This window comes from Corvus cornix, chromosome 8 (genome assembly GCF_000738735.6).
Source record: "Corvus cornix cornix isolate S_Up_H32 chromosome 8, ASM73873v5, whole genome shotgun sequence".
In the NCBI taxonomy this organism is placed as follows: Eukaryota; Metazoa; Chordata; class Aves; order Passeriformes; family Corvidae; genus Corvus; species Corvus cornix.
The window spans coordinates 27,627,235-27,913,315 of NC_046338.1; the positions used below are offsets into that span (position 1 = coordinate 27,627,235).

Below are 286,081 nucleotides of genomic sequence, written 5' to 3' on the forward strand. Positions count from 1 at the left end.
GCAGGATGCAGCCCATGGAAAGGAGGCTTACATAGCAGCACTGAGGTGAACTGGAGCAAAGGGAATTTGGCTCCTGGCTCTGTACGGAGCCCTTCTGTGTGGCATTGGGTCAGGACTGAGTTTTCCACAGATGCCTGCTGGGACATTGCTGCATCCCTAAACAACTAAGAAGGAGTTTAGTATCTTCCATCGCCTGAGCAGGGTTAAAACTCCACTCTAGTAGCTTACTTTCCTTTGTTTTCCAGGCTTTTTCTTGCACCAGGAACTGCCAGTGCTTGGAGCCATGGTCCTGGTCACAGTCTGGAGTCTTTCCTACTCCCTTTAAACTATTGAATTTAAGGATATGTTCATGCGCACTGAGGAGGGCTTCAGTAGTAGTTGTGGATGTGTAACTGAAGCCAAAGGACAGCCAGGGCAGCAGTGCATGTCAGAGTGATTTCAGTCTTGTATCACGTTTCCAGTAATAAAACACTAAAAATTACAGAATCCCAGAATGGTTTGGGTTGGAAGAGACCATAAACCTCATCCAGTCCCATCCCCTGCCATGGGCAGGAACACCTTCCACTAGCCCAGCTTGCTCCAAGACCTGTCCAACCTGGCCTTGGACGCTTCCAGGGATCCAGGGGCAGCCACAGCTTCTCTGGGCACCCTGTGCCAGGGCCTCCCACCCTCACAGGGAACAATTCCTTCCCAATATCCCACTCTTAACCCTGCTCTTTTGGGATGAGCTCGAGCCGGCACTGCCACCCTCACCTGCGGCATATGCGGGCACAGACCCCAGGCCGTGAGGGACAGGTCCTGCTGGGGGGGCTGGCCGGGCTGGGGCCGGGAAGACCTCCGGTGAGGGAGAGACCCGAAGTGAGGGCAGAGACCCCGAGGTGAGGGAGTGACCCCAAAGTGAGGGAGGGACCCCCAGGTGAAGGCGTGGATGCTGAGGTGAGGGCGGGACCCCCGGGTGAGGGAGGGCGGACTCCAGGTGAGGGCGGGATCCCGGGCTGAGGTCGGCGAGTCCGAAGTGAGGGAGAGACCCTGAGGTGAGGGCGGAACCCCGGGGTGACGGAGGGACCCCCTGGTGAGGGCGGAGACCCTGAGGTAAGGACGGCGATCCGGAACTGCGGGGGGAACCCCAGGTGAGGGAGGGACCCCGAGATGAGGGCAGGGGCCACAGCGGGCCACGGGAGGCGGGACCGAGGCGGGCGCCGCCTCAATCCGCAGCCGGTGCTCCTGGGGCGCCGGCCGCAACTCCATCCCCAGCCCCGGCCGGCAGCAGCAGCCCCGCGGCACGGCCGAGGCTCAGCCCTGTCCCTCGGGGCGGCGCTGCCCCAGCCCTGGAAAGGCGGAGCGGGACCGCAGCCGCGCGCAGACAAAAGCGGCGGCGCTTCCTGCGCCGCGCCTGAGGGGAGCGGGCGGTGGGCGACGGGCTCCGCTCTCCCCGCTCGGTCTTTGCTCCCCTCGATCTGTCCCTGCTCTTCCCGGTTTATCCCCGCGCTCTCCCCGGTCCGTCCCGGTTTATCTCCGTGCTCTACCCGGTCCGACCCGGGTCTGTCCCCGCGCTCTCCGCGGTCCGTCCCGGTCTGTCCGCGCGTTTTCCGCGTTCTGTCCCTGGTCCCCGGCCCGACTGTTCCCGGTGGCTTTCCCGGCCGCCGCGGGTGCCGGCGCGATGGCTGTCGTGGGAGCCCCGGGGCGCTGGGCACGGTGCTGCTGCTGCTGCTGCTCGCCCTGAGCGCCCGCGCCGTGTCCGAGCCCGAGGCGGTGCCCGAGGGAGCCTCCACTCTGGCTTTCGTCTTCGATGTGACCGGCTCTATGTACGACGACCTGGTGCAAGTTATCGAGGGCGCATCCAAGATCCTGGAGACATCGCTGAAGAGACCCAAGCGGCCGCTGTACAACTTCGCGCTGGTGCCGTTCCACGACCCAGGTAGGGCATTCCCCCCGGGGAGCTGAGCGGGACCCGGGCCGGGGCGGGCAGGAGCTGGAAAGGCCTCAGGGAGCTTCCGACGGCTGGCAAAAGATAGGGTTTCCTGCGCTTGTAGAGACTGGAGCCTAAGTATTCCTGTCCCATCCTAGTCCTTCTGGCCGCACGCGTTTCTCTGCCAAGGGCGAGTAACACTTTGTGACCCCCCCACCTCCCTATCTCTCTACAAAGCTTCCCAAAGCCTTCAGTATAGACTGGAGTGGGCTCTAAGTGCGCTGTGTGCACCAAAGAGTAGTTTAGGGGATTAAATACTCCCCTTAGTTGTTCTGATACGAGCTGAAGGAGCTTCAGTGAACTGCACGTGGAGTAGTAACATTGCTACTGAGTTTTTTTTGAATGCCCTTCTATGGGAGCGCACTTAAGATCATGCATAATGCAGTTGCACTTTTCCTCCTGTCTTATTGTCTCGTGTTTACATTCAGAAACTTGCAGTAAATGATTCAGAAGCTTTACATGGTGTGTTTTTTTGGTTTGGGGTCTTACTTCTTTCCCTCATCTTACCTTTTTTCCCCCCTTCTGCTGTACATCGTGCATTCCTCTCTTTCAGCATCTGTTTTTTGTTCCCTTCCTATCAATTTTCTCTGGCTTTCTTCCTCTTTCCTTGTCAAATTCTTGAAGAGGAAATAGGAACAGGATGCCCCAGGCTGGTGATGTGTGCTGTACTGTGCAGTAAAAACCTCTCTTTAAAAAAAAAAAAAGAATCAGAAAGTGGGAAAAAGTGCTTGAAAATTACCTTTTGGCTCTAGTTTCCATGGAGTATCTCAGAATATGATATTCCCAAACTCAATTCTTAAGAGTTCCATTTTTGCAGGGATGTCAGCAAAAAAAATGGAGATCCTTTCTATTTCCCCCCAGATACTTCTGCTTACAAGATATGTGTTTGCTATTGGTATAAATACCTTAAACCAAAAGCTGAGAAAATTAGAGGGAAACTTTTCTTTGCAAATGTTTCTGCTTTGCCATCTCTAAGCTTGTATAGGTTCTCTTTTTTTTTTTTTCTTACAAAGAGTTCTTCATTGTGATACCAGTGTGTTCTATCACAAAAAGGTCCTTACTGTTTCCATGTTTTTTCCATGTCATTTTCCTTTTGTTTTCCCTTCCTTCCCGCCCCCCCCCTTTTTTTTTTTTTTTTGGTTATTTTGTGGAACAAGCTTATATGGGACTTAAAAAGCATCATGCCACAGAAATAAACAAGAAGGGAAAGATTTGGGTCAAGTGTAGAACCTAGAACTCTTTTATAGCCTTCTGGAAAATCAAGTGGATAGATCTCTTTGGAGCTCTTTTTCCATGAAGTGGCCAGAGGATCAAGAGGACTGGTTGGGAGTGTTTTGGTTTGATTTTCTCTCGATGATAGCACATCTTCACTTCAGTGAGAAGAAAGGGATTCAGTCTAGGAGTTGATAGTTCTCTTTTTCAGAACGATTGGGTAACTATTCCAACCACAAGAGCAAGAAGATCTTGTGTGATGCACTTTTAGTTTACAGGTTTGTGTGGTGGTCCTTTGTTCTTGTGCATCCTCAGTAGAAAGAAGTCCCAGCTTTCTCTCACGGGTAGTCCTGTGCTTAGTTTCCATCACAAACTACTTTCACGTCCTCTGTTTCAATAGCTCCTGTTTTCTTTCTTGTCGCTTACGTTTTCATTCAGTTTTTCTTCTGCACATTTTCACCTCTTCAGTCCTTTTTTCCATCCTGCTCATGTTCTTGCTTCCCCTGCCTCTCCAGATTCTTTGCTTGTGTTCCAGACTGACTCCTTTGACCACACTTTGGTGTACCACCCCTCCTTGCTCTGTACAAACCTCACCAGCAGCAAATCCACTTCCACCTTCCTGGGCTTGAGTCACATTTTCCCACTCACTGACTCCTTGCTTCCTTGCCTCCTCCCCCATTCCCTCTCTTTCCACAGGAGATCCCTTTCCTTGGCAAATGTTAGACTTCATTCAGTGGAGTGACTGTAACTTAAACCTGCAGAGAGCTGACCTGTACAGCACAGAGCTGCTGGCAAACGTGCCTCAGAGTATCCTGTTACACCTCTCTGTGTGGAAGTCCAACTTCCCTGAGGGGGCCTTACTTCTTAGCGTGATGGATAGATAACTTGTGAGGGCAGGGAGCTCTTTCAAAGTGGAGGATGGACAATTTTCAACTTCATTTTGTCCTAGTTTCTGAAAACTATTTCTTTGGTCTTTCTTAGGGTTAGAAAGACACACCACAGGCCAATGTCTTGAATTTTATGGATGTGTAAGGTCCAGATGACTGCTGGTCATCTGTATCTTACATCTGATGATGACCAAGCTGAGGCACTTGAAAAGAAAATGCAAGAAATGTTATTGTGACCACTTCAACCTCGTTTTTTTTGTTGAATCTATAGAGAAGTAACTTTACTCAAAAATCTCATAAAAATATTGCTTGGCAAGTATTTCACGGCATCCAATTCATACCTAGTGTTTTTCTTTCTGAAGGTTGCTCAGCTGAATTAATGAATATGAAGCTATTTTTTTTCACAAGTTGTGTTGTTATTCACTCAATTTTTTTTTCCAAAAAAAAAGTGTTTTATGTAGCTGCCTCACAGGCAAATTTTCTGGATGTTTTGGTGAGGTGCTGTGGTCCCTGGGGCAGATGGGACTCTACAAGGTGTACAAATACAGTTGGGGCTCAGGTCCAAGGAGCTTCTCTTTGTATAAAGGTGCCCTGATGCAGATACACTGTTAATAGGTAATTGCAATTTATATTGGGTGTGGATTTGGTTTCGAACTCCAGTGTTTTCCTAATTTATGTTGCAGAGTGCACTTGACATCCCACAGGGTACAGCTGAATTATAAATAACTTGGTATAAATGTAGTCTAGCAGAATATGGGAGGATTTTTAAATAACTCAAAGTGCTGCATATTAGTGCTGCATTGAGGCACTGGTGCTTGTCCAGGGAACGGAATGGAGCTGGGCAAGGGGCTGGAGGACCAGGAGTGGCTGAGGCAGCTGGGAAAGGGGCTCAACCTGGAGAAGAGGAGGCTCAGGGGGGACCTTGTGGCTCTGCACAACTCCCTGACAGGAGGGGGCAGCCGGGGGGGCGGTCGGGCTCTGCTCGAAGGGAACAGGGACAGGAGGAGAGGGAACGGCCTCAGGCTGGGCCAGGGGAGGCTCAGGTTGGACATTAGGGAAGTCTTTTCACAGAAGGGGCTCTAAAGCATTCACACAGACTTCCCCGGGCAGTGGTGGAGTCCCCATCCCTGGAGGTGTTCAAAAACCATGTGCGTGTGGCACTTGGGAACAAGGTTTAGTGGTGGTGGTGCAGGATTGATGGTTGGACTTGGTGATGTAAAAGATCTTTTCCAGCCTGAATGATTCTGTGATTCCTTGATTGTGATGTGCCAATGCACTGTGGTGTGTAATGGTAGATTTAAATGTAGTGTTTTCCCTACTGCAGTGGCATTTTGATAAAACAGGAATACTAGTATATTTTTAGTATCAAACCTGAGGCTTTTGGCCCAGAATTACGGCCTACAGAAAAATTTGTCATGGGTTTCACATTCCTATACCATGTACCATCTGGTGGGATGCAGAGAGTCCAATTTTGGAAAAACCTTTTGTTTTGGATTCTACTTTGTGAGTAAGTATGTGCAATGCTTTAACAGATTACAGGGAATTTTTTTATTGTGGATTTTCAATGCCTAAATGTGATCACAGAAGTTTCGTAGATGGTGAAAAGGGCTGTTGACTAAGAAATCTCTTGTCAGACTTGTGTTCAATGGAAAAACTGGTGTGGGGGGTGGAAAATTGTCCCAAATTTAAGAAGAGTTGGCACAAGAAAATTTTGAACTGGAGCTAAAGCTGAAGATCAGCAAATGCTTTTGTAGTTGCGTGTTGTGGGTCCTGATGTCCTACGAACTCCCATTTTATCCTGTGGAAATGGGACTGGACTTGGAATGTCTTTATTTAACATCCGTGGCCAGCTTTGCTATTTTTTCTTTATGCCATTAAGGAATTTTGGAATGGAAAATAAGCCTGAGAGGACGAATTCATCCCTAGTATTTTTCTGTAAAGCTAATGGAATTATACAAGTCATAACTCACTCTGTGTGATTTAATCAAGCATTCCTTTAGTGTGAATGGCTATTCTATAGACCAAACTCCAGTAATTAATTAAGACAAAAATGAAGGGAATATGTAACCTCTGGACTTCTTAGGGCAGAGGATGCTGTTTGCCTGTTCATACTCTGCATGTCTACAGAAGTCTGAGCATCTTCTGACCCTTTCCTTATAAATCAAATAGAAAACACTGTGTGAGAAAAGGGGCAACATTATTAATGTGTAATTCAGGTGGGAAAATAGTATTGAACTTAAGTCACATAGTAAGTGTGTAGGAGAACTAGGAATACAATTTTTTTTCCTTGATCCTACTCCTCTTTCTTGAGAGAGTAAAGCTCTTTTCTATCTTGAAGTGAAGTTATACACATAGTTAAGCACAAAGTTAGGTTTAACTGGAGTCTCCTTTCTTTAACAGACTGGCAGCGCTGTGTCTGTAACATGGTTAGGCTGCTGAGCCACATTCTAGCTTGGATCAAGTTCAGGAGGTCATATGAAAAGGCTGGGAACTTTGGGTTTTGCAGGTTTGATAGTTTTTTTTAGAAGTTATAATGAAGAAGTAATGTTTTTTCCAGAGGAGGAATTCTGTGAAATTAAAATTAGGCTATTAATGGAGTTAAAGTTTTTCATACTTCCTGACAGAAAAAGTACTGTGGTTATGCAGATGGATAATGATGGGAGAGGGGAAGGCACTCCTGTGTCCTTGCTGTACCCACAGCTGGATGGTATCACAGATGGTATAATGGATGGTGTCACTGCCTCTTCCTCTCACTTCCAACTCTCCTGATAGCCTTTCTCCCACGTGCTGCCCGTTGTTTTCAGCATTCCTTTGAGGGGGGGGAAGAAGTGCTTCAAGATTTGGTATTAGTTTTACTAAAGAACGGGAACATGGCTGTGGACAAACACTACTGTGGCAGTGGCTTTCAAAGCAGGGAGAACAAGTTTAAGGGACATGTGGTATTCTGTACTGGTATCTGAGTTTGCCCACACCATAGAAGTGGTGCTTGTACAGGGGATGGGGGCAGCATGAGAAAAGTTTGGTGTCAGAGAAGCTGTGACTGCCCCTGGATCCCTGGAAGTGTCCAAGGCCAGGTTGGATGGGGCTTGGAGCCACCTGTGGTAGTGGAAGGTGTCCCTACCCATGGCAGGGGTGAACCTGGATGGGCATTAAGATTCCTTCCAATACAAACCAGCCTGTGATTCTATGATTGTAATGAAAAGGGAGACAGCTGAAAGAGGGAAAGGAATACAACTCTGTGTTCCTGTCCACATTCCGGGGGTCTCCTTATCTTCCTTAGTAGGTAAAATTACTTAAAATGTTTGAAAACTGTCTATTGTTTGAGCTAGACAAATTATTAGGTTGCCCAGAAGAAATAAACTGCTTGCCAGTGAAGTTTCTGAGGGCAAATGTTTTGTGAAAACTGGGTACGTATCAAAATCCCATAGTTTTTACAGGATAGATAGAGAAGAATTGCCTCAATTCTCTTTGGTAAGAGTAAGGTCAGAGGCCAAGAACATTATGCTCTCCATTTAATTCAAGTAGTTGTCTTATTTGAGAGTTGAGTGGCTTTTATATTGCTACCAAAATCAAAAGTGGAAAAAAAGGTGCTAATTTAGGAAGTCTCATCTCCCTGTTCTTCTGATGGATCACAGAAAACCAGGTTAAAACTTTAACAGCCAATCTGTCAGAGCAGTGCTTTTTGGTGGCCTCAAATTTGTGAACATCCCATCCTAACAACTCAAGCATGTGTAAGGATTTGGGGTTTTTTGAGGCTGGTTTATTTTGGACTTAGATACATAGTGACAGCAATGGTGAGTGCACGTCCAAATTTTTTCCTTGATGTTTTAGGAGACGGAGAGTAAGGATACAACTGTTCAGTGCTGTCTTGGTATGTCTGAGGGCAAATGAAAAGCAGACCTGGGCATAATAGACCTGGTGACAATTTCAATGGGAAATACTGCTTCCCTATAACTCAAAGCTCAGCTCTGTGTTGTTACTACTACTACTAAGTGTTATTGTTGCTGTCACCAGATGAGTGGCTGTCACCAACACTGTATAAGTGAACATGTCTGGGCTGGTAAGGAGGAAGTCTGAAGCACCTACAGACATTTTCCATCTCTGAGGCTTCTGGGATAACTGTACTGACCATATAGGAAATGAGTGTTTGAAACCTTATTGTCACCCTTAACAGAGACATTGTGATATCTATAAAATGAATTCCCTGTGATTGCATGGATGTTTTCTTGTTCCTCTAGAGGGATTTATCTGGGGTCCCTCTAAAAGTAGCTGTTTGTACAGATTACAGAAGACAGTAAGTATTGCCACTGCCAGAAGCTCCAAAATCTGTGAGGCAGCCAAAATGTTGTGACATGATCCAAAAGCCTGTTAGACCATCACTTACAACTTATTTTTCTGCTGTCTTAACTCTGCATGTCCAGCCCAGAAGGTGTGCACAAGGGTAAATTTCTGCTCTGATTCTTGAATTCTTCTGGCAAGGAAAAGGATTATTCTCCCTGTTTTTGTTTGAAGATACAGTAGAGATTCTTTTCCATGGGAAAAAAATGATAATGCCTCAAATACATAATTCTTTTCTGCTTTGAATTACAAATTGTTTTTCATGTTACATTTGAAATTGTTGCCTACAGAACTTAGAAGCTACTTGTTCTATTTTGCTTTGTTCTCCTCAGCTCCAAGTGGTTGTAATTCCAAGGAAACCTCTGCAGCTCATTAGCAATGTATTGCAGTGTTATTCTGTCCCTATAATTACTACTGATGTCGTTTATCAGGTGAGCCTTGCTGTTAGCAGTGTGCACCTTTTCCCTAGAGCTTCTGGAGTTTGTATAGAGGATACTTCACCTGTTGTGTCCCAGGTAGAAGTCACAGTGCCCTTGCAAACTCAACTTTTAGGTACGTGACAATTCACAGAGAGATCTTCTCCCAGTTTCTTAACCACTTTTAAACAAAGAAACTTTCCCATTCCCCTTTGTCTCTTCTTTCCTGCACTCTGAATTTATTTCCCAGGAGTTAGAGCAGCTTGTGTTTCACACAATCACATGGAGAAGCCCAGTTAATCCTATTCATGGCAGTAATTGTTTAACACAAGGCTACACCAGCTACGGGTCTTGATGGGAGCTCTGTGGTATGGAAAGAAAAGAGCAATTTCTGCTGCCACATGCATCTCCTGGATTGGTTTAAATGCACACAAATCAAATTCCTACTGTTGTATAAAAAGCAGATATTTGATGCAGATCCTCAAGTGTTTTTAAGCTATGAATAAGCTGTCCCTCCCTGAAACTGATATAGTGTCCCTTTTTCATCTGGAGAAAACAATTGTTTTCTGAGAATGCATGGCAATGAAGTGAATAAAGAGCCATGAATATTGTATACATCTTTATCTCACTTTAACTGAGGCAGTAGTGTTCATTGTAAATGGAATTGTCACAGAAATATGGGAGGAAAGTTGACAAGGAGGCCAGTCAGAGTATTTGCCTCTTGAAATGCCAAGCTTGCTCTTTTCAAGTGCCAGTCCTAGAGGAAAACTAGGAAAAAAATCTGTTTGTGGTGGGGAATTTAGTATCACAGAATTGTTAAGAGAGGTTAATTGTTAAGAGGTCAGATGAGACCTCTAAGATCTTTGAGTCCAACCCTTAATCCAGCACTACCATTTTCACCACTGAAGCATGTCCCCAGGTGCCATATTGACATGTCTTTTGGACACCTGCTGGGATGGTGACTCTTCCACTGCCCTGGGAAGCCTGTTCCAGTGCCTCACCACCTGTTTGGTGAAGACATTTTTCCCAATATTCAATCTTAACCTCCCCAAGAGCAACTTGAGGCGTTTTCCTCTCATCCTGTCCCTTGATCTCTGGGAGCAGAGCCCAACTCCCCCTGGCTGCCCTCTCCTGTCAGGGAGTTGTGCAGAGTCACAAGGTCCCCCCTGAGCCTCCTTTTCTCCAGGCTGAGCCCCTTTCCCAGCTCCCTCAGCCACTCCTGGGGCTTCAGCCCCTTGCCCAGCTCTGTTCCCTTCTCTGGACGTGAATTAATAGTGAATGCCTTTGCTGAAGAGAGTGAAGTTGAGTTCTCAGGGGAGAATGAAGGAAAAGAACCACCCAAGACCTGAAAACTGGTGAAACTGAGACTCTGATCCTTAATCCTTGCTCTGTGTGCTGCACTGCTGTCCAGCAGTACTGACTTGATTAGCATCAGGCATGAGGCAATGCCCGGGTGCCTTTTGAAAGCTCAGTATTGTGGATGCAGAAGTGGGCTGTGTGTTACCTGCAGAGGGTGAACAGTACCTGTCCTGCAAAGGGGGCATGGAGTGGTGGGATTCCCTGTGCTGGTACAAGTTGTGGTTGAGCTTCTCTTAAACAATGGGAAGCAAAAGGAGTCTGTATTTGGTTGGTGATTTCTTCAATGCCTCATGCAGTGTTCATTCTGCATCCTGCTGGACCAACTTGTTAGAAACCTTAGAGCTATTTCCGCTGTACTGTGAAAACAGGGAATGGTCATGACCCAAAGGCTGCCAGAGCTCCAGGAGCTTTTGGACAATGCGCTCAGGCCCAGGATGGGATTGTTGGGGTGTCCTGTGTGGGGCCAGGAGTTGAACTGGATGATCTTTGTGGATCCCTACCAACTCAGGATATTCTGTGATTCTATGGTTTGGGGTCTCTGTCATCTTTTTTCTGACTTTATCCATTGTGTATCAGAGGCTGCTTGGAATTTATACTAGTGTGGATTTCACTCAGTCAGTGGAGGATCTGGATAAACCAGATTAAGGACTATGGAAAAGGAGCAGATATTTCATTTAGTTAATGGACTTTGAATATGGCTTAAAGCATGACAGGAGGAACCCTTTAGACAGAGAGCCCTCAGATGCCAGTTGGTATGTATTTTCCAGTCAGTGATTTGATTGTTGTCATATGCTGTGGCTTTGGTTTTGAAGGAGACGCATCAGAGGAGATATTGAGAACACATGTTTTTCAGTTTGCAAATGGCAAAACAGTTTCTGTGTTGGAAGAGAGTGATGGCATTGCTTGATCAGCTCACTATGCCTTGGTAATCAGCAGTTTTGTTAGAAGAAATAGGATTTAATGAAATGTGCTCTGGGCTGGCTGCTTTTTGTACGTCACTGCTCCAGCCAGGGAGAATGTTTTACCCCTCACTTAACACTGTTGAACATAACGTGTTTTTTATAACTGTTGCTGGTGTTTAGGATTTCCTTTTTGAGGTGTGCTGCTCTGAGATCAGATTTACGAGATCCTTCAGTAATGCCGGCAGTGAATTCATGCTGTGCAGTTGTTGTTGGGTGAACTCTGGGTCCAAGATTTGCATTTTGCAAAGGGGTAGTTCGCGGTGTTGCATTTTTAAGGGGGATCATAGTGGTTTAGGTCAGGCATATCCCCTTGTGGTCTATGGTTAAACTCCTTTTGTTGCCTTTTGAAGAACATGTGCAACCTAGTCTTCGGTAACTGGTTTTGCCAGAGGAGAAGCACAATGACTTCATGTTCCTGAAGCATTTGGATGGAGTCATGTTGTCAAGGTGCATGAAGCCACGGCACTGAGGACAGGATTAATCCCATTTCACTTCAGGCTTTTAAGTGAGGGAGGTGACCTGAGAGGCTGGTGGCCCAAAGGCTCTTTCTGTAAATCACAAAATGAAACTGGGACCCTTAAAGAGCATTAATCCCCTGCAAATTTTTAAATACTCTTTGGAGATCTCATTTGCTTTCACTGGATGTAGGGGAAGCAAAGGTTAGTTCAGTCAAAGCCCTGAATTTAGAATGTATGAAGTTAATTGAGAGGCTTTCTGACATTGTGCACTGGGCTGACTGTCCACATAATAGTCCCTGAAGTTTGTTTCACACCTAGGTTTTCATCCTACCACATGGATAAGCTCTCAGGGGTGAATAAGTTATTCCCACACAGTGATTCCCTGGCTCCCATTGGCAGCTGAAGAAGGTCCCTGGTTGGGCAGCCCCAGCACACCCTGAGGGCTCCTGTGAACCTGCTTTGCCAAGGGCCTTGGGGAATGTCTGATCATGGGGCTACTCAGCAGCTCGTGCACCTCCTTTGCCCTCTCCACAGATTATTGGCAGGGTTTGAACCTTGGGTGTTCAGAGACCCCTTCTGTGTCAGCTAAAGAAGTAACACTGGCAGCTCCAAGGCCGATAGTCCCGTGGGACAATCCTCAAGCCGGGGCTGGGATGTGCCTTGTGCTGTGTCCTGCGAATGTAAACAGGCTGTGTGTGTTCATGCAGCGACATTAATGTACTGTTCTCTATCCCTGTGCTCCTCCATCTTGATTTGCTTTGGCACCTTTGGTACTCTTCACTCTGTGCACTTTGCCAAGTCATAGCCCTTCTCCTAAAACATTCCTAGCCACAGATTTCAGTCTGCAAAGCATTACGGGTAAGATACATGCATTTTTGCAAATGACATATTCCCAGACAGTGAGCCAGCACGCGGCAAACATCGCAAACAACCAGAGAGAACTGAAAGGGGTGAATTTATTTTCAGTGATGTGCCCCTATTAGCAGGCTCATCCATTCTCTCTGGAATAGTGGCTTCCTTACCATTTGCTCTTGGGAATACGCCAGTAAGTGTGTGATACAGATACAATGAATGAGTATTATACAACTTTAAAAGCCAATTTCATGTAGCCTGATACATAGTAGAGCCAAATTCCCAATATCAACTTTATAAGATAAATTACAACCAGCAGAGCTTGCTCAGCAATGAGAGGTAACCAAAGCAGAACGGGACCCCAGTTCTCAGCCTGGAAAAATGCTGCTGAAGTGGAGTGAGTGGGGGTGGGTTTGCAGCATGGAATGGAAATGAAGGAATGTCTTGTGTTGCTGTAGTCCCTGCTAAACGTCTGGGCTGTTTGCTTGGGATAACAGCTCTGAGCTGTGACTGTAGGTTACTGCTGGACTCCTGCCAGCTTGTTTAAATTAGATTCCTACCCTGGGGGCTGGGGTGGTCAGCAGGAAGCCATTGTAATTTTCATGCCTTGGACACCAGTGTATTTTCATGAGCTGAAGTGAAGTGTCTCTGGGGATGCTGAATATCTCTGAAACATTTCCTGAGTTCTCTTAAGCTCTGCAATGGTATGTCCGAGTCTGTTTTCCAAAGGATGGAGCTTTTTGTTTAGTTAGTGAGGTCTTAGTTAGTTCACTGGAGTAGTATGCTTTTACTGTTGGAACTTACTGAGAAACAAGAAGAGGAGGAAAGCTGTGCAGAAAAAATGAAGGGCTCTGTCTTAGGACAGCCAGGAGAACTGTAGTTTCTTTTATGCCCCCATATTAATTTGTATCCTGTTTACTAAAATCTTCATGAGATTGTGACTTCAAGCTACTGTGTCAGAGCCAGGTTTTTGGGCTGTGAATAGGGGAAATGTTTGGACAAGCACATGGTTGTAGGTAAAAGAGCAATAGCTGAAGCACCCAGGCAGAGAACCTGTGATTCTGCCCATCTTTGGGCAGATCCTTCCCTGTATTCTGTTACTTACACCAACACAATAGTGGTGTAATTTTAATTAGAGATCTTTAGCATCCCTGTGCACACTAATGGCTGTCATGTACCAGAGTCTGAGTACCAGAAGTACAAAAAGAACCCAGAGTGTGGCATGGGCCAGGCCAAGTCCCTGGTGATGCCATGGTACTTTGTTGAAATAAGACATGGTGTGCAGTGGTTGGTGTAACATTCTGGCTGCTCTCCTACAGCATTTGGAGAACATTACAAGGGGCTTAGGCAGTGGTGCTTGGCCAGGATTGTTTACTCCTGATTTAACAACACACTGCTTAAACCCCTTACATCTTAGTGTATTAGGACATTTCAGAGGTCTCTGTGGTTGGCTTTTTTTTTTGTTTTTGTGTCTTGGGTTTATTGTTTGTTTTGTTCTGGTTATGTCTTTCCGTTTTTAAATTTTACGTAAGCTGAATCAAAGCACAGGGAATTCATGTGACCTACCCCTGAGTCACAGTTCTCTGTGTTAACCACAAACCCACAAATCACATTTTCTCCATGCAATGTTTATTCCTTCTTTTCATTTCTTTCCTAGTCTGTCTGACTCCTCATCTTTTTATCTTCTTTGTCTACGCATTTAGCCCATCCTTTCCTCAAAATTTCCATTGACCCTTTTCCCTCAGAGGTCCAGTGTCCCTTCTCAGCTTTCCCCTCCTATATCTCAAGATTTCTTGGCAGTCTGGAGTAGCTTTTGCATATACACACTGGACCCTGGTGGTGAAATGTGCTGGTGCTAAAGACAATATATTCTTGCTCTGAAAGAGATGCTGTGTTACCCACAAAAAGGTTTGTGCAAGAGAACACAGAATCATGAAATGGGTTGGGTTATAAGGGACTTCAAAGACCACCTAGTTCCAGCTCTCTGCCGTGAGCAGGGACACTCTGCACTAGTTCAGATTGCTCGAAACCCCCCCTTATTCTGTCACTCCAAGCCCTTGTCCCAAGTCCCTCTCCAGCTCTCCTGGAGCCTCTTTAGGTCCTGGAAGGGGCTCTAAGGTCTCCCTGGAACCTCGTCTTCCCCAGGTGAACACCCCCAGCTCTCCCAGCCTGACTCCAGAGCAGAAGGGTTCCAGCCCTGGGAGCATCTCCATGGCCTCTGGACTCTCTCCAGCAGGTCCATGTATTTCTGTGCTGAGGGTGGAGTCTCACCAGAGCAGAGTTGAGGGGAGAATCCCCTCTCTCGACCTGCTGGGTGATGTTTGCCTCAGCCTGAATGAGGCTGATAGCAAGGACACATCTTGTACCCACTTCCCATGTTGGCCATGGAAGTGAATATATTTGTAGAGTTTGTTCTGGGTCGAAATTGGGCCAACTGATCTTGATACTTTGTTCTCTGAAATTGTGCTGAATCTGTTGAATTACACTTTCTTAAAGTTGTAACTGTAGTGAACAAAAGAGTTATTCTTCTGCACTTTGTTCTGCTTCCGTCTTCTTTAAAGTCATGGCTTTTTCTGATCCCCAGCCATGAGTGCTGCTTGGCAATCCCAGATTCATTCCCAAAGAGTCCAGGTTAGCAGAGGCTGCAGAAGTTCTTTAGTTTGGGAGCTTGGTTAGAGTGCATGAGCCACCCTGGGACTGAGCAGAGAAGGTGATGGCTTGGCTTGTGTTGTGGTGGTTCTGGCCTGCAGGGCTGGCAGTGGGCTCAGCTGGCAGAGCTGCAGTGGGCAGGGAGAGAGCATCCCTAGTGGTAGTGAAGGAAGAATTGAGATACATGGGCTCTGTGTGTGAGGAGAATCTGGATAGTCTCTGTGAATGCTGACAGTGGGGGAAAAATGTGGCTGGTTTGTGTGTCAAGCTTTGTTCTCAATATTCCTGCTGTGGCTTATGCTTAGGGTGTGAAAAGTGGGGATCATGTCATTGCTGTATAATGTTGGCCCTTTCTCTGCCTTCTAAAGTTGATTTGAATGTCATTTTGTTACCCAAATGAGCCATGGTACAGGGAGATGAAAATAATGACTGTTGGCTAAATGGCATTTTGAAGAATTGGCAATTTTACCACATCAAGCAAATCTTTTAATGCCTTGGTGGTTCGGCACAGCCACTGATATTATGCATACCCATGGCTGGGACTTTGTTTAGAGGGAAGGGACAGAAATACTCCCCAGTCTAGAGGTTTAGGGTACGGTATGGGGCTGGAGCTGCAGCTTAGCAAATGGTTAGAGTCAATTCCTTTCTGGAAAGGACACAAGGGAAGCAACTGAAGAGATGCTGTTGCATTCCTGCTTTGTGGGGATGAGTCTTGGTTGATCTCAAACTGTCCTTTTTATAAAGCAAGCAATAAGAAAAGCCCTGAATAAGTGAAGCATGTTTTGAATTAACTCATTAATTTGCATAAATCTTGCTTAGAGGTAGATTTGAAGTACATAAAACCTTTCACTCTGTAGAGAATTTTGGCTGTGGGTATTTATGGGATGACTCAAGCCCATCTCACCTTGTGTTGTAGCTACGTAGTATTAAACACTTAGTTACTTGCAATGAAATGTCCCATTGTGTAGATATAAAAGCCTTTTTTCCCAGTTTGATATTCTGTCTCTGATCAGGTTTTGATCTCAGTTAACATGGAGTAAATCCAGAGTAATTCCATTACAGTCAGTGATGTTAGTTTGGATTTACACCAGTATAACTGAGCTCAGAGTCTGGCTTTGGTTGTCTGCCATCTTAATTTGCTAAATATTACATCCTTCCCAAATATCCTTTCTCATCTCGTCTTCAGACCTTGCTGGCTCCTCCTACTTTACCAAATTCCAAGAGTAACAACATAGGTGAAGTTTACTTGATGAAAGATTATTTAAGCAGGGTCTGGTTTTTATTAGCTCAGCTGGTTTTCATTTTTTCAGCCCTGTTTGAAGTCTGACTGTGCTCAGGCTGGGATCTAGATCCATCCTGCTTTTCCTACTTGACTCAATTTTGTCCATTAGAAGTGCGGTGTTTTAAATTACAGGGTGCTCCCCGACATTATCGTTCAGTAAGAATTATGTGTCTCAGTGATGTTTCAAAGCAATTTTTAACTCCAGAGATTGGAAAAAAGAGTGCCTTAAGGCATTACTGCTAATCAGCAACATAAAGTGTCTGGAAGGGCTCAGTAAATGTGAGATGTGACTTCGGAGAATGAAATGAATTATATTTTTCCTGGTTTTATTGATAGTTCCTTTGTAGACGTGTACACTGAACTTTCTTACAGAGTATTTTAATTTGCCATGTGTGAGAGACATCTGGAATTTCATCTAGGCTATTCGGTTAGTTAAATTTGGTTTATTATTCAGGTTTGCAGTTCGGACAGTTTTATCTGTGTTTATGTAGTTTAGCTGGACACTGGGGTCTTGGGCCTCATAATCATTCCAGAAATTAATCCGTAACATTTGTCTTAACGTTTTTACAGTTGGGCTTATGCTGGTACAGTATTGCTACATTCATGTGATGATAAATAATCCTGCCCAGGATATCCAGCCCCAGCTCTAGGGATAAAGAAGGGATAGGACATGGGAAATGTCACCTCCTTCAGGTCAGAGACCTCAGGCACAAACTCTGTAATTAAGCAAAATGCTTTGGAATGTTTTTATATATATTCTGTTGATTTTGATACCCTTTTCACATATCCTTGAGTGTTTTCCTGAGTGAGGCCTGAAGATTTGCCTCTGGCAGCAAAGGGGATGTTTGGCAGAACTGGTGATTTAAACCTGAGCCATCCTGCCTTAATCATTCAGATACCATTTTGTACTGCAGACACCTGGACAAGAGCTTCAAGAGAGGCTGGACCACTATCCATGTCTGTACCTGAATGGCTTCTGAATTCCATGAAATGGCAATCTTCACCGTGACTTTTCCAGTGGACAGTTGGTACAAAAAATGGTGCCTTGAATGGTGCCCAACAAGCTGTTGTGTAAAGAATTAGTGATGCCCTCACAATCTTTGTTCCTTGGCATTCATGTTCAGGAAAATTACCTTGACTCTCAATGTGTGCAGGAATTCCTTGTTGGTTTGTGACATATTTAAGGCCCCGGAGGCTGGGCCAGGGAGAGTGTGCAGCTGGAGCACTGAGCAGCACAGAAGGGCAAAGACAGGACCAGTCTCCAAGGGCAGGATTGAAGACCGGCTGGGAGAGTTGGGGATGTTCACCTGGAGAAGAGAGGTTTCTGGAGAGACCTGAGAGCCCCTTCCAGTGCCTAAAGGGGTCCAAGAGAGCTGGAGAGGGAGTTGGGACAAGCTGGAGGGACAGGACCCAAGGAATGGCTTCCCACTGCCAGAGGACAGGGTTAAATGGGATACTGGGGAGAAATTGTTCCCTGTGAGGGAGGTGAGGCCCTGGCACAGTTTCCCAGAGAAGCTGCGGCTGCCCCTGGATCCCTGGAAGTATCCAAGGCCAGGCTGGAGGGGCTTGGAACACCCTAGTGGAAGGTGTCCCTGCCCACGGCTAGGTGGAAGGAGATGAGCTTTAAGGTCCCTTCCAAGCCCAAACCGTTCCATGATTCCATGCCATTCACTGGTGGCATCGTCAGTGACTGTACTTGGCTGCAGCAGCTCAGGAATTAGCACTCGCCCTTCGCTCGTATTGACTCATGAGGGGAGTGGTGACCTGACCACTTCAAATATCCAGTGTGAGCTGTCAGACTGTATTTGCAAGGACCTGCACGTACATAGAGTGGGTTTTCTTCCAGACACAATGCAGACCCTGAGAAAATATGCTTTAGATTGACCTACACAAACAGTGCACGTCAGGTGGTAACCCTGATTTTTGGAGCTTGATAGCTTTATGGTCACAAATCCAAATTCCCCAGAGAAGATATCTTTGTGCTCTGTGTTGCATAAACAGGCTGAACAGTTTAGTGAAAACAATCATCATGGTAAATGCTTCTGTTTTTAAACTGTAATCATTCTTTTAGAGTAACTATGGTAATTATTTAGCGATCGATTATTTCATTTCCATGTGAGACTTCCATGTTTTTCTAGTTTTCAGCTGAGTACATTTCAGTCTATTTGGACTAGGCCAGATGGAAGGTGAAACTGGGAAATACAAGGTTCAAGAAAAATGAGTTAGTCTAAATTAATTTCTGTCTAAACATAAATAGTGGCATTATTTCAAACAAATTTTACAAGATGAGTGAACGGAAAACAAGGTTTTGCCTAATGTATTCTTGTTTAGCTGATTAGGGCAAAAAAGTTAATGTTTTCATCCTCTTTCCCTCCTCCCTCCCTGCTCACATCTGCTTTTTTAGTTAGTTTGGAGCGTGCTTGCATTTTTACACTAGTAAAACTCACTGGAATTTTATAACCCACAGATAGTATTTAATGTTTCCCTCTCTTCCACAGCTTCCTAAAAACTACTGAGCACTGAAACCTGCATCAAGAGCAGAAATATTCTCATGCCTTTTTTTTTTTTTTTTCTTCTTCCAAAGCCATGGAACAGCTTTCCTCTAGCTACTGAGCTCCCGTTGTGCTGAGGCGTCCCGGCTCTCCCATGGGCTGTGCCGTGTCTGTGGGTCAGTGCCGGGGCACTGGGCCTGTGTGGGGAGGTGATAGAGATCTGCACGGCTGGGATTCAGTTGCTGGGCAGACAAGGCTGGGCAAAGCTGCTTGGATTAGCAGCTCCCCAGTTAAGCTTTTGTGGATCTTGCTGTAATGAGCTGCCCAGAGTTCTTGCTTGCGTAGAAGAGTTGGCAAAAGGCATTGTGGTTGTAAGGGAGCTGCTGGTGCACAGGGAACAAATGCCATTTGTGGGACTCACCAGTGGCATCTGGGCATGGCTGCGGGCCAAGTGCCAGGCCAGGCCCTGTGACACACATGTACCTGTGCTGTTTTTGTTAACTGGGCAGCCTGGTCTAGTGGAAGGTGTCTCTGCCCATGGCAGGGGGTTGGAATGAGGTGATCTTTAAGGTCCTTTCCAAACCAAAGCATTCCACAATGTTCACTGGTGACATCCTCAGTTACTGTGCTTGGCTGCCAGCTGCAGCGACTCAAATTTGCCCTTGAAATTAGTTTTTTGTAAAACACTTCCAGAGGCTTAACTTTGAATTTGTCCTGAGCCAAACCCATAGGGAGTAAAGACATGGCACTGTGGTACTGGTGGTGGTCAGCGAAGGCTCTTGCCCTACCTGCTCACGGGGTGGGACGGGGTAACAGCTACAGCTGAAAGCCTGGTTGGTATTTTGCTGTGGAGTCCAAAGTGCTGATGGTCTCTTTGGCTTTAATCCATGCAATTTATCAAATCCTTCTGTTTGCATCTTTTCTATGCAGACATCAGAAATGTCGTAGAATTATAGGCTCATAGATTCCCAGAACAGTTAGTGTTGGAAGGGACCTTAAAGCCCATCTCATTCCACTTCCTGCCATGGGCAGGGACACCTTCCACTATCCCAGGTTGCTCCAGGCCTCATCCAGCCTGGCCTTGGACACTTCCAGGAATGGGGCAGCCACAGCCTCTCAGGGCACGTCCTTCAGCTTGCTAGGGCAGCTCATCTGCTTTGAAAACTTCTCATACCCTTGAGGGTTTAGGTAGACTCTGAAGGATGATGAAAGGGCCTGATGAGCTTTTAGGATTCTGAGTCCTGCATGGATGCAGGTCACACTGAGACAGTGACGTGCTCTGAGTTCTGGCTGAGCTGCTGGTGATGAACCCCCAGACCTGCTGTTTCACAGCTGGAAAAGCAACCTGAAACTCTTCCTGAACAAGTGCATGGCTCTTCCAGCTTTGGGCCTCTTTTGGTCTTTTCTCAGTTGACATTTAAAGCTATATTATTATATAGGACAGGAGGAAACAGCCTCAAGTTGCTTCAGGGGAGCTTTAAATTGATATTAAGAAAATTTCTTCCCTCAAAGGGTTGACAAGCATTGGAACAGGCTGCCCAGGGAAGTGTCACCATCCTTGGAGGGATTTAAGAGCCATGTGGATGTGTCACTTGTGGATGTGGTTGGTGGTGGCCTTGGCAGTGCTGGGGAAATGGTTTGACTCAATGATCTTAGAGGGCTTTTCCATCCTAAATGATTCCATGATTCTCTATTATAAGGTGTTTTGCTATCTGACTGAGATGTCTATTTTATATGATGACAAATGACTGTGGGCAGAAATTATGCTTAGAAATGGATTGGGGGATTGTTTACATACCACAGAGTTTATGTAAGTCAGTGAATGTGCAGATTCCCTTTCCAAAGTGACAAGTAAACATGTGTGTCTTGCAGCCAGAGCCTCAGCAGCACTGACTGGGAGACTTCTGTGCAACAGGATTCATTTAACAAATAGTCATTCTCAGGGGTTGTGTGACTACTGTGGGGACAAGTTCTGGTTTTTGGTTCTCCCAGCAGATTAAAACCATGAAGTGAGAACAGTGCTGCAGAGGGGGGAGAAGAGCCTCTGTGCTGCTGTGTAGATGGCTCCCAGCAGCCCAGCTTCGGGGGGCTGCAGCCTGTCTCAGGGAGGAGAGCTGCCAGGGAGCCCTGTGTGTGCTGCTGGGCTGGGCTCAGAGCTGGGAAGAACCAGAGGCAAGGCATTCCCACTGCTGTGGCCCATGGAAGGCAAGGAGACACATGAGACCACTGTCACCACCGAGCTATTCTGGCAGTTTGGAGACACTGCTCAGCCTGGCCCGACTCCTTTCCCCTTCTCCCAGGTTGCGGTGAGCATTCCAGTTTCTCAGCCTTGGTTCTTTAGACTTCTGCAAGAAGTTTATCCCTTACTTGAATGATTTCTGCTTAAAAATGTTTTTCTTGGTGCCTTTTAGAAAATGACACAATTACAAATGATACAGGCAAAAGTGAAGTGATGGGAGAGAGCTGCTTCCAGCTGACTCACCAGTTACCAAAGTAAACAGTGCTCTAATGAAGCTTTTGAGAGGCTTATCTGGCCATGAAAAACTTGCTGTATCTTTCTTTTCAAATTGGCATTTCAATCCAAACCACATATTCTTAAAAATATAACTAAAATGTTTCAGTATCCTCTTCTGCCTGGGTTGGCTCTGTCAGATAAGCTATTTTGCAGTCTTATTTTCTACATCTCTTTCCCACTGCCTTCTTATACAATAGAGTCCTGCAACAGCCCCGGTTAGAAGGGACCTCGAAAAAATCATCTGGTCCAACTTCTCAAACAGAGCCTCACCAGGAGTAAGAAATATGTCTGATAGGTAGAAATAGAAAGTGAATTATTTAGTCTTCACTGTTTGAATTAGTAGTAGATTTTTAAAAGGACCAAAAAGTTCACCTTAACCTGGAACACCAGTAACAGCCCTTCTTTGAACATCCTTAAATGGATGTTTTAACTTCAGCTAATCGATGCCTCTTTATTCATGGTGGTATTTGAGGCATCACTGGACCCTTGTTAGAGCCCTTGGGATAATATTCCCAACTGGATATTGTTGGAGTGAATAATTGGTGTATACAGACAGTGTTATCTGCTGTAACATTCCAAGTTCTGTCAGCTGCACATGGATTAGTTCTGTGAAGTGGAGACTTAGCTGGAATGATGCAGAGATTGAATTTACAGTTGTAATGCCTGAAAGGGCATGGTTGGGGTTTCTAACGGTTTTACACTGGTAATCCTTTAGCAATTCACATTATAGTGGGATACTTGGAGGGGAGCTGGAGCGCATTCTAACTGAAATCAACAAAAACTCTGTCAATTACTTGAAAAGAAGGCAGGTGCATTTTAGGAGTAAAAAGGAAAAAGTATTTTAGGTACAGAGTAACCTCATGCAGAATATCTGAATATTGTACTGAATGTGACACTTCCTTCTCCCAGCAGCTGGCCTCAGATTACTTGATTTTTGTTATGTTTGGAAATCTGCATTCTCAAAGGATGGCAGCTGGATAGATCCTAAAGCCTTTTATAGTATTGAAATGATGATGTTCATGCACATGTATGTATGTGTGTAGGCACACACAGGTCATCTCCTAGAACCTTGGTTTTATTCTCCTGGAATTTTCAAAATGAAACTTTTTTCTTTCTTCCTTGTGTTCTATTGAGAGACAGGTAGCTTTGTATGAAAACTGAGGAGACTATTTAGTAGTGTTTGAATTATGCAAGTGTAGGTAGGTCTGTGGTTAGTGTCTCACTATCTTTTCCCTCTGTTTAGGGCTAATTGAATAATTATGTGGTTTGCTGATACTTCACTGAACAAAATTTAATTCATGTTTCAAGGATTGTGTCTGGCATCGGAAGGTATTTTAGCTCAGTCTTTACTTTTTTGTGTTTCTTTTAGGGAAAAACACCTAAAACTTACCACGCTTGTTTGAGCTTCATATCCAACAGTGGTGTTTTGTCCCAGGCCATGTAACTCCCTCCAGCCAAAGAAACCTCCAGAGATCCATTTGAACCTAATACACCATAGTGCATCTATGATTAGATGGAGAGCTCCCGAGGGGATCAGAGGGGTGGAACACCTCTGCTATGGGGAAAGGCTGAGAGCATTGGGATTGGTCAGGCTGGAGATGAGAAGCTTTGGGGTGACCTAATTGTGGCCTTGCAGTACCTGAGGGGAGCCTACAGGAAAGATGGAGAGAGACTGTTTACAAGGGATGGAGGGACAGGACAAAAGGGAATGGCCCCTTCCCAGAGGGCAGGGTTGATTAAATGTTAGGAAGGAATTGTTCCCTGTGAGGGTGGTGAGGCCCTGGCACAGGGTGCCCAGAGAAGCTGTGGCTGCTCCTGGATCCCTGGAAGTGTCCAAGGCCAGGTTGGACAGGTCTTGGAGGAACCTGAGATAGTGGAAGGTGTCCCTGCCCAAGGGATGGAACTAGATGAACTTTAAGATCCCTTCCCACCTAAGCCTATGATTCTATGATGATTTAAAATAAAATTATCTTTTATCACATGAGAGCAAACCCACAACATAAGCTTGTTACAGAGCAGGATAGGGTTAATACAGGAACATACTGTGGGAAGTCCTTGTGTTCCCATGGTCTCTTGGAAGTTTTAAGCACTGATGGATTAGTGCCATGGTCTCCATAAAGCTTGTTAGGTGAACGGCTTCTTGAAGAAAACACTAGCTGCTGCTTTATTAATAACTGGGGGGTATTTATCCCTGTTAAGTACCATTCCTGCCTTGGGACTTCGGTGTGTGTTACATAATGGGGATGTAGAATGTTTCTCCTCATCCCAGACTGAGCAGTATTGGGTTATCCTGCTCCCAGGATGCTCAGGTTGCTGGTGGTGACTTTATTTGTGTACAGGGTCTGCTTTTGTGTAGCTGTGGGCGCTGAGTGCATTAGTAATTCCATATCCTTTGGGAAAGCAATGCAGCTGCACTTTCAGCAGGAAAGAGCCAGTTGCTTTTTCAGTTTGCTGATGTCTCAAGATCAAAAAGCTGACTTGGCTTCAGTAAGGTAGCTCTCTCTAAGTATCTCCCAAATCTCTTTGATTATAATCTTCCAAGCAGCAGAAGCTTTTAATTAGCCATTGTAATTGAATTCATCTATCCCAAAAATAAAAGAAGCTGTGACTTTTTTTGCCAGTCAGCCTCTGGACCCCTCTTATGGTGAGGTACATTTGGGGACATGGTGGGAGCCCGAGTTCCATGAAGAAGGAGAAGGAGCTTTACGGATGAGGCTGTGGTACCCTGCAGTGCAAGGAGGCTCCTGATGGTGGAGCTCAGATATTCCCGGCCAGCAGCGGTGTGGGCAGCAGCTCAAAATCAATCATGCTAGATGTCACAGTAAATAAGTTCGTTTTGTAATGCAATATTAAGTATAAATTGTGAATTAAAAATTGGGTTTTAAATCTTTCTTAATTTGACTTCAGCATGGTAATTAATCACAAAGCAGCACTGTGAAATGGGTAGTATTCATTCCTGCCCAATTCCTCAGTGCACGTTCCTTATCCAGTGCCGTTACAAGTGTAGAAGGAGCAGTGCCAAAACACACAGACCCAGAGATGAGACAGAAATAGACCTGGACTGAACTGGAGTTCAGTCTGGAGAAAGAATTTAAAGAGCATTATGAACTGAGTTTTACTCTGTTCAGCCTGTTGTTAACAAGGGGAAATAAACACAAACAGAAAGTGAGCTGATGACCTTCTCAGATGTTCAGTGGGAGCTGGGAGCGTGGGCCAGCCCCGGGATCCGGCGCTGCTCCCAGGCTGGACAGTAAGGAAGCTGTGGCTGCAGTCCTTATCAGCTGTTTGTCCTTTACTGTAGGCTGAGCAGAGCAAATTGCTCAAAGCCTTTTCCCCTTTTGTCTGCTGGTGCCTTTTGTTGTTGGAAAAGCAAAGCAGCCCCACGATGCCTGCAATAGTGGCAGTGCTGGACGGGCAAGCACAAACCCCAAAGCTCTGGGCCCACAGGAGATGCAGGAGAGCGCAGACTGCAGTCCTGGATGTACTCAGTGCTGGGATGGAGCTCAAGGCTTGGATGTCAGGGACCACCTAGTTGTAAGAGCTTCCCATAATCTCCGTGGCTCGCTCAGGCCTTGGCCTCTCTCAGGGCCTGTCAGCCAAGTTGCCAGCCATGGCTGTGTGTTGGGAGTTGGGCAATCATCCACGGAGGGCTGGCCAGAGGCAGCAGAGTCAGCTCAGACACAGTGCTGTGGCCCTACTGGGAACAGACCTCCGGTGCTATGCAAAAGACTGGGGCAGGGAGGAGGAAGGTGGGGCTGCTCCAGATTTCAGCATTCATTATGTTTGCTTGTCCCCAGAAAGGAAAAAAACCTTGCTTTGTGCCTTCTTTCTGGGACATTTAATAGCCACTAAAGTCATTACTTTAAATTTGAACCACATGGACTCAAGTTTTCTGGTCTCTTTGCCCATAGTTGTGCACCAGCAATAGACAAAACCTTCTGGCCTTGCAATGGAGCTAGAGGAGATGTTCAGGTGGCTTACTTCCTCAGAACAATAATCAACCTGTGTTTCTAGTTAATTCAAGCTTGCTTTTTCTCATTTCCAGCCTAAGGGAGTAGTTTTTTTAATCAGGATTCCATGGTTAGTGTGATGTACCACCCATGCACAGGTCTTGAGGATCTCCAAGACTGTTTTGTGCATCACCCATTTAAGAGAGCATTTGTAGCAAACATGGGTTTATTTTAACTGTCTCTGGGTGGAGGAGGTTGCTCTGCACGCCCTGTGGTTTGTGAGTTCTCAGAAGGTGGAGTTAACAGTGTGCTGGCTGTTACTGTGCTGGGCAAATCTGTCCCTGATTTTTATTGTTTCTTACTGCATGTGATTAGTAACTTTTAGACAACTGCACTTGAGGCCCATAAGCTAAACTTAGTGCTTGTTGCAACAGACAAAAGATGAGAATATTAGATTTTATCCACTGTGGGTCTCCAAGTGAGCTTTTCTTTTCCAAGAAATGAAGCATTTATAATGCTTCTTTTTTGTCATTGTTAGTTTCCTTTAAAAAAAAAAAAAAAGTCATGAGCTCATAACTGTTACAACAATGGGAAATAGCAACACAAACGTGGCACTTACTGAGGCACATTGTTAGTAAAGCTTGTGTTAGATATTTGGTCACTGAATTTCAGCCAGGCTTTGCCACTGTCCTGAGGTGAAGAGTTTGATGCATGAGGGTGGTGGCCCTTGCCATCTGTGAGGATGGAGCTTTATCAGCTCCACTGGCACTGGATTGGGCTGCGTAGCAGGGCTCTGCAATTCCCAGGATAATCTATCTGGTTTGTCTGTGAAGAGCCAACTCATGAAAAACTGGGTGAAAAACTGTGAGCAGTCTGACTCCTTCCTGTCTGCTGTTAGACTTAATAGTCATAAGTCATGAGGCTGAAAAACCATTTAAAAAATAAAAACAATGAGTGTGTTAAGGAAACGTGAGCTTGCTGGGCTGGTTTGGCTCCTTTCTCTCTGGTTAAGAATCTGGTAAAAGTTGCTAACTGCAGTTTTTGGGCTCTTCAAATAATTAATTACAGCCAGGTTAGAATCTGAAAGCAGCTGACTCATGAGGGAATATCATTTAGGGAGAAACTTTAAATAACTTATTACATGTTCTAGTGCTAAGGATCTTGGCTTACTCAGCGCTCCCTGAATCCACTGGGAGGGTCTTTCCAGTGGGATGTGTGTTAGCCACAGGGGGCTCATGACTGTAGGCAGCATCTCCAGTGCTGTCTGTGCTCCTGGAAGAATTCATCAAGGTGTTTGTCCACACAGCTCCCATCATCTGAATGGGAGCTGAGGGTACCCTTCACTTCAGAGGATGAAGCACAAGGCTTTAAGTTTGGTCTTTCTTTACTAGGTGGGGATTAGTGATATTTTTCTAGCTTATATTTTCAGAGTCAGCTGCTTGGTTTGGTAGTCTACAGCAGAAATTTGCAATCCGTTAAAATGGAGCAGCATTTTTTTAGGTGCATTAAAACATAATGCTATAAAACAGCTTCTGATCCTGTGTGCATGTATTTGTCAGCTGTGTGAGGAACAAAACTATTGACTATCATTTGAGATGGCAGTTACAAGTGGTTTTCTTTTATGTAGTCTCACCTCTGTGTTGACCCTCCCTCAAGGGGGAAGGAGAGCTCTGTGAAGCACTTCCAGTGGCAGCTCGTGAGGGATCTGAGTGGGAAGAGCGTGCAGGACCCAATTTGCTGTTGGGAAATTGCAGGTTTCTGCTTCTGTGCCCTCAGGATGGACAGCTGGCTGGAGCCTGGCTGGGAGTAGCTCTACCAATGTTCTTATTCTCTTAACTCTTGGCGGTGGCTGCTTCTAAAGGCATTCAGAGGAACTGTAAGCAGAGCTTTGCAATGGATTGGACGCAGTTCTCGTCTTTCTCTGAGAAGAGCGTTAAATCAGATAAACCTCGGTGTTCAGCACCCTTAGTAAATGGCTCTTAGGGGATAATTGTACACCAGCTTCTTTTGGCAGGGATCTTGCTTTAGGCATTTCAGCTGTCCTATCTGATTACTCCTAATCCTTCAGCATCTCTTCATTTGTGGTGAAAATTATTGGATATGCATGTACACACACACACATATATATAAATGAGTAGGTGAGGATTTATATATATGGATATGTGAAACTCATATTAGTCCTCTGATCTCAAAAACTGTCTGAATTGCCATAGCCCAGTGCTAGACTTGTCAGTCCACTCATAAATAAAAAAGAATGTGGAAGATAATTGTCACCCAGGCTTTTACTGTGTGTACTGTGTAATGAAGAGATAATTAAATATACTAATAACTATAATACTAGTTTTTATTAGTATATAATTAATGTAGTTGTATAATATAACATATAGTGTAATTATTATGGTATTATTATATATAATATAATAATAATTATTGTTGTTATTGGGATATTAGAGATTTGTCACTATTCTGTGGTAGGTTTGGGGTTTTTTCTTTTTCTATTTTTCTTTTTCATTTTTCACCTTTGCACAGCTCCCTCTGGGTGACCAGGAAAGTTTTGGAGTAGTGAGCAATGGAGAGACCCCCACAACAAACCAGTCCCAAATATTTCCACATGGGTCCCTAAGTCATAGTTTTGAAATCTATATTTCCTTGGAAGTATTCAGTGGTGTGGAGGCTTTTTGGGGGGATATCTTCGCTTTATTTATTTAGTAAGTTGGTTTTAATCCTGGATATGGCTTTGCATTAGCAAAACATCCTTGTTGTGAATTAGAAGAAGGAATTCTGTGGGTGAGAGCACTCCACAAGGTTTAGCATCTCTGCCAAAATTCCTTCAGCTACCAAGTATCATTTAGAGCTTTTTTATTCCTTCTGGAACAAACAAATCCAGTGTTCTGAGTTGATGAGAGGTAGGCAAATGGCTTCCATATTCCTTTGCTAGATCTCCTGAAGCACCCAGCTGTCCAAAGCAGACATTTGGTGCAGATATGTTCTGTGGTCAGGACTCTGTAGGGGAGTGCCAAATTTGCAATCACCATCAGCGGTAATTATGTGTGATTGTGTGTCATGGGGAAATCTGTGGTTTTCCCAATGTGCTTGCTGCTCAGCTTAATGCTCACATAAACACGTGGCCATTTGAGGTGTGGCAGAAAGCCATGGAAAAACAGCAGGGCCTTTTGGAATGGCCAGTTTCTCAGGTTGCTGTGGGCTTTTCTCCTTATTTACCAATGAGGTGGTTTTTACAAGACTTGCCCCAGAAAGGAAGTATCAAAATCCTTGATCTCTGTGTTATTCAGTTTTATGTTGTCGTAGTTGTTTAATTGCTTAGGTACAAGCTCAGATACCACGGTGGCTACATTGAGTTTTGTGATTTCAGTTTTGGAAGTCCACGCTTTGCTCAGGGATGTGCAGCCATTCCTTTAAAACATTTCCTTTCCGCTGTTACTGGTTTGTGTGTCTGCAGCATTTGATTCTTGGATTCCTGAGTCAGTCTGGAAGAGCTGGCATTTACGCTGTACTTGTGAGGCCTGAGGGTTGAGTTGGTGCCTCACAAAGACTCGCTGCCATTCTGGGGCTGTGTCAGCTTTTCCACGTTTGCACAGCTCCCTCTGGGTGACCAGGAAAGTTTTGGAGTAGTGAGCAATGGAGAGACCTCTACAAGAAACCAGTCCCAAATATTCCCATATTGGTCCCTAAAAATCGATTCAGATTGCAGCATGAGAATGGAAAACCATACCTCCTCATCCCTGGAAGTGTCCAAGGCCAGGCCGGACGAGGCTTGGAGCAGCCTGGGCTAGTGGAAGGTGTTCCTGCCCATGGCAGAGGGTGGGACTGGATGGGCTTTTCCCTTCCAACCCAAACCACCCTGTGATTCTGTATTCTGTTAGAGTGTTCCATGTGTCAAGCTTTACCTAAAGAACTAATGAAGCTAAAAAATGTATGCTTTTCTTCTGCTTGGTGTGTTTACAGAGTGTAGTTTCTGAGTAAATATTCTGTGTTTGGAGTGATAGGTTTAAACTATGCTTGGTAAGTAAATTTAAAGCACTTCTCATAATGCCCTCTCACTTTTTAATATTCTGGACACTTTGAAGGCCTGTGTTTACCTGTGTTGGTGAAACAGCCTTACTTGGGCTGCACTTGGAGGTCACAGAATGAGGATGAAAGAAACTAAAGCTGGCTTAAGGCTATTAAAGCTTTTCTGACAGGCAGGTCACATAAGCTGGTGACACAACAGCATGTGAAGGACAGCTGCTGAGTTTTTTTGGGACAAGCTGGTGAGTGTTCAGGTGGTGAGGAAGAGCCCCATCACCATTCAGACGTGGCCTTAGTTGTGGAATCAGCTGGGAACATCTGCCCCTGCACGGCTCCTGCGGGGTTCTCTGCTCTGTCCTGCCCACAGCACTTGATGCTGACTGTGCCACACTGTGTTTCTGACTCGTGGCCCGAGTGCCGTTTCCCAGCTGAGCTCTTCGTTGAGCTCTCAGCAGAGGGCGGCCGCAGCCGTGCTCCTGCAGGAAGCTGGCCGGGCTGCGCTTGGCATCGGCGCTGCTGGAGCCAGCCTGTGCTGCCTGCAGAGGAACGAGGCCAAGTTCTCCGCCCGTCTGACCTGATGGGCTGTTTTAGCTTAGCCGAAGGAGTGTTGCTTTTCAGATCTTTATTTTATAGGGTAAGAAAGCCTTTCCAAAGGATTTACTGCCCTAGACTGAAACACTGAATCCCTCAGTGGGATGGGAATAATGGAGCTAATGGGGTTACTGTATGGATAAACCCCAGTCAGTGACGTGCTTTAGAACAGTGCTTGGCAAGGGGGAGCTTGGAAGCAAAACAATTTGGAGGTAGCTTTATTGCAGGTGTTTGCTTTAAAGGACACCCAAAGGAGAATGGTGCCAGGTGGAGTGGGAGGAGTGGGAGCACAGCGGGATGAGGTATGTGAAGGAACAGTGAGTCCTTATAATGGCTCTTTTAATGATAGTGCAGCATTTTAGTACATGGCATTCACAGATAAATGACTCACAGCCATACAAAAAACCCCTAAGGACAGTTTAATAGTCTAGGAAAGATTTTGTGTGATCTCATGGGTGACTTTGAAACAAATTAAACCTAAAGACACTCATAAATAGAGCCTGCCCAGCAAATACTGGTGTGATTAAAGTAGACCTTAGCGATGGCTGTTGTAACTCCAGTGAAATAAAACTTTGGACTGTTTAAGAAAGAAAACTGTCTGTATTATATGGAAGGTAAGTGCATATTAACTTTTATAGAGCTTGGAAAGTGTTGTGAGGTCTGCTGAGGCAGCACTTCCCTGTGAGCTGCAGCTGTATTAAATTGGCACTGCTGCAGTTTCATGCTTGGCTTTTACCCTGACAGCAGAATTGTGCCCCATTTGGTCTGTTGGGACTCAGCTGATCTCTTTGAGTGCTTTGGAGCACTCAACTGGTAGAAATCTCTTCATTTTTGTGTGTGAGTGTGTTTATTTATTGATTTTTGGCAGAGCATTCTGACTGCTCTTGCTGAGCTGGGCGAGTGCCCATGGCCAAGGCAGCAATGCCTGCCCAGGCCAGGCAAAGAATGAAGGGCACCGGTGCCAAGGCAGATTGAGGTGAGCAGGCAGGAAATCATGGCACAGGAACCAGCTGGCTGGAATCACATTTGATACCAATCAGGAAGGCAGCTGTGTGAGAGGCAGAGGGACAGCTCTGTGGGACTGAGAAATGCTCACATATGGGCTGCTGTTACATACTCCAGGCAATTTCACTTGGACATCCTGCCCTTCCTCAGTAGACAAAGACATGGCAAATGCCATGAATAAAGCTTTCGTTCTTTCTGCTTTCGTTCTTTCTGGCAGCTCCTGCTAGATGGGCTGGGATTGGGGATAGGGCTCACACTGGGATTTTTCCAGAGGTATGGGGTTTTTTTCAGGGAAGAGTTCTGGCACATATCTTTTTTTCTCTTTCTTTTTTTTTACATGAGTAAAATTGCAAAGCCACATATGTGTGTTCTGTCCAGAGAGGCCTCTTCATGTTTACCTAGAAACACAAAATCATGGCATGCTTTGGGTTGGAAGGGACCTTAAAGCCCATCCAGTGCCTACCCCTGCCATGGGCAGGGACACCTTCCACTAGCCCAGGTTGCTCCAAGCCCCATCCAACCTGGCCTTGGACACTTCCAGGATCCAGCTTCTCTGGGCACCCTGTGCCAGGGCCTGCCCGCCCTCACAGGGAAGAATTGCTTCCCCAGTATCTGATCTCCTTAAGTTTGAAGCCGTTCCCCCTTGTCCTGTCTCTCCAGGCCCTTGTCCAACGTCCCTCTCCAACTCCCTTGGAGCCCCTTTAGGCTCTGGAAGGCTGCTATAAGGTTTTCCCAAAGTCTCTTTTTCTCCAGTCTGAAGAGCCTCTTTCTGGAAAAATACATTATTTCTTGGTCCAGCAACATTTGTTCTGGGAATTTTTGTTCGCTTTTTATTACTAAGAACAATTAAATGTTTGATCAAAATCAAAGGTGAAAGGCTTTATGTGCCTATAAATGTTTAAGACACAGAGATTGGTAATACTGGAATGATATTAAAGTTACCAGATTTGAAATCATAGGTTTCAGTACTGGGGATATCATTCCCTACTATTTCTTTCTGTTTGATGCTTTTAGTTTCATTTTTTTACTACCATATGTCTTTTGATAACTCTGTGTTTTCTTCATGTTTCATTCTAGAAATTGGTCCAGTGACAATAACCACAGATCCCAAGAAATTTCAGTTTGAACTTAGGGAACTTTATGTTCAGGTGAGTAACTTGTTTCTTATGTGGTTCTAGCAAAGACTGTTTCCTCATGCTAATCTTTCCTCTTGTGCTGATATTCCTGCTGCAAGCATTCATGAGGAGGTAGATCACTTACCTCTGTCATTTTGCCTGCACAAACTGTCATCTTCCTGCTCATTCTAATTTGGGATTATGCTTCATTCCATTGTTTTAGTTTACATCGTGTGGAGACACGGTTCGATGACACAAGAAGGAATAGTTAGGTAATGTTAACATTTAGTTGGCATTTTCATTAGTCCTGCCACTTGTCCACAGACACTTTTATGGACTTTTACTGTGTTCTGGAAATTATATTCCATGAACACCATTCAAACAAGAGGACTGTAAGACCCGTCAGGTTTTCCATAGGCACTGCCTTCCCTGCCGTGCATTACTTGGCACTTACTGATTCAAAGGCTTCTTAGAATCACAGAATATCCTGAGCTGGAAGGAACCCACAGGGACCATCCAGCCCAGCCCCTGGCCCTGCACAGGCACCCCAACAATCCCACCCTGTGCATCCCTGGGAGCGGTGTCCAAACGCTCCTGGAGCTCTGGCAGCCTCGGGGCCGTGCCCATTCCCTGGAGAGCCTGGGCAGTGCCCCAGCACCCTCTGGGGGAAGAACCTTTTCCTTGATCTCCAGCCTGACCCTCCCTGACCCAGCTCCAGCTGCTCCCTCAGGTAATGTAAAGAAAGGGGGAGGTATGGGAATGGAGTTATCCTTACTGACAGAACATGTGTTGCTATTATCTTATCTTTAACCAAGGAAAATGCTTCTGACCTGTGGTGAACCTTGCTGGAGTCAGTAGTGCCAGACAGGCTCTCCCTCAGAAACTGGCACATGGTGTAATCCATGTAAGAACAGATTGCTTGAAGATTACTTTAAAAGTTGGCAGAAGGTTTGAAATCAAGAGAAAACAATAGCTATTGCAGTTTTCTCCTTCATGGGGAAATTTAAACTTCGAAACTCCATCCAGTTTTCATGTTTTGTTTCCTCCATAGTTATACTGGACGGTAATTGCAGCTGTTTCTAAAAGGTGGGTGATTTAGGTGAAGCTTTTGGGAATTTCAAACTCTTCATTTCTAATCAATTAAAAGTTTCTGTCTAGTGAATTTTAGATTTCTTTCTTTAATGCTGGCTGATCGCATATTTCATAATTACTTTCAAGATGTGCTCATTCTGCTGTATGAAGGCTGACACTGACTTGTATTCATCCATTGTATTGGTGAAGGGCCAAAATAGAAATCAAAAAATGATTAGAACAGGACCAATAGGTCATCTTGCAGTAGAGAAAACGTGAACACTTTCTACAGGTTTGTTACCAGTATTTTTCCAAAAAGACTGAGAAAAGATGCAAGAGTGAATGTTGTGGAGGTAGAGGAGCTTTTGAGCTGGGTTCATTTTGAGAAAGGACTAAATACGCTCATTAATGAATAAAGCTAAAATGAAGGTGAAGAGAAATTATTTCAAAGCGTCTGACATATAAAACATATTATATCAAAATATGCTCAACTTGCCCTCCCTAAATGTCAGGGTAAGCCCAGCTCTTGTTTTCCATTCATGTCATAGAATAGTTGGAGGGTCACTTGGCTGGCATTTGACATCGGGTAGAAATTGGACTGTGTACATTTCACTGCAGAAACTGGGCCCTGTTCTTTTTACATTCAGAGTGATAAAGGACATACTGCTTGGATACAGGATCAGCTTAGGAGGTATCTCCTATATTTCATCAGTAATTAACTGTGAATCATTCTTGTGGACAGCGTGATAAGAACGTGGACTTGGGCAGGAATGGCTCCTTAATGTCTTTTTTTTTTTTTTTTTTTTTTTTTTTTTTGTTAAGGAGATTTTTTTGTGTGTTTCTGTGGGCCTGTTTAAACTGGAGGGAAAATGAAGCTTCCTGAGCTTGACTCACCTCAGCTTTTCCAGCTACCAACTAGGTAGTTGTATTTAATTTCAATTTGGAGAGGAAGGTAGGAAATACTGAATGGAAATTTTTCTACTTTTTTTCTTTGAGTAAAGGCAATACTAAATGTTAAATGTTAGGAAGCAATTCTGCCTGTGAGGGGGGGGGGAGGCCCTGGCACAGGGTGCCCAGAGAAGCTGTGGCTGCCCCTGGATCCCTGGAAGTGTCCAAGGCCAGGTTGGATGGGCTTGGAGCAAGCTGGGCTAGTGGAAGGTGTCCCTGCCCATGGCAGAGGTTGGCACTGGATGAACTTTAAGGTCCTTCCAATCGAAACCATTTCATGATGATGATGTTTTGTTGTTCTACCAGCTGCCTTTTAAGAGTATTATTCTACATTATGGGAATAAAAAAGTCCATGCTTGTTCTCAGAACAACCATTTAGATCAGTAGTGCTTTTCATGTTCTATGCAGAAAACAGATGCTGCCATATAGAATATTATGAGATGATAATCAAGTAGACTTGAAGTGGGAATAGAAATTTTCCTGTTCCAAGTAGGTGTCTGTAGAAATTAGCTATTATTTTGACTTTGCCCACAAATTAAAGCTTTATGTGGAAGAGTCTTCTGCTGAAAGAACTTGGATATACTGATGTGTCCCACTGGACTGTATAGACATTGCCAAGATAAAGTTCTGTGTGTCAAAAATCTTCTTGGAGAGTTCTCTCTTGCATTTTAGGCTGTCTGGAGTCTACCACCTGCTTTTCCCATAAAAGTAAGGCTACATTTAGGAGAACTGACTTTGGAAAAGAACAATGGTTCTTATATGACTTACAGAAAGAACAGTGACCATGTGCTTGTTCTTTAGCATAGGTGAGAAACTTATTGATATTCTTGCTTTGAAATTGGATTAAGGATACTGATAGATTAAATTTGTTCCCAACATGAACATTTCACTGAGGACAAACATAATTCTTGAGTATGAAGGACTGCTCTCTTTTTGCCTTCTTCTTTCTCAGCATGTGTAGATTTGTATATACATATGTGTGAAGGCATGTTGATTGTAAAAATAAAAGAAATAAATTTTATATTTAATATTGAATGTGCAGAGATCTGTTGTAGATGATGGGGCAGGTTTTACAGTTTGTATCAGCTCTTTGGAGAGTTCTGTCTTCAATATGCCAAGTTAATTTTTATGTAAGTTAGTGAGCTTTTATTTAAACAGTATTTCTCCTGAATTCTTAATTTAGGGAGAGGAACTAATCCCTTCCTCTAAAGATAAAATCATACTTGGAAGCATTTTGATTGAACACAGGTTCTGAAAAACCTCCAGCTCTGCAGCTGCTGCAATGCAGAGCTGTGGGAGCACAGCACCTGTGCCCTCTGCTGAGCTCCCTGTCCCAGGGTGGGGTCCAGGACAGGATTTTGCTGCTCTGGTGTCCAGAGATGCTCCTGGAGCTCGGCACTGCCTGCCTGGGATCATTTCCCATCTGTCTGTGCCCCTGACCTCCCGTGACTGCTGTGTGCTACCAGAGCAGAGGAGTTGTCAGCCAGGAACAGAGCATGTGAGTGTGGGAAACGGGGCTGTCACAAGAGCTGGAGCTGAGCACAACATGGATGAGAGTGAGCATGACACCAGCCAACGTCAGGGCTCTTCCTTTCACTTTATTTTCTCTTTGGAATTGTTGCAGTTGCTGCTTGTGAGTGTGTGACAATACTCTGCAGAAACCATAAAATCCTTAGGGTGGAAAAGGTGAATAAATGATCAGAGGCTGAGGAAGCATCTGTCTTGAAGGTCCCAAAAGAAAGTAACTTATTTGGTATGTTTTCTTCCGTAAAAAAAAAAAAAAAAAGTTATGTTTTCTTTCTACTTGTGAATAGGGTGGTGGAGACTGTCCAGAGATGAGCATTGGGGCAATAAAGATTGCTCTAGAAATTTCCCTGCCTGGCTCTTTCATCTATGTATTTACTGATGCCCGATCCAAGGATTACAGACTGACCCATGAAGTGCTTCAACTCATCCAACAGAAACAGTCACAGGTAACGAGGGGATTTGCATTTCCCAGCTGGGTTGTGTGTTTAATGCTCTGCTTTGCTCAATGACAAAGGATAGAATTCTCCTGTGTGACACTCGGTGAAGTCTTTTTACAGAAGGGACCATAATACTGCATTCTAAGGATTTTTAAAATTTTTGTAGAGTTAACTGATCTGGTTAAGGAAAAACTGAGTGGAATATTCCTTTTATTATTGTGAATTAAATAATGCAACTGAATCTTCTACCAGTAGATGTGGTTTTGGCCAGCTTATCACTTATGTAGATTTTTTAATGTTGTTCTAAAAGAAGTATTGTGTAAATAACAGGGCTGATTGATTTTTAAAGGGATTTTTGTCTGTTCCTTTTCTTCTGCTTAGATTTTTCCGTCAGTACTGAGTGCAATGACTCTATCCATGCAAAGTAACAAACCCATCCCAAGAGACGCATTCTTCTGTTGTCTTGCCTTAATGCTGCCTTGGCAATGCTTTCCTCACCTGTGCACATGTGCCCAATGATTTACTGATTTTTCTTTAATCCAGGTGGTATTTGTGCTGACTGGAGACTGTGATGACAGGGATCATATTGGTTACAAGGTCTATGAAGAAATTGCCTCAACAAGTTCTGGTCAAGTTTTTCACTTGGACAAAAAACAAGTTAATGAGGTAACTTTGCTTGAGTTTTGCAGTAGATAAAGAAAACAAGGCAAGAGTTATACTCTAAATCTTTAAAGGGACCTGATGGTGGGTTAGGGAGCAGAAGGGGGAACTTCTAAATGTTCTGCTTTTAGTATGTGGACTCTGTTCCAGCTTTCCCTCCCTTCCTTTCTCCATCTTCTATATCAGGATGCAATTCTGTGACTTTTGTTGACATTAGGGAAGTGTGAAGGGCCGCATCTCACCAGAACCTCCCCAGCTTCCCTCTGCCTGTGCCAGAAGAGAAGAGCTTTTAAAAAAAGAGCAGTTCTGGGCTCTGCGTAGCCCTGTGGCCTTTCTGCTCAGAACAAGAGCCCAGTATCAGCTTTAAATGAGCGTTTGGTGAGCTGCTACTTAGCCTGGACAAAAATGTTCCCCACATAGGATAGATAGTGTGAACTCTCAGGTTTCCATTGTTCACAGAGTCATGGAAGTAACTTTTTAATTGAGGTTATCATTGCAATACTTTTGCCACTTCTGCTGCCCTCCTGGTAGCTGTGGCTCCTCGCCCACAGCCATGAACGACTATTTCCTTTGGGAATGCCGGTGAGTCTCAGACAGAAATGAAACTGCAGAAGTGCGTGAGAAAACAGTTTGGAGAGAGGTGAAATCACATGGTATTTATCTGGAGAGCTGGAGTTGTTTATAAATGTTGTAAACATTCCCCTTTGAATCCCCAGTATAGCAATAACTAGCTGAGGTTTTAAAATAAAAATTTACTCTAGTTTGTTCCTTCTTTCTGTCCTAAAATTTGGACAATGATAAATGTTGGACATAAATTGCATTTTTCTACAGCTGTTGCTTATAAAAATTGAAGTTCTCATTGGGAATGATAGAAGCTGTTGCCAGTGATGTGAAGGTGGTCAAAAGGAGAAACTTCCCAGAAGATTTATCCTCCAAAAGTTGGGTTAAAATTTGGAGGAAGAGAAATTACCTGCTTGTTCTGTGCAGATCCTGGCTTGCATTTTTCTATTATGTATGAAGGGTAAAACTTCTCTGTGACACTCCATGAAACCCCTTTGTACAGAAGGGATCATCATGAAATGAGATGGTCTTTAAGGGCCCTTCCAACCCAACCCATTCTGTGACCCTCTGATACTGCCAGTGGGAAATGCTCTTTGCCAGGAGGGAGTTTTAGGATAAAGTTTTGGTTTGATTGTTGTGATTTTGTTTTCTCCTGCCTTTGGGAGGTAGAAGTGAGCAAATAAAACCATTTGTAGGTTCTAGGCAGCACCATGTTCTGGAGTGGAGCTGGCACAAGCTGCTCTCCTGGCTGCCTGCTGCTGCTTTCTGAACTTGGCACTTCCCTGTTTCTAAGAACGCCATCTTCTGCCAGAAAGGATAGACTGTCTTGGAATTTTGGGTAAGGTTTTAAGCAGGGGGTTTCAGTAGCCACTTTCACCCCCTCCCAGCTTTATCTCAACATTTCTTTTGAGTAAATAATCCTAAAATTGTAGAGTCATAAAATGACTCCTGGGTTGCAAGATATCTTGAAGATCATCTCATTCCCCATCCCCTGCCATGGGCAGGGGCACATTCCACTATCCCAGGTTGCTCCAAGCCCTGTCCAACCTGGCCTTGGACACTTCCAGGGATGGGGAAGCCACAGCCTCTCTGGTCAGCCTGTACCAGGGCCTCACCTCTGCACAAGAGCCGAGGGTGAAATCAGTAGGTGATAATTTTGCAGGGTTTTTCTGAGAGGGAGGGAAAAATACAGCCTGTGGCCACTGGAAAGAGATGCTTAAGCAGTGTGAGAGATTGCCTAAGGTGGAAAAAAACCAAACCCTAAATCACTTTCAGAAGTCTTCCACAATAACTGCTGAACAGTTTGTGTTAAAACCGAACCCAAAAGACTCTGCAATTTTAGTGATTATTGACCTTACATAAATCTGTGTCTGGGCCAAGTGACTATGAAAATGAGTTGACCAAATTGCTGCCATCCCCAATAAAACTTCTCTGCGGTTTCAGTTCTGGATCAGCATTGATTCCAAGAAGCACATCCACCAGTGGGTGGATGCCAACAAACAGGACATCTCGAAGAGATCTGATCAGCTGTTTATGGGATAGCCCTCAGGCAGGATTCAGCAGCAATCAAACAATCACACTTGCCCTCCTTTTTCTCTGAGGAGTCGATGATGTGTAAAGAATGCAGTTTATAAATGCTGAAGCACACTCACCGTTGTGGGCCCAGAGACAGCCAGTGCTGGACTGGGGATTAGGGAACAGCTACAAAGTCCCTGCCGAGTACCCTGCCAAATCAATGGCTTGTTTTGTTAAAACATTTTGATTATTCTACCCCCCAAAAACCCAAACAAAGCTATTTTTAGTGTATAAAGTTTCAAACTATACCTCTTGTTCTTGCCCTTTGAGCATTAAGTGCAGAATGAAGCAATATTCTAAGCTAGATATAAGGAAACACAGCAAAACAGTACTTGATACACATCCAGTGCTTGTGTACGGGCAACACTGAAAATTTCGTGCCTTTTTTTTTACTTGTGAAAAACATCTTCTGATTTCAAATACTACAATTAACTTGCACAAAATTATTGGTGCTTGACAAAGTTGTGTTGGGTTCAGTCCAGCAAAGCATGAAATGCATAAGTATCTCCACTTACCTGCTGAAGGTAGCTCATCTAAGAGTCTGGGGTGAAGGTCCTATTTTTACAAACTCACTGTGATTACTGTGCATTAGATAAATGAGAGCATTTATGTAGTTAGGGTATCAAGGCCCCATCTCTGGGAGTGTTCAAGGCCTGTGTTGGGGCTCTGAACAACCTGGACTAGTGAAGGTGTTCCTGCCTATGGCAGGGGTGTGAGACAAGATGGGTTTTAATGTACCTTCCAACACAAACCATTATAAGGTTGTAATATTCTGAAACTTTGTCCCCAGTGTCTTGGAAAGCCTTTATCAAAGTGCTTTATCAAAGCACTGAAGTCCTGGTTTTGAAATGTGTTTCTTTAGGGTGAGATTTCTCTGGTTGCTTTTGTAGACTCAGGGCTTAATTTGCAACAATTGCTTGAAATTTAAATGAATCACAGAATATCCTGAGCTGGAGGGGAGCTGCAAGGATTGAGTCCAACCCCTGGCCCTGCACAGGCACCCCAACAGTCCCACCCTGTGCATCCCTGGGAGCGGTGTCCAAACACTCCTGGAGCTCTGGCAGCCTTGGGGCCGTGCCCATTCCCTGGAGAGCCTGGTCAGTGCCCCAGCACCCTCTGGGGGAAGAACCTTTTCCTTGATCTCTAGCCTGACCCTCCCTGACCCAGCTCCAGCTGCTCCCTCAGGTTCTATTCTCACGGCATCGAGAATATGTATCAAACATGAGTTAAATTCCCTGTTAGGAGCAGATTCTCTATTTTCATAACTGTGTCCAATTTCCAGAAGGTACTAATTTTGACTTGAACTGAAGTTACATTACACCACACCTAATTACCCTACTGTAAGGAAATTCCTCTAAGGGGTTGTGATGCCCACAGGTTTGTACTGATGCCAGAGTGGGTGTTGAGATGAACTGTGATGATCAGCAGAGTGTGAATGTGGTGCTGTGGAAAATAGTGGAGATTTATTAGTCACTGGCAGTTCAGGTTATGTCTCCAGGTCATTTTGATTGATTGTGGCAAAAATGAGTCATTCCTGTGTCTGATGAACTGGACTGATCAGTGTGGATAGAGCTGGGAGTTCACGAGGACTGAGCTGGTGAGTGGTCTTTTTCCACTTCTTTTAGTGTTGGAGCACTTGATTTTTCTTATTCTGACCTTTCTGTAAGAAGGGAAAATTATCCTTAGACTCCTTAAAAATACATCTTTCTTCCTGATTTTTAAAATAAGTAGAATTGGATCTTCCGTGTACAGAACATTGATGGGAGGAGAACTGAGAATGATGTAGAGGCACAGCTTTGACTTTGATGGAAGAAGGGGGTATTGTTGAGTGACTTGAAAGCTGGATGAACCTATATGGGGAAAAAAAGAGAGTTTGGGATTGGGTGAGAAGCCTGTGAATGAACGCGATGCAGTGGATGAGACGACATTGAGGGGGGACTGAAGACAAGACTGGTGGCAGAACATTTAGAGGGGATGGTGCAAAAGGGGTTGTTGTGGGGAAGGTGCTGAAGGGTATTGTCTGTAAGATCACAGGGAAAGCGTCTGGTGGTGTTCACTCAGGAGTGCTCTGCTGTGAACAGAGGTCCCTAAAACCCACTGGAGAGCATCCCATTTCTGCTGGCTCTTAGTCCTCCCAGGGGATGGCAACCCAAGGGTTACGCCAGCACAGCTCAGGTTGGTGTTACAGGTCCCTGCTGTGTGTGACCAGTGTGTATTTGGATGATGCTGCAGAGAAAGCAATTTGAAATCTTGTTTCGCTCAGTTAAAGATGTAAAAGGCCCCTTCACGCCTTTTCAAGGATACAATGCAGGTGACAAAGTCAAAAGTTCAAAATTGCAGTTTAAAATGAAGGTTTCTTGCACATCCCTGTCTCTTGCCTTCTGTTCTCCCTCGTCCCAGGCAGGCATTATCCATTTTCATAGAAAAAGGAGGAGTGGTTTCATGGGAAAGGCAGCTGAATGCTTCTGTTCTGAAGATACATAATGTATAGTGAATGCCAAACAAAGCAGGGAAAAACAAATAGTTACAGCTGGTCTTTCTCTGGTTTCTATGGAATTTGGAATCTCTGGAAAAAATAAACCATGATCATGTATCTAAGGTCTGTCATAAAGCAACTGCAGAAAGGCTTTTGAAAGGCAGTTGAAAGCAGGCAGGCTTAGTTCTTGTGGTTCCTAACTTTGAAGAGCTTGAGATCCAACACCAGAACTTCAGTCGTGTGGTTTTCATACATGTTATAGTTACATATATAATTTATGTTTTATTTTTACAGTATTATTTTCTCATGCACTGTCTCAGTTACATTTTTTGATGTGCATTTAAAAACATTACTAGAATATTTTTCCTCTTTGGGTATAAGTATGAACCCAAATTTACTCAAGCAATGAAACAGTTAACCTGAAATCCTGTTGCTTTGACTGCTTGAGAAATATTCTTGAGTCCCAGAATAAACAAATGGGAATAGAGACCATGCTCCACAGATTTTCCAGGTTTCAGTATGCATTCCAAGAAATGACCTGACAGCAGGGCAGGTTGCAAGAGCAAATTTTCCGGGGAAATGTTATAAATCATTGCTGTATTTGCCCTTCCCCCTCTAATAATATTCGTCACGTCACGTTTTGGCAGAACAACAAAAGCTGCTGTTGTTTGGGGGGCTTTCTGTAAAGGTCCCAGAGGAGAAAAAACCTGCTTCCAAACCAGTGTTACAGCAGTATTGCAAACCTCTTTGGAATGACAGGGTTGGGAAATGGATCTCCCAGAATTGCCTATTGAACTTACACAAGCAAGCTGCTGCCAGACTGCAGACAGCTGGGTCACTCTGTTCCTTCCATTTTCAGTTTTGATCTTGAAAAACTCAGAAACTGAAGTTCCTATGGGTTCATTGAATTTTACAATCCATTTAAAAACTTACCTGTGGAGGTGAGATCCTAGAATTAAATGGGAACTTTGCCATATATGTCATACAAAAAAGTGTCATGCTCATCTCACTCTGAGTAAGAACACTGAAATTCCTTTGGAAGCATATTTGGACCCAGATGTGTAATTTGTAAAGTAGAACCTAAATGAGTTGGATCTTTTTGAAGCCTTGTGATTCCTGTTCCAGGCTTGTCTAAAGCAAACACAAGTTGCTCCCTAGCTGGTGTCACCAGCTGTTGCACAAACCCCAGTTCTCTCTTGGGCCACGTTACTGCAGGGCTTTGAGCAGCACAGGCAATTTTACTGTGATTTTTTGGGTATGTTCTTTTGCAAACACGCCCAAGCACCTCACTCATGCACACCCTTGGGGAGGGGACACCTGGTCAGTGCAGTCTCACCCTGTGCTGGGGGCACTCAGCACGACTCAGGTGGGGCATTCCTTAGAGTGGAGGGGGAATCATTGATGAAAACCTGCCTCCACCATTTCAAATGTGTTTTCAATGACACCCTTCACTTATTTAAACTTATTTCATCTTAGCACAAAGGTTGCTGGGCATTAATACTGTAACGTATGAGAACAAGTACACTGGAATCTAGTTTCTATCACAAAGTCATCTCACACACAAACCTATAGCATATTTCCATTTTTCAAGGTAAGTTATGCCCAATGAACCAGGGGAATGAGGTTCTTTTGAGCAGTGTGTTGAATTGGGTCCTAGGTTGAAGGACTTGCCCCAGAGACCCCCAGTACTGATGGGTAACACATCCAGGTTAGTTTATTGTTGGTTTCCAAGTTTTGAACTGACATAATCAGAAGATGGTTCTCCTTTACAAGATGTTTCTTCAATGCCACCGTAGTCAACTGCAACTTAAGATCACGGTTCAGTATTACTGAGAGTCACATTCATAGTGTTATACAAAGCCAATATTGCTTCAGTAGGATTTAAAAAATATGCTGCAGCTCTGTGATGTACAGAGGTGATGCAAAATCATATAGTTTGACAAACCAGGTATGTTTCTGGGGAGGTTGGATTGGTTGTGGTGGGTTTCTCTTGGCTGATTGTCGAGCTCCCTCTCAGCCACTTACCCCATGCAGAGGAGGAATGGGTTGAGGAAGCTTCTGGGTTGAGATAAAAACAGGGAAATCACCAGTTGTTGTTGAGGGCAAGACTAAGTTGACTTAAGGGAAATTAATTTGTTGCCAATTAAAATAGATATTTAATTATTCCTTCAGGCAGTGGGAAGCAAAGACAAGTAGGAACACCTTTGCCTCCACTCGCCCACCTCAACTTCTCCCCCAGTTCCTCCTCCCTTCTCCAGTGCCACCAGGAATTGTGGTCAGTACACAAGGGTTTCTCTTGGCTGCTCTTCCTCCTCACACCTTTCCTCTCCTTCACTGTGGTCTCTCCCATGGGCTGCTGTCCTGTCCCTGGCGTGGGAGCCTCCATGTCCTGCAGGGACATACCTTCCAAAGCCGTGTTCCCCTCTAGTCCCACCTCTGTGCTGTGCCTAACAGTAATTTGTATTAGGTGTTTTAGGGGAAAAAAACCCTGGAAAAGTCCACAGATAGCAATTACTTGGTACATCTGGATGAGGAAATTTTCCTTGTTGCTTCATGCAACTCAAACTTGATGACTAGAAATGTCCATAGGTTTGTATCCCTAATTCCTTTTTAAAGGACCTGTGGTTGTTGTGTAGAGATGTATCCAGGTGTGCTAGTGTACTCCTTTAAACACCATGCTGACCATGGCTTTGCCAGTGTCTTCTGTCAAAATTTCATTTCCTTTAAGTATTCACATTTTAAAAATAAATTAATACGGAATCTCTACCGTAGAGACAAGCATTTTATCAGAAACTGTTTCAACAGCCAGTACTGCTGACAGTATAGTAACAACTGTTCTTTTCTCTTCTAGGTGTTAAAATGGGTTGAAGAAGCAGTTCAAGCCTCCAAAGTGCATCTCTTGTCTACAGACCATCTGTCCATGGCTGTAAATACTTGGCAGATCCCTTTTGATCCCAGTCTGAAGGAAGTTACCGTGTCCTTGAGTGGTCCTTCACCAGCAATTGAGATTCATAATCCTTTAGGTGAAGTACTTTATACTTTCTTTTGTGATAGTGAAAAACGAGAAGGAAAAATCTCTTCTGATATTTCATTTTTTCCCCCAATATTCTATGTTTTTTTTTTCACTTGGAGGACGCTGGAAAACTTCCTTATTCTGTCCACTTCATCTCACCTCCATCTTCTTTGTTACTGTTTGTCCTTGCATCCCGAATTGCTGGGCACTTTTGCCTTTCATCTCTTTATGTATTCCCTGAACCATCATTTAAGGGTTGTACACGATGGTTTTATGTGAGGAGAGTTCAACCATGGTCTGGCTTTTTTGAGCTGTGAGAACATTCAGAACCAAACCTGTCTCCTCTGCCCATCTCCAGCTGAGCAGTGTGTGATGGGAAATGCCATGACAGGTTTGGAGCTAATTTGTAATTGAAGCTATTTTAAACAAATCTATTGTCTATTACTATGTTGATGCCTTAGGAACTTGGAACAGCACTCCAGAAATAAATTCAAATCATATTTTGTATTCTCTGAATGCCTTTTGCCTGAGGATGTAGCTTAAGTTTTAATATCTTGGAAATATTTTATGCCCAGGATGGGTTCCCTGCAATGTGGTCTGGTCTGTCCTGCACTGAGGCATTCTTGTTTACAGGAAAGAGATTTGCTCAGTGTCTGTATTCCGGCCATGCCAACACACAGTCCTGGGTGCAAGTGTCAGGCTTTGCTGAAGCTGTGACCCCTTTCTCATAGATCAGCTCCATGCATCTAAATCCATGGGGTTTCACTGCAATTACTCAAGGCACGTCTAATAGGTTTTGAAAATGGGCACTGGGACATCCCAGTCTCCACTTCCTCTTTCCCTTTAGTGCTGTGAAAGAGCCAGCTGAGTTTTAGGGCTGATGGTTCTTCAGGGTCAGCCTTGAGGACGCAAAATCCCTCTCTAGAGACCCAATTCCTGCACACAACCGCCCACATATAAATGAAAGTTTTCAGTATTCTGTCAAAGAATTATAGAGAATTTTGGCAGTTGTAAATGTCATTGACTGCTAAGTAGTAAGTCAAGTATCAGAAATACATTGGTACAAAACAACAACATTGTATTTACTCTCTGGTTTTTTTAAGCAATACTGTGTTTACTCCATCCTGTATTTACTTCCTGTTTCTGTTTTTTCAGGCAAGCAGCTCAGTAAGGGATCAGGACTGAACGAATTGCTAAATATCCACAACTCTGCGAAGGTAGTAAATGTCAAAGATCCAGAGCCTGGAACATGGACAATCAAGGTAAAGTTATTGCAGAACCCATGTATGATTGTCCTGTAGCATATAAGGGGGTTGTATAATGATTTACTATGTTATTTATCATAGATACTCACAGCTGTTTTACTGTGTTACAGTAAATGTCCTGTGATCTTGTATTTAATATTGTTGTATACCTCTTTATGTAGGTAAAGCTGTATGATCTCAGCTTTCCTAAATAGATGTGGAAACAAGCCTACTGGTGTGGATCCCTTCTGACTGAACTGTTCTATGGTAGCAGTGTAAATACTCTACAGTCATTTTTGGAGGGGAAGGCACCCGGGTGAGGCACTTTATAGGCAGTGCTGAATGGATCCTGCTGTGCATTGTCCCTACCCTAAGCACAGAGGTGTTTTGAAAAGGATCATTAATTCACATACATCCCTGGGGGAAGCTGTTGATCCTGCTGCAGAACTGCAGCTACAAAAGCATGTTGAGCTCAGCAGCTCAGGGGAGAATTGTTTGAATGTCTGCCTAGGACGGGGGGCTTATCAAAAAGAGGGACAGGGACTTTTTATATGGGCAGATAGTGATGGGACAAGAGGGAAAGGTATTAAACTGCCAGAGGGCAGGGCTGGATGGGGCTCTTGGGAAGGAATTGTTCCCTGTGAGGGTGGGGAGGCCCTGGCACAGGGTGCCCAGAGAAGCTGTGGCTGCCCCTGAAGTGTCCAAGGCCAGGCTGGACAGGGCTTGGAGCAACCTGGGCTAGTGGAAGGTGTCCCTGCCCATGGCAGGGGTTGGCACTGGGTGACCTTTTAATGTTCCTTCCAATTCCATGATCCTATCACCAAAAGTGCTGAAAACTCCAATACACAGACAACCTGGTAGGCTGTTAAAAATGAAAAAGAAAAAGGTTTGGGTCCTGCTGGATATGGTAACATGAGCCACACTGGGTCCTGAGACCTTTTCCTACAGTCAGTGCCTTAGGATTCACTTCTGTCACTTGTTGGAGACTTTTAGGGTGAGGGATCAGTGCAGCAAACATGCAGTGCCCTGCAGCCCAGAGGGACAGTGCAGGAAGAGCCCTGTGTGCTCCTGGCTGTGTGATGTGAGCTGAGCCACTGGTGTGGGCCAGCACCTGAGTGCTGGGCTGCAGGAACTGCTGGGGAGGAGAGCCAACAGTCCCCCATGCCCAGGCTGCCACTGGTGGCATGCACTCCTGGCAGCAGGACAGCAGCCCTGCCAAGCCATCAGGCTGCTCCTGCAGGCAGGGCCTGAGAGTTTTTGGGGGGTTGGGAGGGTTTTTTGGCTTTTTTTCTAAGCTCAGAATAATGCTGTCTTCAGCTCTGTGGAGAGCATGAATAACACATTCAAATTGATGTATTTAAAAATGAAGAGCATCTCTTGAATATGTAGTTGAAATATTTTAATCTAACTTTTATGAGCAAGCCAGGTCATGCATTTCTTCATGATACCTGTATTTTGGGCAGTTTTTTGATGTTGTTTGCAAGATAGGAAAGCATCTGTCACAAATCTGTATTTGCTCTTTTGATGATACTCATCCAGCCTGGGAGGGGAAACACTAATGTACAGTCTCTGTAATCCATGTTCAACTAGAAATAATGAGAAGAGACTTAAAGATAACAGTTGGAAAGCAGTCCTGTGTGATAAGGCTAATTCCTGGTGTTTGCCTAGAGACCCCCAGATCCTAGACACGACAGTGAGAGATGTATTTATTTATATTAGGAAATGGTAAAATTTTATAAGGTTATTTTGGCCTTAAAACTCACAAATATCCAAAGGTCTGAGTACTTCATAAAGAGAAATGATTTCCCGGTATATTTTTCTGTGGATTGTTTACTTCGCTTTAGTCACTGGCTTGGCTTATTTAACACAAAGATTTTATGACTTAAGCTTTGTGAAAATTTTATTCACACCATAAGCTCCTTATACAGATGCACCAAGCTATAAAAACAGAACTTTATCACTGAGTTTGTCTAATGAAATTTTAACTGCCAATTAAGGCTTGATACCTTGAGTTGTTTGGCACAATTAAATATTTCTTTGTATTGTTAACAGCTGGCTTATGTAAAAAAGGCTTTAGTGGTGCTATTTCTGGAGTGAAAGGTTAACCAAATAGAAGGAAATATGTTGTTTTAATCAGATAGGCATCGATTTGTCATGGTGTCTAATGCCTGTCCCAAGGTTGTTAGTTATAAGAAACAACTGTTTAATTTGATACTCTCATGCAGCGGTGGCAGAGGGGTTCTCTGGAGTAACCTCTCTTCCAGAGGGCTGCAGGAATTTGAGAATGGACCAGGTAAAACTCCAGGGAAAGTTCAGTGGAACCTTCCAGACACTGGAAGAGTGTGGAAGTAGGTGAGGAGGAAAAGCCATGGGTTCCTCTGCACCTTTGGGAAGTAGCAGTTGACCTTTCTTTCTCTGCATAGAAACATACGAAGTAACTTATAATTACTTTATCTTCTTTAAGATGAAAGACCAAAGCAGCTGTACTCTTCAGACCCTGAAGCTCAGGCTGTTCAAGGGTGATGGATGGGTGGGGGTGGTTCTGATTTGTTTTTTGGTGGTTGAAGCAGAATGACAAGGTGAGGGTACAAAGGTACAGACCAGAGGGGAGAGGTACCTGTGCACCCTCTGCTTTCCAGCTGTGCCTTTGGCTGGGGAAGAGAAACACTTTTAATGCACAGATTTTTCTGTTGAGTTCTGATTCACTCACCATTTTCTAGTAGAATTTGTAACAGTAAGGTCCTAACTGCCAGATCACTGCCTTTGCAGGCACTAGCACGTGGCAAGGAGTTGTTGATTTGTTGGTGTTGTGATTTACTTCCAGGACAAACTGGCTCTCTTTGCTGACACGACAATTTTAGGGCCCAGGACGTGTAAGCAAAGCTTTACTCAAGGTGCTTTTCCTTAGAACTTTAGCCATGAGGCTCTTCTGTGTGCTGCTGTTAGCCATGCTGGAGTCTGTCCCTGAGCTCAGTGGCTGGCTCACACTCTGTGCGGTCCCTGCACTGCTGATTCCATGTGCTGGCTGTTTTGCAGACCTCGAGCAGCGGGAGGCACTCTGTGCGCATCACGGGGCTCAGCACCATCGACTTCCGAGCTGGCTTCTCCAGGAAGCCCACCTTAGACTTTAAAAAAGCATCCAGCAGGCCAGTGCAAGGTTTGTTTCCACTTTAGTCCATGTTAAATAGCTTCTAGCCTCCAAAATTGAGTAGAGCTCTATGATGAGCTTTGTGGTAACTCTGGGGATGCTGTGGGTTGGTTCCTGGGGGGGCTTTGTATCTGTGTGACATAAATATAAATATTTTTAACTATGCTTCAAAATTGCAGTGCTGTTTCTGTTATTTTTGGAGCATCAGAAAAAGGCCTTAGCCCTGGGGCATGGTGAGGAGTTAATAAGGAAGCTGCTATTTCAGAAACACCTTTTGGAAATCAGTAATTTAAACTCTCCCCAGCTGGGTCTACTCACAGCTAATAAGCAGAACACAGCTCAGCACAATTTAGCCTTTCCCTACTCAGTAGGTAAGGGCTGGAGCTGAATGCTGTATTCATGGGGTAGTGAGCCATGCAGATGGAATTTAATCTTTCATGTTTTAATTATCTGTTTTCTTTAGCACTTAAAATAGTGTGGTTTTGTTTTTCTAGGGATTCCTACCTTTGTGCTGCTGAATACCACAGGGATCCTGCTTCCAGCTAGAGTAGACCGACTGGAACTTCTGAGTATTACAGGGGAACTCCTTAAGACCTTGCCTGTGAAATACTATCCTGATAGAAAGCCCTATGGACTATGGAATATTTCTGACTTCATTCCACCAGATGAAGCTTTTTTTGTTAAAATAACAGGCTATGACAAGGATGGTTATCTTTTTCAGAGAGTTTCAAGTGTTTCGTTTTCCAGTATTATTCCTGGTAAGAGACTTTAACTTGAATTGACTGTGCATTTGTCTCATCTGAATCAATTAAAATTGAGATCTTGTATGCTTTTGTAACTTATGCAAGTACTTCCTGTGCTGTTTCCTTCCAAAGTTCTGTCTCTAGTTCATGATGGTCAATACCTACTAAGTGGAGCTTTATCAGTAATTTAGCTTCCTTTTAATAAAAGGAAAGGATAAGATGTGTGTTAGTAGCTGTTAATATACTTTCTGGGGAATGTTTCCTTTCTTCAGATGCCCCCAAAGTTACAATGCCCATGAAGACTCCAGGATATTATTTACAGCCAGGCTCTGTTCCTTGCCATGTTGAAAGCCTTATACCTTTTACTCAGCGTTTTACTAAAGATGGCGTAAAACTGGGAGTAGATCAGTTCTTCAAGTAAGTAGTGACCTTTTTTCACAATGGTGCTTTATTTCCTGTTTATAGCTCATGATTTCTGTTATTATTTACTGCTATGTGCTGCCTACATCCTGCTACTTCCAGTCTGTTACTTTTGGTGCTATTCATAAGAGAGGCTGTATTTTATGGAGATATTGATAACATATATAGATATATCTATATGATATATTGAGGAGGGTGTACACTCTGTACATGTGATGGTATTTATAAGGTTCTGGCCAAAATTCCCCTCAGCTGTGTACTCTGAAATTATGATAAACTAAAAGCCTAGAAGGCAAATGGTTTTAATTTATGTTGTTAAAAATTACGCAAAATTGGTAACTAGCTTTGTTTATGAAATGCACCCCTCACTCTGGCCCCACGGATACATAGAGGATGGGGCATACATTAATTTGTTTGATTTTTAATGCCTTTCCTGGATGCCCTAGAAGTATGTCCTATGACCTGCCCTAGAAACTTTCATCTTCAGAAAATCTCTCAAAATAGGAAAATTTATGTGGGATATACCAGAAGGCTCTTCACATTTCTGTATAGAAAAAGAATTGTGTGCCCTTTCTGTGTAGGGTGAGAGAAGAATAATTTGAAAAAAGGTAAATTAGTTAAAATACTCATAAAGTGCCCCTTTTAATTCTGTTTGTCAAAATCAAAAGGGAAGTGTATACTAGTAAACAGTGTCAGCAGCCTCCTGTGCAGCCCAAAGCACCTCAGGAGCAGACTGAAGACTGAACTCTGCATTCCCCAGCAGGTACAACATACCCAAGTGACTGCATCCTGCGGCTCCCTTGTGCACTGCTGGCAGTGTGAAGTGCTGCAGCTTTGGTGTGGTTTGGTTTTTAATGAGGTGCCGCTGAGACATTGTCAGCCCCAGCACAGCACCTACTTGGGCTGCTGTGTAATGTTTTCCATCCCTTAGGTATCAAACCCCACGCTTCTCCTTTTTCTTCACACATCCAGCACCGCTGATTCGGCTGCATTTTTCTTTTTCCTGTTACAGAGCAGATGAATGAACTCATCATCCAAGTTAATTTAACAAAACATGTCTCAAGCCAGATATTGTTGGTCACAGTTAAATAGGATCTAATTCAGCTTGGCTTGTTTGCCTCTTATTTGTAGTGAAGTTCCAGGCAGGGTTTGTCCAGCTTAGTAGTTCAGTGCAGGTTTGAGCTCTAGTATTCCTCTGCATTGAATGAGTTTTGTTTTGGTGTTGAGATGTCTTTACTCAACTGTTTTAATATTTATTTCAAAACCTAAATGGTTTACGAGTTGAATATCATATTTCTATTGTGACAGTTGTCTATGTGAAAATACCCTTAGAATACTACAGGTTCGGGGTTCCTGAGGAGAAGAGACTTTGAAATTCAAATATTGTTTTTACTTTGGTTCCAGAGGTACTATCAGCTGCAATAGTAATTCCTAATTTTAAAAGAGTAACGTGTTAGGAAAAAGAAATTTTTGTAGAATGGTAACAGCTTTTTTCCTACCTTTCTGCATCCTATAGTAGTGTAGTAAGAAAATTTGGATTTTGCTTAATATCCCAGTGCATTTTTGACCAGTCTGATACAGCAGGACAAGAGAAGTAGTTGAGCACCTCATTCCAGTGGGGAATCAGTGGGAATGGAACACTAAAGTGTCTTTACAATCCATTCTGTGCTATAAATAGCTGATCCCACCAGTCCTGCAGGGATTAGAATTAGCAAAAATAAGACATGAAATTCTGACAAGAAAGGCAATTCCTGTAGTTAATCAGAATAACAATCATGATAATTTAAAAAATCATTCATAATCCACTGATGTTTGTGGTTGGTATTCAAGTCCAGTAAACCATGCAGAATATATCCCTCCAAACCATGTGCTAAAAAGGAAGTTATAGGTTTCATTTCTCCCTGTGAGCCACAGTGAGGTGCTGGTGAGTTCCCAGCTGGTTCTTGAGCGGGGTGGTGGGGAGTGTCCAGGAGGTGAGGTCAGATACAACCCGAGCACCACCGTGAGGTCTGCAGTGACTGAGAACTAGGGGGTCATCTGGGCTTTGGAGTTTCAATGATTGTAGTTCCCCAGGTGCCCAGACAAAGAGCCCAATCAGCAGATTGCATGTGCAGTAGAATGAATTTGGTAGGTAATGGTGGTGCTGGAAGGTGCTGAGTTATCCCATGACACGTGCTGTGACTTGTGTGCAGTTACACCTCCTTACGCAGTGCCCACATGTGCAGCAGATGCCCCAAGCTGTGTGTTAGTCCTTGCTGCCAGTGTAGGTTTGATTTTTAAATTTTTTTTTTGATAGCCCACCACAGGTCTTTGTTTTCCGAGCTGTTCCACCCCTGGACATGTTTCCCTTTGTGCTTCTGTTCTCAAGGCTTCCATGTTTGACATTTGGTGTATAGCACGAGTCAAGAAGGAAGCAGAACAGGATTCCCTAACCTCAGTTTTAACATACTTTCCATGAAATAGTGTGGCTGTTTCAGGGCAGACATAAAAGCCACACTAGTCATAATCCATAGTCGAAAGGTAGAAAGATTCTTTATTTTCTCTACTGCTATTCTTATACCTCTTCACAGTGCCTGTGGCCTAATTTAAGATTGGCTGCTTAGCTAACAATGACAAGGCTGTCTAACAAACAGTGACCATTCAGGCAGTAAACAATCAGCTATACAAGCAAAAGTATAGTTGCTACATATTATCCACGAGCTCTTCCTTGTACACTCTCAATGTCCCATAACAAGAACATCCTCCCCTCGTGTCCAGAACATCTTTTCTCATTGATTACTTTCTTGTCCTTCTCTGTGGGTTTTACTGAAGCTGCAGAATTTCACTGTAATATTCTCACGGGTAAATTCTGACTGGTTTCAGGTCTGACTCTGTGAGACTGTCAGTCTGGCTGTCAATCTCATCAATAGAGGAGTTTCTCACTCGTCGTTTGGAAGAAACACCACTTATTCTTTAGTGCTGGCAGTTGCTGCCATGTTCGTGTGCCAGCATTGCACTGGGAAGTGTTATAGATTTGATGCATGAGATACTAGGTTATCTAGAGTAAGTATGAAGTAAGAGGGAACAAGTAGGAAGCCATTTAAGGTCACCGTACACTGTTTTCATTTGTTGTGGGGTTGGATTGTCTGTCTCATGGGTGCTACAGCATTGAACTGCCATGCATATTCCAAGTCTCTTTTTCCTTCTGTATCCTTTAAGGGCTGATAAATCAATCTATTCAGACAAACAAAGGGGTCATTAATGTAGTGTTTTCCTGTAATGTGGCAATGACTTGCCAAAGCTCTCACAGATATTTTGGTGCTTATCAGTTTTGTTTATGTGCCATAGCAACAGGCCATGGGGAGCACTGGGACACTGCAGAACCACTGGTTTGCTCATTTATGTTGTCCTCTGTGTGTCTGTAGCACCAGGAATTTATAAAATGTGGTTTTGAATCACGAGAAACTGAGAATGTTTGTTTTGAAGCACGCGTAACCAGCCTATGTAGCTACACTTTTATTTCCTTCTTGCTTTCACATTGTGTGTGATACTAACATGGTGTCACTGCCCAGCAGCCTTGGCCTTGCTGGGATCTAGAGAAAACCTGTGGTGGTTCTCCGGATTCCTGTGAGTTTGGGAAGTTCAGGTGGGAGGACGAGCCCTTGTTGCCTTTGCTGCTAAGAGCCATGGGTTTGGTACCACATATTGGCTCTGCACAGAAACTTGCTGGTTTCAAGGAATGTGTCTTCCCAGGTGGTAAATACAACAGAGCACAAGCAGCTGAGGGAATGACAGCAAATACACTGCCTTTGGGTATTGTGTGACAACTGTTGGCTTGTTAAAGGTTTATTTTATGATGTGCAAGTGGGACATTCTGCAAAATCTTATGAGAAAGTATCATCCATAAAGTGACATGCAGTTTGATTCAGCAGAGGGTTTGTCTTGCCTCTTAATGATTGTGATACTCTCCTGTGTCTGCAGTCAGGAAACGAAGCAGGTGTAGCTCTTGGTGCCTTGAGGGATTCAATGAGTGCCCTTTTCTCCTGCAGAGAATCATCCAGCATGAGCTGGGACATTGCCCAGGTGTCCGTGTCCGACGAGGGCTTTTACGAGTGCGTGGCCACCAGCACCGCGGGGACGGGACGCGCGCAGACATTCCTTGATGTGTCAGGTGGGTCCCAGCCGCCCTTCTGGGGCGAATTACTTGGGCTCAAACACTTGAGACAGCACTTGGGGCCAATAAAATACCTTCCCACTTTTAAGTGTATTTTTAATTACTGTGTTTTTTCCTCACTCATGTCCACAAGTGAGCTGAGGTTTATTCAACAAACCTGTTTTAAATATCAGTGTTGGTTTGGTTTTAGTTCCTGCTATCAGTTGGACGTGCAGAATAGGTCTGACCTGTAGAATCCGAAACGTAAATCTCAGATTTCAATTGTTCTCATTTTTATTTCAGTTGGTAGCAATTATATGTTGGCTTGATTGCATGTATGTGTTATCAGATGGACAAGGAAGTACAAAAATGGTACTCAAATTTCTGCTTTTTTACAATACAAAACTCAGTAAATTGTTAGAAATCTCATCTCTTACCTTGAATTTCTTAAAAGTAGTGACAAAGGTGAGGAAGTAAAATGAATGAGGTAAAAATAGGGCTAATCACAAAGATAATTTTGAGTAAACAGTAGGCTTATTTCTGTCTGTGGGTGGGTGGATGAAACCCCTGCCCATACTACAGCAAGTTTTGTCACTTAATTTTTCATAGTTGCAATGCAACCAGAGTGGGAGGGGAAAAATAATTTCTGGTTTGTAACAAAGATCCATTCTGTACAGCCTTGTGTTGGTGTTGATCAGATACGAGTCTCAGAGCAAGTGAAAGCTGTTGCTGGTGAGCTGGAGAAACACTGGAGCAGTTAATTTTCTGTGACAGGAAGGATGGGAGAACTCAAAACATTTTCAACTCAGGGTTTCATGTAAGGGCTTGAAATTGAAGTTGTCTTGCCTCTTATCTCCTGCAGTAGCTACTCCAGGTAAATTAACCTGGATTATGAATCACAGAATCACAAAACAATTTGGGCTGGAAGGACCTTTGGAAGTCATCTAGTCCAACTCACAGCTCAAAGAGAATTAGCTTCCAAGCTTGATTATGTTTTTCAGGAGCTTGTCCAATCAATTTTTGAATGTCCCCAAGGGTGGAGATTTCACAAGTTCATGGGCAGCCTTCAGTGCTTAACTACCCCCACTAGGAAAATATTTTGTATGTCTGGTCAGAATTTCCCCTGCTGCATGTTATGAACCAAGACTCTCATCCTTTTTTTTTTTTCCTTTCCTCTCCCGTGCCCTGAGAAGACTCTAATTGTGTATTCCCTAAAACAGCCCTCTCAGTAGCTGAAGAGAGTGGCTCAATAATCCTTCACCTTCCCTTTTCCAGGCAAAGATGTTCCTTTCATTGCACTATGAGCAAATTCAAAGAAACCAGTGTGAGATCATTGATTTTATGCAAGGCAAAGTTTGTAGAGAAAGAGCCCTCTTGGACCAAGGGGTGAATTTGAGGAGAGCAACATCCTTTTATTCACACAAAGTAGTGAGTAGAACTGAACAGTAGCATCTGGGTTTACCCAAGTCCTGGTTCTAGAGCACTGATTTATATTTTGGCCACAAAAATCTTTTAAGCAGAAAGGATATTCCCAGATGCTTGTTCCAAACCATGGCTTGGAGGGCAAGCAGTTGTGGGCATAAAGATTCTCAGTCTGGAAGTTGCAACCATTCTCCTCACCAAAGAGACACCTGAAAGAGAATCCTGACCTTTCTCTTGCGATGTTGGTAGCACTTGAAAGTCAAGAGTAATAAGGGGGAAAACTCCCATATCCTCTCACTTACAGAGCATGAGAGATGGCCTTGGACTGAGTCACTGTGTAAACATGACAATTTGTTCTGTTCAGAGCCCTGCAGAGGATTAATGGGAAGGAGATGCTTTGAAATCCTTGTGTACAAATATTTGCAAGAAAATTACTTGAAATTTCTTCTTGAAGCAAAGTAAACAATCTTTTCAAGTGTTCTTGGTTTACCCAGCTGACAGACAGTATATCACAGATAATCCATTCTGGCAACTGCTGTGTGAAAGATGTTGGAGCTGTGCCAACATTTTCTGATTTCACAGAAAGCAAACACTTGAGTTTGTCTTTGTTTTATTCCTATTAAATCTTTAAAATGTCAAATGGATCGTTAGCTTGTGCAGCACCCTAACTGAAGGGCCAGTAAAGTGCTGGGAGATGGCTGAGTGTGAACACTGCTATGGGCAGAGGCTGGGGTAGTCCAAAACTTGTGTTGTCCCACTAGACTGGCAGTCAAAAGATGGGGATTCCGGTCCTGTACTGGCCTCATCTCTGTCTTTCCTGAGTTTAGGTAACATATTTGGTGATAAGCCTGTGGAAAGCATTAGAATATTTGTTGTTTCTCCCAAACACCCCAAACCTAAAAGTACAGGGGAGAAACTCCATTCAGTAAGCAAGTGTAGCTTTCCCTGACTCCTCTGCATGGGTTAAAGTCCGTGGATTTGGCAATGGGGGCGATTGCTGTTGGGACTGTGTTTGCAGGGAGGCAGAGCTGCACACCCAGCACACAGTGCTGTGCAGGGATCCAGCATGGAGCTTGTGAACCTCATCTGAGACCTCCCAGGAGACCTTGGGGAGGAGGATTTATGGCTGGTTCTGAGCTTAGGAGTAACTTTAACCCTTAATAAATACAGATTTTTCTATTCACTGTTATCCTTGCTTTTCTTAGGATAGCTGTGTTTTAGTGTGTACTGATGAAGATTTGGTCTTGCTCTTACAGCTGTCTCATTTCTGCACAATCATCCTTCTCAAAGTATTATGGAATTTCTTTGTTCAAGAACCAGTCTGGGGAAAACCAAATGGAATATGTATGATATTTTTAATAGGAATGCATAAAGTCATACATAATTTATTTTCTTTCTTGAAATGTTGCCTCCTTGATCTGTAATATCCCAAGGAGGAGCAGGATGATTGCTGCTATTTTAAGCATCTGTTTCAAAGTTTAATTTCAGTAGAAAATTACTGCATCTGCTTTCTTCTGGGAGCATGGTAGAAGTGTACAGATGGGTCGGGTGGAAAGCAGATAACAACAGATACTGGGAGTTACAACATAAAATATGTATAGGAAAAGATAATGAAATTCCCAGAGATTTGAGTGGAAGTGAGAATTGAAGGATGTTGTACATAGCTGCTGTCTGGAGCAGCTCCAGCCTAGGAGTTCCTCCTGCCTGGCTGCCAGAGCTCATCCCATGTACCCAGGGACACCTGGTGTGCAGTAGCGCAGGAGTGCCCGAGGTCGCTGTGGGCTCCAGGGCTGGGACCCCAGGCCCCCCAGCAGCTGGGGCTACTGGCCTGGGGTTCCCAAACCCCTGGTCTGACTCCAGCAGCTGGCACCCAGTCCTCTCCCACCAGTCCCCCAGTAGCTGGCACTTAGTATTTGCAGGGATACAGAGAAGGGACAGGGGCTGAGGTTATCCAGAAAGACTTAAAGAAGGGATTTACTAATGAGAGAGGACAAACTCTGCTGATCGGGCCGGGACTGAGGCAGACAAGGCACTTGATTGGTGATGCTTTACAGGGGACAGGCCCCTTTTATGCCCCTTCCTGCCTATTCCTCTCTTGTCTCCTCTCTGATTCACTTCCCTGCATATTCCTTCATGAGTTTGCCAGCTGCCCCTCACCCCCACCAAGGTTTGTGTCCTTACCAGCTGCACAGTCCAGGTTAGCCCCTCTGTGCAGTGGTGCTGGTAACTTTTGGTGCCCTTCAGTCAGCATGAGGAGGAGTGGCTGTTGGCATTGTGTCTGCTGTCTGTCTGCCAGGGCTGTTTGCATACTGTGTTTATTACCTCCCCTTTTCTTATCCTGTTTCATGAGGTCCTTAAATAAGAGCACAGGTGCTTTCTCCTTCCACATTTTCTTTCAGAATCCATCATGAAAAGAACTCACTAATGGTGTTAACTTGGTTCCATTGTTGCTGCTAGAAGAAATTCCTACGAACATGTTTTTTCCATATACAACCTGTCAAAATCCAGTGCATAGCTCAGATGCCACCAGGTGGAGTCACACCTGGGGCAGAGATCAGGCTCAGAGGTCTGTGACACTGATCCCTTGTTGGCTGTGCTCAAAGAACACAGAGCTGCCCCTTTTCATACAGGGTGTGATTTTTCATCCTACAGGATGTGGTAGTTTGGATCTAGACCAGGTGTGTCCATTTGATATCAGCTCCTGGCAGGTAGGTCAGCATCAGAGAATGAGGCTGCTGCCCTGGGTTCTGTTTATGGCTTCAGAAAGGGAAATGAAACCAAATATTAAACCTGAATTATTAAATAACTCAATTCATTAAATTTAATATTTAACCCCTAAACTGTTAGATAAATAATTAAATATTAAAGTATTGCCAATGTTGTTGTTCTGTAGTGTGCCTAACGTTGTTTATCAGGAATGCACAGATGCTGCAAGGTTGCCAAATGTGTGTCTGACGCCTTTGTTCTCGGCTGCCGCAGAGCCCCCGCCCGTGCTGCAGGTGCCCGCTAACGTGACAGCGGTGCCCGGGGCCGGGGCGGTGCTGAGCTGCCTGGTGCTGAGCACGGGGCGCTACAACCTGTCCTGGCAGCGGCAACGGGCACGACGCGCGCCTGCAGGACCCGCTGCGGCTCCGGCTCCTGGCCAACCTGTCCCTGGAGGTGAGGCCAGCCCGGCTGTCGGACGCGGGCAGCTACATCTGCACCGCCGCCAACGAGGGTGGATCTGCCACGGCTTCTGTCTTCCTCACTGTGCAAGGTAACGACCGGACACCCTGCCCGCGGCTCGTGTTGGGAACAGGCTGCCCACGACCTTGGACAGGCCCATGCCTGAAAGTGTCCAAGCCTGGACGGGGTTTGGAGCAACCTGGGACAGTGGAAGGTGTCCCAGCCCATGGCAGGGGGTGGAACGAGAGGGGCTTTAGTGTCTGTTCCAACCAAAACCGTTGTGTGATTTCATGAAAAATCAGTCAGGACTAAAAAAGACAGCAGGAGTGAGACCAAACAAATCTAGGTCTGGGCTGTTGCTGCATACCAGGAACAAATGAAAAAAAAAAAAAGTATAAATGCAGTAATTGGTATTGGAGCAAATACTTTCAAAATTTTGAAGTGCTGCAGGATTTTTTTTTCCTATTTGCCTTGATTGTATGTAGGTTTGAACCTTGGGTCTTTGCTGCCTGTCTATGGGTGAGGAGAGAGAGAACTCAAAAAACCTGTAGAAAGAAAATTATTCTGTCACTTGTAGGTGATTCCAACAGATTTCTGCTCGTGATGCTGCTGGGTTATGTTCTGTGCAGAGGGGGTACCTTCATTAATTCAGCAACTTTGCTGCTCTAATTCTAGTACTTTAGTTAGTTGATCAAAAACTTAGAATTATGGGAAAAAGAGATACTGAATGGAATAAGCTTGACCTAAAGTGCTCCAAAACAGAGGTTGAAAGTGGAGTTATAATGCTTATTAATGGGATGTAGTTTTGCCTGTATTGGTTACCAAGGTGGAACACATAGGTGTGGAAGCAGTTGTTTAGGACCTAGTACAAAATACAGCAGAAGGAAGTGGTTTTTCAAAATCTGTTTGAATTACCTTTAGATTGCTGCAGCAGAGTTATAACTTGATTTCTAATTAACTTAGATTTCTCCAACTTAAATTTTTAACAAAGCTGAAAGGAAAGAAGTAATGAAAAAGCCTCAACCACCATGCATTTGGAAAACCTAGTTTTGAATTGTACAGAATTTTTCCATCAAGACACTCATTCAAGCATGTCAAGGGCATCAAGAGAAGTGCCTCTCTCCCTTGTTCATCTCTTCCCGGGATTTAGATTTTCTTCCCTAATGTCTGTAGCTCATCTGGGAGCTTTAACACAATGACCAAATTGCTTCTGGTGGTTTTTACCTAGTAAAGCTAAAGAAGTTTTACTGTTGCCACAGCAGAATATTGAGTTTCAAATCACTTATATATGTAGAGTGATTATATAAAATAGTTGGAAATTACATTTTGGCTGGTCCTGGTAGTGCTAACAGCTTTCAAACATGTCTGAGAGAACCCTCTTGGGCAGTTCAGACAGCCTTAGCTGAGAGTCTGATTTGAGTGTTCTTTATTTCTTGTGAAGGATGCTTAGAACAGAATAAATAGGTGGGAAACACTAAGCTGCAGCTGATTTCAGCTTTCTGCAGTAGTGCCTGTCTCTTTTTGTTTGGAAAAAGTAACCTACTGCCAGCCTCCCCAATGGCTGCATGCAGGAGCTGAATGGTATCTGAAGGGTTTGCAAGCACTGTTACTTGTGATCATTTTAATTTACCCAGACAAAATGATTTCCATCAGATTTCTGGGAATACTCAGTGTGTGATTGTCATGTACAACTTGCAGTGCTTGTTAGGGCCTGGAGTAGTTTTCAAAAAACAGTTTTTATTTGACAGCAAAGAGTAAAGGGTGGCCAGATGAAAGAGCTAAAGCTTTATGGGCTTGTCATTATTAACATGCTGAAGAGGGAAATTTGAAGTCTTGTTAATTGATGGAGATGAGTCCGTGCTTTGTGTAGTTGTAAGTAATTCAGAACGTCAAGTTAAATTTGTCCTGAAGCCCTTTATTATTGTTGGACCAGCTCCATGTAGATCTCTGAATTTTGGATTGTAAGAGAATAAACACTGCTTTCATCCCCGTTTTCTCTTGGTGGGGGGAGTTAAGGCAGAGAACAAATGCTGGTGGCTCTAAAAATAACCCAGCATCTGCTTTCCCTGCTGAAGTGGGTTGTAGTAAACCCTTGTTTTGAAAGCGTTGGGTTTGATGCTGCTGTTTCTGAAAGGGAACATTCATGCGACTCCTGTGCCAGCAGCTGTGCAAATACAGCCTGGAACCTTTGTGGGGCTGACTTTGTGCCCCAGCCGTGTGCTCTGTGCTCAGGAGAACGCACTGTCCCCAGCCACTCACTGCTCCCCATGACAGGGACACAGGTGGGGCATGGCCCCGTGTGAAACCTGGGCCTCTCTGTGGGCAGGGGTACTGCCCAGAGCACTCTGGAAGGTCCTGCAAGACTGTTTGATAAATCCCAAGGAGTATTGATGCTCATTGAGTGCTAGGACTAACTCAAAGTATGTGCTCAATTTGGAGTTGCGAAATAGTGGCTATGTAGTGTGAGTTGCTCAAGTTCATCCCATCAGATTGGTCTTTTATGGAAACATAAATGAATTTATGAGGGGATTCCTTGCTTTTTCAGCTGCCTAGAGGAGTATATTGCAGCTGTGTGAGGCTGGAGATGGGCCAGGAGTGTGAAACATTGGTGATCCTATGTATTTTTTGATATGTTTCTCACTGATGACTGAAATTCCATGAACATTGAAACCTTTTCTTTCTGGTTTTGTTACAGCCTTGTAGGTGGAATATGAGTTTTCTATTTGCATATTTGTTAGGTTCAATTAATATGGCATATTGTGGTAGCTTGATGTTTTGTTTGTGGTGTTTTCATTTAAATATATCAGTAATATTGATTTGGGGGGGAAATGTAGGAATTTGGGCTTTTTTTTTTTTAATTGAAACAGTGTGCATGCTGAGGAGATCAATTTGCGGTGGCTCTTTTTTGTTTCCTTCCCCTCCACGAATTTCAACTACACCATTAAACCCCAGAAATTTGGGTGATGCTAAATGTGGTTTTATGGTACTCGTGGTTTTTCATGTGTTCTGGTGTAAGAGCAGACAAGGAAGGGATTATCTTGATTATTGCAACTTTCTTTTCCCTCTACAACACAGCTGTGTAACGGGGGGAGACTTTCCAGCTGTGGCTTGTGTTTAGGTTGGGATTAGTAGAGATGTTTTGAGTTACTAATCTGGCCACGTGATGAATTCCATTATTGGGTTAAGAGGCAGTGAAGTCAGCAACCTGCTCAGGTGTATCTCTTTAGCTGAATGTATAGATGGAATAAAGTCATACCTGCTGTAGTTACTGTTTTGTCCACACCATGGATGTGGTGGGTTTCCTTCACCTTATTATTTAAAAATGTTCAAGTGCCTGTCTGGTATCACCATCACAGCTGAAAGACATTCTCAGCACTTGCTGGCAGGGAGCACTGTTAAACAATGCAGTGTCCAGCCACACCTGCAGGAAATAAGCAGATTTATTATGTGTTCCACCTGGCCACGTGAGGAATCAAGTGTCTGTTTGCCTTTGGGCATTGAAGACTTGTCATTGCTGTAGTAAGAGTTGTGCAAGTGCTGTTTGGCCAAGCCAAGGGGTGACAGTAGTGCTGTCCTGCTCTCTGAACAGCTGCCTTAGGTGTGCAGTGGGGGAAAGTGGGTCCCTGTGCTGCCTGGGGGGGGGCTTTCACCTGAGGGACTGCTGGGGGCACTTCCCAGTGCCCAGAACTTGAATACACTTGAAAATAAAAAAATAGCCCAGGAGACAGCATGTGTGACTTGGCTCGACAAAGCAGTGCTGATACTCAGGTACCTCCCAGGCAGGAGCAGAAACCAGGTCTGTTTTCAGAAACAGTGGGGCTTTCAGCATCAATGTACTAATATCTGGAAGAATTCCAGGGAAGAGACTGCCCAGGTGGATGAATTACCTCCTTGGCATAATTCTGAATTTTTTCTGCTCTTTTCTCTGAAAAGATACAATACAGAAATAAATATCCTGGTCTTTCAGATCTCTCTCTAACTGATGGTGTGAATATTGTTCGCTTAGATCTGTGGATGCACGCTGTGATAATGGACAGAGAGGAACTGATTATACTGCTCTGCAGTCTTTAAACACTGAGAAAATGGGGAAGGGAATAAAACTGAATATTATTGCTTCCGTTGCTACTTCAGATTTAAAGTTAATTAAATGCAAGGTGTCTATGCTAAAGAATGACAAGCAGTTCAGGGTCTTTTGTGCTTCTTTCTAGGCTGTTCTTTGGAGCTATCTGAGGCTTGGAGCAACCTGGTCTGGTGGAAGGTGTGCCTGCACATGGCAAGGGGTAGAGTAAACGATCTTTAAGGTCCCTTCCAACCCAAACCATTCTGGGATTCTGTGATTCTGTTTCTTTACTTGCAGCATGTGGGTGCCCCTCTGCAGCGTACCAGGACAGGGGATGCTGCAGGACAGCACACCCTGCGCCTTGGCAGGGTTGAGAGGGGATTGGGAAGGGGATCACTGGGAATTTGGTAGCTAAGTAAGGCAACTGGCAAGTGAATAAGGCAAAATCACGTGTGAAGATGATATTACTTTTTAATTAGGTTCACTTAGTTGATGCCAAAAGAACAGATGAATGTGACTGGCTGATTGATGCTGAAGGCTTCTTTCTGTTTATCCCTCTTGAATGTTTTTATCTGTCTTTATGCTGTACAGCTCTGGTCTCAGCTTGCTGTCTAAACAGGAACCTTTGTCACAGCTTTTCTGTTTGTGCAATTTTTCTTCTGCACTTCTTTCATTTGGCTTGTGAATAAAAGCATAAAATTGAATTGAGTATTAATTCATCGAATCCTAGAATGGACCATAAAGCCCATCTCATTCCACGGGCAGGGACACCTTCCACTATCCCAGGTTGCTCCAAGCCTGTCCAGCCTGGCTTTGGACACTTCTGGGGATCCAGGAGCAGCCACAGCTTCTCTGGGCAACCTGTGCCAGGGCCTTCCCACCCTCCCAGGGAACAATTCCTTCCCAATATCCCATCCATCCCTGCCCTCTTGCAGTGGGAAGCCACGCCCCTTGTCCTGTCCCTCCAAGCCCTTGTCCCACGTCCCACTCCAGCTCTCCTGGGAGCCTCTTTAGGCTCTGGAAGGGGGTGTGAGGTCTCCCTGGACCCTTCTCTTGTCCAGGTGAACATCCCCAGCTCTCCCTGCCTGGCTCCAGAGCAGAGGGGATCCAGCCCTGGGAGCAGCTCTGGGGCCTCATCTGGGCCCTCTCCAGCAGCTCCACATCCTTCTGATGTTGGAGGCCCAGAGCAGGAGGCAGCTCTGCAGGTGGGGTCTCTTGAGAAGCTTTACACACAATCTGTGTTGTTTAACATGTTTCATTCTGCAGCCTTGAATGAGATGGGCACTGTAAGGAGCTTGTGCTTCTTCTTTCATCTACGAATCTTCACCTCTGAGATACAGAGAACAAGGCAAAGGAAATTAAATGAACCTAACATACAAGAAAGCCCCTCTGCGTGCCTGCCTGGTTCCTGGTGTTTGGGCGAGAAAACAAGATGATTAATTGGTGGCAAATGGGGCCTCACTGATTTTAGTCAATATCTTGATTATTACAGCTGTGTATATTGACTTTTTTCTAATAATTTTATTACAAATATAACACAAATTAAAATTTCTTTCATCTTCTGCTCACCTGATAATATTGTACAAAATACTGGCATGGACGGTGGTGTGTTGCCAAAGCATGATGTGTAGTTGCCATCAGAGCCAGTTTCCTAATCCCAACAGGAGAGGAGAGCTTTCTGTGACCAGAGCATGCAGAATACCCCCAGCATCTCTTGGCAGGATTTCAAACGAAATAAAAACAGCTGAGCCAGGGACTTTTCAGGACCCTGCAGTTTTTATTAAATTTAGAAGTGAATAACTAATGACCTTGGGGAAGATTAATGGGCATAGATTTAAGAAATTAAATGATAAGGCATTATCTGTATTTGTGTTTATGATTTTGCAACTGTGTGCGAAGTGGCTGCAGTTCATTACTGAGTTTCTTCCTTCCTTGGCAGTGTAGCGTACACTGTTACTGGTCCAGAAACCCCTTATAAGCTCACATGTTTAGTTAATGCCGGAAAACAGAGGCCTCCCATCCTGGCAATCACCTTTCTGCTCCCCTGAGCTCCCCAGGTGCCACAGTGCAGCAAAGAGTCCTCCAAACATTGTATTTCTTTGCAAAGTAGAGGGTTTATGTGCTTAATAGTGGCATGCAGGTAAGTTTGCATGAGACAGTACCAGCTGTGAATTAGTCACAAAGCTCTAACACAAAATGTGGTGCAGCTAAGTTCGGGACTTGTATTCTGATGGTACAACTGCATTTCAGGACTAATATTTTCCATTGGAGCCTCGGTCTCCTGTTGAGCAAGATGTACTGCGGAACAGATCCTTCCATAGTCACAGTGTTTGTGATTCCCTACCTTGCAGCTGCAATGTGGTGCAATTAGTCCCTATCAGCAAGTGAGGCTGGATCTGCAGAGGCACAGACATGTTGGGGCAGCAGAGTGGCTCAGCTGAAAATGCCCACAGACTTGCCAACCTGTATTTCACAAACTTGCGCTGCTTCTGATACACCTTTCCCTGTAAGAGGGGAAAAGATTTCCTGCTGTCCTTTTCTGTGGTCTTAATTTGGTGTTTGAACATTTGAAAAACCATTTAATAACTCATTATTTCACCTTCTATCAGTCACTAATCCTCCTCTCTGTGCTGAGATCATGGGGAAGAAGATTGTTTTCCAAGATTTGTGTTTTAATGCCATTTGCTTGAAACCTGCTGCCTGAACCCCACATTGTCTCTGCCCTGCAAGAAGGGAGAATTTCCCTTGGCTCTCTCCTAGGAGCAGCACAGTCTTCTGCAGGGAGATTCTCTTTCCAGGCCAGAACACTGTGGTTTTTATTGAGCAGCTTTTTAATCAAATGGTGTTACAACACAGGATTTGGACAGTGTTATCGTCCTCCCAGCAATGATAAGGAAAAGAGCATGGTATTAATTCTTCCAGAAAGGGCTGTGTGGTGGTGTTGTGTTCCCATATATGACACCCTGAACTGGAAAGGCTGATGCTGTTCACCTGGACGCTGTGTAGCATGACCCTCACCTTGTCCTGGATGGGTTACACCACACATAAGTAGGTGCTGTGTGCTGGCTCTTACACTGCTCGTTAGCAGCCACTGAAACATGTCCAGTGTCACCTGGGCCAGTGGGATGGGGTAATTCCCACCGGAGCCAAGAAAAAAGGGCTGTGCAGAGCAGCCTGAGATGTGAGGTACCTCTGCGTTCCATGTGTTCAGTCTCTTGGACTCTCATGAATGGGAGAGCTGGGCTTAGGCTTTTGTCCTGTGGTTTCTCCAGGAATGAGTAGGCACAGAGGAATTTGTATCAATACAGAGAGTGGGGAGCAAAAGGCAAAGCTCCAAAGATGAAGATTGCTAGTGCTCATTTTGTAGCAGCTTGTTTCACGTCTCAACTTTATCCGTGAGTGTGGATCTTCTTGTCACTGTAAGACAAAAGTCATACATACCATAAAAAGTGTCTCTTGCCAAAGTGAACTGCTTTGGTGGTCATTTTTAATTGAGGGAATCTGTCTAAGGATTATGGAATCATGGAGTGGTTTATGCTGGAGACACCTTAAAGCCCATCCTGTCCCACCCCCTGCTATGGACAGGGACACCTTCCACTATCCCAGGTTACTCCAAGCCCCATCCAACCTGGCCTTGGACACTTCCAGGGATGGGGAGTCCATAGCCTTTCTGAGTTAAAAATGAATGGATTCTGTTGAGTTCACCGTTTACTTTTCTAGTGAAAACACCCCTAAAATCCATAACATCCTTTACAATTGTTAACACTGCACCACATCTGTCTGCACACAGAGTGTGACTTTCATTCTTATCCCTCAGGTTGCATTCTGACAATTGACCTACCTGAAGGTTTGCGGGCTTTAGTGTCCAGCGGTCTGAATAAATTTCATAGAATCACAGAGTGGTGTGTGTTGGAAGGGACCTTAAAGCTCATTTTGTTCTGCCCCCTGCCATGGGCAGGGACACTTTCCAGGTTGCTCATTGTCTAGTATTTGTCAAAATTGGCTCTGTTGCTGCTTTTTTAACCCCATCTCAGGTAGGCCAATACCTGAATCCTGACCTAATGCCTGTTATAAAGGTGGTTTATGCTGAGATTTGGTTGACTGTGCCAGTGGAAACAAGTGGGCTCTGACCTTCATTGGGTTGCTTTCTCACCATGGAGCTATTTGAAAATGAGAATGAAGTGCTTGTTGTAAGCTCTGTTTTCTAGCAAGACATTTTTAATTGCTGTTTTTAATTTCTTTTGTTAGAACCCCCGAGGCTTGTCATTTCACCCGAGAACCAGACTTTTAGAGAAGGCTCTGAAGTGTCCATCAGGTGTTCTGCCACGGGGCACCCAAAGCCAACAGTTGTATGGACACACAATGATATGTTTATCACTGGCTCCAGCAGGTGGGACTTGGAGTTGTCTCCATTTATTTTAATGTCATATGTGAAAAATAAGGTTTAAATAGTGCTAAAATATTCTACTACTTCCACAGGAGTCTGTGAGTTTTGTAAACAGTACTTCAATCTTTACTTTCATAAGTCTTTAAGTGCAATTACCTCATCTCTAACAGAGAAACACTTTAGCTTTCTTCTCCAGGATTTTTTACAAGATTAATTTATGTACTTTTCACAAAATGTAGTGCTAGATAAAATAGTACTAATAGTGTTTATCGTGAGGAAAAAACCCCCAGAAACACCTATTTATAAACCATCTGCTTGTGCTGCTATGTGTGCTTGGAGTGTGGATACAACCATTGCTCTTTCTAATAATTTTGGATGATCCCCTGTGTGTTCCCAGGTACAGAATGACCCCAGAAGGCACCTTAATCATAAGAAAGGCAATTCCCAAAGATGCAGGAGTTTATGGCTGTTTGGCAAGTAACTCAGCTGGGACAGAGAAACAGACATCCACGCTCACATACATCGGTAAGTGAGAAAAACAATATACTGAAATTAAAAAAATAAACTAATTCATCATCAGGGAAGAGGAGCTGTTAAAATGAGTAGAACTCTGCAGAACATACTGGTAGAAATTTCAAAAACCTCAGAAGAGATGTTGAACAGCTCACAGATGTCCTTTTTGTTTTCTGTTCAAACCTGAGTAGTATTGTTAGATGCTCTCTGGAGCTTGATGTTCTTTCTGAAAAGATTTTTAGGTTAAAAAACCTTTTTAGGTTAAAAAAAACCCCCAAAATTGGGTCTTACTGTGGTGTAGACCACAGTAAAAGTGGGTCTTTGGAAAAGAAATTGTGTTTCTATGTCAAAATACTATGTTAAAATATTGATAGAGAGTATTGAACTGTTTTATGACCAACATCTGGCTGGAGGAGGAGAATGACTCTTCATGTTTGTACTTCCTACATGGTGAAACGTTTCTGATTTTGTCCTTCTATTTCCTGTACATTCTGCATGTGATTCAGGTGCTCTGGACCGGACTTTACTTTTCCTTGTTTCCCAGTATTTATCTTTCACTTTTAAGTCTGTTTGACTTTTAATGCAAACATTCTTCCATATAACAAGAGAAAATTAGGGTCTTTCATGGTTTATATCTTAAAAGTGATCTATGCTTTGGGCGAAGAGCTCATTTTTTTCTGTCCTGTTTCTTTTTAGAGGGCCCAACATTGACCGTAGTTCAGAGTGAAATTCTGGTTGGTCTTGGAGACACGACTGTTATGGAGTGTAAAACAACTGGAATCCCAACCCCCCAAGTGACATGGTTTAAAGGTGTGCTCATTGCTTGGTGATTGAGTCGTTTATTTAGCAGCAATATTTAGAACAATGATCTGGAAGTGACTTCATTTCTCTCAAGAGCTTTATGTTGTATTCAACCAGTGACAGACCCGTGAAATTTTCTAAATCTAGAAGAAATGGCATTGACCTCTAGTGCATTCACTGTTTAAAAATGGTGAATTAACACACTGTAGCATAATTAATAATAATAGTAAAAGCAAGCTGAGCCTCCTGCCTATGTAAATAAAGTTTGTTCTTCTGTCAGAAAAAGTTCACCTTTATGCTACAGAAATCACAAAACATTTTTCTCTAGCCTTTTTTGTCCTGTTTTCATGTAGCCTCTAATTAGGGAAGGAGAAATACAGCCTGACACACTGCCCTAATGCTGATCTCTGTCCAGAGGTACTTGGGTTTGTGTTTGCCCTGTGGAACCAATAAATAAAAAAGGATACATTTAATGCAGTAATGAATTTTTCCTTTCAGTTGAGTGGGAGTCAGAATTCTCATCTGCTGAATTCATAGAGCTATGTTGTGAACTAACTCAAACTTGGACACTGTTTTGTTGGGATAATTTTGATAAATATAGGTATTTATCATACTTGATGTAAACAGTTATATTGCCTTTTTCTATCTGGACTTAGGTGACTTAGAGTTGAGGGCATCAGCATTTCTCATTATTGATACTCACCGGGGTCTTTTGAAGATCCAGGAAACACAAGAGCTGGATGCTGGTGACTACACATGCGTGGCCACCAACGAGGCAGGGAGAGCTGCTGGCAAGATAACTCTGGATGTTGGCTGTAAGAGTTAAAACCTGCATGGGGCACACTCAGGTTACAGAGTTTCTGTACTGGTCAGGGGGTGGTGCCTTGGCTCCCCAACGTTTCTAACAAATCTCTGTGTGTGCTGGGAACACCTTTTGGTGCTGTTGGCTAAGCAGTTTCCTTGTCCCACTTGGACTCCAGCTTGGAATCACAAAATGGTTTGGGTTGGAAGGGACCTTAAAGCCCATTTGTTTCCAGCCCAGGCTTACTTCTTTTGCAAAGTGTAAAAGTTATGGGGAGGAAGAGGGAGGCACAGGAGGAGGAAGCTGTTCAAATCTCAACCTAAAAAAATTCTCAAATAGAGAATTAGTTACACAAACTTGAGTTACTATGTGAGGTTATTGTAATTTAGCCCTCCCTTTCCTCTTTTCCTAATTCTTTCCATCTGCCTGTGGCCTGACATATCACATCCGGTTAAATGTTCCTGTCAGGCACATCCACTTTCTGAGCAAGTGGCGCTCTTTGCAGAAGACAAGGAATTTAGCAACGCTGATACTTAAGGTGTTTCTAGAGTTGGGAATGTTAGAAGAAAAACTGTGCACAGTGGGACATAAATTGAGGTCATCAGTGGTGTAAGAGAATGGGATGGCTGTGTTGCAATGCTCACTTTGGGTGTGTACTCTCTCCCCAGCTCCCCCCGTTTTCACGCAGGAGCCGGGTGACGAATCCGCGGATCTGGGCTCCAACGTGACACTGCCGTGCTACGTGCAGGGCTACCCTGAGCCCAGGGTCATGTGGAGGAGGCTGGATGGAGCTCCCCTCTTCTCCCGGCCCTTCACACTCAGCTCCAGCAGCCAGCTCAGGACAGGAGCACTGGCCATCCAGAGTAGGTAGACTCAACTTTAAAAGAACAGAATTCTGCAGGGAACTAATTTAAATGCCTTAAATTTACAAGGCATTTAAGTTACTACATGACTCTATTAAATTAGCTGTGTAAAAAGACTGGATTTTTATCACAGATTGGGTTTCTGATACTGTCATCATTGCAGTTGACAATGCAGTTCAGTTTGCTATGAGCTTGTGAATTCAGTTGTGTTTGGTCATTGGCTTCACTCTTCTTCATGCAAATGATTGTATCTTTGTTGAAATACACGTGAGCTGTGGTCTCTGGTACTGAGGAGCCATGAATTTTCATTTTTCATTTTTGGTTTGGTTTTTTGTGGTTTTTATTTTTGGTTGGTTGGTTTGGTTTTGTTTGTTTTGGATTTTTTTTTGTTTTGGGTTTTGTTTGTTTGGTTGTTTTGGTTTTTGTAGCAAATTGGTTCTAAACTCACTATTTAGATCTGTCCTAATTTGGGTAATAATTAAAAACTCTGCAAGTAGGTTTGTGATTCTGATTATTTTGGAGCATTTCAGTCACCCTTATGCTAAGCGATATTACTCTGTTTTCTTGATTAGTTTTTAATTCCTCTCTATACTGTCATTTTTTCTGTACTGGGTGACTGGTGGAAAGGAATGCTCTGTTTCAAACTGAGTGTTTGAAGGTGGCAGAGGCAAGGACACGGTGTCCATGTGGGGAGGGAGGGTCAGGCTGTCCAGGTATCATTTCAGATGCTACAGTCAGGTCTCTTTTCTCCCCCTGTAGATCTGTGGGTCAGTGATGAAGGGACTTATATCTGTGAAGCTGAGAACCAGTTTGGAAGGATTCAGTCCCGGCCAGCCACGGTCACAGTGACAGGACTGGGTAAGAGCAGTGCATGGCTGTGGGAGCTGCTGGTGTTTGGGCAGCAGGCAGGATGCCTGGGGGTTATGTCCATACATGCTGACCTATCTGTGTGCTGTAGTTAGGGGTCATCCATACAAACTGAATTAGAAAATGTTTACATGGAATATTGTAATTGATTTCAGTGGATTTTGCTTGTTAGAACACTTTTTTGACTGGCTGCACTAACTGGAATTAGGTCCACCTGCACTTTAAACATGGACCTTAAAGAAGTGATTTATCCTGTGGGGTTTTTTTATTCCTAAGTAAATCTGTTGAGGAATGAAAAATCACCATAATGATCAATGCTAATGATGGGGTTCCTGCCATTTAATTAATCTTACAAAAAAAAAAAGGCAGCAAGCAATGAACGTGGTTGTGTCAGTGTTGAGATAAGTGGGAAGGAATCAAGAAGACAATAAATGTCTGGCCTTGACCACAGAATCCCAGAAGGGTTTGGGTTTGAAAGGACCTTAAAGCCCATCTCATTCCACCCCCTGCCATGGGCAGGGACACCTTCCACTATCCCAGGTTGCTCCAAGTCCCTTGCAGCCTGGCCTTGGACACTTCCAGGGATCCAGGGGCAGCCACAGCTTCTCTGGGCACCCTGTGCCAGGAGCTCACCAACATCACAGGGAAGAATTTCTTCCCAATATCTCATCTAACCCTGCTCTCTTTCAAATATCCATGCTGTTAAAGGCTTGGTTGTTATCTTAGTTGGACAGCTGGCAATAAAAGGAAAAATAATGCAATGGAATATGTACATTTGCATGAGGATAAGAACAGAGTTTCTCTGCCATCAAAGAAACCATTTGTTAACTTCAGATATATTGCAAGGGCCAGTAATACTGATAGTGTTTGATAGACATGGTTTTACCTGTTTAAAAGTATTATTTAATGCCCAGTACTTAATTTAATTTCCCAGATGTGTGCCCAGGCGTGCTTGCTGTTGGCTTTTCACAGAATGTGCAGATTTTCTGCTGGGCTGTGACCTCTCTTCTGATCCTTCCCAATTTCATGCCCAGTGGAAATTACAGCTCACTTTTTGTCCTCTCCAAACCCACTACTACTGTTCTTCAGTATTTTGCCCAAGTAAGGAAAAATGATACATCAACTTGGTGCCAAGGGAACATGAGTTCCGAGGGAAACCCTTGATTGGATCCAGTTTCGGCTGGACAGCATCTTCCATTTGCTGCTATTCCTTAGGCTAAGGAGCACTGGTCATGTATTTCCCCAGCTCCCTATCTCTCCTGTGCTACCCCACCCTTACATGTGTTTCTCTTTTTTTCATGTCTTCAATTTAATACTAATTTAATTTAATACTTTACATGAATATATAAAAATTCCTAATAATCTCTTCTTGTTCTTCCTTTTGTTCAAGTCACTCCTCTGATTGGAGCAAGCCCGGCCACAGCCAATGTCATTGAGGGCCAGCAGCTCACTTTGCCTTGTGTTCTGCTTGCTGGGAACCCCATTCCAGAAAGGAGGTGGATTAAAAACAGTGTGGTGGTAAGACTGCTTTGTTTCCTGCGAGATTTATTGGCAGAGGAAAGCTACAACTGACATCTCAAGGCATGATAACAGCTTGGTTTAATTTACAAAAGTTAATGTGATCACTGTCCATGCCAGGGAATTTCTGACCCTGAAGCACAAATGAGGGAATATGAGATGGCAGTGGGGGATGTGGAGGTCTAGAAAAGAACTTGGAACCAAAATATTTGCGAATTATCATTTTATCTTCTATTTTGCTTGCTTTTGAAGGGGTTTTATGCATTTTTGTAGCTCATGAACTTCAGCCGTGGACTCTGAATATGGGAATGCTAGTGGAATGTACCTACTAGAATGACAGAAGAGGGTTTTTTTAAATAAAGGTACCAGAAAATTTCTGTAGATTTAGGATGTTTCAACATCTTGTCTTTTCCTGTTGCTGATGGGCTGAGGTAAATACCAGTATCCCTGTTCCGTATCTTCCTTTCCTGGTGGTGGTCTACTCAGAGGATGAAGGAGTGTGTTTTCTTTCCCCCCTGGGAACATACCATTGCCAGTTTATACCTCCTGCAGACACAACTAGGTGGCCTTTAAGGTCCCTTCCAACCCAAACCACTTGGAGATTCTGGAAGGGCACTGTAGACATCACACCTGGGTTGGTTGTGTGAATGAAACTTCAATTCTTTAATACTAAAATTTCTGACTTTACCCTATGAAGCTGCTTTTTATCTTTGTTGCTAATTTCTCCCTAAAGCCCTTTCTGCACAGCTGGAATGAAAATATTGTAGCAAAATGCCTAATTTATTGTCACAAAGTAGAACCTGGTACTACCTGACCCCTGTTCAGGTTTCCTGCTCAATTTAGGTGTTTCTGGGAACCACTGGCTTTTCCTTAGGCTGTGCAAGGAGCACAGGCTGTAAGCTCTAAGAGAAATACTGGCAGGATCCTCCTTGTTGAGTTGCTAATTCCTCTCTCTAGTAGTGCTGGTTTCCTGTCATTGTAAACTGCTGGGAAAATCTGCGCTCCAAGGAAAGTGTTGGAGTAAGTTATATTTAGAGAAGAATTCAGCTGCTTCTGAGTGTGACTGGAACAGATTTGCTTTCTAACAACCCTTTATGAGGGAGGGCTGTGCTGCCAAGCTCAGGGTGTTTGATGTTGCTGTAGGATATATAACTCTTCAAGGGTTACTCCTTGGTGAAAGTTACAATTCTCTTTCACAATGGTTTGCTTCAGAGCTGATCTATTTGATGGATATGGAAGTTAGAAGGTTTTGATAACTGTAAAGGAAAATAGTCTACTTGTGGAAGAAGAACAAGTCATTGCACTCATCAATTACTGGAATAACCAATAAAAATGCAGTGAAATAATTGAGCTAAATTTGGGTTTGCTTCATTAAAAGCAGGAGTGGCAGCACAGAATGTGCTGTGGCAGAGCAGAGTGGCTCTTGCAGATTTTAATCTCACTCCAGCAGTAAATATGAGGTGCTACTAAAACTCTGAAGTAAAATTAGCTTTGCATGAAAGATGGAAAGTAGGAAAAGCTCTAGTAAGATTCTCCAGGAACACATAATTTTTAACAATGTGACATAGTCAAGTAAAGCCACACCGCATCCCAAAGTGAACACTGTCAGGGAGTATTTTCCCAGTGAAAGGTTCCATCTCTCCTTTGGCAGCTGGTTCCCAGTCCCTACGTGAGCGTGCGCAGCGACGGGAGCCTGCACCTGGAGCGGGTTCGGCTGCAGGATGGGGGGGATTACACCTGCATGGCCAGCAGCGTGGCGGGCACCAGCAACAGCACCACCACTGTCCACGTGTTTGGTGAGCAACAGGCCTGGCCCTCGTGCTCGGGGGCGAGCGAGGGGCAGCACTGACCACGGCAGCTTTCACTGCTTTGCTGCACTTACACCAACTTCCCACATTTCCTCTTTTGTCATGATGCTCCTTGGTAAAGTAACACGGGGGGAGATTGGATCCACTGTGCAGGGAGGAGCTGAGTGATCAAGACTGCTTTTCAAGTAAAATCAAATAAAACTATTTCGTGTTCACGAAAGATCCTCATTCAAAGGCTGGGCTGTGCAATCTTCATCTGGCATAATTAACAAACAGGTGCAAGTGGGAGTTTGCTGGGAAACCATGAGAAGTGCTGTCTGATGTTTCATAACTGGGGTAAGGAAGCACAGCTCATGGAAGAATTAGAATGAAAGAAAATGAATTACGAGTTTGGTAGAAGTCATAATTTGTTTGTTGTTTTTGGTGTCATCCCCATTCTCCTTCCCCTTATTTTTTCTTTTTAATTAAAGCATACCAAAAACTGCACTGACAGCAAGACAAAGTGTTAGCACTCTGGTGACCCATCTGTGTTTCAGCTGAACATATTTGTGTTAACTCTGTGAGGCCACAATCACTTCATGGTTTCTCACGTGTTAAATTTTCTCACGTGTTAAATTCATAATAGGAGATTTATTTTAAGCTTCATCGAAGATGCTGAAACCTCCTTTTATATAAAGAATGACTGTAAATTTTCAATACGGGCAAGTACTCATAAGATCTTCCATATCAACACTAGTTTTTTGAATGTTTCAGAGCGTGAGAACAAAACGGAGTGTCTTTGTGTGTGTTTAGAAATATCGAGGTTTTGGTATTGAAGCCTTAAATCTTACCTTATTTTTCTATTAATTCAAAGGTGGCTCAGATGAGTGAGGGAATTGGGGTCTTTGTTGTCTCCTGTTACTGATTTTGAGAAGCAAAGCCGAGGATAATGTGACAAAGCCTTTTTGAAATAATTTCAGTCGGTGAAATACCTGCAGTTAGTTTAAAACCGTATGTACATAATGCAGGGAGGAGCTTATGGATGGCAAGCTCTGTAGTGAACAGGGATTTATTCTGTCCTGAAAGGCTGGAAAGTGGCTCCTTTTCCATGTTAGGGTTGGAGAAGAGGCTGAAAGGTCCCAAGCCCTGCTTGCCTGTAGGAAATAGTAATTGAATATAAGGATTTTATCATAATAGTTGTGCCATGTTAAAATGTGTTCTGCCTGTCTTTAATATTTGCATGTATTTGTAGTCCTGCCTGTCATTCAGCACGGACAGCAGATATTCAGCACCATTGAAGGAATCCCAGTGACACTGCCCTGCAAAGCGAGTGGAGTTCCCAAGCCGTCCATTGTCTGGTCCAAGGTAATCCCTCACCTTTGAGCTGGTCATGCTGAAAGATGGGCTGAACACATAATTTAGTTGTTATAAAAACTGTATTCGGAGAACATGGCCCAAAGCTCCAGTTATGAGGGACCTGGAAATCTCTGTTTGTTCAGAGCTGCTTTTGTTTGTTAGAGCAGAACTTCTGGCTGTGGTCCTGCCACAGCTCAATGTTCTATTCTTTGGCAGGGTTTAGGTTATCGCTGTATCTTTATGGGTTTTATACTTTAGAAATTGTTTCTGTTCCTGTTGTGAGTTGATAATTTGAGTTTAGGCAGCCTGCCACAGACTGAGAGTTCATTGTTCTTGTGGAGCTCTGACTTTTTTCTCTGAGGAAAGTGTATTAAATAATGGCACTGTGGGGTTAATCCATGACTTTTCAGTCATGGCCATGAAAAGATGTTCACTGAGGAGAACCTCAGCCTTTGAGGGAATTTGTCTTAAAGTCAGGGCTTTTTTTTCCTCCTTGAACAGGATAATTTCTGCTAGTAACAGTTATTTGGGGTATGTTACAGCTCACATGACGTGGTGTGAAGGCACTTCTGGGCCTCAGAAGTTGTGCAGATGTAACTGATTGGGACGTTGGGAACAGCTTTGTTTCAAAGAAGGAATAGAACATGGTTAACTGTTGGTTTGGTAGGGAAGAGAACATGGGAGGATTTCTTTTTCTTAATTATCACTTATTCAATACAGACAAGGGGGAGTCAGCTGACTAAGAACAAGTTTGTGTAATATATATAAGATTCATTTTGACATCGGAAATCAATGTCAAAATTAACTCAGTTGAAATCTTGATTATTATTCTTGACTATTATTTCTAAAATTTTTTTAAGACTTTGGGTCTGTAAAATGTAGCAAATTTTCTGCGTAAGAATCCCTGCGCTTGTTACTGCTTAGAAAGTGATGCTCAAGGACTGTGAAAAGTTAATTGTAGTTAATTAGTTTGTATAAACGGAATTTTAGGGCCAAGTTTCTAAGCTAATATAAAATATTCTGTCGATCTCAGCCTCAAAAAGAATAAAAGCAGCTTTTATTGAATGAAATAATTGTAATTTGGTTTATTTTGGAAAACCCAGGCACTGTGGACTTTTATTATTTTTCTTTTCACAGAAAGGAGAGATAATCCTTCCCAGCAATGTGAGATTCTCAGCAGGGTCGGATGGAAGCCTGCATGTGGTGTCCCCAGGGGGAGAAGAGAGCGGGGAATACGTGTGCACTGCCACCAATGCTGCTGGCTATGCCACCAGGAAGGTGCAGCTGACTGTCTATGGTGGGTGTCACCTCATCTCAGCTGCAGTGTCCCTGCCATCCATCCAGTGCATTGGGAACTAGACACACCCAGAGCACATGGGATGGGAACTCCTCTTCTAATTAGTGCTTTTGGATCCCCAAACCAGGCAGTTTTGTACATGGCTGATCCCAAAGGCCTGTCATTCAGCCCTTATAATTCCCTTAAAGCTTCCTGATCCCTCTTACCTTGAGTTCATGGACCTTGGGCTGAACATAATTTCAGCTGTGCGGAAGTGGATAGGAAGCATCTGTACAGGAGTAGAATTTCCTGCTGATAAAAGACTGAAGATCCATTAACCCCACCAGTCCCAAGCCTTCCTGTCATCATCAGTCCAATGTTATTAAAATTTGGTTTAGGTTTAGGTGTAGGTGTGCTTTGCAAGGCTTTTATGGCTTGGAGTTACTGGGGCTGTAGTGTAACAGTTCAGGGAGTGGTTGCAAGCTACCTGTGCCATACAGAGCTCAGAACATGCAGGAATTACAGCCATCTGTTCTGTCCATCTTTTTGAATGGGTAGTCCAGGCTTTCTGGTATTTGTGGTGTTCCATGTGGGCCCGTGTCTGATCTACAGGCATCACTACATCAGCACGGCAGTGATTTATCTCTATTGCAGAGAGGTCATTAAAATAGGATTGTGATGTTTTATACCTGATGAAAAAAGAGATGTTGTCTGGTGTTACATTTGTACAAATATGTATATTCATTGCAGCTTCTTAACGTGTTCCATGTTACAGTGAAACCTAGAGTGTCCAGGCCTGGAGACCAGCAAGGAAATGCACATGATAAACCCATAGAGGTCTCAGTAATTGCGGGGGAAGATGTCACACTTCCATGTGAAGTGAGGAGCTTGCCACCCCCCATAATTACCTGGGCCAAAGAAATGCAGCTCATATCTCCATTCTCTCCAAGGTAACAGTGTTTGATGAAAATAAAAGAAGTGAAATTGCCTCTTAAGCTTTCAAGATTTTGGAAGGATATGTGATTTCTGATTACCACAGGATTGCTCAGAAGGTGTTACTTTGTCCTGCCTGACCTGTTGTACTGGCTGGTGAAACTCTCTTTCCCAAGACTGCTAAGCCTGTGCATGGTTGCACAGCTCCAGTTCCAGCATGTGCTTATATCCAATCTCAGGAGGCTAGGAGGAAAGAGATCCTGGCTATTTGTACTGTGGTGGTGCCCAGAGACCCTCATAATCTGTGCATGATTATAATTGTTTAAAAACTGTGCTTCTTTTCTTATGTACTTCACATTTATGCTCAGGGGAGTACTGTCTGTGATTTGCACAAAGCCTGGACTGCCAGTAGGATACAGATGATGGTGATAAATGTTTGGGTGTGCTGACAAGGGCGCGTTGCTTGCTGTGTTTTGGATGCAAAAACTCACCAGAGACTCTTGAACATGTGAAAGCAGAGTTAAATACTCGTAAAATGTTGAGCTGACAGCCTTAGAGAACGAAGAGCTGGGGACTGTGTTGGACAGGGAGTTCTCCCTTTTTATTTAATGTGCCACAGAACAATAGGGGAGGTGAGCTGGTGACTATTCCCTGGATGTTCCCCACTGGAGTACCAGGTACGGTCACAGGTTCTGCTGCTGCTTTCTGCTCCTCGGGGTCCCTCAGAAAGGCCAGCTATGTTCATGAAACAGAGGATGGCAAGGCTGGCCACAGGCACACTGTGCTTGCTGGTGTCTCCCAGTGATCCCATGGACAGAATCAGCCAGTGTCTGAGCTGAGTTAAGGAATTGTACTGGAGATACTCTTTCCCCTGTGGCCAAACCTGCACCTTGGAGCCGTTCCAGGGAGCTTGTGACAGCCTCAGCAGCTCTTTGGCCACCATGTCTGCTGAAGGAGGCTCGTGTGCAGGGAGTTGGCTTGTTCTCAGTAATCCATGTGGAATTTTCTGCTGTTTCCTGTGAGCATGTTGCATGCACTAACAAATCTGCATTCTTGGTCTCTTACTTGTCCTCGTTTTACCTCAGGAGACACTGATAAATTAGGGTACTTGCTCATGGCTGTTGTGGTGAGATCCAAGTTGTCCAGAGGAATAGAAGTCCAGCTCAGCCCTTTCCATAAAATTGTTTACAGATGTCAGCAAAAGTTACAGATTAGTCCAAACAGAATTGTTTGAGACCACCCAAAGATCTTGTTAGAAATGTGAACAGTAAACAAAGGGAGAGGGAAATCAGATATGAGGGAACTTTTATCAGAAAGCAAACATAATTACTGGACAAAATCAAGGAGGAGAAGTTGCCTCAGAAATTTTGTCTTTTGGGCTTATAAAAGAAGTACCAAGAAGTTTGGAAAGATACAGGCAGCAGAGGAGGAATTGTAGTATCAGACAGATTTTACACTGAAGAAAATACATTTCGCTTTCCTTCCCTTCATCTCTCCAGCCATTGCAATCCCCAGATTCACCATTTATGTCCTTATGATAATGTTGTCCTAATTAGTGCCAGAGAAAGGAAGACAGATGATCCCACCGATTCCCACCAATTCTGGGTGTTACTTTGAGTGCCAGGCTTGAATTTCTTCTTGTCAGTCCTTAGCTGTCATTTTTTCTTCCCTCCTCACTTATTTTCTCTCTCTATTACCTTTGACTCCTACAGAAGATTTTGGCTTATCTGGCCAGTGTAGCTTCTGGTGTTAGAGATCTGTGACCAGAACTGTGGGAGAACTTAATGCTGTGTAGTTAATTATTTACTGGGGAATAATGACAATTCCTATAAATACCAGAACTGGCAGTTTTGAATCAAAATCCTGTCTTCCATCTTGGATCAATGTAACGTCATTTTTTGGCAGGATGAAGCAGTATTAAAAGTTTTAACTTTTTGACCCTACTGACCTGAGTTGAGCAAAAATTTTTAACAGGAGGATGAAGAGCTCCATTTCTCTGCCGCTATCACATTTTAATAAGTCCTATAAATAGCTAGAACCAAATTTTGTAATTTGGATCTTAAATTTTAGATATTTGCTGTGTATTCTGAATATAGGGGCTCCATAAAGAGTTAGAAAAAAAAAGAGTAAATATAAGTCATAGTTGAGTAATATGGTCAGAGTGGTGTTATTTTAGCTCATAGCAATCATTAGCAGCGTGTAAGGAGAGGTCATTCATCTTTCCATACATGTTTATACAGTTTATCTGCTTCTTCTTTTTCCAGACACACTTTCCTCCCCTCAGGGTCAATGAAGATCACTGAGACCCAAGTCTCAGACAGTGGAATGTATATCTGTGTCGCCACAAACATTGCTGGGAACGTGACTCAGTCAGTGAAGCTCAGTGTACATGGTGAGTTGGAACTCCAGGGTTCATCATCTGCAAGTTTCCACATGGAACTGAGCATCTTGAAGAGGTTTTCAAATGTTTTTCCTGACTGACAATAAATCGTCTCAGCTGTGGTTCTTTCAGGTCATATTCTCTTCATATGTGAGTTACTGATTTTGTGGAACAGAAATGCTGTAAAAACACACACTAATACATAGATATGTGTAAAGGTGCCTAGTGGCTCCAGCCACTCCAGGACCTGTGTCCCCCTCCTTACCTTTATCCCATGTCACTCCCTTGTCTCTCTCCTGCTCTCCCCATACTGGGGCTCAACCACTGTTTCTTAACCACTCACACAATATCACGTCTGGAAAAATATCACTTGTTAATGTTTCAGGCATTTTTTTAAAGTCTTTTTATTGCCAATGATCCTTAGGAAAAAAATATTGTGGCAAAAGACTTATGGTGGATTTATATTATTCTTTAGGACTAGCAAAATCACCTCCAGTCATATTTTATCTTCCTGTCTGAACTTGTGTTTGGAAGTCTACAAAGATCAGGGATTAGGGAAAGGAAATTAAAATGCCAAAAGGAAAATGTGATTAACTTTATCATAAAAGCTTTTGAATTGTTTTGTGTTATGAGGAGCCAGTACCCACAGCTCTTCCAGTGTGCTCAGAATATGACAGTGCTCATGGGAGTTGTGCAGTAGAGTTTGAAATGTGGCTTGTTCAAATAAATTCAGCACCAGGGTATTTCCCATCCTATTTTGTGCAGAGAACATGCAGGGCTGCTTTTTTAGTCACCTGAGTGATACCTTCCACACCTGAGGGTGTTTGGTTTCAGTGAATAAGGAACATTTTCTAAAATTATAAAATTAGAAAAGAATTTCATAGGATCATAAAATGATTTCAGTGGAAAGAGACTTTTAAATGTCACCCAGTGCCACCCCCTGCCATGGGCAGGGACACCTTCCACTAGCCCAGGGTGCCACACAGGCCCCGTCCAACCTGGCCTTGAACACTTCCAGGGATCCAGGGGCAGCCACAGCTTCTCTGGGCACCCTGTGCCAGGGCCTCCCCACCCTCACCATAAAAAATTTCTTCCTTGTATCTGGTCTGTGTCTCCCCTCTCTTAGTTTAAAATACTTCCCCCTTGTCCTGTCCCTCCAGGCCGTTGTTCCAAGTCCCTCTCCAGCTCTCCTGGAGCCCCTTTGGGCACTGGAAGGTGCTCTGTGGTCTCCCTGGAGCCTTCTCTTCTCCAGGCTGAACATTGCCAGCTCTCCCAGCCTTAGGAATGGTCCTGTACATTGTTTCTTCCACATTTCTGTAGACTAAACTTGTCTTCTTCAGTTCCTCCAAGGATCCAGCGTGGGCCTCGAGTTCTGAAAGTGCAGGCTGGGCAGCGAGTGGAGCTTCCCTGCAGTGCTCAGGGCGTCCCTGCCCCGTTGGTCTCTTGGTTCCGAGGCAGAAGCGCGGTGCCCACAGACGGGGGGCAGTTCCTGCAGAGCCCGGACGGAGCTCTGGGCATCAGCAGCGTCCAGCTCCCTGATGCTGGCGTCTACACCTGTGTGGCCACCAATGATGTGGGCAGTGACACGGCGGAGGTCACAGTACAAGTGCAAGGTAGCTGCTTGGGGCCACGCTCCTGCCCTGGCCCGGGCTGGCAGGGACTCCCTGCCAGTGCCGTGGGGCTGGGGCTTTGCAGGGCAGGGCTCTCTGCCACCCACTGTTACGTGATGCAAAAGCCACATCTGGTTTAGATGTTATGTTCTGATGGTAATTGAGGAGAATTAGAATGAGCAAATAGTCTTTGGAGAGGTTGCAGAAATAAAAAAAAAGCACATGCTCTTGCGCTCTCTCTCTATATGTATATTTAAATTAAAAAATGATGTTGGAATGGTGAAAGGGTAAGTGGTCAACGTGCCAATTTAAATATGTAGTGTAACTCCTCACCTGAGGGGCTGACAGATGTCAATGGAGCATGACTGACTTAAGCTAAGCAGGAACTATTTCTTCTTTGCAAAAGTCTAAAGGCAACATTCTGATCCCTGTGGATTAGAGGTGCTGAGAAACACTTCTTACAAACAACAAAGAACTCTCAGTAACTTTATGTAATTGTAGAGAGTATTCTTTGTATAGTCTCAGGCTGCACACAAGTTTAAAATGAGACTTGAGAACAAAGGATGGCAGTAGCACTAAAATATGTGGTGTGGGGAAAAAATAGTTAAAATAGTATTTTTCAGATTATGCAGAAACATTGCCTTCAAAATAAATATAGCAAGATTTAAAGAGAACTATTTTCTGTCAAGTTTGAAAGCCTCTTTGTGCTGCTTACTTCCTAAATATTCCCGCTGAAATGGAGACTCCTTGTATAGTACCCATTCCAGTCAATGTAAAGAGGGTTATTGGAATGTGACCTTGTGTAAATGAGAGACATAGTATTATGTGTTGTCAAACTGTATTTTTACATTTGGAGCAGAGATCAAGCAGTTTTTTGGGTCTAATTTTCTTTCAGAGTCTCCCACTATCGAGGACCCGGACCCTCCATTCAACAGCCCCTTCCAAGAAAGAGTGGCCAACCAGCGCATTGTGTTCCCGTGCCCTGCAAAAGGTGAGTGTCTTGGTTACCCCTTGTAGTGACAAAAGGATCTTTTTCTGCTGACCATTGCAAATTACAGAGCTGCTGTTAAACTGTCCAATCCACACTGTATTTTCCATGTCTGCTTTATATGGAAAAAATCAAGCTAACAGCGATTTAAATAACCACTGTGTGTGGAAGTCCTGTGGAAAGTCATTGCTAGCCAACAAGGATTTTACAATGTATAGGATGAAGATTTTTAATGTTAAAATCATCCTGTAATAGCTGGGGCTTCCTCTTGGAAGCTCCTGGCCTCCCATGTGTTGTCCTTCCAGCAAGACTTCCAGCAAGCTGCAGGTGTTGTTTGAATCAATCTTGTTCTGAGCTGAGCGAAGCGTTTGTGGCCATTTCCCCTTTTCCTTGCAGGTATTCCCAAGCCAGCCATCAAATGGCTGCGGAACGGGCGGGAGCTGACCGGGGCTGAGCCAGGGCTCTCGGTGCTGGAGGATGGGACCCTGCTGGTCATAGCTGCCCTCACGCCCTTGGACAATGGGGACTATGTCTGCGTGGCAGCCAACGAGGTTGGGAGCACACAGAGGAGATACAGCCTGAAAGTCCATGGTAAATAATACAGCATAGCCCTTGGGGAGCTGGCTTGGAGAAGTGTCTTCTATTTTCTTGTTGGAAATGGCATGGCCCAAATCTGCCCTTGTGCTGTTAAATTATAAAATTTCATCTGAGAACTTTCTATTTTTCTGACACTCTCTATAGTTTTTCTTTTCCCCTGTTGTTTCTGTTCTCCATGACTTTATCATCTTTGTTTTGCTCAAGGATCCAGCTACATCTTATTGGTAGAAACTCCAGTTACACTTGAAAATTTTAATGCAAATAACAAGTGAAGCTTTGTACTGTAGAAATTACAGATGGAGGGCTAGATCTGCATTTCAAATAAGAGAAGAGTTATCAGAATAAACACAGACTAGGAGATTTCTAGTTGCTAGTACTCTTTTTCTTTCAGAATCCTAGTTAGAAAATAGAAACCCTACAAGCTACTTTTGTTTCAGTCTTGTTCACTTCCCATGATAGTTAGTTCTAATGCCTTAGCAGGATTGTTTTGAGAAAAGCAGGAATCCCATCTCATGCCAGCAGGGCTTATCAGTGGGGTTGGAACTTTCTAATCCACCACTTAAGGCCATTCTCTTTGCATTCATAGTGGGACAAATGATAGATGGGGTTCTTGGGCATGACTGGACCAGTGAAGAGGAAGGATGAATCTGGAATATGCTTCCTTCATATGCTAAGCAAATAACACGAGATTTCAAGTTTAAATTTCAGATTAATTTAAAGATTATTCTCTTAAAATGTTGATGGTGCTTGTGTTTGAGTGAGTTTCCCTGGGAGTCTGTTATTGGACAAGAGAAGACTGTTTTTTGGCAAAGAGAAGAAAGGATGCAGGGACATATGTCCAGAGCTGAAAGAAATGGAAATGTTGGGAAGGGAATGAGAAGGGTTTGAGAAATTTTGATCTGTAGTGGTCCTTGACTGGGATGGAAAGGAGGAAGGGGGAAGTCACTGGAATGGAAGACTTAGATCCTGATGTTGAGCTTTCTTGCAGTTCCTCCTGAAATTAGGGATCAAGATAAGGTGACAAATACATCTGTGGTTGTTCATCACCCTGTAAGTCTCTTCTGTGAAGTAACTGGTAACCCCTTCCCAGTCATCTCCTGGTATAAGGATGATATCCAGGTATGTGGGATTAATCTAACTGCGGACTTTTGAGGGCTTGACATGAGAACTCATTCAAAATAAATACATGTACATGCCTTTATGTATATTTAAGTGCTCTAAGAACACCCCCACAGGAAGGCAGCTAAATATGGCTCATCCATTAATTCTGTAAGTCAAATGTAAACTCTTTATTTTCAATATTCCCTTACGAATTTGCCTTAGAAATCTCCCTGTCTTGTAGGTGCCAGTCCGTGCAGAGGCGACCAATATTGCCATTTTTTTCATTCTATGGGTGGCAAAATAAGAACCTTCAGAGGTGAATGGACTTCCTCAGGATTATCCTTGAGTCCTCTGTTTTCTACATGTGGCTGATTAAGTCACAGTTTAAGATGAGGAGAGGTCCCTTTATGCACTCGTGGGACTGCCCATTGCTGCTGGATGGAGTTTCCCCACTCCCTGCCCTAGGCTGAGCTACAAACCATATTGAATAAATTGCAGCAGGGCAGGAGATTAGTGCTGAAACTGAAAGGGGAAACAGATTATCCTTCCACTAAAACTACCATTTTCTTATAAAAATCCAGCTGTGATACTTGGCTGCTGTAGCTTGGATCACATAAGGCTAATGTCTCGGGTTCCTCTAAGGTTGTGGAAAGCAGTGCTCTCCAGATTTTGCACAACGGGAAGATACTGAAGCTCCTGAAAGCTACTGCTGAGGACGCTGGACAATATTCATGCAAAGCCATAAATGTAGCAGGAAGTTCTGAGAAGCTGTTTAACCTCCATATACTCGGTTAGTTCCATGGCTTTGGGGTTGATTTTTGTTTGGTTTGGGTTTTAGTTGGTGACTGGAAAAATGGTTGACATTTAAGAAGCCAATAAATTTCAAGTCATTATGAATAGATTCTTCCACTCACTGATGATGAACTATTTGCTGCTGAAGCACTGAGTGCTTAAACTTTGCCATTCTTGTAGCAACCCAGACAAAATGCTGCTTTTGATTTCTGGGCTGTGGTGCCTTGTTTTGTATTTGGGGTGTGCAGTGTGACATAGAGGTGTTCCCCGGTACAGTTCACCAGTGCAGGTGTGGAGGTGCTTGTCACGATAGACAGGCTGTTGTGATCTGCGGAATTCCCTCTGCAGTGAACATGAAAGGTGTTTCAAGGGAACAGTCAGATCCACTGCTGCATTCCCTTCAGTCACAGGGCACAGCTTCCCTGGCTAAATACCAGTCCTTCCTTAATGTTTGTCTTTTTAAAGTTCCACCAAGCATAATAGGTGGCAATACCGCTGGTGAAGTGGCAGTCATCCTCAACCAGGAAATCCGTCTGGAATGCAGAGCCAAAGGCTTCCCTGTTCCTGACATTCACTGGTTCAAGGATGGCAAGTGAGTATATTGCAGCTTTTGTGGTTTGTGTCAGGCTCATCCTCCCCTAGAGCAAAGAGGGAGGAGGTTCAGTGTTCAACTACGTAGTGTTAATTCAGTGCCATCAGCATTTGGGGTGGTGTGAGGTGGTAAATTCTTTAATCAAAACTTAACATCCCATTTTTCTTTCTGAACTCACCCATTATTGGCACTTGCAGAGCAGATATTGGGTTTTTGGTGCAAGGTGACGGTGAAGCAAGATAAGCAGAACCATTTCTTTGGGTTTATTCTGTGAGTTATTCTGCCTGAATTATTTTAAACACATCATTAGTTAAAATGCAGTTGTTTAGCTGAGATGATTTTTTCACTGGTAGACAGAGCTCATATCAAACATTTTGCTGGCTAGTGCCTTGTGCAGTTCTGCATATATACATTAAAGGTTTGAAATACATATAGGTGTATACAAAGGTTTGTATACATACATACAGTAAAGATTTGAAAACATTTATAGCCTGCATGTTTCCATTCCTCATCTCATCTTCCAGGAAAGCACACCAGGAGAAGAATTCTTGATGGCTTAAATATTAGCTGAAAACCCAGCTGGGCTGGGTGTTTTTGGTGTTTTAACAATGTAGTTCAGTGTAGGCATTGGTCAGGACTCACAGGTATCCTGCTGTGGCAATTCCTTACTCTTTGCTATGGATATGTAGTTCCTGTGTAATAGTTGACATTTTGTTATCGGCAAAGGCCTGGCATGACTAAATAAATTAGGAAAAGGAGCTGAGGTAAGACATGTGACTCTGGCTCTGATGCTGGCATCCTGGAGGTCTGCGAAAAGTACTTTCTGTGGTTAGGTTTCTTTTAGAAGCTAAGAGTAGAGTTAGTCATAATAGCTTGTCACTGCATGGCGGTTCTTGTGATTAAAGCCATTAATTTAGTGCTAAATGGCACTCTTGAATGGTACAATTACTGCCACCAAAGGGCCTCTTCTTCTTACTGGCAGTTTAAATTAATGCTGAAAGGGTGGGGGCAGAGTTCTGTGAAGCAAAATGGTCTCTGTTTCAGGCCCTTGTTTTTGGGTGATCCCAATGTTGAGCTCCTGTACAGGAACCAAGTTCTCCACATCAGGAGTGCTCGCAGGGTTGACAAGGGTCGCTACCAGTGCAGCGCCACCAACACTGCTGGCAAACAGGTGAAGGAGGTCAGGCTCATTGTCCACGGTAAGTTTATGGAATGCCTGGTCCCAGAAGATCCTCTTGTTCTACTCATCAGGTTTCTTTTATACTCAGGCAAATACAAATTAAGTCTCTGATGCTACAAAATTTGTGTGTAAACTTAATTTAATAGTCATGTGTTCACAAAATTACCTTTTAGAGTATTTGTATGTATGAAGTTAAGTATGGATGTAGTCTTTGCAGGCTTGGAAAAACACCTTGAAGTGGTGTTTATATGATTTTTTTTTTCTAATTAGCGAAAGCCAGAAATCTTGAATGGCATTCTCAAATTCTGCTATTAGTTTCAACTGAATTATTTTATTATCACATTGGCTTTATTGCTTTGATCTGTCTTAAGGAGGAGAAAATTAGTAAGATTTTGATTTTAACATGCATTTGGTCTTATTTTACTTAACCTGGTCCTAGGATACACCCTGTGCCTTATGGGACTCAGAAATTCTTGTGCCTGGAGTGTGAGGGGTAGGGATTTGAGTCTCCGAGCTCTCAAGTCCTCACTTGCTATAGATTTGTTCCTGAATGTTGTGTGTGATTCTGTGAACTTAATGTGCATTATTTCTCTCATCTGGGACATTTCTGAAGCACAGAGCACCCACAGGCACAGGAATGTGGCTGTACACCAGTCATGGTGAAACTTTTTTCTATCATGAGCAAAGAATGCTGGGAAGACTTGCAGGGGATTGTGACTGTTCTGAGATTAGAGGAATAAAATGGCTCCCCTCCTCCCCCACCAGATAAAATCCTCGTAGATGAGTCGATTTATTTCAGATTCTTCAGGAAAGATGAATTTATGACAGCAGAATGGAACTTCTCTTTATTTTTATATTTCTCATTAGTCCTGTCTGGACAAACAGAAGCCCACAGAGTAAGTGAGGAACCTCAATGCTAATTCCTGCTAGTTCTTACTTTGTTTCAGCTGTTTAGCCCTGCTTTTGGCTGTGATAGTTTTCCAAAACACCATATTAAAACCATTCCTCATCTCTGATAGAGAAATGCATTTGCCTTTGAACTGGGTGTGTTTTGGCAGATTCGGTGGACTTGGGGTTTTTGATACAAAATAATGTTTAATTAGTAAATATTTCATTGTAGTTTGATAATTGCAGGACCTGTCTCAGGTGGGGATTCATCCATTCACAGACACTTTGCTTTACATTTCTGCAGTGGTGTTTTCAATGACTACTATGGAAGTTAGAGGAATCCGTGGATGTACTGAGCATGTTTGGCAGCAGAGGAGTTAATGTGTCTGCCAGATGTATCTGGTACTTTCAGCAGCCATAAATTTAGTCGTTGCCAATTGCACTGTGTTTTTATTGCTTCTATAGAGATTTACGGACTCTTTATATTGGCTGATTTACACAAGAGCTTGCTTGCTAGAAAAATCCGAGTCCTGCTGCCTAGAGAGCGAGGGAAATGACTATGGGCCAAAAAGCTTCAAAAATAGGAGTATAAAGCAAGACTGTTAAGCTCATACTTAGTCTCAAAGTAAGTGACTTCACCCTCAGAAGTTTGGAGCATGGAGCAGTTCCCACTGCCGTTGTGGAGGCTCTTGGGTGTGTTTGGTATTTTCAATAGAAGGATGCTTCCTGGGAGGATGCACCTCCCTAGGTATCCAGGGATTGCTCTTTCTTTGGAGATAGGGAAGAGGGCTGCCCAAATGCATTGCAGGAGGCACGGAGGCCCAGCTGTCCTAACCTGGCACACGTTGGAACCTGGTGGCCTTTTTGTTCTGTTCTCTTCATGCTTTCAACGCTGTGTGCCTTGGAGAACTGTACAGGTGATAGATCAGCGCTGCTGGGCAAAGAACTAAACAAAACACAGCAGGAAGGGTTGGAAGGCTGATGAAGATATTTTATTCTTACAGCATTTTAATGTTTTGTTTAAATCTGCACGTACTTGTAGCCTAAGGCTTTAATGTTGCTGTTTTGTCTTTTGAACTAGTCCCCCCTAGTATTAAGGGAGGAAACACTACCACAGAGGTATCGGTGCTCCTCAACAACCTGATAAATCTGGAATGTGAAACCAAGGGAATCCCTGTGCCCACCATCGCCTGGTACAAGGATGGGCAGCATGTGATTTCCAGCCCCCAGGCTCTGTATGTGGATAGAGGGCAGTTCCTGCAGATCCCGCGGGCGCAGGTGTCAGACTCTGCGCAGTACTCGTGTCGTGTGAGCAGCGCTGCGGGGACTGCAGAGAAGCTGTTCCACGTGGATGTCTATGGTGAGGGACAGCTCCTGGACTGCTTAATTGCTCCTGCAGAACAGCTGTAGGACACATTTTCAGCCTCTGCAGCCTGGCAGTGGCTGTGATTAAACTCTGGCCTCTGTTGGCAGGGCTGTGTAGAGGGAGATTTAGACCCTCTGCTTTATGGGACTCTCCAACAACTCATGACTTCATGGAATCATAGAATGGTGTGGGTTGAAAGGGATCTTAAAGCCCATCCAGTGCCGCCCCCCACCCCATGCCCCCCATCTTCCACCATCCCAGATTTGCTTTAAGCTCCGTCCAACCTGGCCTTGGACACTCCCAGGGATCCAGGGGCAGCCACAGCTTCTCTTGGCACCCTGTGCCAGGGCCTCCCCACCCTCACAGGGAACCATTGCTTCCTGATACCCCATCTAACCCTGCCCTCCCTTCACCAGCCTTGGTACCATGCTTTCTTCTACTCAACTATTTCTTTTCCATGTATATCATTCTCTATCTCACATCTCCATGCTAAACAATACTTACTTGAAAGACCCACTCTGGGTGGGATCTTTAGTGTACTCTTTTAAGTCCTTCTTCTCTAGTTCTTCCCTCTCAGAGTCCTGCATATCCTCTGTTTTATACAGCTGGTCAGTTCTGAACTACATCATTTGACTTCTCTGCCTTGCCTTGCCCCAGCAGCAAATTCTCACATGAAATTGTGCGTGACGTGATGGCAGATGGAGCTAGAGTGGGTGGAACGAACCCATTTTCTATTAATACATTTTCTGGCTACAGAATTAATGGCTTGCAATATATTTTTTCCTTCCTGCAGTTCCTCCAGTAATCGAAGGCAATGCTGACGCAGCCCAGAGCAGGAAGGTGGTTGCTGGTAATTCCCTGACGTTGGAGTGTAAGGCTGCTGGCAACCCTCCCCCTCTCCTGACCTGGTTAAAAGATAGGGTTCCAGTGAAAGCAAGTGACAAGCTCCGTATCCTGGCTGGGGGGAAGCAGCTGGAGATCCTGAACACCGTTGAGGCTGACCGGGGCCAGTACTGGTGTGTGGCCACAAGCATAGCTGGAGAACAAGAAATCAAGTATGATGTTGAAATCTTAGGTGTGTGAGCTGCGGATTTATCAGATTCCTTTAAACCTAAGATGGAAAAGTTCCATAAAACCTATGGTTTTATTTCTGTTGGTATCAATATATTAAGATCAGTTAGTCACGCTCTGTATCTAGCTGGACCTGGGCACTGCACAACTTTTCTGTCCAGGGCTACAGGACAGTTGAAGACTTGTACTTTCAGGTTAGTTCTTGAAGGTTTTTTGTGTGTGTGGTAGGTAAATACTATTCTCAGTAACCTCTAAAATTCTTCTTACTTGTCTTCAGAGAAGAAAATCACAGAAATCCATGAAAAATATTGCTGAGTAGTTGCCTCTGGGAGAGGACATCTTTCTCTGAATTTGAGTTGTGCAAGTTTTGAATCTTATACTGAAAAAAATACTTTTTCTTCTATACCCCTTGAATCCATTACCACAGTCTGTATCTCAGCAGTCCCTTCTGAATGTCTTGAGGTAAATGAATGTGAATGTGAATTCACATTGTGAATTGTGAATTCACATTGTGAAAAAAATGTGAATCACCTTCTCCTGACATGGAAGAGAACTGTAAAGAACTGATTTTTAGGTTTTGCTCACTTGAACATAATACTGAATGCAGATGTAGAGCATCCCTTCTGCTTCTGCAGGTAAATGTCACTGATCTTGATAATGGACGAGCAGTGTGGCAGTGCTTCCTTCCCAGAGAGGATGAGACAGGGTGAAGAGGACCTGGAAGAGTATCCTCTGCACCTTTGTTTTCTCCTTCTGCTGGCAGAGGGTGCTAAAAGGCCCCTCCTTCCCACCCATTCACAAGGTTCTTCTGACAGAATCTGGAAAACACAACCAAACAAGAAATAGTAAAAAAGTGTGAACAGTGATTTGAAGCCACAAAATGTCACTGGGCAGATGTTTCCCTTCAAAAAGGAACAGTGGTTCATAATGAATCAGGGTATGTTTAACAGTGCTATTTGAGAGAGACTTGTTTGATATTTGTGATGTGTAAATGTTTCTGTTGGTGGATTTTTCTCTCTTACAGTGCCACCATTTGTGGAAGGTGGGGATGAGCTCTTGGGCTACATTGTGATCCTCCATAACCCTTTAGAGCTGGATTGTTCAGCAAGAGGGACACCCTCACCAACTATCACGTAAGGGCACTGATACGACAGTAGAAAAAATACAGATAAATCTGCTGGTTCGTTAGGTGAGCTTTATGAGCCACCTGTGTTAATCAGTTGGTGGTTAATGAGTAGAGGACAAACTCCTGGCTCTGCTGATAACACCATCAGGCACTCACTTGGCAACATCAGGATTTTATTTTAAAGTAGTTTTGTTTGTTGTGCCAATGTCCATGTCCTGGAGATTAGGATAGAAAACAAGAGCAGACAAAACTGTAAGTTCTTTGCTAACACAACTTAATGTGCCCTTTTCTTCTGCCACCCATGACTGCTTTTGCTTTGGAGGTTCCTCTCTGCCTCTGGTGGTATGTGTTGTCACCTTTCTGACATTGTCTTCAGTGGCTGTTCCCCAATACTCCCTTTCTGATAGACCCTGCAATCCATGGCACTCAGACAAGGGGAATACAACCTGGCACCTGCAGACTTCCCTAGAAATGCAGAGTTACTGAGGAATTCTGTTTAATAGAATTGTGCATATTTTAGGAGTGTCATTGATCTTACTTTCACAGACATCTGAGATGGAACTTTCTTTTTGGTAGGTGGTTCAAAGATGGTCAACCAGCTGGAGAGGAGGCTGGACACAAGGTCTTATTAAACGGACAGAAACTTTTAATCTCTCAAGCTCAAGTGTCAGACAGCGGCCGCTATAAGTGTGTGGCTGCAAACAAGGCGGGAGAACATGCAAAGGAATTTGATGTTACAGTGCACGGTAGGTTACTCAAGGTGGACAGGAAGCAGCAGACTTCTTTTATTTCAAATCTGTGGCAAGAAGGTGCTCAAACTTTCTATAAATGTTTGTTTGTATTAGCAGGTTGAAAAACTGGAGAGGGGATTAGATGAAATAGAATCATAGAATGGTTTGGGTTGGACACCAGCTGTGGCAGGGGCACCTTCCACTAGATCTGGAAGTAGAAGTAAAGCTGCACTTACCTCTGGATTATGGCTTCTATACATTTAAATGTACATGTTTAAATGATGCATAATTTTTGTTTCTGGTGCTATTTGCAGTTCCTCCAACCATTAAATCAGCTGGGCCTTCTGAGAGAGCAGTTGTGCTCCACAAGCCTGTGACGCTGCAGTGCATAGCCAGTGGCATCCCCAGCCCTTCCATAACCTGGTTAAAAGATGGACAGCCAGTAAACACAGCCAGGGGAAATATCAGAGTAAGCATGATTCTTTTATGGGGTCCAAACCATGGAAGATAATTGCAGTAAGTTATACACGTTAGTGCTTCTTTTCCTTTTGCTTCCCTCACCCTGTAATACGAAAGTGCTTAAGATCCATCTTGCAGAGTGAGGGGCTTTTTACCTGCCTAGGGTGGTGTCTCAGGTAATAGCAGTGTTTAGCCGACCGAATCCCACTAGACACCTCGTATCAGCAGAGTCCATGACTGGAAATTCAGAATCTGTCTCCTTCCAGTGGTATTTTGCCCTTCAAGGTCAAGTGGTTATCTGCTGATTGTGAGGTGGCTCTAGCCAGTCGTCCCTGTGAGGCGGGATTAGCTGAGCTGTTCTGTAATCACTGCAGCATCTACCTGTAATTCCCTTCTCCTGGTGAGATCCTGCCTTTCCATGAAGAGCCCTCCCGAGGGCTTGCATGTTCCTAGGGTGAGTGCTTGCAATGACTTTCATTTCCCATGGCTGGAGCAGTTTTTGGCATCTTGCCTGCAGTCTCCTCTGACTGCCTGCACCTCGTCAGCTGGATCTCCTCACACCTGTACAGCTCCTGATGCTGCTGTCCCAGGGCCACTGGCATCTCTGACCCAGCTGTATCCTCTTTCCATGAGCCGGGTTGGGAGGGGATGAGCCTGGCTGTGTCCATTTGCCCTCTTGCCGAGCGGCTGTGCCGGGGACAGTGGTGTCACATGGGGACAGTGGTGTCACACGGCTCCTCTCTGTGTTTGGGAACAGCTGGAGGCCTCGGGCCGTGTCCTGCAGCTTGGCAAGGCCCTGCCCGGAGACGCCGCCCGCTACACCTGCGTGGCCACCAATGCCGCGGGGGAGGCCCAGCAGCACACCCGGCTCCACGTGCACGGTAATGCGGCCCAACGGGGCTGTCCCACAGCTCTTGCAGCTGGGCTCACTTTGCTCTGGCTTTTCTCCTGGCTCTGCACATCCACCTCTTGGTTCTCCTTCTCTGTCCCACTCCATTAGTAAGGCAAAACTGGCTTTTGTAGAGTTCAGCCTCTTGCCTGTGGTACCAGAGGACACAGAAAGGAGCAGGTACCTCTGCTGCTCAGAGGTATCCCAAAAAGTCAAACACATTCCTACTAACCCATCCCTCAGAAGGGTACTCTTTGAATCAATGTGTGATATACCACCACTGGCATTACTAATTCCATCCAAGCTTTTTGTGGATATTGGTATTCCCCGTGACCCTGCAATGGGAAATTTTTACAGGAATAACTTTACTGAGAAAGGAGCATTTTCTTGCAAGGGGATTTTTCATCCTGTTTAAAAGGAATTTTCTTTTGCAGCTAAAAACAGTGTAAAAAGAATCAGGGAAACTTGAGAAGTTGTTCTTTGCATGTGAATTTAAAAAACGCTCTCACCATGATTTATGTATATTTGGCTCAGAAATGGTCACGAAGTGTTGTGCATTGCTGATGTGAGCCAGTCCTCAAAGGAGGTATGGGAATCCTCAGGAGGTGCAGGAATAGTCTGTGGCAATATTCTCACAGAGTATGGCTATGTTGACTTTTATTGCCAAACCAAGCCAGTAACTGGAAAATGTTAAACTGAAGCGAGGAGAGGTTGCAGAGTCTCCGTGGATGAGACCTAGAGAAGCCACACTCAGACTGTGATAGTTGCATCACAACTAATTTCAGTGTCAGTCCCTTGCTCATAAAGCTCTCCTTTGCTGTCAGTCTTCATGTTCAAAGTGTCATTATCTGGTGTTTCTGTCATGTTTCAGATTTCTGAACTTCAGGAAGGTTAAAGCTGTCTACACCACTCAGTTTACTCTCACCAGGTGAAGTGAGAGGAGCTTGCCACAAGAAAGAATTGCTGTTCTGTGTTGTGTACCCATTACTTGCAAATATACTTTAAGTTCCATTCTTCCTGAAAAAAATTAACATTAACAAAAATAATGTTTTATTCTTCTTACAACTAATGAGATTATATAATTAGAGAGTATTCCCATTTCAGAGATGAACTTTCTGAAGAAATTCCTTGGTCATCCAGCAGTTGAAACTTGTGCAACTCATTGCCCAAAGTTTCTCCAAGGGTAGATGACTTTGTGATTGGATGCTCTGCTAGCTGGGTGGCTGAATTAATGAAAACCTGCTGCCTTTGTCTTTTCCCAGAACCACCCAGTCTGGAAGATGCAGGAAAAACATTAAATGAAACCGTGGTGGTGAATAATCCAATCCATCTTGAATGCAAAGCGTCTGGGAACCCTCTGCCAGGTATCCATGTGCACCTCAGGGAACATCTCATAAAGGGTTTCACTTTCATGTGTCTTTGGAAAGTAATGGATGTGCTGAACGTGGAGCTAATTGTGTGGTTTTAAACCAGCTAGAAACTGTGTGATGGGAAATGTCAATGTATGGGCTGACATGGAGGAAGGACTGAGGAATTCAGTGATCCCCACTGATACATGAGTGAAAACACATCACAAGGATAATCTATTCCCTTGTGATGCCCTGTCCACAGGCAGGAGCACTGTTGGATTTCTACTGAATGAGCTTTAAAGACATCCACTTTTATCTCCTGTCAGGTCAGTATTTGTTAGTGTAAGGCAGATCTAAAATACTTCATGGATTGAGTGTGCCTGTCAAGTGTGCCCATGTCTGGGATTTTTCTAATGTGTGGTTTTTGTTACCTGATAAGATATAAAAAGGCATGTTATTATGAGAGCAATTTGCTGTATCAATTATTGTAGAGCAAAAGAGGGGGAATAGTTACTAAGAGCTTACATCTAATATAGCAAATTATTCTTGTGCTGATTATAGCAACACTTTCAGAAGAAGGATGTTACTAATTTCAGATGTGCATCCAGCTTCTCCTTTTCTGCCTTTTCAATAATTAATTCACAGCAAAGTATTATTTTCTAGAATAATTTATACTTACATTAAAAAATTAAAATATTGAGGAACTAAAATGTTACAAAAGCATAAGAATTTTATATCTTTTTTACACTCATTTAAATTTTTTTTCCTCCCTTTTTCCTCCAAATTTTCAGTTATTTTAGAACAAACAGTTAAAATGATGGATTTTAGATCATTTTATGCAATAAGAACAGTTTGGTCACCCCTGGTATGATGTGATGGCCCATCCTATTGTCAAGATATAACATTAGTCAGGAAAGTGAGAGCACAGCATCCCACTGGAAAAGAGAGAAGCTGTGTGCAAGTCTTGTCTGTCAGTCAGGCCAGAGCACTTTGTGGGTGTGAGTCTTTCCCCAAAACCCCTTGTGTATTACAGGTAATCATTCCATGAGTAGTAATTTCATCTGAGTAGTGAAGTGGTGCCAGCAAAGCCTCAGTGACCCATTCTCCTGATGGATGGTGCCATCTTTTGGCTGAGATGCAAAATCCACAGATTTTCTTGGTTGTCAACTTCTATAAAATTTTCTTCTGCAGTAACACCAGTTTTCTGCTCTTTATTTTCATTTTGTAACCTGCCAGTTGCACTTTGATTTGGTTGCTTACATTTTGATTCTTTGTCCCAGGTAGTTCAGTTTCATGTAGTGACAATTTAGGGTAAAAGGTAAAAAAATTTGATACATATTATAGAATCCCTGGATGGTTTGGGTTGGAAGGGACCTCAAAGCTCATCTCCTTCCATCCCCCTGCCATGGGCAGGGACACCTTCATATTTTTGTGTGGTTTTAAACAGCTGCTCTTCACCTTGGTGTAAGATAAGTAAATTTCCTATAATTTGCTTTGCGTGATAATTTTTCAATTTCAGAACACTTTTCCATAAATATCTAGGGAGGGTGTGGATGATAGTGTCCAATTTGCTGTTGAATTCTGGAGCATAGTCAGTATTTTGTACAAATCTTCCAATTTCCTAATTTTCTGTTGCATTTTATTATTCTTAATCACAATTAACACTGCCATTGACTGTTAAAGGTGGGCATTGTGTGTGAAAGCTGAGGTGGCCGGGGTGATGGCTCCATGCTGCTGTGTTTGTCGGGGTTGTTGGTGACTTGTCCCTGTTCCTCCCCCGCAGCCATCTCATGGTCCAAGGACGGGCGAGCGCTGGGTGACAGGGGGCAGGTGCTGCACATCGAGGGCGCACAGGTGGCCGACTCCGGCCTCTACAGGTGCCTGGCTGCCAACGCCGCGGGCACCGCCGAGCTGCTCTACAGCCTCCAGGTCCATGGTGAGTGCTGAACTGTAGGAACCTGGAGTGCTGAGAATATTTCTCTGCCTGTTTTTAAGGGTTTTTACCCCCCTGAACAACACTGTTTTAGCCTCAAACCTTGGAAAAAATTACCAACGGTCAGACAAGAACTAGAAAATACAGTGGTGTGAATTAGGTGATAGACTACTATGTAAGATTGTCACAGGGTGAAAAATTTAGAGATTTTGGGCTTCTCTTTGTAGTAAGTAAATAAGAGTAAAAAATATCAAAATGGAGGATTGTTGTTGTTCTCTAAAGCTTCTTCTCTTTCTTCTCCTACTCCATATTCTGCAGTAAAAGTAGTTTGGAATGATTGGATAGAGAATTCCACAGTTCCTAGTTGTGTTACTGAATAATTTGTAGGAAAGTGAAAATAATGTACATTTTTAGTAACTATTGGTTAAAATATCTTTAAAAGGCTGTGTAAATCTTGATAGAGAGGGCTCACTCCTGCTTTTCTGTGCTCTATGCTGTACCTGGGTCACGCTAGTGGCTCTGTTCCTCTGATAAGACTTAATAAACAACTATCTGGAAGCATTGAAACTCAAGGAAAAGTCTCAGTTTATCTTTGAAACTCCTTGCAAGGACTTTCAGCAAATTCTCTCCCATCTGGAGGGACTTGATTTATGGCACAGTAAAGTGTCACTGAACCACGGAACTGTCACTCCTGGAGCTTGGGAAAACACCTCTGAGAGCATCGAGTCCAACCGTTCCCCCAGTGCCACCAAGGCCACCACTGACCCATGTCCCCAAGTGCCACGTCCACATGGCTTTTAAATCCCTCCAGGGATGGGGACTCCACCACTGCCCTGGGCAGCTGTGCCAGTGTCTGACTACCCTATCCATGAAGAAATTTGTCCTAATATCCAAATTAACCTCCCCACCCCCAGCACGACTTGAGGCTGTTTCCTTTTGCCCTGTATTGTGACACTTAGGAATAACACTTGCAAGCTCCACCTTTGCTTTCCTCCTTTTCCAGTTTGCTAAACAGACTTGGTGTCACTTGTCACATGATCACAGAATCCCAGGATGGTTTGGGTTGGAAGGGACCTTAAACCCCATCCAGTGCCACCCTCTGCCATGGGCAGGGACACCTTCTGCTATCCCAGGTTGCTCCAAACCCCATCCAACCTGGCCTTGGACGCTTCCAGCGATCATGGGGCAATCACAGTTTCTCTGGGAATTCCATTTCAGGGCCTTCACCACCCTCACAGCCAGGAATTCCTTTCCAATATCCCATGTAACCCTGCCCTCTGGCAGTGGGAAGCCATTCCCCCTTGTCCTGGCACTCCATGCTCTTCACTCTTTTGTTTTCTCAGTGACACTAGAATAGGTGTTTTGAATGCAGAAAATGTGCCAAGGGAAGGCATTTCTAGGAAGAATGAATTTGTGGAAGAGATATTTTGTTTAAGGGATCATTGGAGCAATTTGGAGGGCCCTGGCAGTTGCTGGGGTTTGTTTTAGGTGACTTTGAAGTTCACAGTAGACAAAGAACACAGGTCAAATTCTCTTTCATAATTCAGGAGTTTTAAAGAAAAATGTGCTGTGCCTAGTAAGGTGAAGTGGAAGTGTGGGTGTTTACTGACATGAGACACCTGAGCAAAAGCCAAATCGGAGCTTTTCCAGTGATTTCAGTGGCTTTTGGATGTGGCCATAACCTAAATTCTTATCTTTGATTCATGCATGTGCATGTAGCTGGTTTTCTGTGGGAGTCTTCCATGCAAAAGTGTGGCCCAAATTTGGCACAGTGTCCCCAGCTGAGATGCACACAGAGTATATAGTTCCTATTAATGTTAATTAATGACTTGGGCGGTGCGTTTCCATGGGTTTAATGACCATCATGGGAAAAACTGATGGCACAAGACACAGTCAAAGGCAATTAACCCCACCCAGTGATGAATTCCCAGGAAATCCTCAGAGCAAAGGTCATTATTCTAGTTAAATGAAACATAACCCCTCAGTACATGTGCGTCTTTTTAGGGGTGGTGGAATTTCAGTGAACACGTCCAAAGTTTTCGAGGGAGCTAAAACTTTATTACTAAAACACAGAGCTTCCCCTTCTAGAACAGAGTACGTGCAGTTGCAGCCACAGCTAATTGCATCAAAGGAACTAATTGCATCAAACCTCCTGTCCATGAACCTGCTTCATTCAGCTCGTGTCTCTCCAGGCTGACAGTGGAGAGCTGCTGGAATTCATCATCCACAGGTTTATCATCCACTGTCCTTAGAGTTTATGAGCTTGAGAAGACAAAACTTGAGTGTTTTGCCCTCTTTACCAGTGGAAGCAATGACTCCTTAATAGAGAGCAGGCTCAAATGCCAAGTATTGAAAGTTGTGCTGCATTTATGGAACGGCTGCTCTAGATTTCCATGAGCACCTGCCTTGGCCAGCTACTGGTCTTATTCACCAGTTTCTGTTGTTAATAGTGTTATCAGATCTTTTTGGCATTAAAAACAATCCTTGATACTGCAGGCTTAACACTGAATGGAACGAGGGAGGCCAACTGAAGGAAGCAGGTGGAATTCCAGTTTAGTATATTCATAGGATTTCATTGCATACTCATTTTTTTCACTTCTTTCTCCCCACTGTAGCTTTCTCAGGCATTTGAGAACAATGAATGCCATTGCATTGCAATAGGAGGAACTCTGTGTGTAGGGAAAAAATTATAAAATTATAAAATCCTGTGCCTTTTTTCTGCCCTTACTGCTATTACTGAAATAGATGTAAGAGTGAGGAGAATCACAGAATCATGGAATGGTTTGGGTTGGAAGGGACCTTAAAGCCCATCCAGTTCCACCCCCTGCCGTGGGCAGGGACACCTTCCACTATGCCAGGATGCTCCAAGCCCCGTCCAGCCTGGCCTTGGACACTTTCAGAGGTGGGGCAGCCACAACCTGAGTTACAGGCTCTTAGAGGTTGCTAAATTCATTAATGAATCTTATTTTGAGTGCAGAATTTATGCAAGTTTTCTCCCTCACACAGGGGCATATGTATGAGTAGCTCACACCATTCTCATCTCTTTGCAGGAGTGACTTCAAGCATTACATTTTCGTCTGATACTGACTTCCAAACTTAGTGATAAAGTTATTAGTGGTAGGAGCAAATAGAATAGTTTTGATTCTCCTAGTACATGAAACATCTTCCTTTTTTAATGATTCTTGTCTCCCTTTCTATCTGAGCCCTACAACATTTGCTAGACTGTGTGCCTAGAGTAAGTGTTTTAGACGTTCCATTACAATGTTTTTTGTCATCACACAGGCAGATGTTTTCCAGTCTAATCTGATAAACGTTTCTGTATGCTGTGCCAGGCCAATTTATCACTCTGTGTATGGATTTGCTTTATGTGGTTTATATGGTAAACTCCTTTAATCCCCACCACTCCTAAAGCCTTTAACAAAGTCTAAATGGAATAGTAGAAAAGTTTGAGGGGATATTTTCTGGTTTTATGGTGTGGTTCCTGGGTTTCACAGCTGTCCTCTGGGCTGTGGGCCCAGTCCCACATACATTGCTCATAGTAGTTTCACTGCAGTTATCTGCCTGCTCGTGCAAGGGAAGAGCAGGATCGGGCAGAGAGCAAAGATGTGACAAGAGTTCAGTAGGAGTAACATGAGAAAAGAGAAGTAACATCCAAAACTAGGCAGCCTATTTAATTTCGTTGTGATTGATACTCTTATGTAGCTGTTACAGCCCTTTTACTGTGCGTTTATTTTCAGTCCCCCCATCCATCTCTGGCAGCAGTGACATGGTGACAGTGGTGGTCAATAATCCAGTGAGGCTGGAGTGTGAAGCCAGAGGCATCCCTGCCCCTATCCTGACGTGGCTGAAGGATGGGAGCCCTGTGTACAGCATCAACAATGGACTCCAGGTACCAGGGTCAGATCTGCTCTATCTGTGGTGTTCCCTGTTGTGGGAGGAGGCTTTTAAGTCAGTGCAGTTTAATGGAAGAGAGTAAGTCGGAGGATTTATAATAAAAATATAAGGCCTTTTGCTCTGGGTTATTTGTGTGAGTTTAGCTCCAGTAATTGCTGTGTGAAGTGGAAGATAAAGATGCATTGAAATAAAGTGGTCCTTTCAGCTGATGTCATACTGAGTAAGTTTGCATCAACATGTTTTCCACTTGCTGGGAAGAAGAGGAAATTGGACCAAATTCCTCTGCTGAAGATATCTGGAGAGCTCATTACATACAACAGTAATTCAGAAAAGAAAACCAACCTCTGATGTAAGGAGATATTTCAGAGGTAAAATGAGAGGCCATGGTTGGTTTTCGTAAGCTGATTTTACTATCTGAAAGGAAAGAGAGGAAATTTGTGTTCTGTAGGGACAGCTCAGGGCACAGATGAAAGGTGTGACAGCATGTTTGAAGCTGGTGGGAGGGAGGGGCGTCCAGGTCCTGCGAAGTCTTGAGAATGCCAGGAGTTCCCTATGGACTGGCATGAAGTTAGAGTTCTGCTTTTGCAAGTCTGGACTAGAAGAGAACACGGGGAGCAGGGGGACGGTGGAAAGCAGTGGCGAAACAAGCGTTTCACTTTGAAATGAACCCTAAGAGCTCCCCCTGCCTGTGTTTGACACTGGGGTGTGTCCGAAGGTGCTGTGCTCCCGTTGCAGGTCCTGTCCGGGGGCCGGGTGCTGGCACTGTCCAGTGCCCAGCTCAGTGACACGGGGACATACACGTGTGTGGCAGTCAACGCTGCGGGGGAGAGCCAGAGGGACATCGACCTCCGCGTTTATGGTGAGTGACAGATGTTTTTGTTTTGGTCCTGAGAGCTGTTCTTGGAGCTTTAATTTAACACACTGGGCCCAGACCCTGAGCAGCACTGAGTAAAACCAGTCCCAACCTGTAACGGAAGGCCAGGTGAGGAGGAGGGCTTTGTGTATGGAAGTTAAAATACATATATATATATATATACATATATATATATATATATATGTATATACGTATATATATGCATATCTACCCTCATTTACTAAAGCATGTAGGTGTGTCCTTCTATGTATCCTTGAAGAAGTGTAACTGCAACAACTGAAATGTAACTGTAACTGAATTCACAAGTTTAATGCATAAATGCTCATTTATAAATGATAAAAGAAAATATGAGTTTGTGTAAAACCACGTAGATCTGCCGGGTGAGAGATATTCTTGGGGCCAGCGCTCTGTTGTCTTTACTGCACTGGAAGAAGTCACTGGGAGTTCCCCATCCAGCTCTGCTGAGGATGAACAGTATGTGAAATGAGGATGAAAAATAATCTGTCGTTTGTTTTAGAAATGTTACGGTACCAGATGTGTAGAGAGGCATTTGGAATTGAGGCACCTTTGGGTTTTGCTTCTGCTTTCAGTAGGTCAGTGGTTGGACTCTGCCAGTTTCCAGCATTATGGCAATCCCAAGTGGAAAACCTTGCAAGAAAAGTTAGGAGTCGGGATGAGTTCTGAGCAGGGACAGCTGGCCAGGTTATTTGTTCCTGAGTTTGGCTTTCAGAATTGCCTCCCTTGGTTAGGGTACCCCTGACTGAAGTCCTGGTGTCTTTTGCATCTGAAAGGGGCAGTTCAGAAATCTACTCTGCTGTGGCAAGCGAGCCTGGGTTAACATAAGCTGGAATATTTTATTTCTAGAGCAAGGAATGTCAGGGTCTCCTTTGGAGTTTGGGGACGGGTGTGTATGTCTGTATAATGTGACATAGATATATTTATTATTCCTCTTTTATTTTTTGTAATCTCTGTCCATTTTAGCTGAAGGAAATGAAGAGAGTTAGTTAGGAGTTGTGTATGTTTAAAATTAGTGTTGTATTAGAAGCTGGCCAGGGTTGAGCTCAGCTGCAGGACCAGCTTGAGTGAGATTGTCACCACAAAGTAATACTGCTCTTCAGACTTGCCTCATAAGGGCAATCTAATTAAGAAGCCACAGGAGAAAAATAACTTGGAGTACAGTTGGACCTGGGTTCGTTGGAAATCTGCACTGAGCCAGGAGTTGGAACAAGCTTGGTTACTTACAGTTACTATGAGCATAATTAGATTAATTTTAAACCCAGTTCCTTCAGAAATAAATGCTTTAATGTCCGTCTCTGTGTCGTAAACTCAGTTTCCTTTTGAGCACGTTTCAATTCATTTAGCTGAGAGGAAAAGTAATTGGTGGAAAAGTCTTTGGAAATAAATTTGCCTTCTGCAGGAATGGATCAGCTTCCAATTTTCAGTTCCACAATACTCATAAAGAATCTGGGCCTTTGTGAGTTCTAGAAAGAAAAAAAGATAAACAAATTTTTTTTTTTTCCACTTACTATATTTCTTATCCACAGGGACCAGGCTTTTCCCTAAATTATTTCCAAACTGTGAAATCAGCAGCTCTGCTCTGTACTTCCTGGGCAAGAAACACAAAGCTTGATTGTTCCTGGTCTTTTCAAGCCACCTCAAGAGCTGTCTTGCTGTCCCCTGAGTGCCACTTTGGGACGTGTTCTGGTCTCCCATATGTGATTAACCCAATGTCCCTTTTCTCACAGACAGTCCCACTGCCTCCCTTCTCACCCCAAGGTTCTGTGCACTCAGACCCTCAGTGTCTGGGGTAATGGTTTCCAAAACTAAAGGGCAAAGGAAATGTGACAACAAAGGTTCTTATATTTGGTCCTGGTCAACTTCTTGGGGGGCAGTATTTCCTCCATGTTCTTTTTGACTCCAGCCATGAACAATTCCCCCACGGAAAATTGCTGACTTGCTGTGTTCCAAGGTTTGGTTCTCAGTTGCCTTTTCAGTTACTTTTGTTTTTCTGATTGTGGAAACACAAAATTTAAAAACAGGCGGAAAAAATGTGTCTCCTTAAATCCTGACACTGTTCAAGAACAGCTAATAGGTTTCAATTGAAGTGTCCAGTCTTTTGGGTTTTTTTATTTCTACACAGAAAACTTTCCTTCCAAGAGCAGATTTTTCTACTGTCTGATTTGGAAGTAATAGTGTATAATGAGGTTATCACTGAACTGCAGGACAAATGTAAATATAGTGCTCAGTGCCAACAACTGCAGTAATTAGTAGGTCCCACACAAGCCTGATACATGAGCTAATTGTAGATTATGATTTGTTGATTAAGTCGTTAACCCATTGACTCGCTTGCCAACTGTGTAAGTTCTCATTCTCTCAGCTGTATTTGGCCATCTCTGGACAAATTCTCTGTAAGTCAGAGTTTTTCTTAAAGCCAAGTATCCTTCTTGGCACTGTCTGGAACAGCTTAAGACATTTTCGGCTTCTAGGGCTGATTATTATCTCGTGAGCTTTTTGGCTCAGCAGCTCTTTTTCTTTTTAGCAGGAATGCATTCCCCCATTTTTATATACTGGGTATTTACCTTTCTAGCTACATTTCAAGGGAGTTTTTTGCTCGTCTTGGCTTATCCTTATGATTTCTCTGTAGCTGATACCTCACTAGGGTGTATTTTGTGTGGAAGATAAGTAACAAAAATTATTATTGTGGTTTTTGTGGTATAAAGAAGACTGAAGTTGTGTGTCAGAAAGATGTAAAGTGTCATTTTATCTTTGCTAAGTGAAGTCCCTTAACTCCACATTATGTTTGCTCTGGGAAGTCTTCAGTGCCCAAAGGTCCCTTAGTTTGAGCAATAGGACAAGAGGAAACAGCCTCAGGTTGTTCTGGGGGAGGTTCAGGTTGGATATTAGGAAAAATTTCTCCGTAGGAAGGGTGGTCAGGCACTGGCACAGCTGCCCAGGGCAGAGGTGGAGTCCCCATCCCCGGAGGGATTTAAGACCTGTGGGTGTTGCCCCTGGGGACAGTGCTGGGGAATGGTTGGACTCGACGGTCTCAGAGGCTTTTCCAAGGTAACCCAAGTGTGTGATTGCGTTGGTGCAGTTCCCCCTGACATCGTGGGTGAGGAGCAGAACGTGTCGGTGCTGCTGGGCCAGGCGCTGGAGCTGCGGTGCCACGGCAGCGCTGTGCCCCCGCCCCGCCTCGCCTGGCTCAGGGACGGGCGGCCCTTGCTGGAGAAGCCAGGCCTGAGCATCTCTGGAGATGGGAGCGTGCTGAAGGTAAACTGGGCAGGCAGGGCATGCTGGGGTTCCTTCCTGGGGAGTTACCCCCTCCGTGGAGGTGGGACAGCATTGGGCTCTCTGGGGCTGATGCCTTAGGTTTTAACTTCTATATTTTTCAAATCCTATATTGCTTAGTGTGTAACTCTGAAACTCCATACAGCCTGTTAGCTACTGTTCTCTCATCCTGGTTCGACATACCAAACCCTCTCTGGGCCTGAACTCAAGGACACCTTGTTGTCCCAGGCCCCAAAATATGTGAACTAAAGCCTCTGACAGGAGGAGCAAACTTGGGGTAATTACATCACTACCTGAAATTGTAATTGGAGAATTAACCCTGATATGCAAATGGACCAAACTTATAAAAGTGTGAAAAACCTATGACCCAGCATCCATCTTGGGTGGAGCCCCTTGGAGGCTTTTGACTGCCCAGGGTGTACCTTTGAAGGCCCTTCAAATAAATACCTGTTTTCATTCTCTAATCTTGTCTAGCTTCTGTTTTCAGGTAGCCACTTCAAGGTATCAGGGCAGCAGAGAGTAGTGGGTGAGGAGGGAGGAATGTCGGAGAACCCCAGCTGTATGGGTACAGAGCTTGCTGGATGCATGCTCTATTATTAATACTCAGAGAGACATATGTAAAAATTAAATTGAAAGCTGAGCCCCCTCTCCCTGCATGTTTCATGAATAATTATGTAGGAAGAAGAAACCCAGGTTTTCCTTTTGTCCCCAGATTGAAGGAGCTCAAGTGCAGGACACTGGACGCTACACTTGTGAAGCAGCAAATGTTGCTGGGAAAACTGAGAAGAACTATAATGTCAATATTTGGGGTAAGATTTATTAAGCTTATTCCAGGAAGGGGAACGAAGCTCGGAGCTGAATTATGATGTGAGACACTGAAATACTCTGTAGTTCATCAACACTTGGTTGCTGAGGTATTCGTGCAGGGAGATGTTGTTGTATTTGCTGTACTTGAACAGGCCCAAGACAGTGCACACATTTTTCAAATTGTTTTAATTTAGTTCTAAATTAACACCAGTTATTCCACAGGCCTATGTTGGGCTTGCAGGAATGAGAGTAATTAGAGCTATAACTACGGAGTGGCATCCCTGCTCATGGCAGAGGGTTGGAATGAGATGGTCTTTAAGGTTCCTTCCAGCCCACACCATTCTGTGATGTATGAATCCGTGATAAATAACTGGGTTTGGATCCATAGCTTTAATGCCATTTAAAGTAGCATTCCAACTTTCCACTTACTTAAATGCTGAAGCATTGAAAATTAAGATTTAAAAAAGCTGCCTTACCTAGCTTTATTTGCTCTACAAACTTGTTGTTGCTGAATCATAAAAACAGCTTTAATAATTTTTTTCTGTGGCTCTGTAATGAACGTGGCTTAGGACATTATTTTAATAATTGCTTTTAAGGGGTTTTCTGCACCATCATTTTCTTCCCATATACAAATTGAAATGTCCTTGTTTTGCTATTATAAATCCATTTCCTGCTTTGGAGTCTCAAGACTAGAATTACCTACCAGGGTTAGTAACACTGAAATTACATTTTTTTAGTACAGGTTTCAAGTCTGTCATTATTAAAAGACCCGTTCATGGCATTTAAGTCAGAGGTGGGTGTTGCAGTACCATGCCATTTTCCCGTGCTGAGGCAAATACTGTGCAGGTCAGCCTCTGCTCTCCTCTCTCCCTCCCAGATATTTGCACAGGACCTTTGCTGGAGGGATTTGGATTTGTTCCTTTGTGCAGTAAGACCATTCCAGTAGGATTTGAGTGGAGGCATAATTCTTTGCTAGTTAGCAGCTTTGATGGGATAAGCTTGATAGAAACCACAGGCTGCCTGTGAAAGCCATCTGTGGATAATTGTTTGGAATTACAGTTTTCATTTACGCCCCAGCACCCAAAGTCCTCCTTGCCATATTTCAAAGTTTTAAATCCAGGAAATGTATCCTTCTGAGGGTTGGTGAGATCCTGAGAGCTAAGTGTGGATCCAGGAGCCAGCCCATGAGCTAAATGAAGAGAATGGCACAGGCTTGTCCTGACTGGAAGCAGGGCAAATCAAGAGTAAATCAGACAGTACCGTAAGGCTCTTGGCAGTGTTGTTTCAAACCCCACACATCTGGTTGCTGCTGTAGAGCTGGAGGCGTCAGAAGGAGAAGCTGGCTACTGTCACATGCATTAAAAATGTGCTGTGTAAGTTGTCCACCAGGGAGGTTTTATTTGCCAGGTTCAACCTACATTCTCCTCTGCTTTTTTTTGCTCCCTACCTATGCTATTTTCATCTGATGGAAATGGTTCCCTGATTCCTAATAGGCAATTAGCCCTTCCCTAGGGATTGAACCAAAGTGCTTTAAGACTTTAAGAATCAGAGTAAAATACTGGTCCCTTTTGTCTGCAGCTGGTGTAGAGTCACAGAGCTGTAAAACAAAGATCCCTCTGTTGTGGGAGGGTGATCAGAGGGGTGGGATCCATAGCCTTGGATATGGCAGCCAGTGTGCTGATGCCGGAAAAATTCAAAGGAAAAATGTAGGCTGAATTTTTAAAGTCACTGATGATGATGATCTCTGTGGGTTTATTAGCTGAGGCCATGAATGAGGCAGGCTCTTAGAGTTGGAGTCAGTTGACGAAGTTCCCCAAACCAGCTTTGTGCGGTGAAGTCCATTCAAAGGCAGCCCAAAATAAAGCCTGTGCATGCAGCAGCCCTCCAAGCCCAGAAGGATGGATGCAGTTATTCCCAAGTGTATTGTTTCCTACCCAGGGCCTGGTTAGCATTGAGGAAACAATCCTTGCAAGTGCTTCAGAGCTGAATGGGGGAGATTTTGCGTGAGGGTCATTTGGGGTTTACTGCTGGCTGATAATGTGTTGTTTCAAAGGCCGCACTTATTTGGCTTTTCTTTGCAGTGTCACCAAGTATTTCTGGCTTGGATGGCAGCAGCTCTCAGCTGACAGTCACTGAAGGGAGTTTGATTAGTCTGATCTGTGAGTCCAGTGGCATCCCACCACCCAGTCTCACCTGGAAAAAGAATGGTGGGTAACTGCCCATTGTCTGTTTTATAAAGCAAATGGGATAATTCTGACCTGCTGGGTTTTCTTTTCATCTTGTTTACATTTTGGATGGTGTGTTCTGAGGAGCTCAAGCATGCAGATATCTGCATGCAGCCCTGACATTGAGTAAAATGAACTCCAGGAGCAGATTATTCCCTTCTCTCTGTCTCACCTCTGCTTGGATTAGGTGTCACTGTTCCTAAAGGTGCAGGAGAAGTGCAGTGCTGAGATTGCTCAGCTGACAAAAATGAACTGTGGAGCACATAATATGTTTATTTACCACGGGGCAGAAGGACAGCAGCACAGTGCCCCATCCCTGGAAGTGTTCCAGACCAGGGTAGATGTATTATAGCAAGTGGAAGTGATGCCTCCTAAGGCATCAGAAGAGGTCCCTGCCCATGGTAGGGGGTTGGAATGAGATGGTCTTTGAGGTCCCTTCCAACCCAAACCATTCTGGGATTGTAAGACTTGTTTGTGGATCCCAGTTATCAGGGCTAGGGTCACTGAGAGTCCCGTGGTGTGGAGTTGAGTCTCTGCCCTGTGATCCACTGCATAACACAGATTCTCTGAGCTGGTTCTCAATCTGCATCCTGCCAAGTGGTGAAGATTCATGTAGTTGTAGTAATTGCTTTTGGGACTCACCAAACCCTTTCTCTCATCCCATCTTATTCAAGAGTAGTCTGCACACCTTTTGCTTTAGGGGTTAAAGTTACATTGCCAAACACCGTTTTAGGAATTGGCAGACAAAGCCAGCTATTTTCAGCACCTTCTTTTAAGCATTGACGCTGTTGGAGACAGAATATAAGACAAAATAAGATAATTTACTCCTCCAGTGTGGTAATTCTTGTGTTATTAATCAATCTTACCTATAATTGTGTTTTTCTAGGCAGCACAATTCAATATGGTATGTACTTGCGTTAATTAATTTTGGCTCATGGAAAGAGCAGGTTTTAATTACAAAACACTTTTTCTAATGCATCACATTTTCAGAGAACAGGAAATTTATCAAGTTGTTTTTAAACCCTGTCTCTTGGAAGCTAAAAAGGCCTTGTGTGACATGTAAGTGCACTGCAAGGCTAATGTGTGTACACTTAATGGCAGGAAGGAAGGAAAGTCTAGAAAAGCAGTTAGAAAGGAAGAGGAGTAGATTCTGCAGCATGTTTGACATTTGGTGCACTTTATAGAGAGGACTTTAAATGCACAAGAGGGAAACCTGCCATGGCAGCTGCATTCCTTCTTTCACAAAGCCTCCCAGCAGTTTGGAAAGATGAAGATGGATAATCTGAGGTCTCCAAGACTGAAGAATCTGGTCAGAGAATGCAGTGGGAGTTTGCTGTCATGTTTCTGCTGAGGATTTCCTGAGCAGAAGCCTGTGACACACAAATGTATGATTTAGCTTTCACATGGTGTGAAAGCTAAATCATACATTTCTAAGCAATGGCTGTTCTGGGTGAGACAATTATACACTGAAAAATGAGTCACATTTTACTGAAAGTGCTGAGCTTTCTGCTCAGCAGAGGTGTCCCAAACTCTGGATGGATGTGAGGGAGAGTCAGTGTGCTTTAGCTCAGGGTATCCCATGAAGTCAGTGGTTAATACAGAAAGTCCTCAGGATCTGTTTGTGCCAAGTTCCTGCTTTCTGGGAAGACTGACAGAGCACTTCTAAAATGGGCAATTGTGCAACTCAGTCCTTTGGAATGAGCCAGTGGACTTCAGACCACGTGATTTTCATTTGCTCCTGGCCACTTGTGTGGTTTTATCTGACAGAAGGTCTCTTGCAGGCTCTCCTGTGGTGCCAGAGCCATCGGGAAGGGTGCGGGTGCTGTCTGGAGGCAGACAGCTCCAGGTTGCAGTTGCTGACAGGTCTGATGCTGCATCTTACACCTGTATTGCTTCAAACGTGGCTGGGAGTGCCACCAAAGAGTACAGCCTGCAAGTGTACAGTAAGTGCCAGGAAAACTCTGATCACAGTTCACCAGTTCTTCAGTAATGTTATGGGAGTGTGAGCAGGGCAGTGACGTTGAGCTCCAGGATCTCCAGAGATGGAGTGATGGCTGGAGGACAATTTAGAGGTAGTTCAAGGAGAGTGTTAAGTCATTAAAATTCTGGCAGTTTGGACTTGTAGCTGACCAAGACATTGCATATCCCTGTTGAAAGTGCACAATCCAGGGATGTAACCCCTTTAGTCTTGTCCCCAAACTGCAGTAGTGATGACAACAGACTGAACCCAGATTTCCCTTCATTCCCTTAGACTTTACTGTATTTTTGTCAGGAATAAACGGAGATATTTTTAAACAATCCCACAGAGAAGAAAATCTTCCAAAATCTGTAGGGATTGACAGTGTTGGGGCAGTCTCCTTTAATTTTTTCTCTTGTGTGCATTTTAAAAATTGCATGTAAGTTCACATTTTAAAAAACATTTTTACTTTATGCAGTGGGGGAGGGGGAAAGGAGTTGCTTGGTCTTTTGCTGGCCCTGCTGCTCTGGAAAGTTGACTGTTACTCTGCTCAGCAGCAGGTGAAGATTCTGAAGTGCAGCTTCCAGTTGACTCCTACGCTGTGTCCCCTGTTCTTCCCTAGCTCGACCAACTATATCCAACAGCGGTCCCCACCCGTCAGAGGTCGTTGTCACTCAGGGAAGCGAAATATCCCTGGAGTGCGAGGCTCAGGGCATTCCCGAGCCGGCAGTGACGTGGCTGAAGGACGGGCGGGCGCTGGGCGGTGGCAGGGACATGGCGGTGCTGGCCGGGGGCCGTGTCCTGCGGCTGGAGCGTGTCCAGGTGTCTGACACTGGCCGCTACGTCTGCGTGGCCACCAACACCGCCGGGCTGGCTGACAGGAAATACGACCTCAGCGTCCACGGTGAGTGGGGACCGCCTGGGGCATGTGGAAGTTCACCCCTGGGTGGCCAAGCAATGGTGTGGAGCTCAGTCCACCTCCTGGGTCTGCTGCAGGGGATGCAGCTGCAGTTGCAAAGTTAGGAAAGCTCAAGTCCAAGTTTATAACTCCTGAATATTTTAAAATCATACCTCTCTGTTAATATCAACCCACTCGCAGTTGCTTCATCGCCCAAGACAACCGGGATATGGTACAATTTTACATGATATTGGGGTGAGTGTCATGGTGGGAAATACTGTGTTGTTGGAGAGAGAAATTAAGGTTTAACCAAGACACCCGCTACTCGCCCTCAGTAAACTAATATTTGGGTGACACAATGTTTTGTGAGCAAAATGCATTTGTATTTGCCCTGAAGTATGGCTTTTCCTTACTCTTTGCTGTAGTTCCCCCAAGTATTGGTGGTTACCTGCAGCTGCCTGAAAACATCAGCATTGTGGAGAAGAATCCCATCTCCCTGGTTTGTGAAGCCTCAGGAATCCCCTTGCCAGCAATAACGTGGCTCAAGAATGGGTTGCCCATCAGCTTGAACAGCTCGGTGCGAATCCTCTCAGGTACAGAAGCTGGAGGGCAGATGGCAACATCTCATTTTGTCATGCCCAGAAATACACTCCGTTAGCTCTCCTATTTATTTTTCTCCACCTCTTCCTATTCACAGTTGTTTTACCATTTAAAGAGGAAAAATCTTTGAAAGAACAAATGACAAAAACCAAAGCATATCTTCAATTTCTATGGGTCTGTATATGAAACCAAAGGGAGCCTCAGAGATGAGTGCATGTAAAGCATTTCTGGCTGTGTTGTTTCTTTGACCTTGGGTTTGCCACTAGCAAGTAGAAATCTCGTGACATTAAGTTTTTATGGAGTTTCTAATACTCTGTGATAGCCACCGTGCAAAGCCTGCATCATGAACTTAGGAAAACTATCAGACAGGTATGATAGTTTGTGGTGTTTGCTGCCTAACAAGCATAAAACGGTGACACAGGTAAAGAGCTGGAAGATGTTTAAGAGCTCAGCTAAGACTGCATTTGAAGCTGATAAGCTTCAGGATATTTTAATCAGTGCAGCTTTTAACGTTACAGATAGTCCTGTCCTCTGCTTTCCCATTTTTGCGTATAGCATGTGGAAAAAGGAGTGGGTGTGTGATTATTTCCCAATATGAACCTGGCTCTTGGAGCTGCTGTGCGTTCCTTTCTGTGTCAAGCTGCCATCAACAAAAATAACATCTTCTGGGCTTGATGGTTTCTGTCCTGTCTATTTCTTTCTACACCCACACTAATCTCACCTCCCGGATCGCTGAGTTGGGAAGGAAGAGACAAAAAGATGTTTATTGTCTCTGGATGTTGGCTGTGTGGGAGGAGAAACATGCCTGGACTTGGGGCTTTGTTTTCCCCCAAACTTTGTGCTTCAGAAAGCTACACATTGTGGTAGTGAACTGTAACCAACATGGCACTTGGACCTTTATTTGTGCTTGTACAGCTGTAAAAAACAACAACAACAACAATCCTCCTCTAATTTTGGAGTTTAATACTTTGCCAAAGCAAAATTTTGGTTCTGTTGATTGAAAACATACTTGGCATTGCAGATAATTTCAGTGTGTGGACACACTGCTGGCAGCTTTTAGTCAGTTAATTCAGGTCATGGAATCACAGAATGTCCTGAGCTGGAAGGGACCCACAAGGACCATCCAGTCCAACTCCTGGCCCTGCACAGGACACCCCAACAACCCCACCCAGTGCCTGAGAGCATTGTCCAGATACTGATGTTTGCTTTTGATGATCCTTCCTGCATATCTTCTAGGAAAAATAAAAAAAATCCAGTGTACCCCACCTGCTTCCCATGCAACCTGTGCCCGAAGCTGCACATTGGCTTTAGGAAGGAGAAGAGCTTTTGTTTAGCCAAATGTAGAAGATCTGTCCTGCCTCAGCACTGGAGGCCTGGGTGTGCTCTGGTGTGTGATGCCAGGGAAGGTCACAGTGTTCGGCAGGCAGGTTTCTGCTTCTGTTTTGGCCTTGTGCAGGGGTGGATGGGAGAAGGGATCAGGGAGACACGAGGCTGGAAGACCTGGGCCTCCCTCAGTCTCCCAGTGCTCCCTCCAGCAGGCAGGATTCTGTGGGCAGAGGCACATCCAGTAACCAGCTCAGCACTTTGTTCCTCCAAGTGCATGACCAGGATCATCACTTTCTGGGCTATGTCCCAACAGCGATAGCCACAGGCAGGAGCTGCCCAGGGCAGATGTGGTGTGGGTTAGGGAATGGTTACTGATGGGAGAGCTGCTAACCAGAAACTAGGAAAAGCTGCAGGCTGGCTGCCTGGTTTCACATTCAAATGCTCCCTGATGTCATTTCTGCTGTTCCTCTGCCAAACAGCAAGGAAAGAGAAGTTACTCTGCTATGGCACAGCAGGGACATTCCTGGTCTTTGGTCACACATACTTGCAAATCTTCCTTTTAAATGAACGTGTCTGTGCAAAGGTGACCTGACAACTACAGAGTTTAGAGGAATCTGTTCTTTGAAACCATTGCATGTAAACCAGTGCTGTTATCAGCTGTTACTATTATTGATGGCACAATTAATGCAAATGCTAGAAGGGAGAAGTGGAATTTTATTCCTTATCTATACATGTGAAAATACCTTAAGGGTACTTATAAACAGCATGTTTATAAAACTAAGCTTATTTTTGTGTGTAGATGTGTACACACATAAAAAGCACTGATGAGGCATTATTAATTTTCCTGAATATTCATCTAGAATCTCAGTATAGCAAAGCACTCTTTGTGAGTGAAAACCCTGCTGTCTGAGGCACTGTGTGCTGTCCCAATTTCCTGCCCAGAAGTGTGCGTTGCAAGCACAATGTTTCTGCCACATCCCAAGTGCTGATCCATGAGTCCCATGCAGGGGAGCAGGGGGTGTGTGCCCTGCCCAGCCCTGGGATAGTGCTGGTCAGAGCAGGACTCTGATGCTGTTTTGGCTGTCTCAGGGGGCCGGACGCTGCGGCTCAGCCCCGCGGGTGCGGCACACGAGGGACATTACACATGTGTGGTGACCAACGCCGCAGGGGAGGCCAGGAAGGACTTCCACCTCTCTGTCCTGGGTGAGTACCTGCTCGGGTTTGGGGCAGCACAAGAGAGGGGTTTGGACAGTAAGGGGGAGGGCATTCTGTATACTTTGCTGGTATTTAAAAAAAATATTATGCTGAAACATATGTCCTTAGGGAAAAAAAACAAGTGAATTTGATACCACAAAAAATCAGGTTGTAAAGAGAAGCTTCTTCTACATGGAATCATAGAAACCTGGAAGGGCTTAATTTGGAAGGGACCTTAAAGCCTGTCTCATTCTACCCCCCACCATGGGCACCACTATCCTAGGTTGGTCCAAGCCCTGTCCAGCTTGGCCTTGGGCGCTTTCAGTGATGGCACCCTGTGCCAGGGCCTCCCCACCCTCACAGGGAAGGATTCCTTCCCAATATCCCATCTATCTCTGGCCTCTGGCAGTAGGAAGCGATTCCCCCTTGTTCTGTCCCTCCAGGCCCTTGTCCAAAGTCCCTCCCAGCTCTCTTGGAGCCTGTTTAGGTGCTGGAAGGGGCTTCAAAGTCTCCTCAGAGCTTTCTCTTCTCCAGGATCAGCAATCCAAACTTCAATACAGTGGAAACCTTCAGTCAGCAGAGCCTTTGGTATGATAAAGGATATAAACCAGTGTGGAAGGGGGTGATCCTGCTGATGTACTTACACCAGAAGTTGTCCAGCAGGCTCTTTAGATGCTACTTGGAACCATTAATGTGTTTTTTTATTACATTGCTTAGTTTTGCAAACTGGTATTCTCCCCAGAAAACACTACTTTTCAGTTTAGTAACTGCCATTTTTATCAATAACTATCAGGCCTGGCACAGTGCAGGATTTCTCACAGCATTTCTGTGTAGAATTTTGTTCTAAGTTTCCTTTCTCTGAGGTGCTGAGCACCCTCATCCTCCCTTGTCTTCAGCTGACTTGGGCATATTCAGCCTGTAAGTGATAACTCCCATTCAAGTCAGTTCATGTTTATTTGATGAGCTCATGGAAGTGTGAGTGTGGTAGGATGGAAGAGATGGATAAACACTGGAAAGCATTCATTGTCTGACTGTTTTCTTTGGAGGGTTTTAGTAGCAGGGTGTTCTTGAGAGTTCTGGGAATCTCTATTGCATAGGCTTTGTTTGCCTTGAAGAAAAATGCTCAATGGAGCTGAATTCAAGTGGAAAATTCCATTGTTCAGTCTTCTCTTCCCTCCCCCCAGTAATTTCTTTGTCTTTCTAGAGGAAAGTTGCTGGAATCCCCATTCATCCCCTGACAGTGGCACAGAATCCTCACCAGTCACTGTCAGTGGGAACTGTACACAGACATGCCAGGGTTTCTCTGGGTTATTGTAGGAGGCACAGCAGTTTGCAGGCAGAGCTTGGTGTAATAAGCACAATATTTATGTATTTATATATTTGAAAAGGGTTTGGTGTGGCTTTGCCATATTTTTGAAATTAAGATGTGTTGACAACTTACTGTACTATTTTGGGGTCAAAGCGATGAGTTGCTGTCTTTGTTTATGAATAGTAGTAACTTTTGGCCTGACTTAAGTCCTGAACTTTATGATTTTAAGTTTTGTTTCCCCCCATCTGTTTCCTTTACTCCAGTTTGAACCCTTCATTAGTTACCACAAATCTGATGTAACATTCTTGTCACTGTTGACAATGAATTCTGCCTATTTCTGTGATTCTTACTTTTATAAAACGTTTGCTTCCAGCAGTGAGCTAGATTGCAAATAAGCTGCTAAATATATTTTAATTCCTTTCTTCTGAGGTCTTTTATCTAGGCTGAAAGTTTGCATTTTGCAGGATTATTAAAGCATAAATCTGGCTCCTTACTCTGACATTTTTGTTAAAAAACTTCCTGTATCTCCTGGAGATGGAGCTGCTTTCTGATAACTACAGGTCTCCTTTTCAGCCTGTTGCACTCCATGCCTGCTTTGACTTGTAGTGCCAGTTTCTTTTGGCCTGATCTACAAATGCCTCTACTTTGAAAGAAATAATGGATCACAGCTCTTAACCACCACAGCTACTCCCCAGCACCCTCATAACCTGCCCTCCTCATCCAAAAGCACAAGTTGACCAGGATTATTTGGAAACATGTCAGCCATGTCAGCCATACAGTAGGAGTTTCTTTGCGTTGGGTTGGCTGTCTGGGGCATGGGATAGGTATTTTAGGGGTTTTATCTTGTATTTCCCTAGAGAAATGTAGTTTGTACCACAGCAAGGTGCCTTTAGACCTATGTGGTGTGTTCATTCCCATATGGAATTAGCTGTATTTGCAGAGAACACTGACAGACCATGGCACAGCATCCACTTGTTGGGAATCGGTTGTATTGCTCTTGGTTTTTTATGGCAGTTACTGTGTAACCAAACACAAACAATGGTGAGTTTGTTTTCCTAATCCTGTGTTCCTGGGCTCATCCCTCCTAGCAGGATCATCAAGCAGCCTGTTGTATTTCAGTGTTGCAAGGAATCCATGCTGATGTTTTCTCCTTGCCTGTTGCAGTGCCTCCAGGGATTGTGGGGGAAAATACACTGGAAGATGTGAAGGTGAAAGAGAAGCATGGAGTTACCCTGACGTGTGAGGTGACAGGTAAAAGAACAGTTTATGATTTACTTTTGCTCATCAAAGCCATGGTGAGATCACTACTTGTGCTGCACAGAGTGTTTTTAATGGGATTTCAGTTCAGTGGGATTTTTAAATCTAAGATTTAACTGTGGTGCTTAGAGCAGGACTGAGCACTCCTTGTAAAGGTTGGATGAGATGAACCAAGAGGGATGTTGCTGTGATATTTCTTCTCCAAAGGCCTGTGGAATTTCAGAGGAGGTGTACATCCCTTCAGGAGGTTCAGAGACTTCAGAATGCATATTCCAAAACCTCCCCCCACAGGATGTGCTTGAAAAGCACACCTGAAGCTGTATTTTCCTGTTTCTCAGAAATCTTGATATATCCTAGAGGTTATGCACCAGCTCATGTTTGCCATTTTCCCAACTCCATCAAGGGAACCCTGTGCCGCAGGTCACGTGGCTGAAGGATGGGCAGGCTCTGGCTGAGGCTGAGGATCCCAGGATCGTGTCCAGCGGGCGATCCCTGCAGATCTCCGAGGTGCAGCTCCCAGACACGGGCCGGTACACGTGTCTGGCGTCCAATGCTGCTGGGGACAGGAGCAAAACCTACAGCCTCAACGTGCTTGGTGAGCAGCTGGGCTGCCTCTGCCAGAGGAACAGGCAGTTTGGGGAGAAAGGGAGTCTCGCTGGAATTCTGTAGGGCTTTATTGACAGCAAGGCACAAGTTGCCTATGATTAGAATGTTACCTCTTAGTAATTGATAAGTGATAGCGGTTTAATAGAAACACCAGTGCTGTGCTTTAGACAACAGAGCTGGAACACAGGAAACCATAACGGGATGTCGTCCTTATGGAATGGGTGGGACAGCGCTTTATTTTATTGTGATTCAAGGAGGGAGCATCTGAAGAGCATTTCAGATTGTGATCTCTTCAGAAAAGCTGAAACCATCTGCACTTCTCATTTTGTTTTGTTTAATTTTCCATGAGGGTTATTGCACAATGAAGTGCAAACAATGGCAAGTTTGTTTTCCACAGCCTTGTTTCCTAGGCCCATCCCTCCTTCCAAGACCATCAAGCAGCAGCTCTGCTCAAGGAGTGGTGGCTGGATTCCTGGGAACCTGTGCTTGACAAAGGCATGGGTGGGAGTGAATTCCACTGATTTGGGATCACTGCTGACTTCAGAACAAGACATGAGACCAGCTGAATGTTGTCTGGGTCTGGGTTTGGGTGCTCCTTGTAGGAATGCCTCCCAGCTAGCTGACGCTGCAGCCAGATTCCTAGACTGAACAGGGACCAGAAAATAGGCTTTTCAGAGAGGGACTTTCCTCCCTGTGGTTACTGATTTTGTTGTTCCCAGTGGCTCCAAGCATTGTGGGAGCAGACAGCCAAGGAAATGCAGAGGATGTCACCGTTATCCTCAACAGCCCCACCTCGCTGGTCTGTGAAGCTTATTCCTACCCCCCAGCCACCATCACCTGGCTGAAAGATGGGATTCCCTTAGAGTCCAGCAGAAACATCCGCATTCTGCCAGGTAAACTCTGCTCTTATTGAGATATAACACCTAATTCTTTCATTGCGTATTTTTCTGTTACAGACTTCTTTAAAAAAATCAAAGGATATATTTCTGTTAAGTGCAATGCACTGGCACAGGGTGCCCAGAGAAGCTGTGGCTGCCCCTGGATCCCTGGAAGTGTCCAAGGCTGGGCTGGACAGGGCTTGGAGCAAGCTGGGCTAGTGGAAGGTGTCCCTGCCCATGGCAGGGGGTTGGGCCTTCATGGGCTTTAAGTTCCTTTCAACCCAAACCATCCTGGCATTCTCTGTACTTCTCTAGCACTTCCCATTCCAATATTTTTAAGTGCTTCACAGTTAACTGATTGTTGATTTATGTTTTATTATGTATTTATCCTTTTGTACCATCAAACGATGTGATGGGAAAATTCATGTGAGTTAATGATGAATATAAATTACTTGCAATTAATTGTGGAAATTAGATGGAGAGAGAGATAAATTAGGAAAGAGAATGATGTGGGATTTTTCTAGGTCATTAGAAGTTTGCCGTTTTTAGTTAGTAGAATAACTTTTTCCACCTCCACAGGTACTAGGGAAATGGGAACAAGCTTCAGAGCGAACACTGGAGTACTGTAGATGTACAAGTACCTTGCCTTGTTAACTGCAAGTGTTCAGAGAAAAAATAAATCCTGGCTAAATATCTTCAAGAAACTCCCTGCACAAATTTCTTGATGAAATTTCTTAACAAATTTCCCAAGAATCCATAAGCAACAGGAGTTGTGATCCACAGCACCGCCATGAATCATGCACTCATTTGTTACATGTGGTAGTAAGCAGTCAGGTTTTCTGCTCTTCTCAGGGCAGATTTTGGACCAAAGAGTTGGAAATATGCTGCAGGAAGTATTTAAATAACTGGGAAGCAAGAGTATGGTGTGGGTGCTATTAAAGGTTGGTGTCTTTGGCAGGTGGGCGGACCCTGCAGATCCTGAATGCCCAGCAGGACAGCGCTGGAAGATACACCTGCATAGCCACAAACGAGGCTGGGAGGGCTCTGAGGCACTATGAAGTGAAAGTCTACAGTATGGCAATGCTTTCAGTCTTTGAAATTTGTTTTTATTTTGCGTTCTTCCATTTCCCCACTGCAGTGTTGTCTGTCCTGGTGAATACAAGGTTTCCTATTAATGGCTTTGCTGAGCAAACAGCTGCATTAGCTCCTGGCATTGGTGGAGGAAAGACACCAGGAAAGTTGATTGTTGCATCCTTTGCAATGCTACAGTTGTGCTAAAAGTCTTCCTATCACCCAGGGGAGGACATTTTAGAAACACTGAAGTCCAGTTTCCTCTGAAATCCTTCTTTTGGTGCTGATTTTCAAGTCAAATGAATGCAGCATTTGACTGACAAGGGGAGATGTGAGCAGAGAATCTCTTGAGCACAGAAACCACTTTAGAAAAACAGGAGGGGGCCTCTAACATCTAGTGGGACACTTTCTTGAGGAAGGTAAAACAGGAGGATACTATTTTTATATCCTTCCATAAAATTCCATATGCACAAATGTTTTCCCATTCAAGTCTTCCCAACAGCACATTGTTATTTGAGCATCTGTACCTAAATACTCAATTTTAATGCTCAAACTCTTCATTATGGGCTCAATCAAGCATGATTTTTACCTTTTTTTTTAATTTCCCAGTCTGATTTGGAATTGGTTTGCTCCCTTACAGCAATCACACTGTTATTTAATTACACTAAATCCCTAAATAAGGCCCCACTGGATTTGGAATAACGAGAAGATATCTAAAGAGTTCATTACTGATGTGTGGCTATGTGGGAACCTAACGTCCTCCACCCCCCAGTGCCATTGCAACTGTCAGTTATTAGGATACCATTAGTATTAGGGGAGAATTTAAAAATTCCCAGTGGAAAAAAAGCATGGAAAATGCTCTGAAAGCATTTTACATAATTTCAAAAATATTGTGAGACCAAGCAGGGGGGTAGCTGAAGGATTTTGAAACATTCTATTTTCCTTCTGATTCAGAAAGAAACAGGATTTTGCAACACTGGGATTTCAGTGGGGTGGAAATGTTGGGTTTTGACCAGCTACTCTGAGTGTGGACTTGGGATCAAACATATGTTTCTGGGAATATTGGTTTCCATTAAAAAGTTCTTTAATGACTACAATACCCTGAACTTTATAGAATTGAAGCCAGGCATGTAATAATGAAGTGCTGTAGTTAGGTAGGGCTGTAGTCCGGTTTGCATGTTTAAAAGTGTTGAACACAGTTTTGTATATTTTTGTACATAATAACTGTACTAGAAATGGCTAAAAATACACATACATATAAAAAAGTAATAATTTGGCTGTGGGCAAGAGGCAGTTTATTGGGGGAATGCACTTGCTTTCCCTGACATTATCATCCAGGATCTCCTTTATTCCAGCTAAGGTTGAAATGCTGCAGCAGGCAGTAAGCCATGACAGTCTCTCCCCTCTCTGCCTTTGTCTGTGTGCAGTTCCACCCACCATTGCCAAAGGGGATGTCTCAGGGACGGGGCTGTCCCCCAAGGAGGTGAAGATCAAAGTGAACCACAGCCTGACCCTGGAGTGTGAAGCTCACGCCATTCCTGCCGCTGCCATCAGCTGGTACAAGGATGGACAGGCCAGTCACAAACTCAGTTCCTTCCTCTTAGGGGATGTGGGACAGGGACAGCTCTGTGTTCCCTGTTCCTGGAAATAGCATCTGTGCAGGGCAGCAGGAGTCACCCTCACTCCCTGCTGCTGGCAGCATCACCCACCAGCAACTTGGGGTGTTTGCTGGCACCCAGACCTCTGCAAATCGACATCCTGGCTTTTGGTGGGTGCTTGGCAGTGCGTGAGAGGCCAGAGCTGGAGCTTCCAAGCCTGGCACTGGCCTGTGCTGTGAGAGGGTGTGCCCTTCCTGGCAGGAGCATCCCATGGTGTGACCACAGGGCCTGTGGCTGTTGTGTAAAGCCCTCAAAGGCCCTGTTACAGATGGTCCCCTCAAGTGCTTCCCTTGCAGAAGTTGCAGAGCCTCCCCCTCGGTCCTGGCAGAGCTCACAAAGCCACAAGAGCATCTGGCCGCTCCGGGGGGGTGAGGCGTGAGTCCCGCCACACACAGCGCTCCATGGATCTGTCTGGAGAGCTCGGGAAAGGCAGGGCCACGGGGACACACAGCACAAGGAATGAATAAAAAAGGAGCTGTGGTACTCTTCTGTAAGAAAGGAGATCTGTTATCTCTTGCTTGAGCTGTTCCTGGTAGGGCACTCATCATGGAACAGCTCTTCCTGGATTTAATGAGTGTGCGGGAATAACCTGGATGATCAGCCTCTGGCTGTTTCAAGTGTGCCCTGCTGCTCTGGGATCCCTGGGAGTCCTGGTTCTATTGCCAAAGAAAAACTCAATTTGGGGAGTTAAGAGGTCCCCAAAGGCAGTGGTTGTGCACAGCTGGCTGCCACTGGCACAACAGCTGCTGCTCCTTAGGCTGCCCTGGGTGAAAGGCTCTAATTCCTGTCCATGGACTAAATTAATTGTCCCCTGCAGGCCAGGAGTTCAGTGCTGACTCCCAAATCATGGAAGCATGGGCTCATGGCATGGTTTGGGTTATCAAAGCCCATCCAGTTCCACCCCTGCCATGGGCAGGGACACCTCCCACTAGACCAGGCTGCTGATGTAGATGAGCACATCTAATGTGTTCTGGATTTCTGGATTCACTGCTGACACAGAGGCTGTGTCACTGCAGCCTCTGCTGTCACATGTGAGCCGCATTCTGGCACAGGAACGTCTAATCCTGTGCTGCTGCTCTGTCCATTCTGTGTTCTTGTCCTTGCTGAGCAGCAGATCTGTAGGTTGGGTTAGATACATTTGTTCACCTCACGGAAAGCTGGTAGTTTTCCGTGTACTGGAAGCTTGGCCAGCGAGTTCAAGGATTGGATCAGCCTGAGTGGATCCAATGTCACAAGAGCCCTGGCCTGATGGGGATGGCATTGCTCCCCTCAGCAGCATCCTGGGGCTAGGAGTGATGGAAAATCACATCCTTGAGGAGACCAGCCACCACGATCAGAAGGATGAAGATGCAGAGTTTCTGACAACCGTGAAAAGAAAATTGTCTCCAGGAACTTGGAGCTTGATTGAGTTTACTCATATTACTCCCACGAATCTGGCTATTTCTAGTGTGTGTTTTGCTGAGTATTAATTTTCATTTGAATTGACATTGCAGCCACTGCAGGGAGATGAGCATGTCCTGATCCAGGGCAGCGGCCACACCCTGCACATCAAGGAGGCCCAGGTGTCAGACACAGGGCGCTACACTTGTCTGGCCTCCAACATTGCTGGAGAGGATGAGCTGGAGTTTGATGTAAATATACAAGGTAAAAGGGTAACAAAACTCTCTTGGTAGCCTGCTTTTCTAGTATTCTGGGATGTTGGAATTAGTAATTTTATGCCCTTTATGCTTGTGTGGTCAAACCCAATGCTTTTGTGTTTTGTGTGGCTTTGATTTCAGGGTTATTTTGCTTGTCACTGACATGCAGTATTTGATTATTCTTTTATATGTTGTGTTTCTGAAGTCAGTGCTATGACGTAGCAACTCTGATCTTCCTCTAAATGCCATGAAAAATTTGAATTTATTTTAAACTAAGATATATTTTATTTTTCTGTTTTGAGTAGTATTTAGAGGCCCCAGACATAAGTATCTTGTTGGCCTACTGTGTGTAAATACAAGAAAACAATCATGAGTAATTTCTGAAAATTTAGACAAAATGAGAGCTTGAGTGAAACCAGATACCTCATTGTTTAAGTATTTTTGTTGATGAATACCCTGTGTGTTTGTTACCAGGTCATCTTACACTGTTATTTATTACTCTTCAAAAAATACTCAGTAAATTGCTCAATTGTTCATTCTAGAAGAACTAGATTTTTCCTGGGTAACTTAAAGTGGGGGGAGGGATTGACTGAATACACTTTATTTTTATTGTTGCTATTGAACATTACAATACCTTCTCATTTCTTGACTTTAAAACCAGCTATTTCTTCTGCAAAATGCTAACATTTTTCCTCTTCTTTGTTGTAGTTCCTCCTAGCTTCCAAAAGCCTTACAGGGAATGGGAAGCTGGGAACATGGTGGATGCAGAAGGAGGTGGAGAAAGTAAAGATGTGATTGTCAACAACCCCCTCTCACTGTACTGTGAGACCAACGCTGTTCCTCCCCCTGTGCTCACATGGTTTAAGGATGGGCATCCTCTGAGCTCCAGTGACAGAGTGCTCATCCTGCCAGGTGGGTGTTCAGCTGGCACTCTCTGGCCCTACATCGAGGTGATCAGATGGATGGAGCTCCTCTCCTCTCCTGGGAGGAAAGGCTGGGAGAGTTGGAATTGTTCGGCCTGGAGAAGAGAAGCTTCAGGGTGACCTCATTGTGGCCTTCCAGTGCCTGAAGGGGCCGACAGGAAAGATGGAGAGAGACAATTTACAAGGGGTGGAGGGACAGGACAAGGGGGAATGGATTCAAAAGAGAGTGGGTTTATATTGGATATTGGGAAGCAATTTTTGGCTATGAGGGTGGGGAGGCCCTGCCCAGAGAAGCTGTGGCTGCCCCTGGATCCCTGGAAGCGTCCAAGACCAGGCTGGACAGGGCTTGGAGCAAGCTGGGCTAGTGGAAGGTGTCCCTGCCATGGCAGGGGGTGGCACTGGATGGTCTATAAGGTCCCTTCCAACCCAAAGCATTCTATGATTCTGTGACTAAGAAATGGCCTTAGTGCTGGTATTTGTGTAGTAATGACACACTCCTCCCCTTCAGAACCCTTCTTTAATGTTCTTCTCAGACTTCGTTGGCTGGTTTCTCTCCAGTCCTTAGGCTTAAATTGTTTTCTTTAATTTAAGAAATAGTTGCTAAAATGGTGTGAATATTACCACTGAACTCCCACAGTGAATCATGGAATTGCAGAAGGATTTGGTTTGAAGGAATCACAAGGCCTATCTCATTCCACCCCCTGCCACAGGCAGGGACATGTTCCACTATCCCAGGTTGCTCCAAGCCTTGTCCAGCCTGGCCTTGGACACTTCCATGTGTTGCAAAATGAAATACAATGATACCTTCTCTCTGATGTGTTCCTGATTTATTTCCTCACTAAATTTGCTTTGACAAAAAGATAATTGGAGTAGAAAAGCCTCTTAACCAAGGAGTGAGGCATGGAAAACATGTTTGCAGCAGAAAAATGGCCATGATCTCCTACTTAAGCTCATGTGGGGAAGGGAAAGAGCTGCCTACAGTGATGAGTGTTGCTATGCAGAGGTGGTTTGGGATGGAGTGTTTAAAGGGCAGTGGTAAAAGCGTAACACCTGCTTGTCCATCTTGTTCATCTCTTGAGAGAGCAATGACAAACACTCCCAAAGTGTATTCCTAAGATGTCCTCTCCTTCTGAAGGTGTTTATATGGCTATGCTTTAATGAGGAATAGAGTGAAAAGTACCTCTAAAAGCCTCAGAAGTGAATCTTTTCAGTTTGGAACAGAATATTCTGTGCTTATATTTCCTTTTGCCTGTTAGTTCTGTGCCATCTTACTGAGAAATGTTTCTATTTTTGATAGAAGAATAATGCCTGGCTGCATATTGCTGCAGCATGTTCTTCCTTTATGTGGAATTAATTGCTCTTTTCTAGAATTTCAGTATGAGCATGGCTGCACTCCCAACTATCTGCTGGTGAAAAAAGTAGCTAGGAAATGAAACCCTTTAGTTACTTATGATTCAGACCAAATGCTGACCATTCATAAATTCGCTTGCTCAGGTCTCTGGTGGGATGTGGTGTGGAGATGATGGAGAGTGCTTGATGCTGTCTTGGACTTTTGCTTGCAGGAGGCCGGGTGCTGCAGATCGCGCGGGCACGGGCGGGGGACGCTGGCAGATACGCATGTGTGGCAGTCAACGAGGCGGGGCAGGACTCCATCCACTACGTCGTCCGAGTGCTCTGTGAGCTTCCCCTCTCCTCTGAGTGCTAAAAAAGGCTTCTGTAAAGTAACCAACCATTACTGCAGGAGTCCTTAGTGTTTTTAATGTTTATTTGTAAACTAGGCGTTAATGTGTTTAGGATGCTAGAGCTGTACAGCTGTACAGAGCTGTGTGATCCGAGTGTTGCTGTTGTAAGTTCAGTGTGTGTAGGTTATTATTACAGGAACTCAGTTGTGTTACACCTCTCACCATTCACCAGAAGGAAAAGCATATGTAAAAATCCAGCTTTTATCTTGGTATCTCTTGTTCTCTCTTCAGCTTTCCATTGAGACTTTCCTCTCTCTTTCCTTATTTTGGCCATCATTTTCCACAATACCTGCAGAACTCCCAAAGCCTGAAGGGAATTGAGGATTTAGATTAATGAATGCCTGCCCAACCATTTTGATGACTTTTTGTGTCTGTGGATGTACTCAATGTTTTAGCCTTGGGAAATACTTACTTCTTTACCTATATGACTGTGTTATACCACTGAAATACTGATTTATTGTTGCAAAGGGGTCCTGCCTTGGAAATCATCTTTTATTTTGATGGCAAAGAACACGGTAGAATAACTGGAAGATGGGTTTTCACCTCTCCTTCTCTCTGTGTGCTGTGAATAAGTGTAGTTCTGCTGCAGTCCTTGGAGTTATACTGAGTTGTTCCAGCTGAACTACTCATGGGATGGCTTTATCTTTCACTGGATTCACTGGAGATTTCACTCCTTCCTCCTGCAAACCCAGTCTAATCTCACAACCACCTGAGAGGTGCTGAGGGAGTGTTCTCCTCACCTTTGCTCCCTGCAGTTCCCCCATCCATCAGTGGGGCCGACGGGGACCTGCCTGAAGAGGTGACTGTGCTGGTGAGCAAGGAGGCAGCCATGGACTGCATTCCCAGCGGGAGCCCTTCCCCAAGGATCACCTGGCAGAAGGATGGCCAGCTCCTGGCAGAGGATGACAAACACATGTTTCTGTCCAATGGAAGGAAGTTACAGGTAGCTCATAGTGAAAAACTGGTTTTTGGCAGGAAAAAACTGTCTGGTTCTGCTGAGTAGGAGGTATTTTCTTTCTCCTACAAGGTGCTGCAAACATAAGGAGTTTTGTCCCTTGTTCCTGTCCCTCACCTGCTGCTTCTCACTCCCATGTAGTTTCCTCAGATCCAGCCATTTGTGGGATGATACTGTGAACCACATCAGTGAAATCACTTGCTTTAAAATATTATTGACTTTTTTTGAGAAAATAGTGAAAATAGTTCTGAAGAACTTCCCTTCCCACTGATGAATGAAATTGAATAAAACTATGAAAGCAGAGAGCTGGACTTAATCCTCTCCACTTGCTTCTTTGGCAGTGAGTTGTCTATATATTAGCTCCACAGCCATATTTTGTCTTTTTTTGCCTTAGATTTTGAATTCCCAAATAACAGATACTGGCAGGTATATCTGCATCGCAGAAAACATAGCTGGAAGTGCCAAGAAGTATTTTAACCTCAATGTTCACAGTAAGTACAGTCATCGATAACTTCTGTCTTTGTCAAATGCTGGTTTAGCTTGGCTGTGTTATTTTTAGCAGAGTGCTGAGACCCGCTCAGCTTCATTCATGTGAATCCTACTGGGTGTGATGGAGATTCTGACAGACCAGAACTCAAATATCAGTTTAAAGTACCTTGACAACACATGGCTCTTGATAACACGTGGCTTTAGCTCCTCAGGCGTGTTCCAGGAAGGTGGGAATTGTTATTGAGGCAGCCTGGTGTGGTGGCTGCGTTCTCCCTGGTAAGGGTTGCTGAGCCCTGGAATCATGAATTATAAGCAGGTTGGATTATAGTCTGTTTTGATACATTCAGAAAATGCATTTTTCAAAGAAATTAAAGATAGAAAATGTTAAACGAAGATACACATCTTGTAAAAGCTTGGCTTTTAGAAATGTGCCCTTTGAGGTTCCCGTCTGTTCTCTATTTTTGGTTTTCTTGTGGGGTTACAATAGGTTTAAAACAAATGTTGGCCTTAAGCATCAGAAGTCTAAACCAAATACAATCAAGACATTTTTCATAGAACAGTCTCCACCACCTTCCCTTCCCTCTCCTGATAATTTCAGAAAATCAGGACATTTCTAAGTAACATTTCAGAGTAAACCCAAACTTCCCCTTCTATTTCTGCCCACTTCCAGCTTTCCATCCTGAAGAGCAAAGAAGCGTCATTCCCACCAATTCCTCTGCACCATTCCATGTTTCAGCCTGCCAAGGAATACTGGCAGCTACATCTTTATCTGCTTTATCTGACAGAAAACAAGGGCTGTCCTTTGTCCCACCTAAAGACAGTACCAGGAATGTGAGGAATCAGCTTATTGCACACAGAATAATTGCATTTTTCCTTTATCACACACGCAGCAAATTTACCTACTACGTGGCACAGATTTATAGCACTTTTTGCCACTCAGCAATGCATTTAGCCAAAAATAGTGTTGTCATGGGAAGCATTTGCCCTGGAGTTGTTCTCGGAGAAGTTATTTTCTTTCAGTGGAGTCTGTTCAGATTTCCTGATGTGTGAGTTTTGCTTTTAAATCAAAATATTTCACTTTTCCTGACATTTGTGTTTAAATTTAAACTTCTGTCTTCAAAATATTTGGTTTTAGTGACTATGGCTTAATACTGTCCCCTTAAAAGAAATATTTGCATGAAACTTCAGTTCTAACTCAACGGTATTACCAACTTAGGTCTATTTTTCTTAATGCAGTTTAATTTGAAAAATTAAGAGTGTAGCTGTTCAGGAAAAGACCACACAGGGTGAAGCACTAAGGAAAATGCATTATCAGTAAGCAGCAGGATCTGTGTTTTGTCAGTGTCCAAAAAAAGGCTATTTCCCAGCATTTTTATGTGTTTCTAATAGAAGTGCTCTCATAAATTTAAATAAAATATTGAAGATGATGCTCTTTATTAAGTTGAAAAATTAACTTCTGGTCTCCAAGGTGAGTAAATAAAACTAATATAACACCTTTTAAAGCATAGGAAATAAGCACCCAGATTTAAATAGGGAAATAATAGGTAATTTTCATGCTGAGTGCTATATTTGAGCCCATGATGGTGTCCTTATGCACATACAGATATATTTGCATGTGCAGATTGTCTGTGGTGCATTTGTGGGTGTCTTTTGCTGCAGAAATTGAAATCCACCACTGACACAGTTTAAGCAGATTTCATTTAAGACAGCTGAAATTTGGCCCTGTACATTAAATTACCCACTGCCAATAATCACATCTGTGGGAAAGGAACTGTAAAAGTAAATAAATATAAAAAGCTATCAAATGTCATCAGATGAGAATCCTCGCTCTAGTGAACCATTTTATCCTCTTTATCAGGGAAATATCCTTCAGTTATTCCAAGCTGAAAAATATGGACCAAATTCCCCATTTACATGGACTCCTGTTGTTTGTGCAGTGCCCAGAGGAGCCATAAACTTGCCTTTATGACTGGTTTGTGTCACTCAAGTGACAGCAAACAGCTGGAGCCTTTCGGGAGGAGATGGGCCAAAATACTTCAACATTTCTGTCTTTGAAGAGGAGGATTCCATGTGTTCTTTGAAATGATTTTTCCACCCAATAGAGCCAAGAACATGCTTTTGCTTTTCTCTTAAGTGTTTTATATATCCCCACTGCAAAAACATGGCAGCTAAAGCTTGGGGGTTATTAAAAGGAAGAGATTTACAGTTCTTTCATTCTAAATCGTTCTTGTAGAAAGGTCACATGTCAAACTATTCTTGATTTAAAAATCCTGGGACTTGTAAGCTTAAGGAATGCACCCCCTGGAGCAATGATGTGTGCCAGGATTTTCCAGTGCTTAGCTCACTGCTAAGCAACAGGTTTGTCTGGTTGACAGAACAACTCTGAACTGTGTCAGAAGGAATCAGTTTGGGGTCTCTGTGGGCAGAAAATGGACTGTTCCAGAGAGAAATGGAGCAGCAAGAAATCAGGAAGAAGTGATAGTCATCCTACATATCCTGCCAATGGGAATTTGCTCTGTCCTGCCTCACACAGCAAATGTCCAATGACCAGTGTTACAAAATTGGCAGTGCATCCTCAGGATCTTGGGTAGGTTCATTAGCCCTCCCAAACCTCCAGCACAGAAGGACTGCAAATGAAATAATTGATGTTGTTGTGAAGTATAGGAGCAGGAATGACCATTAGATTGGTTTGTCATATTTCCAGATGGATCCAAAAAGCAGTTGGTCCATTCATAGGATGTGAAAGATTTTTGCAACCTATCCCTTTGGCAAAATGCAGCAACTCAGCTTTATTGTAGTAAATCGGGGTCTTGTGGGGTATCCTTTGCTGATGCAGTGATAGATGCTATTAATGTATTTTTCTCTCCACAGTTCCTCCAAGTGTTGTTGGGACTAACCCTGAGAATCTGACCGTGGTGGTGAATAATTTCATCTCTCTGACTTGTGAGGTCATGGGCTTTCCACCTCCTGATCTCAGCTGGCTCAAGAATGGAAAGCCTGTCAATTCAAATTCCAACACTTTCATTGTGCCTGGTGAGGAATCTCAGCTATTCTGCAGCCTTCAGGCTCAGCTTCTGTCTGATTTGTCTTGATAGGGCCCATTGCCACTCTTCATGGGACACAGTGTCTGTGCTTAGCCTGCAGTTTTAAACCAGCCTTTGGGATTGACACAATTGCCACAGAACAAATCTCCAGCCTTCTCTCCTCGCTCCAGGTGCTCGGACACTGCAGATTCCCCGAGCCAAGCTGTCAGATGCTGGAGAATACACTTGTACTGCCAGGAACCAAGCTGGGGAAAGTCAGAAGAAGAGCTTCCTAACTGTCCTTGGTTTGTGTATTACCATTTTCTGAAATAATATCTATGGCTTGGAAAATATGGGGAGGTTTATCTGCTTTATTGGGTTGTTTCAACAAAACAAATGCAGAACTAACTGAGCTCCTTCCCCAGTGCCCCCGAGCATCAAGGCCCGGGGGGGAGCGTCAGTGACAGTGCTGAACGTGCGAGTGGGCACCCCAGTGACCCTGGACTGCGAGTCCAATGCCATCCCAGCCCCGGTCATCACCTGGTACAAGAACAGCCACATCATTCCCGACTCTTCCGCCATGGAGGTCCTGGCAGACGGGCAGACCCTGCGGATCAAGGCTGCAGAGGTGGGCCAGGCTGCAGGGAGGCTGCATCTGCCAGTGCCAAGCAATTATTTCAGTCTGTAGTGGTGTATTTTACTTGCTGCACACAGGAGATGTGTTTGCTGGAGGCTTCTCGTCCTGTGAGAAACAACTTGAGTCAGCAGAGGCACAGGCTGTTAATGTCTCTAAACTGTAGCTTTAAAGTAAGACTCCATGATGATTTCTCTTAAAACTTGCTTTTATTTTAGGTTTCTGACACGGGCCAGTATGTGTGCAAAGCCATAAATATTGCAGGACGAGATGATAAAAATTTCCATCTCAATGTTTATGGTGAGCACCTTCTGTATCATCTTCAATAATTACTGTAATAACATAGACTTTGCAGGTTAGGCAGTTCAAAATCAGTTTGCATAACATTCTTCCTGCTTCAATTCAATTCACAGTGCCTCCAAGTATAGACGGCCCTGAGCAAGAGTTGGTCAGTGAATCCATCAGTAATCCTGTCACTTTTGTGTGTGATGCTACTGGAATTCCTCCACCCACATTAGTGTGGCTTAAGAATGGAAAAACAATAGGTAACATTCTCTCGTGCTTTTCACTCCCCTTTTTCCCCTCTTTGAGGCCCCACTTTGCTGTTTGCTGTCTGGTTTGTGTTTCTTCTTCATCTGTCTCTAGACAGACTCCTATGAGAACTGATTGGAATTTTTGTTTTGAAACTTTGATGGAACAGTTTCTCCCAAAAGAGATGTTTGCTCCCTGTGGTCTGGTTTGGAATGATGACTTGTTTATGTCTTTCAGAAAACTTGGATTCTCTTGAAGTTCATATTTTATCTGGTGGAAGCAAGCTTCAGATCGCTCGCTCTCAGCTCCTGGACAGTGGCACCTACACGTGTATTGCCTCCAATCCAGAGGGAAAAGCTCAGAAAACCTATGTGCTTTCCATCCAAGGTAAGGAATGGGGAGGATGCAGGGAGCAGAACTGGTGAACATCGGGTGAATGTGACACTGTGCTGGAGACACTGAGATCACATAACCACGTAGAAAAGTGGAGAATTTGGACTGTTGTTTTTGTAACCAGAGGTGAGAGTGGTTGGAGAATTCAGTACTTCTGGTCCAAAATTTGCATGGAAAAGAATATCCTTAAGCCCGGACTGTGGAGCTTGAACAGAGTTGTGCAAGTTGTGTGTGTCTGTTGCTGGTCACATCCTTCCTCCTGCTGAGCACTGGAGCTGCCTTGGTTGGCTGTGGAGCAGCACACGGAGATGGATTTGGGAGCAGTGGTACCTGTTGTGTCACGGGAGGAGTTAGCAAAGACCTACTGCCAGAATTTCCTTAGGAACACTGCACCTCAAATGACAAATCCTTATTTGTTATGGAATTGTCTCCTGCCTTGCTGTGCATCACCCTTGGTCTGCAACTGTTGTGTTTTCCTCTGTTCCTAATGACTCATCCCCACTAATTGCACTGGTGTACCCCTGCCTGCCAGTTTTTCCCGGAGTCTGGGAATGGAATGTCAAGGTGGTTGTTTGATCAAATGTGTCTGAAATTGCTTGAAATGCTCAAAACTTCTTAGTGGGACTGACAGTCTTGACTTCATGGATATCAGGACTGTCAGCCTTGTTCCTTGGGAATACAGGCTGGAAATGACGTTGATTAGGATGTAATTAGTGTGGCCGTTCACAGGGCTATGATGATGTTGGTCACAGAATCGCAGACTGGTTTGGGCTGGAAGGGACCTTAAAGCCCATACAGTGCCACCCCTTCCCATGGGCAGGGACACCTTCCACTAGGCCAGTGTGCTCCAAGCCCCATCCAGCGTGGCCTTGGATACTTCCAGGGATCTAGGGGCAGCCACAGCTGCTGAGAACCTGCCCCAGGTGCTACACTAAATGCTGGTGCTCACAAGCTACTGCAGTGTGGCTGTTTCTAGTTCAGGTTACGTTTCTTGCTGCTGAATCTCTTCCCTCCATGGTGCATTTCCAGTTCCTCCCAGCATTGCTGGCTCTGAGATGCCGAGTGAGGTCAGTGTCCTCCTGGGACAGAGTGTCCAGCTGCTCTGCAGTGCCAGTGGAGTGCCCACCCCAGACGTGCAGTGGCTGAAGGATGGAAAAACAATTGCCAGCGATGATTTGCAAAGAATAAGGCAAGAAAAATAAGCAGACACTGCATTCTCTTGTATAATTTTAAAGCTCAGAGGGCCCTAAGGAAGGAGTGTGAGGAGAGTTGAACTGGAGCTTAGCCAGGTTAAGAACATCTCCCTCCTTAGCTTCTATAAATCAGGTATAATTTGTTAGTACTTCAATTTTTTAAAATTTTGTTTTCTTAACAGAGATAAGTATATGATATTGATATCTTTCTCAGTTAATAAATTCCATAAAAGTTCATCAGCTTCATCAAAGTTTGTTAAGGTCATTAAGTTCCTTTGGAGGGGAAAGATCTGAGCCATGGAAACATTTTACTTGATGCTTTTCATTATGGGCCCTTCAAAAGCCTGGCTGGAGTTGAATTTTAAAACAAAGTTAAACAGGACATCTCTAGGAAAAACTTGCTAGCCTATCTCTAACAATAACATTTTGCAAAACACAATGGTTCTCTCACCAAGCTCCCAGGAGCATAGAGGCAGTTACTGAAATGTCCAGACCAGACTGTTGATTTGCCAGGTCAGAGGAACACTAAACAAACTCCCTGTGCTTTGTGATGCTCCTCGTAGAGTGAGTCCAGATGGCAGCACATTAAACATCTCCAGAGCTCTCACCTCAGACACAGGGAAATACACTTGTGTGGCTACTAATCCTGCAGGAGAGGAGGACAGGATTTTCAACCTGAATGTATATGGTGAGTTCTGCCAGATGTGAAACCCAAGGTCTGCTCCATAATCCCATCCTTGGGAGCATTCCCAAGGGAGAGCCCAAAGAGGAGTGCCTGTCTGCAGTGGAATCCTGCATGCACGTGTTTCCAATTGCCTGTGCTGCAGATACTACACAGGATGCTCTGTCAATGACAAAAGGGTTGAAATTGCTGGTAAATGTGTTTTGGGATAAACAGGAATTAATTCCTTTGGTGGATTTCGTAATAGAGGGATTCTGCTTGTAGTGAATTTTTATTTCTTGTGGGAAAAAATATATTGGGGCTGATTTCCTATGACACTGCTGTTTTATTGTATTGTCTTCCCTAATTCCAATCAAAGCACATCAGCTCAGAGCAGAGAACTGATAGTTAAAGGTCCCGAGGGTTTAAAAATGAGGGAGTGTTGGAGGAAATTGCACAGTTTGACACCCAGCAGATAGTGAGTGTAACCCTTTAGCAGCACAGAGAGTGGGTATTTTATGTGAAAAATGTGCTCATTAAGTACAGTGGAGGAGAGAGGGGAGAGTTCTGCCCAGGCAGGATCTCACAGCAGGGTGGGTGTCTGTCCCACTTACACAGACTCAGAGTCAGTGGGAACACAGGCATGAATAGTGCAACAAGGGATGACCTTTGGTATCATAAATAACAGGCCTGAATGACCACAGCACATCTTTTAGGGACAGAATGGCTCTGCACAACAACAGGGAGTTTGTGCTCAGTTTGTAATGGTTGAAGTTCAAGCAATAACCAACTTAAAGATCTTGTTGGTGTCACTGTGACAGTGAGTGATGGGATCCTAACTGAGCCAGAGCCCGGAGCTGCACCTGGCTGGGCTTCTTTGTGTAGTGAGCCCCCAAGGGCATGGCTTTCAAACTAACCTGTGACCCCAAGGAGCCCCAAGGCAGCAGTGAGTGTCATCAGCCAGAATACTTACCTAGGCATTTTGAACTTCCTCTGTTTAAGAATGAAGTCAGAAGATGCATCCAGACATCAATAAACTAACTTTCCTCCTCTGTGATTACTCTGTATTTAAGATTTATTTAAGGATGTGAGTTTGAGTGGTCCCGTCTGGCTCTGGGTTCAGCCCATCCCCTCCTGCACTGTCCTCTCCCCAGGAGCTTCAGGCCCTGAGCTCTGCCTTTTTTGCCACAGGCTGGCAAATCAAAGATCATTCTACTGTCATTGTATAGTGCCTCTGATTTGAAATACGTAAATGGATGGCTTTTAGTGCTCAATGTTATTGTCTGAGGATTTACTGTACAAAAAATGGGATCTTCTCATTGAATTACCAGTGGGGCATTAGGGGCAGGATTTCCTGCAAGGTGGAATGGTTTCAAGAGCCTGTTTTAATACATTTCTTTCCGTCATTTACAAAATGCAGTTCCTCCAACGATAGCCAATAGTAAAGACGAAGCAGAGGAGCTCACTGCCCTTTTGGACACCTCCCTAAATATTGAATGTGCTGCTGCTGGGACCCCCCCGCCACAGCTCCACTGGCTGAAGAACGGCCTCCCTCTGTCTGTCTCCTCCCAGATAAGGCTGCTCTCAGCTGGGCAGATCCTCAGGTTGGTTCTCATTTCTTTTAACTAGCTCACTTTCTGTTCTCTTTTGCGGTATCAGCATAATTCTGCTCTATTTTTGGAAGCAAGAGTAAAATTTGATCCAAACCATGCCATAATAAAGGTAACGTGTTCCATGTATTCCATTTACAGCTTGTTTAAATTGCTTTTTTCCTTAGGCTTGCCCGAGTGCAGATATCTGATACTGGAGTGTACACTTGTGTAGCATCTAACAGGGCTGGAGTGCACAACAAACACTACAACCTGAGAGTTTTGGGTGAGTGTCTCTGAAATGCCTTATGTAAATAGTCTTAGTTCTTAATTTCTTAAACCTGCTCTTCAGCTTTCTTTCTCACCAACACCTTGTCACAGCCACCCACAAGTATATCTTGGAGGTAATCACTGGGGAAATACTAACCTTTTTAAGTGTTGGGGATTTTTTTAAAGTGGAAAGTATTTTAACCCTAGAAAGTCCTTACCAGAATTACCACCCATAATCATAAAATCATGGAGTGGTTTGGGCTGGATGGAACCTTAAAGCTCATCTAGTTACAACTCCCATAATGTGTCACAGGTTTTTTAGAAAGAATAATATTTAATTTCTAAGTGAAGTTTAGCACAGGAATTTAAGTGGGGAAGTGTGGAAGGGCACCTGTTCCTGCTGTTCTGTGCCCAGAATACCCCTGAGCTGTGTGTGACAGAACTCTGTCCCCCTGTCCCTGTGCTGTGTGTGACAGAGCTCTGTCCCCATGCCCTGAGCTGTGTGTGACAGAGCTCTGTCCCCCTGTCCCTGTGCTGTGGGTGACAGAGCTCTGTCCCTGTGTCCCTGTGCTGTGTGTGACAGCTCTGTCCCCGTGTCCCTGAGCTGTGTGTGACAGAACTCTGTCCCCGTGTCCCTGAGCTGTGTGTGACAGAGCTCTGTCCCCCTGTCCCTGAGCTGTGTGTGACAGAGCTCTGTCCCTGTGTCCCTGTGCTGTGTGTGACAGAGCTCTGTCCCCCTGTCCCTGAGCTGTGTGTGACAGAGCTCTGTCCCTGTGTCCCCTGAGCTGTGACAGCTCTGTCCCCCTGTCCCTGAGCTGTGTGTGGCAGAGCTCTCTCTGTCCCTGTGTCCCTGTGCTGTGTGTGACAGAGCTCTGTCCCCATGTCCCTGAGCTGTGTGTGACAGAGCTCTGTCCCCCTGTCCCTGAGCTGTGTGTGACAGAGCTCTGTCCCTGTGTCCCTGTGCTGTGTGTGACAGAGCTCTGTCCCCATGTCCCTGAGCTGTGTGTGACAGAGCTCTGTCCCCGCAGTGCCGCCCAGCCTGGACAACGCGGGAGGCACGGAGGAGGTGTTGGTGCTGCGGGGCGGTGTGGCCACCCTGGGCTGTGTGAGCGATGGCTCCCCTGTCCCCAGCGTGTCGTGGCTCAAGGACGGGCTGGCCCTGCGCCTCGGGGCTCGCCTGAGCTCCAGCAGGCACGGGATGGTGCTGCAGGTGCTGAGGGCGGAGCCTGCGGACACGGGCGGATACACCTGCGTGGCCTCCAACGCTGCCGGACAGAGCAGCAAGCACTTCGTCCTGAAGGTGCTGGGTGAGTGGTCACCTCACAGCGTGAGCAGTGACATGACACTTAAAACAGCTTCAGGGATAAGGAGTATTTCATAGGCTCACAGTATCCCAGCATGATTTGGGCTGGGAGGCACCTTAAAGCCTATCCAGTTTCACCCCCTGCCATGGGCAGGGACACTTTCCACTATCCCAGGTTGCTCCAAGCCCTGTCCAGCCTGGTCGTTTCAATAAATGATAAATGAGAGAAATAAGGAAATGAAAGATACCTAAAGATGTGTGAATGTGCAATGCAGTATGTATTTCCCAAGTACTGAAATGTGCTATAATTAATATAACCATATGCTATAAATTAGTATCTTTGCTTAGCAGAAATTCAGTTTGACAGGAAGATGCGCAGCTGAAAGCACAACAGTTAAAGGCTGATAAATATATTTGCTGAAATTATATATGTTTTACCTGTGTTTTTGAAAACATTTTCCAACTAGTAATACTAAATCATAAAATTAATAGGCAGATTCAGATAGAAATTACCTGACTTCCTCAGTGAGTTCATGATACACAGAAATAATTTAATGTAGACTAATTCTACAGACTCTACCCACAAGATCATGTTTTCAGTTGGTTTTTACAGGTGTTTTGAGTCCATAAAGAACTAGAATGTTTTTCCTTCCACAGAGCCACCTCGTATTAATGGTTCAGATGAACCAGAAGAGCTCTCTGTCATTGTTAACAACGCACTTGAGCTTCTCTGCATCTCCTCTGGCATCCCAGTGCCCAAAATTTCATGGATGAAGGATGGGCGCCCACTGCTGCAGACTGACAATATTCACGTGCTAGGAGAAGCCCTCCGAATAACCAGTGCTCAGGTAGTGTTTGTTTCAAAACAGGCTCAGTTCTGCAATCTCTAAAATGGTTCCTGCCTTAGGACCATCCTCAGAGGTGTCCTAAAAACCCCTAAAATTCACCCACCTGCATTGGTGGTTAGAGAAGGGTCCAGGGCAAACAAGCTTTAAAAACCTGAATCAATAAACTAAGGTTGGATCCAGCTGTGGATGCCCAGGTGAAGTTCCCCAGACAGAAGTTGGATAGGGCTTGGGATTGATTGCTGCTTGTTTTGTTTGTAAGACCAACACTTCTGGGCTGTAGAACGAGGAGTTTATAGGAAGGAGAAACCATCAAGATGTTAATGACACTGTGCACAAAAGGATTTCCCCAGTGCCCAAACCTGAGCCTTCCTTAGATGGATCGCTACAGCCAGTTCCATCTTTAGTGCTGGAGACACATTATCCAGAGAGATCTTATGGAGTCCTGCAACTCCTGAGCCATCTCTGAGTAACCCCATCACAGTAAAATAAAGAAGTATTCAAGAACTTCATCACTTTCTTTCCAGGAATTCTGTAGCGCCTGTGCTTGTGTTCAGGTGCTGCCTGTTGTATGTTGTTACCGTGTTTGTATTTCTTGGTTTTGCTGAATTTTTCCCATAATCTGAGGTTTCTGCTGAAGTTGTCCCTGTGTTTCCAGGTGGAGGACACAGGAAGATACATGTGTTTGGCATCTAGCCTGGCAGGGGATGATGATAAGGAATATTTGGTACGAGTGCATGGTAAGTTTAACTTGGGGGAAAAAAAAAATTTCTTCAAAGTGTAAACTGCTAAGGTACATGTCAGCATCTCATTTAACAAACACATATTCCTAAAGATGAAATACTCTGTGATATTACACCATATGGTCATAATTAATGTTTCTGGTTAAGGATGGTTATTCTGAATGTGATATACAATTAGCAGGGAAGTTCCACCTGATTTCTGTTACAATTCCAAGTCTTATTTTGAATATCCAGGAAGCTCACAGATGTCAGTATTTGGCTGGATCAAGTTTCTTGTGCTCACTCTATAGAGATGTGAAATATACTGATGTATTTAACACAGGTATTGAGAGGAAGAACTAATTAATGATACCACAGCTTTGCATTTATTTTAAACTTGAGATAAATTGGAAGTTTTCAATAAGTAGTCCTCCTGATGGTTCATATGTGTGGTGTTGATTTTGTTCTCTGTCTTTGTGCCAGTCCCCCCCAACATCGCTGGTGCCGGAGGGCCCCAGGAGGTGGCAGTGCTGCAGAACAGCCAGGTCATTCTGGAGTGCAGGTCGGACGCTGTGCCTCCTCCCACCATCTCCTGGCTGAAGGACGGAGAGCTGCTGGAGGTACCGAGGCTCCAGCCTTCGTGCTGGCCTTTTGCTCCCTGCACTTGTCACAGCAGTGCTCGAGGTCTCTTGCTCCGCTCACTCTCCCCTCAGCCCGAGTTATGTGCCTGGAACTCACAGCAGCTGGGTAGCCCCAGTGCCACTGCAGTCAGCCTCAACTGAGCCCCCAGAGCCAGCAGGCATGTGAAGTGGCCATCCCGCTGTTACTTGTTCTTTTTTCCTTTAGGGGGATCCCTTGCTCCTCCTGGATCCTCTGAGCAATGCTAGAAGCCTTCGGTAAACTCCTGAATGGCTTCCCAGGAAAGGTAGCTGAGACAAGACTGCACTCTGTGTTTCCTTTGGCTATATTATGCATCCTCCTACTCTAGTAGCATTTAGAAAGGAATTGAAATTCTTTAAAAGAAAATGGGTTGCTAATCACCAGATTTTGTACCAAGTGCATTCTTCCCACTCAGAATTCCATAGTGCCAAGACGCTGGCAAGGCAGAGAGTCTTTGCTGGTTGAGAGACAATTAGCAAGATGAGGATGGTTTATACAGAAAGAATTTTTTTCCTTCCCATCCTTGGGATCACTCACAGGTGCTTTTCAACTAAATATTGAAGTTCAGTTATTAATTGAACTTCATTGAAATTTTCTCTCAACCTTTATTCATTAATAAAGAGGAAACAAATACAGATTATGAATCGTCTCCCTTAACTGTGATTCATCACTAAACCTTCACCCAAGTTTCTGCTTGTTTCCTTTCCTCTGACATGCCATTCCTCAGGCTCTTTCTCTGTGGTAGATTTAGAAGAATTAAATATTACTGGAAGAAGGATGTGGTGGGTGAACATGTCTTACAAAGTGCTGCTAGGGACCATGATCTTAATGTAGCCCAGGAACCAGCTGGAAACAAATTTAACAGGAACATTCTACTCCTGGACAGTTAATTCTTTAATTGGGTAGTGGGGTTTTTTAATGAAAACAAGGATGAACAAGGCATGGAAATAAAATATATGAATGCTTTTTGCCTTAGCCTTCATTGGAAAGCTTGTGTTTTAAAAGCAATGCTTAGCGAACATAAACCATGAAAAGCAGCTGCTGTTAAAAACATTCACCAGGAAACGAAAGTAGAGGAAATACTGAGGTGCTCAGCCAGTAACCTGGAAATTATCTTTGCACTGCTGGTTCTCCTCCTGCCTTGTGAATTCTTGTCAGAATGTGAGGACTGAGGCTTCTTGGGACCTTAAAGCCCATCCAGTTCCACCCCTTGCCATGGGCAGGGACACCTTCCACTAGCCCAGGATGCTCCAAGCCCCGTCCAACCTTCCAGGGATCCAGGGGCAGCCACAGCTTCTCTGGGCACCCTGTGCCAGGGCCTCCCCACCTATGAGCTGATATTCTAGACATCAGGAGAAATCAGTGTCCTCCCCAATGCCTGGTTGCTTTCTCAACCCCAAAGAAATGTAACAGCTGACTAATCCTGAGCATCTGGAAATGGGTGTCCTTGGGTGTGGGAAGAGAGGTGAGGAGCTCCTTGGCAAATCATCCCCCTTGCCTGGAAAAGTGAAGGCGTCACAGTGACGAGAGGGCTGGAGAAAGGCAGGTTCTTGGCCTGCAGTGTTATTTCAATTTAAGTATCACTGGTTTTGTGAAGCAGCCTTGTTGTGGGGGATGTCATTCCTCCTGCTTTTGTTGTCTTCCAGTGAGCAGATTTTGAGGTGTCAGGCCTGCCCTAGTCCATCTCTGTATCCTGAGTGATGGAATTGTGCAGCACCACCTTCTCTGGCAGCAGAACTATGGAAAGATCTGGCCTCCAGCAGCTTTGGAGTTCTGGCACTCTTCAGGGATTTTGGAAATGCACTTTGAGGGTTAAGAAAAGAAGTAGATAGGCGCTTCCTGGCCTAACCTGTCTTTTTTCAAACACTTCAAGACTTGCTGAATTTGTATTTTTTTTCCGAAGTCGGTTTTCTGGATTACTTTGAGTAGAGACTAAGGATTAAGTTACAGCTTCATCCCCTGTCTTATGTCATCTCTAGGTTTCTGTGTTTAGAAACCATCACACAGGTTGTGTTCTCAACAGGAAAGGCCAGTGATTGCCCAAAATCTGTCAATAACCCACCCTGCTAGTGAATTGGGTCACCTGAGAGCTCCAGCCCTGCACTGCAGCCTTGGAGCTGGTGCCTGGTGTGAAGCAGGCTACCAGCGTGCTACTGCAGAACCAGAGGAGTTTCACTTCTCTGGGATGCCCTTCTCAGACTCTCTAACCAGAAGAGTAGATGGGAATGTCAGCTTTCAATTCCATCCAGAGGGTGGCACATACTGGAAAAGCTGAGTTTGTGCTCTTTTTCCTGCTGGTTTTTATCCAGTCAGGTCTCTGAGCACTCGTAGCTGATGTTGCTGTCAGTGATTGATGCAGGCACGACCCAGGCTGGGTATGGTAACAGTGCTCTCACTGAACTGGCTTCTGGCAGGGGCGGTGGAGTCACTGTAGCGCTGGGAAGAGGGGCAGCCTGTGCCCAGAACTGCTAGCTGGTGAACTCCCGGCTGGTAAACTGAGCTGGCTAAGCCTGTGCTGCCTCCCACCTGAGCCAGTCTGTGATGCTGGAAGAACAGTGTAGAGAAACTTCTATTCCTTCTGCCTGTGGAGCGCATAGATCATAAAGATATTAAATTAATCATGTGGTATTAGCTTCCCCTTCCATTAAAACTCCAGAGCCCTTTGGCTCTGTAACAGCTGCCTCCTTCAGGCACAAGCCCCAGCAGGGGTTTCAATGGAGAGCCAGTAAGCAGTGATAAGTTTTGAAAACTACCCTCTTCTCTTCAGGGATGTAAAGGCAGCAATGAGTTTGGTCCCTGGTTTATCGGTGCCCTTCTCTCCTGGCTTTTATTGCTGTGCAGCGGAAGGATGTTCAGTGCTCACGAGAGGCCAGCAGTGAAGCTCTAAACCCCTGCCTGTGTCTGTGTGCCCACAGGGAGGCCCCCGGCTGCGGATCCTGTCCAGCGGGAGGTACCTGCAGATCAACAACGCCGAGCTGGGTGACAGCGCCAGATACACCTGTGTGGCCAGGAACGTGGCAGGGGAAACCACCAGGGAGTTCCTGCTGGCAGTGCACGGTAACGTCATGGAGCAGCCTCAGGCAGCTTGGGCTTTGCATGGCATTTCTGCAGGAGCTCAGGCAGCAGGGACTGAGCATTTGTGGTTGCTTTCCAGGCACGTGTTGGCCACTCAGGCCATGCCCAAACTGTGGGGCCATGTGCACGGCCTCGTGTCCCACTGCCAAGTCCACAGCTGGCCCCCAGACTAAGGGACCTGCTGGGCACTCCCCATGGCTCACTCTCCATCCATCTGTGCTTCTGTGAGCAGGGGCTGCATCCAGCCATCATCTGACATGGAGTCAGGATACATCCAGAGCGAACACCCATGTCCAGGACTGACAAACACTCTTGGACAAACCCAGAGCAATTGTTAGAAGCATTTGACTGGCACCTTGGGAACAAGGTTTCACAGCTGGCTTGGCCACCACTTTGGCAGGTTACTTGAGAGCTGTGGCAGCTTCTCTGCACCTGGAGAGGACAGGGCTTGAGAGGCCTTATGCTCGATACTTGTCCTGTGCTACCATAGCCCTGAGCTCCATTTTAAACCTTTTTATTTTCTCACCTCTAGTCTGATGAGAAGCTGTTCTACTCTCACAGTCAGGTGACTGGAGGGAACTTTTTCCCTTTTTCTGTTCTGTTCCCAGCCCAGTCACATGGGCCCTGCCTTACACTGTGCTCCCAATGATTTGCCTTACCTGGTCCAGCTGAAGTCCTTTTTTGTCAGAGAGTAATCAGGAAGCAAGGGTATCCCCACTAACTTAGCTTGCTGAATTCCATGTGCTGAACTCCCACTGTTTTAGCTCAGTGATGCCCTTTGCACTAACTTGCAGAGCTGACCTTTGCAGTGCACTTCAGCCAAACTTTCTTTCTCCTTCCCTGCTGCACCTTGGCAATTACCATCACCCAGAATGGTAAGAAATTTGTTCCTGTCTTTCCAGTGACCCCAAACCTGCTGCTGCACCTCTTTTCATGTGTTCAGTTTCAATCATGGCAATGTAGAATTACTTCCTTTGTATTATCAGCAATTCTCCCTTGCAGTGGCTCCCACGATCCGGAGCAGCCCCCAGACTGCTGTGGTGCACATCAATGCCTCTGCCCTGCTGGAGTGTGCTGCAGAAGGAGTCCCAGCCCCCAGGATCACCTGGAGGAAGGATGGGGCTGTTTTTACTGGAAACAATTCCAGGTATTGTCCAGAAGTCAGCATAAATATTCTTCATTGCTATTTAAGAACATATTTATTACAGAAACTTAATTAGACATGAAATTGTTCTACAGAAAAGTAGCAGCACCAAAGGTTTCACCCTTTTGCTGTTAAGAAGGATAAAAAAACTCCTTTGGCAACCAAATATAATAATAATTATTCTGACATTAGAGATTTTGAGCAGTAAATGTGAAAGATCTTTAGATTTTTATATATACACAGACTTTTAGGATGAAGCCAAGCAATTCACGCAGACCAAAAGCTATTCTGTACTTTCTAATACATGAAACTTTTTATACATGTTCTAGTACCAACTTTTATTATAGTGAATGGTTTCTGTCTTCTGACTGTTTTATAGGGAAGTAGTTTGGTATTTTCTAGAACTGAGCAAATGCTAAGGAATTCTGTTATATTGCAAAGAAAAAGTACAGGCATTAATTAGGGTTTTTAAGGTTAAATGAGAAACCATAAAAAAGGGGGTTGGGTGTTTTCTGTAAATCCAGTATAATTTATGTGAAATCACCATGTCAGCCAGATTTCATCATTTCTTTGGGAAATGGATGTGCTGGGAAAGAGTAAAATATGTGAGAAAACTCCGCGCCCCGATGAACGCATGGCACATTTAGGCCGTTGGTTGTGTCTCCTGAGTCATCTCTTGCTCTGCGCTGCCAGGGCAGCCCGTGGCCCTGTGGATGGATGGTGGGCAGCACCATTTGCTCTGTTGCAGGTATTCCGTATTGGAGGATGGGTCCCTGCACATCCCCTGGGCACAGGTGGCTGACTCGGGCAGATACGTGTGCATGGCCACCAACGCCGTGGGCAGCGAGCGCCGGCGCGTCGACCTGCACGTCCTTGGTAAAGCTTGGGGCTGAAGCCGCTGACAGCAGGTTTCTTCTGCCAGAGGCAGTTTCAGTTTAGCCCCTTCTTAGCTGCTCTGGTAAAAAAAAAAAAAGGGAGAAATGTACAGTCTTAGGAATACATCCTAAGTATTCCTGAGAATGAACTATTTATTCCTTATCCTGAACTAGGAAGACTTGACGCACCCCGTGCTCTGTGTTAATCGGTTTACTGCTGTCAAATCAGTCTTTATAAAAATTAAGTCAATGTGTTCAGACAGTTCAGCTCAACATATTTAGGTGCGAGAGAAATGTGTGGGTGTGCATATATATATATATGTGTGTGTGTGTGTGTGTGTAATTGTTCTAAATAATTAGGCTTTGTTTGTCCTTAGTTCCTCCAGCTATTGCTCCTGGGCAGACGAATATCACAGTTACTGTAAATGTGCAAACCACTTTGCCTTGTGAAGCCACTGGAATTCCCAGACCAGTAATTAGCTGGAAAAAGAATGGGCATCTGCTTAGTGTTGACCAGAACCAGAATACATACAGGTGAGAGGTGTTTTCTGTTTCACTCTGGGTTTTAAGTTTTCAGGGATGATTTTGGCACTTGAAAAATCTAGCTGTGCTTAAACACTACCTTGTCTAGCCAGCAAATTCAGTGGGCTGATTACCTGAGAAGGAAAGAAGTATTTTAATGGCTTTTACTTTCTTTTTCCTTTGTTCAGACTTCTGTCTTCAGGTTCCTTAGTAATCATTTCTCCCACTGTGGATGACACTGCTGTCTATGAGTGCTCTGTGTCAAATGATGCAGGAGAAGATCAAAGAGCAGTTGAGCTCACTGTTCAAGGTACAGGGGATATTGCTATTACATGTGTGTGGCACCCAGAACTTCCTTGAGGTGTTCCAATGTTGAGATGAGATTTTTATTTCATTCCTCTTTGATACTGATATCCATAAGTCTCTGGTGTTTCCAAGGATTTGTAACAAGTGAACATGGGCAAATAACCTTTGCCCTGCTCTTCATTTTCAGTGCCCCCATCCATAGCAGATGAAGCCACAGAGCTCCTGGTAACAAAGCTGTCTCCAGCTGTGGTTTCCTGCACCGCCTCTGGAGTTCCCATCCCCTCAGTTCATTGGACCAAAAATGGCATCAAGTTGCTTCCTAGAGGAGATGGCTACAGAATTCTCTCTTCAGGTAATGTGCTGCAGGAAATCAGTGCAGTCAGGCACATCTGTAAGTAATGAATTACAGAAATGCAAACAATCCCCCAAAGATCCCCTCTCCAATGGCTTGGAATGAAATGAGGGATGCTGCAAGGGAGCACCTGTGTCTCGAGGATACTCTGCATGTTGTGGTGCTCTCTCTGCCCCAGGAGCTGTGGAGATCCCCTCTGCCCAGCTGGCCCACGGGGGCAGGTACACCTGCGTGGCCCGGAACGCCGCGGGCTCTGCCCACAGGCATGTCACTCTGCATGTGCATGGTAAGATGGAGGCTGAAGAGCAAGGCTGTTCTGGCAGCCAGCATTGCTACTTCAGCCTGCTCAGGTTGTGCAATTTTAGTGCTCTTCTGTATTTTCCTAGCCTTGAATGTTCTGCTTTTCCTTTTTCTTTCATTCCACAGAGGCGCCCGTTATACAGGCCCAGCCGGGGGCGTTGGATGTCATTGTGAACAATCCCATTGTGCTGCCCTGTGAGGCCACAGGCACTCCTCAGCCTGTGATCACATGGCAGAAGGAGGGCATCAACATCATCACCACAGGTATCCTCCCAAAGCCTGGGACCCCGCCTGCTCCCATGACACAGACACCCATTTTCTTTTCTGAAACTTGGGTTCCTCCTCTCCGTTCATTTAAAACCAAACATCAAACCAGAAGTGGCATACTTCAATTATATTTGCTTTAGGGAACAGTTACATCATCCAGCCAAGTGGCAGTTTGCAGATTGCCAGAGCAGCTGTGGAAGATGGTGGCACATACATGTGTGTTGCTCAGAATCCAGCTGGCACTGCTCTGGGGAAGATCAAGCTGAAAGTTCAAGGTAAATCACCTTTTCAATGCCTTCTCTTGGTCCAAACACAATTCTGAGCAATAGAAAGGGACCTAAGTGCTTTCCTGTTTGATGTGATGCTGAACAGAGCCCAGCAGGTTTATTTCTTTTAGTTTGATGTCTGCTTTAGGATATGCTTTTAGAATTATTTTCACTAAGATATAAAGTGTTCCATGCTTCTTACAGCATCTACTTCTTTTAATAATTGTCTTTGTTCCTTCCAGTTCCTCCGGTTATCAAGTCCCACGTGAAGGAATACGTCATTGCTGTTGATCAGTCTGTCACTCTGCAGTGTGAGGCTGAAGGCTACCCTGGGCCAGAGATCAGCTGGCATAAGGATGGGCAACAGATAACAGAGTCCATGCAAAGGAGGATCCTGAGCACAGGAGCTCTGCAGATCCTGTTTGTGCAGCCCAGGGACGGCGGCCGCTACACCTGCACAGCGGCAAATCCCGCGGGATCCAGCACCTCCAGCACGGAGCTCACCGTGCACAGTGAGGAACTCTTCTGGGAGGGTGGGGGGCACTGCAACGGCTGGTCCAGACAGGCTGAGGACTCCCCACCCCTGGAAGTGTCCAAGGCCAGGTTGGACGGGGCTTGGAGCAACCTGGCTAGTGGAAGGTGTCTCTGTGCATGGCAGGAGGTTGGAATGAGATGGGCTCTAAGGTCCCTTCCAGCCTGTCACGATCCGCTAATGCAAGCGGGGGTCGTGATGGTTCGTTTATCGATCTCAGAGTGTAAAAGGACACAAGAGATTTCAGTTTTAATCAAAACAGTGCACCTTTATTAAGTGCCCACAACACAGTAATGCAATAGAAGAGAGTAAGAGGGAGAGAGAGAGAGAGAGAGAAACAAAGTAGAGAGGGGGAAAAAGTGAGGCAATAGCTACCAACGGATGAGACGAAGTCCTCGTGGTCTTCTGCCAATAGATTCGTCTTCTTTCCATGGGGAGATCTCTGACTCGGTTATTTCAGAAGGTCCCTTTATAGTCCTTTTCAGAAGCGAGGGGCAACTGGCCAAGAGGTTGGGAAATCTACAGCCGTTGTTATGGGGTCTGTTGCTTTGGGAAACAGGTACAGGACAGACGTACAAGACAGGTGTACTGGAGAGGTGCACAGGACAGGTCATTCCTTTCCGCTTCAGCGCAGTCCTTCCCGCCTGGGCAGCAAGAACGGCGCAGTCCATTGTGACCTGCACGAATTTTCCTCAGGAATGTGTACCAGTTCCCAGTGGGCACACCCGTAGGCCACACTTGGCAAACAATCCCACCTCAGCCAGGCCAGGACTGCTGTGTTCAGTCTCTGTCCTTGGCGATGATCGTGAGGCAGATGAGGGATCTTCGGACCGTCTCTTACACAGCCCAAACCATCCTGTTATTCTGTGATAAGTGGGACTGTAGGGAAACAATGTGTATCAGCGTGACCCCACAGAGAGTAGGGAGCTAGGGATGTCCAGGGAGGAGTTCAGAAAAAACTGTGCTACTTAATATAGGGGAATGTTACTGAGTTGTAATATTGGCCAGTTGCTTGAATTTCAGCACATGGTCACTGATGGACATGGACAATCCAGAAGGTCCAGACAGGGGTTTTTTCAGTCCAGTGTTGTGCTTGGATAATACCCAGAAAAAATGTTTCTAATGTCCTCCCCACAGTTCCACCCAGGATCCACAGCACGGATACGCAGTACACGGTCACGGAGAGCTCCCAGGCTGTTCTGTCCTGTGTGGCTGAGGGGATCCCAACACCAACAATTAACTGGAGGAAGGACAACATGCTGTTAAGAGAGACAGTGGGAAAATACCAGACTGTGCCTGGTGGAGACCTCATTTTGGACAATGTTGTTGTAAGTTCCCTAAAGCTAAGCTATTACTGGACACATTTGGCAGTGATAAGATCCGCTTCTGGGTTAGTCATTGTTTTATTTTGATTTCTTGTTCTTAGTGTTCCAAAATAATTTTAAAAGTTTCATTTTCCACTGGGGAGTAAACTCTATGAAGAATTTGTAGTGGTAAATCCCCAGAAAGGGTAAAAAGAAGTGTTGGTCATCCTTCAAATTTAGGGAAGTGGAAGAGCTCAGCTGAGCATTTCTGCTGAATGCTTGTTCCAAACCTTTCAGGATTCTCTTACTGATACAAGTGGTGTGTGCTGAAGGATATATCCAAGCTGTAGGATATATCCCAGCTGAAATTTCCCCATCATGTTTCCTTCCAGCCTGAAGACTCTGGCAGTTACACCTGCATTGCCACCAACACTGCTGGGGAGGACACGCACACGGTCACCCTGACAGTCCACGTGCTCCCAGCTTTCACTGAACTGCCTGGAGATGTAGCCTTGACCAAAGGAGAACAGCTCAGGTTAACCTGCAAAGCAACTGGGATACCTGTCCCCAGAATAACGTGGACCTTTAACAATAACATCATTCCAGGTGGGTCCCTGATGGTCATTTGGCTGCAGAGTTGTTTTCCCCTGTGCAGCATTGCAGCTTAGGGCAGGGAATAAGAAAACTCTAGCTGGAATAAACTGTTAGTGATTGTGTGAGGAGTATCTTTAGTGTTATGCAATCATGTACTTAAACTGCCTCTGAGACAAAGCTATAAGGAAGGTAATTAAGAAATCATCCCTCTTCTGTTGCCAGTAATGGAACACATTAAAAACATTCATATCTGATGGTATTTACTCAGCATCCAGCCACTGATGCTCAAAATTAAGGGGCAGCTGAAGTGAATGGGTGCTTGTGGGCACGTGTCACTGCAGGGGCTTTCTGTGCATTCCTGGAGGGCCTCTGAGCTGTGTTGCTGAGCAGTGCACAGATTCAAATGCTCCTGTGAGCTGTGTCTGTTTCAATCCCTGGAATGACCCTTTCCCTGCTCTGCCTGCAGCGCAGTACGACGATGTCAATGGGCACAGTGAGCTGCTCATTGAGAGGGTGTCCAAGGAGGACTCCGGGACCTACGTGTGCTCTGCAGAGAACACAGTGGGCTCCATCAAGGCCATTGGCTTCGTGTACGTCAAAGGTAGGTGAAATTCAGCAGCTGTGGTCATTGCTGGGCAATGTAACCATTGGGTTTGGATGGTGGAGTCAGAATGGGATGAGTGGGAAGGGACCTTAAAACTCATCCAGTGCCACCTCCTGCCATGGGCAGGGACACCTTCCACTAGCCCAGGCTGCTCCAAGCCCCACCCAACCTGAGCTTGGACACTTCCAGGGATCATGGGGCAGCCACAGCTTCTCTGGGCAACCTGTGCCAGGGCCTCCCCACCCTCCCTGGGAACAATTTCTCCCTAATATCCAATTTGAACCTTCCTGCTGTCAGTTTAAAGCCATCCCCCCTAGTATTTAATACCTTGCTGATGGCTAAATGGGAAAAATCCGAACAGGTTGAAATTCCCCCTTCAGAAAGTCAGAGGTGAGTGATCCCTGCCAGCGGTTATCATTAAGGACATTTTATTTTGGCTCTACTATTTCTCTGCCATCCCTTGTTTTTTCAGAGCCTCCAGTCTTCAAAGGGGATTACCACTCCAGCCGAATCGAGCCCTTGGGTGGCAATGCCATGTTGAATTGTGAAGTCAGGGGAGATCCCCCTCCAACCATCCAGTGGAGCAAAAAAGGAGTGGGAGTTCAGATTAGCAACAGAATCCGACAGCTTGTGAATGGTTCCCTCGCTATCTACGGCACCGTGGTGAGTCCTGCCCTGATACTGAGTGTCTGCCTTGAACTTGATACTGATATTGCTGATCACGTTGGTTTGAAAGAGTCAGGCTAGCCATTTATCCTTTTTTGCTTTTACCTTTAACAAATGTTTTCATTCAGACTAGAATTAGATTCAAATTATTGAGGCAAAAACCCCCAGGGGGTCAGAGTTCTCCCTGCTTGTCAGAAGGACTGAATTTACATACTAATTGTTGGTGTGTGAGATCCTGGTCATGACCATTTAAATGGGACCTTTGCTCTTGACCTTAAGAGAGCTGTGTTCTACGGGTCAGCTGAAAAGCAGTTGCATTCTCCACGTGCAAATCTCTTATTCCAAATCTAGTTTCCTAATCTGAACAACAAGATCCCTATTTTTCCCCATGAACTCGTGTCTGCATTTCGAATTGGGGTTAAGATTCCCTGCCAGGTGGGGTCCTGTGAACTGAGCCCCTGTTTTGTTCCTCAGAATGAAGATGCTGGTGACTACAAGTGTGTGGCAACCAACGAGGCGGGCGTGGTGGAGCGCAGCCTGACACTGACCCTACAGAGTAAGGCTCAAAGGGAGACTTAATGCCCCTTATGGGAGTGAAAACCTGCCTGTGGGGAGGTGCAGGCAGCTCCTGGGAGAGTGTTGCAGGTTGGGCACTGCCCTGGAGGTTTGGACTCATCTCCTCTTCCATGGGATCGTAGAACAGCTTGGGTTGGAAGGGCCCTTGAAGATCACCTGCTGTGGGCAGGGACACCCTGCACTAGAGCTGGTTGCTCCTTGAACACTTCCAGGGCTGGGGCAGCCAGAGCTTCTCTGGGCATCTTTCATCATGAATATTTGAGAGTCTGGTCTAAGCTGTAATTGAGGTCAAAGAAGAGAGGAATGTAAAGGGCGGTTGAGCCTTAGAAACCAGTGTGGAATGGGCTGAATCACTCTCTGAAAGTGCCTGTTTCTCTTAGTTCACTCAATACAGCTGGAATAAACTAGACTCCCAACCTATCAATTAAGCAGGTTACATGAGGTGAATCCTAATTCTCACTGACAATATTTTATTTTTCGCAAAAATAATGTTAGAATTTTTCTTTGCTAGTAGGAGAATTTCTAAACATGCCCTTCCTACTATAGCCTCAAGCAGTGTGGGTCTGTTCTTTACCCCTCTGTTGTCTCTTGACATGATTAATAACATTTTCCTGTGGGTTTTATGAAAAACAACCCATTTTGGCAATAAAGAAGAGCATGTGCTCATGTAGCTGGGCCTTAATCTCCACTTCAGTGCTCAGATTGCTGCATATTCAAACCAGCCTATTGCTGGTGTTGTAACGTGTGTCTGTTTGGCGGCACTTGGGAATGTGGTTTCGTGGTGAACATCAATGGTGGTGCTGGGTTGATGGTTGGACTTGGTGATCTGAAAGGTCTTTTCTATCCTTAAGGATTCTGTGTTTCTGTTTTGCCAGTGGGGGGTCAGCAATAATAATTTTAGTCAAAGTAAACTGATTTAGGATTTCTCTGCGCTCGCTTTAATACTAAATCAATCAAACCTGTGCCCATGTGCTGTTGCCCAAAGAACCCTTTATCTTCCAGGCCCCCCAGTGATCACTGTTGAACCGGTGGGGACCGTGCTGGAAGCCGGTGCCACGGCACTGCTGGACTGCCAGGCCAGAGGAGAGCCCCCTCCCACTATCAGCTGGTCCCGCCAGGGACAGCCTGTGCTGGGTGATGACAGAGTGACCCTGCTGCCCAACGGCTCCCTGCGCATCGCCGCGCTGCAGAGGGAGGACACCTCGGAGTACGAGTGTGTAGCCAGGAATCTCCTGGGATCTGTCCTCGTCACAGCCCCCCTGACCGTGCAGGGTAGGTGCACAAAACATCAAAGAGTGACTTTGAAGCTGGTAGATGACAGCATTAATCTGGATCAAATGTGGTCAAGGTACATCTCGCCCACATTTACAGTTGAGATGTTTGATCTTACCTTCTTTATAAGCATTAGGTCTAAGGTAAGCCTAGTGTGAAGTGTCAGTGGGATCTCTTTCATTAAATTTTATTCCATTATGCTCATTCAGCTGGGAGAGACAGAGGCTGTGAAGGGTAAGAGACAAAAATAATAATGAAAGGGTTTTGAACAAGATCCCATCCTCAGAACACGTCGTAACTGAACTGTGCCTCTAAAGAAAAGCACTTAGGAGCATACGCAGTAATTGTCTTTGAACTACGGTAAGAGATTTTTGCACAGAAATGACATGAAGTGAGTTGGATTTCCAAGGGTCAGGAAGTTCAGTTTTCACTTGTCTCTGTCAGCCTAAGAGAGCTGTAGGCACCAGCAGTGCCAGCAGCATCCCTGCTCCCCTTGCAGTGCACGGCGGGTTCTCCAGCTGGCTGGAATGGCGGGGCGTGCAGCGTCACCTGTGGCCAGGGTGTGCAAGGAGCGGCGTCCGGCAGTGCGACAGCCCCGTGCCAGCCAACGGGGGCCGCGGCTGCCAGGGGCCCCACACCGACCTGCGCAGCTGCCAGCGCCAGCCCTGCCCAGGTACCGCTGCATCGCACAATCCCACACGGGTCTGGGTGGGAGGGACCTCAAAGCTCATCCAGTGCCATCCCCTGCCATGGGCAGGGACACCTTCCCCTAGCCCAGGGTGCTCCAAGCCCTGTCCAGCCTGGTCTTGGACACTTCCAGGGATCCAGGGGCAGCCACAGCTTCTCTGGGCACCCTGTGCCAGGGCCTCACCACCCTCACAGGGAACAATTCCTTCCAAATACCTGATCGAAATCTCTCATCTTTTAGTTTAAAACTTTTCCCCGTGTCCTATCACTGTCTGCCCATCTAAGTCTTTCTCCCTCTATTTTGTAAACCCTGTTTTAAGTACTGAAAAGCCACAATGAACCAATGCTTTTAATGTGCCTTGTATTAAGTGCCCAAACAATGAACTTTTATCACTATGGATCTTCATGGCAGATTAATTTTTCAAAGTAGTTGTAATTAATTTTGGATTTTGTGGAAAGAGGACATTTCAGTAAATACTGCAGAAATACTGTTTAATGAAAACTGGGCTTTTCTGGTCCTTAGTGGATGGGAGCTGGTCGGAGTGGGGGCTGTGGGAAGAGTGTTCAAGGAGCTGTGGCCAAGGGAACAGGACAAGGAGCAGGACCTGCAGTAACCCCCTGGCTCAGCACGGAGGGAAGCCCTGTGAGGGCAGTGCTCTGGAGTCAGTCATGTGCAATCTCAGGCCTTGCCCAGGTAAGAGAAGAGTAATTTAACCTTATTTGCATGAGGGGCTTCACATACTGGTCTCTTTGTTTCTCCAAACCCAAATTATCTGAGCTTATTTTTAGTTGTTCATTACTTTTTTTTTAATTGAATGGCTCTAGTTCTTAGAAACAGGAATCACAAATGTAAGTGTAAGAAATCTCAACAATTTCTTTTTTTTCTTTTTTTGCACCAGTAAAAATATTAATTTTGTATTTTAATATTTTCCAGTACTTGTTACCCACATCCTCACAGTGTAAATTCTCTCTACTCTAAACCTGTCCTGCAAAGCCAGTTAAAATAAGTAAAGAACCAAACCCAAACCACCAATTATTTAAAAGCTATGTTAAAGTGATTGTTAATAATTTAAGACTTTATCTGTATGTTTTCCTCTGTTGTTACAATTTTTAGCCACATTTTGCTCCCAACTACCTGAATGTTCAGGTTTCCTTCCTGTCACATGAGTATTTCCCACATTTGACAGGTTGTTGTTTATTCAGAGCCTTCACCACTGACGTGTTCCCTTCTGTACAATTGCAATGTTTGATTTTTTCCATTTTTCCCTGGTTCTGCTCCCACCGTGACGCAAAATGCTCATCCATGGGCCTGAGACTCACTTCTCTAGGTTTTGGCAGGAAAATCAGCTCTTGTTGCTGTTCTTTGGCAGCTTTTAGCCAGGCTGCCTCAGCCCCGCTCAGGCCCCCATCCTACCCAGGGGATTGGGAAAATGCAGATTTGATAAAGCGTTCAGTTCTGATGTTCCATGATGGTGGTGAGGTGATGTAGTCAGAAAACAGAAAGGAAAGAGTCAATCTCTGCTTGGCAAAGTGCTGATTGCTTGGGCCACTGCTCACGGCATTTCATGGGGGATCCGGGATATGCCGGGTGTGTGTCTGTCCTGGGGGCAGTGTGGGGGAATCCGGGATATGCCGGGTGTGTGTCTGTCCTGGGCAGTGTGGGGGGATCCGGGATATGCCGGTGTGTGTCTGTGCTGGGGCAGTGTGGGGGCCGGGATATGCCGGGTGTGTGTCTGGGCAGTGTGGGGGATCCGGGATATGCCGGGTGTGTGTCTGTCCTGGGGGCAGTGTGGGGGGATCCGGGATATGCCGGGTGTGTGTCTGTGCTGGGGCAGTGTGGGGGGATCCGGGATATGCCGGGTGTGTGTCTGTCCTGGGGGCAGTGTGGGGGATCCGGGATATGCCGGGTGTGTGTCCTTGGGAGCAGTGTGGGGGGATCCGGGATATGCCGGGTGTGTGTCTGTCCTGGGCAGTGTGGGGGGATCCGGGATATGCCGGGTGTGTGTCTGTCTGGGGCAGTGTGGGGGATCCGGATATGCCGGGTGTGTGTCTGTCCTGGGCAGTGTGGGGGATCCGGGATATGCCGGGTGTGTGTCTGTGCTGGGGGCAGTGTGGGGGGATCCGGGTCCGGTGTGTCTGTCCTGGGGTGTGGGGGATCCGGGATATGCCGGGTGTGTGTCTGTCTGGGCAGTGTGGGGATCCGGGATATGCCGGTGTGTGTCTGTCCTGGGCAGTGTGGGGGATCCGGGATATGCCGGGTGTGTGTCTGTCCTGGGCAGTGTGGGGGATCCGGGATATGCCGGTGTGTGTCTGTCCTGGGCAGTGTGGGGGATCCGGGATATGCCGGGTGTGTCTGTGCTGGGGCAGTGTGGGGGGATCCGGGATATGCCGGGTGTGTGTCTGTCCTGGGCAGTGTGGGGGATCCGGGATATGCCGGGTGTGTGTCCTGGGCCGTGCCGAGCTGCGGTGCCGTTGCAGTGCCGGGCGAGTGGAGCCCCTGGGGGCCGTGGGGGCCGTGCAGCGCCACGTGCGGGAAGGGCACCCAGACGCGGCTGCGGCTCTGCGCCAGCCCGGCCCGCACGGCGGCCCCGCCTGCCGGGGCCCCGACACGCAGCTCCAGCTCTGCCACCGCCGGCGCTGCCCAGGTGAGACCAAACTTCTTCCCTTCCCATCCCCGCATCTGCTTCGGGTGTGGTTAACACTTTCTGGTTCTAAAAGTCTAATTCCTGAAAAAACTCCCCTTCAAGCTTTTTATTGTCACTGACTCTGTCACTACTTAGCATCTGCTACAGACCCTACAAATGGGATTTCTTTCCCTATCCTTGTTGCTTTACTTTACAGAAGCTGCGTTTTCAATTATTGACAGTTAAAAGATAGGTTTCCTCGATATTTGTTTTAAAAATTTTCTGTGTTCTGTTATTCATTTATCCTTTTCTTCCACATTTCAATGAGTGGATAGGAAAAATCACAATCCTGAAATAGGACTTTTATATTTGGCTGAGTGCAGGGATAACGGAGGGAAATTCCATGGATTTGGAACATGTCAGAGTGAGCCTTCTGGCTTCATGCTCCATCCTGCCAGATCTTACACTGAGTCCTTGCCATGACCAGGAAGTGGTAGAAGGGAGAATGACCTTGTGATGGTGGACCTCAAAGCCCATCCAGTGCCACCACTGCCATGGGCAGGGACACTTTCCACTAGCCCGGGGTGCTCCAAGTCCCTTGCAGCCTGGCCTTGGACACTTCCAGGGATGCAGGGGCAGCCACAGCTTCTCTGGGCACGCTGTGCCAGGACCTCACCACCCTCACAGGGAACAATTCCTTCCCAATATCCATCTAACCCTGCACTCTGGCAGTGGGAAGCCATTCCCTTGTCCTATCCCTCCAGGTCCTTGTCCCAAGTCTCTCTCCAGCTCTCTTGGGGCCCTTTTAGTTACTGGAAGGGGCTCTAAGGTGTCCCTGGAGCCTTCTCTTGTCCAGGTGAACACCCCCAGCTCTCCCAGCCTGTCTCCAGAGCAGAGGGGCTCCAGTCTTGGGAGCAGCTCCGGGGCCTTCTCTGGACTCTCTCCAGCAGCTCCAGGTCCTTCCTGTGCTGGGCCCCAGGGCTGGGGCAGCTCTGCAGGTGGGGTCTCACCTGAGCAGGGCAGAGGGGCAGAATCCCTCCTCCCCTGCTGCCCACACAGGGGGATCAGCCCAGGGCATGGGGAGTTCTGGTCCCACCTCACATGGCCAGGGCTGGTCCAGCTCTCACCCACCAGCAGCCCCAGGTCCCCGGGGAGAAATCCCTGAGTAGCCAAGATGCTGTAGAGAGCCAGTGACATCCATGTTCAGTTTTCCCTGATGCAGCACTGCTGTGCTGTGTTACTCCTGGAGTCAGAGGCTGTAGCTGCCATGCCTCTCTCCGCAGTGGATGGGAAGTGGTCCCCGTGGAGCAGCTGGAGCGCCTGCAGCGTGTCCTGTGGGGGAGGCAGCAGGCAGAGGACGCGCCACTGCTCCGACCCAGCCCCGCAGTTTGGGGGACACAAGTGTGAGGGAAGTGACATACAAATGGATTTTTGCAACAGTGATCCTTGCCCAGGTAAGTGCTTTGGGTTGGGCTTTTTGCCTACTCGCTGGGTTTGGTTCTTTCCTTTTGGGAAAAAAAAATAAGAAGGCACTCTCCAACAGAAGTATTTTCCTAGCTTGACTGTCTGGTTTTAAATCGCAGAGGAAGATCAAATCTGACTTATTCTTGCAGTTCATGGCAACTGGGGCCCCTGGAGCAGTTGGGGAACTTGCAGTCGGACGTGCAATGGGGGCCAGGCGAGGCGGTACCGGAGCTGCGACAACCCACGCCCAGCCAGCGGCGGCAGGGCCTGTGCTGGGGCTGATGTGCAGATCCAGAGGTGCAGCACGGACCTGTGCCCAGGTCAGTGCTCACAACAGCAGTGGGAATGCAGCTTTCTCTGCAAGGCAGCAGGGTATATGTCACATAAGGAATGTTGACCATCTGTGGAAGTGTCCAAGGCCAGGTTGGACAGGGCTTGGAGCAACCTGGGACAGTGGAAGGTGTCCCTGCCTGTGGCAGGGGGTGGACCAGATGAGCTTTGAGGTCCCTTGCAACCCAAACCATTCTGGGATTCTGTGTTTCTGAGGGCAGGAGTGTTCACACCTGCCCATTAAGATGGTTTAGTCGCCCTTTGAGCTATTCCTTTAGAACCTTGGTTCCTCCATGAAGGAATTGACTTCAGTATAACCGATGCAGCCTGAAACATTTAAACTGAAAAATTGCTTTCTTCATTCTTTGTTCTGCAGTGGATGGAAACTGGGGGCAGTGGCAATCATGGAGCCAGTGCTCTGCTTCCTGTGGAGGAGGAGAGCAGACCCGGGTGCGCCTGTGCAGCAGCCCAGCACCATTAAATCATGGCCGTCCTTGCCCTGGGGACTCCTCCCAGATATCCAGGTGCAACACCCAAGCGTGTCCTGGTGAGTATTTACAGCCTGCTCGCAGTGACAGTGTGGTGAAAGCCTGTGGCACTTCTGATTTCGCTGGTGCTCTCTCTCATCTTGGCAAGTTGACTGGGTAACTTAATATTTTGGGCTTAAATGTGCTCTGCAACTTAAGCTCAACTCTCTCTCCCCTAAAATACCCAACAGCGTGTATCACATGGGGTCGTGTTTTGCCTCTCCCTGCTCCCCTGCACAGGTGGGCCTGCACGTGCCAAGGGCAGCATCATTGGCAATATCAATGATGTGGAATTTGGGATTGCTTTCCTGAACGCCACGGTAATGGACAGCCCGGACTCTGACACCAGAGTGATACAGGCAAAGATCACCAACGTCCCTCGGACCCTTGGTAGGCCTCTTTGACTTTTACCAATTTTTTCTCTAAATACACCAACACCTGTGGTCTTCTGGTTTAAATCTGAAGGGTTACACTAGTTCTAGGTCTTCATATTTAGCTCCTGTGCATATGGGTCCGTGTTGAGATCAAAGCTCCCTGATGTTCTGTGGTGTTTTCTTCAGGCCCAGCGATGAGAAAGCTCATTTCCATACTCAGCCCGGTTTATTGGACAACTGCCAAAGAAATTGGGGAAGCAATGAATGGGTTTACACTCACTGATGCTGTCTTCAAGAGAGAAACTCAGGTGGAGTTTGCAACTGGTGAGTTCCCTGGGATATACCAGCTCTTTCTGTGTCCAGTAAGCCAGATAGATGTTGCATTTCTGAAAAGACAGCAGGGGACCATTGCTGAAATTTGGGTCTTGTGCTTACACCAATATTTTCAGACTGACTGTGGCCTTCTGAGGCTTTATTCCAGCTTTTGGAGCTGTAGTTTGAAATGTGTTGTGTTTTTTCTCATGGGCATGGTACACCTTACAAAATGTAAGTATAAATAACTAGTCAAGGGACTCCAGATCCTGTGTGGTTATTGGGAGTCTGTGTTTGGGATGTTTGATAAATCAGCGTGCTGTTAAACTGCCAGGTGAGATCCTGCGCATGACGCACGTTGCCCGCGGCCTGGACGCGGACGGGGCCCTGCTGCTGGATGTTGTTGTGAGTGGCCACGTGCTGCAGCTCCAGTCGGTGGCTGATGTCAGTGTCAAGGTAAAGCTGCTCCAGGTACCACCCCTGCTTTTGTGCATCTGTACTCCTCTCACCCAGAGGAAAGCAGGAAACACTGAGTCCTGAAACCTGCTGTACTGTACTTGACTTCTTTTGTGCCTGGTTTAACTGATGATGCTGATGTTGCCTTTGAAAGCAGAAAGTTCTCATGAGGTGTTGGTCTCTCAAGAGTGTGAGATGTTGGCAGGTAGTGTTGAGGAGGGTCTTCAGGGCAATTATTGATGGCTGGCATGTCAGTGTTGCTTTGGGCAGAGCCAGAAAGGTGCATCTTTAACCTCTCTGACTTAGTGATTAGTAGGAGGTAACCAGTATTTTACTATATTAATCCCACCATGCAATAAATATACCTGAAGTTGTTGATACTTTGGTAAACTGCAACATGTCGTATGTCCAATATTTATACCCCTCTTCAATGGCAGAATTCGTCTCTACCGATTTTTTATTTAGCACATTTGTCAGCATCTGACTTAGAATAAAAGCCAAATATTTAGACCTCAAAAGATTGTTATTGAGGAGTAAGATATTTTTTAGAAATGCTCTGCTGTGGCCTCCATCATCAGGATCCTCGGTACATCAGTCTGTATCTTTTTTAAAGTAATAGACCAGGCAGTGTTAAGATTCAACAGCTAAAATAGGAGTGAAAAGGACCCGTGTGTGCAGTACCCTGTCCTCCGTGGTTAAGATAAGCCCCTTTTCTCTGAACACATCTCACAGCTCTGAAGTACAGGCCCAGGTGGTGCTGGTGTGGGAGCAGCTGAAGGCCAGGGTTCTGTTGCAGGATTACACAGAGGACTACATCCAGACGGGCCCTGGGCAGCTGCACGCGCACTCCACGCGCCTCTTCACAGCAGACGGAGTCAGTGTTCCCTACACGTGGAACCACACCATCACCTACGACTCCACCAAGGGCAAGATGCCCTTCCTGGTGCAAACACTGCGCGCTGCCTCCATCACAACTGAGTACAACCCGCTGGAGGAGGCCGTGGCTTTCAAAATCCAGGCTTCCATTGCAAAAGGTATTGTTCTGGTCTTTCCCAGAAATCAAACAATGTAAAAAGAGTATCTTCTCTTCTTAGAATTCTTTGAGTCACCTGTAGTCTCAAAAAGAAATTCTGTGAAACTTGGGTAGCTTTAGTGTAGATCCCAGGACCTACAAATCTTGTTGATGTACCCATAAATTAATTATTAGTTAGCATTGCTAACTGCTGGCTTTTATGAACCTGAGTGACCAAAGGGGATGGGCATGGATTTGTGTGAGCAGATTTTCCTTTGAGAAGCCCTAATTAATGAGCAAACTGGCTTGTTACTTTTTTTTAACACTATTTGGGCTTTTTTTTTTTTTTACATTGTAGGGAAATTACTCTGGTTTGGAAGTAAATGAAACAGTGGGGTTGCCTGCCTGCCTCAGTCTTTCTTTTCAGTAACAACATTCTAAATTAAGTAAAATAAGGTTATTCCCACTTGCCAGATTAGGGACTCATTGTACAATTTGAAAACCAAGTACATTTTTTTTTAATTTAAAAAGAGATCTGATAAAAGGAAGTCTCCAGGTCAAGATATGCTTGTGATTAGATCTGGCTAAGCCTTTACTGAACTTGGATTTATTTCCTCCAACAATTAAGATACTGGTGTTTGGGATTTTTTTTAATTTAATTTTTTCAATTTCAGTTTTCAAGCAGCCAAAGCCCTCTGGCCTTTGAGGAGTCTCTCCCTCAGTTTTCCATTGCAGTTCATAATAGACACTTGTGTTCTTCTACAGTGACCTCCTAAGATTTGTGACGTGCTGGTTTGTTTGGTTTGGGTCTGTTGTCCTCCTTTTATGTGAAGTCAAACTGAATGGTCTTTATTCTTTCAATAAGAAACTTTGCAGGATGCATTAGGCTGGGATGGAACTTGCAGCTCACTCTGAGGGAGCCCCCAACCTGTTCAATGTTATTCAAACCGGCTTAAGCCATGTAATACTGGCTTTTACTGACCAAGTAGAAAAACCACTAAAGGCTGGATTTAAAAGTTTCTGTTTTGTGGTGAAATATAATAAATATTGTCAAATTGCTGGGCTGCAATTCTTAATGTTAAAGTAATGAACTGGCCATATTTATATCCACAAGTGACATGTGCTTCCTTTATCGTACAGGGGACCGGAGCAACCAGTGCCCTGCAGGGTTTGCTTTGGACTCGTCTGGGCCTTATTGCTCAGGTACTGACTGACACGGGTGGGTGTAACCATGGAGTCCTGGAGTGGTTTGGGTGGGAAAGGGCCTTAAAGATCCCCTATTTCCACTTCCTGTCATGGGCAGGGACACCTTCCACTAGCCCAGGTTGCTCCAAGCCCCATCCAACCTGGCCTTTGGACACTTCCAGGGATCCAGGGGCAGCCACAGCTTCTCTGGGCACCCTGTGCTAGGGCCTCCTGTTGCAGTGGGGATACTGTAACACGCATAGATCAAACCAGGAGTCCCGTGGAAAGGAAATATATATGGACGGATTCTTGGTAGATGTTTCAGAGAGATGTTTTATTTCTCCATCCACATGGCCGGAGCTCTGCTGAGGAACTGTTCCAGTCACGGACCAAGGGTCCTTCTGCCCGCGCTGGGAACACAAACCAACCCATGGGAATGAGGCTGAGCAGGGGCAGGGAAACCCCGTGTCTGTGCCCTCAGGGCCCCTCTCCCAGGGCTACACGGCGGGGAGGGACCCCAACACCTCACCCGTTTTATTTTAATAAAAGGAGAATGAAAACAACTGGATAAACATAACAAGAACCATTTCAAGACAAAACAAGCCACCCTCCTGAGTCTTTAAATGTCCAGTCAGATTCTGTGGAACATCTTAGGGCTGACAGAAGGGAGACAGAACTCTGAGCATGCTTTGTGGGGAAACTGAGGCAGGAGAGGGTTTAACTTCTTCCCTCCCCCTTTTCATCCCCCACTCGGCATTGGAAAGGGATTTTTGGGAAAACAATTGGCAAAAGCATGGTTTTGTGAGGGAAACCATGGGTGAAAAAACGGATTGGGAATACACTGGGGGTAATAGGACATAGGGTAAAAGGGAAAGGTGGGATTAGGAAAGGGAGACTGTAGGGGGGGTTTACAATGGAGATATTGTCTAACATGACTACGATTTTTTGCATATATACTGCCTTTTACAGGAACACCATCAGGCCCAGTGACCTGCGATGCTTGTAACCCTTTTCTACCTTGTATAATTTTGAATTCCACCACCTCTCCATCTCCCAAGCTTGGGATGCATTTTTCAGGGTTATTCTTTTTAATAGCAGTTCTATGCACGAATATGTCTTGCTGGTTGTCACACCTTGTTATAAAACCGTAATTTTGCTTAACATTATACCATTTCACTATCCCTAAGATCTTAGTTACTATGACCTTTTCCTTTTTCCGAGTGGCTGCTGTTTTCTGTCTCGCTGTGTCTTTGCTCTCTCCTTTGGTCGCTCCCGTGTTGGAATTGTCGGGGCTGCTCGTGCCTGTGCGCTCTTCCCGGGGTCGCGTTCGGGGCTGCGCGGGCCGGGCCGGGCCGCGCCGCTCAGTTCTCCGTGCGTCGCCTCCTCTGGTCGCAGCTTCGCTGCCGATGCCGGGCGCTGTACCCACGTCTCGGCCGGGTCCCCTGAGCGACGACCCCCCCGCGCCCTGCTCCAGCGCGCGTCTCGGCTGGGCGCGGCTCTGTTCCACTGCCGCCAGCCGCCGCCCGCGCGCCGCCCCTCTCGGCCGGGCGTTCACGGGGCTCGCTCCACCACGCACTGCGCGCGGCCGGGCGGGCACCGCCGGGTCCCGCCGCTCCCGCCGCTCCTCGCTCCGCCACTGACACTGCGGCTCGCGTGGCTCCACCCGCACACGGGAACTGCCTCGCTGCTGCTCGCAGAGTGCTCGGTGCACATGGCCTGGGCCACACCTGAGGCAGGCTTCCCTTCGCCGGGACACAGCTGACATTGCTCAACAGTCTCGGAAATTAAATAATATTCATGAAAATATTCTTCCATCGGCATGTATTTTGACTCAAATATTAACTGTGTCCAAACGGCCTTCCAAAACTCCTTGGTAAGAATTAAATCCCAAGAAACATAGAAAAAGTTCTTAAACAACCATGCCAGGAAGTGTTTCAGTTCTTTTTGAGCTTGAATCAAGCTAAAATTTACAAATTGTTGTTCAAGAATCATTTTAAGATAAATGTCCATATGCGGCTCTGAGAGCCAAGAGTCTTCCCACGGTTCTTCCATAGTTTAGATATGGAATTGCAAACAAAACCAAGAAGAGGAATCCAGAGTTACTCACACAAATCAGTCGCTTAGGGATCGGGGATTGTTCTGCTCACAATTCTCCACCATTATGTTACAGTGGGGATACTGTAACACGCATATCAAACAAGGAGTCCTGTGGAAAAGAAATATATATGGACGGATTCTTGGTAGATGTTTCAGAGAGATGTTTATTTATCCATCCACATGGCCGGAGCTCTGCTGAGGAACTGTTCCAGTCACGGGACCAAGGGTCCTTCTGCCCGCGCAGGGAACACAAACCAACCAATGGGAACGAGGCTGAGCAGGGGCAGGGAAGCCCCGTGTCTGTGCCCTCAGGGCCCCTCTCCCAGGGCTACACGGCGGGGAAGGAGACCCCAACAGCCTCCCTACCCTCACAGGGAACAATTCCTTCCCAATATCCCATCTATCCCTGCACTCTGGCAGTGGGAGGACATTTCCTGTGTCCTATCCCTCCAGGTCCTTGTGACAAGTCCCTCTCCAACTCTCTTGGAACCCCTTTAGGCACTGGAAGGGGCTCTAAAGTATCCATTAAGCCTTCCCTTCTCCAGGTGAACACCCCCAGCTCTCTCAGGCTGGCTCCAGAGCAGAGGGGCTCCAGCTCTTGGAGCATCTCCATAGCTTCCTCTGGACCTGCTCTAAGAGGTCCATGTCCACCTTGTGCTTGTGGCTCCAGAGCTAGACACATTATTAAACCACCAGAACCTACATCCCTTTTATTTAGAGTTCAAAGTATGTACTTCAAAAAGTGTGAGTTATCCTTGCTAAAAGGGTGTGGATCCAAGGGTAGTTGAAGACTTTACTTCTGTCCTCACCTACAATATGAGTAGTGCCCAGACAGCTTTTACATCAGTACCTCAGGTACACTTAGAGGACACAAAGCATCAGGCTCTGCTGAGCCTGCAGAGCAACAAAGGACTTGGGTGACCTGTGTGGAGGAAAGGATGAGTGTTGGCACCTCAGACAAGAGCCCACATGTTCCCGCTCGGGGGATGGAGGTGGAGAGAAGTACACGAGCTGGCTGTCTCTCTAGAGTCAGGGTTATTTTAGGGAGAAATCATCTGAAATGATTTTGTGGACTTACTTCATTACCTCTTGAAAGGTTGCAATTGAAGCGAATTGCTGGATCTGGTTTTGTCCTGTAGGCTTTCCCAGTCGCACCCCTCTGAGGAAGGATCAGATTGGAGTAGTTTCTTCTGAAGTCTCACTGGTTTTTCAAATATTTTCTTGTTCCAGATGAAGACGAATGTGCTGTGGGAAATCCTTGTTCCCACACCTGTCACAATGCCGTGGGATCCTACTACTGCTCCTGTCCCAAAGGCCTCACCATCTCTGCTGATGGCAGAACATGTCAGGGTAAGAGAGGTGCTGCTGGGGACGGCTTGGATACAAATGCCCCTTAGATAATTTTAGGCTTTAAAATGCCTTAAAAGGCACTTAAATTGCTAAGGAGAGGTTTTATTTGGGCCATTTTCTCATTATAAGAATACAATTTATTGGTGGTATTCTAATTATTTCACAGCTGAATGTATTCACAGTCAGGTGTTTCTAGTTGCTGGTGCTGAAGGCACTGGTGAGTGTGTGTCCGCTGTGCGGGGTGTGCAGCTCGTTTCCATTGCAGACATCGACGAGTGTGCGCTGGAGGGCCACAGCTGCCACGCGGGGCAGGACTGCGAGAACCTGCCCGGCTCCTTCCGCTGCGTGCCGCGCTGCGGGAGCGGCTTCCGCAGGGCGCCCGACGGCTCCAGCTGCCGAGGTACGCACGGGCTGCGCTCGCGGCCATCAGCTGGAAATGCTGCTCTCCAGCAACTGAAACTCACTTCAGAGGGCGTCTCCAAGCATCTGTCTATCAATTTTGATTCTTAAGGTTGTGGATTTTTGGGGCGTGGGTTTTTCTATAGGTTTGTTTTGGTTTTTAATCTTCTGCTTCTTCCATCTTTAGAAGTAAATTTAAAATCCCATCAGAGAAGAGCTTAGCATTCTTGGGTTTGTGTCCTGTGTGCATTTTCTTGTACAAAGATGGGAGAGCAGCAAACACTGCTGAGCAGAACTCAGCCAAACCCTGCTCAGGTAATGCCCATGGGGCAATTCCGAGCCCTGGTGTCAAGGATTTGTGTTGTTCCACAGACATTAACGAGTGTCAAGAGTCCAACTCCTGCCATCAGCGTTGCTTCAATACCATAGGAAGTTTCCACTGTGGCTGTGACCCAGGATTCCAGCTGAAGGGCAGAAAATGTGTGGGTAGGGATGAAGTTCTGAATGTCCATTCCCCCCTTCCAACAGACAGAGTTCAACATGTATTTGTTGCTCTATTTATTTATGAAAGAAAATCCTGCTATGGATGATACACTTGATGTATATTTTGGAATTTGTCAAGCAGTACTAAAGCCAGAGGCAGCAAGAATTGGGCTGACTGATCCACGTGCATGAAATTATTCAGTGTGTAGACACAGGGTAATTTCATTACATAATTGAGTGCAATCCTGCTTTTCTTTTGGCTTTTGTTTGAATAAGATGTCAATGAGTGCCGGCAGAATGTGTGCAGGCCTGATCAGCTCTGCAAGAACACCCGTGGTGGCTATAAGTGCATTGATCTGTGTCCCAGTGGAATGACCAAAGCAGAGAATGGGACTTGCATTGGTGAGTAGAAGCATTAATGCACTGTGTGCTGATGGGAAACACGGGGACAATGATGAGGTTTAGTTTTTTAAATAATCCTGAAGATTGTCCATCTCCACTTATTAATATCTGCACATATTAAAGCACCAACTTGTTTTTGCTTATGGGAACATCTGTATTTACCTTTTTTTTTAATTAAAAAGCAGTGTATCCTTGCCACCTCTAGTTTTCCACTGTTCTCAAGCAAGAACAGTAAGATTTTCCTTGGTGTCTTTTCTGTGTTGGAACCTTGATTTCTCTCAGTTATTCATTGACTGAAATGTTTTGCCCTGTGTCTGCATGATTTCTTAAGAGTTGGGCTCAGGAGCTCTCAATCAAGATCACAGGTCCCTGCTGCTTATCAGGGAGGGTTTTAAGCACAGTGGATGTTGTAGATGGTACCAAAGCTTTTGTTCCAGCGGGGTCATGGAATGATTTGGGCTGGAAGGAACCTTAAAAATCACCTATTTCTCCCCCTTGCCACGGGCAGGGACACCTTCCACTATCCCGGGTTGCTCCAAGCCCCATCCAGCCTGTCCTTGGACACTTGCAGGGATGGAGCAGCCACAGCTTCCTCCCCCAGTAAGGATTGTGCAGAGCTGTGACCATTCCCTTGCCGTGTGCTGCAGATGTTGACGAGTGCCGGTCGGGGTCACACCAGTGCCGCTACAACCAGCTGTGTGAGAACACCCGCGGCAGCTACCGCTGCGTGTGCCCGCGAGGATTCCGCGCCCAGGGCACGGCCAGGCCCTGCGTGGGTAAGCTGCCACTCAGTCCTCTCACACCTTTGCTGCTGCTTTTGCCTGGCTTTCTGCTGCAACACACCATCAGTGCTATCCCTGTGGAAGACCATGCTGTAGAGACAAGTTTGCTCTGCAGTTCCAAACTGCCCATCCAAAACAAAGTGTTCCATTCTAAACAAACAGTCAGAGCTAAATGGTTCCAAACAGAGATTGGTTTGGGGCCGTACTTTGAAAACAAATTGTAAGAGTGTCTCAGAGCACTGGTGGATGGATGTGGCAAGTGACCACTCCACAGGAGCCTTCAGTTATAAAAATGAGGTGGGGTTTGTTGATGTTTCTAGCTGTGCCTCGGCCTGCCCTGGCTCTCCCTGGAAGGCAGTCACACAGAGAGTCATGTGGGTGCCCTTAGGGAGCACACCCCAAGGAGCTGCAAGAGGCCCGACAGACCCAGAACTGAGTTTGGCTCCTGAACATCCCAAACACACCTATTCCCCCACCAGGACTGCCGGGGGGGTTCCTCAGCAGGCAGAGCACAGTGCTCCCTTCCTGGCATGAGTGACTCCCAGCAGGGAAGAAATAGGACTCCTGACAGTCACAGGAATGCCAGCCACGCAGTCAGTCCCTGTGCCATCTTGGCATAAAGCCACACAGGGTTTTCTCCCATGTCATGGGAGGCTCTGGAGCTCAGACATGGGGAGCAAGAGAGTTTAATGTGTGGGGCCAGTGCAAGTGGATAAGCAAATTCACTTGGCATTTAAGAGACTTCAGGAAGGCAGTAGGATCATTTAGAATCATCTTTACTACATTTATGTCAAATATTCAGAGTATAAGAGCTGACCTACCCTGATAATGAGGATTTCTGAATGTGGGTATGTGACACTTCCGTGAGGTTGGTTTCGGTTGCTGTAAGGTATCATGTCAGAAAAGCATTCCTCCCTGTTGACTTCTTCAAGGTTAGCTCTCCTAAGTGATAAATAGTTATTTTCTTTTTTTTTTTAACAACCTAAGATTTTGGACTGTCAAAAGCCAGGAATGTTTGGGATTTTTTTAAGAGAGATTAAATTGCACTAAGTGGTGTTTGGCTGTAGACCAAGATATTACTTCTGCCATCTGCCTCTGTGCTGAAATAAAACCAATCCCAGACTCTTAACTTATATTTAAGCCATTTAAACTTCTGACAGGAAAAAGCCAGATAAAGTCTGGGACTGTAGGTTTTCACAAAACACCAGCAGCCTTAAAGCTGCCTTCTGACCAAGGGCCACTGAAACCTCTCTCCTAGTGTTTTTATCCTTTGAATTTTTACGTTCCTAAAAATATATTTAAAATATAGATTCATCCAAAGTATTAGTTTTGTTAATAAAATCCAGTTTTTATTGTCACTGTTGACAGTGAGCACAGGGAGGAGTTGAAAAGTAAGTAGGGCCCAGACTGAAATAGAAGAAGTGAACTTTGCTCCTGCCAGTCCCATTTTTACCCTGGGTAAAGTCCCTTGTGCCACCATTCCCTGTTTTGTTTGTTGGACGGGGATAAGATGCTCCTTTGTGACCCCCACAGATCTCTGTGTGCCCATTTACCTGAATTACAGCATTTCTGGGAGCTGTGTTGTTTTCTCTCCTTTCCACATAGGTGGAAGGGCTTTGCTAAAAGCTGCTATAATGCAAATAACACATGCAAGGCTATCTAGAATATACAATCAGGTATTGTTTTTCAAATTAAAGAAAGTCTGAAAATGTAGCTATTTCAATTTCAAAGCAATTTAGCCCGTTCTTGTAAATATTAGGGTTCCCATGCCTCAGTGGCCTCTTCTCACAGGGGCAGCCCTGGAACCGACGCTGGTGACTCCGTGCAGTCAGTTCTGCTTGTATTGCACAGGCTGCTCTTGCAAAAGAAATTGTTCAAATTTTCACCTGTTGTCTTTCATAATTTATATGCTAATCTTCTATTGCTTATCCACAACTTGTTCCAAGAACATTGGTTGTCATAAAGACATCAGTGTTAATTTATTTTAGGCAGGTAAATGATGTAAAAGTCAGCACTTGAGTGCTAAGGAAATGATGAGTTTGTTTTCTTTTACATGTATATGAAGAATAAATTTTTCATCTTAAGCACATCCTGAGATTAATGCACTTAAAATTCAAATTAGTTGTTGCCATACTTAAAGTGAAATTCTTGTTTGTAACACCTGAAAATTGCACCCTAAGGATAATTCCACGAATACTTGAAGTTTCAGTTGTGTGTTTGCCAAATAACAGTTGGAAAATATTTAAACACTCTGCAATTTCTACTTCTGGATTTCCAGCTCTTAAAGCATTTAATTATTAATATCCCCTTAAACATATCAAATATTAACAACTTCATAAAAATGCAGTCTAATGTTCTACTATGTTTCTGACAATGTTGACTTTTAAATACTATTCTCGTGAATTTGTGGCTTGGAGAATATAAACTGTGCTCAAAAGCCTCTGTTCAGAGGGGATCCAAATGAAACTGTAACAACACTGGATTAATGGCATTTTAACAACAGTAATTAAAAGAATACACACTACTACAAAATAATTAAACTGTTGTTGAGTCGCCATTAAGATCATCTTTAATTTCTAGTAGGAAAATGTTTATAATATATGTCAATTTTAGATATGTTGTGATGTATGTTATTAGCAAGTTTTTTATTTCTGGTCATTGCAGAGTTGTTTGGAATTAGCAGATTTTTGTCTTTTTCTGGTGAAGAAATATTAAGTTTGAGAAGAAATACAGTGTGTGTCAAATTTCCAGCTGAGCCTGAAGTAACTTGATAAAAACTATAGAAAATTTCTTTCTGGTAGTATCAGAGAGACTGTGGGAGAAGGTCCTGCAGTCCCAAGAGCACTCATAGTTACTTGGAGGGAAGGACACTCAGCATGTTGTACCCTCAAGGCCTATGCTCAGCACTCAGATTTGATTTAAGGATGGATATTTACTGCTGGGGTGGCTCAAATAACTTTGGATTGCAATTTAAACAACTATAAAGAAAAAAGCATTGCTTAGGAAAACAAAAATAATTCTATTTTTTAATTGTCCAAAAGTGAATTAATATGTAAAGTCTCCAACCTATCACAGCTGGAATGACCAGTAACAACATGAAAAGTTAGAACGTGCCCAACCCCCTGGATCCCTGGAAATGTCCAAGGCCAGGCTGGGCGGGGCTGGGAGCCACCTGGGATAGTGGGAAGTGTCCCTGCCCATGGCAGGGGGTGTGACTGGCTGAGCTGTAAGGTCCCTCCGACCCAAAGCATTGCATGATTTTATGAACTGCCCAACATGAGGCACAATAACCACATTGGAGCCTGTTGTGCTTCCATCGGTGTGGGGTGTAGGGAACTTCTCTGGAATGCTCTGTGTTAAGCATCCTCTTTTAAAGAAGGGCCCAGCAGCTTCTGCCACTCATCTGTGGAGCACTTAAGGAAAAACCCCAATTTCTAAGAGAGTATGGAGCAGCTGAGGCTGAAACAAGGCTTCAGCAGGGCTCCTGTCCTGGTGAGCACAGTGGCATCAGCCTGTGGGAGAATGAAGGTCTCTTACAGTCCAGGGCAGTGGATCCTGCCTGCTTGGCATAGTGTTCTCCATGTTTTACTGCCTCCAAATCTTGCTTTTATGTCTTCATCTTGTTCCTGAGACTGAGATATGTATCTGTGTGTATATAAATGTATAGTTATGTGTTGTTGTTTGTTTGTTTTCTCTCCTTTCCACATGGTTTGGGGCTCTGGATCATGTCACATGAGCAGACATTAATGAATGTGAACAAGTGCCTAAACCCTGTGCACTTCACTGCACCAACACCCCTGGCAGCTTCAAGTGTTTCTGTCCACCTGGGCAACAGTTACTGGGTGATGGGAAATCTTGCGCCGGATTGGAGAGGGTGCCAAATTCGGGTGCCTATTACAGTAGCTATAACTATGCTCAATTCTCCCCTGGGAGAGACAACCAGCAACTGCAGCACTATTACAGGCACTCCTCAAATCTCTACAGCTCCTTCTCAGAGTATAGGAACAGCAGAATACCTTTCTCCAGGACTAGAAGGAACCTTAGAGAAACTTGTCCTGAAGGCTATGAGGCAAGAAATGCCAGATGTGTAGGTAAATGTCAGTCCTATCTTTGCAACTCTGTTTTGGGCCTTACTCTTAGGTTACTGTATGATACATACCAAGGGCTGAGGGTTTGTGGTGCTGGGGTTGTGTTTTCTATTACCCTGGTCAATATTCAGAGGGTTCTGCATGTTCTGGTCTCTGCTGTCTTGACTCACATTGCAGCAAAAATGTTCTCAAACCTCCTTGTAACCTCTGGTTTTAATTGTGTGGTTTATTACCTGTTTGCAAAGTATTTCCCTGTGTTACTCTCTTTCTCCTGGTCACACTAGCTCACCTTGGTGAATCTTCTCACACTCCAAAAACCACCAGCAGCCCCAGTCTAGTCACAGTGCTTCTGTCAGACTCCCACTGGCAGCAGTAATCTGTGTCAGAAAGGTTTGCAATAAATATTTTAGAAGCGAGCACACTGGGCCCAGTGCCAGCAGTGCCATAGGACGGTCAGTCACTGTCACACGGGCAACAGGCACAGAAGCTTTTAAATTATTATTAAGTAAGAAAAGGGGTTGCAATGTAATTTGGTCCCTCAAACAAACGGGTTCATCACGGGTTTGGCAGTGACAGCACAGGCACTTCTCCCCTGAGGAGGAGATGGGCAGTTATGGGAACTGGGAAGCTCCGCCCCTGGTTTTTGGAGGGATGTTAAAAATGAATTAATTATTGGAAATATGCTTTTCTTAAGGCAGACTTTGCCAAGTTAACTCGTGTTTTGAGTATCTCAAGCAAATGACACTTCCCAGTAGGCATGACATCTTTTCAGGTAAATAGTGATCTACAGCAAGGTTCTAGCAACCAGTACTGCTGGGATGACGCAGCAAGGTGTAATGGTGAAAACATGGATAGGCTTTTAATTAATAAAAATTAAGGATGGGCAGACATTAAAGCTTGTATTTAAGCTACGAAGAGGTTTCAGTAGTCATATCCATCTGGATTGTTATGGTACAGGAGTTTAATTGAGAGGCCCAGGAATACACTGTCACTGAGGGAAGGAAGGGTTAGGCTCAATTTTGGATCTTCATTCCAGCTTCCAGTTGGAATTAGTTAATATTCCATGAATGTTAATAATATTATTATTCCATGAAACTTTTATTTCATTGACTAAATATCTAAATTTTAAAATTACTGTTTAATATGAAAAATACCTCCAAATTATGCTTTTGTTAAAGAAATTTTTTTCAATAGACAACCATCAGGATTTGCTAACAGCACAGGGCTTTGTAGTCACATCTGTTTCTCTTTTCTGTTTGCATTTTGATCTAATGCAACCCCTGTCAGTCAGAGGGGAAGCAAAGACCTTACTTCCACTGATTTAACCATGCAAGTCTGAACTACTTTACTGCTGTCCTGAACTAGGCAGATGTTTCAAAAAGCTATTATAATTATAAATTATCTGTGTCTAAATCACACTAATGTGCTTTGAAAACTTTACATAATGTGGTCTGGTACTGGTACTTCTGTATTTGAGAGGGAGATTTAAAAAAAAAAAAAGAAAAAAAGAAGAGCATTTACTGACAGTCATCCCAGCTACCGAGCCTAATTCATCCCTCTGGCATGGGTGAGGTCAGTTTAAAAGGGAAACAGCTTTGGCTGAGGAGGGAGTGGCTGTAAGGAAGACTCCCCCAGTGACAAGACTTCTTCTGGCGAGGTAGCGAGTCTGGGTGTTCCCTAAGCATGTTGCTTAACACCTGATGATCAGACAGCTCAAATGGCTTTGGGGGCAGGACTGTGTTTGTGTGACCCCGGCAGTGGACACAGGTGGCACATCCCCCTTTCTCCCAGAGCTCTGTCTCGGTACTGCTCTCCTCAGCTGGGATCTGTCACAGCTGCTCTTCACCGAGGGGAGAAGCCCCTCAAAGCTGACTTTAGTGCCTGCAGAGTTACATGGAATGGCACAGGTAGGGGGAGAGGACGCTCTAGTCTTAGATGTTCAACCCCATCAGAAAAAAAGATCTGGACAACTCCCACCAGCTCCGTCCATATACTTGCAGTACAGAAATAGGGGAAAAGTACCTGTGTTCATGGCAGGCTCAGGGAATGCTGAGGTGTTGGTGCTTCTCTCTGCAGACATCGATGAGTGTGAGAGCAGAGACACGTGTCAGCACGAGTGCAGGAACAGCCTGGGCAGCTTCCAGTGTGCCTGTCCCTCGGGATACCGCCTCATGCCCAACGGCAAAACCTGCCAAGGTACGGAGAGCCATCCCTGCAGTGCTCAGGGGGAGGGCTGCAAAGAAACCAGACACAAACCAGGCCCGGGACATGGCTAAGCCACCTACCTCTCTGAATTGGTTATGTGAGAGTTAGCATTCAAAATGTCAAGTTTCAGAAGTTTTTATATTTCACACTTCAATGCTTCATAAAACATCAGCAAACTAGACAGTTGCAACTTCTAATTCTGTGACCTATTACACATTGAGCTCCAAGCTCTAGGGTCAAACAGAGGCACATTCTGGGCTCTGCTCAGACTTTACCCGCTTCAGTTTTCACCCTTTAATTCTTCTACCAGCAGCTGATCCCTTGCATGTTTTTCCATCCAGATATTGATGAGTGTCTTGAAGAGAACATAAATTGTGGAGCAAATCAGATGTGTTTCAACATGAGAGGAAGCTACCAGTGCATAGACACTCCTTGTCCACCCAACTACCAGCGAGAGCCACATTCTGGGTATGTTTTTTTCTCAGCCCCTTCTCACCTGCCCCAAGCTCAGCTCCTTAACCTGTGCTTGTTAAAGAAGAAAACTTAAGTTTGCCTGACACCAGTAGAGCTCACAGTAGCTAAAGGTAAGGCATTGACATAGGAGATCATAGAGTCAACAGAGTCTTGGGATGGTTTGAGTTGGAAGGGACCTTAGCAGAACATCCAGTTCCACCCTCTGCCATGGGTAGGGACACCTTCCACTACCCAGGGTGCTCCAAGCCCTGTCCTTGGACACTTCCAGGGATGGGGCAGCCACAGCTGCCCTGGGTAACCTGTGCCACTGCCTCAACTGCCAGGGAAGAATTCCTTCCTAACATTTAATCTAAATCTCGGTAATGGCCTGACTTGCCATCAGCTTCAAAGCATCTTTGAAGCATCTTTTTAGTCATGAAAATAATGCTACAGTTTCTGTTAAGCTTTGTTATTTCCCTGTTCTGGGAAAAAAAACCCATATTGATTTCTTTTAATCTTTCAAATACTCAAAGGAAAAATAGGTTGTTTCATAGTCAGAAACCATGTTCTGGGATCAAACTCAACTGCAATGATGTTTACGCTGACATGGGTCCTGTCCTTTGACCTCCATTAGCACTGGCAAACTGCACTAGCAAAGATTTCCTGTTTTAACTTTTGATTAATAAAAGTAAATTTTATTCTGTCCTTCATTCCAAATTCTTTATGACCTAACAGACAGATACCTCAAATGGAGCTGCCCAGAACATTTTAAACTAGGTCTTCCTATTTTAGTGTTTAAGAGCACAGTCAGTAAAACTTACCCAATGGGCTAATTACATCAGTGTAGCCAACATCTTTCTGAGATGATCCTGTGAGGCAAAAAGGGACATTAAATGGGCTGCAGCCCTAAAGGAGAAACGAATGGAAGAGTGCATAAGCACTTGTAGAGAAGTTTTAATCTGCAACAGGGTAAACAGGAAGAATTTCTCCTCCAAAACCTATCCCAGCACTTAAGATACTGTGCCTTCTCCCTGGGCTAAAGTCTTCTGCTTCTTCCTAGGTTCTGTCTCAAAAGCTGCCCGGCAAACGACCTGGAGTGTGACCTGAGCACCTACGCCCTGGAGTACAAGCTGCTGTCGCTGCCCTTCGGCATTGCTGCGGGGCAGGACCTGATCCGGCTGGTGGCCTACACTCACGACCAAGTCATGCACCCCAGGACCACCTTCCTGATGGCAGACGAGGACCCTGCCGTGCCGTTTGCCCTGAGGGATGAGAACTGGAAGGGGGTGGTGTTCACCACGCGGGCGCTGCGCGAGCCCCGGACGTACCGCATGGGCGTGCGGGCTCTGTCCTACAGCGCCGACGGCAGCGTCGAGTACCGCACCACCTTCATTGTCTACATCGCCGTGTCCGCCTTCCCCTACTGAGCGCCGGCCCCGACAGCGAGCCCGCGGCCGAACCACGTTCCCCAGGGCCAGGGGGTGCTACCACTTCAGCCTGACTGCTGCCTGCCCCACAGGGGGAACCACGGCACTTCCAAGGGTGCTATGCTCTTCTTTCTTCCTCTCCTTCCCCGAGGCTGCCTCTCCAGTTCTATTGATCCAATTCAAGAGAAAGATCCATGGCTTTGAGGACCTGTTACCACTTGCTTTATTTATTACACTGGAATAGTAATTTTCCACGCTATGTTCTGAAAACTAGCAGAGAAATCCATGTAGTCAAAGCAGTAAGCAAGGAGCAGCCTCCACTGAAAGTAACTGAAGAAAATAAACCCATAATTTCAAGCGGTCTACATATTAAGGTTGCTAAGTGTTTTAAATTTTGTATCTATTAGATTTTTTTTCCTTATCAATTATCCAATAGAATTAAGGCTGTGCTATACTATGTTGTGTGCTCAAACCCAGCAAATGCCACCATGCCAAAGGGTTGCAAATGCTGAAACAAATGACATTAAAGTTTGTTTGCAGCTAACAAATCTACAGGAGAATTTGGAACTGGTACCTTTGGTTTCCATGCAAGTGTAGAGATGTTGCTATTTTTTGGAAGAAAAAACCAACATGGCTACTTCTACTTTATAGAGCAGATATTTTATAAGTTTGTTTTTACTCTGCCATTCTGGTATAGCCATTTATTTAACCCAAACCCATATCCACTGCCATACTCCCAGCTCAGTAAATGGTCTGGGCTTTTACGCACATGGAACATTTTTCTCCAAAGGTGATGTAAGTTTGGTTCAATAATGTCAATACACTGTACACAAGTAATTTTGCCAAGATGTATTCTATTTTTATGGACGTGTATATATGTGGTTTTTCCTATGTGCATTTTCTATGCAATATCTCAAGAGTGTTTTACAGTTAAGTTTGCATAAAAGGACAATGTCAATACAATGAAAATAATCAAAAATAAAGGTTCCCATCACCTTTGAGACTGCGGGGAGTTTTATCTTTAAAAAAATTATTTTCCATTTCTAAAGCTCTTGCCCTAAGTGTGAGGGGACAATGCAGAACCAGGGAGCAACTCCAGCTCTTTTCCCTCTTCCTGGCACTCTGGGGTAGTAAGAGATTATCACCAGCTTTAAAGTATATTTTTAGCCACAGGGACAAATTGCCCAATGGTATTTTGTCTCTATTCTTGTATATTGTTAAGTAACTTTAGACATCCCCACTTGCTGTGCCTTTTTCTTCCCTTTCCAGTGCACCAAGTGAAATAGTCCTGCAAAACAAGGATGACTTAAAATTACTTTGCACTTTATACAGATTTATGAGTGACAAACTTCAAACTGAACAGGTTTGCTTCTCAGAAACATGACTTGAAAAATAAAAGCTCAAAGAAGATAAATTCCATTAAAAAGATATGAGGGAAGGAGAAATGAGAGGTACATGTAATTCCCTCAATGTCTTTTAAGGATGAGAATCAGATTGAAAGTGATGTCCTTAAGGGAATCTTAACTCCACTCCCAGAACACAAATTTCCACTCTGATATATTTTGTGAGAAGGGAAAAAACTCAACAGAGTTGACAGCCTTTAAAGGCAAATCTGACCCTAAAAGAAGTAATAGTCACCAGATGGAAGCCACTTGATCACTGCCACAGCCATGGCTCCAAGTTTACTTTCTCATCCAGGCTTTCCAGGAGCCAGCTCAAGGAGGAGCTGCTTGTCCGTGTGGAAGGTGTTCCTTACCCTGAGATGGTGCCACAGGACTGAGGGACCAGTGAGGTCCCTCCCATGCTCACAGGACAGGGTCACTGTGAGCATGGTGGTTTTCACTCAGGGACTGGTTGAAGGGAGGTGCTGAATAAAGGAGAACTTATGCCATGGCCTTCTCTTATTTGGACATCTTGAGCTGTGTTACAAATTTCTCCTCTGTTCTATTAAAAAGATTGCAAATATGTTAAATCAGATCTCAGAGCAACTGCACCTACTGCAGCTCTACCTCCACGAGCTCCCTGGCCCTGTTGCTGACAGGCTGGAAAAGCTGCTGGGTTATCATTAGTTTTCCTGGTCTAACTTGAGAAGTGAGGGGCAGGTTAGTACATGTTTATGTGCCCACATGAACTTGGGTATTTCCTAAAGATTAAAAACCCTGCTTTCATAAATCTGCATTTTAAATACAACAAATATTCTGCTGTGTTTATTACCACTTTGGATAAGGCTGCCCAAACCTTAGATGCAATTTCCAGTGTCTGAGGGCTGTACAGTCACTTGGTCCAAGCCCTTCCATTAGTCTGCAGCAATATTTGCACTGTTAAAAGTTCACTGCTATCCCATAAAAGGCTGATACAATCACCACATCATTTGTCACAAAACAGTTTGCAAATGCCCTCCTGTCACAAACAACTAACTTTCTAATAACAGCATCCTAAGAGCAAAATGTGAGAATGTTACATTCTTATTAAAAGACACCACACCACCGGAAAAATAATGTTTAAAAAATAAAGGTAGGTCTTAGGGAGAGCAATTAGTGAACAATAGTTAATGCTCCACTGCTATCTCGGGCCTGTGCTACCTTCCTTCTGCATGAGCCTACTTTTCCCACTGCTTGCTGGATTTTCTGGAGCAGCATTTTCTCCTGGCCCAGTTATCCTTGAAACACTGTCCTGTGCCACGGGCTCCTCCTCTGTTCCTGGGCCTCAACTCTGTGTAAACATAGCAACATTTCATTAACTATGCTACCAGGATCAAACACACCCCGTGAAAGGTGGCAAAAGAGGATTTATCTCCTATAGGGATGAATTTGTACACAGGGGTGGCTTCAGGGTGACATCTGGTGGCATCCCAGCAGCTGGGCACACAAGTTTCCTAGGCTCACCTCCCGTTGGGCACACCTTGGATCCCAGCCACCTGCTTGCTGCAGCAGTACCCAGAGCACTCAGCCCATGTCTGTATTCCAGGAAAACATCTGCTACATCTCAGCCTTTGCCAGAGCACAACCAGACTTACTCTTCCTCCCAAAAATAGTCCTTTCTTGGTAAAGCCTAAGGGAAACTACATGTTAAATACAGCCCTTCGCAAAACCCCTGTGTGATTCCTTTCAAATCTAAATTCTAGGAGAGGATTAAGGCAGGAAAAGGAGTTTAGGGATGAAAACAGGGCCAACTGGGGCCAGAAAGGATGGAAAATTCACAACCACCACCTTTAAAAGGTGACTGATGCCCTACTACCAACCCCACCACAGCATCAGGTTTCTGTACCTCATACCCACCATACAAGGCAGGTGTTCAGGAACCAGAGGCAGATAAGGAATGCCCGTCACACCTTCCACAGAGATCCAGCTTGCCAGCCCCTGGAGAGAGGAAATCAATCCACGGGGGTTTTGTTTTCCTTCACACACTGGCTGAAGTAAAATACTAGTGCATGGGTACCCTAATGAGCCTGTGCTGGATGCACAGCACTGTGGGCTAAAGGGAAAACATGTCATCAGGTGAGATGGATACTCAGCAAAGACCAGAGCAGCAATGCCTGGCTGGGAAATGTCCACTTCCAAGTCAGATTTCGCACCAGACAGTGGGTGTGAAACCAAGCCAGATGCTGAGTAACGCAGCCGTCATCGCTCACATCGGCGGGGCACTTTACAGGCAGGACTCTGCTCTGGGGTCCAAGGGGGAGTTCCGGTGCCCTTTGACTTCAGAGGTATTTCTAGTTCTGGCAGCTCAAATCCAAGGCTGCTGCCAATAAAAACTTGGCACAGTGCAACAGTTGAAATCCATGGATTATCTTATGAGGCAGGAATCCCAGCGCCCGCCCCACTGTTGCATACGGGTGGGAGCAGGACACAGAACACCGGCTGTGGAATCCCCCCAGCACGGGTGCAGAGAAGGCACCTGGCACATTTCCAGTTACCCCTGTCAGGATATGGGATGTACAAATGTATGGGTGGGTGAGGGTTGCTGGGCAGTGCCACGCTTTGTTTCTGCAGAGAATCCTGCGGGTGGATAAGACTCTTCCGGCCCTGTGGGCTTTGGCTTCTCTGCTCCAGCAGAGGGCTTTGATTCAGCCCAAAACCAGATGGATCTCATTGCCATCACTCAGCACCACCCTGAAGTCTGGACACTTAAAGCACCTTCTTCACCAACATCCAGTAATGCTGGAGAGTCTGAATGGCTTAAGTGCAACTGTATTTCCTGAGGGGAAATTGGAGACGTTTTCAGCTCTTTCACATGCAGAAGTTCCCCAGTCATGCAGAGCTGCTGCTCCACAGGGACTACAAGAACTCTTAGTGAATGACTTTATTTGCCCCTTATAACCCTGGGCAGACTGAGAGGCACAGGCCTCTGGGTATGAGCTGGAATAGCAGGGAAACACCAGAGAGTGCCAGCTGATGGGACCTTAGGCATCACACTTCAGCAGCACTGCACTAATCATCTCAACATCCCAGCAGTGCATCCAGCCAGGCCCTCTGAATAAGGTTAAATGTGATCCCAGCTGGCTGCAGATTTTTATAAACAGGTTTGCATGTCGGGACGCACTTAACACCAGTCACTTCTCAGATCACTGGGTTCAATGTTCACATCTTCAGTGCACAGCTGGTGCCAGATTCTTCTGCTTTGGTAAGTTTAGTGTTAGAAAGGAAGCAAAGGAGACTTGCTTCCAGATAAAGGCATATGGACAAAAAAGGTGCTCTTTAGCACTAACATAGATTCAAATTACAGTTTATGAATAGCTAAATGATGGGGGCATCACAAACATCACCAAGCCAAGGGGCTGTTCAGAATACAGAGCAAAGGTTAAGAGGTATGCTGAAGTAATGCTGTGCAAGGACAATAGAACCTATTTTTCACTGTATGTAAGCACTGCACATCTCCTGTGGTTCTTGATAGCTTAAGTGGTCTTGCAAGGCAGTGAGATGCAGCTGGCTTCCTTATTATGAACTTCCCATTGCTAAGGCCTGAGACAAGCTCCCCTCCACACCTTTTAACAGCTTACTGCACAGCAGTCACACAAATCAAGTCCTGCCCTCCTGCTTGATCACAACAAGTGTTTCAAGGACCCCTTTCACAGAGAACACCTGAGAGGTATCAAGAGATCTGCACTGCACAGCCCATAATTCAAGCAAGGCCAAACTTGCTATGCAAAACTGTAACAGAGCCACTGGCAAACACGAAGTTGTATGTAAAAGCTTCAGAAAAGGAATGTATCTAATTTGGGGTCTTCAGCTTCAGAGGCAAAACCCACCAGCATCCCTGAAGAAAAGAATCTCATGACTGTTCCCCATTACCACTGTCCCTGATAAACACAGTGGCGCATAAAAAAGCCCAGTTCCAAACAACATTAAGGTTCCTTCACAGGATTTTAGCTGCATTGTCTCTGGAATCTGCTGCTGTAGATTAAAAAATGAGGTTTGCAAATCTGGGAGAAGAATGAGTTCCCAAATACCATAGGAAAAACTGGAGTGTGCCAGTTCTTCACATAAAGCAGGCAAATAAATAGTCCAGAGAAGAGAATGCAGAGTTCTTGGGTGCCACTGCATGACTGACTGAAATGGAAGAAGCAAAAATAACACCTGAAAATGACATCAAAACACACACTGAAGGGATGACAGAAGCCCCAGTGATAAGCAGGGGAAGACAAAGCTTCCTTGCACCAGAACCAGGGAGTTTCTGTTGAGATGTCCTAGCAGCTCCCATACTCGAGAGCTTATGGGACAGAGATGGGCTGAAAAAATCTGCAACATAACCATCACTTCTTCAATTTCTCTTCTACTTAAAAGAACTGGACTTTGAATATAAGCCTTGTAAATAACTCTGATTGCATCAAATTTATTCATCCTTCCCCATCTGTCTCATCCTTCCTCATCTGTCTGCGAGCAGAATTAGCTCACCAGTATTCACTATTTACCAACCCTTCAGACCAGTCTGCTTTTCTCAGCTGCTGTGGCCTTGTTGAAAAGGGAATATTGGTGGTTTTCCTACTGGTTGCTCTGCAATGCTCTCAGTGATGCAGAGACTGATAGAGAACCTCAAGTTGGGTGTAACCCTGCAAAGCCTTTGCCAAAATATTACCGCTAACATTTCACAGCTCGTGTTTTGAAAATTTTTTGGATGCATGAACAATGTTGTCCTTTAATAGACAAGGCTCTAACACAGAAGTGGTTTGTGTTCACCAGCCCAAATGCACAGCAAGGTCATATCATGGTGTTTTTACCACCTGTAGTAGCTTTACTACAGACAAGCAAAGAGCCATCAGCAATTACCAATGTGCCACATCTAATGAAAGCCAGTCACAGCCTTGCTAAAAACCCCAACTGCCTTCAAATTGTACACCTCAGCTAATCAAAATCTCTCTTAATCATAGAAAAGTTCTCAGCAGATACTACAAGTAATAGCAAAAGCTAGGTTTTACTTAGAGCTGATGTAACTCGAATGGTCCTGATATAGATCTGAAAATTACAAACAGGACAGAAGGGCCATTGCAGAACGAATTACCACAGCATGTAAAAATGCACCTGCAGAGCAGCGAATGGAAACAGGCTGAATTTAGCTGAGAAACAGCTTTTTGGAGAAGTAAAGCTGTTTTTGGGCAGTCAGGTCCAGCAGTGAAGCTCAGCACTGCAAGATTAGCCTGTTTATTTACAAAGCCCTGCTGGTTATCTAAATAAATCACACAGCACTGGTTTTGCTCAGACCTTGTGCACTAGAAAGGAATTAATACAAAATAACAATCACTGAATCTCCAGCCTGAAACTGGAATTTAAACAAGTCATGCTAAAGTCTGTGACATTTTCATAATTTAGAGCCACGTGAGTAAATTGCCCATTTTCACAAGTTTTTGCAGTAAAGTCCTTTGACCACCTAAAGCTGAGCTTAGAAAAACACGATGGATATTTGTTCCACCTGGCAAACTCCAAACTCGCCCACTTTTCTGTGATCATTTGTGTCTTTCAACAAATGCTTCTGATACTCAGATACACATCCAGACAACATCTTCAAATTAGATATTTGGTCCCAGGTAGACTGAAGTCAAAGTCTGAGCTTTATGTATCTGAGCATCAGCTTCTCAGCCACCTCTCAATGACAGCAATAACCTTTCCTCTGACCACAGCAAATCCTTTCCCCCACACTCACAATAACCCTGAGTACTGCTATGAAGATCTTGATCTTAGTCTACTAACAAGCATCTACTTCTTTCCCTTCAAGTCCTCTACAGCCCTTCTTTACTGCCAGGAATCAGCCTCACTAGACTTCCAGATCTGTTTGCTCTTCCTCTCAAATTGGCCTTTTTTTCACTTGGCAGGAGTTTGCTCCTTGCACAGAACTACTTCATTTTATTCTTTCAACTTTTTCTCCAGAGTACTCCTCTGCTGGGGTGTCATTAGAGATAAATACAATGAAGATAGTGAAATGCCTTGGAGTTGAAATGAAATGTTGAAAGGAGTCCAGCACCATTTTCTGTACAAGTTATCTAAAAAATTCATTTTGGAAGCTATTAAACACCTCCCAGTGTAACACCATGTTGGTAAACATGATTTCCCTTACAAGAGGGTTGGTTATTGGGCTGTTTTTCCCAGCTTTACGAACTCTGTATCTACAGTCCAGATAAACTCCATTCCATTACAGACAAAGGTGTGTGTGCATGGATTTTAGGACCTGTTCCGCAATGTGCTCCTGGGGGAGGGGCAGGGGGTTCCTCTGGCTCACAGTCTTATAAAGTATCTTACGAGTGCTGCACTGATGTTTGCCCACTGATACCACACCAAAACCCGTGATGGAGAAGTATTCTTGAACATGAACACTGCTACCAACAAGCTGGAGTTTTATCTGACAGGATTGACTGGAGGAGGCCTTGTTGCTCCACGGGAAGGGACAGTGACAGAGTAGTGGTGCCGAAGGAAGGACCCAGTGACATCAGAAATCTTGGGCTGCAGGTGGCCCAATGAGACTTTGCCATCAAATATCAGATGCTGCCACTTGCACTTGCAGGTCTCAAATGCTGGTCACAGAGACAAAAATTCCATAGGTCAGAGATATCCATGAACATGAGGGACTCAGCAGTACCAAACCCCCAGGAATCACAGACAGACGTGTGGTACATTTAAATCAGAAAGAGCATCAGGGCATCCAAAACCACTGGGTCATGTTTACTTTACACCATGGATTTATGGATTTACTTCAAGTGGGAGTTGTCACTAATTCCTGAACATCCTGAGCAGCTACTTAAAAGTACCATGAGCACTTATCGGTGTGCCCACAAGCCCACAGCACACTGGGACAACTTCAAATCAGAAACTAGAATTTAAGTCCATATTTGCTGATACGGTGGACAGGTATTTCTTGTAAATATAATTGGGATTTCATTATTTTGTTTTGATTTTTCTTAAGATATCAGAACACAGAGGATGAAAAAGCTCTGCTACTTAGCAAGCAAGCCTGCAGTTACAAGTTTGAGCTTAGTTCTGAACTTCTGGGATGAAATTCTATTTTTTTCAGAATTTTGTTCAGCACAAAAGGAATATGTACTTCTTGTGTTTATAAGACTGTCAGCAGAAGTCAGGTTATATTAATTACATATATCAAATGAGAGTTCATGTTCTCACACGGAGATGGAAAAAGCTCCCTATGGATACCTGAACAAAGCATTGCATACATGCCATGCATTCTTATTTTTTTATTAGTTATTATACAATTTCACCTGGAGTATTGTATCCCGTGTCCCTATGTTCCAAGTGAGCTGTAGATGCCCTTTGAGAGAGACTGACATGAAAAACAGCCATTGCTGTTGTCTGAATGGTCACAGGTTAGATAGCCCTCTTCTATTGATGGATGTTCTCAGAAGACTGAGATTTTAGATTAAGTCTGTTTTGTTTTAACAACAAAAAAATCAAATATTTTAAGAATTATAATTTCTGTGTCTGTAGCAGCACTGATATGTTAGTTATTCAGTCAATTTTCTACTCCAGTTTTCCACAGACATATTTTGTAAATAAAGACAACCTTTGTTTGCATTTACCTATTATGCAGTGGTTGTTTATTTTTAAGCTGTTTTGGTCCTGCATTAGATACATTTACTTTAATAAGATGAGCAACAGTACTTGTAAATCAGAACATCTGGAAATGCCTGCAATCTGCCAGACAGTCTTGTGCAAGAGTATCGCTCCAAATAAATGTAATTTGCAATGCTCTTTAATATTATGCCAGATAAAGTGATTATAAAAATGTAAAAAGCCTAAAAGGATGGGAGTAGCATCAAATCCCTGAAATCATCACCAAGTGTCTGTATTTTCTGAAGTTCACATATGAATCACAAAGCAAACTACTGTCCTGGCAGGACCCAAAGGTCCCAGAAGGGGAACATGCATGATGTTCACAAGGGAAGAAAAGGAAAGAGAAAAATTGAGCAAAACCTACAGATTATCATGTTCTATGGACAACTTCATTGTCCAGGGGAAGTGTTCATAGATTAACTGAGACTGTTAAGGGTGACACTTTTGAATTAAACTGCTTTCATTAACAAATGCAAGGTTGGAATGGACTTCAAAAGAACATCAGCATGATCTTATTTATCATTAGGCAAACATCAATATTTCCTTTCACTAGGACATAAATTATAAGGAGGAACTAATGGCAAATATCTATACTTTCTCACTCTTCACTATTTAATTATGTGATTTTGCTATAAACTAGGCAAGTTGCTTTTAAATTATGTTGTATTAACCTCAAGTAGTGTTTCAGAGAGATCATCTTTGTCATTGAGATATAGGTTAAAATTTAACTTTGGTTTCAAAACTGGGTTAAAAGGCAAACTAGTACTGTGATCGAAATGCTCTAACAGCAACTACAATTACCTACTTAAACATGGCTTCTGAAACTAAAACCACCCAAAACAACAAAGCACTGGTTGGTTTTTTGGTTGGGAAACTCTGTTGAGCAGCAGGAATAAATATTTTTTACAGTTTTGTATACAGAAAGCTGCAGATGCTACACACTTTATCTTTTACAACTACTGGGGTGGTTTTTCTGACTCTTATTCTCATCAAAATTTGCTTAAATTTCACAGTTAGCAAGAGAAACCAATAACTGAATGACAGAGCTCAGAAGTGGGAGGACAAATTTCAAGGGGGTGACTGAGGCATTCTCCCCTCTCACTCCAAGCCACTGAGAAAGCTGAAATTACCCCTACAGAAGAGGGACTGAAGTAAAATATTGGGGCCATTGGCAGTTGCTCTGCAGCACCAGGAAGCTGGGAAATGAATGGTTTTGCCTCTCCATTAATTATGAAGTGGCAAGGTTTTACTGGCTGCCCAAAGAAGACTCCAACAGACAGCTGTGATACACGACTTAGTAAATGGAAATACATCAGATCCGTTTACAGTGAAGTAACGTCTCCAAAATAACTGTCCCTGCTCTACTGTCTTACAGCAAGAGCCTTCCAAAATCACCTCAGGTTCCTTCTACGACCTCAGCTTCACTGTGCTCTTACAGCAATGCAGACTGAGAGGGCAGCCAGGGAGGGACACTGGGGAGGAACTCCTGCCACCGACATCCTTCTCCCACCTCGTTCAAAAATGCATCCAACTCCCTCTTAAAACTCATTTGGTCAGAAGGCTGTTCCCATGCCTCGGTGATATAATGCTTAAGAACCTTCTAATTTCCTGAAAACTTTCTTACAAACTGCTTAAAATGATTGGATTTGGCTGCTGTTGCTAAAGGTTTTATTAAACTAAAGGCTCAAATAATTCTCTTCCTCTTAGTCCCTCAGATTGTTATTGCCTGGAGGTATTTACGCACAGAAATCAAAGACCTTCTTTGCTAGAATTAACAAACTCCTCTGTGCTTTCCTCTTGCATCTTTCCATTACTTTATTTATTATTGCAGCCTCTTCTCATTTGTCTTACTTTCAGTACCTTGTGCTCAGGCAACCAAAGCTGCTCACAGTATCCCGTATCAGTCTAAAAGTATTAACCAAGCCCCATGGTCTGCTTTCACTGAATCCAGGCCCCTAATTTCTGATCTGTGCTGGTCGAAATGTCACCAGAAGAGTTTCAACAGCCTGTCACAATAACGGGACAGTTTTATCTGGCCACACAGTGAAGTTCACTGAGTAACCCGAGCCCTCAGGAGCAGAGCACCAGGGCGTTGCCATGAGGTAAAAGAGAGTCATCAGCCCCAGCCGGAGCCCTGGAACAGGATGTTATGGATATAACATCACCCCGAAAATGGTGCCAAACTTCTGCAATCCTTGCAAATTCCTCAGCAATCTCCCCCACCCCCCAGGATTCCCAAAGACAAAAACACTTAAGCCTATCTGCTGGTAGGGAGGGCTGTTCCCGGCCCCTCCATGAGTGAGTATTCCAGGCAGTGCCTGCTGCCCACGGCCTGGTAGCTGCTCACTGATGCCAAATCCTCCTTCTGCTCTCATGTCCTGTGTCTACAGCCCAGCCCATTCCCATCAATGCCCCGCTTGCCAAACAAACCAGCACATCATCTCCACCAGCACTGAGGGAGTCATTGAGCGCCCAGGGCCTCTCAGTCTCTGCTTACGCCTTCCAGCATCTCCTTGACCTTCACTGCCCAGATTGAACTTGACTCCTGCTAAGTTCTCGTTAATGCCATATTTAAAATTCACCTGAACTGGCCCCATTTCTCACTGGATCTTGTAATGCAGCTGGTTAAAACACAAGGCCACCCCCAGCACAGTGCACCCTCTAGTCACTTGTATTTCAGTAAACCTGAGCTGAAACAGAAGGGCTCGGCCCACATGGACACCAGCTACAAACCAGGATAGTCTGATAACAGTGCCAGTCTGTCCTTCATGTTTTCCACATCAGGAATACTGCAAAGAAACACCACAACCATCTCAGCAAAGCCTCAAGACAATATTCCGGATTTGTACATATTCTGAAACCACTGTGAAACTCCTGGGAATTTAAAAGCATCCTAAGGTTTAAAATTTGTTATACACAGATGGAAAAAAAAATGCTTGGATGTTTTGTGGCTTTTAACTTAGAGGTAATAGGCCGGAATACATTCCAATAACATCTATTATTTTATGTATATATTTTACTGACATAAATAACTAATTTAGGAAATTTTCCTAGTTAAATGATCCTTTCTTAGGAACAACTTGTTGCAAGGTCCTAAAGGAGATATTTATCATCGCATTTATAAAGTACTACAAATAACTGAGTTTTCCTCTTTGGTCTTCACTCTGGGCAAATAGGGACAATTAATATTCAAGCTTCATCAGAGCTTCATATAAGCGTGGAAAAATATCCTATATTATTTCTGTTCTATTTCAGAAATAAACCCCTTTAACCTAGCCTATGCTCACAGCTCTAGTATTTGTATTTAAAAATCACTGTAATGCATTAAAAGTAAGCATCAAATGGATTTGGAATTTAAATACTTATGTCTGATATCTGTAACACTTTGCTTAAAAAACTAATTTTACTCAAGCCAAAGTCACAAATTTATCTTTCTCTAGGCTAAAGGGAGCTAAAAAATATTCATAGAAACAGATGAGAGTATGTAGCACATTAACCCAACTAAAAAGCCCAAAACACAAGGAGAAGCACCTTGCCTCTATTTATAATTTAGATCTTTCTAGTTCATGCTCATCTCATACTTTCACACGAGAACAGGTTTATTAAGATACAGTGCCTTCACAGGAACTCTTTATCTGCAAATAAAAGCTGCATCTTTTTGGGCATTCTGAAATTAATTTCCTAGAATTTAACAGACAGCCTGCAGTCCCACTGCTTTAGCTTCTCCATCCTTACACCTTTTCCAGCAATTCTTCCTCTAGCAGATGTCAACTTTATGGATTCTAAGGATCATTTTGAAAATGTGGTGTTCATATCACTGTTACATCAAATTACTTTAATTTGAAAGTTAAGCTAAACACTTAGAAGGACTTGCCGTTCTCCTGAACACACTGGTGAGTTTGGAGCATATCCTTAGTTGAAATGTATGCTATATTCTTAGATACTCTTGAAGAATTAAGGAAAAAAAGATTAATTAAAACATCGAGAGATCTGAATTTCCACTGAGCTTGGCATGAAAGGTTCAGCAAGACGCTTCCCTTTCCAGCTCCTTTTCCTTTCAGTGTATTCAGGACAACCAAGAACCCATGATCAGGTACCAGGAGAGGACCATTGTAGGATCTTTCTTTGGGCTGTTCTTCCTCACGTGGCCCCCACACTCATCTGAGAGTTCATTTTCACTGCTATTTCACATCGCTGTGTAGTCACTAAGCTCCTGTGGGATTGGCTTTGGCATACTGTTACACTGAGCTTTCCCATAAATTGTGTCTGTCCATCCTGCTCATTTCTCACATCCTGCATTTAACAGCAGCAAGAATCGGGCTGAATCATTTACTGAAGCACAGGCAGAGCAGGGGCTCTAATGTTCATTGTATTTTGGCACATGCACCTCCACTCCATGCTCAAGGTTTTCACTCCTCAGCAGAAAAGGAAGTAATTAGCAATGTCATTTTGTTACTGACAGGATTTCTGGAAGGCCATGATTTTAAGCAGCAGTTATTGTATATTATTATAGTTATGCAAATTCTTTTCTTTCCAGTCTGATTGAGCCTTTATGACATTTGTTTCTCAGGCACAGCACTCATAAACACAGGATAAGTGATGTTTTCTTGTAAGAATATGCCTATGTCAACCCATATTCTTTACCAGCATCCCTAGGATTTTCTCTTATTTTCTGAAAACTAACTTTGAGCAAAGGATGTTGCCAATTCCCTGAGCTCAATCTTTCAGGAATAGAATTGTCTTAAGGGTGGTGCATTATTTATAATTTTCATCTTCAAACCAACTGCTTTGGTCACAAAAACATATGACTCATTCTGAAGTGAATAAAAGAAGGCTGCCTGTAAGAAGTCCCTGATGATGTATTGAAGATTGTTAGGTGCAGAGGGAAAGGACTTTTTGTTGTTTGGTCTGAAAAACACCTTCCTTTTCCTTTGGAAGAAGAGAAGCTTATAAGGATGACCTGCTACTTCCCTTAAACACCTTCTCCTGGCACATCCCTTACAAATGCACCTGCACCTCCCTCCTCAAGTCAGAATCTAGCATCTAAAGCCTGCTCTAATCTTTTGGGATAAGAAAAAAAGGAAGAAGGAAAAAAAAAAAAAAAAAAAAAAAAAGAGAGATTCCTTCCCACTGTCTATGCTAGAAAGGGAATCTTCACAGTCCAGCCAAGGGAAATAGTCTTTCTTCAAACTAGGCTTTTATTGCAGGCAGGTGTTACCTATAAACCTGTCAGCCCATCAGAGAGTGATGCAAACTGCTCGATTCTCTACTGGAGAGATTTTCTTTCCCTCACAGTCCTCATTACAGCTCAGAGTCCCTCAAAAAGTTGAGTTAAAGAGCCATCAGCACAGAGAGCACTGTGGCAGAAACAGAGCAGACCATGTTTGGTGACACCGACTCATTCTCAGGTGTCAGTTACAGAAAATACAGGAAAATGTTGCCAGACTTTGGTGATCCTTTTCCCTTGACAGTGATGCCAACCAAGGTGCAAAAGCCTGTCAGATGCACCTGCACTCCCATGCCGTGCCTTGTTGCTGACTGTTAATTAAACAGGTCCCAGAGCACAGCAGTTGATAGCCCACATTCTTCTCCTAGATATGAATCATGTCCATATATTCTATAAGGGCATGAGTGAGCTGTGATGGAGAGATCCTTCTGTTTTCTCTTTCTGGGAACATTACAAAGGTTTTCTCCCTGGCTGTTACTAAGGCTACAGCTTGTGATGGGTTTAGTCTAAGCCCTGGTAGGATAAGTAGTACCAATAACAGCAGTCAATAAAATGGGTTTCTGACACTGAAGTTTCCTAATGTTAAACCACAATATAACATACCCACCTATGCAGTAAAAAATACTATTACGTATTTAAATATCACATATTTGCAGCCAAAGATTGACATCAGTATAAATTAGAGCTCTGTAAAGTACACCAGAAAACCAGTCCTGGGACTTCAGACTCTAAACACAAAGGCAATCCCCAATTAAAACCGAGACACGTCAACTGCCAAAAACCTGTACCACAGAGGTCTCCAAACTTCATAATCCTTATTTATAGCCTCTCACCCTGATTTTAAGTACCAGATTAGATTTCTCCTAACTCTAATCCTATCTCTGCAATCCCCAGATAATGTATATATTACTGTGCTGAATTGTTAAATCCAATCTTCCTTATAGGCAGAGATTAGTCCCTCTATAAAAGTAAAAAACATGGCTGTGGGTCATGTCTGCTGACATTTTTTGGGCTGTAGAAGACTAAATATTGACTCCAGCCCACACCCTTAGGCTAACCTCAATAATAAGGCCAATCCCTACAGTAACATGCAAAGCAACTGAAACACACAAATCTCTGAAAATTTAGACTGAAACTGAAATATATAAATTGAACTTTAATAAAATACACTGAAAGGCTATTGCTAAGCATATGCTGAATGTTAGACATAAATCTTAATATCGTGAAGACCCCAGCTGAGTTTTACTGTGGAGATCAATTGATCAATTCCTGTGATAATGAAGAAGGTAAGACCTTTGTCAATCCTCAGCCCTCCTTTTTAACCTCTTAGTGCCAGTGCTCCAACACCAGAAACCCTGACTTTGAGCCCAAATAAATGCTTAGTAATATCAGTATATTGATCAATCCCTACAGTAAATGAAGGCAGAAGGGCCATGCCAGGTACCTCCCTAAAACTGAACACAACAGAGTTGAATCACTTATTTATAATCTAATTCAAACCATAAAATTAATTTGAAGTCTAGAAGGGGGATGAGTCATTTAAACAGAAAAGCTGCCAGCACCTCTTCTAAGTCCTTGGGCTTTTAAAATCCACAGAGGCTCATCTTTCCAAAGCTTGACCTTGACCCCAGCCTCCAACATAGTCAGCCCTCCCTATGTGGACTAGTTCAGATCCCCAGCCCTAATAGCTGTGAGTGCTGGCAGTCCATGCTGTGAAGGAGAACTGTTTAGGAGAGGTAAGAAACTCCCTGCCAGAAGGGAGCTCTTACCACCCATGCTGGTGCCCTTGAGGAACAGGTAATTACATGGACTTTCAGTTTCAGATTTCTAAAATATAATACTCAGTTCTAACCCCAGACTTAATTATAGGCAAACAGAAGCCAATGCCTAGAAATTTCCTGATATATCAGAAAGATATTTGGATAACAACTACAGCTTGGGTTTTTTTTTAAATTTTATTTTCCCTCATAAAATCAGGTCAAGGATTTTGCCTTTGCTGCAGATTATTCCCGCTTCAGCTCAGCACTGCACAACCTCTGATATAACATAGCCTTGCTGAATAATTTACATATTTGCCATCGTTTCATTTGTAGACAGAAAATTCCTGTTATATTTGAAGTACAAACTCAGAGCTGCTGAGCCTCAGTGCCCTGCTTGGAGCTGCTGCAATTATGCTGTGCTTGTGCAACTCTCACAGGAGGTCTGAGAAGAAAACTGAATTTTTAGAGGCAGAATTCATGTTGAAAGCATTTACAATGAATACAGCAATTTCAGAGGTCATTGAAACTGAAGGGGAAATGAACATTTTCTCGTGTTTTAAATACCTTTACCTCTGCCAAAGAAAAGGGGATTTATCATGCTGAGACAATTCACTCTGCCAAACACCCAGGCAACATTTGTTCACTGTAGGTGTCTTTAAACAACAGAATCTGAAAAGACAGAAGGACTTAACGTTTCAGAGGAATAATTCAGATTCTTTTAAAACAATGTTTGCAGTAAGAAAGAAAGCAGGTTCCACAAGCCTCTGGCAGTTTTAACCAAAGCTTTCTCCACTACCATTAATATACAGTATTCAATACTGCCAGGAGAGTTTTTTGTACAGGAGCTTGTTGTTTGACCTTTGAGACCTTCCTGTTGAATGTACATCAGAAGTTACTATTCAGTTCTCACTCTGAAGCCAAGCAACAGCAGAAAAGTTCTGAAAAAGAAAAAAAACCTCTTCTCAGAGCAGTATACATTAAAGTCTACTCGTCACTCTTCTGTACTATTATGCTGATCCAGGAAGATTTCCCCCCTTGCATATACACATTCAAACAGATCTTTTTTGCTTGAGTACATAAGAAGTGAAAGCTTTGAAAATGTGTTAAAAGAATTATTTATGGTAGCCTGAGTGTGATGTCTAAGAAAGATGATTCTTTGTGTTACAAGAAAATTACTTCATACCAAGTCTGAAAAACCCGGTCTGATGCCTTTTCATTGCTCTTTTGCTAAACTGAGGGTGTTATTTGTCAGCCATATGAAAAGTGGTGGCTATTTCTGGGAGCCTCTATTAACTGTCCTAAAGGGGTAATGACATAACTAAAATGAAAGAATTGTCTGCATCTTTCATTCCCAAGATCCCCAGGAGCCAGTGCTAATTCAGCTCCTACTGTTGAACTGAGAATTCCAGTTTAACTGATAAACATAATTTCTTACATTACAGGCAGACATATATAACTTCTTGCTCTCCTACATTTACCTTTCTCATGTTAATTTTCTTCATTCTTCTTATCCTGGGCCATTCTTTACATCAATCAAATGTTGCTTGACTTTTTTTTCTTTCTATAGTTAAATCTCTTGTTTTCTTGTGCCTATGATTCAGTAGAATTAGTCCATACACTATATGAATAAAAAAGAACAAACAATATGAAATATATTTCATTTTGTGAGACATTTTTTATGAAACAGTACTCACTTTTATCAGTTGTCGGTATTCAAAGCTATAAGCATTTCACTAGGCCCAGGTTCAGAGAGGAATAATTCCTAGGGGGGAAGAAAGAGAAGTTGAGTATTTCTTATTTAATGAGATCCTGTTCTGCCAGACATTCCCCAAAAGATTTTTCCCAGTAATTTTCTGCCACTAAAATCTGACCTGTTGTATGAATCAGAGCACAGATTCCACATAAAATGAGATTCCAGTCTAGCTCAAATAATTCCATGCTCTAGCTTCGGGATAAAAATCTTTAAAATTATTTCAGGGAAACTTGTGAGGACCCACTGCGAAATATTATGACAGCTATAAAGTGGTGTTTTTACAGCCAAGGCTCCAGAGAAGTCCAGTTACATCCACAGATGTAACCAGCCAGCAAATCTGCTTCTCCTCCTCCTGCTCTTCAAGATGTTCAGTAATGTCTGCAGCTATACTGAGTTTAAAGGCTCTTCTGGAATAAAAAGATTTCTGCTACTGATATTGGTAGTATTATAAAAATAACACAAACCTGCAGATTCTGTCCCTCTTCCACCTATCATTATGGGCTCAGCTGAGATCTCTGTGAGGACAAATATAATTTCTAAGTCATATTTTCCTCTCTACTTCTTACTTTTAAAAAAAAATATTCTCACCTTTTTCAGAATTGGAAATACAATAAATCTATATTTACATCAGCTGGATGATGTATGTGAGCATTTTGAGCCTTGGTACAGAAGAATTCATTGTAGTACTACTGCTACTCATAAACCACAGAAAAGCAAGGGTGTTAATATTCCTCTGTCTTAAAAGCCAGAGGTGCTCTTTCAAATTAACTTTTTCTTTCTTTTTTTTTTTTTTTCTTCACAATCAGCTAAAATATGCCAGTGAAAGGTAGCCAGTTGTGCATGGAAGAAAGAATTGTAATCTCAGACCCTTCCCACATGAAGGCTTCTGCCTCCTCTATACCATTCTCCTTCCTTGCCCCTCCAAGACCACAACCCAGAAAGTCTGTCAGTCCTTCCTGCAAGACCAAAAGTTTTCTGTGATTCTTCATAATTTTTCTTAGTAACTTTAGTGAGACATCCAGAACTCTCAATTAACTTGCAATTACATTCCTTCTATGATTCCTTTTATATTAAAAGGGAAATAAGGGTTCATTAATCAGTGAATATTTAACAGGCCAACACTCCTCCAAATACCTTTTCACTTTCCTCTTGCTCAGTTCAGTTTCTCTGTATCACTTCTGCTGGGATCCCCCGGCAGCTCTTCCTGAGTCCTCACAGGGACTCAGAGCACCCAAGGTAACTTATTGTTCATCTGAAAATCACAGCATATTTTGAGGATCCTGATGGGTTTACGAAGGGGATCAATGATGCGACTGAAAAAGCAGTAAGGCTTCTGTCAGACCAGGCCCAGATCATCTCAACAACTCTTGTCTGGGATTTCACTGTCTTATATTTTCCATGGGATCCCAGTGGATATGATCACATCCCCAAACCACTATCATAAATGTGTCTGATTGAGGAGCTTGTGGAAAAGCCAAGGCCTGAAAAGGTACTGCTGGGTCATAGGCATCAGCATAAGGAATCTGTTCATCCAGAAATAAAAAAATAACAGCAATAGTGCTGTAACTGGGATCATCTCAGTACATAGGCAAAGCAGGGTTTGTAAGGAAAGGCTTTTTTTTTTAACCTCTTTTTTTAAAAAATGCAATCTACTAGTGAAGTTGGAAGTACAGATAAGATTTTGGATACACATGCCAAGGTTTGATGAAGGGTTTACGCTACCTGAAAGCCTTGCCAAATGAAATGACTGCCCAGTTGTTAACTAAGTGAAGCTATGAAAATCAGATAAAAAATAAGGTTCTCTCTTTTTGATTGGGGTGACTAACCGCAATATTAAGTCCCATGGGCTGCTTTAAGACAAATTAAAATGCTGGTGAAGCCATGCATCCTCATTTACTCATCAGGAGTGTAATGAGTCGTTTCCCTAAAGGCAGCTGAAATCAAAAGAAGGAAATAGAACATTTTGTACTTTCTGTATGTTATATCTGTTTGGGACGCACCTTCCCCTCCTCTCCAGGCCTTTCTCCCTGACACTCCAAGCGCAGCACAGCAGCAGGAACACACTCTGCCCAGCATGTGTGCCCTGAGCACTTTTCTTGCCACCTCCCAGAATTCATAACAATAATTAAAGCAGGATTTCAAAATCCATGCCCAAAAACAAAGGGAAAACCAGCAAAAGCTGGTCAGGATCAGCCCCCACCTAAGTGTTGTCTGACCACCCATCTCAATGCCACAGTGACACTACAACTTAAAGGTGTCTTAAGTGCTCTTCACAGCCTGTTGATCCACTTACAAAATTCTTTTCACTCAAACTTTGCAACCCCATGTGACTTCTAACAACCCAAAACTTTAATTCAGAAGAGAAACGAAGCAGTGCAATCCTACCAAAAGGAACATCCATAACACCATGTAGCAGCCAGTCATGACTACCCATATTTCAAGTGTGTATGTACCTAATTGTCCTTGTATGACTCAGTTGAGCCCTGGCATGTTAACAGAAAAATTATAATAATTTTGATCTTCTGTTTCTTTTTATTGAGTCATATATATATATATATATATATAGAGAGAGAGAGAGAGAGAGACACACACATACAAACATATATTCACCTCAGGTAGCCAGCCAGTATTAACTGGGACTCACAGCTGCACCAGCTGTGAACTGATGGAAAAGAAAACAAATCTCCTCCATATCATGGATCTCAAAGTAAGGATACACTCAATAATTTAGCCTTAAGTGTTTTGCTTGATCAAATTATAAATTAATTAAGGTATAAGGATGTCAGTACTTTTCGAGGAAACCTCTCATCATGTTGATCCTATTTGGCTACTCTAACAAGTACTTCTTCCTCAGGCTTTAAATAATCATAGAAAGGCACCATTCTACCCAAGACAGGGTTACTTTATCAAGCTTATAGTCCACTAAAGACAGCCCTGAAACTCTTATTAAAAGACATGTAATACACATTTCCTTCTGTGTATGACCTTGAATAAACTCCATAACAACTCAGTCTCCCCTTTTCCACAAATTAGAGTAATAGTTACTCCATTTAATTAAATAGCTATTCCATCTGCACACAATGCAGAAAGACTGAATGAAGATCTCTCTATTGTGATAATACAGAAATTAGAAATTCTAGCATAAAAATACTAAAGCTGTACAATCAATGAACCAAGTGAGGGCAACATTCAAACACATGTTTAAACCCACTCCTGTTCTGCATTATTTTCTTTAAGAGACTCATTCTCATTTGAAGTCCTTTCCTCAACTGGGATCAATGTGTACTATACCATATTTATTATTTTGGGTTAACAGAACTACTTTGGGACTCAAGTAATATCATAAAAGAGAAGTATTGAAGTTCCCTGGCCTTTAGGATAATTTCTGAATAAAAAATCCCTCCCAAACCCCAAGAGTCAGGATTATTAAAAGTTTCAGTTAAAACCCCCTTTAGCTCTGAGAGTTACCAATGACCATTTCCAGGATCCTGAATCTGGAACCAATGAACACCAAGACCATTAAAACAATTACGGACTCTTTCATTCATTTTGAATGTCTTACATATCATATGTTCAATAACTTTGAGATTTGACTCAATTCTTTGATTTCTGGCCAATGCCTTGGCAGCATTTCCATCCAGTTCAGGGAAAAGTACAAAATATTCAGTGCAACTGGTGAATTACTTATGTCTGTATGAATTAGCTCTCACTACTTTTTGGAGAAGATACACCATCAGTAGCAGATAAAACTGCATAATTTCAGGCTACTGTCACCTAAGCTCCATTTGACAGGAAGGAAAATACACTCAGCATTTGCCTATGATGATTTTTTATTGCTCTGCAATACTCTCTAATGCCTTCCAGCTGCATTGAGGACAATTTGTTCATTTCTCTCAGCAATCAAAATGTGTTTTGACTAGTAAGTCCGTATTTAGTTTTTCTGTAAACGTTTCTCTTAATGGGAGTATTTTCCAGATGTTGTGTTAGTCTAGTCATCCAGGCCCTCTTCCAAGCCCTGTGGAAAGTTTGCTGTCATGAGCTGTCATTGGTGATGTGTTTAACAAGCTGCCTAATTACCTGACCCCAGCACAGTTCTGAAGCAATATATAAGGATTCTGGAACAGCCCTGGAAGCAGGCACACTCTCTTCTAGGTAAGTGCTACACACCTGTCTCTACCCAGAGCTCTTCTTCAAAAGGAAAACAAGGAACGAGGACAGAAAACCTAAAGTTTTCCTTTTGAAAGAAGATTTACTTTTAGCCTACGTTTCCATTTGACATATTTCAATGCTAAGTTATGATTTATAAAATTATGTTGCTGAATAACTTTCTGTCAGTATTTGGTTTTAATATAGATTTTAATTTATTTTTTATTATAACTTTAAACACAGTTGTGCTGAAGTGTACCCATGTTAGAAGACGACTGACTACAGTCCTCATGTAATAGAATTCTGCAAAAAATTATTTCTATTACTTGTTAATAAGGAATTTCTATAGTCTTACTACAAAATTTAACAGCTAATTGACTAATAATCAAGAGGGGATTTATGGAGTAATTCTAAATTAGCAATTTGCCCTTGAACAGTTTTATTATTTGTTTCATATTTTTATCAAACTAGTCTTATATATAAAGATATGCACTGCTTTTTTTAAAATTATGAATTAATTGAATTGCAGATAGTGATGTGAGATTATTTCTTTTTAGGAATGATGTCGTACCTGAAAGTTATGATCATATGGAACATACTTGGCTTATCCCTGGTGGTCCTTTCACTGTCCTTGATTCCAGAAGTGTCTTCTCAAGGTACTGTAACACACAAAGCCTATGGAGGGTGTCTAGGAGTGTGTGTCTGACACACATTAAGAATGTTTCAAATGCATCTTCATAAAAACACTAAGTTCTAGAACTTTATTCAGACAGGAAATATGATTCAGTCTTATAATCACTGAATATTTTCATAAATAAATTTTGGTGTAGCATGGTCCTCTTTTTTTGAGGAATAACATAAAAATATAAATGTAATGCAAAATGTATATGAACCTACTACTTTTTCTGTAGACATTGTCAACAGAGCCTCTTGCCCTCATACTGACGTATTTAGCCTGAGTGATTTGCAGTTGAATTTAGGAAGAATCTAACATGACAATATCCACAAAGGTTGGTTAGAAATATTTCAGTAAGCTCAGGGATAGGAATGTCTCTACCTCACTAAGTGCTTTGCCATTAAATGCACCATTATTACACCACTGAGGCAAATTTGGAGAATTATTTGTCTAATGATACAGATTTTATTTACTCTCCAAGCTCTGTAATTGATTCCTAACTAAAATAGCACTGTTATGGTGAAGCAGAACATGCCACCTGGCAAATCCTGTGCTATTGCAGTTAGCTCCCAAATTTTCAGGGAGATAACACTGGGTATTACTTGCTGGTGGAAAATGATTTATTACTACTTGATAACAGAAGGCACAATGTCGTGTATCCGAGCAGCTCCTCAGGACACACCCCATGCCAGATGTGACCTCGCACTGACCCTTTGATAACTGATGCCTTCCCACCAGTTTCAGCAAAAATCAAGACTTTTGCCAACAGCAACCAGGGCCATTCAGGCATTTTCCTTACAAGTAACTCCATAACTTACAGGTCATAAACTTAAAAGAAACAAATGAATGAAGAGGCGTAATTATTGGACTATTAACTATATAACTATTGGACTTATTCTTTTTCCATAAAGGAAGAAGGGTTCAATATATTGGGCATATATCCATAAAGGAAGATGTCCATCTTGTCTTTTCAGCTACTGTATTAATAGCCCAGTAACTCAAGTCCATTAATGTCTCCAGTTATCCCTTACTTCCACTTTTCTATTTGTAGCAAAGTGGTAACAAGCACTACAAGTACTTGCTGAAAATCACAGTATATGTAATAGATGTAGTATTTGTTATCCCATGGTCTTCCTTCACACACACACGTGGCGTGTGTGCTGTTAGAAATTGTCTTTGGTGTTGTGTTACATGTTATTTCCTTGTTGCTCCTCAGTGTTTCAGCTGATTATCTGTTTGAGCTTGCTGATTGTTCAGCTTCTTTGTTTGTATTTAGGGACGCTTCACTTGTGGTCCTGCATGTTTCATTTCCAGAAGAAGCTGTTAGCTGGTTTTGTTAGCAGAGATTTCACAGAGGAAGGGGAGGGTTGCAGGGTGAATATCTGATCTGGCAGCAGAAGGTAGCAAGGCACTGCCAAGCTGGAATGCTCACAGGTTAAAGCAAGACACCTCCCGCTATCTTGCTTTACCACCTGTTATCTACACCATTTCTTATCCTCCAACATTTCCCAGCAGTCTGGGAGTAAAGCCATCGTGGGATGAGCTTTGCTATTATCCTGCTAGTAAGTAATTTTCTAATTAACAAACTGTATTTTATAGGAGTTGCAGGGCTAGATCCCAACTGTTCTTAACCTTAGAGCTGATACCAAATTCTTCCCTAACATCAGGGGAAAAAATATAGTGTAGGGAGTAGGCAAATTTTGAAACTTCCAACAAAAATGGCTTCAGGGAGCTGTATTTGTTACGACAGTTCTCTCCAGTTTGCAAGCTAACCTGATTAGATGGGTTATTAGGAACAGCATTACCAACAGTAAAAATCAGACACCTAAGGGGTCTGTCAGGCATGGGTGTGCAGAAGCATACCTATAACCATGCAGAGGGTGAATCAAACTGGAGAGTAAGTCAGCAAAGCTGATATACTGCCTAAGGGGCTAGTTTGGATGCCTGTGGTCATACTACGGAACCAATCCTCAAGGATTCCTTAGTTTTCAGAAGAAATGGGGTAAGTTAGCTCAGTGGAAGACCCCTCTAATCTGAACATGTGCTGCTGCTGGTCCTCAGGCTGGCTCAGAGCAAACCTCTGCTCCCCTCGCCTTTAGGAGGGGTCACACCAGGCCCTCAGCTTCTGCAGTATTGAGTGAAGAAACTACATTCTTTAGGGAAAAAAAGAGAAGCTTTACTACTTTTCCATTCAGCATTTCCTTAAGGACCGTTGTGATTTGGCAACACTTACACCAGTGTTGTGTGATTTTAGATGTATCGAGCTGTACAGGGAGATGTGGGGCAGGGTACTCTAGAGAGCATGACTGCCAGTGTGATTTTAACTGTCATCACTACATGGAGTGCTGCCCTGACTTCAGGAAAGTCTGCACAGTGGGTAAGTTCCCAAACACAGCCAGTTCCTCTCCTCAAAATTCCCCTCCCAGCTCCCTCCCACACCAGTATCTCCTCTCTGAACGCTTAAATGTCGGTTGGTTCGCTTGTCTTTGTTCCCTCTCATACATGTATTATTGTCCCCCTCAAAAACTCAGGATAACCTCTTGCAATCCACAGGTTATTGCCAGACAAAGAATTTTGCTTTTTACAAAAGCAGAATGAGGCAAGATGGGCAAAACCAGTTTACTGTTTGTTTTCTACTACTTGGTGCATTTGTACTGTATGTGTCTGTCTCTTATACAAAGAAAAAAAGTGGTAAAAGCCAATTCAGAGTTTTGCAGAAAGAAATTCTGACATATTTCAACTCAAATTTAAGAAGTGTGGATGCTGTGGGGTCTAATCCAAAGCCAGGGTGTCCTTCCATGGACAGAAATTGACTCTGAATCAGAACCACATCCAGAGTCTGCTGGAAAAGATGGTTGGAGGAGTATGACTTTATGTTTTATTTATAGGCAAAACTGTACAATGTAAATAAACACAGGTTTTTCAAAGTGATTTACTGAGCATTAAAAACATTTTATTAGGAATCACCAATGTCAGAAATGTCAGTGATTTGGATAACTGCAGTTTGTCACACTACACTGTGGTTCCAGTAGGATTACAGGGGTAACAAATACTTCTCAGATCCAGCAACACCACTGAGTGCTGTTCAAAATGCAGACCTAGCACTCCCTATTCCAGTTCTGCTGCCCTGACACACACTGGGGACATTTTGCCCTTCAGTCTTCCCCATTCTCATTTTGCTTTGTGGGGGTACATCAGCATTCCTCACAGCTGAAGGTGCAGACTGAGGCATTTTAATTATGTAGGCTATTTATTCATTGTGGGTCAGATTCTAAAGGCATTCTAAAGGCATCTACACAACACTTAATCAAAAATTTAAGGGTGGAGGAAGTCTTCTCTGTTCTACTCTAAATCAGTGAGTCCAGGCAAGCACAGTAGGTGCCATGCTGAAAGGATGTAGGCAGTCTGGCTAAGGACTGTTGTCTAGTTAGTGTGGGATCAATGCTGACTAAATGACAGCAATGCCAGACATTATTTATGAATAAAAATTTCCCTAAGATAATAAAAATAGTTCTCACCTGTGCATGTGGGATAGATCCACTGGCATCAACAGACTGATTCCACAACTACACTAATCCAAAGATGTTCAGAATCTGCCTATACAGTAATCCTAATTTTACTAGATAGTGATTTTACTGTAAAACAATTTCATGCCTTGTGTGCCACAGAGACAACAACTTCAGTAGAGACTTAGGTAGAGGAAGTGCTTTTCCTGAAGTCTGTAATAGCTGTGCACATTCTTTCTAACAAAATGTGGTCATTATTTGATATGAAATAGCAGTTTGGTCAGTGAAGTTTTCAGAAGTTAACCAAAAATGAAATGTTAAAATCATGTGGTTATTAATCTTGTCAAAACATGGTAGATACTCCTTTAGTATTAATAATTTAAGAACTGTATTAAACAGTTCCAAACTGGTCTCTTGGGGTAACTTGGTTAACTCGTTCACACAATTAGGTTGCAGTGTTTTCCTGGACACACCAGATAGACTCAGTTGTGACCCAATTAGGCCAATTATTTTTCAATAATGCTTTGGTAGACACATCTTTCTTGTTGCAAAGGGATACCCTGGTGAACACCTTCCTGCAAACCCAGCCCAGAATTTAAATAACGCTCTTGAGATCACTGCTCTGTGGTTGGGGAAGTGGAAGCCTCCTACGGTGGGACCTGGCTACAGTGAACGTGGAGGTCACATTTTATTGCCCTGTCAATCCAGTGGTCTCGATGCTCTGCCATGGAACAGGGCCCTTCTGGCGGCACTGTCTGATCCAAACCCCACAATTACAGACAAATCCTGGATCAGCCCAGGATAAGCACCTGATTTTATGGAGCTGCTCCTGGTGCCAGCTCGAGCAAATGACTTCACTATAGAGAGGTCCCAGCGTTCCACATGAGCTGGCCCAAAGTCTGACTGTGCTGCTCTGCCTCCCACAGCCGTCTCCTGCGAGGGACGCTGCTTTGAATCCTTCGAGAGGGGAAGGGAGTGTGACTGCGATGCCGACTGTGAGCGATACGGTAAATGCTGCCCAGACTACACCAAGCATTGCAAAGAGGGTAAGACATTTCTCCATCACTGTTTTTCAAAGATGTATTTAAACTGAGGTGCTTTGCTTTACCATAAACAAAACTGTGTGGGCTTCGGTAACAACTGGACAAAAGAAAACAGAACAAAAATAACAAAATCTAATTTCACAAACAAATGGTCCAGTTTCTCAAGCATGAGCGCTTTATGAGCACATAGAGGTAGATATCCTGGAAGCCATCAACAAGATGTGAATTCTGAGGATAAAGTTGCATTTTGCATTAGGCCCTTTTGGCACTAGCCATGCTCTAATTAACTATCAGAGCCATTGCTCAGAATACCACATGTAAGGACAAGTTCTGCACATCAATAATAGAATTCAGTGAGAGATGCTGGGGAATCAGAACAGTTTTGTTTGGAAAAGACCTTTTGAGATCATTGTATCCAACCATTTCCCCAGCACTGCCAAGGCCACCACTAAAACATGTCCCCAAGTGTCACGTTTACACAGCTTTTAAATCCCTCCAGGGATGGGGACTCCACCCCTACCCTGGGCAGCCTGGTAATCTAAACCTCTGCTGGTGCTCCTAGGGGTCATTTCCTCTTGTCCTGTCCCTGTTCCCAGCGAGCAGAGCCCGACCCCCCTGGCTGCCCTCTCCTGTCAGGGAGTTGTGCAGAACCAGAAGGTTCCCCCTGAGCCTCCTTTTCTCCAGGCTGAGCCCCTTTCCCAGCTCCCTCAGCCACTCCTGGTGCTCCAGCCCCTTCCCCAGCCCTGTTCCCTTTCCTGGACACGCTCCAGCCCCTCAAGTTCTCTCTGGCCATGAGGGCCCAGAACTGGACACAGCACTCGAGGGGCCTCAGCAGTGCCAGCACAGGGGACAGTCACTGCCCTGGGGCTGTGGCCACAGCAGGGCTGGGACATCCCAGGAGCCATTGGCCTCTGGTCCACCTGGGCACACCTGGTTCACACTCAGCCGTTGTCATCAGCATCCCCAGGGCCTTTTCCACTGGGCAGATGAAAAAATGAATTGCAGTAAAACTCTGAGTTCATCTTATAAAAACAAGGTGGAAGGTTCCACTTTATGGAAGGTTCAACTCCCTTAAAATCTCCACCCATCCAAAAGTGGGGAATGGCTACTCCATGCCTTGGGATAGCACTACCTGGACCTCCAGACCACTTGCTTGGGGTCACCACAGTCACTGGCAGCATATTAGAGATGCACATCCTAGATTCTCCCCATCTCAAATCCAACGTGGGAAGAGCAGCCCAGCACAGAAACCCATCCTGTGGGGCAAGAGGGAGGAACTGGATGTTACATGTTCACACTGTAGCAAGAAAAATTTTAAGAAAACACACATTTAACCTTCAGGCTGCAAGTTCAGTCCAGGGCAGAATCAAACTGACCTGCAGTCACTTCTGTTTGTTCTGTCCTTTTCTGCAGAGCCTGGTGGGGTTTCAGCTGAGCACAAAGGCACAGATCTGGAGGTGCAGTCCCACCCTCATGTGTAGCTTTAAGGACACCAGCAAATGAACTCTAGAAAACAACAACAGAATATGTTTAATTTCATCATGTCCTTAAACTTTCTGGTACCTACAGACCTAATTTAATTTCTGTCAACACACTTGGCAAATACGACTTGCCACCGGGTTGCTGCATCCACAGAGCATCCCACCTCCAAGGCAGCCGGTTCCCAAAGCCTGCAGTGTAACACGCAACATCAGTCACAATTATCATTTGGTTCTCCTCACCCAAGTGGTCCCCAAGTGTTGGGATAGTGGCTTGGCTTTGCCACACAGTTGCACAGTAATTGAAACTGAAAGAGAGTCTGTATTCAGCATTTTAAGTGTCTTGGAAGCATATTGAGGTGAATTTGCTTCTTCTGAGGCTGCTTAATATTTCCCTCTTTCTGCTGAGTTTATCACTCCCAAACATTCACAAAACACTGTTAATCTATTTCACTTCTTCAGTTAAAATATAATGAAGAACTAATCAACTGTTCCTAATCTTAAAGAGTTCCTTCTGTATTTCACTAATCTTTACTGTCAATTTTTGTCAAAAAATCCAGCAGAAATCCCCCAAACTACTGTACTCAGTATTTTACTATTTATACTATGTGTGAATAACTGAGAAACTGTTAAACCTCTTGGAATAAACCTGCTGTTTCAGCATCCTGTGAACATTTTTTTCTGTACAGTAAAGCCAAGTGTACGATGTATATCCAGAGCTCACTCTTATCTTCCCTCTCCTCCAGAAGCTCCTTATTTCCTGAATATATGTACAGACATAACCAAAGCATTTCCCTCCCCAACAATTGGCTTTCACAGGAGTCATTCAAGCTTCTAGAGTGATTTTATTCAACGACAATTTCTCTCTCTTCCTCAATAAAGGTTTCAGGATATAGTGCAATACCCAGCCTTCCTTGCTTTAAGCAGCAGCTTGCTGTGACAGTAAATCTTTTGACAGCGTGGTCCTCCCTTAGAGACAAAAATCCCATTCCTTTTGTAAAAAGCTGATTACACACACCTTTGGCAGTTACCAGGTCCCTTGGTTAGATCAAAATAATTTGGCCAGTTCCCCGAGCTCCATCACACTTCCTTCACAACTAACAAGTTCCTTCTACAAGGCTATGCTAGTACCTCATTTCCAAGCGTACAATTTGACCAAGAATTAATTACAAAATATTATCTGGCTCTTACTGGATGCAACTGAAATCCCATCTACTCTTCAGAGATGGAAAATTTGAACACAACCTCCTATTTCTCCTAAAACTCAGCCTAGTAGAAGTTAGCTTGACACCTGGGTTGCTTCCTTGGTCCATGCCTGCTTTGTAGCTCCTGTCTCCTTCAAGGAAACCATTTCTTTTAAAACGTCTCTCCAAAACAATCACTTGTGTAGAATTATCACATCTGAAAAACTATAAGGGGATTATAAAAGTAAATTCTTGGCTAATATGGCAGCTCTCCTATATCCTCTAGAGTGAGTTAGTCCCAAGTTGTCCGTAGTAAAAAAAAAAAAAAGACAAATTTTCAAAACATTGAGCTCCACTCAGAATTCATCTCTTTTCCCACCTCAAAATTGCCATTAGCTAATAATGCCTCACCTCAAACTTCTGGAAAAAGCATTGCTCACATCTGTGATGAAACACTTCAGGATCCAACGGGCATTTTTGCTCTTTTTTCACACAAATAATAGTGTAAAGAATCCTATAGATAAAAAGAAACTTCGTTTCAAATGGAAGATGGTCAATGAAATTTTGTAATCACTCTTACACAGTTGACTTCAAGCACCTATAAAGATAAAATAATCTGTTAATGGGAGCCCTTCTCTCTTTCAGCACACACAGCAAAGCCAACCCCAGAGATTCCTCCAGAAAACAAATCAACATCTAAAAGGTCCTCCACAGATGAGGAAGAGCTGCCAGATGAAGCTGTGGAAGGTAGGCAAGTACATGGATGCACCAGGATGGGTGTTACCTGAAGGAACATTAAAGACCATTTCCCTGCTCTGGAAATAGAAAGCTGATCCTAGACATTACCAGACAGTTACCAAGCTTGGAAGCACTCGGTTTATAAACTGATTACCTCACCGAGCCCTCAGGACTTCGGAGAGTTCACTCAGCACAGAGTGGTGATGTCTCCTGTGTCTCTATTGGCTTTTCACACATATCCTCCAAAACACGGTACAGACCATTGTCAGTCTTGGACAGCGTCCATGGCTGGAACAGGAAGGGTGGGACAGTGGTGATCTGGCAGCACCAACACAGGAAAACATCCTAGCAGGTTCCTCTAGCTTTAATCAAGCCAGGCCTTACACAGCTTCAGAGAACGCATGATTTATTTGCTCTGACTGGAAAATATGCTGCTTTCCTGTGTTCTTTGTTATTATGTTCCAACATTTGAAGTGATAACTCAGGAGGTCGGTTTGAACTTGAAACACAAATGAAAAGAGACTAGAAGTCAGTCAATATTTTAATCCTCTCCCCCTCTTTTTGTTTTAGATTTGCAGTACTAATTTTCTGCTGTTTCAATTTCCTATTACAGAAAAGTTCAAACCAACAATATAGTGGGTTAAATGAAAGAAAATTAAGGAAATTCAAATAACCATTAACAGGATCCCAGCTGGCTTCTGTTATTTCAGACACATGGGATGGGAGTGAAACCTATTCTGCAATACTCTGCTCATAAGAAACACAGAACCTTTGTGAAGGCAGAACTAAACTGCAAAATCTCAGCGAGAGAGTACTTAGGGAGAGATCGAAATGCAGAAGCATTTACTGTTCTTTTTGCTGAATATCAACAATTTCACTCTAATCAATTTAACTATAAATACACGTAAAGAGAGCCTTAAATGCATAGATCACAATGAGGAAAACAGCCCAAGGTATAAAGATACAGGAGGAGATGCAGTCAGGGCTCTGTGTTCAGGAATTATTTTCCTCCTGTTTGCCTACCTCCCTCCTCCAATTCCAGGTTGTTGGTGTAGGCTAAGTTATGATGCAGGGCAGTGGAATAAATCAAAATAGAGACAGAGAAGGGAAGTGTTTTGTTAGAAGGACTATTTTATAGTGTGGATTCCCTTCCATGAAAAAGGCAGGGAACCCCAGGCAGCCTCACCTACAAACACCAAACTAAGCCCTGCACCTGGGGCAGCGCCAGGTTGGCCAAAAGGGATCACCTAAGACTGTGCTGAGCTGCTGCAAAGCCCCATGCAGACAAAAAGAACTCCCATTTCACCTGGTCCAGGTTAGTTTGGCCCATCAAAAAAAGGCATTGCTATTCCAAAACAAGTACCTATAGCTAACGGGTATAATACATTTATAGGCAATAGCTACTACCTGCATGGCAGTTCCAATGGCTGAACCAAATTTGTATTTGTTTTGTAGACTCTGAAATCCAAGTGACCACTCCTGCTCCAACTACAGAACCTGCACAGACAACCCTTGGAGCCACAGAGGAACCACCTACCAAGGAAGACACTCCCACAACCCCAAAGGTAGAGGATACAACCCCTGAGGCCACAGAGGAGCCAGTGACCGAAGACTATGCTCCCACCACAGATGCAGCAGAAGATGTGACCCCTGATGCCACAGAGGAACCAGTGACTGAAGTGGATCCCACCGACATCCCCCCAACGCAAGACCCAACCCCTGATGCCACTGAGGCACCAGCAACCGAGACGGAACCACCCACCAGCCGCACATCGGAGGAAACAACCCCAGAGGAGCCCACCACCAACACACCAGAAGAAACAACCCCAGAAGAGCCAACAACACCCACACCAGAAGAAACAACCCCAGAGGAGCCAACAACACCCACACCTGAGGAGACAACCCCAGAGGAGCTAACAACACCCAAACCAGAGGAGACAACCCCAGAGGAGCCCACAACACCCACACCAGAAGAAACAACCCCAGAAGAGCCCACAACAGCCACACCTGAGGAGACAACCCCAGAGGAGCTGACAACTCCCAAACCAGAAGAGACGACCCCAGAGGAGCCGACAACACCCACACCGGAAGAAACAACCCCAGAGGACCCGACAACACCCGCACCTGAGGAGACAACCCCAGAGGAGCCAACAACCCCCACACCAGAAGAGACAACCCCAGAAGAGCCGACAACTCCCAAACCTGAGGAGACAACCCCAGAGGAGCCGACAACACCCACACCGGAAGAAACAACCCCAGAGGAGCCGACAACTCCCAAACCTGAGGAGACAACCCCAGAGGAGCCGACAACCCCCACACCAGAAGAGACAACCCCAGAAGAGCCGACAACTCCCAAACCTGAGGAGACAACCCCAGAGGAGCCGACAACAGCCACACCTGAAGAGACAACCCCAGAGGAGCCGACAACAGCCACACCTGAGGAGACAACCCCAGAGGAGTCGACAACACCCAAACCAGAAGAGACGACCCCAGAAGAGCCGACAACACCCACACCGGAAGAAACAACCCCAGAGGAGCCGACAACACCCACACCTGAGGAGACAACCCCAGAGGAGCCGACAACCCCCACACCGGAAGAGACAACCCCAGAAGAGCCGACAACTCCCAAACCTGAGGAGACAACCCCAGAGGAGCCGACAACTCCCAAACCAGAAGAGACAACCCCAGAGGAGCCGACAACCCCCAAACCTGAGGAGACAACCCCAGAGGAGCCGACAACCCCCACACCAGAAGAGACAACCCCAGAAGAGCCGACAACTCCCAAACCTGAGGAGACAACCCCAGAGGAGCCGATGACTCCCATACCAGAGGAGACAACCCCAGAAGAGCCGACAACACCTAAACCAGAAGAGACAACCCCAGAAGAGCCGACGACTCCCACACCAGAAGAAACAACCCCAGAGGAGCCGACAACACCAAAACCAGAGGGGACAACCCCAGAGGAGCCGACAACACCCACACCTGAGGAGACAACCCCAGAGGAGCCGACAACTCCCAAACCAGAAGAGACAACCCCAGAGGAGCCGACAACCCCCACACCTGAAGAGACAACCCCAGAGGAGCCGACAACTCCCAAACCAGAAGAGACAACCCCAGAAGAGCCGACAACTCCCAAACCTGAGGAGACAACCCCAGAGGAGCCAACAACACCCACACCTGAGGAGACAACCCCAGAGGCGCCGACAACACCTAAACCAGAAGAGACAACCCCAGAAGAGCCGACGACTCCCACACCAGAAGAAACAACCCCAGAGGAGCCGACAACACCAAAACCAGAGGGGACAACCCCAGAGGAGCCAACAACACCCACACCTGAGGAGACAACCCCAGAGGAGCCGACAACTCCCAAACCAGAAGAGACAACCCCAGAGGAGCCGACAACCCCCACACCTGAAGAGACAACCCCAGAGGAGCCGACAACCCCCACACCAGAAGAGACAACCCCAGAAGAGCCGACAACTCCCAAACCTGAGGAGACAACCCCAGAGGAGCCAACAACACCCATACCTGAGGAGACAACCCCAGAGGAGCCAACAACACCCATACCTGAGGAGACAACCCCAGAGGAGCTGACAACACTCACACCTGAGGGGACGACCCCAGAGGAGCCAACAACACCCACACCTGAGGAGACGACCCCAGAGGAGCCAACAACACCCACACCTGAGGAGACAACCCCAGAGGAGCTGACGACTCCCATACCAGAGGGGACAACCCCAGAAGAGCCGACAACCCCCACACCTGAGGGGACAACCCCAGAGGAAACAATGACCCCCACACCTGAGGAGACAACACCCAAACCTGAGGAGACAACCCCAGAGGAGCCGACAACCCCCAAACCAGAGGAGACAACCCCAGAGGAGCCGACAACTCCCAAACCAAAAGAGACAACCCCAGAGGAGCCGACAACACCCAAACCAGAGGAGACAACCCCGGAGGAGCTGACAACACCCACACCGGAAGAGACAACCCCAGAGGAGCCGACAACTCCCAAACCAGAAGAGACAACCCCAGAGGAGCCGACAACACCCAAACCAGAGGGGAAAACCCCAGAGGAGCCAACAGCACCCACACCTGAGGAGACAACCGCAGAGGAGCCAACCACCCCCACACCAGAGGAGACAACCCCAGAGGAGCCCACAACACCCAAACCAGAAGAGACAACCCCAGAGGAGCCAACAACTCCCACACCTGAGGAGACAACCCCAGAAGAGCCAACAACACCCATGCCAGAAGAGATAACCCTAGAGGAGCCCACAACACCCACACCGGAAGAGACAACCCCAGAAAAGCCAACAACTCCCAAACCAGAAGAGACAACCCCAGAGGAGCCAACAACTCCCAAACCAGAGGAGACAACCCCAGAGGAGCCGACAACAGCCACACCTGAGGAGACAACCCCAGAGGAGCCGACAACACCCAAACCAGAGGAGAAAACCCCAGAGGAGCCCACCACCCCCACACCTGAGGAGACAACCCCAGAGGAGCCGACAACCCCCACACCTGAGGAGACAACCCCAGAGGAGCTGACAACTCCCAAAGCAGAGGAGACCACCCCAGAGGAGCCAACAACACCCAAACCAGAGGTGACAACCCGAGACGAACCAGCGACCTTGGCTGACTCTCCTACCACCCCAAAACCTGAAGAGACAACCCCAGAAGAACCTACAACGATGGCAGACTCTCCTACGACCCCTAAAGCCGAAGATGCAGACTCTCCGACCAGCCCTGCAGCTCCTGAGGCCGATAGCACTGCCAGTAAAGCCACAGCTGCTCCTGGCAATGCTGCCGCCACAACAGCTGGTAACGACTCCCCCACAGCTGGGGTAGGCACAATGCTTTCAGATACCACAACTGAGAACAAGGAGACAACAACACCCAAAAAAGACAGAACTACTCTGCTTAAAGACATTTTCACAGCTATGATGACAACAGCTAAACCAGGTGACTCTCCTAAAGGTATGGATGACATTCCAAACACAACTCCTATGGCCAAGCAACCTGCCACTGCAGCAGCTGAATCAGAAACAACTTCTACAGACACCAAGACTTCAACAACAGCAGCCACAGCTCCCTTGCCCAATCCCACTGTGCTGGTAACAACCATCAAAGAAGATTCAACTCCTCAACCCAGTGAGGCTGTAACACTAAATGAAAAAGAGGCAACTACAGAAACTGAGCAGGCTGGGCCAGCAGCAGACAAAGATAGCCCAGGTGCTGCTTGTGTTATTGTGGAGATGACAACAGCTGGTAAAAAAGAGGTAACAACCATCAAAGAAATGGGCACTACACCTGAAAAAGAAATGGAAGATGTCACTGAAAAGGCCCCTAGTATTGACAAAGAAGAGGTAACTACAGTTACCAAAGAAACCACAACAAGGGATAAAAAGGACACGATAGAAGAAATGTATCTTTTGTCTAATGGGACATCCAAGCCAACAATACATTTCCAGGAGGTCACTGAGGCCAGAGAAGAGCCTCACCCAACCGAACCCGAAACTCTGCCAGCAAAAGAAGAGCCCGAGATAAACAAGCCTTTAATACAGGTTGGGGACCTGCCAGTGTTCCCTGGAGAAACACAAGGTAAGTGCATTCCAGCAGGTACAAAAGCACCAATAACTCGTGGGAACACGGCAGTATCCCATGGGCAGCCACAACCACAGCACCACAGCTGCCAGTGTCCTTAACACTGAAACCTCAGTTCTCAGCTGTGGAGTTAGTTAAATCCTCCAGGTAGTTTAGAACATGATCTAAATTAATTAGTTTCAGTAATTGGTCCTACTGAAAATTATTTGCTGTAAGTACTGTAGAAGATGCAAACAGACAAAAAGTCAAGGGAAGAAGATGACAAATTTCTAAATTCCATGAAAAAATTGCTAGAAGTCAGGCTGCATATCCACCCTCACTCATGGTATCCAACCTGGTGTTTTGTAGCCACCTACTAAAAATGTCATATAAGAGAGACAAGAAGTCTCTTGTTTGTGATTTTTGCCACAGCATTTTTCATGCCCTCTATTTATTTTAATCAGATATAGCCTGCAGGTTCTTGGGCAATTTTTCAATTGTATACTGAAAGATATTTTGGGGGGATAACTTAGTGGTTTAGATGCAAAATACTTGAATTTCAGTGTAAAAGAGATTAATCCTTCCTTTATATTTAACTGCATATATACATTTAACTGAAAGAAAGTGTAAGTGCTTTTTTTTTTTTAAGAAATAATGAGAGGGAAGAGAAGCCACTAAAACAGCTTAAAGGAAAAATAAAATCCTAGAGCATGGGGTAAGTCTATGAGGGATGTAGCACACGAGGTGTTTGTAGGTGTTTTCCTCAATTACAGGTGCCTAGGTGGCAATAAGCAAATACACCCACACCTGGTCACTCGGCACTGCTGGGGCCACAGCACCAGAGCCGAACTTCCCGAGAACGCATCCCCGGCAAGGGATTAATCCCTGGCCCGCTGGCGGGGGCGAGGGGGAAAGCTAAGGCCGTTCTTGTGGAACATTGAACAAACCCACCTGGCTATGTTTTGCAGAGAGGAAAGACGAGAAGGACCTGTGCAGCGGGAAGCCAGCGGACGGCATGGTCGCTCTGCCCAATGGCACCCTGGCCGTCTTCCGAGGTGAGACTGTTACAAACATCCTCCACCTGCCCCGGCTCTGGCTCCGGCCCTGGCCCCTGCCCTCCTCCCTCACCTTTCCCGGACCCAGTCCTTCACCCTCACCTGCCCTGGCCGCCTCCTCTTCCTCCCTCGCCTTTCTCGGACCCAGTCCTTCACCCTGACCTGACCGCCACCGCTGCCTCCCCCTCCTCATCCCTCACCTTTCCCGGACCCAGTCCTTCACCCTCACCTGCCCCGGCCTCCTTCTCCTCCCTCACCTGCTCTGCCCCCCTCTCTTACTTTCTCCTTCTTTCTCACCCACCCTTGCTCCCCTCCTCACCTCCTCCTTCTCCCTCACCTGCCCCATCGCTCTTCCTCCTTTTTCCTCCCTCACTCGCCTCGGTGCCCTCACCCCTCGCGAAACTCTCCCGAGCCCAGAGCCCGCCCCGCCAGATCTCTCACGGGCTCGGCTCAGCCGCGTCCCCGAGGCACGACGGCGCTGTCCCGTCGCTATCCCCGGGGCAGGACGTGCTGTCCCCGGCGCCCCTCACGCCTTTTCCCCGCAGGTCACTATTACTGGCTGCTGAACGGCCGGGCCCCGCCGACCACCAACCCCCGCCGGATCAGCGACGGCTGGGGCATCCCCTCACCCATCGACTCCGTCTTCTCCAGGTGCAACTGCGATGGGAAAACCTTCTTCATCAAGGTGGGAGCGGTCCCGGCCGGCGGGATGGGGCGAGGCTGATGAGCAGCTGGGGAGGCTCAGCCTGGAGCAAAGGAGGCTCAGGGGGGACTTTCTGGCTCTGCACAACTCCCTGACAGGAGGGGGCAGCCGGGGGGGTCGGGCTCTGCTCCCAGGGAACAGGGACAGGAGGAGAGGGAACGGCCACAAGCTGTGCCAGGGGAGGCTTAGATTGGATATCAGGGAAAAAATTGCCTAAACTTGTTCCCAGTATGCTTCCCAACCTGCAATAAAAATTATAATGAAGTGCCCATGCCTCATTAAAGCTGTTGCATAGTAATTCCCCAATAAATCATTCAATCCTGGAATTCAAACTGCTTGTTATATCTATGCAAATTTAAGAGATTAGAAAGCAAACCCCTTTGTTCAGTAACCCCTCTTAAAAATTAGCTTCTAAGATACTCTAGCCCAACTCAAAGGTTGTCAAAGATGGTATTTTATGAAGTTGTAGTAGTTTTATTCCATTTGAAATGGACGTAGGAGTGATTCCAGTCAGATTTTCAATGTAGCTATCAAAGTGCTAGTGTTTATTTATGGATTATTCTTCATGTTTGTGTTGCAGTTCAATAACCAAGAGTTAGCTTCCTCTAAAGCTCTTTTTTTTTTTTTCCCTTAACTGCTCAGGGTCCCCTGTACTGGCGCTTCACTAATGGTGTTATGGATAAAGGCTATCCCAAACCTCTCGCAACTGGATTTGCAGGGTTAAGTGGGAGAATAGTAGCAACCCTCCCTGTGGCAAGATACAACAACAGACCAGAATCTGTTTATTTTATCAAAAGAGGTATGTCTCGTATTCCTGAAGTTCAGGGAACATCAAAAGGTGCTTGAATTGCCTTGGTCAGGACTAAAACTGTTTCTCTTGACCCAAAGACCTATTTCTTTCAAACTGAGAAACATAAGTGATGTCAGTGCTCCAGGTGCTCAAAAATAGCCTGAAGCTTAAAAAAATTTGTGTTAGTACTTGGAAGTCTTTCAGTGCATTTTAAACCAGGTCTGTATGGGTGAGAATCCAGGAATCCAGCACTCTAGTGGCTAAACATTGAAATAAGTTTTATCTGGTGGTAAAGCTATTTCAGTCTCAATTAGGGAAGGGAAGGCTTTAATCTTGCTGGTTCGTAACTATGTATGGAAATTTCCTTCTCTATTTCTGATTTCTATTTTAAAGTAATTTCCTTATCTTACAAGAATGTTATTTGTTACTGATTTCCAGTGTGTGATATGAATATAGTGACATTTTCATACCTGATCAAGCTGGTGGTTGGGTGTTTTGGGGGGGGGGGGTTTATTGATTTATTTTCTTTAAGCTAACTAACCAAACATGTGTTTTAGATGGGAACATCCAGCAGTATGTGTACAGACAAGAACCAGCCAAGAAGTGTCAAAGAAGGGCGCAGGTCACCATCAGATACCCAGCCTTTGTCCCCAGAGTTGTCATCAGGCGGCGCTTCCAGCGCGCCGTGCGCATGCCAACTGTCATCCGCACTGTCAGGATCCACCCCCACCCCTCTGGTAATGTGGTCACTAAGGTTCTCCTAGACAGCTGCTTTCACCTCTGTAGGTTCTGACACAACATTGTTTGGTTTCTTTAAATACAGTACTTTTAAAGGTTTTAATGGCTGTAGGTGACACAGTCCCATGACAGCTGCAGCAGTGCCACAGCTCCTCACGGAGGGTTCCTTTTGCTTGCAGGCATTCTGCGCAAGGAAATCCAAATGACAACGTACTGGAGAGGGCTCCCCAAAGTTGTCCACTCAACTCTCTCCGTGCCCAACCAGAGCAAGCCCGATGGTTACGATTACTACGCCTTCTCTTACAGTAAGTAAAGCTAAAGCACATCACTGGATCTCAAAAGACACGGGTGGGGAAGAAAAAAGCTCCTGTTATCGCTTGTGGTACTACTTTCAGCGCTACTAAAAAGTCCTGAGAATTAAAATGTTGCCCATAATCAAGAGATGTTTCTGTTAAAAGTCAGTAGTTACAGGACAATGTGCAGCCCCGAAATACGGAGGTTCAAAGCAGCCAGTTGGGGAATGGATTGCCAGGGAGTTCAGCCTTGTGAAGTGACTTAAGTGAAGAATTATGTTAATGATAGACTGAAGTCCTTGGATCACTACATAGCAATAGTTTTTCACTGGCTTCTATGGAACTATGTTTCTGACAAAACACAAAAAGGAGGGACATGAACCACTTGACTTAGATAAAAAAAATTATTTTTATGATCCCAGATTAGGTAGACTCATTCCCCCAGCCAGGATCCCATATAAGCGTTCCTCAGATTTTTCTGAAAATAAAAGCTCTAAGAACAAGCCATACCCAAATACAGGATATTAAAGTCCCCGTCAGTAAGATCCAATTCCTCATGTTGGAGGAATCGGCCTCACAGGCCCATTTACACTCAGAGACCATGGACTTCCCACTTCTGTAGTGAGTGCAAGATTGCTGTGGATTTAGATTGTTTGATTTCCAAATTCTTAAGACTGTTTTTGTGTTCTAGCAATACAAGAACACTGCTCCTGGGACAGATTTAATTATTAGCAGTGCTATAAAACTTAATGCAACCCAGGACATGTGAAAAATAAAGCTAAGGACAGAAACTTACTATTGGAGCCTCTCAGCTCCCTATACGGAATGGAAAATCTGTTGTTCAGGCCTAAATGACATTAAAATGCAGGCTTGAATTTCTGGATTCTTCCCATGTATTAAATGTAGTTTCTGGAATTTAATCCTGACCTCTCTTCCTTTCAGATCGGTACTACAGTTTGGATATTGGCAAAAGAATGGCACGACCTGTTACTGCTCTCACAGGAAAGACTGTATCCAAAGACTGGTACAACTGTCCCAGCAAGTGATGCACAGCAGAGGAGTTTAAAAAAAGATGCCATTTGAATGTCAACATTTTTTCTAATTTTATTAATAAAAGACATTGAAATGTGTGCACACAGCTCTAAGTATGAAATGCTGCTTCAAGCTCTGACTTCATTACACTAAGCAACCACAGGCAAACTGGCACTTTGTATACACAGCTGGAAGTACTTTACAATTAATTTAACTAATGTTTCCTCTGTTCAGGCCTCCTCTGCCTCCCATGGCATGAGTTACACCTGTGCAGGGAAAGAAAACAAGTGCATTAGTGTAAACATATGATACTTCATCCTTCCCTAAGGAATTGTCAGGGCAGTGGAGTGGTTCCTTTCTGACACAGTTCAAGCTCCTCTCTCTCCCCTAAGCCTGGTGACACATGTACATGTCACCTGGGTCATGCAAAAGGCTGGGGGTGACTTGTGATCCTGAGCCAAACCAATGAGCAGAGGATTCCTACTACACCTGAAATCAGTTAGTCCCTGCCTTTTTGTTATTAAAAAAAATGGTGACACATGGAAGAAAATCTATCCTAGTCCCACCTCCTTATTTTTTTCCCCTTAAAATACCAGCTGACCTATATTTCAATGCTAATATTGAGTCATCTACAATGTTAAAATAATGCAAAACAGAATAAAATCCATCTAAGGCTTTTTCTTAATACAGAAGTTGCAAACAACTATTTCTTGTCATGGTTTAACTCTATTGCACTAAAAAAACTGTAATACTTCCAATAAAGCTTTTTTTCAATGAGTACACATTGATATAACTGGAACCCTTTAATATACTAAATGGAAATTGCTCTAATGCCAAAATCAGAAGTTTATAAACTGCTGTCCTAACAGGATTTTTAAAACCTTCTTTTAAAACTTTGAAGTATAAGATCTAATGCCCTTTACTTTCTCTCTACTGGTAAGAGCCAGGTGCCACTGCAGAAGGAAGTTATTCCTGTGTGAAACCTGCTCAACCTAACACACTAAACCCAAACTAGAGCTCTTAGGCTCACACGCCAAACTCGAGGGCAGGGCTGCTGTGTCACTCCACATCTGCCAGCAAGGCCAGCTTCAGAGGTGGTGGCCACAGGAGGGGTGCTGGAGCCGTGTCTGCAGCAGGCTGGCTGGGAGCAGCCGGGAGCACTTACCCCTCTGCCTGTTGAACTGGCGGCCACGCACGCCGGTCCTCAGCGTCGGGGGCTGCAGCCGGACACGGCGAAGAGACTTGGGCTGAGTGCTGCTCGTGTCTGTGGGGAGAGACAGAAAGGGTGGCTGTGCCTGCCAGATTCTCACTCTTCATCTTTCCATGTTTTTGTATGTGTTATGCTTGCTTTACTTTAGAATGATGAAGGTGCCTCCTTATTTCATTGACCTCTCCTCCAATATAAATAAAAGCTTCAAAACAAGTAAGTTTGGGACTTCTTTTGCTATCTATACAAGGGGGTCAATTGATAACTCAATAGAGATTAACTTATTGTTGTTTCACAATTTAATTAAAAATATTTTTAAAGCTGACATCAAATATGCCAGTGGATAAATCACTAAAGTATCAGTAACATTTGCTCCCTGAAGCGTTATTTCACTTGGCCTACTCCTGTTACTGTAGTCCAAGGAAAAATGGTTTGCTGAAGTACCAAAGGATTTATAAGCATCAAAATATGACCTTGCTCTAAGAGAATCTGGGGAGACCTCAGAGCCCCTTCCAGTAACTAAAGGGGCTACAGGAGAACTGGAGAGGGACTTGGGACAATGGCCTGTAAGGACAGGAGAAGGGGGAATGGCTTCCCACTGCCAGAGGGCAGGGTTAGATGGGATATTGGGAAGGAATTGCTCCCTGAGAGAGTGGGGAGGCCCTGGCACAGGTTGCCCAGAGCTGTGGCTGCCCCTGGATCCCTGGAAGTGTCCAAAGCCAGGCCGTGCAGGGCTTGGAGCACCCTGGGCTAGTGGAAGGTGAGCCTGCCCATGGCAGGGGTGGGATTGGATGGGCTTTGAGGTCCCTTCCACCCCAAACCATTCTATGAGTCTGTGATTTTAACAGTTTTATCTTATTTTGTATATCCTGGCTACCAGCCATGATGCCGGACAAAGGAATTCCCACTCTTAATGAAAAGGTATGAACTGCTTTTGCTGATTATCCTGTACCTGCAGATGAACTTGAAGGAGGATCCTGACTAGTTGAAGGAAGATCTGACTCATCAGATGCTTGAACAGATTCTTCTTCTTGCTGGCTATCGATTTCTAGACCTGCTTCTGAAGTAATGCTAGAAGGGAAGGAGTGGGAGGAGAAGCATGGAAGTGTATTTACATAGTTTCAAAAAGCTCAGGAAAAAAACCCCTGTCTTGGAACATAGAGATTCAATGAAAATCAAAAGTAAAATACAGCATAAAATTATAAACTATCCCCTTTTGGATCTTTACTTCATCATAATTCAACATACAGCAATTATTATAAATATTAAAAGTTGCACTTGTAAAGCAAAAGACAAAATTATTTGTCTACAAAATTCAGTAAGAACTCCTTATTCCACCCTGATGCTTCATCTTTTGTACATGCACTGTCTTGACTGGGTGACTTAGCCATATATGTGTGCTTTGCATGAAGCGTGATTTTCTGTATTACACAGGAATACCTTAGTCTTTATTCTGCAAACTGATCCTTCAACCCATGTCTTGCCATCAGTATTTGACTACTGCAGACTCCTCTGCATTCTTAAAAAATGTAATTTTTTTTTTTGGTGACTTTTATATTAACTTTGTTAAATCCCAAGGAGAAAATCAGCAGAAAACACCATTACCAAACGCTGTCTGAGCTGCCCCTGAGTGACAATGAACATGCCAGAAGCGCTACCAAAACCAAAACAGTGGTGCTTTACCCTTCAGACTCCGCCTCTGCGAAGACCTCATCGGCATCGTCGCCGGCGCCGGGCTCGGTGGTGGTGGACAGGCTGCCAGTGGAGGTGGTGACCATGGGCACGGACTGGGACGCGTGCTCCGAGGCGTCGGCCGAGGCGCTCTCTGTGAACACCGTCACTGCGGGGAGCACAGGCAGCCTCAGCCCCTGCCCACAGAGCCCCTGCCCGGGACAGGCAGCTCAGGGACAGGCTGCCCTGTGCTCCTGAGGCATAATCATGGGGAATTATTCCCTGCTTTGCTCTGCAAACCCCTGCCTCTTACCTGGTGCTGCTACTTGTAATGGTGTTGTGGGGACACTACGACCCCCTGATTCCTCCTCGTGGGCAAGGAACAGTGGGGTTTCATACATCCCTAAACCTGCAACACAAAGTTCCAGTGACAATCTATCCAAATAAGCAGCTAAAAAAAAAGGATTAACTGATGTCTTCCCTCTGAACACTTGATGAAATCCAGCCACTTGTATTTAAGCAGATTTTTGTTATTTTGTTTTGACTTACTGTCAGAGCTGGTCGTAATTTATTGGAAGGTAAAACCTTGATGAAAATATTACTGCTTGTTTTTTAACTTTCATCCTTGCCTTATGCCATTATTTTGCTGTGAGCTGTCTCCAGAGAACAGCCTGTGTTCCATGCCAACAGGGATGCCAGGGAAAGGGACAGATTCAGACCAACAACAAGCACAACAGCTTGGCCATCTCTGAGCAGGTAAGGATATAGCCCAAAGATTTCTTTGCATTTGCTGTTTTCCCCTATTGTTTCACTACAGGGAAGCTACAACCAACAGTAAAATTGAAGTTAAAAACCATTCCTTCAATATTTCATTCAATTTCAAAATCCTAACACAACTAAAAATGTAGCAGTTTGAAGAAAACACCTTCTCACTTTCTGTTATTCTTTCTCTGCTGACAATTATTTATGAGTTGCAGGTTTCCACACTTCAACAATTTCCTGAAGCAGAACTGTGTTTTGTTGACTGAATTATCTCTTTTTCACTCAAAGACCCGTGGAAAAGAGAGCCCAGAACTACTTTACCTCCTTGTGATGCCAGCTGCCCAAGATCAGAGTGACTGGAGCTGGTTTGTGGCATATCTTCAGGGGGCCCAAATCTGAACCGAGGAACTCCAGCTACCTGGGGGGAACTGGCAAAATACAGACTTAAGGAATTCTGCAAATTCCCCAAAGATGGGGGCAGGGGGGAAGAACTTTCTGACCAAGAGAACAAATCATGCATGAGACAAAATGAACTAATACTGACCATAAAAATCAGCTGAGCTACTGCTAAATAAACAGCAATTAGCTTCTCAAATTATTGGGAATGCATTCAAAATCAGTAGAACACTCCTGATGAGAATATTCTTTACTTATCCGTTCTATGAACTCTCAGAATTTTAAGTGGATTGCTGGACATGTCCAGAACATCCCAAAGCAAAAATGGAGCTAACTTTTCCTACTTTTATTGGCAGTATTAATGGGGAGAGAGGAAGAATGAGGAAGGAAATCAGATATAACATTTTTTTGTTTGTTTAATGTCTTCTTAGATCACCAAGTTACAATACACTGGAGATTATTCACTTCCTAATTTGCTGATCAGTTATATGACACACAATTCAAACAATAATTACTTATCTGCACATGCAGCTATCCATCCTACTACCTAGCATGTTACTCCAATCACAAGTTCATTTAATGTAAATTTATTTTCATTCCACTGGAAAATAGAAATAAAACAAATAAAGAATAGAGAAAAGCCTTTTTTTTTGCCTTTTTCTTTTCACACTACTTACTGAATGGCTTCTGCAAATCCATCTGTACGATGTGGAACTACAAGAGTTGGTGTGCTTGGAACTGTTCTGTCCTCATCATCAAAGAAGTGCTGCTGCTGGAAAAAAAGAGACTGATATGAGAGCCTACAATGTATTTCCAGTTTTTACCAGCTGAGATACAGGCTGATTTTTCCACACAGTCCAGCAAAACAAAGACAGATTTAGCTCTGACAAAATTCTTGTTTAATTTCCGACATGAAAAGCTGATGCCTTTGATCTCACAAAAGGTACTTCAGTCAGTCAGTCTCTTTTCTCTCACTGAACCTGCATTTGTTCTGCCAAATACAGCTGAATAAAGGGTTCAAAATTAGCTGATGGGACAGCATAAACTAGCCTTGTTCCTTTAGGATGAGCCTGAACCCAGCATGACTTTTTCCAGCAACATAGCCACTGTGACTGACTCTAAAAACAAGTAAAACCACCTTAAACAAAACCAATTGAGCCTCTTTTGAAGTCTTTTACTTCCTGGGAGTTTTCTAGTCCTTGCCTTCCATTAACACAGGAATTAACAGGAGTAGGATATTTTCTGCAAGACTACAGAAACCATCCCCCCCTGAAATCAGCAGCCAGGCTTCTTTAACAACCAAAATAAACCCCAAGAATTAGGAATGTTCCCTCAAAGCAGGTCTTTAGTAGTAGATTTTGATACACTCACCATTCCACCTATCCCAGGGGTCAGCTGAAGTCCTCGCCCCACCGACTGTCTTCGAGTCATCTGGATTCTCTTTATGGGAAAGAAAAGAGGGAAGCAGTGTAAATGTGGTCCCATAATTCTAACAACATACAAGCATTCAGTCAGAGCCAAGGGCAGCAGCTAATTGAGCAAATATAGCAATCATCATGAAATCACAGAATATCCTGCGCTGGAAGGGACCCACAAGGATCATCAAGAACAACCCCTGCATGCAGGACAGCCCCAAGAAATCCAGGAAGAGCCTGAGAGCGCTGTCCAAACACTCCTGGAGCTCTGGCAGTCTTGGGGCCATGAGCAGGCTCCCTGGGGAGCCTGTTCAGTGCCCCACCACCCTCTGGGGTACAATGTGTATATTCTGGGCAAGTGACAGTAACATTCTACTCAAGTCTCTACCGAATACAGAAAACTGGCACACAGAAATATTGTGATCCCAAGTCTCAGCCCAAGTTAATGGTAAAGGATCGTTTCAGTCAGGATATGTTTGAAGAATTCCTGTTTTTAATTTACAAAATTTACAAAAAATTTACAGGTCTTCAACAAAGCATACTCATGGGTCAGGCACTGACTGTGAAAGGTTTAACTTGGAAAATAAATGGCAGCATTCCTTTGCCCCATCTACATTGGGGAAGAGACTCATAAAAACCTTCCAATGTGAGCTACAACCTGGTCAAGAAAAGCTTTTTTAGTGAAAATATCATCAGCCCCTGACTGACATAGCACTGGTATAATATAGTAAGAATTCCAAGATAAGAAGCAGTAAGGCACTTGGGATGGATTTATATGTTCCCTGTCCAGACATTAAGTCACTTTGCTCAGCTACCATTTCTAGGGTGCTGAACAGCTGGCAACTTTTTTCCCCAATGGATTTTATTTATAAGAAACCATACAGTAATTTTTTTCAAAGTCTTCTGAGGTGTCGGAGCTGGTTTGTACCTGCACTGGGGGCCCCAGCTCCTGGGGAGGGGCGTGGATGGTGAGCCGTGGGGGCAGAGGGTGCGGTGGCCTCCTTGGGGACTGCGGGGGCCGTGGGCCCTGGCGCTCGGATGCCGATGACGGCTGCTGCTGCTCCCTCGGGCTCTCGTGGGGAAACGTGGACTCTGCAGCACTTGTGCTACCTTCTCCTACAACACAAATACACAGGGGGAAACCTTAGGAACCACGTTGAAAACATGAAGGCAAATCTTCCAATTCTGCCACGAATTAACACCTTTCTTCCCTTGCAAGCCTGGGGACAGCCCAGTATTGTTATTTAAAACCATTTAAAGAGGACTTCAGTCAGCTACAACAGCAGCACTGAAACCAAGCATTAACTATTAAGGTGCTGATTTAGAGACAGATTAATCCATGGAGCCATTCAACTTCCACAGCAACCACAGCTTGCAGGATTTTCAATGGAATTTAGAATAAATCCAGAAAAGAACATTTCAAAAGAATCCACATTGCAGGTTGAAATGGCCTTTAGTATTTCACTTATAATTTTACTTTTAAGTGGAGATTTTTACACATGGAAAATAGCCTCTACATTTCCCTCCCCCTACATACCCAGACTGTGAAAAAACATGGAATAACTATACCACTGTTTTGGGAATCTGCTGCCCTTTGGTTGCTTTCAGCTCCTCCCATGCTCTCCTCAGTCTCTGTTCCAGGATCTGTACCATCAGCACCCTAAAACCCCACATAAACAGGGTATGACTAAACAAATTATAGGTTGTAAAGAGACTATAAAAGCAGTACAAAAGTATTCAGAAAGTAAACGAAGTCAAATATATGACAATCTTAAAAGATTTCTGTACATATCTATAGCATTAGGTAAACATATTCTCAACTGTATGAGATTTCAGAAGTTTTGAGTACCTGTGCATACACAAACCTGAACAATGTAGCCACCATCATTTAATAACAACAGACAGTGAAATAACCAGCTCTTGAAAAGCGTCACCAGCTTTGCAACCACAGTATTTGCTGCTGGCTGCTGTGCTTTGTATTTTCATTCAGCCCTCTTAAAAATTCCAAGTTGATTTTTCTTGTGAAAACACCAGTTACAAGAAATTACCATCACCCAGTAGCAGTCTCCACTTTTGGGGATGAATTCACACCAAGATTTTCTCTTCCGAGCATTCACATCTGTGCATTACAGCACCAATTTGTTGCAAGAAATTTAACAGGCTATAAAAGAAAGGTACAAATCTCACCTCAGCATCGTCTGCTTCATATCCATCATTGCCATCAGCACTACCAGTTCCTTCATTGCTGTCGTCACCTTCATCTCCCATCCCCGTGTCTTCATCATCATCCTCATCCTCCTCTTCCTCATCGTCATAATCCTGTGATGAGACAACAAAAGAGCCTTAGGGAAGTGCAGAAAGGGGAGTGGAATAGGCTGGATGTGGTGCACAGATCAACACCCACCCAGACACTCCCTGTCTCCTTCTTCAACAGGACAAGGGTAGGAAAGAAGATGGAAAAGCCTGAGGGTTCAGATAAAGGAAGGTAAAAGAAAAATTAAAGGTGAATTAGCAGGTAGCTTTAAAACACTGCAGATTCAGGCAATGTAAATACAGACCACTTACACAGTCAGAAATAGTTTGATTAAATTAGTCCTGCCTGGTGAGTTTTACAGTTGATGAAAGGCAAAATCATAAAGGAATTCCATGGTAATACATACTTCCTGCTCCCCTTCATTTTCTTCATCATCATCTTCATCATCACTATCAATTACAATGACATCATCTCTCTTGGACTGGCCATCCTGAGATGAAGTGGTGTTTTGTTGGTCTGACTGAAGGGATCCGAGATCTATTGGGATAGACTGGGAAGTCTCCTCGCTGTCCTCCATGGCAGCGTACTCCCCCTGGGTCACACCCTGCCAAAGACCAAAGGCAATCACCAGAACAAACAAAATTAAATGCACCATGTACAACAGCAAGAGAACCCGACTCTGATGCTCAGAGGACAAACAGTTATTGCTGTTCCTCAAAAACTGACCAGAGTAAAGGACAAGAAAGAATGTGATAGGTGACTTAGTGACTGAACAGTGCAAGTCTAAACTTTAAAACATTTTAAGTGGTTTCCATGGAGGAGACCACTTAAACTTGCAGGATTCCATTTGCGATTTCACTTCCAAATATACTGAGAGTTTGGGGGGCAGATGGCTATTTCTGCTGAAGATGTGGGCTTTTCAAATATGCTTACTTCTCCAATGGAGTCTTGTGAGTCTTGATTGTATGTTTGTGCCTCCACCTCTCCATCAGTGCTCTCTTCTGCTGTCACTTCCTCCTGGAAGAAAAAATATTTTTCTCATTTAAAACACATCATTAGCCCTAAACATGTTTGAGATTTTATTTTACTTGTTATAAAAAAAAAAAAAAAAAAATTATCTTTTCCCACAAAGATTATGGGCAGCATTTTCTCCCCCTTCCTTAGCAATGCTTTTATCAAGAACCTCACTTCCCTGCCCTGGAGAAATACAACTTCCCCAGTCCACTGGACCTCAGCATCCCGCAATTTTTTCAGGACAAGAAATGAATCATCAAAGTTTCCCATTCTAACTCCAGCCTCCCAGATTCTTAAGTGATAATGTTCTTACACAATCCTGCCCTTTTCCTGTTATGAACATCCCTCTGGCACAGAGTTAATAAAACATCTTTGGCTTCCTTAACACTGTTCATGAGTGGCCTGCTGTGAGGTTCTGTCTCAATTTCATCCCTTTTTCACAGCACATCCCAAATCCCTCACACCAGCATTCACATGCATCTTCTGTAGGCTTTTCTAGCAACTCATCTTTGCTTCCCATCTCCTCAAATACACTGTTTGTCCAGAATTACTGTGGATAAAGATCTTCCAAACCACACTGAAAGAAGTTTGAACTTCTTCCTCCTCAATCCTAGAATATGGCCCTCTCTCTTCCATCCTACAGGTTAAGATTTACGTCATTCATTCTAACTGGTTTAACCTCTGCCTTTTTAGATATCCAAATATAACTGTTTCCTCCCCAAGAGATTAGAAAGTCAATTAAGAATTCACTGATTTGCTCTGAAGTAACACATTTGCTCTTCCCATTAAAATCCTACAAAGGGATAGATGAAGTAGTAGAACTTCATGTTTGTGCAAACCTCAGGTCCAACTCTCTGCAGGATTCTCAGTTTCTTTGAATGAGGTGCATCCACTGTTTCCTCAGAGATCTGGTCCGAGTTCTCCACGGTGTTGTCCTCCTCTTCCTCTCGGGAGCGTTTAGACAGCGAGGAACTGGGGGTAGCTGAAACTTCAAAGCCTCTCAGTTATTTTCAGAACAACATATGTACAAACCAGAAATCAAAAGCTTTGGTATTTTCCTCTGAAGATCACCTCTATTTCTGCACTGAATGACAACAATCAAAATCACAGTGAGCTGTTTCCTAGGCCATGAAAACATCAACCCCTTTAGTTACAAGTCTTAAGCTCTCAGGCCTTTCTTCACAACTTAACTGACCCTAACTATAAGCCTCAGGGTACAACTCAACTATTTCTTCCAACATCTTTGCTTTGGACAAGTACACCTAAAAATTTAACAGAGTTTCAGATGCAAACAGAAAACCCCAACAGTTTGCAGAAATGGTTCTTTTGGGGAACAAATATTCTATTTACACTGCATAGGACAAACAGATGTGCAACAGTGAAATACAGTGAGTAGCTTTAGAGTACCGCCTCTGTTTTAAATTCAAGCTTAAGTAGCTTACTCATGGCTCCTAAAATGAACCTTGCTCACAGTGCCACGAAAGAGAGCCAGCGAGGTTTAATGTACTAAACTCTAAAGCTGCTCTGAATAAGACAAACACAAAGTTTCATTTTCTTTCTACCTTAAGGAATGCAGTGCCAACAGCATTTCAGAGGCCCCATTTCTGACAGTTCAGGAAGGAAGCCTAACTTCCAAAGTTCTTAAAACGTGCAGTAAACTAAGGGAGGGAGAAAAGGCACGCACTGAAGTGAGGCCTGGTTTGCCAAGGGTCTAACTGGAGCTACTTACAGGGAACTGTTGAGCAAAGCAGGCCTACCAAACGACACCAACCTGTGCCAAACACGGCTGTGGAGGTGGAGGGCCTCTCTATCTGGGAGCTCTGCACCACCTCCAGGATGGCAGCGGCTGGCTCCTGAGCTGCAGGCTCCATCTGAGCGTGGCTTTGCTGGGTGGGCTGCACAAATGCAGTGGCCTGTGTCTGCTGCTGCACAGTCAGGATGGGCTGGGCCAGGGAAGTCTGCACGTTGGGGCTGGTGGAGCGCACGGAGCCGCTGGCGCTCCCGAACACTGGGACGTGCTCCACGGGTCCCTCCGACTGCATGGCTGGAAGGCAAACAGCAGCACAGTCAGGGTCTTCACTCATCCAGCACGGCTCACATTCTCCCTCTCAGGCTGCCCTCAACAAGCACAAGCAGTGCTTTGCAGATGAATTAATGTTATGCACATCTCCAGCTGAGGAAGCGCCAACTTTGCTGCAAATAGAATGGTCATGCAAGCGCAACACTCCAAGACGTGCAGGGACAATGACACCGGGAGGCCCTTCCAAACTGACTACCACCACCATTTCAAGGCAAAAAGGTAGCACTTTTGAGTACCGAGGATCCTTGTACTACAATCAAAAGCTCACCTTCCTGAGTCTCCACCTGTGTTGTTGGCATAACTGTGGCTGTGGGGGTAGTGGTGGGATTGGTGACTGTGGCAGGAGTCACCATTGGACGGATGCTGGCCCTTGGAGTAGACTTATTCCCAGCTATGGCAGCAGCAGTCACTTTACTGGGAGTTGACACAACAGGAGTTGGTTTAATGTTTGCTGTTGGGGGATCTGAAGTGCTGGCACTGAAAAACAGGACATTGGTTTCATCACGGTACAGAAAGCAGATTTTAAAAATAACAAATATATTCTCATAGCCAGAAGCACTCTTTCTTAAAGCTTTTACATTTAAAAGCCTGACAACAGCATAAGGAATTGTCTTCCAAACTTTTTATAGCTGAAAGAAGAGAGACATACTACGCCATCAATACCATTTTATCCATCTTGGAGGACTGACAGATTTCTTCCAAGGTAATCAAGTAGGAATCTAGATCAAAATGTTCGTACTGTTGGCTGTGCTGGGACTTTTATTACAGTGAGTAACACACCTTACATCAAAACTGATTCACTCAATACAGAGCAACAGCATCTCTTGGCTGAGACAAGGGGCAGCCAAATTTGTGGAGACATTTTTGAAAGCCTTGCTGTCTAAAGGATGCAGTTTTAACAGCTGAGAGGGAGTTTGTTATCCCAACTCACAGCAACATTTCCCATTTCAAAGCTTAGGCGTTTGACTATTTTATCTGTCATTAGAGTTATCTGTTCAGTCCATTTCTCATTCTTGCACAAGGAAGATCCTTCCCAAAACCAAAAAGGCTAGTTAACAATCAAAATTATATTATCAAAGTTAACAATCAACTTCAAAAATCTTGAAGTCTGAAAACATTTTAAAAAATCTTCCACGTTTCCCAGATACCATGTTCCTGGTGGTTAATACGGCAGTTTACAGCTTAAAAGCTCTATTGATTACACGTAGCTGAGGAGGAATGTATTATGTCAATCAGTATCTTCCCAGTTGTGATAAAGCCAAGAAATATCAACCACAGAAACTCTGCAAAGCCCTTGAACTCACATTCCTCTTTCACCTGAAGCTGGAGTAGACTTGAGTGAGATTTGCCTCTGCTGTTCCGGGACCTATTAGGTAAGGAACAGAAAGATCATGTCATGTACACATGAAACAGAGCAGGCAACAAGGAAAACACTTCAGCACTTTGCTAACAAGTCTGTGAGAGAAATGTTTGCTGGGCATTTACCTGAGCAGACTCCATAATTATGGCAAATTCCCCAAACCAAATCATACTAGCCATACCAAGGCTGGAATACAATTTCGTAATTGCTCAGGTATTTTCTGAAGCTTTGAGACATGAACCTGTTATACTGAATGCATCGGTAAAACACAAAAGATAGAGGGCAGAGTGTGAACAGCTCCTTGGCTGATTCACAGCAAATGACAGAACTGCCTGCTTGTTGGCACTGGGAATTCTGATTAGGGCAGGGAATTTAAATTAAGTTCTGAATCCTTCCTGAAACCAGCCTGTGTATTTCCAAGAGCAGGGCACGGTGGCACCTGAGTCCAGGCTAGGCACTGGTGGCCTGGCTGCTGTCCCAGGGCTGCCTGTCAGGACTTTTTGTACCTTGTTTGTGGACTCCGGGGGCTCGTCCCGCTGCTCGTGGTGCCTCTCCTGCTGCTCCCGGAGCTCCCTCTCCAGGCGGCAGATCCGCCCCTCGTACTGGGACTTCAGGGCGCTCATCCGCACCTCCAGCTCCGTCTTCTGCTCCTCCAAGGAGCTGCTCTTCTGCTTCCACTCCTCATTTTCCTTTGTGAGCTGTTCCTTAGTACCTGGTGGAACAGGAAAGGGTTCAGCCTCGCTGAATCTGCACACTGAATGCCTGGGTGTTTTACCAGGTCACTGAAGTGTTCTGAAATCCTAAAAATGTTAAGCTACAAGAGGAAATCTGGGAGGCAATTATGCCATTTTTCTATTTAATTGCAATTAAAAAAAAAGAAACCAAAGGTAGAAAAATATATAATAAATATGGATAAATAAAAAACTTAAACAAGTAGTCCCAAAAGAACACGATGTTTTCTGCAAGCTCTTACACCATCATTCCTCTCAGTGACATTTAAAAACAGAGGAGACAATGTGTTTTGCACCTGTACATTTAGGGAAGGGGAGAATTACCCAAGCTGTTACTAGGGCCAATCTGCTCTAATCAACAGAAGGATCAAAAATGGGGGTTATCATGTTGGCTGGCCAAAAGTAAGCAAAACTTTTTCTATGTCCAGTGTACACAGCTAGTTATGTACCTCTAGCATCCCTGGAGGAATTCAATTTCAAACTTTAGAACAATTCCTGCAGCATCTAGCCTAGAAAACACTTTTCAGTAAAATATGAAGCAGGCCATATTTCACAAGCATCCTGTCTAAAGGTTTTTCCATAGAAATAATCAAAAATCTCTAAGGACAGAAAAAACAATTATAATACCAGCTAACTGTGCAATTTTCTGCTTGGCTGCAAGCAAGGTCTTCCTAGTTTTCTCTTCCTTCTCGGTGATCTGTTGCCTGAGCTGCTCTTCTTGAGTAGTCTTCTCTTGTAGATCTTGATGGAAACGGGCCAGTTCTGCCTGTAGCTGCATTATCTGCTCCTGGAGATTTCTAACTTCAGTTTCCTTTTCTGTTACTGTCTAGGGAGAGAGAAAGATTGCAATTGTTGGCCACAACCAACAACTCTGGCAAATACAGAGCCCAAGTTCCAAGGAGCTGGTATTAGCTGGCCACTGGATTAGGGTTAAAAGGCTTCTTATCAACAACAGGAGTTCAGTCCTCTCTGAACGCAAGAGCTGAAGAACAGCATTCTCTTCCCACTTATTCCAGGAAATAGTGTGAGACACACTAGACACAGGATTCAAAGCAGGCTTAAGATCCCTCTTTCCCAAGAACGTAGAGGCCACTTCCCATATTTCTGTGACATGCATTAAAACACCCTCCCATTCTTCACTTGTAGGAACCCAGAATGCAGAGAACATTTCTCTGCCTGTTTTGAAGGGTTCTACCCCCCTGGACAACACTGGTTTTGACCTTTGTCCTTGGAGAAAATTGCCTACCCTCTGGGAAGAATTAGAATCTACACTGGTGTGAACTAGGTTATAGAATACTAGGTAAGATTGTCACAGGGTGAAAAATTTAGAGGATTTGGGTTTGTTAATATAGTAAATAGATAAAAGCAAAAAACATCAAAATGGAGGATTGTTGTTCTCCAGACCGTCTTCTTCTACTGCTCCATATTCTGCAGTAGAAGTAGTTTGGGATGATTGGATAAAGAATTCCGCAGTTCCTGTCTACGTGACTAGATGATTATTACACACTGGTGGAAAAGTAAAAATAATGTATGCTTTTAGTGACCATTGGTTGATTTACCTTTAAAAAGGCTGTGTAATCTTGATAATTTGGCATTCTCCTGCATTCTCTGCTCTGTGCTATGTCTGGGTCACGTTAAGTGGCTCTCTGTTTCTCTGATAAGACTTAATAAACAACTATCTGAAAGCAGAGAAGGCTGAAAGTCCCGTTCATCTCTCGGACTCCTGGCAAAGACTCTAAAATTCTCCCCCATCAGGGGAGGCGTAATTAAGGCACGGTCAGTGTCATTCACTGTTACACAGTTAGGGCTGCAGTGGAGAACAGTACTCCAAAATTACTCGCTGTTCTTACCTTTTGTAAGCTTTCAACCTGAGTCTCCAAATTCTTTGTCTTCACTTCAGCTTGACCGAGAGTGTCTTTTAGCTCTTGTACTTCCTGGGCAGAAACTTGGTCTTCTTGTTGTTCTGCCAAAGGCTGAGTTGATGCTTCAGCAACCATCTGAAAGGCATCAAGGGGTACCAGGCTGAAGGGGACTATCTAATCACAATGTCATTACTTTCACAAGATGCTTTTGTGTGCCAAGTGACCGGTTTAGAAGTTCTGGGCAAACCCCAGAACTCTAAGGAATGCTCCATTTCAGTTCTATCTACCTTATCATGCTGTGCTTTCAGCTCCTCATACTGAGTCTTGTACCTGCGACCAATTTTCTTGACCTGTGTTATAGTTTTCACTTTCTCCTGTATGTCGGCCACTTTAGCATCCAGTTCTTTCTGCAAAGTGTCCTTTTCTGTTCTTATTTTAGTTACTTCATCCTTCAGGCTCTGAACAAGATTCTGGCTTGTAGTCAAAGATGCATTAGTTCTAAATGACAAGAGATCAGAGGGAGATGCAAACAAGATGCTTGAAAACATATCTACGTTTCAATATCACTTATTTATGCAACATCACAGGCATTATCTGTAGTGGATTATGTTTTCTAGGATTTTGCAATACAGAATAGAAATCATTCTACAATATATTACTTTGGAATGATTGCAGCTAATAGCTTGCAAAACATCTCTCATTTCACCTTACCTGCTTGTTATCAAGCCACTGAAAGAATACCAAAGGTTTCACAGTTACATGGAGACAAGAAATTACACTTCCACATACAGCTATAATTAGAATCTTTTGCTTTGCACAAAACCTTTTACAAATTGACTAATATCACACCTGGCAACTTCTGCTTTAAGCCTGCCTGTTTCTTCACTCATCTGTTGGACACGCTTGGCATTTGCCTCCTTCTCGGAGAGCAGCTTTCGATACTCTTCGAGATCGGTGTCCTTCTGCTGGCTCAGTAAGTGCTGAAAGAGGGAGAAAATGGGCATTTTTGTAAAATGATTACACAGTTATAGCCAGAAAATCTCTTTGAATTAGAGCCACTGCTTTTGCATTTTGATATGGAATAGCCAAATTTGAAGCTGCATGAACAAAGCTTTAACATTCAAACGTATTTCTTAGCTTTTTATTCTGCATAAGGATATGTAGCACTTTTTTTTAGTTGTTTGACTGGTGGGGCCTTTTTTTCCACACAATGTTCTTTGAAAGGAGGCATTCCCCCACCTGAGTCCGGGCTTTCCAGCGTTTAACATCCTCTTCCAAGAGCTTTTTCTCTGCCTGCAGCATCCCACTCTTCTCACTGAGCTCAGCATTCGACTCTTGCAGGGGCAGGATGTCTGCCTCGAGCTTGCGTACCTGGGAAAGCAAAGAAAGGGCTTACACTCTGCATCTCAGGAAACGGAAGGAATCCCTCAGGAAAAAGTCATGACAGAGCTTATTTCCCAACTCTCTGCCTTCCAGAGGTCAGCTAGAGGAAGAGAAAAGGACAAGGACAACAGCAGGGGATGATCTTACAGAGAAAAAAAATATTGGTACAACTTCCCAATCTTAGATGCTCACTCTCACTTTGGTACAGGAGAGATTATTAATGTTAAAATCCAAGGCACTGGATTCCATTAAAATAAGCACCATCTCCCTTTTAAACCCTTAATAAAGCTGTGGTCTGTTTTGTATGTATTCTTGTGCCATTTTTAGTTTAATTGCTGATAATATCCTTGTTCCTGCTACACCTCTAGCCACGGATAAACAATGACTTTTGGGTTCACATAAATGGAACTGAACCTCAAGCTTTCCAATGTCTTTTAAAATTCAAACTAGAAAGTTTCCTCACTAGTGTATGACTTCAAGGAATAATTAAAATCTAAATCATGTATTTACCATAACTAGCAATGGTATATCCAGACATTTAACTCATACACTGAATATCTGACAGGTTTATGTGAAGCTCAGTACTAACCTTTGCTTGTATCTGCTGTAGCTCTTGCTCCAGCCTCTCCTTCTCCTCCCTTAACATCTTGTTGGTTTCTATGAGTATGTTCATGGTCTCAGTTTTCTTCATCAATTCTTCATGCTGTGCAATAGTTTTTGCTGTTACCTGTGGAAAGATTCAACTCAGTCATTTGTTTTGCTTGCACGTGCACATCTACTCCACCTGGATCTGGTATAACGCCACCTTGGGAAGCTATCACGGCATTTGTTATCTCACATGTACATTCAAAACAAGTAAATACGACTTAAGAAGCAGGAGATGGGGGGGAAAAAAGATAAATGATCTTTTCCCTAATTGTGAGATTTTGGAATTGCCATGCTTTCTCACAAGACTCAGAACAAGACACTCCATTTTGTTATAAGGAATCCCAGTCTAAAAACCCCCAAATTCTTTTAAAAATTCATTTCTGGGCACAGGCAGCCCCCGAACAGCCCTGTACTCATTGAAATCACAAGCACTAACCCCCAGCCATACCTGCACCTTCTCCCTCTCAGCATTGAGGCTGTCCTGCAGCTCCTGGAGCTCCCTCTCCAGGTGCTCCACTCTCTGGCGGTACCGCAGGCTCTCCACCTGCGCCACCTCGAACCTCGTCTCAGCAATCTCCTTCTCCCGACGGATAAACCTGCAGGGAGGAGTTCAACACCACATCACACCAGGAAAATGTTCTCATGTAGTGCAACCACCTCCTACCTAGCAAAAAAGCACTTGAATTTTTAATATTATCCTTCAAGTATGAAGTAATACAGAACTATTTAAGCTCAAATCTAATTTATAACCCCCAGGAGAAGGAACCCAGAGCTAAGGTTACCTAAGAATCTCCAAGATTTGTTCCTGGGATTTGCCTTCCTCACTAAGAGAAACATTTGCTGCAGTTGGGATGGCTTCTTTCATGGAAGTCACCATCTTATTGCTCATGCTCTCCAGCTGCTCATGTAATAATCGATTTTGTTTTTCCAGATCCTCACAGCGGGACGCAAGTTTTGAAGCCTCATCCTACAACAAAATCATTCATGGACTGTGATTTCTGTGGCTGAATTTCTATTAACTGAAAAAACCCACTGACACAGCAAAGCTCATCACACCTTGATCATTCTCTCTCTCTCTTCCCAGGAGGCTTTGGATTCCAAGAGCTCAGACTCCACTTTCCGAGTGGCCTCCTCCAGCTGCTGCCTCACCGCTGCGTTCTTGGCGACTTGTTCTTTGATGGCCTGTAGTGCCTCCACATCAGCAGCATGAAGCATCAATTCCCGCTCATATTTGTTCTGAGCTTCAGAAGCCATCATTGCCTGCACAAAACCAGAATAAATAAACTCTGCTACCCTTACTTTGTACGTTTGACATGTACAAAGAGACAAAATCAGTGACCACAAAGCAAAAAGAAAACCACTGTTCAAAACCTCTGCTATTCTCAAGAACAGGAAACATGGAAATGCTCATCTACTATATTTGGGGTTGGATTAAACAGCCAGAAGTTTTTCAACATCCTTGACACCGATTAGTGCTGCTGAAATGCTCATCTGCAGAAAAGTAAATTCCCTTTAAAAAACAAGGCAATAATCTTATCAGCTGCTGGTAAATATCACATTGCCCCACAGCTGCAAAAGATGACAATTATGTTTTGGGTTAGAAAAATACTTTCCCATTGTCTTAGGGGGAACATTTTCTGCTCCCTCTTCAGGACATGGAGGCAGCAATTAATTAAAACCACCTAATTACAGTCCCAAACAAATCTTTTTACATAATGAAACGGACCTTAGAGACAGAAATCTATTGCATTCGATAAGCAGCTGCTCCCAAAATAGAGAATGTGCTCTCCCAGCACTTTTCCTGCCTCCAGCAGTCCCTGAGTAACTGCTGAAAGTTAACACGAATTTTGCTGTCCCTGGCTAAAACAGGCAAACACCACAAACATACCTGTTCCTGGCAGTCCCTCCTGGCCTGTTGTTCATTATTCAGAGCTGTGCTGGCTCTCTGAAGAGCTTCCTGAACTTCTGACTGCACAGCTGACAGACTCTTCTTCAGTTCTGAAAGCTGCAGTGACAGAGGAACAACAAAACAAAGTAAGGACAAACACAGGACTAAGTCGCAAAGTATTTGGCAGAGTACTGAACACAGTCATTCATAATGGTGATTATTATTTATAGATTAAAATTAGTATTAAAAGAGACAAATACTTTCTATATTTTGACTTATTAATATACAGAGCTCTTTCCCAGTAAAAATATAATCCTTTACTTTCAGAGTTGGACCTGCAGTAATTCTAGTTACAGTCATTTTGTATCCTTCTGAAACCTCTCACAAAGGCTGTTACTTATGTTTTCCTGCTCAAAGCTCACACTGAGAGTGACACCTTTAAAAACACAATCGCTCCACTGAAGTGACACTCTTAATGTACTGCCCAAGTTTGGAAACCTCTCACAAATTCAGGTACTCTGTGTACACTCTGAAAGATCTGGTTCAGGACACTGCTGTACTGTGAAACCCAAGTGAAGCTGAGGAAGCTTTGTGAAAGGCCATTCCTGGGGACTCTCTACCAGGGGGTCTAAGGTGGGGGTCAGTACATACCTGTTGTTCCATGTTCTCCACAGCTTTACGCTTCTCCTCCTGCAGTTCTTGTTTCTCTTTTTCTGACTCCATCAGCTTCTTTTCCAGCTGTGCCTGATATTCCGAAGACTCCTTCAGACGAGCTTCAACTGTTGTACGAACTTCCTCTGTCACCTTCATTAAAATCCATCATGAGATCCATTTTTTTATCCCATTAAATACATTATTCTGATAAAAAACTGCAATTTTATTAACAATTTAAAGCCAGAATAGGTATTCTCAGCATCTAATTTAGAACAACAACACTGAAATTGTGGAGAATCACAAACTGCAATGAAGTTTTGCTCTAACAAACAATTAAAGTAAATAAAAATAAGTAATTAACGACTTACTTCTTTTTCCTTATTGAGAGATTCTTCCAGGCTAAGAACCATGGCCCTGTACTGCTCCACATTACTGGAACTAGTCTTGAGCCTCTCTCTCAGGTCATTGACTTGTTCCTCAGCTTGTCTCAGCCGACTTACAAGGTCATCCACATCTTCATTTGTACCAGGCTGACCTGCAATAGTAGAACACATTCATTAACTGAAGTTCAACTTAGTTTTAAAACCACTGTTCTCTTGAAAAGTGAAGTAATATTAGGATAATAACATGATAAAAACAATTATTTTCACAAAGCTTCCCTAAATAAAAACTGTAACCCCTCACTAAAATAATGGATTACAATTAACATTGTTGACTATTTAAAACTATGTAACCTAATACATGTAAGCTCCTTCAAATGAAAATAAAAGGAATCCTTTAAGAAGCTTTCCTTTATTTTTCCCCTTTGTCAAAGACTGCTTGGATGTGAATTTTACATTAGCAAATCATGCTGGTTATCATTTGTCTGAGTATGTGATTGCAGTAACAAAGAGGTTTATTATTTAGTGTACTGTTGTCCCAATTCTAACTATTATGGACTGTGAATTTTACCATTTTGCAGATGGTAACGCTTAGCATGAAGAGAAATTAACTGTGGAGGAAGATTTTACCCTTCCCTGGAGGCCTCTGTGAGGACTGGGATGTGAGCTGGGCCTCAGTGTTGTTCAGCTGCTGTTTCAGCATGGCATTTTCCTTCTGGGTGTTCTTCAGGAGCTCCTTTGTGTTGATGTGACGGTTGGTCTCCGTCTCCAGCTGCCTCTTCAGGTCCAGGATATGAACCTGCAAGCACAAGGTTCTCCAGCTTGCAATGATTCCCAAATGGCACAGGGGCCGAGCGCGGTTCTGCATGCATGTCAGGTATGGAGAAGAGCACACTGCACTCTGGCAGAAGCACCTGGGGCTTTGTTTTCCTCCAAACGAGTGCAGCAGTTTCCACTCACCTCTTGATTCTTGGTAAGGGAATGCCTTTGTTCCACCTCACTTTCCAGTTTCTTCTCCAGCTGAGATATCTCACGCTCCAGCTTTTCTATCTGATTATTGAGTCTCTGCTTTGTTTCTGTCTCAGATCGCTCCAGTATTCCCTGAGAAAAGAGCACAATGCACTTTGCTGACAACACACCTCAGTAATTTTCTTCTGAATTGCTGCAGCGCTTCATACAAAGTTGTCACAATACTTCTCCCATCAAAAAAAATAATTAAAGAATAGGCAGATACAGAAAATGATGAAAAGTAGCACTTCAAATGTTTGACTTAGCTTTGAAGTTTTTTTTAATAATGTTGATACAATAGATATTATTAGAAGAAAATCTATTATCCAGTCTAAATGCTACGGATTTAAAAACCTCCAAAAGATCTACTAGAGAAATAGAAGTCAGTCACATGATAAAATGGGCATCCTTAAATACACTCTAAGTGTCAATATACCTTATAATAAATTAGATAAATGTAGAAAAGTAAATATAACATAACAGCAAAATAAACTACCAAGGCAGGCACTGGTAAATTTTGCTATCATAAAAATTAACATTACAAATTCTTTCCTTTCACTTTGTTTCATGTGTGTTGTTACCATTTCATTATGAAAACCTTTCTCATCAACTCAGAAATCTCAGGACATTGCCCAGGTAAATAACAGAGTATCGTAATGTAGGACAGGAATCCCAAACTTGCTGAAACAAGTTGCTGAAGTATTTTATGTCACATTGACTTGTAACCACATAAAAATCCCAGTCAAGACCATGACTCTTTTATTTGATTTTCATGGGTATTTATAGAAAAGCCTGACAGACAGACCCAACCCGGGCATAAGAATAGCACCACATACCTGAATTGTTCTCAAATTTGTGAGCAGCAAGTTCTGTCCTCTTTGTTCAACCAGCAGAGAGTCACGTTGCTGTGTCAGACGCATGTCTGACATCTTCAGGATATCCTTCTCTTTTTTCAAGTTTTCTACTCTCACCTTTAAGACAGCAAATAATAAGAACTTTGTTGCCAATCCCAAGTCCAACCCTTAAATTTAGTATTATTTTAAAATCCACGTGAATTGAACCAAGAACAGTAAGAACAGCACTACTGGACATTCCGCTTTCCCTGCAAACTGAAACACCTTGGAATGTTGTTACGTCTCCACTCTTCACTTGAGACATTTCAGGATAATCATAAGGAAAGCTCTCGTGCTACCTTGGAATACCCCGCAGTGCCACACACTGTTACTGACCTCAGCCACTGCCAGTTTTTCGTTTGCTCCCCTCAGGTCCTGAGTCATGGTGTTAATGATCTGCTCCTGCTTCTGAGTGGTTGCTGTGAGCTTCTGGGTTCTCTCGTGCAGGGAGGTGATTTCCCGGCGATAGGCTTCCACATTGTCCTGCAGCATCTCGTACCTTCCAGGGAACACAGGAAAGCCAGTCTGCCACATTGCACTGTCCAGCTCACCAGGGGCATGCACACAGCTGTGCGTTTCATGGTTTAATGCTTCAGTTTGCACATACGTGCCTCACTCAACTGCAGCTTCCATTCTTGATCCCACCTGCACTATTTCCTTCATGTTCTTACACAGAATTGACAGTATCAATGTTTAACTGAGCAAACAATATCAAGCAGCCAGAGAACATGTAAGGCAATGATATTACATAGCTGAATTACCGTTTGGAGGCAAATTCCAGCTGTGTGGATATCTTGGCATTTTGTGACCTCAAGTCTGTGACCTGCTGCTGAAGCTTTTCATTCTGTTCATTCAGCAGCTTGTCGTTCTCTGCCTTTTCTTTTTTATAGTTCTCAAAAACTTCCTGCAACTGCAACAAAGAACAGACATAAAAGTGCTTACCAAGTGTAAAAAGAAATAGGGACAGCTTTGTGCAGTGTCTGCTGAAAAATGTACCTGCTTAAGAGCAGCCTTGGCCTCCACAGTCTCCACGGACTCACTCATGGACACTGGAGCAGGAGTCGCCATGGACTGAGGTAAATTCGGGCGCTTTGGAGTAGATGTAAGACAGATCTCCTCTGGTAACGTACCTGAGGCTACAAAAAGGTAAAGGGGGTTTTAAAGCAACACTTCTGCTTGCCACAGCAGATATTAACAGCTCCTGCAGCCTGGGTACCTTGCAGAGGAATGATGGCCCCCGTGGTCTGGGTGAGCAGGATGCGGTACATGTCCCGCTGGCGGACGATGGACTCCACGAGCTGCAGCTGGCGCTGCCGTGACTCCCGCAGCTGCTGCAGCTCACTGAGAGCCTCATCCAGCTGGCTCTGGAGCTCTGAGATCCTGAAACAACAACAGCTGCCTTCAGCAACATCACAGAGGCACATCCAGGTGCTCCAGGCCCCTTCCTTCTAGAAGGACAGTGAGGGGCTGGAGCGTGTCCAGGAAAGGGAACAGAGCTGGGGAAGGGGCTGGAGCACCAGGAGCTGCTGAGGAAGCTGGGAAAGGGGCTCAGCCTGGAGCAAAGGAGGCTCAGGGGGGACTTTCTGGCTCTGCACAACTCCCTGACAGGAGGGGGCAGCCAGGGGAGGTCAGGCTCTGCTCGCTGGGAACAAGGGACAGGATGAGAGGAAACTGCCTCAGGCTGTGCCAGTTGGACATCAGGAAGAATTTTTTCACAGGAGGGGTTGTTAAGCATTGGAAGGGGCTGCCCAGGGAGGTGTTGGGAGTCCCTGGAGGTGTCCAAGGAAGGCCTGGACGTGGCTCTCAGTGCTCTGGGCACAGCTTGGATTCGATCCTGGACATCTTTCCCAAACTTAGTAACTCTGTGAACCTGTGACAGAATCCTCTGAAGTTCTAGGAGACAGGCCTTTGGGCTGCCATGTGTAGATGAAAAAGAAAGCAGGCCTCTTCCTTGAACAGCAGAATTCTATTCACATGAATAACTTCCAGAATGTCAGTAGCATGAGCAGAGAGTCAGACTGAGAACCTTTCACAGAGAATTCCATTACCTGTGTCCTTCACAGTAGTGATTTAGATATGCACACATGCAGGTTTTTGTTCAGCTAACAGGAATGAAAACTTATCTTTTTGAAAAGCAGCTCTGTTGTATGAAATCAGTCACAAGAAGTCTGACAATTATTTTTACTTCCGGTTTTGATGACAGGACCTATTATAAGATATAAAGCTATAAAGCCATTTTAATATAAACCTGAAGGTCCTGTAGCTTAATAAGAACTGCTTTTATGAGTTACATAGCTGCTGCACACAATTAATAACAATCAGAAGTGAAAAACTGAACAATGCTTGAATGAATCCCTGTTACTACTTCGTACAAAGTTAATGAAAATGAAGGGGTGACCTACTTAGATGATGTCGTTTCTTGCTCCTCTTTTTCTCTTGCCTCCCCCAGCTCCCGAAGAGCCACCAGGAGACGCTGATTCTGCTGCTGAAGCTCTTGGATATTTCTGTAGGAGACCAGGTGTTGAGTGATCACTTCAGAAGAGCTGCTGATGTCAGCAGAGCTCACTGCTTCATCACGGATCACGTGGTTGCCTCTGGCTTCTTCCAGTTCCATTAACAGCACACAGATCTGAAAGAGAACAGTCCTCCTGTAAGGCCTGCACAGACTCTAAAGTTTGCTCTGAAAAACAACATATTAGAAATAAAGGACTTGGAAATTAAGGGGTTTTCCCTACAATGTGCAGACAATTACTATCGATAAATTCTTGTAAGATAATAATATGACGGAAAATATAGCTTGACAAAAAGCAACAAGATCAGAAGTACATAAAGTGTTCCATTCTGTGAACAGACCACAGGACAGTCCAATCTAACAAAGAAATGATACAGATGAGTGAGTTTTCCATGTCAGACGCTTAACGATATTATCCTAAAGCAGCACCACTTCTATCCAGCTAAACTTAATCCACTTTTGAATGCAGAAGTACCATGCTGTCCTGAGGAGAAGCTTTCAAGTCACCAAGGTACTTAGGACAACCAAAGTCTCCATGACTGTGGCTGAACACAACTTCCAAGTAAACGTCAGAAATGCAGCAGCACATGAATAAACCAATTGCAAACAGCACATTTAACCACAGCAACATTTCTTCTACCTGCTGGGAGAGATCCTTCACTTGCGCTTCCAGTCTCTGGCTCTCCCTCTCAAAGAAGGAGGCGTATTTGTTGGCTTGGTCCGCGCTGTCCTGCAGGCGACGGATCTCCTGCAAGCACACCAACAGGAGCAAACATCACATCTCAACCGGACACATTCCTTTCCAGAGAGGTAATAGCTTGTGCAGACACGCCTGGGGAACCAAATTGCTCCTTAAAGTTATGCTCCCAAGATTAAACTCCAGGTGTTCCGGAATCGAAAGCCACGTTCTTTTGTGCTGTATTGGTGTATGCTTTAAAACTAGTGGGACGGGAGCACTGAAGTCCAATTTTACGCCAAATAAACACTGAACTTTGTTTACAGTGAACCTACTCCCTCAGAAAACCAGAGACTCTAAATCACCATTATAAAAAAACTACAAGATACATTGGTTCTGCAAAATACTTTGCACAGTTCCAGAAATCACAAGCCAGGAAGTCCAACACATCTTTTCCCATAATTAAAGTTGACTGAAAGATCCATTTCATACACTACAACAGCAGTTAGGTTTAAAGATTTGAAAATTAATTTTTTTTTCCAAAACTATACATGCTCTTTTATTTTATACTGACCTTCATAGCTTGTTCAAGCTTTGCAGACAAACTTGCAACAGCTTTTTGAGAATGCTCAAATTCTTCACGCTGACGTTTTAAGATTGGGGCTTTGGCTTCTACTTCCTGCACTATTTCATCCAAATATTTATTGAGTCTCTTATTCTCCAGCTTTTCCATATGCAACTGATCCTGAGTTTCTACATAGGCATTGTACAGCTGCAACAAAAAGGTTTTGGGCTGTTTTTGATACGTCTGTACAGATCTCTAAAGAACCACTGGTAATGATACAGTTCATACCTTAAGGCACTACAATTTTATGCAACTCTGAACCAGTTAATTCAGAAAAACAAGCTGGACTTCTAAAATATGGTTTTAGGACTCCTATCACAGCAATGAAGTTACGCATATTAATTTTAAAATGGCAAACTTTATAGTGCAACTGTCTGCAATAAAAGAATTCTACTTAAGAGGCACAAGTCTTAAGCAGGTTTAAGACAACAGAAATATCAAAACCAGTAACACAGCATAAAGGAATTTAATGTCTGGACAAAACAATCAATAACAAACAATGACAATACAAATTGCATAACCAGAAGTGTAAAAACCCCTAGAATCTGTATGACCTATCATTATGCTAATTTTTTTGCAAGCATAGGCCAAAAGCACAGCAGTACAGATGAAAAATTACGTAAATAAGCAAAAAACAAAAAAAAGGCTGCTCCTGCCAAAAATGCATATAGAAAGTAAGTTTATATTAACAAACCCCATTTATTTCCAAATTTGCTCTACTAAAGAAAAACTGTAAGGCATGTTGAAAAATATCGCAGTAACTTAGCAAGTGAAGTCTGTCTCAAGTAAGATTTCCTTGCCTCCATCAGGCATGACCCCAAACCCAAAGAGTGCCCCAAGCCAGCACCTTTCCATTCTCAGAGCATCACTGATGGCATCCAAGGGCTTTGCTGCTGGAGAGGTTGTGCTCACTCACCTCAGTTAACTTCATGCCAGGCTTGACCACTTTGGCCACTGCTGCAGCAGTGGGAGACATGGCTGCCAGCTCCTCCTCGGACAGGATGGCTCCTGGAGACACAACCCCACAATTACCATCCAAAAGCTGCAATAATCCCCACCAGAAATACTCTTAAATATCATATCTGACTGGCTTTATTTGAATTGCTGAAAAGCTGTTGCTACTAGGACTCCTAAAATTTAAATATTTTCAGAACATGAGCAGTCGAAATAGCTGGAGAAAGGCTTAACCTCAGGTTTATCACACTGTCAGAGGTTTGGAGTAGCAGAGCACTGGTTTATTTTCATTAAATTAACACAGGGATAGAGCAAATGTACTCCATGCCTCTGTTCCTTCCTGCTCTCTATCCTTTAGAAACTATGGACATGCAGCAAACAACAAAAAAGACAGAGCTAAAACAGTGAATACTGAGCAAGATTTAATGTCAAACAGAAATTTAAGGACAGAGTTTTGTTTCCTGTTGCCTTTTTTTTGAAGGGGAAAATAAGAATAGCTTATCTCCCTCTCCAGAAAACCACTAAAAGCATGATGATTCAGCCTTGAAGAAAAGTTTCCTCTCCATTTTCTTTGTTTTGATAACAGATTAACAAAAGAACTTCAAAAAACACTAAGACAGATATGCACTTTCTGCTGAGGGAAGCATATTTATATACATATATAAGCATATGTATATATATGAAAAACCTTCTAAAATGAATTATTAGAAATGACGAAAGATGAAGTTAGATTAATGCAGCTGGTTCTTACAGAAATTCAGCACAGCATTTCCTTGAAAGATGATAAACACCCACCTTTGCGCTTTGTAGCTGACAGTAAATCATTGGCATTCTCCAGCTCCTTCTCCAGCTTACTGATCTTCTCTCTCAGCTCCTTCTCCATGACAGCTTTTGACTCCTCCACCTCAGCCAAATGCTCCTGGGCTGCTTTATTAGCTAAAATTAAATCAGACAAGCAGGTTGTGTGTTGTGATTGGTTTTATTTTAAAAAAATCAAAATTTACCTGTGTACCTTAAATTTTACTTTATATGATCTGCAGAAGTTCATGCTGGTAAGAAAACTCAACAGTGTGAGAAAAGCATGAACCACTGCCTATCACCTTTGCTTAGAAAAGGGCAAAAATATGAACTGTTCTTAGCAGTGAAAAGGAATCTAAACTAAAAAACTAAAGTGAAGACATATCTTGCAAAATTAGACTGTTTCATCAAAATCCATAGTAAAATTCCAGGAGTATTTGAAAATACTTCCCCAAATAGCAGTAAATTCAACTAGTCAGGTACAACTTTTGTTACAAAGGGACTGATATTTCTATCACCCCAAAAGCCCAAGGAAATTCCTTTCAGGAACACAAAACTCCCATTTTTCAGAGCACCAAGGTACTCCAAGGAGCCCAACTGCTCTCCTCCCTTTGCCAGCTTACCTTCACCTGCTTCCTTCAGGAGCTTGTGCAGCTCTTCCACTGCTCCTGTCAGCTCCTTGCTCTTTGCCTCTGAGTCATCAGCAGCACTCTGAAGAAAGTTTAGCTCACCTTTAGTATACAGCAACAGCAACCCCACGTTTACAAGAAAGCTTAAACTGACCACAAATTATGAGCAGAGTTTTCTGAGTAAAATGCTGAAAGATTCACCTAAGCTGGACAATCCCTTCCATGCGGATTAAGTCTCACTTTGATGCAAACTGCCTACCTGAGAGTAAGAAGCATCAGACACTGATTTGATGTGACAATTCCCAATACAATGTATGACCTTTAGCTGTTTACAGCTACTGCTGGCTCTTTCCTTTTCACTAAAGAAAACCGGGAATTTTCAATACTCTATTTCAAACAGTCTGAAAAAGTTGGTATTTTTAGGGACTCTTAGACAACAGTTTATGTTTCTGTGCTTCCAGCTTCAGATCTCCGAGTGCAAAGCTCTACAATGTTTATTTGGGTATCTGTGCAAGAAAGCTCAAAGCAGAGCTCAGTAACCTGGGCACTAAAGTGTACAAACCAAAGAGCAAGCAGTTGTACACTTTAGCTGACTTAGTCAGAAGGTTACAGTTATTTTTCACTCTTTGAGCCAACAGAACAAACAAATAATACTTGTTTACATGGTGTGTCTTTGACACAGCACAGGACATTCAGCTGGGTCCTAACCAGGTCACCAACACCTGCAGTGTTCAGAAATGAACTTCTAACTCCGAAAAATCTCTTCCACAGTCACACTTTCCAATAGATCCTAAGACATAACCACATTTTTACAACATGAAACCTCAAAATAGTTGGCATAAAATTACTATTTCAACCCCAGTTTTGCTTATTCTCCAAGATCATCCAAACAATGTAAGAGTCTAAATGCTGACTAAGACAGCTGCAAAGAAAACAATGCTTTGGATGTTTCACAAAATCCTGCAAAGGAAGTTAGCCTTTCCCACATCCACATTTTGTGGGGAAAAAAACCTCCAAACTGGCCTGCATTGCATAAGATTTGGCCCCTACTACAGTTACAACAGAATTAACAAACTCACCTTATACAAGTTGGATAATTTCATGTGGGCATTCAGTTCATTGTGGAATCTCTCCTCCATGCTTGCCTGCTGCTCTTTTGCCTGGCAAATGAAAGAGGACACAGAGTAGAGGAGCATTCCACTATTTCTATTTCACTCATCTTATTATTTGATTTGTAGAAGCAACTGGAATGCTGTTTCATGTATTTCAAGCTGTCTCACCTCCTTCAGTTTATTCAAAAGTTCTTCCACATGCTTCTGGAGGTTTTCATTTGACTGTTTCAAGCTGTTCACCTGTTCCTCCATTCTGGAAACCTATTCCGAGAAGAAATAAGAACACCATAGAAAATTTGTAGTTCCTAGTCCAGTTTCTTTTAGAAAATACCTGTCTCGTTGTTTTTAACCTACAAATAAAAACAAACCCAAAAGTTGCTGAAAGAGCAGAAAGGGTCACTCAAATAGAGTTATTAAAGTACTTGGCTTTCTTTAATACAGTTAATCAGGTGGTATAATTTCTAAGAAATGACAATTCAATAATTACATTACCTCCTCCTTTTTGTTCTCCAGATTACATTTGAGCTCCAGGATTTCATTGCCTCTCTCCCTGGCAGTATGGAGCAGTTCATCTGTTTTGGCTTTCAGCTCAGCATTCAGCCACGTGTTCTGGCTCTGCAGCAGCTCTTTTTCTTGCTCCAGCCTTTTCTCCCGGTACTGAAAAGAGAATTGCACAGTAGGATTGTAGTGGTTCCATGGAAAAGAAAGCAGCCAGTTCAACTACCTTGATTAGAGGAGGAGTAGCAAAATGTACTGTCATTTGGTAAATACAGGCAATGCTCCTTATCACACTGGTAGAAGTTACAACTATCAAGCAACAAGCAATTCCTGCCATTTGAGGGAGTTTCCTCCAAGTTGACATTAGCTGGGAACATGAACTAGATTAGAAGCCTTTTAGAGGAAATTAGTTATGATATTGACATTTTTGTCCCTTCCTCCTCTCTTTATGGAGTTTATTCTGCCCACAGAGTAATGGTACAGGTTCACAGCTAATTATTTCTCTCCTTTGTACCTCCCTTCACGAAGGAGCAGCCACCACTGCCACCAAGGAGGCCTGGACATGCTTGCCCAGCCCGATACCCCATATCTTCTAGGAATACACATCTCACTTCCAGTCACAGACACCAATTTTATAATAAAAGAACCTGCTATAAATAACAGCTGCTCACTTGACCTACTTTCTAAGGAATTACAACAAAATGATGATTACATCACACACAAACAATGCAGAACACACACTGAGCTGATAAAGCCCTACTCACCTTCATGGAAACATCTGATGTTTGAAGCTCATCCAACTTCAGCTGAAGTTTTGCCTTTTCTGTGTTTGCCGCTGTGAGCTTTTCATTTAAGCGTTTAACGTCCTCTGGAGGAGGAAAATCAGTGTTAGAAAAAGCTGTTGCATAACAGCTTTAATTACTAAATTGTAAAGAATGACAACAGTCAAGATACTTTGGATGTAACTGTATGTTGGGCACTGAGATATTGTATAAGGCATGTTTTTAAACAGAGAAAAACAAGCACCAAACTGCTGGTTTTCTGCAATTACTGTGTTATTTCCTGCCTTGTTTCCTTTCCTCTAAACAGTTTCCTGCTAAACCAGTATTTGGTGCTGCAGGTACAAACTGCATGTTCCATTCAATTCAGTTGTTCCAGCAGGTTTTATTTGGTATTTCTTGACTGTGTCCCTGGCTGTACCATTTAAATGTTCAACTTCCTGAGATCGCCTTTCAGTTGTTCGGAACAAGTCTCTCTTCTCAGCTTCCAGTTCTTCCTTCTCTCGACTTAACTGGCTCTGAAAAAGATTGCAGAAGGGCACCAAAGAAATGTGATCAGCTCTGTGGAACAGTTTATAGCCACTACTTACGCTCAGAATCACAAAGCAGCAAGCTAAACCTCAGTGAGTTACCCTAGCCAACTGAACACTGGGATAAGAGGCTTAGAGTGGGCAGACAAATCACAATGGAATTGTTCAAAACTGCATTTCCATTTCATATTCTTGGAAGGACAGCTGTGATAGTCAAGAATTTACTGCAACCGTTTTATTTGGTTAAAAAAAAGGGGTAACAGAGTAAACAAGGAACGAGCACGTGCATCAATATAAAAATCCAAACCAAGGCAATGATCTTGAATCATTTACAGGCTGCACTGTCTCTGCCCTCAAGGTACCACTACAAAGCCCCTCAGTCAGGCTCAGATAAGCTGCTCTGGGGAAACAATCAGATCCATCTTATCATCGTGGAAAAAATCAATCCCATCAACTTGTGCTATTTAGCTTCCTGCTCCAAAATTACTGTTCTGCTGGATCAGTCAGCTCAAGTGACTCATCCTGCAACCCAGTGACTTTTGGGCAAAACACAAGGAAAACTGTGCCAGAGTGTGGGAAAGGATGGAGGAAAACAGAATGCTTGTTTATACCTTTGTCTGAATTTTGGGGGTTTGGTTTAAAGTCACTTCACAACAGGTTGCAGCTGGAATGGAATGATCCATCCAAACTCAAACAAGAGCGCCTGCTCACCTGTCATTCAGTTTGCTAAAACCCCACCTTTTACTTCAACACTTCCTGCACACATGCCCCATGGACATGTAAATATCTCCATGAGCTCCTACTGGTACCGATCTTGATTCTTCATTGGGAACTGAGTGCATTCTGTGCTGCAAAGGGCCACGGGAGCCACAGGATTTCAGTTCCTGGCCACGTCCTGGCAGTACCTGAACGGCTGCGTTCCGGTCCTGGGCAGCCTCGAGCTCCTTGTTCTTCTCGCTGAGTACCTTCAGCTGCTCATCTGGGGGGGAAGGAACAGCAGTGAGGGACCTCCACTAGAACGTGACAGAATTCGCTCTCCAAATGCAACGGAGTCAAAATTTCCCGGACAAACATTTTTAACAAAAGAGAGAGAAAAATTCCAGACCTCACTCTGGATTGACAGGGCCACTGAGGCAGACTAAGGCAATCCTTAGAGCAGAAGCACCTTTCGTGAGGATCCATACATAGCCCACTGTACTGTTACTACACAGTAAGCTGTTGCAGTGGGGATACTGCAACACGCATAGATCAAACCAGGAGTCCCGTGGAAAGGAAATATATATGGACGGACAGATTCCTGATAGCTGTTTCAGAGAGCTTTATTTCTCCAGCCGCACGGCCGGGGCTGTGCTCAGGAACTGTTCCAGTCACGGGACCAAGGGTCCTTCTGCCCGCGCAGGGAACACAAACCAACCAACGGGAACGAGGCTGAGCAGGGGCAGGGAAACCCCGTGTCTGTGCCCTCAGGGCCCCTCTCCCAGGGCTCCATGGCAGGGGAGGGACCCCAACAGTAAGGGGCTTCTTTTCCATGAGAACAAAAGACTCCATTAAAAAAGGCCCACTTGAGCACACCACCAAAAACACACCTCTACAAATGCAGCTGACGGAGAGATTTTCAGCTCCTGCGTAAAACCTGCAGCAGTTCACACAACACTGGACTGAAGGGTGAAGATGCTACACAACACCTAAGAACGTTACACAGCTACACTTACGAAGCTTTTCAAGCTCCTCCCGCAGAGTTTGACATTCCTGGGTCTTGTTTACAAGTGTTTCCTGACTCTGAGCCAGTCGCTTTTCCACTTCAAAGTACTGTTGCTCTGCAAAATAACAGAGTCATCTCAGTTTCACTTAATCAACAGTTTTTCTTTCTCACCTTTACCAAGGATCATTTTAAAGAAAATATCTAAAAACACTAAGACTGTAATAAAATTTGAAGAAGAAGGAAAAAAAAAAAAACCCAAACATTTTTGAAGGCAAAACCCTTTATTTCCACATTGAATGGATGTTGTTTAAAATACTTTGCTAGCATGACAAGTGATATGTTTCCAGAAACCGTGATACGTTTCAACCTGGTCTAGTGGAAGGTGTCGCCGCCCATGGCAGGGGTTGGAATGAGATGGGCTTTAAGGTCCCTTCCAAGCCAAATCATTCCACGACTCTGTGAAATGATCCATCAAATAAGAGCCTAATTAATCTGAACAGCTCTTTAACATTTTTGATGTAACCAGAGACATTGTATCAGCCCAATTCTGCAGCGTGGGCTCATCAGCTTGAAACTTCTTTTACCTCTGGAGTATTTCTATACACATACAATAAAATCCACAAAACCCCAGGTATCAAGGGATTTGATCTGGGGAAACTTTTCATGAAGACTTCTTAAAATTAATTCCTGGGCTCTATTCCCTTAGCAGTGAAAAAAAAAAAAAAAAAGATCTGGATTTTGGTGATCTGAAACAGTAACTGTGTCATGGAGCTTCAGTGTAAAATACTCAATAAAAGCAGAACTAAGCCCACTCCTGGGCAGGACAGGTTTCTAAGGAAGTACTGAGGGATGTCTGTTTATCTTTTCCTTCCTCTCATACTTTACAATTCCAAATAATGCTGCACCTCCTGCCACACACGGAAGAATGGACCTGGAAGAGAGTAACCTGCTAAAATCTGTGGGTTACCTTAATTTACAGCACGTTTTATTAATGCATTTACCAAGATTCCTACCATGAAAGAGATTAAAAAGCTGAAAGGTAGAAGTGAAGTTTACATTAGAAGAGTCTCACATTCCCAGCTAATTAACTCATGTTCACAACCTCATACTCCTGTCTCCTGCTCTCTGCTGCTATTACTGTTCTGTGATCAACTAAGTCATCTCCAAATCAACATGAAAATATTGATTCCATCAGGATCATTTTACAGAATGGAATTTAACAGTGAAGTATAAACCTAAGGCTGTTTGAGAGCTGGGTGAACAAAGCTGCATTTCTCAGCTCCTCAACGAGGACCAGAGCAGACTGAAGCACAGAACTGTTTAGGTTGGAAGAGACACCTAAGATCAGAGTCCAACCACTGCCCAGCACTGCCAAGGCCACCACTGACCCATGTTCCCAAGGGCCACATCCACACAGCTTTCAAATTCCTCCAGGCATGGCAACTCCACCACTGCCCTGGGCAGCTCTCCCAGGCATGGACAGCCCCTTCAGTGAAGGAACTCTCCCAATGCCCAACTCGAACCTCCCGTGGCTCAACTTGAGGCCGTTCCCTCTCCTCCTGTCCCTGTTCCCTGCGAGCAGAGCCCGACCCCCCCCCCGGCTGCCCCCTCCTGTCAGGGACTTGTGCAGAGCCACAAGGTCCCCCCTGAGCCTCCTTTGCTCCAGGCTGAGCCCCTTTCCCAGCTCCTTCAGCTGCTCCTCATCAGATCTGTGCATATCAATGGTAGTTAAAAACATGACGAAAAGCTGTTCTGTAAGCCCTCTTCGAACGCAGTTTTAACCCTAAACGTCCATTAACAAGAGAAACAAACAACAACAACAAAAAGACTCCAGGAGCCAAAGCGAGAGACAAACACCGATCAGGTCCCACTGCAGGCCCCTTCCCAGCCCCCTCCCGGCCTCACAGCCCCAGGACATCCCCCGAGAGCCTCTGGAAGACAACACCGCGCTCCGTGCTCTGCCCGCGCTGCCTCCCCTGAGCTCAGGGACCGCGGCCGCTCCGCGGGCCCGCCGCCCGCACTCACCACTATCCACCTTGAAGCGCTCATGGCGAGCCCGCAGCCCGTCGATCTCGCCCTGCTGGTCGCCCAGGAAGCGCTCCAGCTTGCCCTGCACGGCGCGGGGCAGCTTGGCGAGCTCGGCCCGCTCCAGGAGCTGCTGCAGCACGGCCGCCATCGCTCCGCCACCGCAATGCCCGCAACCGCAACGCGAGCCACAGCAACGCCAGCCACCGCAACGGCCGCCGGGCGCACGCGCGCTTCCGCTTCCGCTTCCGGCCCGGCCACGGCGCCCGCCATCATGGGTGTGGCGGCAGCGCCGCGTCATCGCCACAGCCGCTACAGCCGGGATAGGAGACCACACAGATTCGTCTCTATGACGGATACGGAGCTGTCTGTGCCTCTAAGGTGTTCCGTGTGCCCGGGAGGTGCGGGAGAAGCGCGGCCGCTTCCGCCACTCCCAGCATGGCGGTAAGGGGGCTCGGCGCTCCCTCTGCGCGCCCTTTTCCCGCGCTCCGCTCGGCATTGGCGTGAGTCATCTCCCTGCGACGCGGCGCTTACCGATGACGTAAACCGGCCACCTCAGTGCTTGGCTGAGGCAGCGGCGGCTGCCGAAGTTGAGGATGCGGAGGTGCTGATCCCAGGGGTCTGGAGGCGCTGAATCCAGGGATGTGCAGGTGCTGATCCCTGGGGATGTGGAGGTGCTGATCCCTGGAGATGTGGAGGTGCTGATCCCTGGGGTCGCGGAGGTGCTGATCCCTGGGGTCGCGGAGGTGCTGATCCCTGGGGTCGCGGAGGTGCTGATCCCTGGGGATGCGGAGGTGCTGATCCCTGGGGATGCGGAGGTGCTGATCCCTGGGGTCTGGAGGTGCTGAGCCCCGGTGTGGGGATTCGGCTGTGGGGGCATGAGTTGAGGTGTGTGAGCACCTTCGCTTGTGGAGGCTCAGGATGCCCTTTGCTTCCTCACCCTGTGCTCTTGGGCTTCAGCTTTTTAATGCTTAATTCTTTGGAAGACCTCTCCAGGTGTGAAGGGTTTTTCAGACCAGCCCTACTGGGAAGGGAGGGGAGTCTGTGGCAGCCCCCGTGCCCTGGGTTCTAGGGGGGAGCTGCAAAGGTGGCTCATTGGAATGTCCGCAGATGCTGTGCTTTGAGTACTTGGGAATTGGAATGAAGGTGGTGTAGGACATGTTCAAGGACACGTGTGGAATTTAGCAAGTCCCTGTGTGAATGGAAAAGTGCATCCTTTAAGAGTATCATGCAGCAAGATATTGTTTCTTGAAGGCATTCCAAAATTCAAATCATGTGTTCAGTTTTGAGCTCCTCATGACAAGAAAGACAGGAGGGGCTGGAGCATGTCCAGGAAAGGGGATAGAGCTGAGGAAGGGGCCAGGGCCCCAGGAGCAGCTGAGGGAGATGGGAAAGGGACTCAGCCTGGAGAAAAGGAGGCTCAGGGGGACCTTGTGGCTCTGCACAAGTCCCTGACAGGAGGGGGCAGCCGGGGGGGGGTCGGGCTCTGCTCGCAGGGAACAGGGACAGGAGGAGAGGGAACGGCCTCAAGTTGAGCCACGGGAGGTTCGAGTTGGGCATTGGGAGAGTTCCTTCACTGAAGGGGCTGTCCATGCCTGGGAGAGCTGCCCAGGGCAGTGGTGGAGTTGCCATGCCTGGAGGAATTTGAAAGCTGTGTGGATGTGGCCCTTGGGAACATGGGTCAGTGGTGGCCTTGGGGGAATGGTTGGACTTGATGACCTTACAGGGATTTTTCAGTCCAAACGATTCTAAAGGATCTTTGTGAGACTTGTTCTCCTGTACCCATTGCAGTGTATGTACCTTTTTTCACTTTATGCATTGTGTGTTTTGTAGGTTGGAACTACAACACCTCACTTAAACCTGGAGCCATGGGTAGAACTTACCTTGTCGAGGAAGGTATTGGGCAGTACCTGACAGAGCTCAGCACAAAGGTGAAGCCATATGTCACTGGCCTGTTGATAGGGCAGGTAAGTGTGGCATTGTCCTTCCATTCATTCCTGTGAATTGGGGAAGCCCCTGTTCACCAGTTTCAAGGTGTGTTTGCTTCTGCTGATGTTTTGGCAAGTGTTCCCCACAACGGGACTATGTCATTCGGGCTGTGCGAACCCCTCCGAAGGAGCAGCAGCAGGAGGAGAGTGTGGGCCCTCCCAAGCTGGCATCCCTGGATGAGGAGTGGATCACCACACACGCCAGTCAGGTGAGAGCTCACCCTGGGAGGTGACAGAGGGGTGGGAGGAACAAGAGGGAAATAAGACGGACCCAAAGTATCTCAGCACTTGTGTCATGTCAAGCCCTTTTCTCCAAGTGAGAGAGCCTTCCTAACCGTGCTGGGCACAGATGTTTAAAACCAGAAATCCCCGTATTGTTTTCAGGTTTTTTGATGAAAGGACACTTGATGTTGCTGAAGGGAGAACACTTGCAGGATGTACTCCTGCATGCAGAGAGTCCTATAAGTGAAAACCAGTCTCCCTTCGTTAATTTCTGCTCTTGGTGCGGACTTGTCTCACCAGTGGTTTTTGATATCTCAAGTTACATGGTTGTTAGATTGCCAATTCCTATTAATAAATGTTCATTTTCATTTCCAAGGTGTCCAGAATGCTCCCTGGAGGGTTGCTGGTTCTTGGTGTGTTTATGGTTGCAACTCCAGAGCTGGCAAAAGACGGTCAAAACGCTTTGCGCAAGGTGAGCGGAGTTTCAACTGGAAGGACAGCAACATCTTCAGCTGTGTGTCTGAGGAATTTCTTGTCATTGACTTGACTAAAATACAGTTGTTTTGTTGCTTTATTTCACAAATGTTGTGCTTTGATGTGTGGTTTTGAGACTGAAACCTCAGAAATCTCTGTCCTGTGGGACACTATTTGTTAACCTCCTGTTTGTTACTGCAGTAGTAAATCTGAATTTCTATTTACTGTGTTTATCTGTATTTACTGAATGTGGACAGTCTGGCTTAGGAAAGCATCCTGAAGGTTTATATTAAATCCTTGTGGCACAGGTGCTAGTGATGTTAACATGTTAGCTTTCCTTGTCTGAATGAATCACTCATTTTAGAGGTGTTTACACTAGTGAAAGATCTATAATTCTGATTTCTTTAAAAGAAACATCTTGTCTAGAACTTGTGCATTTGACTCAGGAGTGTGGGATTAAATTTAAAACATACTCAGAACTATCCGATAGACTTAAAATGCATTTTTGTTACATTATTGGGGTATCTACTGCCATATTTAGTTTCTGTTGTGAAGATGTATGTTCATTTTATCATTTTTCTAACATAATCATGGTGAGTGATTTAAGCATGAGCAGGTTTGGCACCCTGAGATCCAACAGTCAATTTTGGCAGTTCAGTGTAATTGCATCTCAGTTGTGCTTAATGAAACTGGCAGCTGGCTGAAAAAGGTGTCCAGGTGATCAGTGATTACTGAATTAAAAATTGGGTTTGTTTTTTGTTTATATAATTAGTAGCTATTTTGCACAGCTTTCCTGACCCAGCTGATAGGCATAAAACTGTAATATGTCTGTGGGGGCAAAAGCATATGGGTTGGAGATGCGAGTGTGTGCTGCTTGCTTTGGTTTATAAGGGAGCTAAGTTAAGATTTCACAGGCCTCTTTCACTTTGGGGAAAGTGCCTCTGACTCTCTCTTGAATGTTCTTTTCACGTGACGTTTTGGTGATGTGTAAGCTGTGTTTCCTTCTTATGCATAATTTTCATATCACTTGGGCTTAAAACTTTAGTACAAGACTGTTCTCCAGGAATTATAGTGCATATTTTTGTGGGAAAAATCCATAATATTTTTTTGGTCTTTAGCTAATCTTCTCAGTGGAAAAGTCCTTGAGTAAAAGAAGGCTTTGGAAACTTGCTGAGGAGGAGGTCTCAGACAGAGCAGCTCTTCAAATCTGTTCTGCTACAAAAAAGTATCCTTTATGAGCAAGGTTTATTGACTGAGGCTGCTACCCCAACCTCTTTTATCCAGTTATTGCTGAATAAATGAGAATTATGGAGGAGGAGACTGTTTAAGTTCAGCTAGACATGGCTAAGTTGAAATAATGAAGTTTTCCGATTAGCCATGGTTAAGACTATTGACCCTCTTGTCCTTGCAAAATTTCCATCATTTCTTATGAGGTCTGTCTGTGTGATGGCATCAAATGACACCTTTCCCAGTCAGTCTTGATTTGCATAAATTGAAAAAAACCCATCTAAATTACTGTTTGGCTTCTTGAATTGCTGTTACCAACGGTGCTTCCATGGAGTGGGGGAGCAGCAGGCCTGTGGGATCACTACTAGAGCTGCAGCAGAATGCAGGAGCTGTTGGTAATGACATAATACAAGGAGAGAAAGCAAGGATTTTTCTCTGAGAGGAGAGAGAGATGAGGACAAATTGCAGATTGGTGCCTTGCTGCTTCTCCTGTCAATACATGTTGATCTTAATTTGTTTGTAAGAGATGCACAGCATCACTGGGGTAGCTGGAGATTACGGGAAAATGTTTTCCCACCTCTTTTTACACTGATGAAAGGCGAGAGCTTGCTCCAGAGCATAAATTAGCTCAGCAAGGAAGTTTAGTAGAGGGCAAAGTTAATTGGGAATTGTTCTTAATTGTTCCCTTGCTTTTCACTGGATCTTTTTCTTTAAGTAGCACAGAGTAGTTTGCCGAACCTACGATGTGCAAGACCCAAAGGTAAGCTCATCCTGCTGTGCCACACGCAGCTTTTAATGCATGGCAAGTAATGCTAAAACCCAAAAGAGCCTCAGTACAGTGCTTTGGATGGATGCTTTATGGCTTTGTTCTTCCTGCTCTCAGAGTTCAGCTAAACCAGCAGACTGGAAATACCAGAGTGCTCTGACTGCTTCCTGGTTAGCTTTGGGCTGCACAGTAGATGTGAACATCCACATTCCACTTCTTGCTACTTCCCCCAACCACGACCTGGAGAAGAATACCAAGGTAACTCACTGCCTGCACCAGTTCCTACACACCAGTAATGACACTCATTTCTCTGCTGAAAATTAAATAAGAGAGAGAGAGTTGAACAGTGCAGGAGAGGAGTAGGACTAATCAGTGGGGAATGTTTAGCAATTATTCCTCTTTTAGATGTAACTCTTCTGCTGTGCTCAGTGAGAAGTTTCCTTTGTTCAAAATTATGTAATAATTGCCATGAGTATCCCAGGTAACATCTCTGGTGCCTCACCTAGTGAAATGTTACACCCAATCAGAGTAGGGCTATGGGATGCTTTTGCTATGAGTTGACTTTCAGTGGGTTGCAACCGTCTCTACAACCCCCAAATCCCTGAGGTGGCACTTCAGTATTCTGCAATGCTTGTCTCTTAATTTGTTCTGAATGTGATCCATTTAAGGTTTACCTTTGGAAAAACATAGGTTATTCAGAGACTTTAAAACTCTCCCAGAGTAACTATTAAAACACATATTGCTATAATTTTCAGCATGTTACTGTCCAACCCATTAGTGAAATTCTTTCCTCTTTCTTGTGATTTTTTTTTTGTTTTCACTTATTTTAAAGAATGGGTTAAACCGATGGTCAAAACAGATAGAAGACAGTGTTTTTCTGATCAATGGCCAAGTTAAAGATGAGGATACAGAACTGCTGGAAGGGCAGGTGAGTGCCAAACAGCGAGGAATTGAGCTCTAATAGATGTATGGTTGGAACCTCTGTGTGACAAAGTATTGACTGAGATATCTCCTGTGCAGATTTATTGATCTGATTGGCTGTTCCAGGTAACCAATACACAGAACTGCTCCTGTTCCCAGCTCCATTCCTGGAGATTGCCTCTCCCTCCTCGGGCAGTGTGAATGCAGTAATTATGTGTGAAGTGACTGAAATGTTTCTATTACAGAGCACGAGTGAGGTGTGAATGTGGGTGATGACATTTCAGAGATCTGTGTCTGTCACCTCGTCTGGCTGATGCATTCATCTCTCCTTTTAGTTTTGTAGTTCTATTCTTGTGGCTGGTTTCTAAGTGCTATTTTTCTCTCTTAAAGTCTATAAACTAGGGTACACTCCATGCCATAGTGAGGAGACTGCCTCAGGGACTTTTCCTTTCCTGTTTCATGACGCAAAGAATTTTTTTTTCCCTCAGAAAAAGCTAAGAGGAAATACTCAGCCCAGCACACAGTTTTCTGATGTCAAGGTTCTGACACAGCTGGTAAGTTTTTAGTGGTTTGCAAAGTATAAGCTTGCCTTTATATTATAAAATAGAGTAAAAGATAAAATACCAAGGTTCTGAATTACTGTCTAGAAATCCTTCTCACTTATTCCTAAGACTTTTTTTTCCTACCCACATATTGAATGTGGAACTGATTGTTGACAGATCTGCATATTTTGTGCCTTTAGAAATTCTTGTGTTGTCCATGAATTGCATAGTATAGCTGAAATACTGGAAAACAGGTTATGGAAAAGAAGGCCTGTGACTAATTCCTTTGGTAGTAGGATACCTGTAGATACCTGTGCACATTGATTTCAAGTGACTTTGCATCTGAAGTTCAGAGTCACCCCCACAGTTCAGTTGACAGCTTGCCCTGACTAACTTGGACGTTCACTTGGATGCTTTTGTCAGAAGCTCAGCTGCCAGCTCTGGATTAAGGCACAGATTCTGTGAGCTGAATCGTCATCTGGAACTGCTGGATCTATGTCAGGAGTTTCCTCTCTACCAGAGCTGTGAAGAACCATGAATTTGGTGCCCCAGTCTAGGTCCTGAAGTCCAAATGTGTCCAGGCATTGTTTCATAGCCTTCTATGTTTTGTCAGGTAGTTCCTGGTTTCTCAAAGTTGTGTTCAGTAAAACTAGAAATGTATCCAGTGCCATTTTAAAGACTCCATGAGTATCTCAGCTTCTTTTATTACTATGTTGTTACTGTCTATTGTACTGAGGTTAATTGCTGCAGGGAGAGGAAAACTTTTTTGGCAGAAGTGGTTTGTGCAGTTGGTGTGGAAGTTGTGCATCTCCCTGTTTCCAGGTGTTGTCCTGGAGTGTTTCATGCCACACTCATTGTTGTGGTATTTAGGGAGAGCATTTCTAGGCAACTGTTTGATGCAGCTCTCAGTGTGACCACGTGTATAATTTAGTACTGACTGATGGGATGACTCCCAGCACACCCTGGGTTACACTGATTATAGTAAACATGAAAGCTTCATTGTTTAAAAAATGTCTGAGAAGGATTTATCAGTTGCAATACTGTTATTTGCCACAAGCCTGGAAAGTTTTAAAATCTCACAGACACAAGTGTTTGAAACACCTGGAGAGATAAATGCATTTTCCATAATGGAGAAGAGATTCTCAGTCTTACCTAACCGAACGAATAACTAAAATAAAATTAGTTATACGTGCTGAGGGAAGCAGGTTGTGTGTAAACAAAACACCTGCTGTTAATTTGTTGGTTCTGCTTTTAGTGACTCTGCTGCAAGTGCCCGGGCCTGAGATAAAAGTGGCTGTGTTTGTTCCTCAGTGCCAGGGCGCGAGCGCCAGGTCCACGGCGACGGTGCAGGTGTGCAGCGGCTCCATCAACCTCCGGGGAGCTGTCAAGTGCAGGGCCTACATCCATAACAACAAGCCCAAGGTTAAAGAAGCCATTCAGGTACTGAGCAGGGTCTTAGTCCATCAGAAGCATTCTTCCGAAATACACGGGACTTGCCATACTGGTTTTTCTTTGCCAGAATGGTCTAAACTGGGATGAAAATGTTGGACAGGGGGCTTATTTTAGAAACCATCCATGTGGGGTCAGTTAGTTTTTCTCTTCTAGACAATATGTGTGATGTGGGTAAGGCAGGGCTCTGGGGAATCTTTGCACAAACTGTCAAAGGGATTAAGCTTTGAAGAATTCTCTTAAAATTAAGAAAAAGTTGCAGACTATATTTTTATATTTGTAGAGGTAAGATTGAGATTTACTTGCTGAATGATTTATTTTTTTGCCCTTACTGAGTCAATGCATTGTGATTTTTTTTTTTTGGTTTTACTGATAAATAGCTAGATTATGTCAGTTCTTATCCTAACAATCCTAAAACTTTCCTCAGCTTTTCATTTTTGTTTTGTGGTTTTCCTCCTCGATGCCAATTCTTTTGCTGTTAGCTTCTATTTATTTATAAATTATTATTTATTAATTTGAAAATTCACACTAGTTTTTATTTTCTGGGAAAAAACTGTTCTTTCATCATGGGTTAAACATATGGGGCTTCTTTGGTTATTCCTTCCTGGTTAAAAGCTTTGCAAATGGCTTTGATATTTCTGATGATTTCATTGTGTCCTTGCAGGCTTTGAAAAGAGACATAATAAACACATTGAGTGACCGGTGTGAAATACTGTTTGAAGATCTGATTTTAAATGAAGGACCTCAGAAAAAAAGTAAGAAATTAAAAAAAAAATAAATCACCAGCTTCTATTTGCAGTGAATTTTGGTGGTTGTAGAAAATTCTGTTACAGTGAAGTTCCAGTCTGGTTAGAGCAGAGTAAAAAGTGAAAGGTATAATTGCTGCTTGTCAACCTTGACTTAAATCTGGAAATTTTTTGTCAAGTTTGTGTCCTTTGGCATCACAGCTTTCACACCATGTTTGTGTTCAGTTCCTGTGACCAGAAAATGCAATTCCAGCTTTTTCCTCACTCATCAGAAATTTTGTGATTTTTTAAAAACTTCTGTAGTTGAAATTCTTGTCTCTGAAGTTCCAGCTGTACCTTGCACTCTTTACATTTTTATTTTTATTCTTTAAATCCATCTATAGTGTTCCTATTAATATTGAAGTCTGTTAAAACTTGGTAGAGACCAGATCTCTGAGCTCGTGCTGGGGACTCTTTAAACTTAATTCAATGCAGTGGTGTCGTTGTCTTGTTGTGTTTGAACCAAAAAGGAGTTAATTGACAAATCAATGGGAATATCTTCGGTAGGGAGAGCATTTTCCATTGCACGTAGTTCTGAGTCCCCTCTCTAGGTGGCACCCGAACTTCGTGGCTCCGAGTGTGACACCTCTGCAATCCTTTGTGCTGGTGAAATCCTGCTCCTCGGGGAGCTCTTACCTGCAGGCTCTCCCAGAGCCTTCCTGCAAGTCATTCCAAAGAGGAGAAAAGCTCCTCTTAACGTTTTATGGTCTGCTTTGGAACTGCCTTGGGTATTTCTGGAGAGATTAATAATGTAAGGACATCAAGCCATATAATAGCAGCCAACTCAACCAGGCATGTCTGAAAGCAGGGTTTTTACAGAGACCTTGAGCTCTTCTTTGGCAATGGCTTTATCTTAGGCTCAGAGATTATGGCGGAATCTTATCATAACTGTCAAGGCTTTTATTGGGATGGTATTTCTCCCTCTTTCCTTTCAGATTTTGAGAGGGAATATCATGTCTTGCCTCAGAGACTGTTTGTCCCAGTTGCTGGATCCAGTGTGATGCTCAGTGATTATAAGTTCGGTGATGAGGCTGCTGGAGAAATCCAGGAACGTTTTGTGGAGATGTTGGATCAGCCTGTGCAAGCTGAAGAAATCCACATAGCTGAGGACATTAGCACAGGTAAATATCTGAGAACCAGGGCAGGCTGGGTCAGGGGCTAGGAAAATGCTGACTAATGGCATAGGGCAGTTTTATCCAGATATGGACATGCCTAAATTCAACTTACTTCACGTCCAACTCTGAGGATTTATAGCAATTCATTACAGCTTGAATATATTGTGGGAAAACATGAAGTTTCTTGCAGTTTGTGTTTCTTGGAACAGACTTCTCTTTCTTCTCTCAGATATTCTGGTTTTTCAGTGCAGCCATGGCTGCAGCCTGTGAATTGCAGTAGAAACATGAAGAGATGGTTAAACAAGGTTTCCGTGTGCTATTCTGCTCATGAATTAGAGGGGATCCTTTATTGACAAATAAACTCTTAAAAAACACCCTGTGAAGCTTTGTTTTTCACATGAATATATATATATTTACACTTTCAGTAGTTCATCTTTTTAGTGTTAAGTAGTTTTGAGGAGAGTTAGAATAAGGTGAGTGATTTAGTCAAATCTACAGGTTTTTCACTACAGAATTAAAAACTTCAAAAATTCTACTAGCAAAACATGCATGCAGTCTAATTTGTCTTTCAGGAAGCTTTCATGCTAAACCTGATGTTTTAGAAAACACCAAATACCTTTCTTTATTCTGAGTGTTTTAATTTATGTACCAAATGCAATGCCCAAACCTGAAGATCTGTGGTTCACCCAGAATAAAAACAAAATTGAGAGCGCTTTTCATTTTCTACTGAATGTCTTACAAGTTTATGGTCTGATTATGAGACTGCTATCTTCCCTTTAATGCAGATATTTTGCTATAATCTAGTTACTGGGTTCCTCTTTCTGAATATTTCTGGTTTACATCATTCCCTGTTGGGTTTTTTTCCCTTGCAATGTTGATTTCAATGTAGAAATCAAATATGACATTGAAATGCATCTAATAACATTTCCTGTGGTCTTACGGAAGAGATTTTACTCCCCCTTTTTTTCCCCCATCAACATGCATATGAGCTGCAGGTTCCAGTTTTATAATTTAAATGAGTAAAAAATCCAACACTAATTCTCAGCTAAGAACTATGAACACTTTAGGATGTTGGTATTTAGGGACATAAACTGGGCAATGTAACCATGACTTGCTGTGCAGGGTGAACTGTGAGTATTCTCCTTGACCTACTTGTTTGCTTGGAGGGGGTTTTGAGTTTCCTAACTTCAGAGCTAACCATTACTTCTTGTCTTTCTAAATGAATCAGCTCCCCCCCAGGCTTTAACTAGACCTGTTAGCTATGAACTGACTCATCATCTTGACGAGTAAGAGATGTACAGAAACCTCAAGGAAAACAGGAAAGCCAATAAAAATCTCTCTGGTATTACTAGAGTAACTTTAATACTCTTAAAACTAATTACTACTGAGCTTTAAGGAATCTGTGTAGCTTAGAGAAGCAAGTAAGCATTGTTGTAGCAGTGGAGAGAGATGTGGGAGGAGAGAGGTGATGATTCAGTTCAGCTTTATTGCTTGTGTAAGGCTGTGTGAGCTGCAGATAGGAAGGAAACACCTTTCCACTAACAGCAGGGCATTCCCAAAGATTAATGCCAATAATAGGTGTGACATGATGGCCACAAAATGAGCTTGGGTGTTCTTGTACCCAGATGCTTGTAGAGTTAACTGGGGGGGGAAGGGGGGGGGGGTTGTAGTCCTTTTTTTTTTTTTTTTTTTCTTTAAAGAAAAGCAAATTAAAGTAGGTTTGTATTTTCATTAAAAAAAAGCCCCAAACCCACAATTTAAAGTAAGTGCATAGAAGAGGAGAGGGAAAAACATTCGAGGGGATTTTGGTAAAGCCTGGCCTTGTCCTGGTGACCACCATAAAGTTTGTCCATGGAATGGGCTCTGTTAATAGCAGTGATATCAATAATGCTATCAGCACAGCACCGTTCATTCTGATAATTAGTGTTGAGGCATGAGGCATCTGTGGTTTATTAAAATCACAAGTTATTTATACTCTTTTATCACACCAGGAAGGTCATTTTAGAAAGAGTCCTGTTAAATGCATACAAAGTGTTCTGCATTCTAAAAAAAACAAATTAATTATGGAATTTGATTTTTATTGTTGCTTTGGTAGGAAATGTCTGAGTATTGCTGTAAACGTGTTTTTATGTTACAATGGGAGTTTATGGTTTCCCTTGTGCAAAGGCTTTTCCAGTGCATCATATTGACGTGGGAAGCATGTGTTGTTTCTCTAAGCTTAGCTCTAACTTTGTTAATAGTAGTCAATATTCAGTAATAGGTTTGTAGGGAATTTTGTCATCAGCGTTTCTGTTTGTGTCACAGTTCCTGTGGTCTGAGGCCCCTACCTCGAATTAACTGGAAATGCTTTTCATACCGAGGTTCTGGGGAAAGTTTGCTGATAAAAAGAATTCTCTAAAATTCAAGAACACAAGCAGGCTTTTGAAATAATTTGGGGTTTTGTTGCTCTTTAAAATATGCACTTTAGAAGAAGAGGATCTAATCAGTATAGGCAAAAGATTTATTTCTTAAGCAGCTTTTAGTCAAAATGGGAAATTTTGAGGTCAGTTTTATGTGTTTACTGAACTTGGGCTCTCCTGGTGTCTCCTGCAGCTTTAATCTCTTGACTCCTTGTACACCTCACCAGTGGGGGCACCACGGGGTCATGCTTTAAAATTGCTATATGGAAAATGGAAAGTAAACCCTGAGCTATTTATGAGTGAAAGCCTTAAATATCTCTAACACTGTGATTTCAAGGTATTTAGTGCTCTAATACAGGCAACTGAAAGCTCTGCATTTCTGATTGGCTTTACTAAATCCCTGCTCCTCCTCAGTGCAGGGGGTGGGCTGTTAAATACCCTGAGTGGATAGACAGAAATAAGACTTCAGCAGTGGTAATCACTTCCCCATCTTGGTTAGGAAACTGAAGAATTAAGGATTCATATAATTGGTACTAGAAAACATCTGCTATGAAAACTCTTTAGTGCTACAGCTGCTTCACATGCAAATCTTCCAGAATGTGATGCCATAAAGGCCTGTGGTAACCAAATAGCTCAAGGGTGGTTCTTTTTTCTTTTTCCCTTTGTCTTTTTACCTTTTTCCCGCCTGAACAAGCGAGGAATGTGCGGCTGCCTTGATGTGCAGCTTCCAAAGGTCCTGTCAGCACAGGGAGGCACAAAGAAACCTCAAGTTAGAGGGCACAGACCATCCTACCTGCTCATCAAATGTACAGCAGAAAGGAACCTGCTGGAGCTAGACTTCAGAGGTGGCTCAAGAAATGCAGTCAGATTATCCCAAAGTGGGATTTTTTAAGAAATTCAAAACTCTGGACAGAACTTCTCTTACTGTACTAGTTAAGATACTTACTGAAAACCAATATTGCAGCAATTAATAATGCCTCTACTCTAGCTGAAGACTTCTACTCACATTTTAGGCAGCTGAGGGAGTGTTTTTCTTGGCACAGAGAAAATAATGATTTAGCTATGGCCTCATTGAGGACCAGTGGGATTCAGGGATATTTGATACTTTCTCTTCGAAAAACACACTTTGCACTGAAATGTTATCTTGATTTTATGTGTATGTGCTGCTTGCAGAGAGATCTCCAAGCAATGTTTTGCTTAATATATGCATATGTATAGATGTCTGTATATCTGTGTAACTCACTGTCCTGTTGAGTTTCATATCAGACAGTGATTTCTCTGCTGCAGTACATCCTGTAGCAGTTTGGTGGGTTTAGGAATAAAAAACCTAAAGACAGGTTGTAAAAGCCTAGTTTGGGTGGTTTTGTGTAACAGATGTTGTGCAAGTTTGACTTAAGGAGATTTTGAAGACAATCATCCACATGACTCATGTTAGATGAAACAGCCTTTCTGATCATGTCTAGATTATCCATTTCCACCACAGCTAATGATAGAGAAAGTACTTCATGAATTATTTGTGTATGAATCACACAAAGGATGTGCCTATTACTCAAGTATGTAATTTGTGATTTATTGCTGATGGACAACGCCACTGTGGAAATGGAGATCTGTTTTTATTCAGATCAGTGTCCCATGGCCTTCTAAACCTGATATCTGGTGCTGCTGGGGGTTTCCTTGTTTCCTGAACAGTCTGTTAGGCTCGTTCTCTTATGAGCCTGCCCATCTCACTCTTCCCAGACACATCCAGCTCCCACTGCCATGACAAACACTTTCTCTTACCCTTTGCTCGTGCAGAAGGTGCCTGTGGTCGTAGCTACTGAATTGCAAACTTCTGGCAAGTGAAGTCTTAGCAAACTCGTGGAAACGGGAATGCTGCAAATTGAAGGCCATTGGCCCACCACCATCAAGCAGCCTTATCACTGAGGGGTGTATGGCATACTCCATGCTGGCTCTGTGTGACTCAAACAAGTTGGGCTGGAGGACTGGAGGTTAATCCCCTTCTTTGTCTCCTGCCCCTCTAACAGGCTGGATATAGCCAAGGGATTAGGGAGATCTTTGCAAAGGAAATAGATACAGGTTTGAATCCCATCCGCCTGGAAATAGACTTAAGCTCTCTCACATCCTGGCTGGGCAGACTAAGGATTTAGTAATTCTTCCAAAGAGGAATGAGTCCTCCATACCTGCTGTGAAAGGGTATTTTTAGGGGATCTTCAAAAAGAAATTTCTGTGGTTGCGTTTCTGGATGTTGGGTAGGGAAGTGCTGGCGGGCTCATCCTCTCATGGCAGCAGGATTTGCATGTACCCTGAACTTGGGACAGATGGCTCTGAAGCGAACCTTTGATCTTGGAAGGTGCTTACTGATACATTTTGGTGATTCCCTCTCAGGGTAGTCAAATTCTCCCCAGGCTGTGCAAAGAGGGTTGGGAGTGTTTCTATGGAAGCAGGGTGTGGAAAATGAGTTTTGGAAGAGGAACTCCTCCTGAAATGTATTTTGTCTCTTTAGTTTTACCGTTCCAGCCATACAGCATAGTTCAGCGATGTGCTGTTGTACCACTTCTACTGCAATAAACTGGTTTTTTCTACTATAAATACACTTTATAAAGTTGATGGGAAGTTCTTGGCCTTTTGCATTAATTCACTGTAAAATGCAGCTGCTAATTTTTCCCATCTTTCCTTGATTTCCATGCAGTTGATATTTGTCCAGTGACTGACAGCCCGAGTGACACGCAACAGGCACAGCTGACAAAAGCAACGTTGCTGTTGAAGCTCCAACAAAATATGGGTATGTTCCTTCCCAGATGTTTGCTATGGCACTCCAGAACCTGCAGTGGGCCCTTTCAGGACTGTTAACTCCCACAGCATGCTAAGCTACAGAACTCTCCATTGCAACTTCTCCATGGTGCTGCCTCGTCCCGCTCTCAGAGATGTGTCTGCACTTAGTACAGCTCTCTGTGCTGTGGGTCTGCTTGTATTGAAATAGTTCCACTTTAGTCAACAAAGCAGTAACTTCTGGTTTCTATTAATTATTAGAATATGGTAACTGGAAGATTAAATAGGAGCAGTAAATATGTGTTTGCTTTGAATGTAAAAATGTTTTCCCTTAAATCATCACTGGGGTGTTTTGGGGTTTTCTGTGTGTCTCCTCAGCTGCATCAGTAATGAGCATGCTAAGAAAAGTAGTTTTTGGGGTAGCTCTTTTTGTTTCTCCTTGTGCTCATTCCCCCTGACCCACCCTCCCCTCCCTGCCTGCTGCTGCCTGTGCTGCCCTTCCCTCACTGCCTGTGTTCCCTCTGGATTTAGGGACTGGTTGTGCTGCCCTTCCCTCACTGCCTGTGTTCCCTCTGGATTTAGGGCTGGTTCTGCTGCCCTTCCCTCACTGCCTGTGTTCCCTCTGGATTTAGGGACTGGTTGTGCTGCCCTTCCCTCACTGCCTGTGTTCCCTCTGGATTTAGGGACTGGTTGTGCTGCCCTTCCCTCACTGCCTGTGTTCCCTCTGGATTTAGGGCTGGTTGTGGCAGCCGCTGTTGCAGTCCTGGCGTCGATCTTCTCCTTCAACTACTTCAGTGATTGATCTCCAGTGATTAAACTCCAGCCACCACAGCTCCTAGGAAGTGTTGGCCACTCACAAGATGGAAACAGCTGGGGTTAATATATTAGTAATTAAGAATTGTTGCCTAAATCTCACCAGGTAGATGTGCAATATAAACCATAGGTTCAGTTACCTTGTTCCATCATGCACTTCCTAGATCAAGTAGAATTATGCACTTACAGAATCAAGTAGAGGGTGAATCAGGTTTACAAGAAACTGACCCTGTTGCTCTGTATAAATGAATGATAATATTATTTTCTAGAGAGAACCCTTAAACAAACATAGAACCTTCATTTTCTTCCTCCTGGTTCCTTTAATGCAAAATGCTGCTCCTGGTGTTTCTCAGGGTATTGGTAAAACCTGCATAATGACCTGGTATGACAATTCCTGCTTTAAGGGTTCCTTTGCTAAGAGAAATCTTATTTTATTACAGTTAATTGGGGGAATATTAGTTTTAGTGAAGCCAGCATTTCACCATATGTGTTGTTTTAGATAATACTGGCTAACTAGCATAAAATGCAAATGAATAGTTTCTAGAAGTTTTAAGACTAGACCAAGACAGCCTGTAAATAGCTTGGTTCAGGACTGGAGAACTCAGAAATCAATGAAATGCATAGCATTGCTGAGCTGTGTGTATGCTGCTGGCTTTTATTCAGTGCCTCCTGATGAGGATTTCTCTGTCCAGCTCCAATACAATCATTGTTATCTTGGAATTTTAACTATTTCAGCAACAGTTACACCTAGGCAGGTCTTGTGGGTTATCTTGTAGATACAGGCAAGTTGTCAAAATTTTTGCTAATCAGGATTTTTAGGCTATAAACAGAGAGCTTTCCGTGATGAGAGAGTCTCCTGGGGATGTTGGCCAGTTGCGTGTTTACTTGACATGAGGAAGGTGGAAGGAGGGAATGAATTCTAGTAAGGTTAATAAAGATAACTTGTATATGAAATGTGATGTTTACTTGGACCTGAACTACAACAGAAGAGAATTAAAGGCATTTTAATACCAATGCAAATTTCTTTTTTGTTTGAAGGCAGTAGAACACAAAGAAAAAAATAAACCCTTTGATTCTAAAGCATAATCAAGTATGTACTGGGATACCTTTATTAAAGGCAACTCTGAGAAAGGTGTCTTGACTGCTGTTGCCTCACCTGTGTATTCTGTTTTTACATGTTTGGAAAAAACAGCTGCTTTTAGTATTGTAAGTATATTTTGAAACACAGTGTTGACCTTCTGTGCTCAGCATTGCTCAACTGGGACCTCCTGGAGCAAGGTGAGTGGTGTAATGGAGGCACTGGGTTCAGCTGTGGGTTTTATAATTGCTTTTTATTCTGTGCCAGTGAGTGGAATCAATAGGCAGGAATCAGGAGGTGGGATGACATCCAGGGGAGGCTGAGGGTTATCCAGAAAATGGGAGTAATTTTGTAACATGCTTCAGAATATGGTTGGTTTAAAAATTGCTCTGCTACAGCCTCTGTTAGAGGGAGGAACAGGGGTGTAATTAGGAGAAAGGAGCTGTCTTTTGTCTTTTTTTTTTAAGGAGAATAGGGTGTGCTTTTGGAGGTAAAATACAAAATGATTATTCTTTAGTTGCCTGTAACACAAAACTCAGCCACAGAAGTGAGGTACAGCATCTCTGACACCAGAGAAGAAAATTGCCCTGAAACACTCTTCCTATAGTTATTCTTGTTTAGTGCTTGTGGTATCAAAAATAGAGCTTGTTGGAATGTATTATTCCATGGATCCCCTTGCAAAGAACTCTGGTTTTCTTCCCCTCTGCAAGCTTATGCAGTGCTTAGTAAATGATCCTTTTCTTTGTGGTGATGGTCAAATTAATCCTTCAGATTGTAAGTAACTAGGTATCAAGGATCTGTGGAAGTCTGATTTTCCAGTTTGGGCTCTGGTGGAGATTTCAGGTGTGATGTAGGAGACTGTTGACATTTGTGCAATAAGAAATTAATCAACCCTGTCAAAGGAAAAAAGAGTAATTTGACTTGTACCTACAGATTGAGCCTTCCAGTCATCCTGGCATGAGGAAATAGTGGATGTAGAAGAAAGCAGGTTCTTGCTTGTCTAAGAATTACAGGACTAACCAAGAGGGGATTTCGTTGTCCCATCCTTTCTTGTACCATTTTGTGCCATTGATGGCATAAGAAAATGAGGGCTTTAGGATAAATTTAAATGTGTGTGTAAGAGAAAAGGAAAACAACCTTTTAAAAATCTGTTTCCTGACTACTGCATAACTCTAGCTCAGGTTTGATTGTAGGTTTATCCTTTTCCTACCTGTATAATACTCCGAAGCTTTCAGTCTGTCAAAACTCCATTGTGACTGACACTGAGCTTTGTTAACTCATGTCCATGATTGCAGATATATATTTATTTTAGTATGTAAGAGTCCAGGGTAATGGTTTCAACTTCCACATCTGAAAATCAGGCTCTTCTCAGTATAGTTCTAAAATTTATGACACAAAATAGTTTTACAGAATCATTATTTTCTGTGCCATGGGGTTTTAAGTAGTTTTAAAAATCTCAGTGGTCTTCGTCACTGAGGTTTATGATTCCTCACATCTGAGGGCAGCATTTGGTGTGGTAAGTTTTGACAGGTTGTGATGGTGTGTGGCCCCAGCTGGGACCTAAGGACCACACACGGCTTGTTCGCCTCCCTGGGGCGAGGGGCAGGAGGGTTGGAACAAAGATAAAACTCTTGGGTTGCAATAAGAACAGTTTAATAATTGAAATAAAGTACAATATAGTAATAGCAGTAGTAATAATAATGAAAGGGGGATAACAAAAGAGAGAGAGGAGTACAAGCCAGACAGATGAGTGATCCCAGTGCAGTCCCTCACCACTCACCCACTGATGCCCAGCCCGTCCCCCAGCAGCCATCGGCCCTCCCGGCCAACTGCCCCAGTTCACACTGGGCATGACATCCCATGGTGTGGAATATCCCTCTGCCCAGGGGGATCAGCTGTCCTGGCCATGCTCCATCCCAGCTTCTGGTGTAGCTCCTCACTGGCAGAGCCTGGGACACTGCAAAGTCCTTGGCTGGGGGTAAGCTCTGCTCAGCAACAGCTGAAACATCAGTGTGTTATCAAAATGATTCTGTACTGAATCCAAAACACAGCCCTGTCTGGGCTGCTGGGAGGAAAAATAACTAGCCCAGCTGGCAGCAGGACGCTGGCATCTACCAGAGGCTTTGCTCTCAGTCTGAGCAGCAGTGACACCAGTGATAATTTGTTCACCCCTGTGCTCCATCAGAATATTTAGGGACACTCGGGATCTCTGTGACTTTGAGTCAAAAGGAAGAGTAACCACAGGGCAGAGTAGCAGGAAGGCTGTTCCCATGTGCTTATTGAAGCATTTAGCGTTTGCTACTCAAAAACCTTCGTACAGTAGTAAATGTTTGAGTCAAGTCTTGCTTTTTGTTTTTAAGGTGTTGGGGTTTTTTCCTGCAGAAACTGATAACTGCTGTGATCAGTTTTATTTGCAACTTCATTAGTCATGAGCTTCTGTTGAGGCTTGGTGCCACATGTGTGTTTGCTTTTTGGTTCTTAAATCACAGGTTGAAGAAAATCCTTCTTAAGCATGCTTAATCTGTCTCTTAAATTGGAGTGTCAACTTATTTCTTACAGTAGCTATGGGTGCTGCTTCTGTGGTGCTACTGTTGGGATTTTGTGCTTTCAGCCTTATTCTCAAGGAAATGAAGCTTATGTGATGAGGCTGCTGATGTACAGCCTGATAGCTTTTAAACCAAGTTGGATGAAGAGGGAAAGTTCTCGAGGAAGTTAAGTTCTCACAACTTAAATGGAGATTTTCTTGGCGTGTAGAGGATAGAAATTTTTTGTGTCTTTAAAACACATCATTAACAAAATGCAAGGGAAGTATTGTCCTGCTACTCAGGTAACTGGTTACTTTTATGATGGACAAAAGATAATTCAGTATTTTCTACCTAAACTCCTATAAGATCATTGGATTTTCATGCTGTTTGGTGTATCTGCAAATATTCTGAAGACACAAATGAAATGTTAGGATGAAAGTGACTTTACCTGAGGGGTCAACTTCACGCTTCAGGAAGGGGAGAGAGGACTGCTCCAAGGGAAAAGCTTTATTCCTTTCACCTGGAGTTCCATCAGAAAGGCTTGTCACAGTCTCTCACTCAGCAGTTTACAGCATGGAAATAATGACATTTTGGGAACATGCTATTTGAATTCTTGGTGTAATAAAGTCATGAATTGTTTTACTGGTTAGAGAAGATTGTATGAGAGATGATTAATAAGGTGTACATGAGGTGAGGTTTCTAGAGCTCTGTTAGAATAGTCATCCATGGCAAAACAATGTTAAAAGTAGAAATTCAGTAGTACTTTAACAGTTTCTAAAAAAGAACAAACAAAAGAGAAATAGTCTTTAACATTTTGATCATCTCAAATGTTATCAGCCAAACTGTGCTGTTAAGATCTTTAGTAAGATACAGATACTTCCATTCTCAAACAGCCTTTAGCTTTGGCAGTGTGCAGAAGTCACTGAAGGGTTTCTAATGTTTTGTTGTGTTGTATCAAGTGGAGAGAGAGAGGAATGTTTATAGTGAGTTTATCCCATGTCTTCCTCTCAGATAGATTGTTAAATTGTAGTTCTCAGCAGCTTCCCTTTAACAAAACCTGAAACTTTGAGTTTAGTAAATGTCTAATGAGTGCTTACTAATATTTCATGTCTTTAAGGCTAAGGTTATGTACTACCAATATATTTCGTACTTCCAATGGCAGCTTTTGAGAGCTGATAAGCTTTATGCAGAGTTATTGCATAAGCACAACATACTTTTCCAGAAACTGACAGACATTTTAAATACTGCTGCTCAGCATAGGGAGCTCCCATGAACTGAAATCAGCTGATGCTGTGTCTGTGTCAGCTGTTTGGGTGAAAAACGTACATGAGCACTGAGCTAACTTCTCTCTTTGCATCAGTATTGAATATTAAATGTGGAATAAAATAATGATGTAGACACTTGAGCCATTTAGAAATGCAAGGACTTTGGGCTATTTGTCTGTCCTTTAAACTGCTTGTTCCTGCCAAAATCGGTAGAAGTGAATCAGGAGTCAGGACTTGCTGTAACTTCAGAGCATGGAGATGGCTTTTTGTGTGCACAGAGGGATGGACCAGTCCTGTCCCCACTGAGACGAAGGACTGGTGCTTTGTGGAGACAGGCATGGGCCCTCAAATTTTAATTTGTTTTTCCTGTATTTCTTAAATATCACTGCTGTTCTTCCTATTATTGTGGCTGGCATAGAGATATGTACAGGACTGCCAGTTGTATGTGTTTTAAGTAGAATCCACATACTAACAGTTAAACAATTTTTATGTCTTTGTATGTTACAAATATATCAGCAAAGACCACCTTCTCTAAGTGGGATGAGTGTTACTGACATTGATTTACAGCTGACTGAAGAGGAGAGGGAGGCAGTGAGGACTATGGCTCTAATTATTCAACATCTGGCTCATCTGTGCCATTCCCCAGCACCCGAAGCTCCCTCTCAGGTAGCAGCCCATACTCATTTAGGAAAGCCTCCACATCCACAGCAAAAAACTCCTCATTGAACTGTTCAGAGACACTAATGAAATTGCTCAGCAGCTCCCCGGCCTTGTAGACCAGGAGGGAGGGGAGCACCTCGCTGGAGAAGCGATCCCCAGCGCCCGTGCTGGAGGCCTTGATCTTGCAGAACTTGACGGTGGGGTACTCGGCTGCCAGGCAGGTCAGGCTGCTGTTGAGGGCCTCGCAGCCCTTGACGCCGTCCTCGTAAATGTGCACGATGACCGTGGTGGTTTTGTGCTCCTTCTCCACGGCCTCCAGGAACTGTTCCCCGTTCTGCAGCTCGCACACGAAACCAAACTTGGGCCCGAAGCTGAGCCGCTGGTGCATGTCCTGCATGCAGCGCTTGCGGTACTGCTGTAGGCAGCTTTCGTCCTCCTGTGTGGCGTGAATCAACTCGTACTCCTGCATGCTCATCTGGGAATAGCCAGAGAGTGCTGTTAGTCACTGGGAACCCCTGGGAGCTGGAATGGGGACAGACCCACCTGTTGTCTAGAGAACCCCGAAAGTTGAGCCAGAAGCACCATCACTCCCTACAGCGACTTTGGGAGGTCCCGTCGAGAGACAGGTGCAGATCCTGTCTCAATGCTTGCCTGTCAACATGCTGGTACTGAAAGCAGTGGCCACATTTGGCAAAAATTTATGGATCTCTCAGAGCCCGTGGAAATTTTGCCAGTAGTGGGGCAGGTTTAAGTCCTGTGTTATTAGGGGTTTGGTTCTCCCCTGTTTCAGAATTAGTAAATGGTCGAGTGATGTTCAGGCTCAGAGCACTATCCTGACTGATAGGTTCTTAAACACATTAAAAATTTTCCATTGCCTTAACCAAGGATAGAGCATTGTGGCAGGGAAGGGAGGAAGAAAGATCAAGCTGTGCTGTACAGGATAGATGTGAAATACACTGCTCATTTTACTGAAGTTACCCTTTGCTTGAGAGAGGACTGGATAGAGAGAATCACAGATCCATTAAGGTTGGAAAAGTCCTTAAAGATTGTCAAGTCCAACTATTAACTCAGCACTGCCAAATTCACCTCTAACCCATGTCGCTAAGCACCACATCCCTATTTTTTGGATGCTTTCAGGGATGGTGACTCCATCAATGCCCTGGGCAGCCTATTCCAACATTTGGCCATCCTTATGGGGAAGAAATTTTCCTGATATCCAATCTAAGCCTGCCCTGGAACAACTCGAGGCCATTTCCTCTCATCCTGTCCCTGTTCCCTGCAAGCAGAGCCCAAGCCCCGGCTGCCCCCTCCTGTCAGGGAGTTGTGCAGAGCCAGAAGGTCCTCCCTGAGCCTCCTTTTCTCCAGGCTGAGCCCCTTTCCCAGCTCCCTCAGCTGCTCCTGGTGCTCCAGCCCCTTCCCCAGCTCCGTTGTTTTGCACGTGTTCTGTCTGCACTGTGAGAGTTCTGCTAAGTTACACAGAAATTGAGTGGAAATTCAAGATTTTCTACCTTATAACAGGCATGTTTTATATAGAGCCAAAATTAATTCCTTTTGCTTTTCTTACCTTACGGCAGAATCTCTCTCTGGTATCTTTATCATCTCTGCTGAAAGATCTGTGTGGTGAAGACATTTGTCTAAGCATTTCTTTCTTGCTCGGGGGTAAGGAGTCTCCATCTTCACTCTCTAATTTGAACTTCCTCCAGTCATTGATCACACCTTTGGGCCCTAAGAGAGATGAAGCCGGGTGAGAAAGTGGCTGCAACAAGAGGTTTCTTGAGAAGTTTCTGTTCTTTGCTGGTTTTTCCTTCTGTCCCTCAGTTTATGTGTCCCTCCTCCTTCCAAAGCACTCTCCAGGAGTGCTGAGAACCAAAGCTTTGGGATCAACGTGTCCCAAAAAGAAAGAAAGAGGGTTTTTGTAGCCTGGATCACTTTGGTGATCTGGTTCCTATCAGGATCCTTTGGAAGGATTGTGGTGAACTACATGAGCAGTTAACATGGATGAGGATGTTGAAACCTGTTAAAATTGCCATGTTCGCCAAAGGTGATGTTTGGTAGACAAATATTTGATTTCTTTATAAACAGGGTCTTTAAATATTAATTTAAATATTTAATAAAATTTAAATATTAAATGTGTATAAGGACTCAGAGTAAAACTAAGAGTGCAGGACATTTGAGATTATTTTTAAAAACCCCGAACAATACATGTTGCACTGGAAGAGTAACCCGTAAGGCAAATGATAATTCTGATTGTAATGCAGATCTTGGTCTTTGGAGCTGCTTGATTAAACTGCTTAAATTTTGAAACTGGGAAAAAAAATAATTTCGAAATTCCAGTGCTGTTTTTCAAAATGAAAAATTTTAATCTGCATCTTAGGTTTTAAAGCACAAACAAAGAATACTTCAGTGTTTTCAGAGGTGAAGTTTCCTATGGAAAATTTAGAAAAGACTGGGTAGGCAGCTCTCATTTTCACACAGAAGATGTGATGAAAGTGAGATATAGTGCATGTATATACTTTTTTTTTTTTTTTTTCATAGAATGGTTTGGGGTGGAAGGGACCTTAAAGCTCATCTCATTCTACACCTTCCACTAGCTCTGTTGCTCAGAGCCACATCCAACCTGTGTATATCTCATAATCTTGGCCAACAGCAGCAAGGCTGGTTGGGAAAGAACCCCAGAGTTATTACAAGGGCGGCATTTATTATAGCTCCAAGGAAAAGAAGCCTTTGGAGCACAGGGAGGGAATGATTGGCATCCTGTTACCTGTCAATGGGGTGGAGGAGATGATCCCTGGCTGTAGAGCTGAACACAATGTCAGTACTCATAAAAATCCTGGTGATTGAGCACTGGATTAAAAAGAGTGATGGTTTTGAGTGAGGCCTCTTTTAAAGCTTCTAAATTCTGTGTTTGCCATAAGGGGCATTTTTAGCTCTGAGTGTTCCTTCTGTAAGAAGGGAAAAATCATTTTGCCTTTCTAGTGAAACGCTATCACCTAATTCTAGCGTGGGAGTGTGGGTTTTGTTGCTCTTTTGTTGTCTTCTCTACTCCCCTGGAGAACAAAGTGAAGAAATAAACCACAGGAGTGAGGCAATAAACCAACAGGAGCCACGTTGGGCCATGGCTCTTGGTGGCTTTGTCAAGTGTCCCCTGCATTTGGCCTTTGCTTCAGGTTTGAGGAGGAGCAGCACAACATTTGGTGTTACCTGCCATGGGGGCTGCCACTTGCAAATACCTTCTCATTGCCTTTGGAACCTGTGGTTTTGTGCAAGAGGTTTGGCCAATCCACTGGAACTACTGGAATTCTGGGCTTCCCCAGTGAACATGAACATTTTCACTTATTTTTAGGAAAAAAAACCCAGTTAGTTTCCTCGCCTGTGTGTGTTGCCTGTCCTTCAAAGTTGTCTTCCAAGCTGGTGTTGGCATTTTCTTCCATTTCAGTGGCTGGAGTAGGAGATGCTGCAAGTCCCAAAGGGAGAACAGTTAATAACAGGATAGCAATGGGATAAGCTTACAGCAGGTACAGCACAGTGTGTAATTTCCTGCAGCTGGTGAGTATCAGTGAAGATCAAAATATACATGGTAATTATGGAGCTAGTCATTGACCCACAGAAAGCAATTGGGATATATGTCAGTCTTCTTAAAAAGGTGTCTGGCCAGATTCTCAGGTGAGCATTCCTTCATTATGGTGTTCCTTCCCAGTCACTGGAGAATATCAGGGATGTGGTCATGGGAAATGGTGGGTGTAAAACTTCCTGTAATGCCAATGTGTACTGAGTATTTTCTTTCTTTTCTTTCTTTCATTCTTTCCTTCTTTTCCCTCTTGGAATTCAGAACCTATTAATTTTCCAAGTGCTGTAAGTATTTATTTTTAAGGGTTGCCCAGACTGCTCATTTCACATACAGAAAATGGAGCCAAATATTTGAACCTGTTGGGCAAGAGACCTCTGAACATCCTGGAGCTGACTGGGCCATGTTTGTTGCAAAACAGCAAACCAATGGTGGTTATAAATTAAAATCACTTTCTTGTTCCACCCTTTCTATAAACCAGGCAACCCAAGGAGCCAGGTGACACTCTCAGGGCACTGTGATTCCCTAACACCCTTTTTGTCTCTTACAGTGGTGTTTCTGAAGTAGAACCACATTTATTTTGAGTGTTCCCACCAAGGAGATGATCCTAGCTGGGTGGTGCCAGAACACTACAGAGCAGCCAGAAGTCTTAAGGAAGTGATTGGAGTATTCCCATTAAGTCTAGACTAGTTTCAGCTGTTCAGGTGCTAAGGTAAGCTTTGTTTGCCTTCACAGTAGCAAAGATGGTCTCCCACCATAACTGCCTTATTTAAAGGCTGCTGGGGTGTTAGACTGGAGTGATAAATAGTGGTGTATGCATAGGAGGGAATGTGCCTTCATTTTTCTATAGCAGTATCAAGAGATAATGTGGAATAACAGCTGAGCAGGACACAAGGTACCTGATTCTTGTGTGTATTGGGACTAAAGCTGATTAGCAAATGTGCAAATAAGTTGTTCCATGCATGTACCTGTGGCAATTAATCAAAACTTGTGGGAAATATTGCAAGTAAGTTTGAAAGAAAAGCAGGTAATGAGTTAAGCTTTATTAGTATAAATTCTGTAGGTTGCTCCATAGATAGGTTGTCATCGCTGCATAGATCCTGATTACCGGATTAATTGCTATTCCCACAATTCTGAAATAGAAATCTGAATGTAATCCCATCTCACTAGTCAAAATTAAGAATCTTTGCCATGTCAGGGATGAGCAGATATATATGCTGGGTCAAAGTCTTAAGTCATTCCCTTGGCTTATATGTGCATCTACAATAAGCTCTTCTGTCTGCTTCTGCTGCAGGTTTTCTTTGTTCTGGGAGGAGCAAGAGGGTTTGATTCTCTGTGTGCTTTGCAGTTTCAGAGCTTTGAGCCCTGAAAAACACTAAAAGCACAGGGTATGAAGCTCAAGCACTCAGTTGCAGGCTCAAACCAGAAAACTTGACTGTGCTTCTGGTGAAACATCTCTCTTCCCATAGGTGGGAACAGATTGCTTAACAAATGAAAGGTCTCTGTAAAATTTATGTTACGGATCTATTGTGCCCCATAAATCTGTGAAGATTAGATGAATCATAACAGCATAAAGGCTGTATTTCACCATTCTTCTGCAGTGTGGCACGAGGCAACAACCCTGACCATGCACAGGCTGGGAGGCTGACTATGGACTGGGAGTGGGAACTCCTAAAGCTTAATCTTGTCCCTGTGACTGAGTCGGGCTGTGAGCTGGGAGCCAGGCATGCAAACTGTTCTCCTTTCAGCTCAGCAGGGCTGTAAATCCTTGTCATTCTTATCTCTGCCCTGGGAAAATGGGCCTGGCTGAGCCAGCTGTTTCCCAACCAGGCAGCTGAGGTCAAGGCACATGGGACAGGGTGGTCCGTGGGAGGGTGTTCCAGGCTGAGCTTGCTCTCCTCGAGGAAAACGCAGCGGAAGCTCTTGTGTGTTGTGTGTGGGCAAAGCCAGGCAATCACCTCGGTAGGGAACTCTCCCACGTCCTCATCCAGGGTTGAGGTGGAGCTGTTGGATGGCTGGTTGGGGGTTTTTTGGGTGGTGAGGAGGTGTTCTTTTATGTGCCAGGCAAGCAGCATTTTCCAAAGTTAAAAATGAGCTTCCCAATAAATGGGGAAGTGTGGGTTCTGCCAGCTGTGAGGTTGTTGTTATGCAAGTGCCTCTGTGAGGAAATGTCTGTGTTAAGGCTGAGTCAGCACCACAGAAGGTGTCACAGAGTAGGTCAGGATGGCCCATCATGAGTGTCTCAGATGAGAGGGTGCCACCTGCTTGCCTCTACAGGTGTGCTGGGACCTGGTGTGTCCAGCATGGGGATGGCTGGAAGGAACCCTCTTCTGCATCACATGGCAGCTCTTGCAAGAGCAGCAGCCCCTTGGAGAGGCTCATGTGGGTGCAAGTGGGTCATAATTTGTTGACTGATAGTGTTGTCTTTTAGAAATTCCTTTAAGGTCACCTGACTAAGGCCATCAACTTCAACCTGAGTTGGCCTGAGAGCATTGCTAGGCCCAGGACTCAGAGGCAGCGATTCACTGCATGGGCATGGTTGGATTCAGCAGGGATGGAGAATGGCCATCCCAACCTACTCTTACAGATTCCTTACTGCTTTACAGCTGATTATTTTCTTTTTTTTTAAATCATGTAACTCATGCAGTCTCTCAATCCCAATACGTAACTGGCTCAGGGTAGGAGCACAGAGTCCCCTGAGAGGGTGTTGTGTCACACAGCAGGAAGATGTGCAGTGATGGTGACGTGAAGATTAATGTCATCACTGGAGTTAGTTATGTCTCCTAGTTCCAAGGAAGCACCAAGGAAGCTTCCAAGGAAGACCTTCCAGCCCATCAGCTGTCGTTAGTACCGATCCCAAGCTTCCCCTTTGTACCATTCTGACATTCCAGATGAGCAGCCATCTCTGGGGAGGGGAGGAACTGCTAATTTAGAAGATCTTTTGTATTTTCATTAGCTTTTCTCATTGGTTTTGATGACTGAAAGTGGCTCCTGAAAAGTTCAAATGAGGGAACAACTTCTCCTTATCAGGTCCATGGGTCATCAGTGCACTAGGCCCTATTTTGTCATGTGTGTGGTGGCTTTACATATGTATTTTAAGAGACTGATCATTCTTTAAGTTCTTTACTTTCCTGTCTTTCTGTCAGATTTTCTGAGTGAAGAAAGAAAAGATGACAATTTCTTCATGGAGAAGATTTTTGTGTCCCAAAAAAACTTCTTCACCAAGAAAAAACCCCAAATTCAAAGTATAAGCCTGATGCTGCCATTTAATTTCTATGAGCTTTGGATCTGTTGTAGATCAGAAGCAGAATTCCTGTTATTGCTGCTCATTCCTCTGGTGTCATTAAACTGGACAGGCCAGCCTTACTACAGGGTAGAAATAACCATTTAATGAAGTGGTTCCTTTTTATCCAATATGGAAGAAGGTTTTCTGCTTAGTAACAAAGCACAGAATCATGGAACAGCTTGGGTTGGAAGGGACCTTAAAGCCCATCCAGTGCCACCCCCTGCCATGGGCAGGGACACCTTCCACTAGCCCAGGGTGCTCCAAGCCCCATCCATCCTGGCCTTGGACACTTCCAGGGATGGAGCATAATGTTATGCCTTTGGCCTTCCCAGAGATGTCTCTGTTTACCCAAAATGACAACTTCACTATTTTCTCTTGCTCATATCGAACTTCTGAGGTAGCTCAGGAAGAAAGCACGATAGCTGTGTACTGTAATGAAGCCTTGTTTAATCCTTGTAAAAGATTGCAGCTGTAAATACAAAAATAGTGCCTTGTAGTTGTGAGTTACAGTTACAGAAGAGAAGGAAATTAAATAAAAATATCCCTAAACAAACTGTAAAAGGCAAGATGCATTCTGCAAAGGACAAAGACAATAAATAAAACTTGCTTTCCAATATAAGAGTTTTTGCTGCTAGTCCAGTAAGTAAACATGAGTAATATTTTTCTCAAAATACCAACTTGTTATAGGCACAAATTTGCTGCTTTCCATCTGTGCAAATCCTGCTGAAAATGCTGTTTGTGTCTGGGTTTAGGTAAGTGGATCAGCAGCAGGCTGCCAATCCTCAGTGGTTGGTGGGACATTGCTGGTGAAGTGGCAAGTGTGACATTTTGGGGACCCTTGGGGGGAAGAATGAAAACTGAAGGGTGTTTGGCAGTGAGATGTGGTTGCACGTCTCTGTGGAGCTCCATGTGGGTGGGCGCTCAGCCGGGACGTGCTCTGAGTGTTCCCCTGGCTCTTGGGAAGAGTGTTTGAACTTGAGCAGCACTTCTCTCTCCCAAGGGCTAATTTGAATCTTGCTTCTCTGCCCATTTTCCCTGGTTCTCATTTGCAGAATTCCCTCCCTGATTGCTCTTGTTCCCTCTCTCAAATGGTAATTAATGGTCACAGATGTACCTGGTGCGTGGGCAGCTTCTGAAGCAAGCAGGACAAGAGAAGGAGCAGCCATGGATTTAAATGTTCAGGTTCTTGAAATTTGGGGGAATAGGGTAAAATAACATGGAATTGGAGAAGGCATCATTCCCCCTGCCTGGGCAGTGGAATGGAGCGAGTCCTTCGCTCTGCGTGTACCCTTGGGAGGGCTGGCGTCCTCCTGTGCCTGCAGCAGGGACAGGTTGCCAAGAATCCTTGGTCATGGATGTGCTGAGGCTCGCAGGAGGCATTAGCACAATCAAGATCAGTGCTGAGGCTGGAGTTGCAGCCCTTTGCCCAAGGCTGTACAGCACCTTCCATGATCTGCTGCCAGGCCCTGTGCCAGGGAGTGGCAAATGTGGAGCACCTGGAGCTGCCCTTGCATCACGGGCAATCAGATCCCTTACAAGAAAGCAGCTAAAGACTGGCTTAAGAGCCAACCTTCTTTGTGTGCTTTGTCACCCCAAGGTACAAAGACAGGCTGATTGTGTGGCAAAATGGAAACATCCTGGGGTCACCTCAAGGCAAAAGCGTGGTGTATCATGGAGTGATCGGGTCACTGTGGCTGGGAAAAAACATCATTTCAAAACACCGGGCCAGGACTTGATTTGCTAGAGAAGAGGTCATATGATGGGAATAAAGCATAAAGCAGGCTGGGCTGACGCAGGGAGCTGCCAGCTCTGCTGCATGTCACTGGGACTGATGAGAGGGTTATGGGATTGGATTATTCCCTCTATCCGCTTTAGCAGAGTTATGCTGTTCTTTATTTGTGAGGTGGAAACATTTTAAATAGATGAATCCAATGTTTCATTTATCCTTAAGGCTTTACCAATTAGGAAATTCCTGATGTGACTACCCCTGGCTTCAGCGTTGTGTTGGGCTGCAAGATCATAGGATCAAATAAATATCCCTTTCTTTTCCTCTTTATTTTAGTCTTTCAAAATTTGGCCTATAATTATGCACCAGGAATTATTCATCTTTTCAGGATTGCACATTTATTTCTGGATATCACTCTGAAACAGGAAATTAGCTCAATGCCTTCACAGTAATCAGTGACAGGACAAGAGGGAATGGCTTCAAACTGCCAGACAGTAGCTTTAGATTAGATACTGGGGAGAAATTGTTCCCTGGGAGGGTGGGGATGCCCCAGGATCCCTGGAAGTGTCCAAGGCCAGGTTGGACAGGGCTTGGAGCAACCTGGGCTAGTGGAATGTGTCCCTGCCCATAGCAGGGGGTGGCTTTAAGGTCCCTTCCATGCCAAGCCATTCCATGATTCTGTGATTCTATGATTCACTTCTATCAGAGTACCAGGGTTTTGTCTGGAAAGGTAGAATGCAGATATTTTAAAACAGGACTTGGTTTATTTTTAGAGGAAAAATAATAGTTGCCATTAGCATGGCAATAGTGTTAACATTGCCAGTAGTTGCCACGTCAAATTTCAATTAGCATTAACCAAAAAAATTTTATTTGGAAAAGCTTAATTTTGTATATGAAGTGGTGAATATCTTTTGAAACTTGGGATTCAAATTTTGGGGCATGTTGCATATTTGTTGGAGCAGCTCCTTCATCGTTACTCTTGTGATGAATTAATCCTTTTTTTTAGTTATTCTGCCAGGAAACCTGTTATTGATTTATCTTCTTTTTAAACAAACTTGGCTGTATCAAGCAGGGTGGAAGAGGAGAGAAGAGAGGCTGGATACTGAGAAAATGCCTATTTGAAGTGAGAGGGAGCAGCCAACATTTTCAAATGCAGATTATTTAAGGGCACGAACCTCAATCCATGTTTAACCTCAATGCCTGGCCCAATTTGTCAGATGGATTGGACAGTTCACCATGGTCTCTGGGAGTCTGGGCAGAGTTTTCAGTTGATGTTTAAGTCTGTGTTTCTTTCTGAACGCCACGTTCATGTTTGCTAAAGTCGATATGTCCTTCAGAGCCTTGGTTGGAGTTTATTGCTGTATTTAGCAAAGTCATTATGGATGGCAGAAGCCCAGGGCAGAGATTGTGCATATTTTTTTCCCAAGCTGAACAGATGTTTGCAACGTGTATAATCCCTATAATTTGTCAAAAATCTCTTGTGTCAGAGCTGTAACTCTGGCAGGGACTAGAGACAGGTGCTTGGAGAGGTTGATGGCTGGTGTTTTATGGAAAAGGGAAGGAACTTGAGTTTGTTGTGGGATTAATTAGAGGTCTAGAAATAGTTACCATGTGAGGACTTTTGATCAAATCTTACTGCTCCTTTCCATCAAAAACCAGCAGGTGCCTGTGGGGCAGGGCTGAGAGGAATCAACACTTGTGAAGCTGGAAGAGCATCCACTATCTCTTTTGGGATGGGTTTGACCAAGAATGCCTCCCAAGGCTCTGGACATGCAAAAAATTGCCCACAAAAACAAGTTAAGAAAATAGTTTTGGAATTATAACATTTAATTCTGGTGGGTGTTTTTTCAGGCTTTTTTTTTCTCCTTAGCTGGTTGATATTCTTTTCAAATGTGTATTTGTAACCATAAATCAGTAGGGATATTTGCTTTTACTTTTTTCATATCTACACTTTGTTACCATCATTTGGAAAAAGCAGGCTTGACTTAGACAACAAGCTTCCTCTAAAGCAGGGTCTAAACAGTCATTATCTCAAACTTGAGAGCTAAACAATTAAAAAAAAAAATGAAATTCTTCACAACAGCTTTCATGTTGGTGTACTCTTCATTCCTGGCTTTCTCTGAGCATTAACATCCATCCTCTGAGATGTGTGAGGATCTTGTTTCCTGCTTTCCCATCATTAAAAATTTAGATTATCTTCTAATTCTGACCCTCTCTCACTGAACTAGTGCCCTTCTCTGCAGCTGGGCCTCCTCTTTCCAGAGAAGGTCCCTGTGTGAAGGGAGAGGAGTGAACCATCTTTGTTTTGGGCACTTGACCAGGGGTATTTATTAACTTGTGGCAGTCTAATTACATTCACACATCTTGTGGTGCTGCTTCATGTGTAAAGTAAGTCACAGCAGACCAAGACCTTGCTATGGTAGGGAAAGGGACAGGTGACCTTGGGTGGTCAGGCACTGGTGGAGTCCCCATCCCTGCAGGGATTCAACAGTGGTGGCCCCTGTTTGCAGCACCTGGGGATGCGTTTTGGCCTTGGCAATGTTGGGTAAATGGTTGGATTCAATGATATTGGAGATCTTTCCCAACCTAAATTCTGTGATTCAGATTGTGCTCCCAAGAATTTCTTGTGTTTTCCAGCCTGCTCCCTTGGAACTCTTCCTGTAGGACTGGCAGAGCCAAACTTGCGACTTCCAGGTGCTTCCTCTTCCTCCATTCCCTTTTTTATTCTTCTGCTAAAGTGTCCTGAGTGCATCTCAGCATCTTAGAAGAGCTGACAGATTAATTTCCTTATTTCTCTTAAATGTGAAGATCTAGAGGTAAAAGTGGTCATTCTGTATTTGTTAAAGGCAGCAGAGAAAGTGTCAGGAGGACACTGCCAGTCTGGAATTGGGTTCAGTATATCCACAAGCACACATCCTGCTGGACATGGTTTTGGTTTTGGGTTGGTTTTTTTTTTTTTTTCACTTGACCACTTACCAAAAAATGGACTTGGCATGTAATTGATTAAATGATGGAGGCCCAGGTCCTGCTCCAACCAGCTGCTCCTTTGCTTGCAAGATCAGAAATAACCTTGTCTCTACTGAATGGTCCTGACATCCCTATGGCAACTATGACTGCATGAAGTCAGTGATAATAGGAATGTATTCCTCTTATTACCTTTATTAATTAGAAGATGAAAGCCAAAGCAGACAGGATTGTGTGGCCCCTGAAAGCCCTGGAGTGTTTACATCAGGTCTGTACCTTCCCTATATCCCAGAATCACATAGTTGGGTTAGAAGGGACCTGGAGATCATCCAGTCCAGCCCCCTGCTAGAGCAGATGGATCTCATCCAGGTGGGTTTGAACATCTCCAGAGGAGGAGACTGCACAGCCTCTCTGGGCAGCCTGTTCCAGTGCTCAGTCACCCTCACAGAAAAGTTTATCCCTTTTCTACAGAGAGTATGGTATCCCTTTCATACCATTCATGTCATTCCAGAGGTTTCATGTTTTCCTTTGGATCCTGTGATTGACTTGTAATTATAAATGGTGAGTTTTCATTAGCTAATTTGTAAATAACTTTACATGTAGCTTGTAAAACTGCACAAAATTGGAATTATTTTGCTTCCTTTTCAGACCAAGCAAGGCAAACTGGGGTTGCAGTTATGCAGCAGCTGAGGCATGTACACAAGTTTCTCTGAGCATATAAATAAATGTCATGATTCGAAGCACAGGCTGATGGCTTAAAACACATGTGTTCCCTCTCCTTCTCCAAAAACACAGCTCAGATAAAGAGCAGAGCAAATCCTTTCCCAGGGACTTTTATTTATGTAGAAACTGGAGCACGAATGCTGGGCCAGTTTCTCTGTGTACAGTTGGTTGTTTCTGAGACTTCTTCACAAGGACTGCCATGGCTCTATCCTAAAATTAATTCCAAATATTTTAGCCTTCCCTGTGCTCAGGCTGTAATTGTATCGCCTCCTGAGAAGCCATCTGACAGTGTTCTTGGAGGATTCTGACATTCACTGAGCGCAAGAGCATCAGCAGCAAAGCTTGTTGTAACAAGCAGGAGGAGAGACCAGGAGCTTGTTGCAGAGGAAAGGAAGGAAAAGGAAAAATAAAGGGAACAAAATGATCTGGTTAAGAAAGACCGTGCTGTAAACCCCTCTGACTCATTTCATCCACTTCATGTGTGTACAGCAGCAGCCCAATGCCAGTTTACCCCTCCCAGGGGTGGGATTTGGAGCTGAGCCCAGGGACAGCGTTCTGATCGCCTGCGTGCTGGGAACATGCTCCTACCAAACCCAAGGAATGACAGCATCACTGATACTGCGGCTCTGGGTGAGGGCAAAGCGCCCCAATTCCTCAGGTTCCTGTGGCAACCTTGAGGGTAAATGGAAAATACGCTCAACACAGGTGCCTGAACACAATGTTCCTGTGCTGTGGGATTTAGGTACCTTGTGCAGCGACCCAGAGCAGCCCTGGCTCTGCTGCCACTGGGGCTGAAGTGATAAAATAAGCCAGGTCCTTACCCCTTCTGTTTGCAGCAGGTGGCCATGGGATTAGCAGGAGTCAGGACAAGAGACAATGGAGGTGTTCTGAGGGCAAGTTTTCTTCTCCCTGCACATTTGTTTGTGGAGCAGGGTGTGATGTTTGGTTAAGCCCAAGCCTGACTCCAGCTGTGAAGGCTGTGGCAGATGTGGGAAGTGGATGGAGGTGCAGCCCTAGCAGTGTGCTGTTCTTGGGAAAGGAGAGGAATTCCATGAGCATTAGAAGTAATGAAATCTGATCTTTTTCCTAGGATTCGTTTTCTAATGGTTTTGACACCTAAAAGCTTTTTGCTGTGGGCTTCAGCACTAAATGGGGCTCTATTTGTGGATTCTCCAGTGCTAAAGAATAAGACATGAATGCAAGTGAGAGAATTCCCTCTCCCTCTGGGAGAATTAGACTCAGATACAAACCCAGAGACTGTCATACATTGGAGAAAAACCACGCTATTTCAGATTGCCATGATGTCAGAGATTTGCATTCACTTGGTAAGTGACTGTTGCAGTATTAGCTGTCCCAACGGAACAGCTCAAATATGAATCAGTTTGTAAGAGCCTTATTTATTGATGTGTTCCAACAAGGTCTCTTTAAAAAAAATCAAATCACAATTCATTTAACTATTTAACAGCACCAGATTAGGCAGTATAGCAGCAAATCTATATTAATCCCTTTACTTTAAACATTGCAGGAGAGTCTTGGGTGATCCATCAATATTCATACTGAACAGAAGGGAATAATCAAATTTTAAAGTCCTAAAATGACTGTTACTCTGTTTTAAATAAACAGCCACTTTCTAAAATTAATAAAGTCATGGAATCATAGAATGGTTTGGGTTGGAAGGGATGTTAAAGGTCATCTTGTTCCAAGCCCCTGGCATGGGCAGGGATACCTTCCACTGGTCCCCTAAGGCATATGTGGATAAATACATCCTGGTGTGTGGTTTGCCATGGGCCATGAGTTACAGAAATTGCTGCGACAACTTGGTTCAGTGGCCTGAAACCCTTTTTGGATAAACTACAGAACCTGACTTGCCTTGAGAGGATGCAGGCATGGATAATGGGGACCAAAATTTGCTCTCCTTGGCAGAGACGGTCCCTGGAAGCGAAGGGCTGGAGGTGGCTGTGGTGTGGGTGCTGAGGAAGCCCCCAGGGTCTGAAGGCACAATGTTTAGATCTCAGAACATCCATGTCTGGCTCATTTCCTCCTCTGGCAGAGCCTGACTTCTCCTAACTCTTTCTGAGCACTTACTTCATCCTGCTTGGCTTCAGGCTTAGCCAGGCTATTTTTAGCTAGGCCGTATTTCCAAATGTGCCTCTTGCCTGTGACCAAATGTGGAGTGTCACAAAATAAACCTGGGCACATCCAGCATGGAAGGGGGCAAAGGTGAGCTGTTGGCAGGTGCTGCTTCCTGGGATCTTGGGACAGAATTGAGGTCTCCCCATGACAGTGACCCTGGACCTGCATTTAACTTAGAGTTGCTGGGGCAGGTGGTTCATCATTGTGTGCTTGCAGAGAGGTGAGGTCCAAGGATTTATCTCATCCCTTCCTTTAAAACACCCTCCATTTGCTTTAAGGCCTTCCTTATGGGATCGCTGTACTGTTACTGCTTTAAGCCTGGACAGCATTCCTGCCCCCATGAGGAACGGGAATGGGTGGTTATCCTTGGATTCTGCTGCAGGCAGCTGTTTCCATGGGATTCCAGCAATTTGGAAGGACAGGAATCAGCACCCCAATTGTTTTATTTGAAACTTTGTGCCAAAATGCCAAGCCTTTATTATAACATGTTTTCATCTCAAATTACCGTAAAGTCTTTAATTCCATGCAAAACAACTCTGTAAGATATTGCACAAATGGAATAATTCAAGAATATTTTAATTATGTCACATTATGAATGATTGACACTGCTAAAATGGCAAGGATATGCAAATAGAAACAAATGTAATTTCCAGATGCCATTTGAATGCATTCCTTTAATATTTTCAAAACAAAGAGATTGATTTTGTGGAAGATCAGCTCTCTCTGCAGGAATCACTGCTCCTGCCATCCCTTCCCCTGCTAGAATGCAGGGAGAAAAACTGTATGGCATTTGCTCACTGCAATTTCCTGCATTTTTCTTATTTGTTTGATCTCTGGCTGATAGATTGGAAAGGGCTCTGGGTCATCAAAAAAGAGTTTCTTGTTTTGGCAGGCAAATATATGGAGCTATTTTTCAGGCTCATCATTATTCCTCTGCATGTTGTTGCCCTCATTTTCCATGTCTGTCCATAACAAAAATGCCAATGAAAATTTGAAATGTTTCATTTTAGGTTAAAATAAAAAAAAGAAGAGTTACTACAAGAGGTGACACGAATTCACCAAGCCTTTAACTTGAAGTTGGAAGGGGTGGGGTTTTTTTGTTCTGGTTTGGATTTTGTTCTTTTACTCAGAAAGTGCAAATCCCATAATTTTGGCCAACTCTGCTCATACCTGGTGTTGGGGTAGACCTCATTTCTCACTTTAACTTTGTTTTCTTCTACTCATAGTCCTTTGATATCCTCATCCCAGTAAGCAGCAGAATAGGAATTTCTCTGGACTGGGATGCTGACTGTGGAGATGCTCTACAACTTTACCTGGAATTCCGTAGGCATTGAATATTAAAGAAAGGAGCTGTGGGATGCATTCTGCTCAATACAATAATATATTGGTTTATAGCACGTTCCAGCTTGTGTTTAAATCCATGAGAGGTTTCTCTGTATTTGGGCTGAGGCTGAAGTCTGTGCTCACTCAAGCAGTTCAGAATTAAGGGTGTAATTCAGTCTCACTGTGGTTGGCCATGTGCCCTAGAGTGAGCCTCTTTGGGAGTTTAAGATGGGAGAGTGCTGAAAGCTGGTTACCAGGCTCTCCAGCTGAGTTCCCCATGTCCTTTGGCCACCTTATACACAGCAAATCTCAGAGGCGAGCTGATTTCCTTTACCCTCCTTGCTCACCAAAGCCTAAGTGGGCAGTACAATCTCCGGTGGGTTTTCTGTCCACAGGTGCCTTGTGGGGTTGTTAATCTGGTGTCATATCGCTGGCTATGTGAAAGAAGACAATAGGTCTAAAATACGGGGTGGGAAGCTAAGGATGATGTCGATTTTTCCTAAGTTCTTGCAGTTCTACATTTAAGACTCTTCTGAAGATGCAGGGCTGGTGCAGAGTGCGAGTCACAACCTCCCAGAGCTGCAGGTGGTTACC

The 286,081-nt window shown here is 44.2% G+C and overlaps 5 protein-coding genes across 12 annotated transcripts in view; 3 read left to right on the forward strand and 2 right to left on the reverse strand.

Annotated features, from left to right (window-relative positions):
- The first annotated feature begins 1,021 nt into the window (after positions 1-1,021).
- On the forward strand, positions 1,022-174,563 carry HMCN1 (hemicentin 1). Its single transcript, XM_039555766.1, is given in 111 exon segments — positions 1,022-1,918; positions 32,044-32,114; positions 35,915-36,073; positions 36,608-36,730; positions 44,188-44,359; positions 45,505-45,611; positions 48,630-48,750; positions 49,236-49,499; positions 49,757-49,901; positions 53,933-54,054; positions 58,438-58,550; positions 58,552-58,714; positions 66,932-67,073; positions 67,468-67,595; positions 68,280-68,393; positions 69,041-69,199; positions 69,855-70,049; positions 70,809-70,907; positions 72,307-72,434; positions 74,086-74,230; positions 75,474-75,586; positions 76,715-76,874; positions 77,629-77,803; positions 80,051-80,178; positions 81,507-81,779; positions 82,672-82,767; positions 83,161-83,355; positions 84,350-84,480; positions 85,105-85,252; positions 85,720-85,846; positions 86,891-87,045; positions 88,996-89,274; positions 90,074-90,355; positions 91,376-91,484; positions 92,054-92,223; positions 92,523-92,677; positions 93,425-93,548; positions 94,819-94,920; positions 96,689-96,841; positions 100,576-100,727; positions 101,468-101,591; positions 104,701-104,876; positions 105,607-105,703; positions 107,783-107,908; positions 109,708-109,869; positions 110,506-110,787; positions 111,207-111,374; positions 113,797-113,910; positions 116,375-116,461; positions 116,871-117,062; positions 117,793-117,966; positions 118,910-119,023; positions 120,450-120,595; positions 122,174-122,324; positions 123,026-123,229; positions 124,803-124,916; positions 125,738-125,925; positions 126,332-126,428; positions 129,298-129,459; positions 129,641-129,754; positions 129,875-130,077; positions 130,302-130,383; positions 130,497-130,628; positions 130,852-131,001; positions 132,037-132,196; positions 132,764-132,888; positions 134,282-134,465; positions 134,639-134,736; positions 135,749-136,027; positions 136,681-136,871; positions 137,527-137,608; positions 138,074-138,210; positions 141,166-141,307; positions 142,328-142,472; positions 143,218-143,345; positions 143,722-143,878; positions 144,055-144,176; positions 144,360-144,524; positions 144,703-144,810; positions 144,951-145,088; positions 145,232-145,366; positions 145,600-145,869; positions 147,027-147,217; positions 147,586-147,799; positions 148,254-148,388; positions 148,864-149,054; positions 149,532-149,613; positions 150,636-150,905; positions 151,405-151,439; positions 151,441-151,482; positions 151,485-151,578; positions 152,116-152,286; positions 154,071-154,163; positions 154,166-154,237; positions 155,500-155,670; positions 155,830-156,000; positions 156,387-156,557; positions 156,778-156,927; positions 157,098-157,235; positions 157,558-157,679; positions 158,476-158,713; positions 159,832-159,894; positions 163,204-163,323; positions 163,589-163,723; positions 164,095-164,208; positions 164,482-164,607; positions 165,255-165,383; positions 169,130-169,480; positions 171,554-171,673; positions 172,024-172,150; positions 173,196-174,563. Coding segments are annotated over 111 exon segments (17,394 nt in total). The 5' UTR covers positions 1,022-1,149; the 3' UTR covers positions 173,563-174,563.
- A 20,559-nt stretch (positions 174,564-195,122) lies between these two features.
- Positions 195,123-215,103, forward strand: PRG4 (proteoglycan 4). Its single transcript, XM_039555618.1, has 11 exons — positions 195,123-195,507; positions 196,059-196,157; positions 200,610-200,729; positions 204,034-204,135; positions 205,582-209,730; positions 210,681-210,767; positions 211,313-211,452; positions 212,113-212,269; positions 212,818-212,997; positions 213,178-213,303; positions 214,234-215,103. Exons 2-11 carry the CDS (start codon positions 196,061-196,063, stop codon positions 214,335-214,337), a joined length of 5,262 nt encoding a protein of 1,753 aa, XP_039411552.1. The 5' UTR covers positions 195,123-195,507; positions 196,059-196,060; the 3' UTR covers positions 214,338-215,103.
- Positions 214,370-248,986, reverse strand: TPR (translocated promoter region, nuclear basket protein). 5 transcript variants are annotated; one of them, XM_039555615.1, is made up of 51 exons: positions 248,770-248,986; positions 246,755-246,859; positions 245,948-246,021; positions 244,934-245,030; positions 244,498-244,601; positions 243,728-243,892; positions 243,404-243,496; positions 243,203-243,283; positions 242,118-242,205; positions 241,492-241,632; positions 240,659-240,750; positions 239,692-239,889; positions 239,082-239,189; positions 238,332-238,558; positions 237,146-237,309; positions 236,926-237,065; positions 236,691-236,839; positions 236,266-236,428; positions 235,873-236,007; positions 234,989-235,129; positions 234,659-234,827; positions 234,017-234,183; positions 233,646-233,798; positions 232,995-233,111; positions 232,163-232,366; positions 231,889-232,073; positions 231,555-231,702; positions 231,048-231,185; positions 230,315-230,446; positions 229,925-230,055; positions 229,363-229,573; positions 229,064-229,210; positions 227,841-228,039; positions 226,989-227,194; positions 226,427-226,488; positions 225,391-225,599; positions 224,814-225,086; positions 223,882-224,024; positions 222,962-223,045; positions 222,435-222,632; positions 221,962-222,093; positions 221,344-221,434; positions 220,703-220,890; positions 219,731-219,799; positions 219,037-219,146; positions 218,285-218,391; positions 217,515-217,610; positions 217,214-217,370; positions 216,483-216,601; positions 215,489-215,587; positions 214,370-214,589 (listed from the first exon to the last, which is right to left on the reverse strand). In XM_039555615.1, exons 1-51 carry the CDS (start codon positions 248,918-248,920, stop codon positions 214,534-214,536), a joined length of 7,116 nt encoding a protein of 2,371 aa, XP_039411549.1. In that variant the 5' UTR covers positions 248,921-248,986; the 3' UTR covers positions 214,370-214,533. The 5 variants fall into 5 exon arrangements, with proteins under 5 accessions (XP_039411549.1, XP_039411548.1, XP_039411551.1 ...); XM_039555614.1 differs by having other exon boundaries at positions 221,347-221,434; positions 223,882-224,030; XM_039555617.1 differs by having other exon boundaries at positions 219,037-219,128; positions 223,882-224,030.
- A 307-nt stretch (positions 248,987-249,293) lies between these two features.
- On the forward strand, positions 249,294-265,380 carry ODR4 (odr-4 GPCR localization factor homolog). 3 transcript variants are annotated; one of them, XM_039555620.1, is made up of 14 exons: positions 249,294-249,467; positions 250,603-250,736; positions 250,835-250,966; positions 251,356-251,451; positions 252,572-252,678; positions 253,404-253,440; positions 253,564-253,704; positions 254,279-254,374; positions 254,856-254,921; positions 256,221-256,349; positions 257,023-257,113; positions 258,079-258,264; positions 263,347-263,439; positions 264,161-265,380. In XM_039555620.1, the coding sequence occupies exons 2-14, from the start codon at positions 250,638-250,640 to the stop codon at positions 264,226-264,228; spliced, it is 1,341 nt and encodes a 446-aa protein (XP_039411554.1). In that variant the 5' UTR covers positions 249,294-249,467; positions 250,603-250,637; the 3' UTR covers positions 264,229-265,380. The 3 variants fall into 3 exon arrangements, with proteins under 3 accessions (XP_039411554.1, XP_039411556.1, XP_039411553.1); XM_039555622.1 differs by having other exon boundaries at positions 249,294-249,443; XM_039555619.1 differs by having other exon boundaries at positions 249,294-249,419.
- Positions 265,381-267,825: 2,445 nt separating this feature from the next.
- PDC (phosducin) overlaps positions 267,826-286,081 on the reverse strand; it is a 20,088-nt gene continuing 1,832 nt past the window's right edge. The window contains exons 2-4 of one of the 2 annotated variants that reach the window (XM_010406342.4): positions 273,138-273,221; positions 271,332-271,492; positions 267,826-270,242 (exon numbers count right to left, since the gene is read on the reverse strand). In XM_010406342.4, coding sequence (XP_010404644.1) covers positions 269,718-270,242; positions 271,332-271,492; positions 273,138-273,198 — 747 coding nt within the window. In that variant the 5' untranslated portion in view covers positions 273,199-273,221 and the 3' untranslated portion in view covers positions 267,826-269,717. The remainder of the gene's footprint in view (positions 270,243-271,331; positions 271,493-273,137; positions 273,222-286,081) is intronic. The other variant, XM_019290058.3, reaches the window with a different exon arrangement.

Bases quoted from the DNA above. Each gene is read 5' to 3' on its own strand.
- PRG4 (XM_039555618.1), top strand. From the start codon at position 196,061: ATGATGTCGTACCTGAAAGTTATGATCATATGGAACATACTTGGCTTA. The intron at 210,768-211,312 runs GTGAGACTGTTA...TTTTCCCCGCAG, and splicing joins CACCCTGGCCGTCTTCCGAG to GTCACTATTACTGGCTGCTG. The intron at 212,998-213,177 runs GTAATGTGGTCA...TTTTGCTTGCAG, and splicing joins GATCCACCCCCACCCCTCTG to GCATTCTGCGCAAGGAAATC.
- TPR (XM_039555613.1), bottom strand. From the start codon at position 248,920: ATGGCGGCCGTGCTGCAGCAGCTCCTGGAGCGGGCCGAGCTCGCCAAG. The intron at 233,112-233,645 runs GTATGTACTGAC...CTGTCACTGCAG, and splicing joins TGGAGAACATGGAACAACAG to CTTTCAGAACTGAAGAAGAG. The intron at 221,435-221,961 runs GTGAGATTTGTA...GTGGGGTTTTAG, and splicing joins ATGAAGCAGACGATGCTGAG to GGTGCTGATGGTACAGATCC.
- ODR4 (XM_039555620.1), top strand. From the start codon at position 250,638: ATGGGTAGAACTTACCTTGTCGAGGAAGGTATTGGGCAGTACCTGACA. The intron at 250,737-250,834 runs GTAAGTGTGGCA...TGTTTTGGCAAG, and splicing joins CTGGCCTGTTGATAGGGCAG to TGTTCCCCACAACGGGACTA. The intron at 254,375-254,855 runs GTGAGTGCCAAA...TTTTTCCCTCAG, and splicing joins CAGAACTGCTGGAAGGGCAG to AAAAAGCTAAGAGGAAATAC.